Source organism: Sus scrofa, chromosome 16 (assembly GCF_054392235.1).
Source record: "Sus scrofa isolate SSC_HxYL_T2T_F1_AM1 chromosome 16, Sscrofa_HxYL_maternal_Yorkshire_Landrace_v2.0, whole genome shotgun sequence".
In the NCBI taxonomy this organism is placed as follows: domain Eukaryota; kingdom Metazoa; phylum Chordata; class Mammalia; order Artiodactyla; family Suidae; genus Sus; species Sus scrofa.
This window is the reverse complement of record NC_139398.1, coordinates 73564186-73791672: the sequence shown is the minus strand read 5'-3', so window position 1 is coordinate 73791672 and position 227487 is coordinate 73564186. Positions and strand designations below refer to the sequence as shown.

General features: G+C 36.0%; 1 protein-coding gene across 5 annotated transcripts; it reads left to right on the top strand.

Annotated features, from left to right (window-relative positions):
• The first annotated feature begins 110651 nt into the window (after nt 1-110651).
• On the top strand, nt 110652-212268 carry GABRG2 (gamma-aminobutyric acid type A receptor subunit gamma2). 5 transcript variants are annotated; one of them, XM_003134087.5, is made up of 10 exons: nt 110652-111014; nt 139930-140081; nt 141596-141663; nt 146591-146811; nt 149868-149950; nt 151885-152022; nt 198293-198445; nt 206160-206365; nt 208415-208438; nt 209828-212268. In XM_003134087.5, the coding sequence occupies exons 1-10, from the start codon at nt 110908-110910 to the stop codon at nt 210101-210103; spliced, it is 1428 nt and encodes a 475-aa protein (XP_003134135.1). In that variant the 5' UTR covers nt 110652-110907; the 3' UTR covers nt 210104-212268. The 5 variants fall into 5 exon arrangements, 4 of the variants coding, with proteins under 4 accessions (XP_003134135.1, XP_003359873.1, XP_020932372.1 ...); XM_021076713.2 differs by having other exon boundaries at nt 110946-111168; XM_003359825.5 differs by lacking the exon at nt 208415-208438.
• The last annotated feature ends 15219 nt before the right edge of the window (nt 212269-227487 follow it).

Genomic DNA, 227487 nt, shown 5'->3' with positions numbered 1-227487 from the left:
CTGTGGTATAGGCCTGCGGCTACAGCTCCGATTCAACCCCTAGCCTGGGAACCTCCATATGCCGTGGGAGTGGCCCTAGAAAAGGCAAAAAGACAAAACAAACAAACAAAAAGCTAGAGTTGATGGGGGTGGCCCCATACACTTTAGTTTCCACTGTAGCAGAAAGAGCATGGCCACTGGAGTTAGAGATCACACTTTACATACTGACTTGGCCCATTGTGCAATTTCTTCTGAGCCTTGTTTATGCAGAAAACAGGAATAATAGTAATTAATGTGGGCATTTCTAGAATGGCAGCGTAAGGACCTGAGCCATTCCACTTCCCCAAAGCAATAATAAACTTGATAGGTTTTCTAAATTAATACTTTTAAGATCCTAGAAATCAACACTAAAGTAAGGAATATATATTCAAAAAAAAAAAACCTCTAGTGAAACTTTTATAAGAATGCAAAACAAAACTATTATGAGGTGCCACCTTATCCAACCAGAATGCTCATCAACAAAAAGTCTACCAACAATAAATGCTGGAGAGGGTGTGGAGGAAGGGAGCCCTCTTACACTACTTGTGGGAATGTATATTGGTGCAACCATTATAGAAAACAGTATGGGGGGTCCTCAAAAACTAAAAATAGAACTACCATATGAGCCAGCAATCCCATTCCTGGGCATCTATCTAGAGAAAACCAAAATATGAAAAGATACAGGCACCACAATGTTGACTGCTGTACTATTTACAATAGCCAAGACAGAGAAGGAAACTAAGTGTCCATCAACAGAAGATTGAATAAAGAAGATGTGGTACATATATACAATGGAATATTACTCAGCCGTAAAAAAAGAATGAAAAAATGCCATTTGCAGCAACTTGGATGGATCTAGACATCATCATACAAAGTGATGTTAGACAGTGAAAGACAAATATAATTTACATATGGAATCTAAGTAAGGATACAAATGAACTATTTGCCGAATAGAAATAGACTCATAGACTTTGAAAAAATGTATGGTTACCAAAGAGGACAGGTGGTGGGTGGGGAGGGATGGACTAGGGGTTTGGGATTGGCATATGCATACTGAGGTATATGGAATGATTGGCCAACAAGAACTTGCTGTATAGTACAGAAAATTCTACCCAATATTTTGTGGGAAAAGAAACTGAAAGAGAGGTGTAGATGTATATACATGTATAACTCAATCACTTTGTTGCACAGCAGAAATTATCACAACATTGTAAATCTACTAAATTTCAAAAAAAAAAACTTTAAAAAATGAAAAGAAAAAGAATGATTATATGTTACATTTTAAACTTCAGGTGCATTCATGACTTCTTCAACTCCATTTTTGCAATAATGCTACCAGTGAAGGACGAGCTATATAAATAAGCATCTTCATAGCTGGGGGTTGGGGGTAAGGTGTGGCTCTTAGTTAAATTGAGCCAAAGCATGCAAACATTCTTTACCCATGGCTGTTATAGGAAAGAGTAGCAATCTTTTAGGCAAATGAACAGGAAGACCAATACTGAAGGTAACCAGAAGTTAACGATCCTTATTAGAGTAAACAAAAGACTGGCAGAAGAGCCAGAAATGGAAATTCAACAAGATGAAAAAAGTAAAGCATCTATAGTGGGCTGATTTCAAACTGGTATAGTGTGTTCAAAGGATGAAAAAAAAGCTATACTCAAAAAATAAAGTATCACAGCAATGATACATTAAACACAGATTCTCAATAAAGAGAAATTATTTAAAATATAAATCTAGACGTTCTCTTGTGGCACAGCAGGTTATGGATCCCATGTTGTAATTGCAGTGCTTGGCTAGCTGCTCTGGCCAGGGGTTTGGTCCCTGGCCCAGGAACTTCCAAATGTCAAGAGTAATTAAGTTACTAAAGAAGCTCTGAAGCAGATTTGAGATTTTATTATTTATGTGCATGTTGTATCAACATTAACCACAGTTAATGTTTATGGATTCATTAGTTTTATTTCATAAACTAAAGTAACAATACTTGGGTATGAGGAAAGAGAGCAGATGGGATTTAAACAATAAAGTATGGCATTATCAGGGAAACTATATACGTTTTACTGCCAATAACAAGGAATTCAAGGTTTTATTAAAATAAATCTTTGAGATTTTGTCTCATTGAGTATAAAACCAATAACTATAATGAATCTCCTCACCCACCCAATGGAAGAGTGAGTTCAAGTAAATCTCAATGAAGAAATAAAATTCAATGAAACTGCTGAAACACCAGTTTGCTTCCTTTCATAAAAAAAACTTAATTTTTTTGAAAATTTAATGCTTTGTCCTTGAGAGGAAACTTAACTTCAGACATCATACATGAGACCATCTTCTCCCCTAGAAACCATGGCACAGCTATTCGTAGGTCATGCAGAAATATCTGCTCTTGCTGCTTGTAGCTATCTACGTTTCTACTACCTCTAGCTTTCAACTGACATACGAACAGGGAAAAGTCTGTTGGTATTATACTTACTATAAATTTTTATAATCTTGAAAGATGAAGTAGAGTTTGTGCTCAGAATGATTAGTTTTAGAGCTTGGCATGTAATAATGAAACACTGCCTAGATGTTTATAACATTGAAGCTTACAATTACATTGTGGATTTGGATTTCTGGCATCATGATGATCTCAAGGTGAGAGGTACAATAAGGTCTTTTCAAAATACTGCTAAGCACTCTCTTTAACCAAAGTTCTTCAACTATTTAAAGGCTTTTTACATTTTCAATGGTTTATGTTAATATTAATTACTCCTTTTCTCAGCAGTTGCATTTCTGCAGATTACCACTGGGAGTTGGTGAATTCACATGTGGATACTGAATACAGGTATGTGGAGGTCAGCTGTCCACATAAATTCAACTTTTTTGCTTCATGGTCAGTGAAAAAAATAGAAGAAGAAAAAAAACAAACAAACAGAAATACCAAAACTGTTTTTAAATTCAAGCCTGAGGTACTATTAAAGAAGTATTATTAAGAATATATGTAATTCAAAAATGTTTTCTTATTCAAAGGTAAGAATAAAAGAGATACATGACCAAAAGAAAAGACACTGTTTCTCCCAAAAAAATTTTGGCCAGTGCCCCCCTGAAAAGTTAAATCTTGGTGTTTAATCCTATCTTGGTGTATCCCGTGGATCCTAAACAAAATTTTCCATAGGAAAATAAATGATTGTATGATATAACAGCGATAATGATCATTAATGAATAGCTCCCAATAATTATTATTTTCTAAGTGGCAGGGATCACATTATACCATTTTCATATATTATTTTATTTATCATATGCCTGCAATGTTGTGATGACAACCCCACTTTACAGATGAGAAAACTGAGGTTTAAAAAGATTAATGAATGAACCCACTGTTGGAGAGCTCTAAAATGCCAAACCAGGATTAGAAACAGGATTGGAACTAGATCAGTTTTTATGAGCTTAAGTGGGCTTAAAATATTATCTAAATGAATTCCGTTATTTTATAAAGAAAGAAAAATGAAAGCCATAATGGATAAATTCCCTGCTAACAGTAGATTCATATACTATATGTAAGTATATGAATGCCAACAAAAAATGAAAAAAAAAAACCCTATTATCCAAATAGGATAAAATAGTCAGAAAATCCAACAATGAGATTATTGGGTTTGGCAATGAAATCTCATTTTTCTGGAACAATAACTTAGTATGTCTTATGCTTGGATATGCTTTTAACATGTGAGTTTTATTCATATCCCATTGATTGTCTAATGCCAGGGTGTGGGTATAAGTGGTGGGGAGGGGAATGAAAATTTGGAAAACTGTCAGTACAGATGGGAACTTGTTATAAACTTAGATATGTAAGGGAAAACTGCCAACAGTATGTTAGGAAGGGCCAGTTGTGGCGGTGGGATCAAGATGTGGAGTAGAAAGACCCGGAGCTCACCTCTCCCCCTGAACGCATCACAAAACCACAACCACATATAGAGCCACTTTCTCTGAGAACTAGAATAGCTCTTCTACAACAAAGGTTATACAGAAAGAGTCACAGAGAGTCTTGTAGGAGGACAGGCAAAGTAATCTAGTTTAGACTCACACCCAGAAGAGGAGAGGAATATCACAGGCTAAGGATTCCTGCCTAAAAGACCAGGGGTTCAAGTCCCATCTTAGGTACCCTAACCCTAGGATCTGGCATGGGGAAGATGAGCTCCCTTGGTCACTTGGCTGGTTTGAAAACCAGTGGGGCTTACCAGAGGGTTATAAGAAATAGCGACTCCTCTTCACTCATTGATACTATCTTTCTCAACTCTGTAGGCATTTGGAAGCCCCTAGTCTATAACAGTGCATAGCACATCTCAGTGGAAACTAAGTTGTTGGACTTTTTTGATGCAATGCTTTCTTCATATATCTGGGTTTCGAACTTTCTCTTTCTTATATGTGGGGAAATAACAACTATCTGTGGGTATATGTAGGTGTGTCATGCAGTGTATACGTCTGTTGGTACCTCTCTCTCTCTCTTTCTCCCTTTCTTTCCATACTTGGATAATTACAGAAAAAGAGAGATACAAAACAGAGGCATATCCACAGGCACATCCATACTTACATACGTAGTTGTTGTCTCCCCGAATATTTCCTCCTATTTGCAGAATTTGGTGAAGGGAAGGTAAAAGCGTAACAAAGATGGTGACCATATGTTTTGGGGGTCTAGAATAACAACAAGCCCATAGGTAATCTAGATTCTAAATGAAGCTTCTGAAGAGCTAATGACTTCTTGTGGTGTCAATGACACCTGCATTTTTTAAAATAAAAAAGGGCTAATTCTCTATATTGGCATCTGTGGCTTTCAGGTACCTGTTTGCTTTAGTTGTTGCCAAAGGTTATTGGGACAAAGCAGAGATGACAGATTGTCTGGAGACAGAAAGCTGCTTGCAGCCCACGGCAGTCCAGGCAGCACCAGGTAGCAGCCTTCCACAGACTGCCAGGCCCTGTGCTCTTTAATCAGGACTGCTAAATGATGCAGGTGGCATGGAGATTAGGGCATCCTAGTATAACACAGGGGAATATTCCCTTCCCACCTGTTCCATTTGGCTTTTCTTCATTCAGTACAAATGTCCTTGGGAGGAAGGGGGACCTGATTTTAAGGAGAGGTCAAAGAATCTCTTTCTTATCCATAAGAATAAAAAATAAATACATTCCTAACAGTAAAAATTAAACAAAAACAAAACAACAAAAAGTGTCTGTTTTTCAGAGGTGGAAAAGAGCAGGAATATACATAAGGCCAAAGGTTTCTATAGATAATATATGGTTTTCACTTCTACCTGCCCTTGAGAAGATTGCCTCCCTGGTTTAGTCTCTGGACTAACCTTAACCTTCCTGTCAATATTTGCATTGTAGGTTATATCTCAACCACCCCAAATTCTTCTCCAACCTCTATGGAATAATGTGTTTTAGATAAATTTCTAATTCATTTCCTCCCATTTAACTGCAGGCTTGTCATTTTTTACGCTCTTGATTCTCTTCACCGAAATTTGCCTTGCCTGGCATCCACAGCCTCATTATCTGCTCACTCCTCCATTGGAATGCTGGGACTCACACTGGCCCAGTGACTCACCATGTGGGGATCCAACATGTAAAATCAACATTAACCTGAAGGCAAAGCTAGTCTGCTTTAAGTCACCTACTAACTTGGGTCTGATTGATTCCAAAGACTCTGCTCTTAACTTCCACAGCATTTCAGTAAGATCACAAGAAAGATTAAGTAGAGGAGATGAGATGCACTCTGAGTTCAGAGGTGAGTGTATCAGTTGGAGCTCAAGACATCCAGGAAAAATGCTACTTCATCTGAAGTGGATAGGTAAGGTGGGAATAGCAGATCTAAAGGAGTGAGCATCACAAGGACAAAGGTGCCAATTTAGAAACAAGTGAGGCCAACGGGGACCTTCTGCATGGCACAGAGAATTCCACCTAGTATTCTGTGGTAATCTATGTGCAAAAAGAATCTTAGAGAGAATGGATATGTGCATGTATATGACTGGGTCCCTTTGTTGTACAGCAGAAATTATCACGACCTTGTAAATTAACTATACTTCAATAAAATTAAAAAAAAAACTGGGGCATATTGTGAGAACAATTTTAAAAAATGGAAAGCAATACATTTTAAGACCATGTTCTAAAATCCTGTGTCTTGATGTTTGCATTATTTCCATTATGAAGGGATCTCATAAAGTGTGGTGCTTATGAGTATGGATTCTACTTGAGAGAAACCAAAATTCAGATTTCCTTTGGCACTAACTGTGTGAACAAGGATAAACCTCTCTAGGGCTCATTTTTCTGATTTAGGGTGGAAATATTATTCGGCTATAAGATTGACAAGAGAACTTGAACAAGTTAATACATGGAAAAAACTAAGTACACTGGCCAGCACATATAATTACTCAGGAATTTTATCATTATTATTCATTTTTCAACCATGCAATTTTTTTGGAGAACTTGGATACTAATTGCTATGCTGAGCACTAGAGACAGAAGCAGAAGTTGAATAAATTGAGCTCCTGTTCTTAATTTATTATCTATTGAAGGAAGTGAGAAGCCAACCAACAGATTTAACACCATGTGATTAGGGTCAGTACAAAGGCCCTGAATTTGTTGAGGTAGAGTAAGCAGCCCCTGGGCCTGAGGGATTGAAGAGCTTACCTGATGCTTGCCTGGAAGGTCAGGTAAGGTTTCCAAGATATAGAAGTAGTAAGCTGTCAGGATGGAGGAGAGATCTTCCCAGTGGAAGGAATAGCAGGTGCCAAAGCCATACACAGTTCAGAGCAGGCTAGCCAAATAATGCACCTGGAACATACCCAGCCAGAACAGGAGATGGGACTGTTTCCCAAGGATCTGCCTTTTGTTCCACCCTGATTACAGTGGGGATGGTGCAGGATCAGATGTTCCTTTCTGAGAGGAAATCACAAGGAGAAAGAAGAGGAAGGTAAGGGACTTCATCTAATCTGCTACAACAGTTCAAAGCCATGGACTTTGGGGACAGGGAGGTTCTATGTTTTTATACTTGGCTGTCACCTTTGTCACTCTGGGCAACTTACCTATTGCAAAACTCATTTTCCTCATCCATAAAATGGAGACAGTATTTCTCACAGAGTTACTATGATGATTAAATAATATAACATAAACAAGCAATTAGCTCAGCTCCTGACCTATAACCAGGGCTCTGTATTTGCTAGTTTTGCTTATCACTGACTATTTTATTAGTAATAATAACTTCGGCTTCAGAATGTTGGGCAGATTACCAAAGCCATGCTAGCTTCTGTCACCACCTCTGCTTGCACAAATAAAAATATAATACTCTATAAAATTTATATTGAGAGAAGGAAAACTTTATCTTGTGAATGCAACACTAGATTACAAAAGAGATGGGATTAGAGAAAACCTGGCTTAAAATATCATACACAACATTCTGATCTCTCTTCCATATTTCCTCTTTCTTCAGACCTTCTATCCTCCAGGTTTTGTTTCTACTTGCTTCTATTATCCAAGTCCTATCTATAATTTTCTAGACTGTCTTCACTGCTGTACTCTATGAAGTAAAGGAAAAGGTTCTTTAAAGAAGTCACAAAGGAATGGGTAGCCCTTTATAACATAGACCCCCACTTCCCTTAAACATAGCTTATTTTACCAACACTGACGTGAAGTTATTCTAATAGATTTGGGAGTTGAGTCGGTGAAATGTTATCTTGGAAATAAAATATCACAATGGAAATATTAGCTAGCACTTAATTTCCTATTCTGGGTCAAGTATGGGCTAATAACCATATATGATATAGTGTGATCCAACTGTTAAATACATTTTACTTATTTAAAAATGGAGGGGATAAATCAATGATGCAACTGGCAAGGGCTTAATCTCTAAAATATACAAACTTATACAACTCAACAGCAAAAAAACCCAACAAACCAATTGAAAAATGGGCAGAAGACTTAAATAGACATTTCTCCAAAGAAGATACGCAAATGGCCAACAAGCACATGAAAAAATGCTAAACATCACTGATTATTAGAGAAATTCAAATCAAAACTACAATGAGGTACCAACTCACACCAGTCAGAATGGCCATCATTAACAAGTCAGAATGGCCATCATTAATAAGTCAGCAAATAGCAAATGCTGGAGAGGGTACAGAGAAAAGGGAACCCTCCTTCATTGGTGGGAATTTAAATTGGTATAAGCATTATGGAAAACAGTACAGAGGTACCTCAGAAAACTATATATAGAACTACCATATAATCCAGCAATCCCACTCCTGGGCATATATCTGGACAAAACTTTCATTGAAAAAGATACATGCACTCCTATGTTCACTGAAGCACAATTCACAATAGCCAAGACATGGAAACAACCTAAATGTTCATTGACAGATAAATGGATTAAGAAGATGTAGTATACATGATGGAGTACTACTCAGCCATCAAAAAGAGAAAAATAATGCCATTTGCAACAACATGGATGGAACTATATACTCTCATGCTAAGTGAAGTAAGTCAGAAAGAGAAAGACAAATACCATATGATATCATTCATATATGGAATCTAACATATGGCACAAATGAACCTATCTATAGAGAAGAAACAAACTCATGAACATGGAGAATAGAATTATGTTTGCCAAGGAGGAGGGGAAGGGAGTGGGATGGACTGGGAGGTTGGGGTTAGTAGATGCAAACTATTGCATTTGGAGTGGACAAGCAATGAGATCTTGCTGTACAGAACTATATCTAGTCGTCTGTGATGGAACATGATGGAGGATAATGTGCAAAAAAGAATATGCATACATATATATGTGTGTATAACTTTGGTATACAGAAATTAACTGGACATTGTAAATCAGCTATAAAAAAACTTAATAAAATGAAATTGGGCAGGCCATCACAACTAATAACTTGTTAATTCAGATTCTTTTATTTTAAAATAAAACTTAAATTTGATTATGTAACTTAAAAACTCCCAAACAAGAAATAGAAAAAATAATTTTCTTATTGATCCATGGGTAGGTTTTCTTGGAAAATCCCTCTCATCCACTCCAAACCTTGACTTCCAAATCTGAAAGTTTAGAGATAGGTTCAAGACATCTTAAAATTTTTATGTTTCTATAATTGTATATGACCCCTCAAGACATTCCCCAGTCAAACTAACAATTTTGACATCTCATCATGAAATCTCTGGAAACTTTCAGTTGGATGATGATGGATTACACCGGCATATGCACGGAAAACACCTGTCACTCCCGTTCAGACTCCTTCATTCCTCTTCCAAGGCAGCTACTGCTATTCCATCAACATACACATTCATGCCAAGATTGGAGGAGGCCTCATTATCCCACTGAAGATCAGAACTGGCATGTGAGATAAAACTTATTTGCCAACACATCTACATAGTAGTGAAAGGCTACCCTGGAAAAGACTTGCAGATTTCGCAAGCACAATTTTAAAGTACCAAGTCTGCAATGCTCTCATTTTTTACAGCTCTTTAGATCCTATCTTTCTTGATGGACCAAAACAAGCTGCATGTCATTCTTGCATCCTTTCTTAGTAATCTGACCAGTATTTCTTTCTTTCTTCTTTTATTTCTCTCCCTCCCTTTCTTTTTTCTTCCCTCCTTTTCTTCTCCTCCCTCCTTCCCTTCCTTCCTCCTGCCCTTCCTCCTTCCCTCCTTCCTTACTTCCTTTATTTTCTCTCCAAAAGGCTCACTGCCTGGACTTTGATTAGAGTCAATTTAGAATATAATTATACCATGTCTTCTCTTATTATATATGTTTCTTATAGTCATTCATTCATTATTCAACAAATATTTACAAATTTGTTTTTACATATGGGCATTGAGCTAGATACTATGAATAAAATATGAATAAGATAGACATAGGTACTACACTTATAAAAGTTACTTCACAGCAGATAAGAAAAAACTGAAAAGCATGATGAGATATAGGAGTGCATATTAAGAGCATCTGGGACATGAAGGAAGTCTTTCTGCAGAAAAGTTGAGTTCTAGATAATATGTAGGCATTAGAGAAGTGTAGATAAGAGGAATGAGGCTTCTGTGGAAATGGGGAATGAGGAGAAAATATCTAAAGCCAGATGAGGAACAACCACGGCATCATATGAGAATAATAAAAAAAAAGCTGGTGAATTAATGAAGAACAGTGAATAGAGTAAATCTCAGATCCAAGTTAGAGGATTGTAAGAGATGAGGTTGAAGTTCTAGGAAGGGGTCTACTAATATACATTCTTGAAAGTAATAAACATCAATCATAGATAACTTTTTAGAAGGTAAAGGAGCTTATTGAACTGGTTATATCGCATAATTGATGGAAAAGTTATATAGCCTGATGATAAAAAATATAGGAACTAAGATAATCCCAGGGAACTCAGTAGCAGGAATTTATGCCATTTTCTTTAAGGCACAGTCATTGCATTGAATCAATTCCAACTACCGTAGGTCCATTTTGGCACTCTATTCTGGATTCAATTCTTAGAAGATTTTGATTGGTCTAGCTTGGGTCTTGCACTCACTCCTTGGAGAGACACAGTTATCTGTGGTTCTAACAGAGCACTATGAAGTGCAAAAAAAAAAAAAAGTATGCATGGTGGGGGTACTACCGTGTTGGCAAAGGTGCTGTCAGGAATAAACAATAAACTCAAGAGATGCCTACTATATCTTAATGAAAATTTTCAATGCTACACCGAGAGCAACAGATTAAGCATGAATGGAAGAATGCTCTGAGTAGGTCTTATTTAAGGAGAAGCACAAGGAAGAAAATCTTAGGAGTGGATGGTCCTAGAGGCTTGCAGAGACATAGGCGTGAGATGATGGATGGAGATTTGTACAAAGGAAGTCATAGGAGGGAACAGAGAAAATAAAAGTGGTTTAAGAGATATTAATCTTGTAGAATGAAAAGGGCAAGGGGATACTCCATATTTCATAGCAGCCAGCATGTTTCCAGGAACAAAGCAGGAGTATGTGATATTCAGCAAGTATCTATTGACATGACTTAAATGCATAACTCTGGCTTAGAAAGTGCTTAGCACATTTTTACGTTTGTAACTATCCTGTGCATCACAATATTTGAATTTTTTAACTTGTTTTTCCTTTTTCACATAATTTATTAAAATCACAATTTTTTAGTTCCATTGCCTAATTAACTAAGTAGTACATACTAGTTCACATAGGGAGAATGAAATCCTTTCACTTCAAGGAGAATATCCGGCTGAGAAGGAAAAGGAAGATGTGAGGGGAAAAATAGTGTTCCAAACAGGAAGGCATTGCTTAAAATTCAAGAAGGTATGAAACCTTGGTGAGTGGACATGGAAGAGTAATTTTAATACGTGTGCTAAAAATTTAGGTTTGGTAATGATGGCAGTTTTACAAAGATCAGATTTCAGCTTCTCCCTCTTCCACAACTATTACAAACACATCAGTATTCTTTATCCATTTCTGAGAAAATAGAAATAATTTCCTCTGCAGATGGAATTTGACAGCAATTAATTGGAAGACATGGATGTTAATAAATTTTTATATAATCTGATTTGAATTAATTAAATACTTTTACTTGTTAAGTAAGTATAATGGCAGTCCAAATTTCAGTTAATTTTATGCTTCTCAAAGAGGGATGAATAAGGTAGAAAGATCACCAAATTTCCAAAGCAAAAAAAAAAGAAGCATTCTAGAGAGAGGGTTGCTGTAGCAGACCGAAGAGAGTAGGGATTTGGAGCTACTGATGAAAATCTATAGTCATCACCCTATGCACCAGTCACAAAAAAAGGAAAATGAGAAAGCAGGGGCCAAGGCTCAAGAGACATAGAATTGAAATATAAATTAAATGTAATCATGTCATGTATTACCACCTCTGCTTCTGCACAGCTCAAAAACCCATTTCAGCATAAACATAGTGCTGTGATGTTCCATCTGTAACAAGACGACCTCGAAGGGGAAAAAATGATTTATTTCTACAACTGAAGCTTATACTTGATTAAGGAAATCTGATTGTGAGGGCAGTTTGGGCACACTGTTGCAATTCAAATGAACTCTTCAAATATGAAAAAATATCATCACTCAATCTTCTGGTAAACCTCTCCTTTTCTTCCTTTCTTCCTCTCTCCTCTCCTTTTTCATTACTGAGATGTAATTGGCATGTAACATTGTACAAATTTAATGTATATAGTGGGTGATTTGATACCTTTATATATATTATTACCACCATAGTGTTAATTAATAGCTCTGTATAGTCACTTATAATTTCTTGTGTGGTAAGAGTATTTAATATCTAGTCTCTTAGCAACTTTGAACAATATAAACCAATGTTGTTGACTATAATCTTTATGCTGTATACTAGATTGCCAGAATTTACTCATTTTCTAGTTGCAAGTTTGTACCATTTGCTTACCATCTCCCCAATTTCCTCACATTTTGGGCCCTGATAACCACCATTCTATTCTACTCTCTGTTCTCAGCCAGTTTACTGAATATTGAGGTTAATAAAATGATCTTAAAAACTAGGGGAAAAAAAAGACAGACAAGAAAATATCAGGAAAAAATATAAAAAGGCAGAGAACTATTATCTTCATAATGCAGGAAAAAATACTGATAAACTAAAATTTAATGTGCACCTAAATTATCATCTTAAAGTGAGAGGAAAATTAAAAACAGATTTACAAAGAATGTGAGAGTTTATCACCAAATAACTTTGTATTAGAGAAAGACAAATGTCGTTTGATAACTCTTACATGTGGAATCTAAAAAATAATAATAATACAAAAGAACTTATTTACAAAACAGAAACAGACTCAAAGATTTTGAAATGAAATTTAGAAATTCCAAAGGGAAAACATGGCAGGGGAAGGAAAGATGAGGAGTTTGGATTAATATATACACACTACTATATATAAAACAGGTAACTAATGAGGACCTACTGCATAACACAGGCAATCTACTCAATATTTTGTAATAACTTGTATGGGAAAAGAATCTGAAAAAGAATGGAGATATATATATATATATATATATATATAAAACTGATTCACTTTGCTGTAGACCCGAAGTTAATGCAACATTGTAAACCACTATATTCCAATACATTTATTTAGGTAACTGTTAAGGTAATTCATAATCCATAAGGAAAATATGCAACATAAGTAATGGAAAAAATGGAAAATCCTGAACTCTCTCTAATTCAATTAAATTAGCCATACTAAGTTCAGGTAACTACAAATTGTCTAAAGTAATATTTATTTAGGAGTTCCCGTCGTGGCTCAGTGGTTAACGAATCCGACTAGGAACCATGAGGTTGAGGGTTCATTCCCTGGCCTTGCTCAGTGGGTTAAGGATCCGGTGTTGCCATGAGCTGTGGTGTAGGTCACAGATGCAGCTCAGATCCCATGTTGGTGTGGCTCTGGCGTAGGCCAGCAGCTACAGCTCCAATTCGACCCCTAGCCTGGGAACCTCCCTATGCCGCAGGAGCGGCCCTAGAAATGGCAAAAAGACAAAAAAATAAAAAAAAATAATATTTATTTTAGAGTTCCCATCATGGCTCAGTGGCAACAAAACTGACTAGTATCCATGAGGATGTGGGTTCAATTCCTGGCCCCACTCGGTGGGTTAAGGATCCGGCGTTGCCATGAGCTGTGGTGTAGGTCACAGATGCGGCTCAGATCTGGTGTTACTGTGGCTGTGGTGTAGGCCAGAAGTTAAAGCTCTGATTTGATCCCTAGCCTGGGAACCTCCATATGCCACAGGTTCAGCCCTAAAAAGACAATAGTAATAATAATAATAATAATAATAATAATAGTTATTATTTTGAAAAATAATAAAGTTCTCAGCTTCTGGTCATAACCGAGTAACTGAGATCTAATTTACCTTCTCATTATAAACAAAGAGAAATCTGAAAAAGCAGAAAAGTCCATAGTATTTAGACATTGGAAGAAAGATAGCAAGGACTGTGATCACTGAGAAAAGGGAAACAAATGAGGTGAGCCCCATTATCTCCCCAGATTTCTGACTAGATGCAACTTCTTAACAGTCCAGAGAGGGTGACCCTACATGGAGCGTGGTGGACTCCTTGAGTTGAATCAATAATCAGGGAAATGTTTAGTAAAATGACAATGAATGGCTCAACACACCCACAAAAGCGGCAAAAATAAAAAATATTCAAGGATGTTGATACATAATGTGCTCTAGCAATTGCTTAGGTATTTGCCCAAGGGAAATGAAAACCTATGTCCACATGAAGACTTATACATGATGCTCATAGAAGCTTTATTCATAACAGAAAAAAATGAGAAGCAATCCAAATGTCTTTCAACAAGTGTAAGAATAGAGTTTATAATATATTTATTCAATAGAACTCTATTTACAAACAAATGGAAGTACTAAATCACATAACATCAAATGTGAAAGGCAAAGATATATTGAATGCAAGAAGCTAAGTAGGCTAAATTAGGTACAGAATGATTTTATTTACATGAAATTCCAGAAAAGAAAAATCTAACTGATAGTGACAGAAATCAAATCAGGGTTTGTCTGCATCCAATCATGTGAGATATTGATAGAAAATGAGCTTCAATGATGTTAAACAGATGAATGAAAACTTGCTATAATTTGTTGAATCTACAATTTTGTTTTTAAATTATACCTTCAGGTAACTAATTAAAATATAATAATGAAAAATCCAGAGAAACATTCTATGGCTAATAAGCACATGAAAAGATAATCAACTTTACTTAGATTCAGACAAGTGCAATATATACCATTATCAAATTTGCAAAACGTAAAATCTCTGAGAATATTTACAGTGGACAAAAATGTGGAGAATCATAAACTCTCAAATCTGACTCATGGGGGTGTTAACAAAATTATTGTTGGAGTTCCCTGCTGGCTCAGCAGGTTAAAGATCCAACTTTGTCTCTGCTGTGGCTCTGGTTATTGCTGTGGTGCAAGTTCAGTTCTTAGCCAGGAAATTGTGCATGCTGTAGGCATGGCCTAAAAAACCCCCACACACAATTGTGGACCATACCTGGGAAATTTTGAATATGCTTACTCCAGTGAGTTATGTGTACAATGTCATATGCGTTCAGATAGCCAGGGTTCAAATCCTTCACATCTGATTATCATAAACCTTTGATTTGATGTTCTTATTTGCAACATGAGGACAATGATTAAAGCTACTTCATAAAAATGTGATGAGCATTTGATCAGTTAATACATGTAAAAATTGAGAACAATGTCTGGTTTGATCTGAGGTGATTACCCAGGGAATTTGAATTTCAATTCTTTCAACATTTATTTTTGTTTTTTTCTTTGAAAAATATTTCAAACAAATTACAATGACATATTCTGCAAGCATGTGTTGAGCCATGGGTATTTAGTTGAATGGTTTAATACTTTTAAATATTATCTTCAAATAAAACTTTATAGTTTTTCTTACATTGCTGCTAATCCTCATTTGCTGGCAGTAGCAGTTATATTTACAGTCCTACCTCTAAAATAATGGGACTTATTTTCAGCATAGGTTTCAAACATATTTCACATTTACTCACTTCACATATATCTATAATATATCCTTGTAGTTTTATCAGATATGAATACTTAAACTGAATTTGTATTACTTAAATATTAATATAAAAATGTTTAGTTCTTTAACCATGTTTAACATGAATTCTTTTATTAAGATTTTTGCCTTTTTTTGGTAAACTTAACTTGTTTTGCTTAATTCCTCTATATTTTAGTCAGGCTTAAAAATGGAGCACCTACACTCAAGCAACTGAAGATTGGTTGCTTCTTTTGCGAGTTAAAATGTTGATTTTCACCAATTATTCACAGTATCATCAATTGACCATTTATTTTTCATTCCTATTCTAGTGCCCCAGCTTCTATAATTGGTTATAATGTTTTGAAAAAGCATTGCATCATTATCTCATAAATCATTTCTGAAGCATTTTCCAAAAATCAATGCACAAAATCATGTAATTTCAACATTTTCCTTAAAGGTAAATTGAATTGTCAGAGTGAATGATCTGGGAATTAATAGAACAAAATTGAAATTGTTGTTTGAGAAAGAGCAAGAGACAGAGAGATGGAAGAGGAGAGAAAAGGGGGCAGAAAGAAAATAGAATGAAACTAATAAAATATTAGTTTAAAAAAAGGTTTTTCTAATGCAGCCTCTTCTAGCACTGATTCTTTTTTAAAGCTGAGGTTTAGAGCATTTAAAGCCATCACTTTAAAATAGAGGTAGCAAAAAATTAAAACAAGTATTTGTGACAGATTTAAAATAAAAATGCTTGTTGATATTTGCTAAAATACAGACTCAGATTAAATGATTTTTAGCTGTTAAAAATTTATTTTCTTAAAGTAATATTTCATGCTCAATTACAAGAACTTTTTCTGGGTGGTGGCATTAGTGATACTTAGCTTTTTTTTTTTTTTTTTTTTTTTTTGTCTTTTGTCTTTTGTCTTGTTTTGTTGTTGTTATTGCTGTTGCTATTTCTTGGGCCGCTCCCACCGCATATGGAGGTTCCCAGGCTAGGGGTCGAATTGGAGCTGTAGCCACTGGCCTACGCCAGAGCCACAGCAACGCGGGATCTGAGCCGCGTCTGCAACCTACACCACAGCTCACGGCAACGCCGGATCGTTAACCCACTGAGCAAGGGCAGGGACCGAACCTGCAACCTCATGGTTTCTAGTCAGATTCGTTAACCACTGCGCCACGACGGGAACTCCAACATTTTTGAGCTTTATATTGTAATAGAAAATATATTACTTTGGAAATTTTTATTGCTGAAAATTTATCTGGACATTTCAGAAAAGCACAAAGATTAGAATCATAATTAGAATGTATTGTCTTGTCATATTCAACATCTATTATCATTTCAGTCCCTGAAACTAACTAATCATTAGGGTGAATAACACACTCTATTGGAAAAAAAACCCTAGAGAAAGATACAGATTTAACCTGTTTTCCTAGAAGCTATAATATATAATCCATCATAATTGCGCATCACAGTGGTTAAGGACCTGGGTTTTGTAATTTGCATTTCTGGTCCGTGCTTTTCTAGCTGTGTGCTCTGGAGTGAATTACCTTACATCTCTGTGTCTTAATTGCTTCATCTTCTAAAGGGAGATACTCAAAGTTCTTAGTCCTATAGTTTTGATATGAGAATTAATAAATTAATTCATGTACACAAATTATGTTATGGACCCAATGTTTGTGTCCTCCCATTTTTATGTTGACATTCTAACCTCCATCTGATGGTATTTGATGGGGCCCTTTTGGGTGGTAACTAGGTTTCAAGGATTTCATGAGGGTGAAGCCACCTGAATGAGTTTAGCGTTCTTGGAGAAGAGACTAGAGCTCTCTCTCCACCATATGAGGGCACAAGCAGAAGGCATCCACCTGCAAGCCAGGAAAAGGTCCATCCTCGGGAACCCTAGCATGTTGGCACCCTGACCTTGGATCGCTCAGACTCCAGAACTCTAATAAATTAATGCCTGCTGTTTAAACCATCTTATTTATGTTATTTTGTTATAGCAGTCCAAGCAGACTAAGATGCATAGAATATTAGTACAGAACCAGTAGGTGCTAAATGTTGCTGTGTATTATTTAGCCTTCTGTTTATTAATGAACATGCAATTTGCATTCAAACTTTTGATTTAGGCATGTTTAAAGGGGAAGGAAACAGAGATATTTAAAATTAAATGCCAACCCAGAGGCAGTATATTACAACCACCTCCCACCTTGATTTTATAATTTATAGCACAACTATGGTCCAATATTTCACAGTTGCACAAGTAGTCAGTGAATAGCACCAGAATGGAATCCAGGGCATTTTTCATTCCAAGATAGCACTCTTTCCACAAAATTACTTATTTATATATATATATATATATATATACCTTTTTTAACAGATCATAAATCTCAATGCTCTTTTCAGAACATCGTTTAGAGTGATAAGAAATAATTCATCTCACCACCATTTCTATGGATATAAAGTACTTCAAATGACTGCTAAGGTTTGTTATTAATTAATGATTATTTGGTAGAAGAATTTGTCACTTTAGTTCTGGCTAGCTAACCACTTGATGATGACACGTGAGGATACCCAGTAAAACATGGCCAACTTAGAGTCTCCATCATGGCTCAGTGGAAAAGAACCTGAATAGTATACAAGAGGATGCAAGTTCAATCCCTGGCCTTGCTTAGTGGGTTAAGGATACAGCATTGTTGTCAGCTGTGGTATAGTTCGCAGATCCGGCTCAGATCCTGTCTTGCTGTGGCTGTGGTGTAGGCAGGCAGCTTGCAGGTCCAATTCGACCCCTAGCCTGGGAACTTCCATATGCTGCACCTGTGGCCCTGAAAAAAAAAAAAAAAAAAAAAAAAAAAGACCATTTCAACGCTGGGCTATCTACACTGCTCCCTCTCTCCACCCCCATTAAAATGTTGGGAGGCCAATCTTACAGGCATTTATCTACAATGAGGGATGTATGGAGTTGTCAACAGAATATTAGGAGATAGAAAACAGATGGTCAAGTGGCAATTGACAGAAAATCAGAGAAAGTTGAATATGTATGCCCCTGACTTTTCTCAGCAAGAAGCAATGCTTGGCACACAAGGCCATATGTTTACTGGACAGCCACATGTAAAAGAGTGAAATTAGAATACTTCCTCTCACCATATACAAAAATAAAGTCAAAACTGGTTAAAGACTAAATTTAACATGCGAAAACATAAAACATAAGCAGAACAGCCTTTGAGAGAAACTGTAGCAATATTTGTTTAGATCTGTCTCCTAAGGCAAAAGAAATAAAAGCAAAAAATAGCAAATGGGACCTAGTTAAATTAAAAAACTTAGGTACTGCAATGGAAATCACTAACAAAAGGGAAAGACAACCTACTGAATAGAAGAAAGTTTTTGCAAATAATATAACCAATAAGGGGTTAATAGCCAAAGTATACAAAGTCAGACAACCCAGTATCAAAAAAAAAAAAATAGCAAACAACCTGATCAAAAAACAGGCAGAGGGTCTAAATAAGTATTTTCCAAAAAATATCTACAGATAACAAAATAGGTACAAGATTCTCAATATCACTATTCATCAGAGAAATGCAAATCAAAATCATGAGCTATCACCTCACACCTATCAATAAGTCTAGAAATAACGAATGTTGGCAACAGTGTGGAGAAAGTTGGTTGCATAACCCTAGGGGGCCCCGGGACTAGTGCTGGGTCACTGTTGGGCAGAGTCAGGGTCCCAAATACTCTGAAGCTATTGCCCACCCACTATCAGGTGAAGCCAGATCCTGAGTTTAGTGCAGAGCTGGGATCTCAGACCACGTTTCAGATTGTCGGGCTGAGGGGAGGAGGGCAGAGCTGGTTCCTGACACAGTTGGGTATAAGGGGTGGGGTGTCCTAAAGTTTGCATCGGCCTGCTAGTGGGTGGGGGCAAGGTCCAGAGCATCCCAGGTTAGGGTCTGACCTGTTATGTGGGATCTCAGTTTTCTTGCTTCTGGTGTCTGCTCCCTGGTGGATGAGGCTGGTCTAGATGTAGAGTCTGGCTTCCTAGTAGGAGGAGCCAGCACCTGCCCACGGTGGGTGAAGCTGGGTCTTGGTCCTCTGGTGGGTTGTGCCATGTCTACGGGCAGCTGCTGGCCCTTTGGCTCTTTAGTGTTTAGGCAGCTTGTGTGCTGAGAGTTGGGGATCTGTTTCCATCCACTTAGTTGCTTGGCTTGGGCATCCCAGCACTATTATCTGCAGGCTGTGTATGGGGCCAGGTGTCCCTCACTAAGGAGCCATTATGGCAGCTGATAAGTTCACAAGCTCTTGGAGTTGAGGTTCCCCAGAGTGAGCAGCAGCGGCCCTCACCACTTCAGGAGACTCTCCAACACCAGCGGGTAGGTCTGATTCAGGTTCCTATCAAATTACTGCTTTTGCTTTTGGTCATGGAGTGTCGGATTTTGTGTGTGCCTTTAAGAGTGAAGTTTCTGTTTCCCCCAGTCCTGTGGAGCTCCTGCAATTAAGCCTCGCCGGCCTTCAAAGCCAAATGCTCTGGGGGCTCATCTTCCTGATGTTGAAGACCCAGGCTGGAGAGCCTGACATAGGGCTCAAAACCCTCACCCCTGTGGGAGAAGCTCTGCAGTATAATTATTCTACAGCATGTGGTTGGCCCACCTGGGAGGTATGAGATTTGATTATTTCGTGAGTTCACTCCCCCTACCCATCTTGTTGTGGTTCCTTTATGTTGGAGAAGATCTTTTCTGGTAGTTTCCAGTCTTTTTTCTTTCTTTCTTTTTTTTTTTTTTTTTCAGTGATGGTTATTCTGCAGATAGTTGTGATTTTGGCATGCTTGTGAGAGGTTGTGATCTCAGGGTCTTTCTCTGCTATTTTGACCCCTCTCAAGGAAGTGGAGAAAGGGGAACTCTTTTACACTCTTGACAGGAAAGTAAATTGGTGCAGCCACTATGGAAAACAGAATGGAAGTTTTTCAAAAGACTAAAATAGAACTACCATATGATTCACTGCTGTATATATACCCAAAGGTACATGCACCCCAATGTTCATAGCAAAATGATTTACAATAGCCAAGATGTGGAAGCAACCCAAGTGCCCATCAATAGATGAATGAAGATGTGGTGTATGTATATAAACAATGGAATACTACTCAGCTAAAGAAAAGAATTAAAGTCTGCAATTTGCAACAATGTGGCTGGAGCTAGAGCATACAATTTAAGTTAAATATGTCAAAGAGGGAAAGACTATGTTATCATTTATAGGTGAAATTGAAAAAATAAATACATATAACAAAACAGAAACAGACTCAAGTGTAGAGAACAAATTAGAGGTAACTGGTTGGGAGGGGGAAAAGAGCGGGGAGAGATAGGTGTATAGGATTAAGAGATACAGACTACTGTGTATCAAGTAAATAAGCAACCAGGATATATCATCTAGCACAGGGAAATGTAGCCATTATCTTGTAATAACTTTAAATGAAGTATAATCTATATAAAAACAGGATCACTATATTGTACACCTGAAACAAATATACTATTCTTAGTCAACAATACTTCAATAAATAAAAGGTTCGTCGTTGGATACACTTATGGTTATAAGATTCAAGGAATGGACTTGTAAAGTTGAATGGCTTGAAAATCTATTTAAGAAGTTTAGAGCCCCCCATATCTAATTACCCACATCCTCTGCTCCCTTCCTCCCTCACATCTTCATGCAGCTAGAAGCTGCTTCTGTAACCCCACGGCAGATAGCAGATTCATTCTCTGGATGAATTGAATCTGGTAAGCTCCACTCTAGGGCATCAAGAAACAGGAGTGAGAACATAAATAAAAGTAATTTGAGGGATTGAGGAGTCCCAATAAATAACAACCTTCTTTCCTATCTGAGTTTAGAAACATCTGAGATATAGATCTATTCCTATGAGTAGAAATCAAAATGTAATCTTTATGATGGGCTGAGACTACTTGGTAGGATAAGACTTTATACCTGAAACAAAAGATTTGCTAATCTATCTCCAAAGAATTCCACTGACTTACCTACTGTATCAGAATCAGAGCTATGAAGCTCTAGTTTTTCCCTGTAGACTCCTCTGTTGGAAAATTTAGATCACAGAGAAGCTGAGGTTTCTTGTGGTCAGGCTGGATCCCAAAGAGACAGAGAAGGGATAGTGCTGAGCATAGCCAGAAACTTCTGATACGCTCCCTAATCAGATAATGGAATTAGCACTGGGGAGAGAAACCAGAAAATTCTTCCTCTCTCTAAGGAAAACTACCAAACAGTATTCAAGTTAAACAGAAGTAACAATACCCTACCTTGAGACATCCCTAGCCTCTCTCTTCTGCTCACTTTCCAAAAGGCTGACTTCCAGGCATGGAGCGGCAGCCTCCACCCCCACTTCCAGTCCACTCCAGGTGGTTGAACAGCTTTTCTCTAGAGAAATCCACCTGCTCAAGTGAAAATATCCAGGGACATTGATCATTTTTTTCTATAGCATTCTTAACACATAACCATTCATTTCTGCTCATTTTTGTTTGTTTGTTTCATTTCGGTAGGGTTTTTTTGTTTCCTCCTTGACTTTGAGAGCCAGTTGAGAGCCCCAGGCTGAGACCCACTCCATTTGGATGTTTCTTGTTTCTGCTGGGTTGTGTATTTCTTCTGCCATAGCTCCTTGTCTGCTAAATTTTTAGCATCCCCATGCCGTGTTCAGTTCAGTGAGTCATCATTCCTCACACGCAATGCCACGACAGCCTCCTTAACTGGGCTCCCAACCTCCAGAATGGTCCATTGATGGAGACTTTGCACACACTAGGTTCAGATTTTTTTCAAAACCTGAATCTGCCTCTGCAATTGTGATGTAATTACTGCCACTTACAAAACACCCAGAAGGCCTGAGTCCATAGATCATTTGTCTCTGCTTGTTTGCCTGCTTTATTGCTTCATTTCTTTTCCTTATTTCAAAAAGTAATACATGTTTATCACAGACAACATAGAAAGATGTATTATCAAAAGGAAGAAAATAAAATGACTCGTACTAGCACCACTCAGATCAAAGTGAATCACTTTGAATACTTCTTCATTCTCTTTTCTAGGAAAGTCAAATTTTGTCTTTGTTTCTCTGTCTGCATTAATTTGGTCATAAGAACATGTTTACTAAGAAGGCATTTTGATCTCATCGCTCATTTGCTTTTTGTTTTGAAAATAGCATGGCTATTTCAAGTACAGATTCAAAGTGCTCAGAAATGCATAGAAAAAGCTATCACAATGATAATATTTATCCACCTTGAATCATAGTTCAATATTGAAATACAGAGATAATTTGCTCAATTTTTATGAATTAGCTAAAGGATAAAATTAAATCATAAATCTTTTATTCAGTTCATAGGCCACATCACTACATAGCCTCATCAACCTAAAGTAAGAGAGTAGCTATCACTGCAGGCAGAATTTGACAGAAATTAGAAAAGCGATGTCAATACCATTTAAAAGTTAGGCTAATTGACACAGTAAAAACTGACTGTAGACACAAACAACAGGTACTAAAACTTAGTTTTTTTAAAAGTTCTTGGTAAAATTTTTATTGGCTAAAATTGCCACAAGAATCAATTCTTACTATAAAACTTATATCTGAAAAAATATTTTTCTGGGGTTTGCTTCCTTATGAGATAACTGTCTTACCAATTTCATTTTTGGAAAATATAATACAATGAACAGAAAAGAAACAAAACCATAGAAACTATAACCAGCAAGATTCAAAATAAAATTCAATAAATTAAGCAAATCTTCAATGTAAAATGCATCAGAAAATAACTCTTCTTTCTTACAGTCATGTTTAAACTGTCCCGTTCATAAGTTGATCAAATAATTATATTTACTTGAGATAATATCAGGAAATACCTTTTGACAAAAATCTACCCACAGACTTCTCTTCTGGCACAGCAGGTTAAGGATTACTGCAGAAGCTCAGCTCGTGGCTGTAGTGTGACCAGAACTTCCACATGCTGTGTGCTTGGTCAAAAACAAACTGAAACCAAAAACCAAAACCAAAAAACTGCATTCACAAATATCTAAATATTAAAAATACAAATAAATAAACAAACTATTTAAAGTAAAAAAACTCAGCAGCTACAGATCATCCAACCAACCCCTAGCTGGGGAATTTCAATATGCTACTGGTTCTGCTCTTTAAAAAAAAAGAGTTTCTGGCTCAAAAGATTAATAATAAACTGGTAGGTGCAAAATTTTATATACCACTTGTTTCTCACTCACACTGGATTAAAAACCTCATGCTATACATTCCATTTAGTTGCCAGTATTATGAAAAATTATAGTTAAAAATAAATTAAAATTATACTTATTTTTACTTCTAATTTGACTTATTCTAGACTGGGAGAGTTTTACTTAAAATATGTAAGAGATTTTCATCTTAAAAAAAAATAAGAGCCCATTATAGCTTAAAAAAGAAATTGTCATTGAACCTCTATGTGTCCTTCTCTGCACACAGTCTCATAACTTGTTACAAACAAAAGCTTGGTCATATTGCTGATAGATTTCTTCCATCTACAGCCATTAAAGTGTCCAGACACACCTTGAACTCAAGCCTGGATCTACCATTTATTAGTGGCAGGATCTTTTTTGACTTACTAAATCCTCATGATTCAAAATCTTCCTCAATTTAAGTTGGAGGAATAATCTTACCATTTTTTGTGTTGCTACATGAACCAAAGAGATTATTCACAAAAATTTTTAGCACTATACTTGGTATATGATCCATAATTGAATATACAGTCCATAATCTAAAAAACATAGTTACTATAAATGCCATTATCTGTAATAAAATTAATTACTAAATCCATGCATTGCCCTTCCTTTGAAGTGGCTTTCAACTAGAGACTTGAGAGTAAAGTAGGATTAATTTATATATGCTATTACATATAAAATAAATAACAAACAAGGACCTACTGTATAACACAGGGAAATCTACTAAATATTCCATAATAACCTGTGTGGGAAAAGAAGCACTAATAGATGTATATTCATTTCGCTGTATACCTCAAATGAATACATTATAAGCCAACTATACTCCAATAAAATTAAATTAAAAAAAGAATAAAACATCTAAGAGATTAGGATAAAGCATAAAACAAAGTCACATTTTATCCAACTTATATAAAATTGTCATGGAAATACCAAATTATTTGTCTAAAGGTACAATAATATATGTAATATATTTTGTAATTCTTTCAAAATATATTAATGACAAATCAACTCCATTTAAAACAGTGCAGAAAAATTTCTTCTAAAAGAAGATAGTGATAATGGAATAAAAGACAACCTCCAACATGCCGATATAGCATTCTTTATACCGCTGTTAAAACATTGATGGGAAAAGATGTATACATGTTAGTTCTATGCCCCATATACATGAAGAATAAATTATATACCATTCAGATGTGTGCTCAGGATTCCCATCCTATATTTGGAGTGCTAAATATATTCTTGTTTATTTATTTGTTGTTATACATTCTCCATGGTGACTAAATCTAATTAAACAATCATACTTATGATTATCCAGATTCACACTAAAGAATAGCCTCAGTCAAAAAAGAATGACAATTTTAAGAGTTCCCATCATGGCGCAATGGTTAATGAATCCGACTAGGAACCATGAGGTTGCGGGTTTGATCCCTGCCCTTGCTCAGTGGGTTAACGATCCGGCGTTGCCATGAGCTGTGGTGTAGGTTGCAGACGCGGCTCGGATCCCGCGTTGCTGTGGCTCTGGCGTAGGCCAGCAGCTGCAGCTCCAATTAGACCCCTAGCCTGGGAACCTCCATATGCCTCGGGAGAGGCCCAAGGCAAAAAGACAAAAAAAAAAATAAAAAAAAAATAAATAATGACAATTTTTAAGTTTAAACTAAGAATATTGAAAAATAGCATTTTGAAGATTTTCAAGTGCAAATTATGTAAATCATTCAGAAGTTATTATTACATAATCTAAAATAAATGACATTTAAAATCAAGTGGAAGAAATATGGCAGAATACAAAGTTTTAAAGCAATGTAGCAAGAAAAATCCCATTTTCTGCAGTAATATTTGGACTTCTTATGCAAAGACATAATGTTAAAATGTATTCTATTGTCAATTTATGTTAAATCATGGGGTTTTTTCCATGAAAATTTGATGAAGTAGAAATTGCTATTAACTTCCAATTGGTTTGTCTTTAGGATTATTCAAAGGAAAAAGTAGCAGAGTATCACCTAAAAAAAATGATGTCCAATATTCGAGTTTATCTACAACTGCAACATCTAAAATTGGGTAGCTATAAGTAATATCAATGATATGCACAGATCTAATCAAATATATCTTTAATATAAAAATAGATACAATCAGTGCTGCTTATCATTGTTTATCTCTTACTGGGTTCAAGATCAAAGAAGTGGAAAAATAAAAGTAACAGAAAGTAGAATATATTTCCAGCTGAAATCTTTTCAGGTAGCTAGTAGGCCTGGTACATTTAAGCCTAAGTATATTTACTATTGTAATAGTTTTAGCCTTAACTTGATTTTTATGGAAGGACAATGCATGTATTGGCTGACACATGTTTGAATAGCCGTCACAACCTCTTCATTTTGCATGTTTATTGATTTCAAAAGTCTCAATATAAAAATAATTTAATATTTCAAAATATTTAATACAGTTATAAAGGTAATACCTCTGCTTCAATATTTACAGTTGTAGCATAATTACAAAGAAGAGGTCAGCCTCTAAATTTTCTCCATCCCCCCAGACACATATCAAAGAATATTTCCTAATTATCTTTGGTGCCTGTACATATGCATTTGCCCAAGCGGGTCTCTCTCTATGTATAGTTATCACATGTGGCATAATATTTAATGACATAACCTGATTTCTTCAAGTCAGGATTATCATAACATAGTCCCTTTTGTAAAACCATATCAACTTCTGACTATATCAAAGGTCACACTGGTATCATACACCATTTGGACAATTTTTTTGTGTGTGTATTTTGAAGAAGTTTTGAGAAATTTATGTAAATCAAATAGTGTTTTCCAACCATCTGGTCAGGAAAAAAATAAGGTGATATGTGTTAGCCCTGTGGGGATTAAAATGTGTACAAGCCTATCCCCATACTGGTTGAATTTTTAATCAGGATGTACGTTTTATGTGTGTGTTATGTATGTGTATGTGTTATGTACGTGTATGTACATTTGTGCATGATGAGGAACATGAGGGTATTGGTAAGATACGGGTACAAACAAAAAATGAAGCTGTAGCAATCTAAGGCAGACTAGAAGAAAGTGCCAAAAATGTGTGTTACCTTGACCATACAGATAAGTTGGCTTTGTTCTCTGCCTTCTAGTGCAAGTGAGATAGTTGCCCATAGGACTGGCTGGATCTACACTCAGAGATTTAAAATTATAGGGAAAACATGTTTCTCTCTTGAAAAACCCTAGTACATATAGACAAGAATAGCTTTGATTGAGCCATTTGTCTACCTTGAGACTAATAAATGTGGACAGAGAATCTTACACTTTGATTTTCCTGGACTGCATTATATGGTACCCTGAAAATAAAGGTGGGTTCAGACCCACCTTAAGAACTCCTGCCAAAAGAAGGGAAAATGAATGCTCATGACAAAAGCAATAAATATCCAAAATACAAAGGCTCATATGTAATTGTCTACCTCTTATAATTGTTTTCAGGAACTTCCAGGATATATTTGTGTGATTAACTTGCCAGCTTTTTACAGATTGTATCACTGAGATTTTAATTATGTAGGTTTCTGCCTTTAGTGTTATAGCTAAGGTTAATGATCGCTATCACGTACTTGTTACTGAATGCAAATCCATGTGCCCAATGCAGAGTAAGACCAAACAATACTGAAGCATTGGAGTTTGTAGCACAGATAGTTTTATTGCGGGACCATGGAAGGACACAGGTAGATCATGCCACCAAAAGCCCCGGATTCTCTGAAGACTTTCAGCAAAGCCCTTTTAAAGGCAGGATGAAGGAGGGGTGTTGTTAATTGTTGAACATTTCTTGGTGCTGGATCCTTGTTCTTGTATCTCTCCACATAGGTCCACATGTTAAACCTCCAAAAATAGATGTTATTCTCTGTTCTGCAACTTTTTAATCTAAAGATGAAATACTCTTAAAGATCATAGCCTTAAGAATAGGCTATCTCATGTATTTCAGGCTATAGGCAGAGTCTTTTGCAAAAGGTTCAGAACCGGAATGACTAAGCACAAGTGACAGAGGACAAAGGTAAAAGTTAAATGAAAATGAACAGATAAAATATGGAGTCAGATTTGCTCTTCTCTATTAATATTACAGAGGGTCATTTCTCATTCATTGTGCTTAATGCCTTTTGTTGTGTCATCTACAATCTGTAGTAAACTCATGTGATTGAAAGCATTTTTTTTTATTCTGTCAAGCTTTGAAAATCAAAAGGACTTTTTTCTTCTTTTCATCCCACCCCAGCTTTATTGAGATATAATTGACCTACAACATTGTATAAGTTTAAGGTGTATGGTGTATTGATTTGATATCTTTATACACTGCAATATAATGACCACTGTAGTGTTACCTAGTACTTTCATAATGTCATATAGTTACCTTTTCTTTTTGGAGGAGAGAACATTTAAGATCTGCTCTTAGCAAATTGCAAGTGTATAGTATTGTTAATTATAGTCTGAGTGCTGTATACTTGATCCCCAGAATTTATTTGTCTTCTAACTGGAAGTTTGTATACATTATATTCTTTAACAATTTGTCCACTCCCCAAGCCACAGTAATCACCACTCTACTCTGTTTCTACAAATTTGGCTCTTTCAGAATGCACGTACAAGTAATATCATGTAGTATTGTGCATCACTGCCTTGCAACTAAATGCAACTCTAATTTTTAGGCTTCCTGTACGTTTCTAACATCAATCATATTATTCTATTTTCTTCTTTGGAAATTATCAAATTTTCTCTTTTACAATTTATTTACTTCAGTTAGGTTTTTTGTTTGTTTGTTTTTTGGGGTTTTTTTTGTTTTTTGTTTTTGTCTTTTTAGAGCCACAGCCACGGCATATGGAGGTTCCCAGGCTAGTGGTCTAATCGGAGCTACAGCTGCTGGCCTATGCCACAGTCAGAGCCATGCCAGATCCGAGCCACATCTTCGACCTACACCACAGCTCACGGCAACGCCAGACCCTTAACCCACTGCGCAAGGCCAGTGATTGAACCAGCAATGCGGTATCTGAGCCACGTCTATGATCTATAACACAGCTCACAGCAATGTTGGAGCAAGGCCAGGGATCAAACCTGCATCCTCATGGTTTCATTTCCACTGAGACATGATGAGAACTCCAAAATATTTACTATCTTAAAGAAAGATGGACAACATATAGATAGAAAAGCATTTCTATACTCTATATAAAGAAACCAGCTGTTGAGATGAAGTTAGGAAGTTAGCAAGATTACTTATAAAATAGTACAATATTGTTACTATCTTTTAATAACTTTGATTGCTCATATTGAAAAGCTACCATATGCAATACATTCATTAAATATGGGGCAAGCAAGGATGCAGCCAGAAGATCCAATATGCACACATGACCCATTTTACTCAATGTCACTCAACCAATCTGTGTTAAAAGCTCATCATGGAACTCTCGTTTCACTAGACTATTGTCTCATAGATTTGGGTGATATTCATCATGATGACACATTACCCATAGGGTGGACCAGTGAGGTGTGACATTCACAAAAAAATAAAAGCAGTTAAAAAAAGAGAGAAATAAAGCCCATTCATTCAAGTTAAAGAATATTCCTCTCCTAGAATAACTCCAAATTTAGCAGTATGTTTATTTCACCCAATAGGCCTATTACATTAAGTGGGAACAAGATGTAAGCATAGTATTTGGGGAAAGAAAGCAACTAGAGTGAAATAACAGACTCCATTTCTCCTTCTTCAGTACCCAGGCAGGATATTTGGTCAATATTAACCAAGAATTATTTATAAAGCCATTTCCTCAGCACTCTATTATTTCTTCTCTTCAGTAATCATGAATAAAATGTATCTTCAGAGGTAGAAATGCATAAAAAGTGTTCAAATCTGACTTATTGCCCTCTTAATAAGGTTTGCACCTTCACTTGTGCCATTACTTATCTGCAAAAATCAAATACAAGTTTATTACAATGGTTGTATATTTCAAAGCTCACAATATTTAAATAAGTTTGAACAGTAATTGCATTTCTCAACAGTCACTTGGAAGAAAGTATTTTTGACCTTTACCTATAGGAAAATGATTTCATTATTTGTTCCTCTGTTTGTAACAGACTATCTCTACAATAATTTATTTTGACATTGCATAATCTGAAATAGTTTTTAGAAATAAATGGAAAACATTTTTCTTAATGGATATCTTTCTATTATCTGTAAGTTTTGAAAACATAAACATTCACACATGCACGCAAACATGCACTCTTCACACATACTCCCCAAAATGAAAAAGTTAAATAAATATTCAAATGTATATGCAAAGTTTGTCTTCTTCTCTTTCAGTTTTATTTGTTCAGCATTTCATAGCTCATCAATAGATGCATTTCCTTTATCAAAACACCTTGCAATGTGATATCCATCCACTATTCAAAAGCAAAGAATTATTTTCTCCCTTGCGCTGATCCTATCCTTTAATTTATAATACAAAAGGAAATCACAACTATTGTTAGGTACTTTCTACTCTTAACTCCTATTGAATTAAAATTTCTACATGTTTTCTACCTTTATTTTAATGGGTAACATTATTCTTGGGAATTTCCTTTTAGCAAATAAGCATGTATTTGTATTATCATATTTTTATTCTTAAAATGGTCAATTATTTTAACTCTACAAAGACTTTTTATATCCAATTCTATACTCAGTTGCTTTTTCTTTACACTTGTCCCCTCAAAATTAAATAAGCAAGCTATCAATATCTTCATCTAGGTCAATAATAAAATTTTGAATGTAACTGAGGCAAAGAAATCCACCCCTCTCCATTATTAGCTATGAAATATTTCTATACCTAGTCCAAAAGTATTCCTTAGACTCTATCAAATGACTTCCCAAAATGCACAAGCTCTATGACTTCTAGTTTATGAGACTTGGGTACTGGTGAAGGTACAACAAATAGAATATTCACTTAGATTACAATAAATAGTTTGAAATTCATGACTGTCACAATAAGATTTTCACTAATTCTAAGCAACATTACGAAAAAAAAAAAAAAAGATACCCCATATTCTTTTCTCAGCCTCTTCACCATCATACTTTTCTATGTCACCCACCTATCTCCAAATTTCTATGCCTCATTTCCTTGACACCAGAATTTTGGATCTCATGGATTATATTTTAAAAAGTAGAGATTCCAAGAGTAATAAGTTGCCAGTTTTTCAATATTCTAGAAGAATTCAAATAAGCCAATTCATTTATTATTATTTTCATTTAATAAAGGATATTTTTATCAAAATAATGGGAATAGTCTAATCTCAGAATTTAAATTTACATTTATGAAAACTGATCACACATATACATTTTATTTATTTATTTTTGTTTTTTTTCCCCCTGGCTGAGAAAGTATTCCACATACCATCTTTTGGGAACCACTGATCTAGAGCTTATTGTCTGTCAATTGAAAAGAAAGATTGCATTTACTCAATACACAGAGAAAAAAATGCATTGTGTTAGGAACTTTGGTAGGTGCTAGAGGGATAGAGTATTTATAATGTATGCTCAGTTGAGGATAAAACAGCCGACAGGCAAATAGGAAATTAATTGTAAAACAGACCACTGGTGAGTGTTATGTCGAGGTCAGCATGGAAACACAGAGCAAGAGCTCCCATACTGATCTTGAAGAAGCCAAAGAAGACTTCCCAGAGAAACTCAAGCTAAGGTAAAAGCTATATAATGATGATATTGACTATGATTATGATGATAAAAGAGAGCAGTAAGGAACCAGAGAAAAGATAAGAGAGGAAAAAAGATTGTCTAGATGTTAGGAACAAGCAGTGAGGCCAGGCATTGAGAACAAACATTGAAATTTACAATAACTAAAATTAAACTAACTAGAATAAAATTAAATAAAATAACTAAAATTAAATAACTAGAATAAAGCACTGAATCCAAGGATAATATTGATGAGATATGAAAACAGAGAGACTCTCTATTGAATATTCTCTGTCATATTCTCTGTTGAAGACAACATTTAGTTTTCTGTTTGGTGCTTTACAGCCATTATTTATTCAAGTTAATTTCATCCTTCCATTTTTATTATATTTAACAAGCACTTGTAAAGTGCTTACATTTTCCAGACTCTCCTCTAAGTCAAACAGAAAGAGGGGAGAGAATTAATTTAATCCTCAAAATATCTATGTGGTATGCATATTATTATTCCTTAGTATGTGTGGGGACATCGAGGCACAAATATGCTACCTGACTTGCTTAAGTGATAGAACTGATAAATAGAAGACCGTGACTTCAAACCCAGTCTAGATCTGGAGTCTATGTTCTCAAATACTACATTGTGCCATAGGAAGTACAAAAAGATGGTACAAGACTGCAAAGACCACAAGGACCCTGTAGTGGACTACAAGGACCACTTTACCTTTCACATTCTCCATCTACAAGAGAGTAGCTCTGAATATTCTGAAACCAGACTGTCAGTGTTCACATCTCAAATCTGCTGCCTACTAACGACACTTTATTTATTAATTGTGACACTCATGAAACAGTTTCTTAGCCTTTCTATGCATCAATGTCTTCATCTATTAAAATTCCATGGTAAAATACTTGCTGTAGTGAGGTGTTGCTAAGAATAAAGAAGGAGTTACTCTAAAATACTTGAGAAGAGAGCATGCAATTGATAATGCTCAGTAAGAATCACATATTATTATGTTGTTTTACACTACTTCCTGATAACAACAGGCCCTGACATCATCCATCATGATCAAATAGAGTTTCACAGAAGTGCATTTAAAAAAAAGTCTTGGTATTTGTTTTATAAAACCACACCTGACCAGATTAAAAAGCAAATGGATCTTGCCGCTCTCTAGAGTCCAATTGGAGTATTAATCATTTTAATACTAGATTAATTCTTAGTTTAAAATATGTGTTATTGTTCTTGTTCTTAGAAGGTTAGATTTAAGAACACTCAGTAGTTTTAGCTAATGGGAAAAATTAAAGAGATCTCCTTTTCTCTGTTGCTGAGGCTTTTAGAAGCCAGTAGCCTCGATTAGAACAGTATAATCTGTCAGATGAGTGAACCATTTGTGGTTTCAGCAATAAGATGTCTACAACTGATTTTATTGTCAGTTTTTCCTTTTTCTGTAGGACTCCTTAAAGAATTAAATACAACAGAAAAACAGGCTGAAGTGTAATGGGAAAAAATAAGATGAATTACAGTGAGAATGAAATATTAAACTTGGCTAAATTTTGCACTGCTGTTATGGAAGGTGTAATTTATTCTCTAAACAAACCCATCACCTCATCAATTTGTCCTTTCACACATTTTGTAATTCACTCAAAAAAATGTTTTGAGTGTTTCCTGCATGTGAAGCATCTTTTAAAACGTCTACTGAATAGAGTATACTACATTGTTATTTAAATATTCAAAGATCTATTGACTCTGTGGGTTTCTTCTAAAGTTTTTTCAGAAAATAGGCAGAACCTAAGATTACTTTTTAATTGTGGGAGAAGCTAGAGAAAGTATTTAGCAAGGTCATTAGATGACACTACAAAGAGATATACTTTATTGTATTAAGTATCACTTAAAAACAAGCCAAGTGTATTTTAAACCCAATTAAATTTTATAAAATATCATCAATATTGACTCATCAAGTGCTGACAGTAGGTTTGAATGTCATGTAATGGACAAAAGATGTATTCTCAGTCTCTTTTATGAAGAAACAAGAAAAATAAATTAACACATAGAACAACAACAAATGGTGATAGCTTTTCTTAATAGTCTTCTCTCAAAATTTGAAAATATACAAATGGAGCCCAGTCTAACTTGAATCCATTCATCCATCTATCCACTCATTCAATAAATCTTTATAGAACCTATCCTATGTGTTAGGTACATTAGACATCAACAATACATAGACTAGTAAGAAATGATTGCTGCCCTGAAGGAACAGTTATATTTCTGTTACTTCATAATTCCAAAAGTCACATTTTCACTTAACCTCATATTTAGCATTGGTATTTATTCAATTAGTAATAGTCAAAATACTTACTACTTCCTGTCAGTTCATTTCTAATCCCCTAAAAAGAAAGAGGAGCACATTAAGATACATCCAATGATCCTGCTCCCTCACCATGGTATACAGTAGAAAATTGACAGAACACTGTAAACCAGCTATAATGAAAAAAAATTAAAAACCTTATATAAAAAAAGATATATCCATTGAGGAGTTCCCTGATGGCCTAGAGGTTAAGGATCTGGCATTGCCACTGCTGTGGCTTGGGTTACTGCTGTGGTGCATGTCTGATCTTTGGCCCAAGAACTCCTGAGTGCCATGGGCATGGCCAAAAAAAAAAAAAAAAAAATACAGCCATTGACATTTCACTGATGGAGATTATGTTGCAAGTGTTAACAGGTAGTATCAGTAGTTTGGCCTTTCTTGGATCCAGAATCAAGAATTATTATCCATCACTGGTATTTCTTGGTTAAAGGTAAAATGGATTGAGTGTCTCCACTTCTGTATGGGTAGGTTTGTTTATCCTTAAGAAGAAAACTTCGCCCTCATTTAGAACCAATCAGATAAGTCCTTTCCAAGGTGACATAGAGTGCAAAGCATGCATTAGCATTACACACCTCTTAATTGTTTCTCAGATAAAGTCCTTGCTCCTAAATTATATCCCTCTTTTATATTTCTGCAGTGAGAATAACATTTTTTTTCCTTGTAAAGAAAAAAGCAGTTAATATTTTGGATAAAATGCTAATCATCATTTATCATATAAATTATTGTCACTTTATATTTGCTGATGTCCTTTTGTACTCATCTGACAGGAATAGCCATTTCAAAATGTTTCACAAGATTGTAATAAACACTTATTTTTATTTTCTTAAAGCAATTTATTTCCTTAAAGCAATTTATTTAGAAAATAGTTTAAGATGTCTCCTTTTCCTTTTCAAAAGAAAAAAAAAACCACAAAACATCTGAATTATTTGGGGGATAAATAATATTTATTTGCAAAGATGGAAATTTAGGTAATTTCACTAATTGCAAATAATATCCCAGATATTTTTCTGCAAATGGGATAGTTTATCAACTTAAGACTGTGTCTACCTCTCTTAATAAGTCAACAAGTGGTGACATGCATTGACCCTGAAATAGGACAAGAAATCCTGGAATTTTGTTATAAGCCCAACACCAAATTTGATAGGAGAGTCTTTAATGGTTTAAATTGAATGTGTATGCTCTCTGAATATATGTACACACACACACACACACACACGTATATATACACACACACACATATATATATACATTTAACTTTGTAAGGGAAGATTTTTGTGCATGAATTGCTATGAGAAGACTTTGTCCCCTAAGAAAAATGCCCATGGTGATCTCAAGATCACCTTCAATCAGCTCTCTTTCAATTAAAAGAAATTGTGTTTCCATCAAATAACTGGACAGTTTTCCTCAGCATTGGAACTAGGACTGTTTTTTCGGTTTGTTTGTTTTTTGTTTTTCTCTAGTATTCCAAAAGAAATGATTGTCTTGCTCTGAACCATTCCACTAACTGCAAATGGGAAGAGTATTAGGTCTCCTCTTATAGGCATTAGGAGAATACACGAACGTTTCCCACCTTCAACAGTTACCTCCATTAGGAGGAGCTCTAGCAATATTTGGCCCAGCTGGTTTTAACTTAGCAAGTCTGAAAGCTAGTCATTTTCACAGTGCTACCTAGAAAACACATTGAACTTTGAAAACCAGAACCCATGCATTTTCTGTCCTTTTCTTCTCCATGTAACAGCAAAGTGTCTTTAAAAACGGCATCTCAGAATCTCCATGCTGCTTTAGTTCTGTTGATAGTTGCAAAGAGGGCCTCTTCAAACATTGGTTCAACAAAGAAATGAGTCTGTTTTTCTGCAGCACTTAGAGATGATGCTAGAGGAATCACAGTTAAGCAAAAGAAATGGTAGAAACTTGAGAAGGTAGTTAAGCAGAGAACAACTTTCAAATGTAATTTAGTAACTTATTTCTGATTATCTTTTATACAAGTATAACTACTATATTTTGAACTCTTACCTTGTACAAGGACTCTTCTAAGAACTTGCTATAACTTATCTAATTTTTTTCTAAACAATTGTGATATAACTAAAATGGAAAATTATGTATCCTGCTCAGGTTACATAGTAAGGGGACAAATCTGGCTTTCATCAAACAGCAATAATTATTATTCAGAAATGTTCACAAGGGTTTTTTTCCCCAGACCTTTCTTTACTCTGAGATCAAATGAGGAAACATAAAGAGAAATTGGAAAAAAAAAATAACATGCTACTATTGCTTTCATTTTTGATACTAAGAGTGTTCTGATTCTCTTTTTCTAGTAATTATTGTCTAATTCTTTGATATCTCAGGTTGGCCATGAGCAGATTTTTAAGCTTCAAAATTCCTAAAAGTGGGTTTTCAGATTCATAGGATAATGGCAGATAATTAAATTAAAAATCTCTTTTTGAATAACCATATAAGCAGATCCATAAGAAGAATTTCCAATTAAAAAAACTCATAAATTTAGGCATACATTATAACTAAAGCATACAGTGTATGATTACTCTTGATTTACACGTAAGTAGGAATATAAATGTCCAGGCTTGGCACATCTTGTTTGAGATCCCACAGTGAGTGGGGGGAGCCCAGTGATGGTGGGAACAGATGAAAGCACTCCCTAAAGGAGGATATCCTACTTGAGTGAGGAAATTATAACAGACCCAAGACCTTTGAAGATCAGAACACTGGCTATAGGGAAATCAATAGAAAGGCACTTGAAATTGGTCAGGACAGGAAATGACCATCTTGAAAGAGTACTGCTTCTGGTGGAGGACCAGGCATATCTTAGAAGCTTGGGGATAAAGAGTATGAACAAAACAAGTGCTGAGAATTAAAGTTTCTGCAGAACAAAAGTGAAGGGCCAGTCTCAGCAAACAGCTCAGCTCCTGTGAGTGTATGAAGTTAGGGTACTGGCAACTCACACACTTCTACTAATCCCATCATGGGCATACTTGCTATTATATATTTTTAAATGAAATGAGAAGCCAATGCCTTCTTTTAAAAAGTATAGATGTTTTTATATTTGCCTTTGGCCTGTGCCAGGCATTTGGCTCTAATTAAATACACATAACACCTTGCAATTAAATAGTCCCAGTGCCATCAAAGACGTTCAAAACTGATTTATTTTTCCACCAACTCTGTCCCTCATTCATTGAGGTTAACTCCTGGGACACTAACTTCCTAGTAATTCTAGCTTCCTCTGTGTCCAGACTCTGCACGTTCCTGTAGTCAGTGGACATTCTGAGACAAAAATCTCGGGCTTATTGAGGTGACAATCCATTTTGAAAGACTAAAACAGGAGTTCCCGTCGTGGCGCAGTGGTTAACGAATCCGACTAGGAACCATGAGGTTGCGGGTTCGGTCCCTGCCTTTGCTCAGTGGGTTAATGATCCGGCGTTGCCGTGAGCTGTGGTGTAGGTTGCAGACGCGGCTCGGATCCCGCGTTGCTGTGGCTCTGGCGTAGGCTGGTGGCTACAGCTCCGATTCGACCCCTAGCCTGGGAACCTCCATATGCCGCGGGAGCGGCCCAAGAAATAGCAACAACAACAACAACAAAAAGACAAAAAAGACAAAAAAAAAAAAAAAAAAGACTAAAACAGTAAAAACAAAGCTGTTTTCTTTTATAGACCTTTGCAAGGCTCTCATTTGCACCTCGTAATTTCCAACTATTTGGAATTAGGTTAATAACAAAATACTGTCTTTTTCTATATTTATTTTGCTTGTTCCTCATGTATATGTGTGTACAGATACACAATTGCTTGTTCATTTCCAAAAATGATTATTGTCACTGCTCCGTCCTCCATGAATAATCTTAGTTTGACCTGCAAACGAATCGGTATAGCAGATGCCATAACAAAAACCTGCACATCATCCTTGAAATTGTTTAAGTCTTCAATCATATCTAAACATCATAATATCCTGTGGATTCTTCCCTAACTATTTTCACAAAAGCATGCAATTCTTTCCATTCTCACTGCTATTATCCTTTCTATCTTGAATAACTAACACAGCCCTCTGGCTCTATTTCATAATGCTATCTTGTTTTCTCCAGGCAAAGCTCCTTAGATACTGCTCTTTCTAAACTTCAAACCAAGCAGATCATACCTTTTTCTTTAGAACATTCCAGTATGTTCCCATTGTTGATAAGGCTTTTGGCTCTGGAGGATCACACATGCTCTTCTCTCAGCCTGAAAAATGATTTCCAATTGTCTCCATATGGAAAAATTTATTGATATTTCAATATCAACCCAGTTGTCACTTCTTTTCATCTACTGCCAAACTTTGTCATGTGACTTTCCATGTCCTCCTGTGTTGCCCTGTGTTTCCCCATCATAGTCCTTAGCACATTACATTGCAATTGACTTTGTATCTCTCTCTCTTTCCCCAGTAGACTGTGAGCCCCTGGAGGGCAGGGACCAAATTTTTTGGTTTTTTTTATTTTTTACTTTTTTGGCTGCCCTGCAGCCTATGGAATTCCTGGGCCAAGGATCAAAGGTGAACCAGATCTGCAACCTATGCCACAGCTGCAGTAAGGCTGGGTCATTAATCCACTGCACCAGGTAGGAATCAAACCCACATCCCTGCCTCTGCAGAGACACTATTGATCTTGTTGCACCACAGCAGGAATTCCCAAAATCATTTTTTATTTACTACTTTTCTCTTAATACTCAGTAGAACCATTAAATTTTGTTTGAACTTCTGCATGGCTACAATGAATATAAGTTTAAAGATTGAATGATTATAGAATATCAAGCACTGAAAAACCCAAGCTTAAAGTATTCAGGGGATGTTTGTTCAAAAGGGTATAATAAATTTAAGTGTAGATGGAAGAGTTGCTGAATTAGAAAAATGGTGTAAAAAATTTACTCCATATCCTTGGTAATTTACTTAGAGCTAAAAAGCACAGTAGATAAGTTAGTATTAATTCAACTACTTTCTGGTACACTGAATTTTAATTAGTTTTTTTATTGTCTGATAATAACTTAATTTGTCCTTTTTATCATCATTTTTTTTCACCAAAATTTCATGCTGCCTAGTAACCATAACTCAGCCATCAGTAATTTAAAATATGCCCAGTGATGCGAACTTTCAATTTTACGAGGTTGTGTTACTGAACATCTTTAATTATGTGTTAGTCCCTTTAGAGGTTAAATGGACATGTATTAGAAAATCGAATCTCTCAGAGAAAAATGTAGGCCTTTTAAATGTATTAAAACAAATACATGTGAAAGGATAACTGTATCCACCCCTCAATACCTCTAATCCTATGTGCAAATATACCACCATGACCAGTTTTGGAAAAAACATTCCTTTGTTGCTCTTGCTAGGAAGTTTTTGCTAGAAAACATCATAGGACTTCTTAATTATAAGGATTACATGGGTCTTGGCATACCCTATACCCTGAGATGTTGTCAGTTTGCATTTTAAATGTTTCAGCATTTTCCCTCTACTACTTTTTTCAACTGTTTTTATTTTGAAATAACTGTAGAGTCACAGAAAGTTAAAAAATAGCACAGATGTACTTTGTACTTTTCACCCTTGTTTTCCCTAATGGACACATCACTGTACGGCGTTAAAATCAGAAATTTCACATTAGTACAATGTGTGTATACAGTTCTGTATCATTTTACCACATGTGTAATTTGTGTAACCACCACCAAAAGACAGAACTCTTTGAGCAGCACAGAGATCTCCCTGCTACACCATTTTGTGATCTCAGTTATTCCTCCATTCTACTATCCCTAAACTATAATAACCACTAATCTCTTTTCCTCTATATAATTTTGGAATATGGAGACCATTATATAAATGGAAACATAGAGTATTTGACTTTCGGGATTATATTTTCTTTTTTTCCACTCGGCATTTTGTACGTTTTCTAGCTGAATGGTGTTCCAAGTAATGGATATACCACCGTTTGGTTAAATAGTCGCCTACTGAAGACATTTTGGCCATTTCTATATTTTTTTCTATTCCATAAAGCCGTTATGACAGTCTTGTATGATTTTTGACTAGAGGTAAGTGTTCATTTTTTTTGGATCAATGCCCAGGGGTGATATTTTGTTGGAGGAAATCATGAAAACATTGTGACTTCCAGTTGAACCATGAGCTAGACTGGAGCAGTTGAAGGTGCCTCTTCCTCTTTATATGTTCTGTATACTATCCTCATACTAGGAGCTGTTTTAAAGACACAGCCTTGAAAGAGTAAGGTCTTGTTAAGACCATCTGAACTGTGTATGTGGCTGAACTCCATTAAGTCCTCTATATAAAATTGTACAATTTTGGCAGAAAGGTGTAAAGATTAATTCAACTTGTGGTCTCTTCATATATTTATTCAAATAGTCACCTTCCAATCTGGAGTTATTGTCCTCTTTCTTCAGTCTTTCTTTGCCCTCTGGGTACAAGGACTAGTTTTAGGTTACATCCAAAAATTTCCAAGGTTGCAAACCAACAAATGGTGAGCTAGCCAGAAGAATGGTGAAATGAATCTTGGGAAAGAGGCTTCCTTGTGAGAAATTTTGAGTTGACTACCCATACTTTGTGAGGAGGTGTGGCCCGTATAGTAGATGCTAGTGGATGCACCTTTTGGAAAATATCTACTGATTGAGAAACTGTGCATAGCACCATGATAGTGAAAAATGGCAAAGCCCTCTTTGAGGAGAGAGTATCTAAGTTTAGATCTGAAAGATGAAAAAGACATAGATATGGATTTTTATATGAATGTGATTTCAAGAAGTAAATTAGTTTGAACATTATGTTTCAGGCAGAAAGAATAGCAGTAAGTTGGAGGATTGGGGGTAGGCAGTCTTGGCATCTTTGAGGAAAAGAACAGTCAGTATTCTATGACAATATTGAGTGAGTGTTAATGTGGCATGGGATAGTATTGGAAAGGGAAATTGATTCAGATTTATACAAAGAACAGTGAAAAACCACTGAAAACTTTAAAATTGGGATGACATAATATAATTTACATTTTAAAAGACTCCCTTCTTTTTTATGAGTGGCTAATGAGAGCAAGATTGAAAGCAAAGATATTGGATGGATTTGGCAAGAGGTTCTCCAGGAGAGATATGATGGTGTTTTGGACATAAAGATTAGAGTTCGAGAGAAAGGAATATTATATATCTAGAAAATTTGGACACATTTTGAATGGGTATATGTGATTGGAAGAAAATACACATATTGACCATTGAATTTATCAAAGTAGCAGGATACAAGATTAACATTCAGAAATTACTTACATTTTGGAGTTCCCGTTGTAGCTCAGTGGTTAACAAATCCGACTAGGAACCATGAGGTTGTGGGTTTGATCCCTGGCCTCGCTCAGTGGGTTAAGGATCCAGTGTTGCCATGAGCTGCTGGTACACAGCAGACACGGCTTGGATCTGGTGTTGCTGTGGCTCTGGCAAAGGCCAGCAGCTACAGCTCTGATTAGACCCCTAGCCTGGGAACCTCTGTATGCTGCAGGTGTGGCCCTAAAAAGACAAAAAAAAAAGAGAAATTAGTTGCATTTCTGTATACTAACAATGAAATATTAGAAAAGGAATATAAAAATACAATACCTTTTAAAATCACACCCCCAAAAATTAAATACCTAGAAATAAACCTGACCAAGGAGGTGAAAAAGACATATGCTGATAACTGTGAAACATTAATCAAGGAAATTAAAGATGGGAACTATATCTAGTCACTTATGATGGAGCATGATAATGTAAGTAAAAAGAATGTATACATATATGTGTGACTGGATCACCTTGCTGTACAGTAGAAAATTGATAGAACACTGTAAACCAGCTGTAATGGAAAAAATAAAAATCATTATAAAATAAAAAAATAAAAACCAAAAAACCAAAAAAAAAAAAAAAAAAAAAAAAAAAACCAGGAGGTTAAAAAGGATTCAGAGAAATGAAAAGATATTCCATACTCCTGGATATGAAGAATTAATATTGTTAAAATGGACATAATCCCCAAAGCAATCTACAGATTCAATGTAATACTATCAAATTACCTATGACATTTTTCACAGAATAGAACAAACAATTCAAAAATGTATATGGAAGCATAAAATACCCAGGATCACCAAAGCAATCCTAAGGAACAATAACCAAGCAGGAGGTATATAACTCTTCCAGACTTCAGACAACATTACAAAGCTACAGTAATCAAGACAGTATGGTACTGGTACAAAAACAGACATAGAGACCAACAGAATAGAGGAACAGAATAGAGAATCCAGAAATTAACCCAGGCACAGCTGGTCAACTAATCTTCAACAAAGGAGATAAGAATATAAAATTGGGGAAAAAACAGTTTCTTCAGCAAGTGGTGCTGGTAAAACTGTATAGCTGCATGTAAATCAGTGAAACTGGAACACACTTTCACACCATATACAACAATAAACTCAAAATGGCTTAAAGACTTAAACATAAGACAACACACCATAAAACTCCTAGAAGAGAACATAGGCAAAACATTCTCTAAAATCAACTGCATGAATGTTTTCTTAGGTCAGTCTCCCAAGGCAACAGAAATAAAAACAAAAATAAAACCAAGAGGGCCTAATCAAACTGACAAGCTTTGGCACAGCAAAGGAAACCATAAAAATAAAAACAAAAGGACAAGCTATTGGATGGGAGGAAATAGTTTTTAAATGATGCAACTGACAAGGGCTTAATCACTAAAATATACAAACAATTTATACAACTCAACAGCAAAAAAAAACCTAACAAACCAATTGAAAAATGGGCAGAAGACCTGAATAGACATTTCTCCAAAGATATACAGGTGGCCAACAAGCACATGAAACAATTCTCAACATCAGTAATTATTTGAGAAATGCAAATCAAAACTACAATGAGGTACCACCTCGAACCAGTCAGAATGGCCTTTATTAACAAGCCAACAAATAACAAATGCTGGAGAGGGTGTGGCAAAATGGGTACCCTCCTTCACTGTTGGTGGGAATGTAAATTGGTACAACCACTGTAGAAAATAGTATGGAGGTACCTCAGAAAACTAAATGTAGAACTACCACATGATCCAGCAATCCCACTCCTGGGCATACATCCAGATAAAACTTTCATTGAAAAAGATACATACACCCCTACATTCATTGCAGCACTATTCACAATAGCTAATACGTGGAAACAACTTAAATATCCATTGACAGAGAAATGGATTAAGAAGATGTGGTACATATACACAATGGGATACTACTCAGCCATCAAAAAGAACAAAATAATGTCATTTGCAGCAACATGGATGAAAATAGAGTCTCCCATACTAAGTGAAGTAAATTAGACAAATACCACATGATTGCACTTATATTTGGAATCTGATATATGGCACAAATGAACCTATCTACAGAAAAGAAACCAACTCATGGACATGGAGAACAGACTTGTGGTTGCCAAGGGGGAGGGGGAGGGAGTAAGATGGACTGGAAGTTTGGGGTTAGTAAATGCAAACTATTGCATTTGGAGTGGGTAAGCAATGAGGTCCTGCTTTATAGCACAGGGAACTCTATCTAGTCACTTGTGATAGAACATGATAGAGGATAATGTGAGAAAAAGAATACACACACACACACACACACATACACATATAAATGAATGGGTTACTTTTCTGTACAGGGTAATTTGACAGAACATTGTAAATCAACTACAATAAAAATAAAATTTAAAAAGATAAATATATCACAATGTATGCTTTCATGTTTTGATTTATTTTCTATATTATAATTGTAAATGTGTAAATGTATATATTCTAACATACAGATGAATAGATGGTTCATGTAATGTGAACAAGAGTATCAATTCTGTACTCATTCCATTTGGTTTAAAATACTATCTATAATTCTTACGGCTCATTGGAAATTAAGAGATGGTTCATTTTCTCTTTGGGAATATTACAGTGCTAATACTGTAATAGTGTCTACCATGTGAGTTGTTTGGAGAATTAAATGAGAATAAAACTAAAGTGTCTGTAACAGAGCCTGGTATTTTGTATCTAGTGAAATGAAGAATAATAGTGTGGAAAGTAATTATCAGCCATAGGGGAAATAACCATTAATTCTACCTGTGAAAGTCAGAAAAGAATTTGTAAAAACGTGGTACTTTTACTACGCCCTGAATCAAAAAAAAAATTCTATCCAGATAAACAAAGCAGAAAAAGGAGAATTAAAATCTACTGATTTAATTGAAGAAGTAGGAAAAAAACGAACTACTAATACTGCAAATAAGTAAATATTAACCTTGGTGGGAAATGTCTTCAGCCTATTAGACACTGTTGTTATTTTCCAATAATATAAATTAAAATAAAAGTAAAAGATACCTTCCCAAAAACATTTTGAATGTACTTACTGGGTTTAATATTGATGCATTTTGCAAAGATGTTATTTTGATGGTGATGGTGTGCTTTTATTCTAGATCTCAATCTGAGGCCTCCTTTGTGTGTTGTGCATGTGTAAATACCCTGCATAGTATAGATCTAAACAGTGCAGTTGGAAGAGTTTCTATTGAAGATTACAGCAAAGATGCTTTGGCTTGTATTGAATAGTCATGACTCCTTTATGCCTGTACCTGTGTTAGTAAAAGAGCGCCTTTCTTCTTTCACATTGCTTTCTTGTTTGTAATATGCTGAGACCAGCTCAGCAGGTGAGGGCTGAAGAACAACGGGTGCTCGAAACTTAAGGGAAAATTTAACATAAAACAAGACACAGAAACATTTATCTTATTTAAATGTGGGAACCAGGGACCAAGAACACCCCCTCAAGAAACCACACTGCTTTTATTGTGCTCTTCAGGATTACATCGAGTGAGGAGGGGGTTGTAGGTGCAGGATATAGGTTTTTTTTTTTATTATTTTAAAAGTCACATAGCTGGTAGATGGTTAAGATTTTACTCTGAACTTTAGGCATTTAACAATCACTAGCATTTGAGGAAGCTTGGTGTTAACTATCTATGCATAGCATCTAGAGAATCATCATTGTGTTTCTCATAGCATGCCTATCTGCTATCTGCGGCAACCCTGAGTGCCTAGGTTTGCACCTCGGTTCTCCTTGCTGATGCATATTCTGCTAATGACCGCTCATATACCTCTTGGGGCCATGAGATTCCTCTTTCTCTTATTCTTAAGAGGACATATCATGCTGTGCAAATGGTGTGCCAATCTGCCCAGGTCCAGCATGCCTAGACCAATGCATTACGTCCTCATTCAGCTGATCACATGATTAACTCATTCCTTTAGGTCTTTGTTCTTAAGCTTAAACCATTTGTCAGCACTGCGACTGTTTTTTCAAGCAGGAATATGGAGTAAAGGTAAAGCAGGACAAGATGGAGTTTTCAGCATAGAAAATAAAAGCAAAGAGGCTAAGAAAAGAGTGTAGAAACATTTCTCCTGACATAATACTCATTAATCCCATTTCTTTCTCTATTTTTTTTTCATATTCCTAAAAAGGGGGGCTTACAGATAGTTTGTGAAATATACGATGGGCCTAAATCTCAAGAGAGGAATGAGGTAGAAATGTAATCAAGAACAGTTTTTCAATAGATGCTTCTTCGCAAATTTGCTTCTCAAACTATTAGTCTAAGTAAGAACTAACCTTCTAATTCCAGAGATGGATTATAGGTAAAAAAGCGGTAATTTTTTTTTCTGGATCAACTCTCTTTATTTCTTTGTTCTTTATTAAAGCATAGTTGATTTATAGTGTTGTGCCAATTTCTATTGTAATGCAAAATGACCTAGTCATACGTGTGTGTGTGTGGTGTGTGTGTGTGTGTGTGTGTGTGTATACACACACATTATCTCATACTGTCTTCCATCATGGTCTGTCCAAAGAGACTGGATATAGTTCCTTGTGCTGTATAGTAGGCCCTTATTGCTTGGTCCATTTCTAAATGTAATAGTTTTCATCTACCAACCACAAACTCTTCATCCATCCCACTCCTCCACCACCACCTTGGCAATGACACATCGGCTCTCTATGTATATGAGTCTGTTTCTGTTTTGTAGATAGGTTAATTTCTTCCATATTTTAGATTCCACATATAAGTAATATATATAAGTAATACATATTGTCTTTCTCTTTCTGACATAATTCAATTAGTATGAGACTCTCTAGTTGCATCACATTGCTGCAAATGGTATTATTTCACTCTTTTTTATTGCTAAGTAGTATTCATTGTATATAACTACCACATCTTCTTAATTCATTTATCTGTAGATGGACGTTTCGGTTACTTTCAGGTAAAAGAAATCAGAAACAAGGGAATCAGGCTCCCTGACTTCAGACTATACTCAAAGCTACAATCATCAAAAGAGTATGGTACTGGAACAGAAACAGAAATTTAGATCAGTGAAACAGGATAGAAAGCCCAGAAATAAACATAAGCACCTATGGTCAACTAATCTATGACAAAGGAGACAAGAACATACAGTGGAGGAAAGGTAACTCTTCAATAAGTGGTGCTGGTAAAACTGGACTACTACGCACAAAAGAATGAAATTAGAACATTTTCTAACACCACACACAAAAATAAACTCAAAATTGATTAAAGACCAAATGTAATGCCATATACTATAAAATGCCTAGAGGAAAACAAGCAGAATGATCTTTGACATATATTGAAGCAATATTTTGTTTGATCTACCTTGTAGAATAATGACAATAAAAACAAAAATAAGCCAATGGGACCTAAATAAACTCAAAAGCTTTTGTACAGCAAAGAAAACCATAAAAAAAAAAAAAAAAAGCAACCCACACAATGGGAGAAATTCTCTGCAAAAGATGCAGCCAACTAGGGCCTGGTATCCAAAATACACAAATAACTCATACAACTCAAAAACAAAAACAAACATCCTGGAGTTCCTGTTGTGGCTTAGTGGTTAATGAATCCAACAAGGAACCATGAGGTTGAGGGTTTGATCCCTGCCCTTGCTCAGTGGGTTAAGGATCCCGTGTTGCCCTGAGCTGTGGTGTAGGTTGCAGACACGGCTAGGATCCCGAGTTGCCATGGTTCTGGTGTAGGCCAGCGGTTACAGCTCCTATTCAACACCTAGCCTGGGAACTCCATATGCCGTGGGAACAGCCCAAGAAATGGCAAAAAGACAAGAAAGAAAGAAAGAAGGAAAGACGGAAAGAAAGAAAGAAAAAAACAAATATCCCACTCCTTTTTTTGTTTTTATTTTTTTAAATGAGTATCCAAGGAGGTTACTAGAGCTCCTTTTATAATGGAAGGCAAGAAAGGAACACATGTAGTTCCATACTGGCAGCAGTTCAATACTAGGGTTTTGGTAATATCAAGAGCATAAATAAATATCAATGCCCTTTGATATATCTTTACATAACCATGAATTATTGAGAGGTATATTGTTTAATTTCCAGATATATGGAAAAATTGAAAACGTCGTATTATTATTGATTTCTAACATCATTTTGGCAAGAGAATACACCCTGCTTTATCTTAACTCTTTGAAATGCCTTAGGACTCATTTTTATTGCCTGTGGTTTGGTCTATATAGGTATATATTACCCATGCATTTGAAAAGAATGCATACTTTTACGTGGTTCTGTATGGTGTTCTAAAATGTCACTTAGGATGAGTTAGTTGATGGTATTTCTCACATCTGTAGTGTTCTTTTGAATATTTATTGTATCTATATTCTACCATATACTAAGAAATTATATCCAAACCTCTAGCTATAACCATGTTTTTCTATTTTTCTCCTTCAGTTTTATCAATTTTTTACTATGTATTTTGAATCCTTTTAAGTGTATGAATATTCTACCTTATGTCTCCTGCATGACTTTTTATCCTTATGAAATGCTATTTTTATTTCCAGTCATATCTCTTATCACAAAAATCCATTATAACTTATCAGTATTATTATATAATCAAGACCACTCATGCTATACGATATATTTTATTTTATCCTTTTTATGGCCACAACTGATGTATATGAAAGTTCCTGGGTTAGGGGGCAAATCAGAGCTGCAGCTGCTAATCTACACCATAGCCACAAGAATGCCAGATCCGGATCTGAGCCACATCTTCAACCCATACCACAGTTTGAGGCAACTCCAGATCTTTATCCCACTGAGCAAGGACAGGGATCAAAATCCCCTCCTCATGGATACTGGTCAGGCTCTTAACCCGTTGAGCACAAATGGGAACTCCACAGTGTTTTTCTAAAGTTGCTCTTTCTATTAGTTAGATTAGTGGCTCCCAGAGGTTAACTTGTGAGATCTTACTCTATGAGAGAGTGGGAAAAAAAAATGAGTTGTTCATTTACCATCCACTTCCGTTCACGAATTCATTTATTCAATTCAAACAATAAAGAGGACATATTCTGTGTCAGGTACTCATCTGGGTGTTGTGAAAACAGGAGTGGAAAGAAAAACAAATAGCCTTGCCCTCTGCAGCTTACATTCACTCAGTCAGAGTAGCTTGTCTTTTGTCCATTTTATTCATTAGAATTATGTTCAATTCCAGTTAGAATTTAAGGAAAATATTTTGTTTTATTTTAAAATATAGTAAAATTATTGAAAATCTCCATATATTAATTCAGCATTTTCTCAGTAGCTATATCTTTAGTACTAATAGCATACAATTAAATATTTTTTGTACTTTCCATTTATGAAAATGAGAGGCTATATGAAGCCAAAACTGTTAACTATCTAAGTACATGTTTACTAAGAGTCAAAAGGAAAATCTAGAAAAAAGAATAATGAAATTAAAATATAATTAGTTATTGATAGCTATTTAGACATGTCAGGAAAATAATAAATTGCCTATAATTTAGGCCTGTAGAAAATGTCCAGACTGAAGACAAGAAAGAAATAAAAAGAATGAAAATATAGGAAAGAAAGTAAATATATTTTGGAATATGGAGAATATGTCTCATATGCTTTTAGATTCCAATTACTTTTAAATTGGAAACCCATAAAGTGAGATGAGAACAAGGTTTATATAGTCTTTGAAGAGCTACTATTTTCTAAAACTGGTGAAATACAACAATTCACATAGTCAAGAGTCTCTAGTTACCCTAAATAAAATAAACATAAAGAAAACAACACCAGGGTATATTATGTAAACTTCCCGACATCTAAAGATAAAGAGACAACTTTAAAACAGACAAAAATTTTCAAAAGACATAAAATTTTCAAAAGGCACAATCCACAGAAGCTTTCGAAAAGATAGAAGACTGAAGACTCTCAAAGGTCACCTTTAAAAGTACTGAAATCTGAAGAGTTTCTTAATATAATATCAGATAAGATAGAATTTAAGGCAAAAACTTAGTATAAAGATAGTGAATAAAAGGAATGAACTCAACAGGGAAATGTAACAAGGCTAGATTTACGTGCCTGTAATAATAGAATCTCAAAATATATGAAGTTGATTTGTGCAGCAATGAACACTGGAGTGATAATATCCCTCAAGGATTCTGATTTCAATTATTTTGGCTAAAAACCCAGAAGCGAGATTGCTGGATCATATGGTAGTTCTCTTTTTCACTTACTGAAGAAACGCCATACTGCTTTCCACAACGATTGCACCCTTTTATATTCCCACCAAGGGTACACAAATATTCCAATCTATCTACATCCTGGCCAATACCTGTGTTTTGATATTTGACAACAGCCATTCTAACAGGCATGAGGTAATAGTTCACTGTGGTTTTGATTTCCATTTCCCTGCTGAGTAGTGGCACTGATCACTGTCGGCCATTTGTATGTCTTGTTTGAAGAAATGTCTTTTTAAGTCTCTAGCTCATGTTTTTTGGGGAGTTACTAGGTTTTTCCTATTGCGTTATAGGTGCTCCTTATGTATTTTGGAAGTTCAGTTCTTATCTAATACATGGTTTGCAATGTTTTCTCTCATTCCATAGGTTGCATTTTCACACAATTGTTGATTGTTATCTTTGCTGTACAGAAGCTTTTGGTTGATATAAAGCTTTTTAATTCATTTTGAGCCAATTCTGATGTATGGTATAAGATAGGGATGCAATTTCTTTCTTTTGCAGGTGGGCATGCAGTTTTTTCAGTGCCATTTTTTGAAGATATTCTCCTTTCACCATTGTGTATCTTTGGCATCCTTTCTGAAGATCAGTTGACCATATTTGTGTTGATTTACTTCTGTGATCTTTGTTCCACTGGTCTATATGTTGCTCTTCATGCCAGTACAATATTGTAACTAGTATTGCTTTGTACAAAGGTGATGCCTCTAGTTTCGTCCTTTCTTAAAATTGTTTTGGCTTTTCAGGGTGAAATGAATTTAGATTTGTGTTTCCTATTTCTATTTTTAAAATGCCATTGAGATATTGACAGGGATTGCATTGATATTAGCCATTCTAATGTTCAATGCAGTACTATCCACAGTAGCCAGTGTGGGAAAAACCTAAATGTCTATCAAGAGATTGATAAGGAAAATGTGGTATATACATATGATGCAATATTATTCAGCCTTTAAAAAGAAGGAATTTTTGACATATGTGAAAACATGGTTGAACTTTAAGATATTATGCTAAGGGAAATGAGCCAGTCACAGAAGAACAGATACCGTGTAATTTTACTTATATTGAAAGTATCTAAAATAGTCAAAGTTATAGGAGCAGAGAGTAGAATGGTACTTGACGGGGGAGTGGGAAATGGGGAATTGCTAATCAACTGAATTAAAATTTTACTTATGCAAGATGAAAAGTTCTAGAGATCTGCTGTTGAACGATTTTCCCAATGCTAGAACATTTTGTCATAAACTTAAAATTTGTTAAGAGGGTACTCCTTACTTTGTGTTCTTATCATAATAAGTCATTATACCTAAAATGATAAATAGATCAATAGACAATTATAATTGAAAATAATTCATTTCTCTTCATAACTAGGAAAAAAGAGCAAACATAAAAAATGTCAGAAAGAATAGATGAAGGAATCTGATCAATCTGAGAAATACAGTGCTACACTAATTCAGTGCAGAATAAATACCACATCTTAGCACATCTAGTACATTTTACTAAAATAGAAATATACTGGGCAATGAAGAATTCTCAAAATAATTGAAGATTAGCAATTATACAGAATATATTCTCTACCCATGGAGAAATTTAGGTATAAATAACCATGAGAAAGTAACTTAAAAATTCCTCAGAGGAGTTCCTGTCGTGGCACAGTGGTTAACGAATCTGACTAGGAACCATGAGGTTGCGGGTTCAATCACTGGCCTTGCCCAGTGGGTTAAGGATCTGGCGTTGCCATGAGCTGTGGTATGGGTCACAGACGCAGCTCGGATCCCGCATTGCTGTGGCTCTGGTGTAGGCTGGTGGCTACAGCTCCAATTTGACCCCTAGCCTGGGAACCTCCATATGCCATGGGAGCAGTTCAAGAAATAGCAAATAGACCAAAAAAAAAAAAAAAAAAAAATCCTCCAAATGCTCAGGAGATAAGCCCAATACTATCCTGTGTACTCCAAATATTAATAAATTCACATGGGGATTAAAAAATATTCTGAACTAAATGATATTGTAAGTGTAACATAATTAAAATTCAAGGAATAGAATGCCATATTTAAAGGAAATTTAAAGGAAGTTCCAGTTGTGGCTCAGTGTGTTAAGAACCCAACATAGTATCTGTGAGGATGGGGGTTCAATCCCTGGCCTTGCTCAGTGGGTTAAGGATCCAGCGTTGCCATGAACTGCGGTGTAGGTCACAGACACAGTTCATATCTGGTTTTGCTGTGGCTGTTGTGTAGGCTGGCAAATGCAGCTCTAACTGGACCTTCCACATGCCACAAAAACATGCCACAGGTGCAGCCATAAAAATAAATGTGTATAAATAAATTAATTAAATAAAGGAAATGCGTAGCTTTATATCCATAAAGTATATAAGTACACAAATATAAATCCTCCTCTAATTCTGCTCTAATAGGTCCTTTAATGAAAGTATTTGAACATTTGGTTATCAATGGAATTATGGTTTCACCTATTGAAACTACCCACAATAATTCCCATTAAATTCATCATATTTTAAATGTAAATTTTTCTCACTTTTAAGATATATGATCGCAATCTCATTTTGTTTTTCTTTTCATTGCTAAAAATAACTCCTTACTGTCAAGTTTGACCTTTCAAGATTTAGGGCACTTTTATTCTTTAGGTTACCCAATTAGTACATATGAGCAGGAAGAAAACAAGAAAACAAAACTCAACCTATGTAAGAAAAATTTATACTTAAAATTTATTAAGTGGAAAGCTCATCTTATTAATAAAATGTCATTGAAATGCAGACATTCAATTGCACGTAAGAAAAAGCATTTAAAGTATTTAGCGGGCTCTGTCTTTGTTTAGCTAAAGACAATTGGTCCTTTTGTTTTCTTTACAAAGTTTTTTTTGTTTTTTTGTTTTTTTGTTTTTTTAGTATGGAAGTTCCCAGGCTAGGGTTCAAACTGGAGCTGTAGCTACCAGCCACAGCCACAGCAACTGGGTTCTGAGCTGTATCTGTGACCTACACCACAGCTCACGGCAACGCTGGCTCCTTTAACCCAATGAGCGAGGTCAGGATCGAAACCGCATAGTCGGTTTCATTACCGCTGAACTACAATGGGAGCCCCTCTTTGAAAAGTTTTAACAATATTTTCTTTTGTTTCAACTAAGTTAAATGTCCTTAGAAAATCATAAATTGTTCCTTGGAATAGGAATATGAAGATCTGTGTCCTATGTGTGCGCTATTAACATTAAAACCTTGCTCGGAAATTTTATATTTGTTCTTAAGAATCTCCATTTTGATAAATAAATATTTCATAAGCCTTGATAATACTACAGTGATGTCAAGGTCAACTGATGCAAACTGAGAAAATTTGCAGCCTTCAATTTAACTCACCTGGTTGGCAAAACAAGTGTGAAAACAGATTAGGGTTGAAAAGTTGCTCCAGAGCTTGTAGTAGTATCCAAAATTTCCTAGGAAAAGTATTCATTGAAAATATACTCTTTAAAAAAATAAGTAAACTGAAAAATCTCACATTTGTTAGTTTGTGAAGAAAGATTTGATAAACACCTTTAGCACTTAAAATATAGATCTTTATCCAAAATGTCCTTTTATTTTCTACATTTGTTAGAAGAAACCAGAAATTAAAATGGCAGAAAGTAGCTCTTTTGTGTTAGCTTGCAATATTCCTCTTGGATATACAGGGAAATCTTTGGTTTGATAATAAAAAAATAAAATTTATTCAGAAAGATAAAGATAGAAATAAAGTTATCTACCATTAGCAAGCTGAACTAAAAAGGCTGTAATTCATTTAACAAGAGATAAGGCAATAAAAATAGATTATTTTATCAAGAGCAAAAGAGAAATATTTATCTTCCTGTCCTCATTACTAAAATCAGAAAACTTTCTTTAGTTTAATCAGTATTGAAAATAAATGGCCAAAAGGAGGTGAAGTAATATAAATAAAATGGTGAAAGAATTTCCATTTTTATGTACTTAAAAATCACCAAATAAACAAGTTGGAAAACAAATGTTTTAAACTAATTTTTTTTTTTTTTTGGTCTTTTTAGGGCCACAACCGCAGCATATGGAAGTTCCTAGGCTAAGGGGTTGAGTTGGCTCTGTAGCTGCCAGCCTGCACCACAGCACAGCAATGTGGCATCTGAGCTGTGTCTGCAACTTACATCACAGCTCAGGGCAATGTTGGATCCTTAACTCACTGAGCAAGGCAAGGGATCGAACCTGCATCCTCATGGATACTAGTTGCGTTTGTTACTGCTGATCCACTACAGGAACTCCCATTAACCTAAATATTTAATCGAAATATTTACTATACCACCATAGATGTAGCCGCATGGCAAAAGTGACTATTTTTAATGAACACTGTACTTTGAATAGACATTAGATTTTAGAATCTGTGTATAATTCCAAAACTATTATTTGTCATCATTTATAAGATGAATATGATAGACTATTTCTGCAAATCCTATCTTGTTGAATGGAAAATACTGAGAAGTAGAAAGATAAATTGTATTACCTTCTGGCATTTTCTATACATATTCATGACTCTACCAAATATATAGCAATCATCTAAATAAGAATAGCTGTAATGACAGACTTCTAATACAATTTTAATGGAAAATATTTTCTGTGTATTGTACTATCTAAAATTTCAGAACTTTTCTTAAACATTAATTGAAATGTGTTACTATTAAATTAAAATATTGAGCTATCATTCCCAATTTTGTTTCTAAAATCTAGTTAATTCCCCAAATGAGATCATAGTTAAGCTGAAATATAGATTTTTTAAAAACAATTAACTTTATTGTAGTGAAATTTGTGTAAAATGAGGTTTGCCAGTGTAAGTGATGATTTCATTGAATGTATATGTATGCACATTTGTACATACATGTATATGCATAAAGAGAATGCGAGCCTGTCATGTAACCATTACCAACACTCCAACAGTTTTCTGCCTCCTCTTCTCCATTCAACTTTCTCCTCCTCAGGACCCTGTCAATCACTGATCTCATTTGTTACTGTGGTTTTGACTTTTCTGTACTTTTACAGAAATAGAGTCATATAATATGCAGTCTTATGTGTCTACATTCTTTCACTTAGTATCATGCTTTTGAAATTCATCCATATCATTACATATATGTGTATTTCATTTCTTTTTCTTTCTAACATTCTTTCTTTGGAAATACCACAAATTCTGCATTCATTCCTCCAGTTCATGCAAAAGTTTTCAAATAAAATTCTCAAAAGATGTTTTATTTCTAAATGCCAGAAGTAAGCAATATTTCTTAAAATTTTTCTCAAAACCTATCATCATCCCAAATCCCCATCATGTCCCCAAATCCGCATCACTGGTAAATACAATGGGGCGACGGTCACAGACATCCCACGATATGCCAGACTCTTCTCCAGGTCATTTACATCATTTTGTTTCTAAACGAAGTTTTGGTATGTATCTGCATCCTAACCTGGAATTTCTTACCTCAATTTTTGTTTTACTTGTTTTATTTTCAAAATTATTTTTGTCTTTTTTAGGGCTACACCCACAACATATGTAGGTTCCCAGGTTAGGGGTCCAATCGCAGCTGTAGTTGCCAGCCTATACAGAGCCACAGCAATGCAGGATCCAAGCCACAGTCTGCAACCTACATACACTACAGCTCATGGCAACGCTGGATACTTAACCCACTGAGCCAGGCCAGGGACTGAACCCACAGCCTCATGGATGCTGGTTGGGTTCTTTAACCACTGAGCCATGACAGGAACTCCTCAACTTTGGTTTTAGTAATGAATCTTTTAATGCCAGATACTTTCACAGTCATCTTGAAAAGATGCTCAATTTCTTTCTGTTCCACAAGAGTCACTCTGACATGTTAGCTAGGTAGAAGCAACTCTCCTAAATGTTAAAAATTAAGAATGTCTCCGCAGCTGTGAAAATCAGCTATACTTCAGTAAAAATTCTTTTAAAATCTCCCTTTGTGACAGAGGCAGTGCAGTGTCATTATTAAGGACATAGCCTCTTAAACAAGTCTCGGCAGTAGGCTCACTCCTGCCAATTACAAATTGAATATTTGAATGTTTCCTATTCTTGCTGTACCTACATCGATATGTCGGATTAAATAATAATATCCACTTCACAGGGTGATGATTATATAACTTGATGCATATTATGTGCTTCAAACAGAGCCTTTCGTAGATGCATTTCTCATCTATTAGCAGTTATTAATGAGATAATAGACTTGGTTCTGACAATCTGTGTATATTTTTAGTGTGCAAATTGAGCTTATAAGTCAATAGCATGATATTTAAAATTCAGCTATTCAAATAAATAACAATAAATCTCTGAAATAGTTATTTATTTATTTTTGTTTCAACTCTATTAGGTTTAATTTTAACTAAAAGAAATTATGCACCTAGAGAATGAAACAATTTAACCTTTTCAGGATTCAAATAAAGCCACTTTCTATTGACTAGACGCGTTAATTTGTCTGCTTTGCTTCTGGACAATTTACAGGCCTACTCTCTTATACATATTCTTAACATGGAACTCTGGCCCACACCCCTGCCCATTAGTCCTCCATAAATTAGGTTTTCTCATGTTCACAATGGAGATATTGAATCTGGAGCTTAATCATGTCATCAAGATATTCATAGGTTTTTTTTTTATTATTCTAAAGAAAATAGATCTACTTGTAATTCATATTCTTTACAAAGAAATAATGTTGTTCCTCTTATAACTACCTACCAAATCAGAAATATAGATGGCTCACAAGTCCTAATCCTTTTATCCAAGGCTTATGTTACAGGACTCATCTTCTTTTGGCATTTGTTTCATGCCCTCTAAAGTTGAAAAGTCAATGTTTTAAAAGTCTCCTTTAATCAGATTTTCTGTGGCCTTTATTCTTACTAAAATGTTGACAGTCTTATATTGCACCAGAGCCTAGTTTTGTCACTCAGTCCTTAGACTATGAAATAGGTTTAATTACATAGTTAAGGGATCCATAATCTATCTAAGCTTTGTGAAGAAATTCTTTGCTTTGGTATTATAACCAAAGGCAATTTATGATAACAAGCTAAACAGATTATAGATCATTTTCTCCAAATAGATTTCCTTTTTGACTCTTTTATTTGGGTTCTGCAAATTGTTTTCATTACGAATACTTGTTAGAGAAAACATATTACACTGTAATTAATAATAAAAATACAATGCAAGCCTTGGTCTTTGCTTTGAATGATAAAAGAGCAAAAGCATAAAATCTCTCTTCTTGATTGCTAAAGATAATAACAAAGCACAGCTAAAAATAACTCCGTACAATCAAGTTTGACCTTTTAAGATTCAAAAAATTTAGGCCACCTTTTTATTGTTCTGTTTCAAGAACCAACTGTTCTTTATAAAGAAGTTGAAGTAAATAAGATTTAACTCTTAAAATATCTCAAAGTAAACTTTCCTAGGTTTAGAACTTTATTTTCAGTTTTTATTTTTAAATATTTTTTATTTCTTTATAATCATTATGTCATATATTTATTCTTCACAGTAAAGTACTTGATACATGGTATGGTAGAAAAGTGAACCAAATTCCCCTAAAAGTGAGTGTTACCTAGAAGTAAAATGCTTTCTTATTTCTGAAAGCCTAGGTTTAATTGCAAAGCCTAAATTAAAGTTTATGTAAGAAATAGTACCCAATACATTTAGTGAATATAAACCTTCCATTAGCTGGATAAATATATCAGTGTTTCTGGAAATGTTGATATTTCTTTTTCCTTAATAAGATTTAGTAGTAATTTACTTTGTCCTTTCTAGATGAACAATCTATCAGACTCACAGATATTTCTAATTCATCAGAAAGCCAATGAATTTTCACTCTCTATAGGTTCATGCCCTATCAAGACATGAGGCCAATGTGGTGCTCTCCAGACAAAAAGAGCAGTTATTCTTTGGGTAATTTAACCAAGATACTGTTTTCTGAAAAGCAATGCCTTCCCAGTTTTTGCCAAATGAATACAGAGTTAGAAAGATCCTGTTTTATTTAGGATTTTTTTTTCCCCTGGAAAATCTATACAAATAAAAATTGTTTGTTTGTATTTTCCTATTATTAGACTATAAAAAAGTTCTGGGTAGATTTTTATCAAGTGTGAAAAAAAAACTGGAATGATTTAACTTAAAGGCATATCTTCTTTACCTGATAAAGTAGAAACCTTTGGTGATTGAGTCCCTGTTCGCTTACCAAAAATATTCATGGACTTACTTAAAAGCACAGACTTTGAGTCTCTGTTGGTTTGAGTCCTTGAATCACCACTATAAGACATTAGGAAAAACCTTTAATGATGATCAACCCCAAGATACTCTTCTATAAAATGAGAACAATAAGTTATATACCTCCTAAGGATGTTAAATGATGAAATTAGATGATGCAACTAAAGTAGCTAGCAGAATATCTGACACATAGAAAGTATTAAATTAACACTAGCTAGCTATTATCAATATCACCATTATTCTTAGGTAATTGGGACTGTTAGTGCTTCTTGACTATAAAAAAAAATATACTAAATAAGCCAAATCGGACTTATGAATAATACTGGTGAAGATAGAAAGTAATTAAAAATTTTCCCCCGAATGGGGATTTCCCATCATGGCGCAGCAGAAATGAATCCCACTAGGAACCATGAGGTTGCGGGTTCAATCCCTGGCCTCGCTCAGTGGGTTAAGGATCTGGCATTGCTGTGAGCTGTGGTGTAGGTCACAGATGCGGCTCAGATCCAGTGTTGCTTCGGCTGTGGCATAGGCTGGCAGCTATAGCTCTGATTCAACCCCTAGCCTGGGAACTTCCATATGCCATGGGTGTGGCCCTAAAAAGAAAAGAAAAAAAAAAAATTCCCGCAAATGGTAACTTTCTCTTTTGGCAACTAGTTCATGATCAAATGTACTTTAATAAAGAGCAACTGGGAGTTCCTGTTGTGGCACAGTGGTTAACAAATCCGACTAAAAACTATGAGGTTGAGGGTTCGATCCCTGGCCTTGCTCAGTGGGTTAAGGATCCAGCGTTGCCGTGAGCTGTGGTGTAGGTTGCAGATGCGGTTCGGATCCCACGTTGCTGTGGCTCTGGCGAAGGCTGGTGGCTGCAGCTCCGATTCGACCCCTAGCCTGGGAACCTCCATATGCTGCGGGAAGCGGCCCTAGAAAAGGCAAAGAAAAAAAAAAAAAAAAGAACAACCATCCTAATTATTCCTCATCAATTAACAAATATTTATTAGCAGCTATCAGGTATTTAGTGCCTACTATGTAACAATATATAAAGGTCTGGTGGGAAATATTTTAGGGTATAAGGCACGAATTGTCTATGCTGTTAAAAATGTGCATTTGGGGATGAATTAAAGAAGATTGAGATGTTTTGAATAATATATTGGACTATAGAACTAAAGGGTAAGCATCAAGGCATAAACTATTGATGTTGTAGTCTATTGGTAAGAAGTTCTCCAGCTATAAGTGACAAAATCCAACTCAAATTAGGTGAAATAAAAACATGAATTTATTGGCTTGTGTAAAAGAACCATCCAAGGCAGATATTGGTTATGGCTGGAACCAGGAATCAGATAATTTTATAAGCCATCAATTTCTATTTCTCCATATTTGTGTGTGTGTTGGCTTCGTTTTTGTGGAGGCCCTCACTATAAAATGGTGAAATTTTGTCGTTGGCATCTCTTGACTCATAGACTTAAAATGAGTAAGCCAGAGTCCTGAGAATGGGCCTCATTGATCTTGAGTGTCATGCCCATCCTGAATCCATCACTTGGACAAAGAGATAATGGTATAGAATCAGGCCTAAGTCCAGTGCTTCTAGAGCTGGAAAACTGAACGGAGAAATTGACCATGATGGAGAAGTAATTTCCCAAGAAAAAATATGCTGTTATTCATGCATACCTATATGCTTTAAATGCAGTGTATCCCGTTTTGTGTCCCTCTCCTGTATATTAACAAAGGTTTATCTTCTTTGGGGGTGTTTTCAAATGTTGTTCCCTTTAATGTAACATTTCATTAGTTTCAGAATCTAAGTTCATGAATGACATTGGTCATACCATTATTGCTATATATGGAATTTAAGAATACAGGGAGTTCCCGTTGTGGCACAGTGGTTAACAAATCCGACTGGGAACCATGAGGTTGCAGGTTCGGTCCCTGCCCTTGCTCAGTGGGTTAAAGATCCAGCGTTGCCGTGAGCTGTGGTGTAGGTTGCAGATGCGGCTCGGATCCCACGTTGCTGTGGCTCTGGCATAGGCTGGCAACTACAGTTCCAATTACACCCCTAGTCTGGGAACCTCCATATGTCGCGGGAGCGGCCCAAGAAACGGCAAAAAAAAAAAAAAAAAAAAAAAAAAGACAAAATAAAAGAATACAGGTTTTGCTCATAAAACAAAAAAGTAAAAATAGATAAAATTAAATATTTGCATACATCATGACAATCTCTGCTCCAACAGAATCAAGATCATTGTCTGTTTAATCAACATATTGTTACTATATCTAATAATATTAACAGTTTCATATCATCATATGTAGAGCTCCTTTTGAAATTTTCCCAGATGTTCAATAAATGAGCTGAATGGTAATGCAATTCACTGTTGCTTTGAGGTAGCGAAGACTGAGGTGTCCTCAAAGACTCTTGATTCTTGCTCTTTGAATCAAAGATATTAAAAGTTCCTAGAAGGCCCTTAGACTGCTTAATATCTACTACTTTCTCCTTCTCCTCAATATTTCAAATAAATAATAAAATTAAGTTGAATACTACAGTGAAAATTCCTATATCTTCACCTGAGAAAAAGGTGATACAAAACATACTGAAAAATAAATGAAATGTGGGTGGGTTCTTTCCAAATGAACTCATTTAATAAACAATGATATTGAAATGAATAATTCTTGAGGTGATAGGTAGAAAACTGATAGCTAAACAGATATCAATATAGATAAATATAAGAGCAATCTGTTATTTATGATTAGCAGAATCAAATTTCAAATATGTTCATCAATCCAAGCAGGCAGTGTGGGAGAAGGATTATACCAGAATGTGAGTGAAGGGCTGGCTTCAGAAACAGCTTAATCCATTTTCAAAATATGTCATAAGGTCTTCTCTCTCTTGTTTCTTCTATTTATACATTTTTCAGCCAGTTTTGCTTGACTCTTGTTTGATACACTTTCTTTCATGCTCTGTCCACTAGGTGGCTCCTGACAGTCCAAAGTTCCATTCTCACCACCTCAAGGACAAGGAGTGAGAAAATACTTCTTAAATCGTTTCAGTAAAAGCCTATGACTACATCATCTACATTGCTAGTTCTGGTTTGGCTGCCCATCCCTGAACTAATGACTCTCCATGTATGAAGGAGGGCAGAGGAGAGGGTTGCAAGGCTTTAAATTGGTCAAGTCTGAGTCACACAACTACTCCTGAAGTCAGAGGTGAATTCAGTACCATCTGAATAAAATCAAGTAGGTTGTTATTATGAAAGGGTTTGCTCTCCAACGGAAAAATATCAACATGCTATCAATTGAATTTTGTACAGATGCCTGGAACATCCCAAATAGATGTCCCTTCATTGCTCTTCTTGCACTAGCTCTTATATAGAAACCCCAACACTGCTCCAGCAACTCCTATTGAATCTTCATTAGCAGTAACTATTTAATGAGAAAGCTCTAAATTGCTTTTCACTGTGCTTCCAAGTACTTTGAAACACTTCGTTTGCATATCAGCCTTGTAAGGCAAGTCTTTTCATCTTCATAATGCAGATGAGGAAACTGAAGTGGATCTGGGATTTGTACATGGCCACAGGACAAGACCAAGTACACAGAGCCATGTCTGCCAGTCCAAGTACCTTGCTATTTCAGGAACATAAGCCTGTATCCTCTTGGCTCAAGTGATAAGACATAAAGTCCACTGCTTACAAGAGCAAGGCAGGCAATATCGATTCATGATGTGAGCAAAGTATAGATGGACAAAATTACAAGTTTCAGATCTTCTCTAAAGGGGACAGATTCTGCTCTGTCAGATAATTACTGTAGTGCAAAAATGTAGGCCACATATGCCAGTTCTTCCAAATTTCAAAGAGAAGCTATCTGAATATTGTGTGAAACTTCTTCTCATTTAAATTTTAACATCTAATCTATTTAAAAAAAATAGTGTGAGCCACATAAAATATTTCATATGCTATCCATGTTCAAACTGCTTTTTTAAATAGCTTAAAGCCCTGGCTCTTACTCAATGTCAACACTGCAGAATTAAGTGTGTTTACTCCACCTTTCTCAACCTGCTGTTCCTAGAATGAATAAATTCATAGGAGCTTTGCACTATTCATTAGTTAATGAGCTGAATACTTTAATCTTACTTTTCATCATTTCTCTTTGCACTCTTTGTTGCATGGTTATTCAACTTCTATAAATTTTCAAAGTGGAATAAGAGGCAAATAGGACAGAAAAAAAAATAGGAAGATCAGAAAGATTTGTCTAGTTAATGCGGAAATGAAGAAGAACAACAATTTAAGAAATACTTCAGAGATAGAAGTGAAAGGATTTAAGTTCTTTGGGAAGCTGAAAGGAAGAGTCAGGATTTTCCTGATTGTTACTAAATGAAGAAATTGAGATCAAGAGGGCTTATTCATATCCGCAATTGATGGCAAAGATAGACTGAAACAACCCAGTGTTGTGACTCTAGCTTGTCAGTTGCTTATCTTTTGAAAACTTCCAGTAGGTTCTATTGTCTCTTTCCCTCTGTCTCAGACTTTGTGTGTGTGTGTGTGTGTGTGTGTGTGTGTGTGTGTGTATGTTACACAGTGGGGTAACAAAATGTCACAGGCAGACTCCTTATTTTTGTTCAAAGGAAAATCTTAAAATGAGACTGGAGAGTGGGGGTTGGGCATGAAAACAATAAATAAAACAACAAAACCAAAATATCCATTTAAATCTTAGTAATCAAATTCTTTGTTCTGCTAAACTTTCAAGCTTCACTTTAAGATCTGAATATCTCCCTATGGTCACCTAAAAAATTTAGCATCACTGTGATACTTTATCAAAGAGTGTATCTTTCCTTACTTTCATTTGAATAGATAAGTTTTTACCTATCACTTTGTTCTAATTGGCCACAGTTTCCCCCATCTATCACTTTACCCAGTCGTAGTAGCATTTTTTTTTTTTTTCCTGTTCCTTGAGTATGCTGAGATCTTTCCACTTGCTCTTCCCACTGCCTGGTATATTCTGACCCCAAATTTTCACACACCTGCCTATTTCTCTCCACTGAGATCCAGTTCAAATATCTACTATGACTCAATTGACAAAACCCTTTTCAGATAATTACTTTGTCTCATCAGATTATCATAAAACAAGTATCTTTAGATTTGTTGATTACTTTTTATATTATGTTTCTTCCACTATAGTGCAGGCTCCATTTAAAGAAGTTTCTCTGTCAATGTAACATAGTAACCCAAGTCTAGAAGAGTAGTTGACACATTGAAGGTGTCCAGGTCTCTGAGAGGCCACATCTTTTCCGTATGTGTTCTAGAAATAAGAGAGAGAGGGGATGAACATGAGTGGCAAATAAAGGTGAAAGCATGATTTCCATTACTGACTATAAGCTGGTATGAGAAACCATTGGGTCAATCCATTCCAGAATTAGCTGACTCACCCTTGGCACCTCAGGCAATATAAGACTGGCCTTATGCCCCTACATGATTAGATTATATTCCAAGCTTGCAATGAAAATAAAAAGGAACTACACTGAGACTGGCCAAGGAGTTCCCACTGTGGATCAGCAGATTATGAACTCAGTATCCATGAGGATGCTGGTTCAATGCCTGGCCTCACTCAGTGGATTAAGGATCCGGCAATGCCGTGAGCTGTGGTGTGGGTATAAACATGGCTTGGACCCCATATTGCTGTGGCTGTGACATGGGCGTCAGCTGCAGGTCCAAATTTGATCCCTAGTCTGGGAAATTTCATAGGCCATGGGTGCAGCAATAAAAAGGAAAATAAATAAATAAATAAACTGAGCCTGGCCAGTATTTTTCTCAATTATTCTAGACAGATAAGGTCACCTTTGTCCCAGAGGATCAGTAAGTAGAGAGGCAGGGAGAAGCCAATAGGTAAATAAATTAACTGGTCTCCTTTCACCTGGAAGGAAATACCTAGAGTGAGAGATTCATTACTCCCTAAATATTAATCAATAAATACTCTGATGATGATTTCATTTTCTTTAGCTCTCATTACAGATGGCAAAAATGAGACACCATAAGGTTAAAAGGGATTTTCCTAAGTTTTTTTTTAGAGCAGGTGTCCTGTTTTCTAGTCCAACATTTTTATACATCATGAAAAAGGATCTCTAGGTTCAGAGCTACTTGGTGACTTGTAAAAGCTACGAGAACTCATGACATGTAAACAAAAGAAGACCAATATGCCCCCAAATTTCAGCAGAGAAAATGAGACCAGAGTTTATATTCTGGGCACCCATCAGCTTGGGCTCTAGGAACGGTTTCCTCTGCTCATCGGCTGCTCATTTTCAGCGAGTCTCCACTACTAAAAGGAGACAAACCATCGGCGGAAACTAATTTATCCTCATTCAATTAAACTGCAAAGCAATTACTTTTTTTTCCCTTAAGAGAGTGCAATTAGTCCTCTTTGAAAATTTATTCCAGCTCCAGGAGAAAAGCAGAACCTCTGAAAATGTATGTTGAAAGCAAAAAAAATGTTTTGAAGTTCTCCTCACACTTTTCTTATCCATCTGCAGCTTAAGTTTCTCTCTTTAGGCCCAACTGCCATTTGTTTGTTTGCCTCCTTAAGATGATTTTCGGAGTTCCCACCGTGGCTCAGCAGAAACAAATCTGACTAGCATCCATGAGGACGCAGGTTCAATCCCTAGCTTCACTCAGTGGGTTAAGGATTTGGCATTGCTGTGATGTAGGCCTGCGGCTACAGCTCCAATTCACCCTCTAGCTTGGGAACCTCCATGTGCCACAGGAGGGTCCCTAAAAAAAAAAGATGATTTTTCTGCATGTCACCTTTTCCAGGAGGAACTTCATCTCTTAATTCAGAGGCACCAGGTTAAGATCTGAGAATGCACAGAGCCAGTGTGGTGACCTAGAAGGCACTCCATTTATGGTCCTTTGCTTTGTAATTCTAGACAACCTAGTTTGCCTTTCTGGTTTTCACTTTCCTTATTTTTGATTTGACATAGTTGGATTCACCTGGGTATTTTCATAACACTTTAAAAAGTCCTTTCCATAGACCTCTTAAAACCAACAACGGGGTACAACTGTTCTAGTTAAAATAGAAAGGGATAGTTGTGGGGAAGAGCAGATGCCAAGGGTTGTGCCTCTCACCACCCTCATAGCCCCTCTCAGGCCCATACGTAAATATGGAACAAGTCATCCAGCTAGACAATCTCTGAGTTCTCTTCACATCTAGTGACTGTTTCTAGTCCAGGAGTATTGCATGATCAGGCCACCTAAGAGTACTGCTCTCTTGCTCTCTGTACATCCCCTGTTTGTACAGTGCCTGCTTCACCTACAGCCTACTCACAAGACTCACCTCCCTGAGTGCTTGCCCTCACACCAGCTGGTGATTATTCTAACTTTTAGGTCAGAACATCTCTATCACGATAACTCATTAGAGGGGCAGTAAGGGACCCGCCCCTCTGCTGGTTTCCCTGGTAACCAATGAACCCACCTGATGTCAATTCCCATTTAACTGGTAACCTCTTTTTGCCCCAAGAGCAAAGCCTGTGGCCATGTTCGGCCCGCAACTGCTGCGAATCGGGAGCTGTTGCTCTAGGACTTTGCTTCAGACAGGTAAGCTCCCTCAAGCATTAAACCATTGATGTTTCTGTCTCAGAATCCCAGCTCTTTCTTGGGTCTTGAAGCTGAGAAAGTACAGGCCTTTAGGCCTGTGGGGTACAGCCCAACAGCTAGGTGGAAGAGCAAGGAGACTAGAGGGCTCCTGTGAGCCTGAGATATCAGGAAGTAAGGATGGGAATGAAAAGAGTCACAGGGACTCCAGTAAAACATGGAACTTGAAAGTTGTGGGGGGAATCCTCCTGGTGGACCTCCACTAGGATGTAGGGCCATATAGTGGCTATTCTTGGTGGATGAAGACACCCCTAAGGCTGTTATGGCTGTTACAGCGATATTGGCTGCCTTTCTAGCTGGAAAAAGAAGTGGCTTCAGCTGTGGACTGGCTGTCTTAAAGGCCACAGAGACTGGGCTGACAGCTGAGGTGAAGGTTAACTTGAACTACTGATTGTTGTTCCTTTGAAAGTGAGGCATTTGAATGTGAGTGAATGATTTGTATTATTTTCTATTACTCTTATTTGTTCAAACTGAATTGGCTACGTAGAAACTGAAAAAAAAAAATTCACTAAAAATATCCAAGATTAACCCTTGACATTCTGAGACTGGTTTTGCATATGCCTTTAGAGAAATTTACCTTTCTAGAAGGAATTAGTATAACTCTTCTTGGACCTTTGAGATGTAAGTGATCCATCTGGGCTCTTTGTCCTAAATGAATTTCAGGTTCATGTGATCTGGGAAATGATGGTACTGAATCTATATCTGGTATTGAAGCTATTTAGGCTTGTTGGTTTGATTAATTTATATAGGTCTTTAGATTCATCAGTGTTAAGTGCAATACTTCTGTTGTACCTAGGTTTCCTAGAAATCAAATAAGATGTTATTGCATCAGCTGCAAATTTGTCATCAAGGAAAATAACTTGATATGATGAGATTTTAAGTAAATATAAATGGATGAGTTAAACTCTATAGGAATAATTGTTTTGGAAATGTCTACCTAAAACAGTCTCTCAATATTTTGGTAAACTGACACTAAGTTAAATGAAGATAATTCATTGACTATCTGGGTCATTGCAAATAAGATAAAATGTTGGAACCTTAATTGCTGGGTGGATCTAAGTTTTTTTATCTTTGCCCTCTTAGGAGAGGAAGACTAATGTTTTTCAGTCAGGAAATGCTGATATGACAAGCAGTTCATAGTTAACTTTCTTCTTGGTTTTAACCAGAGATTAAGCTGTTAAGGGTTAAGGTCATAATCAGTCATGGTTCTACTTATTGTAACCAAGTTTCTTTATTGATTAAATTCTAATCAGGTGTATAACCCTGGCTTTTTAAGTCTTCTGAAGTTAATAGACAGTTATTGTTATACTCCAATGCTTTTGCAGAAGTGGTTCATCTTCAGGAAGGTTCATAAGAAGGACCTTTTGATAAGTACAAGTCTCTGATAAATTTCAGATCATACCACTGAACTGGGTAAGAAATTAATCCTAAGGGAAAAGTTGATGGCTTCATAAAAAGTGAACAAAAGGATTGGTTACTGATTAATATGATTGTGATTTTCATGGCTTTTGTCTGGAATATTACAGGTTTTGATCTCTGTTTTCCAGATAAAGGGAAGCCTTTCCCCTCATATTAATTATGACTCAACAGCAATTTGGTAAACTACACCTCTGTGTAGAATTGCCAACTTTTCCTTTATGCCTGGTCCCTCCAGAAATCAGGGACTCGGGTTCCCAGCAGACTTATCAGGTGAAAGGGAAAGATTGTCTCCTGGTAAGAGTATGGTCTATAGGTATACTGATAGATAAAAGTTTATATTCAAGGATCTATGTGAGCCTTGGAAAGTTACTTAATCTCTTTATGCAGGTAGTTTCCTCTTTTTGCAAAATGGGTAAACTAAAAATAAATTTATTTTGAGTTATTGAACTATTAGCACACTTTTCCCAGATATTCCTCTCTATGTAATCTTTTAGCACTCTTCCTGAAAAGTAGATATACTTCTCCTTCATCTCTGTAACTACTTCATGCTATTCCAGAGCACAGAGTGTAATTACCATTAACTTTCTTATTTAACTTTAAAGAATTACCTTTTTTTCTGTTGCAAATAATCTTACAATAAATATCTTTCCATATGTCTCACTTGACACGTGCAAATGAATATCTGGGTTATGATCCTAAAGTAGAATGAAATATTCAATATTTTCCACCATAGTAGATAATGCCTAGTTACTGTCCATGGTTAATTTTCTAGTTTATAAACCCAGCCCTCCATTACATTTTTGCTATAACTCTACCAATATTTGAATTCATCCTGCTTTCTAATTTGGGGAAATTAAGGAAATTTTTAAATTCTGTCTTAATTTTCACTTCTTTTCTGAACTAGTACAGAACCTAACACATATTGGGTGCTTAATAAATACATATTAATTAACCTGTACAAATCTGTTGTTTTGCTTATAACAGACATGAAAATAACAAAGTATTATGTGAGTAGTATATTTTCTTGCCAAGTTAAGCAATTATGTAAAGTTTAGAATTTACAATTATAGCTAAATTAGGAGTTAATGCTAATAATAGTGAAGTTTAGAAGCAGGGTCTAATATGAGATGTAGTTTCATACTGAAATGAGAAATTAAAGTTGGACAGAACTGAGTTTGAATCTCAATTTTCCCCCTGCTAGCTATTTTGCCATGGGAATTTTACTTTACTGCATTATGCATTCATTTCAAGTTCAAAGAGCAGATTTTGCAAACCTTATTTTTTAAGACTTAGAAAAAAATGTGTGATTCATATGTAATAAGTGTAAGATGGCTAATTTGCCCCATAATAGCTACCAGGTATTACTGGTTGGGCATACACAACATGCCAGCCTGGTAATCTATGCCACAAACTTTATGTATGGTTTTAATTATTTTCTTCCCCAAACTCCATGAGACAGATATAAATAAGAGTTTTTTTACTTGGCAGAATTTGGACTCACACTCTGTTTGTTTTTTATTTCTAGAATATACAAATTAACAAGGAATACATTTCTAAAAGTGAAGTAATTCTATTTTCAATCAGTCATTTCTTTAGTCCTAGTGGAGAAGGCCAGATCTATGACAGCTGCTTAATAACTTTTGGTAAACTTAGCCTCAAATTCTGGCTGCAGAATGTATTGAGGTCTGGAATTTAAACAAGGACATCTAGAACTTTAACATTTGTTTACTCACTGTCTGGAAGAAAGACGTGGAAAGTTTTGCAGGTTGGAGATGGAGCAAAATAATTAGAGTAAGATTTGCTTAATTATTTTTAATTCCACAAATAAGGCTCCAGCCATCTGGCATTTGACAAGGGAGAATTTCACTCACTTAACTCTTGGGAAATGCTAAGGTCTGGAAGAACCTTTCAAAAGATGAAACTAATATTCCACATAAATAAAATAATATACCCCCTAATTCATACCAGCATCGAATACCAAGTGTCTCACCAGCCAAAATATTGCTGTCACTTTCCTAATGGCTTCATCAAACACTAGTTCTTTCCCAAATGGACTACTGAACCCAAACAAATCAAAAATAAAGTCTCCCAGGACAACCACAAATGGTTCTAGTGCCATGACTGACTTTCCTTAATCACCAGGATTCTGGACATTTCCCAGATCATTTACCTGCAGAGCATCTAAACCTTGGTCTGCTCTCTCTGGACACCAGGGTCTTCATGACCATGATGGCTGGTCACTGTCTATCCCTTACTGTGACTTTCTAAGTACCACCCATGTCTGATTATGTATTCCCTGGCTTCTAACGGTTATCTCTTTGACTTTTGCCCTTGGTAGATTCACCCTGAATGTGGATGCTGCTTCAGATTTTTGTAAAATTTAAGACCCCAAATCACTTTTAAGTATTGCTAATGGATTATATTTCTCCATCTCATAGTCCTGCTTTACTCTCATTATTTTATCACATCCATACTCTGAAATAAGGGAAAGAAAACTTACAGTCAACTACTCATCTAGCTTACATTGCATTGCATTGTTTTCTATGTTTGCAGGGTTACTTTGCCTCATCTTTTTCCTTCTGTTTGACTTTACGCACCATTCTTCATGATGTTGTGGGCTCAGGAATAGATTGTAACTATTAATTGCTCTTTGAACTTCTTGTTTCTAGTCTTTTCATTCCTTGGAAAATCCTAAACTTCTTGAAATTCCTAAAATATGTCTTCAGATGTGTGATGTGAAAAAATTCCTAAAGCATCTTGCTGAATATAGGAGGCAATCTTACTTTACAGGCCTTTTATTCTCAGACCTTATTAACAATAATTGTTCTCACATAAATCCTCAAAGCTATCCTCACTGTTCTTTCTCCACTCTCAAAGCATTCCTTTTATCCCTGCTTTTGCAAATCTTCATGCTCTTACATGAAATTATTTTAAAAAGAGGCAACCCACAAACTATATATTGAGGAAACCAAGGGAAAAAACAAGTGATGTAAAGAAGTGGTTATCTTGAGAAAATGGGCTTATGAGTGACATTTTATCCCTTCTTCCCCTACATTTTTCTACTATCCACACAGTCTTTAATGAGTAAGCATCACTTTTAAAATTCAGGGCAGCAAAGACAGTCATTTTCCTACCTGAGTATTTGCTCCCTTCTTCTTTTTTGGTATCATATTTTTTTAACTCTGAACATACTGCTATATAGAACAAATAAAGATATTTTCCAGTCTGCCTTATATCTCTATATGGTCATGTGACTTAGCTATTGCCAGGGAGGGTGAGGGGAAGCAGTGGATGACATTTCCAGAAAGCTCCTTAGGAACTAACGTCCGTTGAAGAAAAAAAAAAAAAAAAACTACCCCTTGCCCTTCCATCTCCCTTCTTCCTTTGTCATGCAATGAATTTCCAGGCTCCAGCAGCCAATTTGTAACATGAAGTGAGTTTACAAATGGAAGTCACGTACTAAGATGTTGGATCAGAATGAAAGGAGCCTGAGTTCCTGAATCATAGTAGAGAGGTTTCTTACCTGTCTGGCTTGTCTACCCAGACTTCTTTTACGGGAGAGAGAGAAAAAAAGAAGGTCCATCTCATGAACATGATTGCTGCTTTTGATTATTGTTTGTTGTTTATGCAGATAAAGGTAAACTTAACTAATGCAGGGAGACAGAAAGTATATCACAATGTTGTTAGTAATTTAAAGAAATGAAATGTATGACCTTACATATGCACTCAAATGACTTCAGTAAATTATTTTTAAAGAGAGAGGGCTAATGATACAGTTCTGGGAGACTTGGGTTCAACTATCAAATCCACCTTTCACAGGAATATGAACGCATGCATTGAACCTTACTGAAACCTCATTATCCTAATCAGTGCAATGGGGTGTGCGGTTTCCCCAATGATCTCTACCTCCTGGTCTTTTTCCCTTCAGTATTCCTCCCCTTGAGCATGAGCTAAAATTGTTGCTTCTCTTCTAATGAATAGCATAATACAGAAATGATGTAATGTCAATTCTGATATTAGGTTATAGAAGATTATAGTTTCTATCTTAGGTTCTCCGTCTCTCTCCCCCTTTCTTCCCTACTTCCTTCCATCTTTCCCTCCTTCCCTCTCTGTTCCTTGGCTCCCTTGTGCTGAGAAAGCCAACTGCCACATTGTGAGCAACAGTACAGAGAAACCTATTTTCTATGACTAGAAACGAAGGCTCTCAGTTCAACATCTAGTAAGAAATTAAAGCCTGAAAGTCATGTGACTGACCTTGGAAGTGGATCTTTAGTCCCAGTGAAGTTTACAGTCCTGTCTGACAGTTCGTTTGCAACCTCATGAGAGACGTTGAGTCAGAAGAACAGAGCTAAACTGCTCTCAGATTCCTGACTTGGGGAAACTAGAGGAAAATGAATTCTTACTGTTTGCAACTATTTTGGTATAACTTGTTATTCTATAAAAAATAATTTTTGTAATACGTAGGGGTACCTCCTCAGAGGTATTTTATATTTCAATAACAAAAATAGTATAATGGTTGTTTTTATTATTAAGAATTTAAAGAAAACATATTTGGAGTTTTTTTCTCCCACTTACAGACAATACTCTTCTCTTCCACTATCCTTAATTTCTAAACCAAGATAAATAAGATTTCCTAGGCAGGAGTTCCCGTCATGGCTCAGTGGTGAACAAATCCAACTAGGAACCATGAGGTTGAGGGTTCGATCACTGGCCTTGCTCAGCGGGTTAAGGATCTGGTGTTGCCGTGAGCTGTGGTATAGGTCACAGACGTGGCTTGGATCCTGCATTGCTGTGGCTGTGGCATAGGCCGGCGGCTACAGCTCAGATTAGACCCCTAGCCTGGGAATCTCCACATGCCATGAGAGCGGCCCTAGAAAAGGCAAAAAGACAAAAAAAAAAAAAAAGGAAAGAAAAAGAAAAAAAGTAATCCTAGGCATCCTCCAGTAGGTTACAGTCTAATACAGATTGAGCCTAACAAAAGTTTGTTTTACTATAGCTCATGCTCTAGGACATGGTCTTTCAACCTCAGCACTTGGGCCAGATAACTGAAGAATTTTTTCTTAAAGGAGGGCTGTTCTGTGCATTGTAGAATATTTAGCAGCATTGCTGGAATCTACCCACTAGATGCCAATAGCACATGCCTCTCACAAATGTGTGACAGCCAAAAATGTCTCCACACATGGTCAAACGTCTCTAGAAGGAAAGGACGATTATCCTGGTTGAAGACCACCAATAAGGAAGAGATTTCAGCCAGTCCCTTGAAGTCCCATGGATGTGTGTGGTCTGAACATTTTTACTCTCAAAATACCACCTGTCTTCTAGGTATCTACACTTCTACTCCCTGTTTTTGTAACTTTGGTTTCACCTGCTTCTTTGTTTACACTGATGTTTTTAGTGTTCCACACTGACAGTGAAAAAAGGAAGGACTTTGTTTGCAGAGAATAATTTGGACAAGGCTTCGCAGACTGCATGTCCTTTCTGCTGAACCTGTTCATGCCAATCAGCAGTTCTTAGATGGATGCTAAACTCCATGCACATGTTAGGTGGTGCCCAGTCATGTATCTATGGGTGTGTCAAAGATGCTCATTGGCCCCTGGGGCAATCAGTCATTACATGGCTCTGCATATTCTATTGCCTTTGTATAGGGTCCCACAAAAACCTAAACTTACTGACTGCCATTCCTAGGCTTTAGGGGTAATGGTAAATTTGACTGTCTGTTTTCTTTCATACACATTTTTATAGTATAAACATCTCCTTTCAAAGCTCTGCCTTTTGAAATCTAAATTAGCAAGCTCATAGAAACTATATCTTTCATTTTCAAGGTTAAAATCTCTCCAAAAATTTCAATAGGTTGTTTTTTGTTTGGGATTTTGGTTTTTTTGGCTTTTTCCTTTTTTCCCTGTGCCTTTGGTTCCTCACTCTGATCTATTTTAATATGACTAGTGATGTGAAAAGTGGGGCAAGCTGTATGGAGAGGATAGGTGATAAGGAAAGATATCTCTGCCAGTTATTATATCAAAATAGGTCTCCACTATAAATTTAAATAGATTATTTCAAAGTATTGTGAAAAGTAAAATTGTTGTGTTATATGTCCGTGAGTCCATGTCTGTGGTTATGGAGTCATAACCCACATGGTTTAGTCTTTAAGAACTGTGGCTATTTTGCAGCATGATTTACAACTGACGTGTTCTGGGGGTCGTTACAGACAGTCTGATTCATAAGTGCCTAGAAAATGTGTTAATATATCCCTTTAATCTCTAAGCATAGAGGTAAACATTCCCTCCTGAACTTGGTCCCAAGATTCCTTGTTCTTCTTCCATCGTCCTTTGTCCTAGATTCTTTAAAACCGGAACCACTTGCCCCTTAAAAGGGGCAACACTTTCCTACACATTGTAGAAGAGAAGCAAAACAAAACAGCTTTGGTAGCATTGGATTCTTCTGTATGTATAGGCTGTAGGAAAAAGCTCAAAACATGAAAGTTTTAGCAAGCTGTGCTAAGTGCTGTGAAAGCACAGAGAAGGATGATTTCCATCTGTCTATGGGTGTGAGGAGGGGCAGAGGGAGGGAAGAAAAATATATATGGATGAAGTGACAGTAAGTGGAATCTTGAAAAATGAATAGCTTCCAGAAGGAGAGAAGATGAGCTACAAAGGGCATAATTTTTCCTTTCTCCTGACTCTGAATCTGTGCTTTTCTCCCATGCATATATTACTTCATACAATTTGTGGTTGTGTGCGGTTGTCTGTACATTGTCTCTTCAATCATATGATACATGTCCTGAGGGTAAAAATATGTATTACACTTACTATTCCTAAGAGAGCTATTTAGTGAGTTGCAGATACTTAATAAAAGCTATTTTTTGACTATTGATGAAAAAGTGATAAAACTTCCATCATCCTTCTATCTCTCTTTCCTTCCATGAATCTAATCCTCTTATGCTAAATTCAGATCATGCTTGGCTCCACAGAGCCCTTCAAAATCTACATCCCCTAAAAGGAAAGTGTCACTGTAACTCACAAGATGCTGCTTTGCTTATGTGAAGCTTGGAATAGAAGTCTGGAGGAGGGAAATTCCACAAGTGATCACAGATGTATTATTTGCAGATTAGCTAACACATGGCATATTTAATTGCAGTTCTAAAACAACAGTGAGACCAAAATTGATGGTTCATGTTTCAAGTTATGGAGCCTTTTAAACATCGTTGGAAAATGTCAGTGTTTTGGTTGACTACTCAAATTACCTAAAGCATTTTTCATACTTTAAAGATTGAATTGGAATTCTAAAATGATTTAAAGTTTAAGGGAAAAAAAAAAAAGATAAAAAAAATGTGTTGACCTTTGATTTATGTGGTAAAGTTGCAATCTCCTTCCTGTCCTTCCCCCCATCACTTTGAGCAAAACCTCAAGATATGAAATAAAAGCACAGTACTACAGCATGAAATTTATAATCTCTCTTGCCATTCATCCTAAACAATGAAAAGAAGCCTGGGAATTGGAGGTGGGGGAGAAAGAAAGAAACAAAAAATTAACACTAAAATTCTAGAAAACTGGAGTTCTGTCATGGCTCATTGGTAATGAGCCCAACTAGTATCCATGAGGGTGCAGGTTCGAATCCTGGCCTTGCTTAGTGGGTTAAGGTTCCCACGTTGCCATCAACTGTGGTGTAGGTTGAAGATGTGGCTCGGATCCAACGTGGCTGTAGCTGTGATGTAGGCCGGCAGCTATAGCTCCGATTTGACCCCTAGCCTGGGAACCCCCATATGCTGTGGGTGTGCCCCTAAAAAGACTAAATTAAATCAATTAAATAAAATTCTAGAAAACTGTCATTGAGAATCTACCTTCATCTTGGGGTGTTTAGACAGTGAAGAGGCCTCCTTGCTCCAACTTAAACCATACTCTCATTCACTATGATGACAGTGAGGCAGAAATTTCATGACTCCACACTACAGAGCGGACAAAAATGTCACATGACCCCTATCCTTAGCACCTACAGTTGCCCACTTCATTGCCACATATGGCTCTTAACAGCTTTTAAATCCGTAGTTAGAGGTGGATACCTTCAATTTTCAAGGACCTCACAGCTGTCAATGCATTTGATTGTGAGAAGGAAGTAATGAGGGCAAAATCCTTGCATCCAAGACTCTGGCAGGCTCTACTACCCCACAATTCTGCTGTTCAAACTACAGGTCTATAATGATACCCAATTACAACTTCTTTTTTTCAAAGCGTTTTAAGTTCCTATGGACCAAATTTCTCCCTAGTATATTTATGGAGATAAAATATCAAAAAGCAAGAGAGGAATACTCCTAACAATAGTGAACTTTAACCAGAAGTGTGGATATCACCCATCTTCCCTCAGGACAGACAGGCAACTAATCATTCATAGAATGTAAACAGATCCTTTGACTTGAGGACTTTATTCTTATTTATGAGTGTATTCATTTTTTGTAAAAAGAAAAAAAAACATTTTGCTGTTATAGACTGAATGCTTATGTACCTTCCGAATTTATTTGTTGAAGGCCAGACCCATAGTGTGGCCATATTTAGAGATGGGATCTCTATGAAAGTCATTGAGGTTATTGTTCTTTATTCCAGAAAATATTGGGAAGAATATTAGGTACAAAATCAACAGACCAGTGAAATACACTATTCAAAATGTGAACTTTGGATTTTGTAGCCACTTTACTGCTCTCAAAAGGACATGATGAATTCTTATGCAGAGACATGTGTACAAACACCTACCAGATGGTACCTTGTTCTAAGCTTTTTCTCAAGAGGGAGCAAAATTCACTTAGGCTATCTTCATATCATCTTCAAAGAAAAGATTCTAATTTTCATAGTCATCTATCAGTTTGGGTCTAAATTAACTTAGCGTGACTACACCCTGACATTAATGCCTCAAGTTTCAATGGGTTTGAAACTCCTCAAGGGCTTAGAACTTGTGTAAAAATCCTTTGAGGTCTTTTATTTTGCCCAAAGCTAAATGGAATTGCAGATGCTAATTTGTAAATTTAATGCTCTCAATTTCTGATGTCATTTCTTATTTCCTGAAGTTTTTGAAACTGATTAAGTCAAAAATTTTCTAAAGAAAGCATCACCTTACAGGTTTTTGCCAATTTTTTAAAATTTTTAATTAATAAATTTAATTTTGTTTTTGTTTTTATCTTTCTTGGCTACAAGTAATTTGTAATTTGTAATTTGTAATTTGTTCTCTCAATTTTTTTTTAGTTCTCTATAGCTTTTTACCAGTGATTAGTACTTTTTTTTATGGATGCATCATAGTTTAACTTTTCACCTACAAAAAGACAACTTGTTTTCATCTCGTTTTTGAAAATTATGGATATGATAAATATTCACATGTATATTTTATGTGGACATATATTTTCAAATCAGTTGGGTGTTTATGTGTGTGATTGCTGGAACATATGGTAAGACTATGTTTAACATTCTAAGAAAGCAGCAAACTGCTATCCAGAGTTATTGTATCATCTTGTATTTGCATCGGCAATGAATTAAAGATCCTAGAACTCTGACTCTTCACCAACAATTCGTATTGTTAATCTTGGATTTCAGCTGTTCTAATATGCATTGTGGTAACTCCTTGTTTGAACTATTGTTACCCTAGTGATGAATGAAGTTGAACCTCTTTTCATATGTTTATTTACCATCTTTATAACCTCTTTGATGAGAGGTCAGATCTGATGTTTTTCTTATTTTTAATATCTGGATGTTTATGTTCTTATTTTTGAGTTTTAAGAATTCTCAGCCTATTTTTGTGTCCAAATTCTTTATTGAATATATTTTGCAAATATTTTGTCAAATTAAGTGACTACATTTTATTAACCATCTCTTCAATAGAGCAGAAAGTTGTAATTTTACAAGATCCAACTTAGGTTTTTTTCTTTCCTGCAATTCGCTTTTGGTTTTAAATCAAAAAAATTCATTTTGGAAGTTCCTGTTGTGGGTCAGTGGAAACAAACCCACTAGTATCCATGAGGATGCAGGTTCAATCCCTGGCCTTACTCGGTGGGTGAAGGATCTGGTGTTGTAGTGAGCTGTAGTGTAGGTTACAGACACAGTTTAGATCCTGCATTGCTGTGGCTGTGGTGTAGGCCAGGAGCTATAGCTTCATTTCAGCCCCTAACCTGGGAACTTCCATATGCCACAGCTACAGACCTAAAAAAAAAAAAAAAAAGATAAATCATCACACCCAAGTTCACGTAGATTTTAACCTGTTTTCTCTCAGAATTTTTATAGTGTTATATTTTATATTTAATTACATGATGCATTTTGAGTTAAATTTTATGAAAGGTATAAAGTTTGTGCTGTTCAGGTCCATTTTTTTCATTGGGATATATAATTTTCAGACTCTGTTGAAAAGATTGTCCTTGCTCCATTAAATGATCTTATGCCTTTATCAGAGACCAGTTGACCATATTTACATAGATTGTTGTATGTTAGGTTCTATTTTCTCTTGCAAAGATCTGTGTATTTATTGTTTTGTTAATATCACACTGTCTCAATTATAGTATCTTGTGGTAAATCTTGAAATAAATGTACTTTCTTGAATGTTCTTCTCATGATGTGGGTTCTTAAAATGATGTGGGTTATTCTAGTTCCTTTGTCTTTGCATATAAAGTACAGAATTAATATTCTAATTGCTAGAATTTTGATTGGGATTGTGTTTAATCTATAGATTATTCTGTGATAAATTGATATTTTAATAATACTGATTCCAATTTATGAACTAGAATAACTCCATTTATTTAGATCTTTAAGTGGTTTATAGTTTTCCATATGCAGACTACATATATTGTTTGATTTATACTTTAGTATCGCTTTTAGTTGTTACTATTATAAATGGCATTAACTTTTTAATTTTAAAATCCCATTGTTTTGGCGGTTTCTGTCATAGCTCAGTGGTTAACAAACCCGACTGGCATCCATGAGGATGCGGGTTTGATTCCTGGCCTTGCTCAGCGGGTTAAAGGAACCTGCATTGCCATGAGCTGTGGTGCAGGTCGCAGACATGGCTTGGATCCCGCATTGCTGTGGCTGTGGTGTAGGCAGGCAGCTACAGCTCCGATTGGACCACTAGCCTAGGAACCTCCATATGCTGCAGGTGCGGCCCTAAAAAGACAAAATAAATAAATAATAAAATTCCATTGTTGGAGTTCCTGCCGTGGCTCAGCAGAAAAGAATCTGACTAGTATCCATGAGGATGCAGGTTTGGATCTCTCGCCTTGCTCAGTCAGTTAAGGATCTGGCATTGCCATGATCTGTTGTGTATGCCACAGACGTGGCTCAGATCTGGCATTGCTGTGGCGCTGGTATAGGCCAGTGGCTACAGTTCCGATTTGACCCCTAGACTGGGACCTTCCATATGCTGCAGGTATAGCCCTAAAAAGACCAAAAAATATAAATTAAAAAAATTCCATTGTTCATTGCCCACTTATAGAAAAGCACTTGATTTTTGTATATTAGCCTTTTATCCCACAACCTTATTTAAGCTTATTACTTCCAGGAGGTTTGTTTTGAATTTTTTGTTTTGTTTTTGTAGATTCTTTGTAATTTTCCACCTCTATACACATCATCTCTGAATAAAGACCAGCTTTATTTCTTCCTTTCATATATATTATATACATTTTATGTTTTTGTTACTGTGTCCTATTAGATAGGATTTCTAGAACTATGTTGGATTTGAGTAATGAAAAGGACACTTTTGCATTGCTCCTGATTAAGGTAAAATCATCTAGTCCCTCACGACTGTTAGGCATAGCTTCCCTCTGCCTCTCTTTATCTGGAAGAGATTGCAGAAAATTAGTGTTATTTTTATTCCTTAAATTTTCAGTAAAATTCACCAGTGAAACCATTTGGGCCTGATACTTTACTGAAATGTTTTAATTGTTGATTTAATTTCTTTAGTAAATGTATGGCCATGGTGGTGTTGGTAGTATTCAGTTATTACCCTTTCATTGTTCATGGGATCAGAAACAACAATTCCTCTTTCATTGCTGATTTGGAGAATACTTTTAACTTCCTTTTGCCTTTGTTAGCCTGGCTAGAGATTTATGAATTTCATGGATTCTTTCAAAGTACCAGTCTTTGGTTTCATTTATTTTCTCTATTGTTTTCTTGTTTTTAATTTCATTGATAGCAGCATTAATTTTAAATATCCCTTTCTTCTACTTGCCTTAGGATTAAATTGCTCTTTTTTTCCTAGTTTTCTTAGGTAAAAATTTAAATTCATTTTAGATATTTCCTCTTTCCTAATATATGTATTTAAATCTGTAAATGTCCCTCTAAGAATTATTGTCACTGCATTCTACAGTTTCATTAGTTATATTTTCATTTAGTTGGTTGAAAACTTTTTTTATTTTTTGGTGAGTTCTTCTTTGACTTACGCGTTACCTAGTACTCCATTTAATCTCCATATGTTTGGTGATTTTTCCGGCTCTTTTTTTTAAATTAATTTTTTTAATTCAAATTTTGGTCTGGGAGCGTATTTTGTATGATAGGATTTCTCTCTCTCTCTCTCTTTTTCTTCCTTTCTTTCTTTCTTTTTTTTTTTTTTTTTTTTTTTTTTCAATTTTGGCCACCCCAGGGCATATGGAGTTGCTGGGCCGTGGGTCAGATCCAAGGAACATTTGCAACCTACCCCACAGCTGTGGCAACACCAGATCCTTTAACCCTCTGTGCTGGGATGGGGATGGAACCTGCATCTTGGTGCTTCAGAGACACAGCTGATCCCTGTTGCACCACAGCAAGAACTCCTCTACTTGTTTTATTTGCTAATGTGTGTGATGCTGCCATACCAGAGCATCTGATATCCTGGTGGATATTCCACATGAGCTGGAGAGGAATGTTTATCCTGTTGTCGTGACCTGGAATACTGGGAATATTCCCAGTTGTAAAATTATATCAGCTCCATTGGTAGTATAGTATTAGTATAGTATTCAGTTTATCTATATCCTTACTAATTTTCTGCCTGCTTGATCCATGAACTACTGACAGAGTAGAGGCTGAAGGTTCCAAATGCATGAGTGGATTTGTCTATTTCTTTTTTCAGTTTTTTCAGTTTTTGCCTCATGTACTTTGACATCTATTGCTAAGTGCCTGCACAGTTAGGACTGTTACATGTTTTTGAGAATTTACTTCTTTATTATATGCAATGTCCCTCTTGATGCCTGATAATTTTCCTTGTTCTAAAGTCTACATTGTCTAAAATTAACAGTGTTTCAGCTCTCTTTTGATGACAGTCAGCATAGCATATCTTCCTTTTCCCTTTTAACCTAATTAAATCTTTACATTAAAAATGGGGTTTTATTAGACCATATATAATTGGACCGTTTTTTTAAACTCATTCTAACAACTTTTGTTTCCAGATCATTTGCATTTAAAGAGGTATTGCTCCAGGGAGTTGCCTTCATAGCTCAGCAGTTAATGAACATGACTAGGATCTATGAGGATGCAGGTCCAATCCCAGGCCAGGCTCAGTGGGTTAAGGATCTGGCATTGCCGTGAGCTGTGGTGTAGTGTAGGTCACAGATGAGGCTGAGATCCTGAGTTGCTGTGGCTGTGGTATAGGCCAGCAGCTGTAGCTCTGATTCTATCCCTAGCTTGGGAACTTCCATATGCTGTGGGTGTGGCCCTAAAAAGCCAAAACAAAAAGAGAGAGATACTGCTCTAGTTAGATTAAGGCCTACCATGTTTGAAACTGTTCTCTATCTTCGTCACTTTCTTTTTCATTTTTTATGCCTTTTCTGTTTTTAATTGAAAATTTCATGTGGTTCCAGTTATCTCCTCTCTTGGCATATCAATTATACTTTAAAAATTAATAAGGTCATATGATTTACAGTTTTAATGGAAGTCCTCTGATACACATTTAAAATGATAACTGATATAATTGTATTTACATCTATTTTTTTCCATTTTTCCCATAATTGTATTTTCCTTCGTTTATATTTTGTCACATATCTGTGAATTAATTTAGTGTTTTAACTATTCCATTTTATGTCTTAGCTTTTACTAATGTTTTCTTCTGTTATTCATTTTATTCTTTTAGTGATTATAGATTAAAATATGTATCCTAGATTTATCGCATTATTTCTTGAAATAGAATGAGTTCATTACCGCTTCCTAAAGAATGAAGGAATCAGAGTTCGCTTCGTGGCTCAGCGGTTAACAAATCCAACTAGGAACCATGAGGTTTTGGGTTTGGTCCCTGGCCTTGCTCAGTGGGTTAAGGATCCAGCGTTGCCCTGAGCTGTGGTGTGGGTTGCAGACGCGGCTCAGATCCCTCATTGCTGTGGCTCTGGCATAGGCTGGCAGCTACAGTTCCAATTAGACCCCTAGCCTGGGAACCTCCATATGCCGCGGGAGCGGCCCTAGAAAAGGCAAAAAGACAAAAAAAAAAAAAAAAAAAAAGAATGAAAGAAGCATAACATTTTATCTTTTTTTACTCTCTCATTCTTTCTGTGAAATATGATTTTAAATATATTATAAATTTCACAAAATATTATTTTATTAAGTAACTAATATTAATTCATATGTACTGTCATGTTTAACTTTCTAGTCCTTTTTCTTTATTTCTTAAAATTCTATGAGAATGGAAATTTGGGATCATTTTCCTTTTACCCGAACACACCTTTTTGCTAATTTCTGTAGTTTAGCCCTGCTAGCAATAAATATGGCAAACATATCACAGTTTTTTATATTAAAAAAATTGTCCTTCACAATATTACTGGAGAATATTTTGTGTAGCAATTCTGAATTGGCAGTATTCGTCTTTGCTTTTTTACCCTGTAAAGTTTCTCTTTTGTTTTTATAGATTTTGTTAAAGTTTTGCCATCAGTCTCAGTTTTTTCTCCCTTTTGTACTATGTATTTTTCATCTGGCTATATTTATTTAAGATGTCTACTTTTTGGCTATCTCATGCTTAGGTTTGCTTCTTTGTAGCGATTATGTATAGGATTTGTTGAATTTCTTGAGAGTGTGGATTGATTTTTTTTTTTTTAATCCTACTAGGAAAATTATTGGACAGTATTTCTTTAAATATTATTTCTGTCCTGTTATTACTCTTCTATTTTCTAAGACACTCAAAGTGTAAGTATGTTACAAATTTGGACTGTGCCTTACATGTTTCTTAGAAATGATTTTTTTAAATCTTTTTCATTTTATATTCTACTTTGGATCTTTTCTGTTAATTCATCTTTTAATTCACAAATCTTGTTTTCTTCTGTCTCCAGTCTCCTCTTAAAAACCACAAAGAGTTCTTAAGTTCAAGTGCTATATTGTGTAGTCCTAGAATGCCCATTCAATGTTTTGAAATAATTTCTGTGTCCATTGAAATTATACATTTTTCCTTATTTTTCCATGTTTTTCTCAGTAGCCTTTAACATATAGTTATGCTGATGACTTTTTCTCCAATCGGTAACTTTTTTTTTTTTTTTTTTTTTTTTTTTTTTGTCATTTTAGGGCTGCACCTGCAGCATATGGAAATTCCCAGGCTAGGGGTCAAACTGGAGCTAGAGCTGACAGCCTACATACACCACAGCCACAGCAACGTCAGATCTGAGCCAAATCTGTGACCTACACCAGAGCTCATGGCAACACTGGATCCTTAACCCACTGAGCAAGGCCGGGGATCGAAGCCACGTCCTCATGTATAGTAGTTGAGTTCATTACCACTAACCTACAATGGGAACTCCTCCAGTCAGGATCTTGATCACCTCAGATTATGCTATGACAGAATCTTTTTCCCTCTTAATTACCCGTTACTTCTTTCTCTCCCACATTCTTTGATTTAACTTGCATTGGGCCTCCTGAAAAATATGTGGTGGTTTACACAAACTTTTGAAGCTCCTCTCTGCTACCCTCTTTTGGGGGGGCTAGTTTTCCAAATCCCAGCTGTCTGGGCAGTCCTTAGTTCCAACTCTGTGTTCTCTGCTGGATGAAACCGCTACCCTCTGCTTAAAACCTTTTTCCCGGCACCACATTTTAGAATAAGGGTTGACAAAAATTTTAATGAGGGTGGTGGCTGTAGTTTATTGATCCATGTTTACAATATCTTCTCAAGCAAAAGCCAAAGTAAAAGTGGAGTCTAACTTGTATGCATCCCTTCTCTGAATAACTTTCCCTTCTCTGAATAACTTTCCCTGCCATCAAGAATACACAAAGCAGGGCATTCCCGTCATGGGTCAGTGGTTAACGAATCCGACTAGTAACCATGAGGTTGTGGGTTCAATCCCTGGCCTTGCTCAGTGGGTTAAGGATCTGGCATTGCCATGAGCTGTGGTGTAGGTTGCAGACGTAGCTCAAACCCTGCATTGCCGTGGCTGTGGCAGAGGCCAGCTACTACAGCTCCAATTAGACCCCTAGCCTGGGAACCTCCATATGCCGTGGGTGCAGCCCTAGAAAAGACAAAAAAAAAAAAAAAAAGAATACATAAAGCAGTAAACAACTTATTTTTTAAAAAAATACCCTTTGCAGCTTTTATAGTCTATTCCTTATTTTTCTTTTTTTTTTTTTTTTTTTTTTTTTTTGTCTTTTGTCTTTTTGTTGTTGTTGTTGTTGTTGCTATTTCTTGGGCCGCTCCCGCGGCATATGGAGGTTCCCAGGCTAGGGGTCGAATCGGAGCTGTAGCCACCGGCCTACGCCAGAGCCACAGCAACTCGGGATCCGAGCCGCGTCTGCAACCTACACCACAGCTCACGGCAACGCCGGATCGTTAACCCACTGAGCAAGGGCAGGGACCGAACCCGCAACCTCATGGTTCCTAGTCGGATTCGTTAACCACTGCGCCACGACGGGAACTCCCTATTCCTTATTTTTCAACAGTGAGATGGTCCAATGAGAGCTACACGACTTTGTCAGGATCAGTCTTCTCTTATTCTTACTTCCATTTGAAGTTTATAGTTCAAGTATAAAAAAGTAATTATCATTTATATTGTAATAGTAAGTTCTTTGTTGACCCCGTAGGCAAATTTGAGGCACCCTGTTGAGAGAGTAGGGGGTTGGGTCTAAATGAAAGCAAATTTTATAAGCAGTGGGGGTATCAGGCCCTGCCCAGGAATTTCCACATGCTGTGAGTGGAGCCCAAAAAAAAAAGAAGAGGCAGCCTTCCCAGAGTGTAGTGCTTCAGGGCTTAAATAATAATGTTACTGGATAAGAAAAGTTCCTTAAAGCTTCTATCTTAAGATAGAAATCATTTTCCTTCCAGATGTTGTTTTCCAAACCTAACAAAAAGAAATTAAGTGATATTTGTCCTAAGCAGCAAGAAAGAAAGAAAGAAAAAAAAAAAACCTTAATTAGAGGCAGTACTTATGTCTCAAGGTCATGTCCAACTGTAATTCAATTCACATCCTTCTCTCCACTCTGGTGATGTTTGTGGATGTTAAAAATAAAGCCAAGTTACTTGTATTTACCAGAATTGCATTTGTACAATCACAAACTTATTGCAAGTAAATGTCCTTGATTTATCATTTACCTCCAGTGAGCTCAATCCAATATTAAATAAAGAATGCTAAATTGACACAAAGAGACATTCCTTTCTGTAACTGCCTGAGGTATTTTCATGCTTTGAAATATTTCCAAAATAGAGGTGGTTATATTGCCTCTAAGAAGAAAGTATTTAAAATCTCTCTAAGTATAGTGTCAACTCCTTACTTGTCATATAACTGATGTTCCCATTCTAAATACAAATTCTGACATGTAGAATTTAAAGGACATTGAGAAAAATTCTAGTTGACATTTGTTGCAATTGACGACCTCTGAACAAATGAACTTGCTTAGTACAGGAAGGAGCCCCACATAATCCTAATAGAAATCCTAAGAGCTAATACTTATCAGATACCTAATATAATATCAAATGCTTTTTATAGGTTATCTGTTTTAACTCCCTCAATATTTTATAAAGTATTATCCCTGTTATGTAGTGAATGAAACTGTGACCCCAAATATTTAGGTGATCCATCACAATTCTGAGAGATAGTCAGTGTCAAAGCAGTGTTCACCCCGTCTTCTTTTGGACCCGGAACTTAGGATCTCAGTGTCTTTGCCATTTTGCCTTCCAGCTAATATGATAGTAATGCAAATTTAATTCAAGAAGTTTGTGACTAGGAAACAAAATTATAAGTTCAGAGAGAGTGAAACCACTCTAATCTACTTCCACCTCTTGTGTATTTTTTTTTTGGTTGGTTGGTTGGTCGGTTGGTTTTTTGCTTTTTAGGGCCACAGCTGCAACAGCATATAGAAGTTTCCAGGCTAGGGGTCGAATTGGAGCTGCAGCCACCAGCCACAGCCACAGCCACAACTACATAGGATCCAAGCCACCTCTGCAACCCACACCACAGATCAAGGCAATGCCAGATCCTCAACCCACTGAGTGGGGCCAGGGATCGAACCTACATCCTAATGGATACTAGTTAGGTTCATTACCATTGAGCCACAACAGAAACTTCTTGCAGTTCATTTTCATTACTCACTCATTCATTAACTCATTTAACAAATTTCTATTGAATGCAGTCCCCCTGAGCAGAAGAAATTTAAAACAAGTCAGACAACATTTCAGCATAGGCAATCACATTCTAGCAAGAAAGAGTGACAGTGAGCCTAATAAGAAAAAATGAACAAGTAATAATTTCTAATGGTGATAAGTTCTATAGAAATTATGAAAGATAGTAGTTAGAAATGGAATGAAACTGAGCTAGCACTGTCAGGGGAGAGCTTTTCTGTGGAAGTAACATTGAATTTAATGACATGCACAACTCAGCTTCACCATTTTGAAGCCTGAATTTCATATCTGTAAAGCCTTGAGTTTGGTTAATTCAAATTCAGATTTGCTCTCCATTTCTTTAATATTGCTTTGGAAGAAGAGTCATTGAGCTTCTCAGATGGAGATGTGTCCTATTGCTAATATTCTTTTTAATCATGGATATGGCTTTATAGTAAGGGCATTTTCTTAAAAGGATAATTGGCTCCTGTGGTAGTATAACTTCAAAGAAAAAAGTGATTATTTTTTTTTCTATGTCTTGTTCCTTACTATTTCAAAGAGCCTCTTTTGCCATTGTGAGTTTTGTGGAACATGGTTCTAACAGTAAGTGGAGAGCGATCTGCTCTAGTGGGAGGGGCGTGTCAATCTGTGAGTTGGCTGTAACTTTCTTTCTTCCCTAATATGTTAGGAATAGCAATAATCAACCAGGAGAATAGGGGAAATATAGTCAGAACACCATCAGTCATCTGGACACTGCCATTTAGTTGATTTTCCTGAGTTGAATTACTGTTGACAGTGTGTATGAACCAAACACTTCCTTGATGTTTACTTTATAATGTGGTTGTCAAGGGGGCGGGAGGAGTGGGATGGACTGGGAATTTGGGGTTAATAGATGTAAACCATTGCCTTTGGAATGTATAAGCAATGGGATCCTGCTGTATAGCACTGAGAACTATGTCTGGTCACTTGTGATGGAGCATTATAATGTGAGAAAAAAGAATGTATACATGTATGTGTGACTAGGTCACCTTGCTGTGCAGTAGAAAATTGACAGAACACTGTAAATCAGCTGTAATGGAAAAAATAAAAATGATTACAAAATTATAAAAAAATAAATTGGAGAAATATTTACAGGGAAAAAGAAAAAAATAATAATGTAATGAAAAACAATTCAGGCTAATTTTTTTAAAAAACAAGTCAATAGCCACAATATTCTCATCACCATGATTATAGCCTGTTATATTTATTGTTCGCTAACTTTACTAGGGTAACCTCTGGGTTAAATTTTCATTTGTAATGTTTCCTGAGAGCATCAAAAAATACTGTTATGTAGATACCATTAGAAACTTGTCATACATTGGGGGGAAATAGAACAGTGCCTTCAAGAATATTCTTTGGAGGGCGAATGAAGGCTTAATGTACCTATTAAACTCTGAAATAGCACTGTAACTTCTAATTACATATTGTTTTACTATGATTCAAGGAATATTTATACTCATATTACCAAAAGGGTACAGCACATTTTTTTCTTTTGCCTTCTATTAATTGAAGTGATATAATATCTGAAGGCAAGAGTAGAACCATCTGTTCTCTTTGCTTCCTTTAATTATTTTGTGTTAGCTTTGACAAGGTGTTATTGAAGATTTATTGCAAAGAATTTCATTTCACTGGAGCCTTATTGTGTAAGCATGGGCAAACCTGAGTTCTCTGTGGCCGGTGTACATAGTTTTGAAATAACTGTATTTCCAAAACAACGCTTAAAATGTGTAAAAGACCCGAGATGTGACAGGTTCCATATGCAATGAGCCTTTGCTGAAGGCAAGATTGAGTAACCAAAATTCTTTTTTTTTTTTTTAAGTCCTTAACATCCTGTTTGAACAAGCATTATGTCTTTGTGAATTTTTATCCCACAGATGTTTAGTCCTCTATTTCTCTAGCATCTTCTTTATAAAGTCCATCAGGGATGGTTATTTGAAGAACGTTTCCTGTTTTCCCCCACTTGCTTTCTCTTTGTAATGTTGTTAAATAGTAATGCTTTCTTGGCCAAGAACCTTCTCAGGATTAAGTGTGATTTTATTTGCCTACCAAGTAATTTGTGCTAATTTATTCAATTACCTGAGATCCCAAGACTTATTCAATATTCCAACATAATTTACAGGAAAACTCACCTCCTTGTATCCTAACTCTCTCCTTCCAAAACACATGTAAGCACTGGAATTTTGCAGTGGAGTATAGGCAAACCAGATAGCTTGATGCATGTGTAGTCTAACGTCTTATTCAGAATTGTCTCTCTACATTCCTGACCTCGTACCTCCCCACCTCCCCTAAAAAGAGAAACAAAATTGTGCACACACTCAAAAATGGTATTGAAGCAAAACCACTGTGAATCTCAACCTTGTAGATACAGTGAGAAAATGAGGTATTTGTTTACATATTATTTAAATGCTTTATTTTCATTGGGGGAAAAAAACCTTTATTTTCCTGTGGTTTCCAGATATGAGAAGTTACGAATTTTCTTATATTTAAATAAAATGATGTTGACACTGTTAGCTTGCTGCCCCAAATAACCTTATCCTATATCTCAAATGCCATCAGTGGTAATGAAAATTACTGCAACATTTTCTGGGTAATTGTAAGCAAGTCATTTTAAATACTTTAAAAGTACACTTCCTTTGACCTAACTAATAACACTAAGGGTCTATTTTATGGAAATAAAGTATAATATATATATATAATTATAATTTACAAGTTAAATTTACAATAAATGCTAAATTGGCACAAAGAGACATTTCTTGCTGAAATTGCCAGAGTTATATTCATGAAGAAGAAAGCTCTGAAATATTTTTAAAATATAGGTGGACTATATATTGTTTATATATATGTTCTTATATATATGTATATATATTCATTATAATTTAACTTTTAAATTGCAGGGGTTTGGGGGGCTTGAGTTTTTGTTGTTGTTATGTCTTTTTGCTTTATGTTTGCTTTTTAGTAAATGAATCACATGGGTGGTTATATAAATATTTACTTGCCCAGCTCCCATCAGTCAAATCTTCCAGCTGTCATTAGGTAGAAGGCATTACATTTCCTTGGTCTGAATTACATGTAGGTTGAAAGTTGTACACTCAAAATTAAATATTCTTAATGTACATTTTATGTTTTATAATAACAAGATGGATCTTTCCTTCAACAAGGAAAGATTATGTTATTTTTTTCCCATATGTTAGGTATACACGCTAGTTAAACTTGCATTTTCCTTTGTCATTTTGCCTTTTAATTTTGGCATAGTTAGGGATACATAATTGACTACATATCATCATTATACATAATAATCAAAAGTTAAACCATATCATAGACATTGGCTCACTTGTTCTCTTGACAATTTATATAGGAGTCTTCTGTGAGGAATGAGTATTGATGAATGTAAATGTTTCCTAAATGATAGGATAAGGATTATGTATTTAATCAAGGTTTAGAAATGATAAAGGTTATGTACTTAGTCACTGATTAAAGCCTGTAAAATAACTGTAATACATCTTTACAAAATCATAAATAGATGATATCAAATGCTTGTGACAGGGTTGAGATGCTGGGTTATATTGCTGATTGGAGGAAAAGTTGATATTATGACTTTGAAAAATAATCTAGCATTAACTGAAAAAAAAATTGCACATACCTGAGGCCCACCAATTCCATTCCTAAGAAAATGTTTCATATGTTCTCAATTCTTATATATGTGCACCAGGAGAAATAGTTGAGAATGTTTATAAATGAATTGTTTGTAACTGAAAAAGCAATAGAAAATCCAAATAACACCATCAGAAGAGGTAAATGAGTTGTTATATATTAATTCAACAGACTATTCCATGGCAGAAACAAAATTATTGTAACTACATAAAACAACATGAATGAATCACAAGATGTGAATTGAGTAAAAAAATAAAGTTGAAGAATAAACAATATTGTTTCAGTAAGATACATTCCAAACAAAACAGGGCGTTTATAAGTATATACACATAAACAGCTAAAGAAAAGCAAAGGAACAGTAAAGAAATTCAATATAGTAGCTACTCTCAGGGTGGAGATGGGAAAGGGATTGATTACATGGAGAACCTCAGGCTAAGAATTAATTAAACTGAGTGTTGTGCCCTTAGGGGGTCACCCTGTCTTTATCCTTTATGCTTTCCATGTATTTTATAAATAATCTTTTTAATCTACTGAATACTTAATTTAAAAATCATTTAATGAAGAATGAGACAAAATTTTGGGATATTTGTGTTTAAAAATAGGTATTTATTTTGATTAACTAAAAATTCAAACCCCAAACAAAACTAAAAAAGAGATGGAACAAAACAAACCGTATATGCTTGAGCTTCTTGACATCAGGCACTGTTTATCTATGTGTCACTGATGCTGTAATGAAGGTGAGGACTCAGGCTTTGGGTCTTATTTCTGGCAAATACTACATTTTAAAAAAAACCTAATAACCAGAATTGCTGTAATTTTTACTATGACAGAGGCCAGGTTCTTAGCCGAGTTCTTAGTCTGCATTTTCTTGGAGGTATATATTTACATTTTGGATGTGTGTTTGTATGTGTGCGCATGTGCACAAGCTCTGAATCCAGATCATCCTTGCATATGCCCACTTCTTTAACAACTTCATCTGTTTGAGACGCCCTCTCCTTGGCAGGAACTATGAAGTATGTCTGAGTAATTGAATGGAATCTGATTGATGATGTTATCTTTGTTATTACTTTGTGAATTGTCCATCACAAGGGAAGTTGAGCTTTCAGGCCTCAAAAAAAAAAAAAGTTGTAGTAATTAGAAAGTATTACAATGAACTCACACAGGTTTCAGCCTCCTGTGTTTCATATCAAATGCCCACAGTTCACTTCAATCCTTCATTGCCCTTTTTCTAGCCAAGGCTGAAGGTTTCACACAGGCCCACTTCTTTTTTTCTTATTTTTATTAGAGTTGATTTACATTGTTCTGCGGTAGAGCAAAATGACCCAGTTATACATGCATTTACATACTCTCTTTTTCTCATGTTATCTTTCGTCATGTTCTATCACAAGTGATGGGATATAGTTTCCTGTGCTATATAGCTGGATCTCATTGCTTATCCATCCTAAGTGAATAACATGGCATGGTTCATGAATGTGTGTGTCATCTCTGCATGTGCCCACTTCTTCAACCACCAAAACATTGATTCCACCACACCAGTTCTGCCAATTATGTTTTCACCAGCAAATACATTTGGGAAATACATGGACAAAGGTAATGCCTTCCTTTACTCAAGAACATTTTAGAGGATGTAAAGTCCTGAACTGCATTTTGATTTTCCTCTAAATGGAAGACATCACACACACTGTTCCTCAAATTCGTTTGACTTTGATATTTTTTCCCCCTTGGAGGATCATCTCATGGGATTAGTGATTCGTGTAATAGACTTTGAGACCCAGTCTATTGTTCATGAAATTTATTCTATTTTATGCTCTATCCTTGCCTAAAAAGGTACAGTAATTCAAAAACTTAGGCTATTATCAGTGACTATTAGTATTATGGGGTGCCAGAATTAGAAAGAAGTAAACCAAAGTTAAATTGATATATACTTACAAATTTATATGTAATTTTTATATTCTTGATAGATATACTCCAAAAGTTAGAAAGCATTTTTATAAGTGTAGTTTTTATCTTTTGATCTCTCACGTTGTTATTAAATGCTCCCTTTGCCTTTAATATTTTTTCCTTTTCCTGTTGTACCTTTCTTTCTCTGTGATCTAGACCGTAAAATATTAATCTGGCCCTCTACAGTTTTTTTTTAATTTTTTTAAGGAATCTTTGGATAGATTTGCCTTCTCTTTAATCAGGCCAAAGAATTTTCACTTTAAATATAGAAGTATGTCTCACTCAGGTTTCTCTACAAATACCATGCGACCCACATCCTACTTGGTTGTTTTTAGATTCTTAGTCCTCATAAAAATATAAGACCAAGAGGTGAGAAAAGTCAGGTGAGTGTTCTGAATGAAAAGAAGTCAAAAAAATTTTCAACACTCCATACGGAGCCATATTTTAAGTGTGAAATCGGGAGAAAAATAACCTATCATGTTGTTATAAACGCCTTACGGGCTTTCAGAATTTTCCAAGTAACTTTGCACATAGCATTTTCCTTTTATAAGTTTTTCAAAGTTGTGTGTTTATGGGATTACTGTTTTTGTGTTTGTATGATGTCTAGAAAGGTGCAAGACACAGCAAATTTAGGTAACCTATGTAGTCACAGTAACATTCATAAAATGAGAGGGTTGGATTAAATGGACATTAGGGGTTGATTCCAAATTTAATTCTGTTGGATCCTGTACTGTGATAATGTACTTTCTAGTCACAGCTTTCTTCCAGTAACATCAAAGAAATAAGGCAACAGGGAATATAACCAAGGTTCTATCTCAGGAATAGTCTTGATACTTGATATAAACTACATTTATCACTTTGATCAGTTTCTATTTTACCTGTTCATCTTTTTATTTATTTTTTCCAGGCTGAACCTGTGTCATACAGAATTTCCCATGCTAGGGGACCAATTGGAGCTGCTACAGCTGCCGGCCTATATCACAGCCACAGCAACGCAGGATCCGAGCTGCATCTGCAACCTAGACCACAGCTCCTGGCAACCCCAGATCCTCAACCTCTGAGTAAGGCCAGGCATCAAACCTGCATCCTCATGGATGCAAGTGGGGTTCATTGCCACTAAGCAACGATGGGAACTCCTGGCCATTCATCTTTGGGTCAGCTAGGGTAGCACATGCTGACTGACCGGGAGTTCACTGCTTGTTCCCCACTTGCCTTGGCATGGGAAGAAGGGTATTATAGCCCCTTTATCTATAACAGAAGATAGTGGAATCCGGCCTGCTAGTACATTAAAAAAAAAAAATTAAAATGGCATTCAAAAGCTAGATAGATTAAATAAATTAAATATATGAACTAAGGCAGATAATGGAATACTTGAGTCCATAATTCCTGGTCTATTGGTTGGATGAGTTTTATAGTTTGGTCAAATTAGGAAACTCTCTCTCAAAATGGTCCCTCTGTATTTTATCCAGCTTCAGTCCAAGCTTGTGCTGTGAAGTCTGCAGAAAATGAAGGTTAGTGATAATTTCAGCTTTGGCTAATCTTCAATTGGCAAGTATATTTCACAGTGACTCTTAGCAACTTCCACGGGAATTGTTTGCACACATGAGCACAGGACAATCAGGTTTTGGTCAAAGTATCAGCCAATGTGTAGAAATCTCTAGGGATGATACCCTTCCATTCCTTATCTTGTTCTGAAAATGCTCTGCAGACTGAGAACTGGAAGCGAATCTTTTGTATAAATGGTATGTCTCAAAAAGTTTAGGTGAACTTTGACACTACAAAACTATAGGATAGTAAATTCTAGTATTTTTATTTTGAGTCTTTGCAATATTTCTTACAGGCTACTCTGATGAATATTTCCATTATATAAAACAAGAAGCCATATCTCAGATTCAGTAAATGAACCAAGATTAAAAAACTGGAAATGACAAATTCAGAATTCCAATTTAAATGTTTCTGACTCCAGCACTCCATGTCTTAAGCACAAAGGCATGCCGTCCCTAAAGAAATTAGTAGCATCATAAATGATGTAGAAGAGGACTTTCCTGAAGTTTTCAAATAATATTACTGTGATCCCCCCTCTATGCAAGGCTGTTTGGGCATTAATTTTGCATTAATCTCATCAGGAACAAATTCATCCGTATAAAGATGTAAAACTCAGGATGCTGGGATTCTTTTCTATCTGTAATATCTTTTTAGGGCTGTACCCATGGCATATGGAAGTTCCAGGCTAAGGGTCAAATCAGAGCCACAGCCACAGCCACAGCCACACCAAATCCAAGCTGAGTCTGTGACCTACACCACAGCTCACAGCAACACCAGATCCTTAACCCACTGAGTGAGGCCAGGGATTGAACCTGTGTGCTCATGGATCCTAGTCATATTTATTTCCACTGAGCCATGGCAGGAACTCCTCTATCTGTAAGATCTGAGAAAAGTCAAGTCCCCTTTCAGAACTCAGTTTCCCTTTTTATATAATGGAAATGTTGGAGTAGATGAGCTTTAAGATGATTGAATGCTGCTAAAAATTCCATCACAATTTTTCCTTTCTGCTAAGAATATGATTCAAAAATATGGTTAATAACACAATTATTTTGTAAAATAGGGTCATACAATAAATACATGAATAGATACAGATTGATTTAAATAGGTGGTTTGATAAACTTGTGTTGACATTAAGACTTTCCAACCTAAACATTACCAATTTACAGTTTAAAGTTGTGTAATGTTCCATAGAACTCCATAGTATTCTGTCATGAAATTCATTTTGTCACACATCTATGAAAAGGCCTTTCTATTATTTCCAGGGGTTTTATTTTTTGTTTAGTTTTTATTATTTTGTTTTTAGAAGTAAAGTTGTAAAATATATACTATATTTCAATTTGATGTATTACTAAGATTTCTAGTATTGCCAACTAGGACAATCAGAGGTAAACATTTAATTTGTTTAGTTATTTTCTTTTTTAGTCTTTTTGCCTTTTGTAGGGCCACACCTGTGGCAGCATATGGAGGTTCCCAGGCTAGGAGTCTAACTGGATCTGTAGATGCCAGCCAGAGCCAGAGCCACAGCAACACGGGATCCCAGCCACGTCTGCAAACTACACCATAGCTCACACCAATGCCGGATCCTTAACCCACAGAGCAAGGCCAGGGACCAAACCCGAAACCTCATGGTTCCTAGTTGCATTCGTTAGCCACTGAGCCATGACGGGAACTCCTGTTTACAGTTATTTTCTGATGATTATCCAAATCTATTGCAAAGATTTATGTTACCATTGATAGTGTTTGACATATTATCAGGCTACTTTGGGTTGCAACAAATGGAAAGTATCTTTAATAAAGACTTGTGTTGTCTTGTATAACTGTAATTCTGAGGATGAAGGGGGGCATAGTCAGATAGCTTTTTTCTCCTCCTTTTCTGATCCCTGTCTAGCTCTCCAAGATGATTATAAAAGGCTGTGGCTCTTCCAGGTGTCTGTTCTAGACCCGACACTAGTCAGAGGCAGAAAAGGATTGCTTGATCTATTTTTTTAAATAGGGGGCAAATTTTCTGCAGAATTTTATCAGCAGATTTCTCTTCTTATTAGCCTGAGTTGCGTCAGAAATCCATGGTTAAACCAATCCACTAGAAACCAAATGATTCATCAGGATTGATCCCAGTAATTTGAAGGAGTGTCAGCATATGGTACAGAGTGTGGGTGTGCTGAGAAAGACAGAGAGCTGAACAAAAGTAGTTGCTTTTAGAAATAAAGTGGGGATTGGTTGTGGTTAAGCAATCAACAATGTCTGTCACTGATACTTTCCATGTTAGGGGTAGAGGCTGCACAAATCAGATGGGTATAATAGTGTCACATGGTTATTTTAATCTAATTATCCTTGGTGACTAGTGTGGTTAATTCTTTTTTCTTGTATTTATTGGCCTTTTGCTGTTCTTCTTTCGCTGTTATATCCATCTCTCATTCTTTTGGAATGAAATTATCAATTTCTCTTTTAAGAATAATATATTAACATTTTTGAATCAAATATTTTTGAAAAAATTCATAGCCTATAGTTTGGCTTTGATTGCTTTTATAGTTCACTTCTGTCATGAAGATTTCTATTGCCTTCATCCTCCTTTATAGTCCTGAATTTTCATCTTAAACCATAAGATATAAAAAATATCTGCTTATGACTATGGAAGTTAACTCTAATGCATTTAATTTGATATTTTTTGATGTAAAGTGCTATGAGAAAGTGGGGGGGGTGTGGGAAGTTGTCATTAGGCACTTTTATATTAGAATAATTGATGCATTAGAAAGCAGAATTCAGATTTCCCTTTGTGGCGTAGTGGAAATGAATCCGACTAAAAACCATGAGGTTGTGGATTAGATCCCTGGCCTCACTCAGTGGGTTAAGGATCCTGCATTGTCCTGAGCTGAGGTTGTGGTCGCAGATGCTGCTCTGACCTGGTGTGGCTGTGGCGTAGGCTGGCAGCTGTAGCACCGAGTAGACCCCTAGCCTGGGAACCTCCATCTGCCTGCCATGGATGAGGCCCTAAAAAGACAAAGGGAAAGAAAAAAAAAAGAAAGAAAGAAAGAAAAATTCATTAAGAACTAAATAAGGCCTTCCTTGAGCTCCATCTCAATAGAAACACATTCCCCATCCTGTTACTATTTCTCATTGCAACTTAGTTTCTGAATGATACTTAACTTCAACTTATTAGTTTATATTCATTAGTGTGTGTGTGTTTTTTTTTAGTATCTATCTCCCCAACCAGAAAATGAGCTCAAAGAAGGACAGGACCCTTCCTGATTTATGCACTGGGGTGTCTTAAGGACATCTAGAGCACATTGCTTGCACAGGATAGGTTTTCTATAGTGTATATTAAATTAACTGAGTAAAACAAGGTCAGGTAGGGAATTATCTCATGAAGAAAGAGGTCATGGGAACACTGAGGCTTCAGTTGTGGGGCAAGTGGAAGGAAGGAACTATTACACTGTACAGATGATTTCTAATGTTTGGTTGCTACTGCATTCCAACGGTTTGGCAATATTGATCAAAAAGCCAAGAATTATAAAAGTACCCATATCCTTGGACTCAACAATTCACTATTTAGAAATGATCCTAAGGAACTAAGTAGAGAGGCAATTAAGGATGTACGTACAAGAATATTCTAACTATTTGTAATGGTGGATATTTGAAAACAGTGTAGATGCCCATTGAGACTTGTTTTTTTTTTTTTTTAAATGGAATATAAACATAGGATGAAATATTTTTTATCTATTACAATTAAGATTTCAAAGACTATGTCATGATGAAGGAAACAGCCAGCATTAAAAGGGGAAGTTCAAGTATTTTTTTTTCATATTTTTTATTTTTTCCAGACATTTCACCTATGCTTTGGAATCCTTCCCTAATCAGCAAAAAGTGAATATTATAAAAATATAAAGGCAACAGTTCTCAGAAATAACATTGGCAGTTTCTTCTAAGGCACAAAGGATTCATTAACTCCTTATGCATTTATTAATTAAGTATGCTTTAAAAGAAGTAGTCCCTTTAAGTAACTACAGAGCATATTGGAGTTTGAATTTTCCAAGAATTTTTCATTTCTTTAAAGACTGAATCCCAAACTCTGAAATAAAATGATAAATGACTAAATGATTTCTCCCCAGGCAGCTGGAGATGACAAGGTTAATTTGGTCTAAAGGTAAATGAGAAATGTTTGAAAGCCTGAGTTTTTATGTCAGAAAAGAACTTTTTTTTTCCATTTTCTTTGCTTATACTAAAAGCTTTATGCTAGCCTAGTTGAACACAGTTTCCTCAAATAGAAATAAAACTTACAGTGCCATTGCTGTAGATTTAAGCAATACAAAATAATTTTTTTCTTTTTTTTTTGTCATTTTTCCATTTCTTGGGCCGCTCCCGCGACATATGGAGGTTCCCAGGCTAGGGGTCGAATCGGAGCTGTAGCCACTGGCCTACGCCAGAGCCACAGCAACACAGGATGCGAGCCGTGTCTGCAACCTACACCACAGCTGACAGCAACGCCGGATCCTTAACCCACTGAGCAAGGGCAGAGATCGAACCCGCAACCTCATGGTTCCTAGTCGTATTTGTTAACCACTGCGCCACGACAGGAACTCCCAAAATAATTTTTAAAAAGTAACCAAAACAAAATAGTTGGTTGTCAGTGGGTAATTACCTGACTAGAATGGAGATTGCAAGAAAGAAATAAAGGGAGACTATCTGAAACGCGGAGTGGGAGGTTGAGACTGTTCCAGACTCTGATTCAAATCAAGGTCTGTCTTGAAACTAAACTCTTAGCCAACCAAAACTACCTAAATGCTCCCAACCCCCATCTAACAATAATAAAGATTCTTTTCTTCTGTATCCCCAATATCAAAAATGATAACTGCTATTCAGCTATACTGAAGAGTTAAGTGTCAGGACTAAAGAAGTAAACCCCTCTTTTAAGATAGGATTAAAGAATATAATATCCAGCACAAATGAACATCTCCTCAGAAAAGAAAATCATGGACTTGGAGAAGAGACTTGTGGCTGCCTGATGGGAGGGGGAGGGAGTGGGAGGGATCGGGAGCTTGGGCTTATCAGACACAACTTAGAATAGATGTACAAGGAGATCCTGCTGAATAGCATTGAGAACTATGTCTAGATACTCATGTTGCAACAGACCAAAGGGTGGGGGAAAAAAATGTAATTGTAATGTATACACGTAAGGATAACTTGATCCCCTTGCTGTACAGTGGGAAAAAAAAAAAAATATATATATATATAAATTAAAAAAAATAAAGAAACAAGGAACTTCACCCTTTTAAGACAGGATTAAAGAAATGAACAATCTCATATGTTGCAGAGTATTCAATAAGAACAACTGAAACAAAAGTATAGTGATTATCATCACCTTTGCCTTAGTCTACGAACTGAAATTGTTATCTTGAGGGAGGGGGTCACAGGTGCAGATGAGGCCTAATAGGCCTGTCCTGGCTCTATTACTAATTACCTGGGTAACTTTCGGTCAGGCATGAAACCTCTCTGGGCCTAATTTGTATTTCTTGCACAAAGAGAAGCTTTGGTTGGATATATTTTTATAAGACTTTTTATTTATTTATATTTATTTATTTATTTTTGCTTTTTAGGGCTGCACCCGGGGCATATGGAGATTCCCAGGCTAGGGTTCGACTCGGAGCTACAGCTGCCAGCCTATGCCACAGCCACAGCAAAGCTAGATCTGAGCCACGTCTGCGACCTACACTGTAGCTCATGGCAACACAGTATACTTGACCCACTGTTGGAGGCCAGGGATCGAAGCTGCAACGTCATAGTTACTAGTCAGATTCATTTCTGCTGCACCATGACAGGAACTCCTGTTAGATATTATCTAAAGTCAGTTTCAGGTCCGACATTACATTCCATAATTTTCGCTGGGTAATTAACTTGATACTGATTAATGAGATTGTCTGAAGTAATAAAATTTTAAACTAATTTCACAAATAGAACATCAATGAACTACAGTAATTTCACAAAATTCTAGTTGAAATTCTACTCTCAAGTTCCCACAAGCAGCTCTGTGTAAATTCCCAGAAGGCCAACAATTTCACCATTAAATGATTTCACCATTAAATGATTTTTCCAAAATTTACATATGGTGCCTTCCTCATGAATTTGCTTGGGGCTTGAGGACACAACTCATAGCTTATTCATCACTATAGCCTGGGCACCTGGTACAGTGTCTGACACTTTAGTTGACAGTTAACAGTATTTATTAAATGAATGAATGAATGAATTGATACACTGACTTGAAAGCATACTGGTTTGCCTAACTTTATGAAGAATTATGCTCAACTTTTTTTTTAGTTAAAATAGGATTAAAACAAGTGGGGAATAAATTTTATAAATAAGCAGCTGCTTTACTAATGTGAATTGAAGAGATGACATCAGAGGAATTCTCTCTCCTAGTTATTATCATAATATTGTATAACCACCCTGACCAACCATCTCTAGAACTCATTTCATCTTGTAAAACTGAGACTTTATACCCATTGTACAGTAACTCCCATTCCCCTCTCCTTGCTTACTCTGGCCGTTATATTTCCTTGTCTTTCAGATTTCAAATATTCCTATAAGTGGAGTCATGCAATGTTTGTGTTTTTGTGACTGGCTGATTTCATTTAATAATGTCCCCAAGACCCGTCTATTTTGTTGCATATGTGAGAACGTATTTCTTTTTAAGGCTGAAAAATACTGTATTGTACCTATGTATGTACCACATTTTGCTTATTTATTTATCTGTTGGATGCACAATGGGATTGCTTCTATTTTTTACCTATTATGAATCCACCCCTCATTTTAAGCCACAGATTTGGAGTTCATGAGCGCTGCTCACAGCCAATGGAATGAGTTTCATGAGGAATTTGGAGGATGTAGGAATCTGTAATGATTCAGAGTTGTAACAGTCTAAAGGAAAGAGGCTGTGACTCCTGCTTTCTGGTAATAGGGGAAGAGATTGGCTACACTGGAAACAGTCTGCACTTTCAGAGCTTGGCAACAAAACTGTGTGATTTACATGAATCAGATGTGGCTCCTAGAAAAATGGCTCTGTGCCTATGTGCCATTTTGAAAGATCTCAGATGGAGGACTTTTGTTCAGTACAAAAAGACTGGGATCTACCCAGGGAGTCAGCAACAGAGGGAGATCATCACCAACACTCAAAGGCATTTTCTACACTAAGAGTCTTCTTGGTGGCTCTTAATGAGTATCTCTTAGGAACTCTCAAAAATGCCTCATGGAAAGGAGAGAGTAATTGTGTAGCTAAGGTTCTGACACCAGATTTCAACACATCAATCAAGTGGAATCTCCTCTTTACCTCCCACCTCTTGTTGAAAAGCAACTACAGGCTTGTTTCTATGTTTGCATATGTACTTGTGGCTGTGTGGGCATGTCTCTGTGTTAGGGAAAAAGTGAGGGAAAAAGAGTATACCGATAAAAATCAGAAATACCAATTAATCTTCTACTTCTCTTCTCAGATTGCTTTCTTTCTTCCTTTCTTTCTTTCTTTCTTTTCACTGCCACAGTTCAGCAAAGTTCCAGGGCTAGGGGTTGGATTGGAGCTGCAGCTGCTGGCCTACATCACAGCATGGCACCAGATCTAAGCCACACCTACATCCTATGCCACAGCTTGCAGCAACACTGGATCATCCTTAACCCACTGAATGAGGACAGGGATAGAACCCACATCCTCACAAAGAGCAGGTTCTTAACCAACCAAGCCACAGTGGGAACTCTGTTTTTCAGATTTCTTATCCTGAAGTGAATCTTTGCAATGCAGCAGCAGTGTTTTCAATTACAAAATGTTTAGAATTTTAAGTTGAGTTGTACATGTTAATACCTGGTTAATACCTCTTCATTTATTAGCTACAGTGCGAGGGGAAGCTTGTGCTCGGTGCTTGGAATTTCACATAGAAGAAAGCAGGAGTTCACAGAGAGCCTGAAATAAGTTTTTGTGAGAAAGCCCTTATAAGAACATTTTTCTTAAGATACACAGAGTTTGTTGTTCTGGAGACTCTGAAGTGAATGGGTTGGATATTAATTTATGAAACATAGACTTGCATTGGTAAAGGGCTTACTTTGTGTTCCAGTGAGGGTGAGAATGGCATAAAAGGAAGTCACTGAATTGTAATCTCCTCAAGGGCAAGAAATGTGTATAATGCAACTCTATTTAATGTATAGATTGAGACCCATGACTATCAGGAACTAATACATTTTGATGAATGTTGTTGAATAACAGAAAACACATCACTGCCATCATCATCATCATTATCCAAGATGAAATTATTGAATATTTAATATGGACCAGAACTTATATAAATTGTTTCCATATATTAATTCATTTAGTCTACATAACTCTATGAGCTTAGCATTATTATTTAACCATATGCAGATGAGACAAATGTAAAAAAAATATTTATTAGTTGTAACACAGGCATGATAGTAACATTTCTGGTAAGACTTAAAACATAGATAATTTTTTCTTGCCGAAATCTCCCACTTTTTGATAAAGGTGTTAGAAATGTTTACATGTTTTCTCTAAGTTTAAAGAAGTCATGTTTTCTTTTAAGTACATATTTGAGATGCTGACATTAGTTTCCTCAATAAAATAGTCTGACAATTTTAAGTGGAAAGTCTCCCTACAGTTTGACACACCCGTATTGTATTTTTAAAATTTTTACATCTCTTTTTCTTCTGATGTAAGCTGTGTCAAATAAATTGTGACAATTACAAAAATGATTTTATTTATATTATTGAATGAAATTTTTTAAGAAAAGACATCAGGTATTTAGATCTGATACACCTTTTAACTGGACCAAATATTTTAAAAAGGAAGTTAGTTAAGTAGGATTCCAAGAATGCCATATGTTTTGACTATAATCACTTGCTGTCATTTTCATTTGTCCTTTGTTTTTTCCCTTAAGTTTAACTTTTTTTTTTTAATGAGATACTGTAAGGGATTCTGAAGCAAGTAGGGGAAAATTTCATACTGTACTTCCAGGCCTATTTTTCCCACCAGTCTCATCCACTAATAGACACACTAAATGAGACCTTTGTGACCTAAAAATTCAAAAGTAAATCCCTGGGAAGCGTATCATTAGAAATGAGAGACATTAGCCTGAGAAAAGTCTTTTACTGTGTCATCATTGCCTAGAACATCTGAAAAGCATTACAAGATAATTCTCAGCATCATTCAAGTTCTTATAGCCTTACTGCATCAAAGCTGAGAATGCCTAAGTTTTTTCAGACCTTGGTTTTGCTATAAAAAGATAATACATCCAATGACTTCAAAAGAATAGCCAAATATGCTTTCATACATTGTTACTGCAAACATAAACTGACACAGTGTTTCAGAGAATTCTTTGAAACACTCAACTTTTAGATTTCAACCAGTATTCAATGAGCCCATACCATGTGCCAAGCCCTCTTCTAGATGCTGGGGAAAGAACATTGGATCAGGCAAGTAAATGTTCTGTTGTTATGAAGAACTGAAGTACTTACATGATAGCAGGAGCGTTATAAAATGATGAAGATAGAAGTGAAGAGGCTCTTTGAGGCCCTGATTCAGAACTGACACGTGTATACATTCCACTGGAGGAAGCATATCCTAAGGTCTGCTCAAATTCAAAGCAAGAGAAATAGACTAAGATTGATTCATTAATATCCTGAGCAATGAGTACTTTGACTCTTCCATGAGATATGAGAAGACTTAAGATTGAGATGACAGGGTCTTATTTTTTTTCGGTTTATTTTAATGCGCAATAACATGGACATGGACCCGATTAACGTCATGCTGGAATTAAAGGAGTTAACTTATTTGAAAGATCTCTAAATATTTCCTCCTACCTCACTCCCAAGGAAATGCTATTCAAATTATAGGTCACTACATACTAGAACTGACAAGACCCTATGTATTACCTGTATAATTTATCATTTTATTGATGAGAAAATAAGACCTAGAGAAATGAAGTATTTTCCCTGAAGTCACAGAGGTAAGGACAGAATGAAGATTTCTGACTCTAGACTGTATGATCTTGTGTTACATCATGTTGCCTCTAAAGTTTTATTATAGCTCATGATTAAGGAAGTGAATTTTTTATTATCATAGTCAAGTTGTTGAAATACTGTATACAACCATGCTTAAGAATTTCAGTTTCCTAGATCACACTCTCTGGGTTTAAAATCAGCTCTGCCATAGACTATAAATACACCACAGGTTATCTTGGACAAGTAATTTAGCCTCTCTAAATGTTAACCTTCCTGTGTATAAGAACTTAATATTATCTGCCTTCTTTTTTTTTTTAATGAGGATCAAATAAGTCCTGTCACACAGCGCTGTGCCTATCACAGTTTATGCTTATTGATAAGGATGATATTTATTTTATCAATAGAAATTTTATTAAGGTGAAATTATTATACTGTGAAATGATCAGATCTTAAGTGTGTAATTTTATGAGTTTTATCAGTGTATAAGCTTGTGTAATAACTTTCCTGATCAAGAATATTTCTCTTATTGGAGTTCCAATCATGGCTCAGTAGTTAATGAACCCAACTAGTATCCATGAAGATGCAAATTTGATCCCTGGTCTCACTCAGCAAATAAGGACCTGGCATTGCCATGAGCTGTGGTGTAGGTCACAGATGTGGCTCGGATCCCATTGCTCTAGTTGTGATGTAGGCCGGCAGCTACAGATCCAATTCAGCCCCTACCCTGGGAAGCTCCTTATGTCACAGGAACGGCCCACAAAAGACAAAAAAAAAAGAAAAAAAACAAAAGAATATTTCTCGGAGTTCCTGTCATGGCACGGCAGAAACTTACCCAACTAGGAACCATGAGGTTGCAAGTTGATCCCTAGCCTCGATCAAGGTTAGGATTTACCTACTCAGTGGGTTAAGGATCTGGCGTTGCCGTGAGCTGTGGTGTAGGTTGCAGACACGGCCCAGATCTGGTGTTTCTGTGTCTCTGACATAGGCCAGCAGCTACAGCTCCAATTTGACCCCTTGACTGGGAATCTCCATATGCCATGGGTGCAGCCCTAAAAAGACAAAAAAAAAAAAAATTCTCTTGTGCTTCAACCATTATAAGCCACATCTATGCTGATTTTAATCACATACATTTCTTTTGGTGCCATTGAAGGTCATATGCATGGCATCATATAATACATACTTGTGGTTGTCTGGTTTCTTTTAACATAATACTTTTACAATTCAACCATGTAGTTGAATATATGTAAGTATCTATGTATATTGTATATTTACATGTGTATATATGTATTTATGGGAATAAATGAGATTATTTCTAAATAATATGGTTTTCCATTTTTGAAATATATATAGAATATGATTATCAATTTTTCTGTTGATGACATTTTGATTTCATCAATATTACACATTTGAATGAACCTACTTAATTCTTATACAGGGCTTTTGTGAGGTACTCATACTTTTATTTTTCTTTGATAAATATCTTGAAGTAGAATAACTTGGTCAGATGATAAGTGAATCTTTTTTTTTTTTTTTTTTTTTTTTGTCTTTTTTAGGGCCGCTCCCACGGCATATGGAGATTCCCAGGCTAGGGGTCTAATCAGAGCTGTAGATGTCGTCCTACGCCACAGCCACAGCAATGCTGGATCCTAGCTATGTCTGCAACCTACACCACAGCTCATGGCAATGCCAGATCCTTAACCCACTGAGCAAGGCCAGGGATCGAACCTGCAACCTCATGGTTCCTAGTCAGATTCGTTAACCACTGCGCCACGACGGGAACTCCAAGTGAATCTTTAATGTTGAAAGAAAATAATATCTTTTGCAACCAGATGTACTATTTACATACTTACCATGAGAAAACGTATGAGTTTTCATTGTTTTATACTCTCAAAAAATTTGATGTGCCAGTTTTGCCAATTGTACCCATTATGATGCATGTGAAAAGATACAGTGATTTCAATTTGAATTTTCTTAATTAATGCTGATGATGAGAATCTCTTTATGTGTTTATTAGATGCACATAACTTTTTTCATAGAGTCTATTCAAACACTTCGACCATTTTTATTTGGTTGTTTACATTTTCATTATCAAGATATGGGATTTCTTTATGTATTCTGGATACATGTCTTTTGCTAGATAATTATATTTTGATATTTTCCACCTGTATGTGATTTGCCTTTCATTTTTTAGTAGTCTTTTGATGAACAGATTTTATTTTTAGGAAGACTGATTTATCAAGTATATTATATATTTTATAACTTATTCCTTCTCTAAGAAATTTTTACTTGCCCTAAAATCATAAAGATAGTTTTTTTTTTCTTAAAATTAATAGTATTAGCTTCGGCATATGAGATGAAATAAAGGGCAAATGTCATTTTTTTAAATATAATTTAGTCATTTATTCCAATGTCATTATTTTTGTTTTTTTTTTTTTTTTCTTTTTTTTTTTTAGCTTTTTAGGGCTGCTCCCATGGCATATGGAGGTTCCCAGGCAAGGGGACTAATCGGAGCTACATCTTCTGGCCTACACCACAGTCACAGCAATGCCAGATCCCAGCCACCTCTGCAACCTACACCACAGCTCACATATATGTGTGTGTGTTTGTGTGTGTGTGTGTGTTTAACTCCAAAATACAGTTATAGTTTTTACATTAAGAGGTCAGATGTTTTTTGGGAGTTCCGTCGTGACTCAATGGTTAACGAATCCGTCTAGGAACCATGAGGTTGTGAGTTTCATCCCTGGCCTTGCTCATTGGGTTAAAGATCCAGCATTGCCGTGAGCTGTGGTGTAGGTCGCATCCGACTAGAAGACATCTGACTTCTTTTTTTTTTTTTTTTTTGTCTTTTTGCCTTTTCTAGGGTTGCTCCTGTGGCATATGGAGGTTCCCAGGCTAGAGGTCGAATCGGAGCTGTAGCCACCAGCCTACGCCAGAGCCACAGCAATGCAGGATCTGAGCCACGTCTGTGACCTACACCACAGCTCACGGCAACAACGGATCTTTAACCCACTGAGCAAGGCCAGGGGTCAAACCCAAAACCTCATGGTTCCTAGCCAGATTCGTTAACCACTGCGCCATGATGGGAACTTCCAGATATCTTTTAGCAGAAACAATATATATATATAAATTATATCATTTCTTCACATGTTAATCATTTCAAGATTTCAGGGCTCTTCATCTGTTGCAGATCTGGGTTCCCATCTGGCGTCAATTTTGTCAGACTGAAGAATTTACCTTAGCATTATCTATATCTCATCTTTGCTGGTGACAAATTCTCTCAACCTTCATTTATGTGAAAATGTATTTTTTTCCCTTTTCACTTCTGACAGATCTATGTACTAGATATATAACTCTACGTATAATTTATTTTCAGTACTTTTAAATAGTCATCCACTATTTCCTGAACCTCACTTTTAATCAGTCAGCCATCATTATGGTATTAACCTCTAGTGATTGTAATATTTCATTTTTCTTTTTAAACTTTCAAAATTCTCATTTAATCTTTATTTATTAATTAATTAATTTATTTATTTATTTTTGTCTTTTTGCTATTTCTTGGGCCGCTCCCATGGCATATGGAGATTCCCAGGCTAGGGGTCTAATCCAAGCCATAGCCTCCAGCCCATGCCAGAGCCACAACAATGAGGGATCCGAGCCGCGTCTGCAACCTACACCACAGCTCACGGCTATGCGGGATCATTAACCCACTGAGCAAGGGCAGGGACTGAACCCGCAACCTCGTGGTTCCTAGTTGGATTCGTTAACCACTGTGCCACAACGGGAACTCCTATTTATTTATTTATTTATTTTTGTCTTTTTAAGGCCACACCATGGCACATGGAGATTTACAGGCTAGGGTTTGAATAGGAGCTGTAGCCGCTGGCCAATGCCACAGCCACGACAATGTAACAGAATCGAGACATGTCTCCAACCTACTCCACAGCTAACAGCAGCACTGGCTCCTTAACCCATGAGAGAGGCCAGGGTTCGAACCTGAATCTTCATGGATGCTAGTTAGATTTGTTTCCACTGAGCCGCAAGAGGAACTCCGTCAAAGTTCTCATTTCATCTTCAATTTTTAGGTGTGTGATTCTGAAGTTCCCAGGTTTTCATTGTGTTTACCCCACTTGTTGTCTACTAAGTTTCTTGGATCTGTATGTAATATTTTCACCAGTTTTGGAAAAATCTTTGACTAGTATTACTTTAAATATGATTCTGTCCATTCTTTCTGTCTTCTCTTTCTGCATTACTTTATCAGGAGGCTTTATACTGTCTTGGAATTTCCAGGAGCTCCATTTTTTTTCCTTCAATATGTTTCTCTGTGGTTTTTATATCGGATAATTTTTATTGACATGTTTTCAGTTTACCAATCATTACTTCTGCTGTTATTATTCAATTGCCAATCTTATTTAAAACCCACATATGAATTTTTCTTTATAAAATTCAGCTCCAGAATCTTCTATTTTGTTTTTTAAAACAATAATTTCCATTTCTCTTTTGCGAGTCCCTGCTATGTACATATTGACCACGTAAGCATTATGTCCATGTTCAAGTTCTTGAAAAAAATTGATTTAATTCCTTATTTGCTAATTGCATCTCAGATTTGGTTGGTTTACATTAAATATTATTTTTAGATGTGTTTTATTACCCTATATTTTGTATATCTTTTGATTTTTTACTATGTATCAGCCATTTTATACATTTTTTATGTATTATCAGCATTCTGATTTTTAACACTCCTTTGAAGAATGTTTATTTTTGTTCTATTAGGAGTTAAATTATTAACAAATTACCTGAATCTTGTGCAGGATTAGTTTTTTACTCTTTTCAGGTTAGTTTCAGTTTTGTCCTTAGGCTTAGAGCAAATTCTTAGTTCTAGAACAGAAGTGTTATGGTCCTTCTAGGGTTTTCAAGGAAAGTCTGAAGTACTTCCTATGACTCTCACTTGATAGAGTTGGATTCCAACTCCAAACTCAGTATCCCCTTCAGGGAATGACATTTGAAATATTGGCTCAACTTTTTTCAGTCTTACATCTTTTGTTTTCTTCTAGGCTTTTCTGCATCTCTTAGCCCGTTCCATTCAAAAACAAATCTCTAAACAAATTTGCATATGGATCTGGAGTCCTATCTTTCTGTTGTTATTTTCTTTCTGATATTTCTCCCTTAATTTGAGATACTGTGGCAGCTACAAGTCTCCCCTTAAATCTCAAACCAGTAAGATTATTGCCTCCTGTGATTCTGACTGTTCTGTACCCTTGCAATTGAGGGTTTTCCTGGGATACAAGACTTTCCAACCTAAAACCAGGGAAGTTCCAGGCAAGTAAGGAGAAATTTTAAGTGTCGTCAGGGAAAACCACAAAATCCTAGATCTCATCCAGTTCAGTTTCTTCCTTTTATGGTCAGATTTTCAGCATTTTCTGCTTTTGGTAATCTTTAGTACCTTACATAGTTGTTTATTTAGTGTCTTAACCACCACTATAAATGGCTATAAATGTTATCTGCAGGTTAGTTAGTCTACTGTATCATTACCAGAACTAGAACCTAAGTAATTTATTTTAATTCTGCCAGTGATAGGAATTTTGGTACCAACAACCAAACTGATGTATCTTGTGAGCTTATAATATACTTCTGGGTATAGTAATTATAATAGTAGTGGTATTAGTAATAATAAAAATACAATATCAAAAGTAAAAGTGAAACTTCATTGAGGGAAAATTAATCCACCAAAAAATTCACCAATATATTGACAATGCCTTGTTTGAATAAAAGGATGCAGATGGTAGTTTTTTTCTTTCTACTTTTTAATAATTTTAAAATTTTAGTGTAAATATATAGGTGTATATATACAGACATTGCAATAAAAATCTGAACGTATTTGTCAAATAATAGTTATTTTAATATGAATCAAAACATATCTTCTTAAACAAGATTAAATATAGCTGAAAAGTGATTACAAAGGAAATTACTAGTTGAAATCTCTTAAAATACTAGTGAATACATGTGTGGCAAAATCTTAGAAAATATATTAAAACGCTCTTTTTTTTTTTTTTTTTTTAAGAGAACAGCCACCAGATAGGAAAGATGCAAGAAGCAAATTGAAACTTACTAGCCAGGAATAGCACGGTTTAAAATTGCACCCAGATACTATAAATAGTAAAAATTTCCTCTATTTCTTTTACTAAGCTAGGAGGTGTTCCATTATTGAAAGAGTTTAACTTACAAGGATCATTACAGATAGGAATTAGAATTTGAATTACTGGTTTATGAATATGATAGCATGGGGGGGAGAAGCTTACATTGGAAAATAGGAAATGTGTTTGTAGAAGACAAAATTGTCACATCAGTTTATATTTGCGACTTAATGGCCTGCATATTTGTTTGGTTTGGCCTCTTTTGTATTTTAAAAATTAGGACATTGCTCATAATTCATATTCCCATTTCCTCTGTCAACTCTGACTGGGACAGAGCAGTGTCGACTGCATTCAAATGGAATATAGTCACCCTACTGTGTGTGGTTTCCACCACTTTACACACTCACAACTAGCCCTTTTCTCTCATGTATCTCACTTGCTTAGTTTTTGTAGGCATGTCAACATGTAAGCCTTGGCCTCCAAAAATATGATAAAGTGTCTTTACTAAAAACCAATATACCATTGTTAACAACCTATGCTCTTTTTGGCATAAATAGAAGGGCTCAAATTCCTCACAATACAACAAAGAATAAAAAAATTATAGGGGCTCCCTGGTGGCTCGGAAGGTTAAGGATCCAGCATTGTCACTGCTGTGTTATATGTTCAATCCCTCTCCTAGGAACTTTGGTGAGCCAAAGGTGCAGCCAAAAAAAAAAAAAAATACCAAAACAGGGATTGGCTTTTGTTCTGCCTCTAATTTAATCACCAATGAAAGAAGCCAGCTGATGTAGCACATGAATTTTGTTTTAATTGGATTTTGTTCAAATGCCATAAAATAACTGCCCAAGTTCTGAAGGCATGCAGGTTTTCAGATGTGTCTGTTAGGCTGTTTTTGCTTCAATGTCAGAATATGTCTCTTCACCCTGAAGGAAACCACCAATATTTCTGTGTTCCTAAAGTGTATTTATGGTTGCAAATGAAGTGTGGACCTACTCATTCCATGCACTATTTCTATGCCTCCTGGACTCCTTACTCAAGTCCCTACCTGAAAGACTTTGTTCTTGTAGAAAAGACACTGATTCTGAAATGGCACCATTATATTCCAGGAGGGGGTCCAATTGGTCCTTTTCACCTGTACTTCTACGTGAGCATCTTTGCTGTGGTCCCAGTTCTGCAGGAACCTTGAAACACTCCTCCATTCTCATCTTCATGATGAGGAAATGAGGTTTCTGCCACGGTGGATGAACTAGGTTGGCATAAAGGGATATCTCCCATGTGTCAGTATCCATGGTAACATTCTAGGCAAGAAAGCAGTATGCTAACACCACTCATCCACCCCAGAAACAACAGTCAGTAACAAGAGTCAAATCCTATAGAGGAAATAGAAATCTCTTTATATGGATAAATGTCCTCTTTACCCTACCTTTTGCCCAACCTCCCTTCAAAAAGCAGCCCCCTATCTTGTGGTCTGTAGCCTTTATTCATGCTGCTATTTCCATGTAGTTGTATTTTTCAACCTTCAGATACTTTGTATCTTTATATTTTCACTGGCAGTGGAGAGCAGAAAAGGGAAGAGTGAATTCTGGGGAGAATAGATTCTTCTTGTCTTTTAATTCTGTCAATGTTTTCTCCTTTCATTCAAAGTGAAAATTCATCAAAGCTGTTTTCTTACAAGATGGTTTACAGAGAAACAGCCACTCCTCCCCCACCAACTGCTCCCCCTCCCCCTGGGATGTAACCATGATTTCTGAGACTGCATGATTTTAAATAAGGGTTCTTGGACGACCTAAAGAGACAAACCTTCTGTCAATGGTGATATAGTAGATGAGCTTGCTAAAGCATCTCTTATCCCCGTGAAATGCAGCCCTAGCATTCTCTTGTGTGCAGTAAAGGGTTAAAAGGCTCTGGAAAGACACCACGCATGTGTTAATTCATGCTGCAGCAGCGGGCATCGTTTCCACTTTGACCTCAGAGTTAATCTGCATGATAGTTAATCACGCAAAGACTCTAGTATTTCTTTCAAATACACACACACAAGCATATACGCACAAAACCCTCCGCTTTCTGAAAGAAAAATCAAAACAAGGCAAACAAATAAACCTAAAATGATGGACCTGGGGGAGTGTGTGTGAGTGTGAGGGGCATGAGTATGTGTATGAGTCTGCGGGAGGTTCCCTTTCCTTATTTGTCTCCCGCGCGCCTCTCTCAGTACCCTCCCTGCCTCAATTATATTATTCCCCCAGACTTAGAAGCTGCTCCCTGAGCTGACGCTTTGATGGTATCTGCAAGCGTTTGTGCTGATCTTATTTCTGCCCCCTGAATATTAATTCTCCCGAAGCTGGTAGCAGTACAGCTCCCCAGTGACGAGACCTACTAGAGACTGGAGGGGGGAGCCACCATCAGATCGTAAGCATAATAATAATACAAAGGGGAAGGATTCTTCAGCAACCTAGAGGCTAGAGGCGAGGGGAGAAAAAAAAATGAGTTCGACAAATATATGGAGCACAGGAAGCTCAGTCTACTCGACTCCTGTATTTTCACAGAAAATGACGGTGTGGATTCTGCTCCTGCTATCGTTCTACCCAGGGTAAGAGATGCCCTTTTTGGTGTCGTTTTGTTCCAGAGATGTGGGGGGAGGGGTGGGGACAGAGGAACTAGGGAGACCACCCAGATTTAACATCCTCTTCTAGGATTTGGGGCTTTATAATTTAGAGGAATGTGAATATATGGAGCGGGAAAAGGTAAGAGGAAAGAGGAAGGTCACTTTCATTTATGTGTTTATTTATTGGGTTTTATTTACTTGTTTTAGAATGGTAAAGCCAACGTCGTAAAGATTTTGTGTTTGAGAAGTAGCGTTTTGATATTACTGCAACCTGATGTCTAGGTGGGCTGTGCTGATACATGCCGGCATTTGAGGCCATGTTGGAGGCGTTTTGGGTGGGGGTCTGGAGGAGAAAACTGCAAATGGGGTCCTGGCGCACAAGAGAGAGAGGTGTGTGGGGCGGAAGGGGGGAATCTGTTCCTGTAACCAAAGTATTGCTTGCTTCTGCATCTGGGCATTATTAAAATCAGTCAGCCAGGTTTTCTATTCAGCTCCACTGACCTGGCAGCAGACTCCCTGGTGGGCTAACATGGTTCAGCACCAGGGACAGCAGTCCTGTCAGGGCCAAATGGAAAGAGGTTTGTCTAACCCTATTGGGCAAATGTACATCTATACAGGACATCCATATAGTGCAGAGAGAAGGCCAGCGGAGCCAAGGAACATGAATGACGTCTGGGGACCCTGCTCTGAATATCCCTACCCCACCCCCCATGAGATAAGAGGGTAACCACTGGGCATGTGGTAGAGAATGTAGTTAATGCATGGAGGAATATATGTCTGGAAAAGATTGATTTTGTTGCACTGTTGAAAAATATGCTGAGCCAGGTGAATGTGATGCCAAAACTGTGAAGTTATACATTAATGTCTTAGAGCCTTGTTGCACTGAGTAGAAAAGATGGAAGGAGGAGTGATGGATTCCCCAAAACCCTGAGCAGGTGTGTGTTCTGAAGTGTTTTACACCCAAATATTTTGAACTTCATTGCACCAGAAGTAGTAGGGAAATATCCCTTCACATGTAATTCATCATTTATCTACCCACCAAAACAATCCCCTCCCACAGTGCATGTCATCAGGAATTCCATCCAAAACCAAAGAGAAGTTAGAGGGCCATTTTACTTATACTACTTGTACTCTTCTGTAATGTCACTCTGAAATAAGTATCTAAAAATATTACCCCAAACCCCCTCCTCCAAAAAGAAGAAAGAAAAAGAAAAAGAAAGAAAAGAAAGTAAAAAGAGTAAGAAGGGAAGGAAAAAATCTAGCTAGAAAAGAAATCAAGCCATTGCCCTAAGGTTTTCCTGTGAGTAGGCACTCTTATGGAGTAGTTGTAACAAAGGGAGATAAAAGTAATAGGGGTTAAACTATTATTTCATTTTATTAAAAAAATTACTGTTAACTTCTCTGGTCCTCCTTTTCTAGGGTAGGTAATGGGAGGTAGAGATTTCTGATTTAAAAAAAGAAAAAAAAAAAAGGGGGGAGAGAGAGAGAGAGACCCAAGCAAGAGGAGTAGAAGCTTCTCTTTGTGTTTTCTAACTAGAGAGAAGGGCCAGCCTAATTATTCCATCACTTTTCATACCTTCTTCCTTTACCATAAAAATAGAATATAGTTTCTTTAAGAGTGTAAGATTAAGTAGGTTTCTCAGAAGAGAGCCTTTTATTGGAAATGATTGTGTACAATACATGTTAGTGGAATACTGCAAAAACAGTGCTTTAATTAAAATTAATAAACATTATTTCCTTATTTAATGCTGTATACAACTCTTGATTTGTTTCAGAAATTAGAGAGTTTACAACTGGTTATTGATAGAAAATATTTTCATGTTCCTAACATTTATGAAACCTGTGGATTAAAATTTACTCAATACATGGGGAAATACATCTTTCCCTCCTATTTATACTCATCTTAGTAAACAACATTATAACTGAATAGATGAGGACATTATTATATATTTTTATCCCTAGTGGTTTTATTTTAACCCAAAATATGCAATTCATTATTATTTATAATAGTATCATGTTTAAGATGTCTTCTTGTTGCAAGTCTCACCTTTTCTTTCCCAGTATCACATAAAAAGTAAAATTATTGATACATTTTAATTTTCAATTTCTAACATAGTAGCATAATGAGCTTTTTAAATAGCTCTAAATAATGGGTGTTAAAGGTCATATAAACTCTCCAATAGGAAGATTTTTCCCAGTAATGACAGAGAATGGAGTCATTGCCGTTTGGTGCAGAGAATGTGATCTGAGTTTCTGTTTGCTGCACTCAAAAAAAAAAAAAAAATTTGAATGGCTGAATAGAGCTGGATGGAAATATGAGCTTTCATCTCTGAAGCTGATCCTGAAGAAGGACAAGTGACTAGAAAAACGTGGAATCCTAGGAGATATTTGAAAAAAGCTTATTGGATAAATAGTGGTAGTAGAACTACCTAGACAGTTGAAGGGAAATTAAACAAAAATAAAGAATATTAAAATTACTTTTCATTTACATAATTCCAAAGAATAATTTCCCCCCTCACTAAAATGACTAAATTCAGTAGAGTGTGTCTCTACAAAAGTAAAACAAAGAGTAATATGAAGCATTGAAATGAGAATATTAATAGTTTAACTATTCCACACATTAGAAGAGATATAATTTCTGAAATTCAAAATTATTCAAATTGCCACATGTCTTATATGTAATGCTGTCATATGAATCATTCGGGAAACTTGCTAAACTTGTATGATTATTAAATCGTGCAACCTTGTTACCTCCTGTCTTTCTAAATGGTGCACTTAGTTTTATTAGAAAAAGTAAACTCAGCATATTTGATTGCTAAGTGATGGACATATTATTTCAGATAGCCTACCCTAAGGCAAATACCTATCTGGAAAAAAAAAGAAAAAGAAAAGAAAAATACTGTTTACCCATTGTTTTCCAGAATCCAGCTGGCTACCACCCCCTAGACAAAACATCTGGATTTTAGGCAGGAATTTGAAAAGCAGCTTTTAATTTAAATTAGTTACATAACTTACACACTCAATTTAGAATAGAAAATCTCAAAATAATTTAATTATAGAATATTTCATGGTAGAGATCTGTTCTACACAATTTAAAACTTCATGTCAAGGATTTCTGCTAAAATTGGAAGAATGTTAAAACTGACTTTAGAGACTTGATCTTTGTTGTAAATACTCTGTTACTAGGGCTGTGGTTACTTCTCACCATCACAACTTCCTAGTCATTCTAAGACATATTTTCTACAGTTTAAATACGAGTAGGCTTTACTGGAATGACACATACTTGTTGAAGAGGAACAGAATTTGCCATCCCAAAATATGCTTTTCTGGCATACAGATTATTTTAGACTGATTATTTTTAAAAAACAGCAGACACACAAGAAGCTTGAAAACAGAGTGGAAGTTATCTTTTGTAAGAGATATTCATGTTTATGACGGAAATCTCCATTTTTAAGGTTAACTTTCTCCCTGTCCCAGAAAGAAGTGTTTGGCTAAATCTCTAGAAACTCAGTGATGAAGGCAGGGACTTAAATCTTTGTAACAACCACCCCCTCATTTATTATGCTTTACTTGATAACTCTCTGTACCTGGCTCCCCTGACTCCCCACATCTTTTGTTGTTTTTAGCTTGAGATAATACTTAAGGTAATGACTTGGGCAATTCGAAGGACTTTAGCTTTCCTGGGTATCTCCCATGTATACAGGAAATACACATGTGATTACATTTCTGCTTTTTTTCTCTTGTGAATCTGTCTTTTTATTACTAGAATGTCTAAACCAAGAACCTAGAAGAGTGAAAAGAAAATTATTTTTCCTCCCAAACACTGTGCTCCAAAGTACCTCTGCTAAATTCACTGATCACAGAAGACTGGTAAAAAGTTACAATTAGTGATGTTAAGGAATTGTTTGACTACCACAGGTGTCAGCATAGTTTAAATGCTTCAAGAGTCAGGATTTCCGTTGGGATGATCATATTACCTATTCAGGTAAATGTGAAAGAAAGAATTAATCCTTCTGCTACTGGGTTGTAAGAGATCCATGTGACATCCTCAAAGTCGCAATATAATAATACCAATTTCAGGCTTTCCTGAAATTCCTTGCACATATCATGGAACCAAGTTTTTAATATGTAAATAATATATAGTACAGATTTTAACTGAAGTATACAAAATTATATAATGTATGTAAAACCGTAACATATATTTATTATATATGATATGTATACATATATGTGTGTGTGTGTATATACACACTTAATATTTACTAAAATTTCTGATGTAATTGTCATTTGCCAGACTTGGAAACCAAGATTGTAGAGAGATTAAATAACTTGCTTAAAAGAAACTGATGTTTAACAAAATGACAAATATATGTTTATGTATAGATATATAATTAGCACTACACATATTTATAAACACCCCTTACCATCCTGGGGTTCCTGTCCTATGTCCATTGGAGGGGTGCCCCAAAGGAACAAAGGCATGGCTCTAACTCCAGTTTGCAGCACTAGCTGGTAATAGTTAGCAGGGAGTCACTGTAAATGTACCCATGACCTGCCAACAATGTTGATGCAGAAGGAGATTTCTCCTCTTTGTGGACGCAATTGTGAAGAACTTACCCACTACTTCACTTTGTCCCAGACCCCTCTCCGCCAGCAGGATCTCAAGAAAGATTTTCATCTCCTTGCCTTGTTTCCTGGGCTATAGCTTCTTTGATCTTAGTGTGTCTTTTGCTTACCATACTCTTTCTTTACAAATAAAAGATAATTTGGAGTTCTCTCAAAATAACTTTTAAAGTGTGTGTATATATATATGATAATGGTAACTGGTTATATTTTAGATCTGTCACTAATTATCTTCTGAATTATATTTTGTTGTTTTCTGCTGAATTTTTTGATCAGTTTCATTTTGTCAACACTGTTTTCTGATAAGGGGAGTAACTAGTCTAGATTATTAAGATACTGATCTATTTTAATTTGTGTAATAATCTGATTCTAGTTGCCGACAATAGAAGCTAGAACCTTACATGTACTCAGCCCACTGAATAACTGAAAATAGTGAATCTTCATAGTAGTGTGATTTGAGTTCTTCAATCTAAATCAAAAACTCCATATTTAAATTTATTTTGATTGAAAGTTCTAAAGATATGCTTAGAAACAATCCACTATTAAGTTGTTTTGAGTTTAAGAACATATTAAATGACATTATTTAGACTTTAGAAAAAAATATGCTTAGAATATTTTCTTAATAATTATGAGTAAATAAGGCATAGTTTCATCTGCAATTCAGTCATTACCCAGAAACTTAACTGTTACTTGGGATCTCATTTTCAAAGAAGAGACCTTGTCCTCCATTGAGAAAATTTATAGGATAACTTGCTCAATATTGTCTCACAGTTTTCCTACAAAAATTCTTAGAAAAGGGAAAGATAATATTGAAACAGCTATAATAAGTATTAAAGTAGAAATAATGTATGTGGATATCTCTGTCTTCAAAATGTAAACATTTAAAGTTGACATTTTTTATCAGCTCAACCATAGAAGCAACAACTTCTATTAACTTTGGTATGTGGAAACAATAGCAAAGTGCTTACATTTTAATTTCTAGAGGAGTAAGAAGTAACCATTTCTAGAAACTGGCACTTTTTTTTCTGAGAATATTTGCATGCACACTTTTGTTCTCTCTATAGCCTTTAAGTTAGATGAGGAAGATTCTATTTGATCTTTCTAATAGCTGTTAAAGATGAAATATGGAGCAGTTAGGGGACTTGTCCAAGTCTTTTTGAAAGCAGGATTAAGACTTCTCTAGTTATATTCTTAGCGCAATACACCACACCACTCAAATGCAGTCACCCTTTTTCTTTGTAAAAATAAGAACATACTTGAATTGTTTTGAGATATAAAAGGCTTCACCAGTTTGCTTTTCTGGGAGGACTGTTTGCTATTTATTTCTTCCATATTCTAGAAAATATGTTTCTTTCAAAATGAAATAAAAACCTCCTTTTAAGTTTCATATTAGTGGCTTAGGGTAAAAATAAAACTTAACTCCAAATCGCATTAATATGTATAGTATTATATAATAAGAGGGCAAAATATGGTAATAATTCTATATCATTATAAAATCATTATGTAACTCTATAGATAAAGTACCATGTAAATGCTAAATAAATAGCACTGATATTACACTCTCCACCCATTCATAAAGAATACCATGTGAATGCCAAATAACATAATAGTGGGGAAAACAAAGAATGCTTTTTAAGTAAAGGTCCTTTGTGAAATTGAAACCCTGCCATGAACTCAAGTTTAGTAGTAGAATCAAAGGCTATGTAGTGAGACAGATATATGCTGATATCTAGAATGTATATAGGCATATTTAAATAAAATGGCCAAAAAAACCTGAATATAATTTGTCAATATAATTTTGGTAGGAAGAAATAAATGATTCTTACTTATGTTCTTTTTTGCAGGTTAACAATCCCTTTTTATAAATTGCTTCTGAAAACACATTTAAAGTACAAAAAGGGAAACAACTCCAGATATAAACTGTACCAATGAATTTTTAATTATTCATTAAATGAATCCATGCTAGAAACTGGGTATATAATTACATGAAAGCAGAAGCCATGATGTCTGCCATCATGGAGTTTGCAGTCTCACAGGGTGCCAGGCAATGAGCAGACAAGTGTGTACGTAATTATTAAATTTTAACTCAGATAAAGGCTACACAGGAAAGTCATGGTGCTATGACAGAATATTTCAGCTTTCTAACTTGGTAAAAGTATAGGGTGGAAAAAATGAGATCCACAAACTAGCTGAAACTGATCTCCAATCATCTAATTGGCTGGTTTTAATACTTCCAAATTCTTTTCTTGGTTATAATAGCCTTCACTATTTTTGCCTTTAGTTGGAGAGGTTTTCACTTGAAAATGAGTGGTATTTTTTGGAAGAAGAAAAGTGGTGAACATTTTTTTAATGTCACAAAAAACTATTTTTCTCTACTATTAAAAAATTGGATAATAGACAAGAACTATATTAAGAACAATAAAATACATTATTTTAACACAAACTATATTTACTGATCAATGGCCAGTTAATGTGTTTTTGCTACACTCCCGCCGCACAGTAGTTCAAGTTACATGTACATAAAATTATACATATTTTCCTACCATCACCTCCAACTGAGGTATCTTTTTTGATTCTTTGTCCATCCAACTATAGTCAAACAGGGAAAAATAAAATACATGACCATCTTAAATATACATACTAATTGTGAGCTTCAATTAATCTCAGACTTGGGTACAATACAATAAAAAAATACGTATATAGTATTTAGGGGATTTTTAGAATTTAATGAAAAATACATTGTATATGGCCTATAAAAAATGTGCACAAAAGATTTTAGAGCCTCAGTAAATTTTCATTTTTTATAAATTATTTTTTGGTAAGGGAATAGATGCTTACAATTTTATGTTAATAAATTATCAATTTTTTAAGTCTTATTTACCTATTTTCTTCTAGTATCCCTCTCATCTTGTTATTAAAATAAACAAGTGTGTGTTTAGTTCATTCTAATAGCAAGATGTCCCATTCTTATGCACATACAAATCTGTGGCCTTGGATAATTCCCTTATAATATCATAGAAGAATAATTTTTCCATCTTAGAAATTAAGTGAATATATATTCTTGTTAAATTATTCCAAATGAAAGAACAAATAAGGCCACTTTATTTTTTTTAATTTTTTATTTATTTTTTGTCTTTTTAGGGTTATACCTGTGACATATGGAAGTTCCCAGGCTGGGGGTTGAATTGGAGCTGCATCTGCTGGCCTAAGCCATAGCCACAGCAATTCGTGATCTCAGCTATGTCTGCACCCTACCATAGCTCAAGGCAATGCCAAATCCTTAACCCACTGAGCAAGGCCAAGGATCGAACCTGAATCCTCATGGATGCTAGTCAGGTTCATTAATGCAGAGCCGCAATGGGAACTCCAAATGTCACTTTAAGTGTGAGCTAGCATTGAGATATTTCCTGTTTTTAATAGAAAATTAACTTCCCCTAGTATTTTTTAGTAGGGAAAGTTTAAAGTGATAATTTTTAAAGCCTCTGACAACATCTTGATGATACAGGTAAAAATTATCATTAATCAAATCATTTCCTTTTTACAGATGTGATAAATTGAGTAATAAAAAAATCATCTCCTTTTAACTTAACATTTTAAATTAAATCTCCATTCTTTTTTTAAAATTAGTTCTTAATAATTTTCCAAAAAAACTCTTGAATTTAAAACGTGTACATTTGAAATTGATTATTACTCATTCACTTCCACAACAAATTAACTACTTAAATTATTTCAATAATTACCTCATAAACTTCATAAACCCCTACTTTATCAAGTTATTAGAAAGTATAAAAATTTAGACATTTTCAGTTTATTCTACACTCAGGTAATTTTTATAAACTAAACTATCTTAGGGAAGTCCCTTAAAACTATAACCACTCTTTGCTTTGTATCTAAAGACATTTCATTGATATTGGTATATTGTAACCTGTAATATTCACCCCTAAAAATGTGGAGAGTGAATGATAACAGAAATATACCTGCGTTCAGATGCAATTAGTAATTTAGCTATCTTTGTAGTTCCTGACTGTGGCACAACCGGAGAGGCAACATCTCGCGAGTTCTGGGATGCAGGCTCCATTCTCACCCAGCACAGTGGTTAAGGATCTGGGCATTGCCACAGCTGTGGCTTAGGTCACTACTGCGGCTCAGATCTGGATCTGATTCCTGACCCAGGATCTCCATATGCTGTGGGGCGGCCAAAAAGGAAAAAAAAATTTTACTCTTTAATTTTAATTGTATGCTTTCCATTGTGAAATGATACTTAAAATATGCTAGAATTTCACCCGATTTATTGAACATGCTTATTCTGGACTTAGATAGATATGGCCTAGAAATTATGTTTCTCTTTAAACCTCACCTGTTGAATCTCTCTTCCCCACACCTGGACAGTATACAAGGTAAATCCCATATATTTTCCCTTCACCAGAGTTTATAATGATCTCATTTTCAGGTTGTAGGACTCATCAAAATTGATTCCCCTACCTCTGATTCACTTGAAATTTTTTTCTGTTCTCTGATCAGGCCTGCCTAAGATTTCTACAGCCTACTTGACACTGTTTCTTCATTTTTTTGGTTTGTTTATTATTATGCTGCTTTTGGTTTTTTCAAGACTGGGGTGAAAGGAGAGAGGACAGAAAAATTTGCAAAAACATAGTACGTATCATACTTTCTGGATGACAAATGTCTAAATGCTGAGTCATTCTTTCATGGGGGGATTGGTTGGGTTCTACGAAGACAAGCAGCTTCTTTTCTCTTCCTGGGGATCTTGAGAACTGCACAGTTCTCTAACAAATGTCCTGCTCTGTGGGGGCTGCTCCACTTCCCAAAGGTACATCCACCCTTTTTGCTCACATTGTCTTGCCAGGTAGTTTTTTCGAGATGATTTCAGCATGATTATATTTCTGACATCCATTTAGCTCAGGAGGAATGCATGAATAAAAGAATGAATGAATAAATAAAATTTATTTTATTTTCAGCGAAATTGCTTTTCAGGTTCAGAAAACGAAGGACTTTCTCTCACATTCACTCTTGGTTTGAACAATTGTTCAAACCAGCCTGTCACCTTTAGACTTTTTCTGGGAAAGAATCAGGCTACAGTCATCATTTGAACTGCTTAAATTGTGGAGAATACAGGTCAAATTAGGCTAAGAATTCTCTATCTACTCTGTTCAGACAGCAATAAGAAGCAGATGTGTAAGCGTTCTGCTTTGGGGCGAGATAGGCATTAAACACAATAGTCTCCCCTAGATAGTAGACATCTGTGAGGGGGTTTCTCGACTTCATTTTTCACTTGCCTTGAGGTAGAGTTGGAGCAAGTATCACTGTGAGGAGGGGATGTGAAACTGCACAGCTCTTTCTATGCTTCAGCCAGTAACCTTCTTCCACAAGAACGTCTCTCATTGAACCCTTAAACTTCTGTTCTATGGCCCCGAAGTGGGAAGGAAAAAGAACCCAGGACTGGCTTTTCGCTTTCTCTATCAAGTTCTGCCTCTTCTTGGCAGTCTACTGCATTTCTGTTACATGAGAATGTAACACTTCTCACCTTTTATTCTCTCCTATCTGGGACATCAGTTATGATAGCAACAAGGAAAGTGTATTTAATATTAGCTTCCCTATGCAGTGTGTTTCTTCAAAATATCCACAGCTTAATCCACTTCCCTCAAGTCTTTGATCAAATGTCGCCTTCTCAATACCTCACTGGCATTTAATGTAATACTGTAATATATTGTAATATTGCAAATGTCCCTCAACCTGGCCTCACAATTCCTCTTATTCTCTCTATGTTTTACTTTTCCTTAGAATTTACAACCTCAGTAATTAAGTAGAAAAAAATTTGATGTAGCTCGCTGATGTATTACTTTCAATTTTTATTTTTCATCTTCCTCAGCTAGAATCCAGGATTGATGAGAGCAGAGATGCTGTTTTGTCCACTGCTACACCCCACGCTTTAGGGAAGTGCATTACCCCTAATAGATATTCAGTAATTACTGTTTAAATAAATACAAACCATATGTCCTTTTCCCTGAAATTTATCTTGTCTTAAAACAGGAAGAAGAACCATTGTATCTTTTCCATAGTATCTCACTCTAAGTCTAGCATATATGGCTGCTGACCAAACCAGAAAAGCAAACAAGTCCTATAGTGTAGCTTAGTCCTAAGAGCATAAGCTATGGAGCCACATTTGACCAGAATTCATATTTCTGCCCCTGACCTTTTCTACTTGAAGGCCCTCAGTTAAATTTACTTAACTTCATCCATCCTCGGTCTCATCATATAAAAAAGCAAGGTTATTTTTCATTACTTCCTGGGATAGTCCTAGAGACACAAATAGCCTCTTCACCCATATTAAACTTGAAATTTGGGTAAAGTACGGGAGAGGGTTTTCTTACTAAAAATTCTGTAACCCTTCAGTCCCCTGCCTTAATTTGTATAAGATGAGAAAATTGAGTAGAGGTTCCTATGATTCTGGAATGTCTGTATTGTTCATTCTTTTTGGAATAATATTATAAACTTGATAATATTTCTAACACATGTGGATTATGTCCCAGTAACAATGAAATATAAGCTGACACATGGGGCTCTTTTCTGAAGACAACTTCTTTAACCATATGCAAAGAAAAGAGAACTGATATTTTTCTATTCAAGCTCATGACTTCATTTTGTGTGTGTGCTTTATGGATCTGATAATGGAGTAAAATTCAACATCATCTGTCACCTAGGTTACTGCATCAGCCACCTAAAGTTCCTTTCTGACGCCAGTTTTGCTGCCTTCTGATTCATACTCCACACAGTAGAGAGACTTTTTTCTAATAAATACTCTGTTAAATAAGGACATAATTGAGATTCAATAAACTGTTCAGAATTTAAGTGTACAGTTAGATTTTTTTCAAATGTATGCATTAGTATAACTACCACCCATATGTGCATATACATATATACATTAATTTCTGTCAACCTTGTAGGTTTTCCTGTCACTTTGAATTAATTACCCTGCTACTCCCCCTCCTTCCTTTCTCCTTGAATTCAGATTATAAATAATCTCCCAAGCAAATTCTTAATAGATGTTTAAGTATCAGTGAAATATTTCAGAGGAGTGCTGATGCACATAAAGGGGAAATTTGAAGATAGGGGCTTACACATTCTGATTTAGATGATCTGAATAGTGTCCTCAATTCCTAATTACTTGTGAATCACATTTTAATTCCCACCCATTGAGTTCCTGGCACTAGGTCACATGCAGAAGTTAGAGCATTAAACAATGCAAACAGTCCTTGATTTTGTGGAATGTATATTCTAAAATAAAGGCATGCTTTTAAAAACACTGTATTATACATACTATCATATATTGCAACCATACTTTTAAACATACTCTTGTAGGTAATGTTCTACCTTTATTTTATTTCACTTACTGCCTCTAATCTAAGGAAATTTGTATAACCAGATGCATATTTTACACTCAACCATTTTTTAAATCCACAATCCATTTGATTCTGTCCATTTTCCCTCTGAAACCAGCTAACATGGATTCTTGTTGAGCTCTAGTACACTATGTTACATGTGGAATGAGAAAAAAGGCAAAGTAGACAAACCTCCCCCTTCTTGCCTCCTACCTTCCTGCCATAAATAAATATGTATTGTGTTCTTATTGTGTACTTGTTTTGCACTGTACTAGGAAGTGGAGATAAAACAGTGAGAAAAACAGACATCCTCTTAGATGTTGCAGTCCAGGGACAGGCAGACAGTAAACAAATAAACAAATTTCAAATTGTTGTAAATAATGAAATTTCTAAGTGTGGTATGATGGAATTAAAAAAAAAAAAAGAAAAATCAGGAAAGGTCATTTCTGAGTAATGGATAAGAAGTTGAGCTTATAAGATATTTTAAAAATTTAGCCATGGGCTTTCTCATCATAGGTAACAGAAGGCACAATGGTCCTAAACTGAGAATAAACTAGATGTGGTTGAGGTTCTTAGAAAAAAGTCCAAATGGCTGTAGGACAGTGACAAAGAATGAAAAGTCAGGATATAGGATTTGAAAGACAGAAAGCTGCTTCCTGTTGGATAGCCTCACAGCCATAGTGAATATTTTGGATTAGGGGGAGTACTTCATATAATAGTACCTTTAGTTTTACTCTTATGGAAGAACTGTGCCTCTGTGATTTGGATAATGGTAGCGGTTGCAATTTACCTATCAATTTTAAATTGCTTAGCAATTAACTAACCTGTTGACTTTGAACTTCTTCAGAGTTAAATATAGTGTTGTTCTACATCTTACTACAATTATTAGGATCAAGAATTATTAATTATGCTATTATGTCAAATTAATTGAAACAGTTATTTTTTGTAGTTTATTATGGATACCATAAAATTATGTCATTTCGAAATCATTGCACTATATTTACCTAATATATTTAAACATTTATTTTTATAGAGATAGATACCTTGCATCTAAAAATTGGTGAAGGTAATTTCTTAATTCCAAATTAACACATTTGGAAGCAGTTATTTCCCTGAGTGATTTTTAAATTTTAAGAGATTCTCTTAGAGAACATTAACAAATGTACACATATTCCCTGCCCATAAAATAGGGAAGGTAATATTCCTTTTAAGAGTCTGAAAGAGTTATAAAAATCTATGTATTAAAAAAAGTACCATTTTATTAATAAAATTTTCTTTCTTCTCAGAAAATTTTTAATTTTTAGGTTCAGTTACCCTCATACTTTAGCATCAGGAAATTTCACAAAATTTTCATGTCAAAGAATATTTTGAAAAATTTCATTGATTTAGTTTACAGCATAAGAGTTTGTTTTTGTTATTAAGTTAACATCAAGCAAAACTGACCTTTATTGGTATACAGTTGTATGGATCATAGCATGCATGTAAATTCTTGTAATACAGTATCCCAAATCAGGATACTGAACAGTTCTATCAGCCCCACCCCCAAATCCCAAAGGCGCCCTCCCACTACTCGTTTGTACCCACACACTTTCCTCCACTTAACTCCTGGAACACCTGCTCTCTTATTCATCACTATACTTTTTCTTTTCAAGAACATTGTATTTGTAGAATCTTACCTCTCACTTAGCATAGTGCCTTTGAGCTTCATCTGTTAGGGAGATGTCAATAAGCACATGAAAAGAAGTTCCGTCATTATCAGCCTTCAGGTAAATGCAAATTAAAACCACAAAATGATCCTACCGCCCACTGATCAGAATAAGTAAAATAAAAACAATGCTGAAAGACCAAGTATTGATGAGGATGTAGAGCAACCAAAACTCTCATACATTGCCAGTGGAAATAAAAAAGGAGAAACAATTTGGCAACTTTGTGTAAGATTAAACATATCTCTAACATGTTACTGAACAATCTCACTCCTGTTTGCATGGGAGAATTGAAAACTTATATTCTGGAATAATAGCTTTTATACGTATCTGAGTTATTTTTCAGAAATGCTTACAAAATATGATCACATCAAATTTTCTGATAAAATGGTTTTATTTTGACTTGAGAGTGCACTCTTGATTGGATTAATCAGAAGTTTCTCATTGGTGGTGTGATCTGCTTTGATACCATTGCTGGTCATGTACCTGAGGATATTGGAAAGACTGGGAAGAATAATGATAGGGAAGTTGCGTGGAAAAGCATGGATTCTGTCTTAAGCTCATTTTTCCATTTGTGCAATAGGTTTGCCGTCTCTTCAAAAAAAAGAAAATTTGTGAAAATATAAATGATGCAAACTGGCTTTTTTTCTATTATATAAACTTTCAATTTTTCTATGACAGCAGCACGCTGCTTTATTTTTTTTATTTAAAAAATTATTTTGGAGTAAAGTTCATTTACAATGTTATATTAGTTTCAGATATTCAACAAAGTGAATCAGTTTTATGTATATATATATATATATACACACACACATACTGTATGTATATACGATACATAAACACACACATCCATTCATACATTCTTTTTTCCCATTTAAGTTATTGCAGAATATTGAGTAGATTTCCCTGTACCATACAGTAAGTCCTTATTATCTATTTTATATATGGTTGTGTGTATATGCTAATCCCATCCTCCTAATCTATCTCCTCCACACTGCCCCACACACAGGTTTCCTCCCTTTTAGTAATCATAAATTTGATTTTGAAATCTGTGAGTTCCTATTTTATAAATGTTATTTTATATCATTTTATTAGATTCCACATATAAGTGATATTGTGATATTTGTCTCTCTATCAGACTTCACTTAGTATGATAATGTCTTGGTCCATCCATGTTGTTGGAATGGCATTAGTTCATTCTTTTTTGTGACTGAGTAATATTCCATTGTATGTATGTACCACATCTTCTTTATCTATTCCTCTGTTGATGAATATTTAGGTTGCTTCCATGTCTTGGCTATTGTAAATAATGCTGTAGTGAACATAGCAGTGTGTGTATTTTTTCAAATTGTATTCTTTTCCAGGTAGATGCCCAGGAGTGAAATTGTTGGATCATATGATAGTTCTATTTTTAGTTTTTTAAGGAGTCTCCACACTGTCCTCCATAGTGGTTGAACCAATTTACATCCTTTTTCTCCACACCCTCTCCAGCATTTATTTGCAGACTTGTTAATAATGGCCATTTTGACTGGTGTGAGGTGATAACTCATTATAGTTTTGATTTGCATTTCTCTAATAATTAGTGATGTTGAGCATATTTTCATGTGTTTTTTGGCCAACTGTATGTCTTCTTTGGAGAAATGTCTATTTAGATCTTCAAACCAATTTTTAATTGTATTTTTTGTTTTTTTGATATAAAGTTGTATGAGATGTTTATGTATTTTGGAGATTAATCTCTTACTGGTCATTTCATTTGCAAATACTTTATCCCATTCTATGAGGTGTCTTTTGGGTTTTGTTTATGGTTTCCTTTGTTGTGCAAAAGCTTTTAAGTTTAATTAGGTCCCATTTGCTTATTTTTCTTTTTCTTTTCAATGCTCTAGGAAGAGGAGCAAAAAAGATATTGCGTGGTTTATGCCAGAGTGTTTCGAGTACAATTTTCTCTAGGAGTTTTATAGTATCTATCCGGTCTTACATTTGGGTCTTTTATCCATTTTGTGGATGGTATTAGAGAGTGTTCTAATTTCATTCTTTTAAACATACCTGTCCATTTTTCCCAACACCACTCTTTGAAGAAACTATTTTCTCCATTGTGTGTTCTTGCTTCCTTTGTCCTAGATTAGCAGCATGTTGATTTAAAATACCCTTAATATTAGGAGTTCCAATTTTGGCCCAACAGAAACAAACCCAACTAGTGTCCATGAGGATGCAGGTTTGATCCCTGGCTTCCCTCAGTGGGTCAAGGATGTGGCATTTCTGTGAGCTGTGGTGTAGTTTGCAGATGTGGCTCAGATCCTGCATTGCTGTGGCACAGGCTGGCAGCTACAGCTCCTATTTGACCCCTAGCTGGGGAACTTCCATATTCCAGGGCTGTGACCCTCACAGGCAAAATAAATAAATAAATAAATAAATAAACAAACACCCTTAATCTTTGAGTGAATTTAGAATGATTTCAAATTCCATTGGGAATTTCTTTAACATTGTTTCATAATTCTACAAAAAAAAAGTAAATTTGGATTTTCTAAAATACATCTATAGAACAATTACACTCACTGCTTGTATAAAACTTCAAAAAAAATTTACCACATTTTCATAAGCCAAAATGTAATAATCCCAAATTCTAAGAAAAGCATTTAGCTCATAGATATCTGTGAATAATCACATGTGAGTGGATAAATATTCAAATTCTATGATCTGAAGTATTCATAAATCCTAGTAATGTATATTTACATTACGTGGAGATAAAGATAGATTATTCATGACATGAAGGTAGGGGGCATGAGGAGGAAGGAAAATTCCAACAACAAAACTGAGTTGAAACATAAGACTCGATTTACTTTTTAAGGTGATTGGTAAGACGTTGATTTTGAGAAAATATTTTTCCGGGAAGAGTCAAATAATGAAAATTTAAGAATAGCTTTCTAGAAATGTCCAGAATCACAGGGACAGATTTCAAATTTTTATGACTTGAAGCTAAAGACAATAGCTTAATTATTTTAATTTTTATTTCCCCAATATGATTTTTTTCTACTGTGTGGCATAGTGACCCAGTTACACATACATGTATATATTCTATTTTATTACATTATCATGTTCCATCATAAGTGACTAGACAGAGTTCCCAGTGCTACATAGCAGGATCTCATTGCTTATCCATTCCATAGGCATAGTTTGCATCTACTAACCCCAAGTTCCCAATCTATCCCACTCCCTCCCCTTCCGCTTTGACAACCACAAGTCTATTCTCCAAGTCCGTGATTTCCTTTTCTGTGGAAGGGTTCATTTGTGCCATATATTAGATTCCATATATAAATGATATCATATGGTATTTGTTTCTCTTTCTGACTTACTTCACTCAGTATGAGAGTCTCTAGTTCCATCCATGAGGCTACAAATGGCATTATTTTGTTCTTTTTTTATGGCAGAGTAGTATTGCATTGTGTATGTATACCACATCTTCCTAATCCAATCATCTGTTAATGGACATTTGGGTTGTTTCCATGTCTTGTCTATTGTAAATAGAGCTGCAATGAACATGCGGGAACATGTGTCTTTTTTAAGGAAAGTTTTGTCCAGATATAAATGCCCAAGAGTGGGATTGCTGGGTCATATGGTAGTTCTATGTATAGATTTCTAAAGTATCTCCATACTGATCTCCATGGTGGTTGTACCAGCTTACATTCCCACCAAGAGTTCAGGAGGGTTCCCTTTTCTCCACACCCCCTCCAGCATTTGTTGTTTGTGGCCATTCTGACTGGTGTGAGGTGGTATCTCATGGCAGTTTTGATTTGCATTTCTCTAATAATCAGGGATGTTGAGCATTTTTTCATGTGCTTGCTGGCCATCTGTACATCTTCCTTGGAAAAATGTCTATTCAGGTCTTTTGCCCATTTTTCAGTTGGGTTGTTGCCTTTTTTGCTGTTGAGTTGTATAAGTTGCTTGCATATTTTAGAGATTAAGCCCTTGTCAGTTGCATCATTTCAAAGTACTTTCTGGAGTTCCTGTCGTGGCGCAGTGGTTAACGAATCCGACTAGGAACCATGAGGTTGCAGGTTCGGTCCCTGCCCTTGCTCAGTGGGTTAATGATCCGGCGTTGCCGTGAGCTGTGGTGTAGGTTGCAGACGCAGCTCAGATCCCGCGTTGCTGTGGCTCTGGTGTAGGCCGGTGGCTACAGCTCCGATTCGACCCCTGGCCTGGGAACCTCCATATGCCTCAGGAGAGGCCCGAAGAAATAGCAAAAAGACAAAAAAAAAAAAAGAAAGAAAGTATTTTCTCCCATTCCATAAGTTGTCTTTTTGGTGTCTTTTTGGTTTCCTTTGCTGTGCAAAAGCTTGTTAGCTTGATTAGGTCCCATTGGTTTATTTTTGCTTTTTTTTTCTGTTGCTCTGGGAGACTGACCTGAGAAAACATTTGTAAGGTTGATGTCAGAGGATGTTTAGCCTCTTTTCTCTTCCAGGAGTTTGATGGTGTCTTGTCTTATGTTTAAGTCTTTAAGCCATTTTGAGTTTATTTTCATGTATGGTGTTGAGGGTGTGTTCTGGTTTCATTGCTTTTCATGCTGCTGTCCAGGTTGCCCAGCAATACTTGCTGAAAAGACTGTCTTTTCCCCATTTTATGTTCTTGCCTCCTTTATCAAAAATTAATTGACCATAGTTTTCTGGGTTTATTTCTGGGTTCTCTATTCTGTTCCATTGGTCTATTTTTGTACCAGTGCCACATTGTCTTGATCACTGTGGCTTTGTGATACTGCCTGAAGTCTGGGAGAGTTATGCCTCCTGCTTGGTTTTTGTTCCTCAGAATTTCTTTGGCAATTCTGGGTCTCCTGTGGTTCCATATACATTTTTGAATTGTTTGTTCTAGTTCTGTGAAAAATGTCATGGGTAATTTGACAGGGATGGCATTGAATCTGTAGATTGCTTTGGGTAGTATGGCCATTTTTACAATATTAATTTTTCAAACCCAGGAGCATGGACTAGCTTTCCATTTCTTTACGTCTTCTTTAATTTCCTTGATTAATGTTTTATAGTTCTCAGCATATACATCCTTTACCTCCTTGGTCAGGTGTATTCCCAGGCATTTGATTTTTGGGGGTGCAATTTTAAAAGGTATTGTATTTTGTATTCCTTTTCTAATATTTCATTGTTAGTATATAGAAATGCGACTGATTTCTGAATGTTAATCTTATATCCTGCTACTTTGCTGAATTTGTTGATCAGTTCAAGTAGTTTTGGGGTTGAGTCCTTAGGGTTTTCTATATATAGTATCATGTCATTTGCATACAGTGGCTGTTTTACCTCTTCTCTTCCTATTTGAAAGCCTTTTCTTTCTTTTGTTTGTGTGATTGCAGTGGCTAGGACTTCCAGTACTATGTTTCAAAACAGTGGTGAGAGTGGACATCCTTGTCTTGTTCCAGAATTAGTGGGAAGGCTTTCAGCTTTTCTCCATTGAGTATTATATTTGCTGTGGGTTTATCATAAATGGCTTTGATTATGTTAAGGTATGTTCCCTCTATAACCACTTTGGTAAGAGTTTTTATCATGAATGCATATTGGACTTTGTCAAATGCTTTCTCTGCCTCTATTGAGATGATCAGTGGTTTTTGACTTTTCTTTTGTTAATGTGTTGTATGACGTTGATTGATTTGCATATGTTGAACCATCCTTGTGAACCTGGGATGAATCCCACCTGGTCATGTTGTATGATCTTTTTTATATGTTGTTGGATTTAGTTGCCTAAATTTTGTTGAGAATTTTTGTGTCTATATTCATCAAAGATATTGGCCTACAGTTTTCTTTTTTGGGGGTATCTTTGTCTGATATCTTTGTCTGGTATTGGAATTAGCATGATGATGGCATCATAGAATGTCTTTGGGAGTGTTCCTTCTTCTTCAACCTTTTGAAAATTTTAAGGAGGTTGGGTATAAGTTCCTCTTTGTATGTTTGGTAAAATTCGCCTGTGAAGCCATCTGGTCCTGGACTTTTATTTGTATGGAGTGTTTTTATGACATATTCAATTTCATTCCTAGTGATCAGTCTGTTTAGTTTATCTATTTCTTCTTGATTCAGTTTTGGCAGACTAGAAGTCTCTAGAAAGTTTTCCATTTCTTCTAGGTTGTCAAATTTGTTAATATACAATTGTTCAAAGTATTCTCTCATGCTTTTTTGTGTTTATGTAGTATCCATTGTGAATTCTCCCTTTTCATTTCATATTTTGTATAAAAAAAAAGAATCAAGGAAAAAGAAAAGAAAAAAGTAGAGAAAAATTCCCAGAATCATGGTCTCTCAGATATACACACACTGGTATAATTACTACATGAAAATGACAATGTAGTTAAATTTGAACAAATTTATTCCTTAGTTTCAAACATCTGAATATTTAAAAATTAGAATATTTCATTTCTTGCTATGATAGAGTAGAACCGACTATAGTGATAGGAATTTTCAATATATCTAAAGGACATTTGAATGTGATACTCTTGAATGTACTTCTGAATATATGTTCCTATGACATGCATAGAATCAGCCTTCCTTTTCATACTCTGATTCTCAATCACATTTATCCTAAATCTAGGACAGTTTCACCTTTCTTGTGGACCATGAGAAAGTATAGAGAAGTACTCCTAGGTTTATATGTATTACCTTCTATTTTGCCTAGAAGAGGAACCAAGAGTTTTATTAGTTCCCCTAAAATATTTTATGCTCTAGATGAAAATATTCCTCTTATCCCAGAAACTGAGATTTGGAGCTAATTACAGAGGCACACTGATAGAAATAACCTTCATATTAAGTTGGAGGTACTGGCAGACAGAGCTAAGTCACATTCTATCAAGTGAAATTGTTTTTCTTCTTCCCTCAAACTGTTATTTAAGTGTTGTATTTTTTCTTGCTATTCAGGTACTTGTTTGTCTCCTCAAATAGATGGAAGGTGTTTTGATATCAGCATTGACTTTGTACTTCTTTCCATCTGCCCCTGTGCCTTGCACAGGAGTCTCAATCACAGGCTGATAACTGAAATCTGAATTCCCAAGGCATCATTTCCCAAATTCAACCACCTTCATTGTTTTTGCCACATTTTAGTGACACTTGGTTATTTTTTTTTTACTTAATATTTTTTCTAAAGCCAATGTCTTTTATGTGGAATTTTTAAATAAACCTTTAAAAAGTAATTAAATCTGGAAAATCAGTTTCACTTTTCATAACAGAAGAAAACTGCAAAGTAAATACAATGAAGCCAGAACGATGATACATTTTAATTATATATTATTGTGTATCAGAGGTGCTAAGCTTATCGTTGCTCTTCTTAGAAAATAGGTTAGCATTGGAAAGCGTGGTTAAAGACAAATTACAAATAAACTGAGATTTTGTCTTTCATATTGACTGGATGAGGTGAAATAAAATTAAAAAGGAAAAACTTTCTAATTATGTATTTCAGTGTCTTATAATGCTATGTTTATGTGACACTTAAAATTGTCTTGGGTACTAGGGGCAGGTGTCCCAGACTTTGGGATATACTGATATAAAATGATCTTAACAGGACGAAGGATCACAATTGTGGATGATGCTAATTTGACTTTCCAGTATACTTTGAAACATTTGAGTAAGGCATGTATTTGACTTGGCTTGAGAGCAGTTACCAAAGTGCTCTTTCCTGAAATAGAAAGTCCAGGTAGCTCTCTCACGATCTCTTGCAGTAACTCTTTGGCTGGCTGCACCTTGGAATTAGCTGAATACCATGTCTTGGTCTCATCCTAGACCAATTAAATGAGTGCCCTTTTTTCTTTTCTCTCATTTTTTTTTCTTTTTGGGTTGCACCCACAGCATATGGGAGTTCCCAGGCTAGGGGTCAAATCAGAGCTGCAACTGCCAGCCTACACCACAGCTCACAGCAACGCCAGATCCTTAACCCACTGAGCGAGGCCAGGGATCAAACCCTCATCCTCATGGATACTACTCAAGATTCATTACTGCTGAGCCACACCAGGAACTCCTAAGTTAGTGTCTTAAGAGGTAAGAGTTTAGCACTGGTATTTTTTTAAAGTCCTCTAGATAATTTTAACATGCAGTCAGGGTTAGAACAACTGGTTTGTATCCAGTATCACACATTCAGCGTGTGCTGGACATTTTCCTCCTTAATGAATCACAGTCATCAAATAAATGAAGAAATTCAAAGTATTTCCTTCTTGGAATATTTCTTGACCATAAATTATATTCTTCTCTGACATCAGGTTTATGGTTTGCATATCTTCGGTCGCTAAAATTGGTCTTAGATGTCAGTAGTCAGAAAATAGGAAGAAATGCAAACTTCAGGTGTGTGTCTAGAGTGAAGGAGAGTGGCCTCCAAAGTTGCGTTGATCTAGTTTGTCACCATGTTTGTCATAGTCCAATAACAACACAAGCATAATGCCAAAGTTCTGCCGCCTTACAGAAAAAAAAAAAAAAAAAATACTGCATGACCCCAACAATCCTTAAGGCCCCACTTGAGGTTACTGCTTTTTAAAAATTCTGCATTGGTGTATATTGTGCAAGATGAGTTGCCTCGGTTTCCCCAAGAAAAGATGAGTTTTGAAGCCATGGCTTCCTATCTTTGGCTAAATGTAAACAAGGAGAAATTGAGTGTTTATTTTCCTCCTTGAGTATTTTTCATTTCAGTAATTGTATTCTTCATCTGTCTGGTTGTTCTTTATACGTTCTCTTTGTTAAAAACTTCTAATTTCTCTGACTTTTTATTTTCCTCCTGAATTCTTTCATCATCTTTATAATCTTTACTCTGAACTCTTTCTCAGGTAGATTGCCCATCTCCAACTCACTTAGTTGTTCTGTGGTTTTATCTTGTTCCTTTGTCTGGAGTATGTTACTCTGCAGCTTCATTTTGTCTAAGCTGCTGTTTGTATTTTCAAGTACATAGTAGGTTAGTTACATTTCCTGACCTTGGAGGAGTGGACCCCTGTAGGAGGCATCCCCTGTGTCCCAGTAACACACTCCCCTCAAATCACCCAAGCCATATGCTCTGGGGAACCACCCTAAGAGGGCTGCTTGCATCCTTCTGCTGTGGCGGTGGACTAAGTGGGTGGTCTAGTGGACTTGGTTGGTTCCTAGTCTGGTTGGTTGCCAAGCCCTGTCTTGTGTGGATGCTGCTGGCTGATGTTTAGTGGGGTCTGATCATCAGGCAGTGGGTTGCAGAACCGTAGTGGGCTTCAAGGCTAGTGCCGGTTCACAGTTGTGCAGACTCAGGGTCCAAAAGACTCTGGGGCTGTTGTCCCTTCCCCCTCTTCCCCCACTGGTGGATGAAGCCAGATCCTTAGATTAATGCCAGACTCATGGCAGGCATAGCCAGGTTCTGGAATCCTTCTGGGACCTTTTAGAAAAGTAAACATCTAGAAGAGTTGATCTCTGTTTACATAGATGTAAATAAAGAAGCAAAGAGGGAAGGAGTTGTTAGTATCTTGTGACCAGTTAAACTATATCTGGGTTGAAGCAATTCCACAGAGGATATAAGGACAAACAGAAAGAATTTGAGTTTTTAAATACAGAGTTGAGAAGATGAATCAAAACACCATGAAGTTTATTCTACATTAGGCTTTAAAATTATTTATGCCAGTCCCTCCCACTTTACTTTGAACGTTCTGATACTTGCAATATACTTCATCTTAGCTAATAAAACCCCAAAGACACCTATTTGATATGAGTCAGTGGTGACCAATAATAAACAGTTTGCATTTTATACATTAGAATATATACATCTGATAATTGACTCGGTCAACAGCTGTTAACGGAATTATCAAAACATTGGAGGAAGTATGAGCTAAGGTAGTTATTTTATGTGGTACGATTCATACAGAGTCAATACTTAAGAATACTTACCTCCCCACTCTCTTCTACACATATATACACACCTGTACATAGAGCACCCTTCCCAGCAGGCTCTTCATAGCTCTCTTATATATTCTTACTGGAGGTATAGAATCCCACAGGCCCCTGAAGACCCTATATGAAAGAGCAACGTGTACCCCAGTGCTCCCATTCACTCAACCACTATGTTTCTCAACAATTCCTGATCCTCCTGGACAGTACAGAGTGAAGTCTCCACCTCTAATCATCAGATTGTTTTTTTCCCCCTAGGCCTTTATTTTCTTTTTATTCTGATTCTATTCCGATATGGATGGATTCTAATTCCCCTGTGTCCTCTGAGGATATATATTCACCTCCTATACCTGCTCTTAGCAAAGTCCTCCTTTTGCAGTGGCTGGAAGACATCCTTTGAAATGAGCTAGCTTATGCCTTACCCTTGCAGTGAGCATTGCTTTCCAAGCCTTGAGAGAGTTTAAGTGAGGTGGCTGATCACATCCATTAAGTTAAATTACGAGCTCTGCTTTCATTCCTCAGTGTGGGGAGATCAGATCATTGGTATCTATGGTGGCAAGCTTATGAAATTTGAACATTATTAACTTTGTGCTGAGGGTGCCATACTTTTATTGAACTCAGACATAAACTAATTTATCATCCTAAGGGAAAATGAACTTGAGCAACCATTTGTTTTGGATAATATTATTTTTTTGGTGAATGGACAGTAGCATATTCTTTGGCCCCAATTCCTTTTTCAAATCCTTGCTGTGTAATGGCTAAGCATTTTGGTTTTGGCAAACTAAAATGACTCTTAATAAATGTCATTGTTTTTCTGCATTTATAAAAATGGAGATTATTACAGGAATATCAGTGCTTTAAAGATTACCTGGGAGAATGTGTGTGAAGTCCTTAAAGTTATTCTTAGAGCACAGTGAATATTTAAGAGTAGCCATTGTTGGTATTTTTTTTTTTTATCTTAGGAAAACTAGTTAATAAAAAAGGATTCTTTCTATACATTTTAATTATAAATTCCATGTCCTCATGGAATTTATAGTATACTAATGGAAACAGACAATAAGCAAATCTAGTAAACAGGCATTGTGACAAATGCTATAAAACAGTCAAGGAACTGGCTACACACAAAGTGTGTGGTGGGTGACAAAGTTGGATAAGACAGTAAGAGATGACCTTTATGAGAAGGTGGTTTTTGTCTTAAAAATGGAAAGGGAATAAGGAATAAGTCATATAAGTTTGGGTAATGGAGAGAAGCAAAGATTGAAGGCAGAGAAGGAAAAATATATATTCTGTGCTTATGATGCCAAGCACAAATGAAAAGAAAAATGTTTATTATTTCTCACCCATATGTTTGCTGCTATATCACCCTAGGAGCATATAAAGGCTAGATTTTTCTTCCCATAGAACTTAGCACTTTATTGAATCTGTGGAAATCTGAAATATTTGAATTAAAATTTTAAATTGCATAAACTGCATGATTAATCTTCACACTGGCAAATATCCAAAATTTGTACCAGAATTCAAATATGTAAACTCTTCTATCTCATGAAGAATAAATTCTCAATGAACATCTATTCAGTATTTCTTTTTAAAAGCAATTTTTTTCCCAAGTGACATTGATTTTTGTTCTGATTATAAACTCACTCCATGATTGTAATCACGCATAAATTCAAATCATGCACAAAACCATAAAGATGAAAATAAATAATTTCATAAAAATTATTTTTAAAATTTCATAAAAATTAATAATCTAATTTACAACATAGAGATTGAGAGTCAGAAGAGATAAGTAAGAACCTGGGAATCTGGTTTTTTGTTTATTTGTTTTTTAAAGAGTCCACACCAACACATGCAAGCAAGCAAGAAAGCACCCCTGATTTAAATACTCTGTGACTGAGATTCTCATATTTTAATATGCATATGAATCACCTGATGATCTTGTTAAAAATTCTGATTCAAGAGTGCAGGTGGGGTCCAGGGGTCTATATTTCTATAAATTTTCTAGGAGATTCTCATGCTGCTGGTCCAAGGCTCTTGGTCAAATGGCTTTTTAACAATTTTTCAAAAGTTTTCAAAGATGAAAACTTTGCAATATTTTTTAGCACTGTCTTTCTGAAATTATCACTCAGACTACAGAATTAGCATTTCCCATTACGTGAATTAATTTAAAAGAGTAATATTAACTTTAGTCCTTTACCTTTATAAGATTATGTTTAGTCTGTAAAGGGCTCATGAAGGAGTAACTATTTCTAAAGACCATTATATTTAGATAGGTGCCTTTAGCTAGAAGTTGAAGTTTATGTTGGCTCTCAGCCCACTCAACTGTTAAGTCATTTTCTTGGATCATTATCAATCTGTTTCTGCCCTGACTTTCTTATGGAGTTCACATTTCTATGAAATGCCTTATCTAATGGTCAGACTTCATTCCCTAGATCCTACACCTATAAGTGAGGAGGTCTTGGTGTAAAGAAACTTAGAGAAACACCCAATTTTGAATGAGAGAAGTTTTTTATTCTTAAAAAAAAAATCTGGAAACAATCCCAGATTATTCCTCAACCCCATTAATTTAGACCTCAGCTGAGAACACTCTAGAGAATAGAAACTTCATTTATTTATAATGTAGGGGTTCATTATTTTTCTTCTTGGATAACATCTGTTTTTAGTTCATCTCAGCACTATTAGATCAAAGCCTGGAAGCACTTATCTGTAGACTGAGGTGGTAGTTATGAGGTTGGAGCTATTGTTAGCAATCTACCTTCAGGACTATGTGTCAATCACTGTGCTAAGTACCTAATAAGTATTATATTAATCTTGCATACAAGTGTGCTGTGAATACTAGTATTAACTCTATTTTAAAGATGCAAACTTTGTGAAACTTAGCAAGGTTAAATAACTCGCCCAAGGTCATAAAATAGTAAGTGAAACGGAAGATATCCAGAAGGCAAACCTGGTACTTTCTAACTCCCACGTGTATGCTTTTAATTTCTCTACTCTGTTTCCCCTCTTTGTGGCTAAGTAATCATTCTAAGTGTGTGACTAGGTGTGTCACAGACTTTTATGGGAAACAATCTATTTGATTATTGTTTTGGCATCCAGTAGATGATGACTCTAAGAGAATTACTGGTGCAATTCTGGAAAGTAATATTCCTTCGAAGACGTATCCCTTATCTTTTCACTTGATGTATTTTTCATCCTAGTCTGTCAAAAAACAGTAATAATGGTAATATGGAACCATCATCCTTGGATTATTTGTTAGTATGAGGACATCTATGAACAAGCATGCCAAATGATTTAATTTCTGTTTACTTTCTTTGAAGAAGTTTTAATAGGCTGCATTTGTTAGAGAGGAAGGGAAGTGGGGGCAGAGAGAGAGAAGAGAAAAAGAGGAGAAAAGGGGAGAAAGAAAGAAAGTGGGAGAGAAGAAAGAGGAAGGAAGAGCTTGAGGTGTTTTTGAAAAGGCATTTTTGCATAAACAAGTTAAACAGTGATGAAATTTCATTATGTGATATGCGGTGGGTCAAATACATTCTTTCCCCAATGAGTATTGGAGGAATTTGAAAATTTCTTTGTCAGAGAATTTAACTGTTTTTTTCTTTTTTTTTTTTTTTTAATTCTTAAACTAGTAAGATTTAGGTCATAGGATTAGAACTCTATAATGCAGAGTTCATCAGTGCTCTAGATAAATGATGAATTGAGGCTTAAGAGGAATTTTCCTAGCAGAGAACTAGTCTCTGCCTGCACTGAAGTATTTCTCACTGAGAGATAGTTGAAGTTTTGTCCAGACCATCATACATACCCTCCATAGATACTTTATGAAATGCCTTTTTTTTAAGTTCTTATGCTATCTGAAGTGCAAGATGTAAGACTGGCTATGTTAGATTTTATGCCAGTATGGACTGAAATTTCATGTCTCCTATTCATAAAGATTTAAAGGAATAAAAAGATTACTTACTTATGAAGTCCATCTGTGCCAGAGATTGCTTTTAAAACTTCATCTATCATCCTCATTCTCAAACCAGATAAATCACATAATCAGCTTTCTTCTACAATATTTGGTCATCTATCTATTTATCTACATCTGTATATATATATGTAACTTTCTTGATGAATGAGTGTAATTGAAGAAAGGTGATAAATATGGTTTGAGAACATGATATATATTCAGAGAATCTGGCAATGATTTGATTACTGAAAAGATTCATTCTTACTGTACCTTTAAGAAAATAAACTGGAGATGAGAATGAGAAACTTTATATGTGAAGTTTGTACTTTTTATTTCACTGCATACTGCAAAAGTAACCGGTATTTACTGAGTAATGATAAAAATGAAAATGGCAGCTTTTGTAAGACTTAGCATTGCCGCTAGATCTGGAAAATATATCATTTTCATGTGTATAAGAAGGGGGAGGGGTTGGAATTTGGGGCAAGGGAGAGGCAAACTAGGAATTTCAATATCCTTCCAGGATCAGCCTTAGCTTCTGGTCCAGTTGTGGGGTTTTCTGACAGGTTTTGGACTAGAAAACTGAATAACAGAATATTTTATGTTGCTTTCTGATCACTGAGAATAGATAATTTCACTTTCTTTGATTGTAGTATATTTACTATTAGGATGAATTTCTAGTTTAGGAACTTTTTGCTATGATAAACAGTGGTATAACATCTACAACTACATCTTTCTTCATAGTACCAGCTTCTTAACAATCAAAGATAAATGAACCGCCCTGGCTTTCAGTGCATGTGAGGGGAAAAATACAATACACATACACACACCCTGGAGGAAGAAAAGGAAGTGAGACTGAGCTCTCCTTACTAGTTCAACTGAGGGGGGGAGAGGCTTGCCTGGCGGTTTGTGGGAGTGAATCTAATTATCAGTCTCTTGCTTTCATTAATAGGTTGGAGCAAGTTAACTTCTCAAAGGAGGAGGAGGTAGACATTATGTCTGAACTCCTATACTAGATTATGATCATTTAAGCATGCTTTCACAAAAAAAAAATTTTTTTTTAAAGTCCTTTAGAAAGATAGGCAGGTGGATAGGAAGAGTGTCAGTACAGAAAGGCAAAAATAACTGGTAAAACATGGTATACTTATAGACGGGGAGACAGAGCATTCTGGAAAACTGAAGAGTATGGTTTAATAGATTTTACTCTACATCTGTGAAGTTTGATTACCTTACTAATCCTCAGCTGAGAATCTTCACTGCAATCCATTGTACAGCATTCTTGCAATCTTATTTCATTTTTCCTTTTCCACTAGGTCTGTGAGTGAAAGTGAACTTGGAAGGCATCTATATGTTTCTTGACCAATATTTTTATTTTCTTAGCCTCACTAGCCAAAAATCTGATGATGACTATGAAGATTATGCTTCTAACAAAACATGGGTCTTGACTCCAAAAGTTCCGGAGGGTGATGTCACTGTTATCTTAAACAACCTTCTGGAAGGTTATGACAATAAACTTCGACCTGATATAGGAGGTATGTTAAAACCTTTTGTAATGTGACCTAGATAGAAACAAACATGCTCAGAACATTAGAAGAAAACATCGCATTTCAATAACCAGAAGGATGTAAGTGAGACTTATATTGTATGTTGTAAAAATAAAGAATGTAAAAAATAGCATTCAGGTCTGAGGGTTGATGGAATATGGGTAAGTCCAAAATGAAAAAAGATGATGTTCAAGTCAGCTTGAGAGATAGAAATTTAAATTTTCATAGATATCTCTGACAAAGACTATAGGGAGAAAGTGACAGCTTCTGTATGAAATAACCAAGAACAAATACTTAAATCATGGTTTTTGGTACATAAAGAAAGGACATACTGATACCTATAGCTGTGTAACAGCAACCACAAAATCTGAGTCATATATAGTAATAAGCATTTATTTGGCATTTTGCTGGAGGTGGTATAATCTAAGTTCAACCTGGGTTAGGGCCGCTCTTTTAGGAAAGCTCTACTCTCATTGCACTCCTGGGACCAGCTGACTAGCTAGGAATATCCTTCTCCTAATTCACATGATGATAGCAAACAGCAAGAGAGAAAATAGAGGCTCATAAGGCTTAATGTTGGAATTAGAACTAGCACATTCACTTGCATCCATATATTATTAGCCAAGTCAAGTCAAATGGCTAAGCACAAAGTTCCAAGGCAGAGAAGTAGCCTAACTGATATGAAGGCAAGGGTATGGATGCAAGGAGTGGTGAAGTAGCCAGTCCACAGAGGATTAGAGCATGACACCTGATGGAAGATGGATAAAGATGAGAGAAATGTACTTGTTGAATTGAAGCCCAGAATCATGAATCCTTGTTCATTAAATGTTAAATGAAAATGGAGCACATTCATTAGGTCATGGATGTTGTACTACATGATTTTTAATATCCGTCCTTTTTGACAAATAGGTGTGTATTGGGTTTCCATATGGTTTCCTCATATTATTTGATGACTCACAGAATTCATTAAATCATTGAGGAAGATTGATTTTGTGTTGGCCAGTGATGGATAAAGTCATAAAAGGAACCAACAGGGAGAAATGTTTCAAACACAACTCATAATACTTGTTGCTTTTTATGTCTACTTCAGGTTTCTAATGCATTTTCTAGGTCACTAAATAGTTATTTTTTTCTATATAGGCCAAGTCAGATTACAATTCCCACATAGATTCTAGAGCTTGAAGGAAAAATAATAAAATTCAGGATATCTGAGAGAGGATGTAGAAAATCTGAGCAGTTTTTTCATATTTATTCATTTTTATATAGCCTTAAAATATAATCATTTTCAAAATTCTGCTATGCTTGGTTATTGCATCTAAGTGCTTAAAAGGAGAAGTACTTTGAAAACAAATAGTGATTTAAATGTAGCAAATTAGTCACTAGCATCAAATTAGTTGTGAATAAATCACTTCTAATGTAGTAAAATCTCTTTAGAATAAGGACTAAAACATTAAAATATTGTGCTTCTTCATATGCATATGTTTATATGTTTTTCTTCACAGTGAAACCAACATTAATTCACACAGACATGTATGTGAATAGCATTGGTCCTGTGAACGCTATCAATATGGTAAGTTTCTAATTTTTTGTCTATTTTATTAACAGAGAAGAAATGTGGTAATGTGAAACTAGCAAGAATATCCCATAAAAAAATGAAAGAGGGTATCTTTTAGATCCTTTTTTCTCTGTTATAATTATTTTTTATGATTTATCATAATAATTAAATAGGATCCTTTGTATAAAATATTGTTCTATACATATGTATTTTTAAATGTAATCTTAAAATTCAGCAGTCATTGCTTATTTAGTAGGTACTGCTTACTGCAAAATAAAAAGTAGGGCTTGATTACTTTTTAGAATATTGATGGTATGGAGAGGTCATAGTTTGCTTCAAATCAGAATTGCTACTCAGAGCAAATGGTGTTATTAGATGTAACAATAAATGTAACTTTGTTCTTTTATAAAGCTTTCTATCCAAATTTGAAATAATAAATTAGATTGGAGGGAGTTCTCTGATGGCCTAGCGGGTTGAGGCTCCTGCGTTCTCACCGCTGTGGCTCTGGTTGCTGCTGTGCGGCGTAGGTTCAATCCCTGGCCCAGGAATTCCCACATACTGCCTGTGTGGCAAAAAAGAAAAAAAAAATACAAAAAAAACCAAGAGATAACCTGAAATAAACGTTGCAACTCTCATTTAAAAAAAAAAAAAAAAAGAAATTAGATTGGAGCTTAAATAGAGTAGAATGGAACATACTATGGTGTAGCATAGCATAGCGTAACGTAACGACACTAAAACTTTAAAATAGTGTTTACCAAGCAAGCAGTCAGGACACTCTGCTGAATCAGAAAGAGAGAGATTAAGAACTTACATTGCTTTCAACTGAAATGATTAAAAAAAAAAAAAAAAAAAACACAGCACCTGCATATTCCATGCAAGCAAGTTTGCCTGCGTAACCATTAAACAAATGCCAACATGTTTCTTCTTTGCTGTTAAAATTCTCAGAATATTGTAATGAAAATGGAGCACATTCATTAGGTCATGGATGTGATATTACATGATTTTTAATATCTGTCCTTTTTGACAAATAGGTGTGTATTGGGTTTGTACTTATGTGTATTTGTACTGATACAAATTGTAAATATCTAAGAAGAATCAGCCACATATGCAGTTTATTTAGACGTAGAATTTTTAATTTCAGGAGTTCTAGTGCCCAGAACTTCTCTCTCAGGATAATAGTTTATGAAATGCTGGTTAAAAGAATTCTAAAACTGTGTGTGTGTGTGTTTGCCAAGATGTAGATCAGAAATGATTGAGTTAATCTATTGGCACATCATTGCTTAGTTGACAAAGAATTTCACAGAATGGGTTCCTCTCTTGTTACTTATGGACTGCAAATATGGAATTAAATAGTAAACAAAGTGGTATGACTTATGTCAGTGGAATTGGAGCCAATTCCACTGAGATATACAGGCAGGAGGTACAAGGACTTAATCCAGAACAATGCACATGAGGCAAAAGAAGATTCTTGTCTGATCCTGACAGACTGCATTTCTTGGGCAAAATCATAAGTGGGTGTAGATTGTAGGAAATTGACTAAGCTATGCGGATGCCTCCCATCCCCCAATTGTCCTACTTTCAGAACACTGGGGATCATGTTTTAAGAACACTGAGGGTTGTTTTCCTTTATTTTCTCATCCATAATCATGATTAAATTTGAGTTATAAAGTAATGTTAAATAGTATTTAAATATGATAACCAAATTAGATCTTGGGTGATACGACTCAAGGTCTAATTCATATCACACTATCTTTTCTTTGACTAAAGTCAATCATTTGCCACTTTAGTGATATATACATATGAGAGTAATCATTACAGCCATTTGTTATCCTAGAACTATGTGAATATCTTTGTGATAAAGACTAGCACTGTAGTAAAGATTATCTTTTATTTTGGTTTTTTGTCTTTTGTATTTTTAGGACTTCACCCACGGTATATGGAGGGTCCCAGGCTAGGGGTCCAATCCGAGTTGTAGCTGCCAGCCTACACCACAACCACAGCAATGCAGGATCTGAGCCATGTCTGTGACCTACACTGCAACTCACGGCAATGCTGGATCCTTAACCCACTAAGCGAGGCCAGGGATCGAACCCACAACCTCATGGTTCCTAGTCGGATTCATTAACCACTGAGCCATGATGGGAACTCCCTGAATATCTTTTAACTGGTTCATTTCTTCTTCTTTAGAAAAAAAAAAGAACAGCAACTGCAATAGTAAAAATATAAAAATAGTTACCTGAGTTTTTGCTATCTGCCACACAGGGCACAATGTTCTTTCCTATCTTTACACTGCCTAACAGGATGGATTCCTTAGGATCCTCAATTTATTATGAGGCAACTGAGCCTCCAGCACATGCCAGTCTAGGACTATAATTTAGAGTATTCTGGTCATTTATAGCAGTGGTTCTGACCTGGGTGTTTAATTTCCTCAGGAGACAACTGGCAATGTCTGGAGATATTTTTAGTTGTCACAACTTGGAGGTGAGGTTTGTTGTTGATGCTACTGGGACCTAGTAGGTAGAGGCTAGGAATGTGAGTAAACATCCTATATATACAAGTCAGCCCCCACAACAGAGAATTATCTGGCATAAAATAACGTCAGAAACTCTGCACTACGAAAACTGTTAGAGCTCATCCATGAATTTGGCAAAGTCGCAGAATACAAAATTAATACACAGAAATTAACGGCATTTCTAATTTCTATACACTAACAATGAAAAAGCAGAAAGAGAAATTAGGAAAGCAATCCCATTTACCATCGCATCCAAAAGAATAAAATACCTAGGAGTAAACCTACCTAAAGAGACAAGAGACCTGTACTCTGAAAACTATAAGACACTGATGAAAGAAATCAAAGATGACACAAATAGATGGAAAGACATACCATGCCCTTGGATTGGAAGAGTCAATGTTATCAAAATGACTATGCTACCCAAGGTAATCTACAGATTCAATGCAATCTCTATCAAATGACCAAGGTCATTTTTTGCAGAACTCGATCAAAATATTTTCATGTTTGTTTGGAAGCACAAAAGACCCAGAATAGCCAAAGACATCCTGAAAAAGAAAAATGGAGCTGGAAGAATCAGGCGCCTGGACTTCAGACTATACTACAAAGCAACAATTATCAAAACTGCATGGTACTGGCACAAAGACAGAAATATAGATCAGTGGAACAGGATAGAAAGCCCAGAATTAAACCCATGCACCTACAGCCAACTTATCTATGACAAAGGAGGCAAGACAATGGAGAAAGGACAGCTTGTTCAATAAGTGGTGCTGGGAAAACAGGACAGTCACATGGAAAAGAATGATGTTAGAACACTTCCTAACACCATACACAAAAATAAACTCCAAATCGATTAAAGACCTAGATAGAAGACCAGACACTATGAAACTCTTAGAGGAAAACAAAGGCCAAACACTCTCTGACATAAACGACAGCAACATCTTCTCAGATCCACCTCTTAGAATATTGACAATAAAAACAAAAATAAACAAATGTGACCTAATCAAACTTCAAAGTTTCTGCACAGCAAAGGAAACCCTAAACAAAACAAAAAGACAACCCACAGAATGGGACAAAATCTTTGCAAGTGAATCTACTGACAAGGGATTAATCTCTCCAAAATTTATAAACACCTTCTGCAGCTCCATATCAAAAAAACAAACTCCATAAAAAATATGGGCAGAAGATCTAAACAGACAGTTCTCCAAAGAAGACATACAGATGGCCAAAAACACATGGAAAGATGTTCAGCATCACTCATTATTAGAGAAATGCAAATCAAAACCACTCTGAGGTGCCACCTTACACCAGCCAGAATGGCCATCATCAAAAAGCCTACAAACAATAAGTGCTAGAGATGGTGTGGAGAAAAAGGAACCCTAGTACACTGTTGGTGGGATTGTAAATTGGTACAACCACTGTGGAAAACAGTGTAGAGATTCCTCAGAAAACTATAAATAGAACTACCATTTGATCCAGCAGTCCCACTCCTGGGCATCCATCCAGAGAAAACCACGACTTGCAAAGACACATGTATTCCAATGTTCATTGCAGCACTATTTGCAATAGCCAAGACATGGAAACAATCTAAATGTCCCTCGACAGAGGAGTGGATCAAGAAGAGTTGGTACATATACACAATGGAATATTACTCAGCCATTGAAAGGAACAAAATACCAGCATTTTTAGCAACATGGATGGACCTAGAAATTATCATGCTAAATGAAGTCAGCCATACAATGAGACACCAACATCCAATGCTTTCACTGACATGTGGAATCTGAAAAAAGGACAGACTGAACTTCTTTGCAGAACAGATGCTGACTCACGGACATTGAAAAGCTTATGGTCTACAGAGGAGACAGTTTGGGGGATGGGAGGATGTGCTTGGGTTATGGGATGGAAATCCTGTGAAATTGGATTGTGATGATCATTATACAACTACAGATGTGATAAATTCATTTGAGTAATAAAAAAAACCACCATAATATTTTTTAAAAAATGGCTTAAAGACTTAATGTAAGACACCATCAAACTCCTAGAAGAGAACATAGGCAAAACCTTCTCTGACATCAACCTTACAAATGTTTTCTCAGGTCTGTCTCCCAAGGCAACAGAAATAAAAGCAAAACTACGTGTTAAAAAAAAAAAGAAAGAAATTCTTCACTATGAATACCAAATGCAAACGACTGTGTCAGGGCTATAATCTTTTGCCAGAATTTGTTAGACGGGCCCATTTCTTCATAATATATTGACTTGTCTACAAAAGATGACTGAATCTCCCTAGCAAAGCTTTTGCTTTCTTTTGGACTATTCAAAGCCAAAGTACCTTGGCTTTGCATTGTCAATGAGGATAATAAATATAAACAAATGCTGTGTAGTATAATCCTGCTATATTAAAGATGCTCTGTTTCATTGTTTCCTTTAAAACAGGAATATACAATTGATATATTTTTTGCCCAAACGTGGTATGACAGACGTCTGAAATTTAACAGCACCATTAAAGTCCTTCGATTGAATAGCAACATGGTGGGGAAAATCTGGATTCCAGACACTTTCTTCAGAAATTCAAAAAAGGCTGATGCACACTGGATCACCACTCCCAATAGGATGCTGAGGATTTGGAATGATGGCCGAGTGCTCTACACCTTAAGGTATTCTTTTGGAGATGTAAAGGAGTCATTGCTGGGATAAAACAAAGACCAACCATATTCTCTTAAAACAAAAAGAATGAAAGGTGTGAAGCCTATGTCAGGATTGGCATGTTTGATCAAAGTGGTTTGTGACACTACGAAATTAGTTTTTCTTCCTGTTATCACTGAGCCTTTTCAAAGGACGTACACATAGGTAAAACATCTCCTATGACTGATATGAGAACTCTGTGTTCTCACAGGGACATGAAATTTCCCTTGTCTTTGTAATACCTTCTGTTCTTGGCTTTTGTGTGTGTGTCCTGCTACTTTAAAATGTGGACACTAAAACACAGTCATTCATCCTTAGGAGTTGTGAGGCTTGGAAGTATTTCCATTTCCAAGGATAGAATTTTTGATGATGAAATGTCTTGTATATCCTTCTCTTTGAGCTACACAATGTTCCATCTCCCATCCCCCACTCACCACTTCAAGGGTAGCCTGTGTGACTAAAATTTTTTACTATTTGGAGAATAGATATTTGGGGGGAGGGATTTGAAGGAGGTATCATTTATTTTCTGAACAAATATAAGTAACATTTTAAAGATTTTCTACTTAATTTTTGCTATTATCTTAGCACTTCATAATTACATGCATTTGCAATATTTTTACATTGAAGTTTCTCATGGTGAGAGTTCGTTATTAAATCAGCGTAATAGATAAGTACATAGATTTAAGAATCAGACAGGTCTGGCTTTGATTATTCACTCTATATTATATTATCTCTATGTATTATGGTATTTTCTCCAGGATTTCTACAGGGAGGAAACTCCAGAAAACATATTGAATACAAGACTTAGGGGCAGCTATTTGGTAGCAGGGGTCTGGGTGCTACACATATCTCCAAGTTTAATTTTTATAGTAAGAGATTGTTTGTTTTTACTCGTTTACATTTTGATTTAGAGGAATTAGGTGAGAATTGATGGAGATTATTGGCAAAGAAGGCATTACCACCCCGATATGTGCCCCTGCCCAAGAACTCCATGGTACTACACCTGAGCACTTACCCATCATTTTCTAAATTTCTACAAAATAGAATTAATGATTCTTACCTTACAGAGTTGTTATAATGCCTAAATGGGGTGATAAGTAAAGTTCTTAACATAAAGCCTAATTAAAAAGTAAGCACAATGGATATTTAAATTATGTATTTTCAGTAATAGACATGAATAATATGATTCTTCTATACCATAATACCCAGGAACTTGTAGCTTCAAAATAGTTCATGTTAGATGCACTTAGACATGTATTTTATGCCATATGTAATAATCAAGATATAAAACATACTACTTTAAATTGGATTGAAACTCTTTGTCATCAGTTGTATCAGTTACTAGGAAAAATAGCCACAGTTACAGAAGAAATTCATTGTATGTATTATATATTTTGATTTCATCATGTTTTTTTATTAAATTAGAGGTAAGGTAATAATTGGATTTAGAATCTAGTGGAAATCAAATTTGTCTAAGTAAGAGCTTATTCTAACTTTTGAAGTGTTAAGTAAAATCACACTATTTCAAGTACCTTTATTGTCCTCATAACAGCATAGTCATTTTTCCACTTCTGTTAGCTTGCAGAATCACTATACAATATTTAATTATGGAAGCCGCCTCAAAAATGTCACTCATGAGATTCATTCAACATGCGAATGAATTGCCAATCTAAATAGAGAGATGATTTTATTCTTGTTGCTTATCTATAATGAGTTATGAATGTGTATATGTGTCTAGATAGATATCTATGTGCCTATCTACAGTCGATATTATTTTCAATTTTGACAATTCCAGCTTAATTTGGAGAAATAATTCTGATAAAGCAGCAAATTCAATTATAATTTCACTTCTGAATAAAATGAATCTTTTCTTTGAAAGATCATATCATTATTGAGTGACAATAATTAAAACTTCCAGCTGTGGAGATACAATCTTAGGTTCAAATCTTAACTGTACCACTATCTTTGGGACTTTGGACAAATTCAAGTACAATAAAGTCATCATAACACTTATTTAAATGGGAGAAAAATTCACCTCACCCAGTGCTGTGTAGATAATCAAGGGTTCAATGAGTGCTATATCTTAAGATCAGTAATTCCCTCTCACAGCATAGAAAAATAAAATATCCCCAGTTAAAAATTACTCAAAAATGTAAAATCTTTCAATATAAAAATTTTTATAAAATAACGCCTTTATTACTTTAAGATATCTGTACATTGTGAAATACAGCTAAGGAATATGAAATTTTCAAAAGCGTCAATCCATCACCATTACAATTCTTCCCCAAACGTGGTCAAAACATTAGGACGCCTTTGCATTTTCTCCCTCCTAGAGTCTCAGCCTGTATCTGTAATGAGTTATGAATGTGTATAAGCACCCCAGATGCAAACTAATTGAGACTCATTGGCAAACATTTTTCTAATATGTCTGCATATGTATATTTAGCATTTTTTGATTGCCATTAGATACTCTTCTGCTCCGTAACATCCTATTTAACGGCTTCATAGGGTTGCTTCATAAAATGCATAATGCTCCGTTGTGAAACACAGGTGTTTTTAAACTCACATATAGTAATTTAAAGCTAACAGCTAACAAGTACTTACAAACAGAGGGTTCTGCTTTAATTAGCAGATAAGATCTGAGAATTATCTGCATTCATTTACATGCAAACAGTAAATGAGCTTAAGTTCTCACAATGGTTTGTTCTACTAAATTAAGTACATTCACTGAGCAATCTCATGTGTGCAATTAATTTGCTAAAAAAATCATGGGATTGTAAGTATTGAATATATAGAGTTGAGGTCAATGAGATCGTCTTGTTTGGTCTGTGAAAATAAATGGACTACATTCAGTCTTAAATAATTTTCTCCTGGACTTGGTGGATTTCTTTAGTGAGGGTCACCTTGTGTTATCAATAAGGATAGGTGACATAATCTCCAGGAATAAAGCAAATGCTCATTAGAAATTGTGCTAATGTACATTTTTTTAATTGTCTAAAATATTTGTGTTTTATGTCTTTCTATTTAGGTTGACAATTGATGCTGAGTGCCAATTACAGTTGCACAATTTTCCAATGGATGAACACTCCTGCCCCTTGGAATTCTCCAGTTGTAAGTAATACTCATTCTGTATCCTGTGTTCCCTCTAACCAGTATTCTTTCTGATTTCAGCATCAATTAATTGGGAGACTTTAGGGAATGCAAAATTGCATTAAACAATGTTGGTGATGTTGAATATTTTGACAATTTTTTTCATCATAAAAAAGGACCTATTTTATCAGGAATTACAAATACATTTCATTGGCACATAAACTTTTAATAAATTGGCAGTGGTTGCCTTGAGCCCTTGGTTGAGAAGGATTGGAAAGCCAGGCCTGGTCTCAAGAGAAGGTCGTAATTGTGGGTGATCCATCTCCACTCCCCCCATAAGCCCAGGAAGAGAGAGTAGCAGGACATTTGCTTGCTGTTTGCCTTTACATATCAGGACATACAGAGATCCAACAATGTCGTTGGCTCATTCCAGTTTTGATATACCTGCTAAAGATAATAAAATCAAAAACTACTACATCCACTTGGAATTCTAGTAATATCTAGAACTCGCTATCCACCCGTGAACAAAAGACTGATTTTTGGTGTCTTGTGGATCCAATTCAAATTATAACTCTATTACTATAGACTTGAGCAAATCCCTGAATATCTTGGTGAGTCCATAACACAGGTGCCCAATAGAGATAATAAGACTCTCCTCATCTAAACATTGTTTTGTTGATATAATATATGTAAAAGACTTGGTATGCTACCTGACACATAATAAGATTCAATCAAAAGCCCTCTTATTTTATTAATTATTATTATTGTTGGATAATAGACTATAGCAAGAAGATCCATAATGATTTTTTTTTTGTCTTTTTGTCCCTTTTTTTTTCTTTTAAGGCCACACCCGCGGCATAGGAGGTTCCCAGGCTAGAGGTCTAATCAGAGCTGTAGCTGCCAGCCTACCCCAGAGCCACAGCAACACCAGATCTGAGCCTCGCCTGCAACCTACACCACAGCTTATGGCAACGCCAGATCCTTAACCCACTGAGCAGGCCAGGAATCAAACCTGCAACCTCATGGTTCCTAGTCGGATTTGTTTCAGCTGCGCCATGAGGGGAGCTATTCATAATGATTCTAATATGAATTAAGCATTAATAACCTTCACAGATATTTCCTGCCTGAATCAAAAACAAGCCTCAGTTTCCCCCACATGTTTGCCTCACTGTTGGTTGTGAATTTGTGTTAGAGTGCTCACTTCCTTCTTATTTTTGGTCTGTCAATTGTGCTGACTTCCTTTTACCATGAAACAATATCTTGCATATGTACTATTTACTATATATAGGCCACTTTTTATATCTTACCCCATAAAACAGAAAGTATATATATAGGAGTTCCTGTCATGGCACAGTGGTTAACGAATCTGACTAGGAACCATGAGGTTGCGGGTTCGATCCCTGGCCTTGCTCAGCGGGTTAAGGATCCGGCGTTGCTGTGAGCTGTGGTGGCAGGTTTGATCCCTGGCCTTGCTCAGTGGGTTAAGGATCCGGTGTTGCTGTGAGCTGTAGCGTAGGTCACAGACGTGGCTCAGATCCTGCATTCCTGTGGCTCTGGCATAGGCCGGCAGCTACAGCTCCAGTTAGACCCGTAGCCTGGGAACCTCCATATGCCATGGGAAGTGGCCCTAGAAAAGGCAAAAAGACAAAAAAAAAAAAAAAAAAAGAAAGAAAATATACATATAATATATACAAAACCTTATATAGTATACCATCTATGCAAATGAAGTACTTTTATATTAATTTGGATGTCATGACTTTTTAATGTACCTTCCTGTTAGGATGTGATGTAATTATAGTTATTTCCTCTGCTGTAATGCTCTTTAATCCAGGATCCTCATCTAAGTCATCACTTGATCTCTCTTGGTAGTTACCTCAGTGTCTTGTTTGTAGAAAGTGGTTGCTACATATGCTAATTTTTAATCATTTTCCATGTACTTTCCCATCTCATGGCAGATGGCTATCCACGTGAAGAAATTGTCTATCAGTGGAAGCGTAGTTCTGTTGAAGTGGGTGACACACGGTCTTGGAGGCTTTACCAATTTTCATTTGTTGGACTGAGAAATACCACTGAAGTAGTGAAGACAACTTCTGGTAAGATGCACTTAAAAAGAATATTGAGTGACCCTTCTAGAGTTTAAATTCTGGCATATATTATTCGGAAGGTTGCAATAGTTGTCTACCAGTGATACTCAGAATATTAAATGAAGTGTTTTAATTTACTAGAGAAAATTATAATGGTTTTCTAATATAATACATAAATACAAATGGATTCTATCCACTTAAAGCAAATTATTTCCTTAATTCTCTTAAGTAAAAATGAGTAACAGTTATTAAAAAAAAGAAAATATCTGTTAGGCATAGGTATAATATTTCTTTTAAGAAAAATGTTTCATAACATATTGAAACAGCAGCATTTAAAGTATCACATGGGAAAGCTTGACGTTCCAAAAATTCAGAAAAGTAACCATAATGGCTATGGACTAATTCTATGTTCAGTAATTAGATATTTTGAACTGGCTTCATCAGTCAACAAGGGACTGGATTTTGGTGTTAGACAGGCCTGAGTTCAAATCCCAAATCCATGAGTTACCAGCTACATATTTTAAGAAATTTCTGAATTTCTCAGGGAATCAGTTCTCCCAGATAACCATTTTGGACAAAAAGATCTGCATGACAGACATACTGTATTTATGAAAAAAAATAAGGTAAAATGCTTAGAATACCTGGCACTTAGCATTTAGTAAGTAGTAGTGCTTAATAATATTAAAATCTATATTTTTATATCAAATATAATAATGTTTGATAGTATTATTTGAACTGATTTAAAAAACAATGTTGGACAAGAGAAACATATTTCCAGACTAGTTCTGTCTCTGGAGTTGCTGTAGGTTTATCCAAATCCTCCGCCATGCTGAGTACATGCTCCATATAGGTTTTTTTTTGTTGTTGTTGTTGTTTTTTTTGTCTTTTTGCCATTTCCTGGGCCGTTCCCACGGCATATGGAGGTTCCCAGGCTAGGGGTCTAATCAGAGCGGTAACTGCCAGCCTACGCCAGAGCCACAGCAATGCGCATATAGGTTTTTTAAGCTACTCTTTATTAAAGTTATGTGCATTTAAACACATCCTAATTTCATATATAAACATTGTGTTCACAGCTTACCACTATTAAGATGTATCTTTTTGTATTTATTTCCATGAGTTAATATGCTTTCTGTTGATTGATTTACATATAATTTCCCCCCTGACATTCATAAGACATATGTTTGAGTTGACTAATTTAGAAAAAGGGCTTGGTCTGTTGCACAAAGAGAAACAAATTAAGGACCTACACAAATATGGAAATTTAAGATTCTTCCTTCAAAAACACCATCCTCTAAATCAAAGAGCTATCTGGCCCTAGTATTTTTAGCATTTGCAGATTTCTTAAAAGAAAATAAAAAGAATGTTGCAAAAAGAATCTGAAAGAAAATCAAAGAAATGCTCTAGTCTATTTTTAAAATGTGGCCTTATGTTCTCTTATGCACTAGAAATACTGACCATCGAGTATTAGAGCAATCTTTCTTTGGGTCCTCCAAAAAGACTCAAGACTGCCTTAGAACTGGTCTTCCATCTGTGAAAGAACATATGTAAAAATAATCTCTAAGTCTCTCTGCTTCCAGAATGAGAAATCGGGCATTAAGTTCTGTTGTACATTCATATTTCTGCAATGATTCCAGCACCCTAAAACAGAACTCACAAAGTCATGACTAGCAGAGCTTTTATTTTAGTCATTGGAGCCTAGAGTAGCATTAAAACCAGATGGTGGTGAGGGAAGGGTTGGCTTTATAGCATAGGGTCTAACATCTTCCTCATCCCAAGGTTTCATGTTGAGAACAGTCTAGAGTATTTACTAATCGTTTCAAAAGAAAATGATCTACTTGCTTAAAGCATGTCAAGAAAATTTATCAAGGTGTCACAAGACTATTTATCTTCCTGGAGAAATCAAAGCAAAAGTGTATTGATAACACATTTGATATTGAGTAGCACCCTATAATTGATTATATCAACTCCTCGTGACTTTTAATATGAGAATTGCCTCCACCTTTGTCTTCTAGTCCACTCTCTGCTCTCCCTGGTTTGTTTTGTGGTACTGTTTCAGTTGCCTCTGTGACGAGAAAGGGCTGACTTGAAACTTAACACCAATGCTGAGAGGCAACTATTCTTGGGATAGTTGATATTGGATTCATTGGTAGCTTCTGTATGAACTTGCCATTCTTATTGTCTTCAAACATAGCTCCATAACTAGTTATTTTTACAGGGAAGTTATATTAAAATTCTTGGGAAATTATCAGTAGGTGAAAACCACATCCTTTCTTGAATCTTGGCCATTATAACAATGTGATTTTCTCCTAAACTTAGAGTAAATATATCTCCCTTTGAGAAGTGTCTGTCAAAACTAGGCAAGAGTATTGCCTAAAATTTGGCCTAGCTTACTTCAGGGATTTCTAACCTTCATTCACTGAATTCTACCTTTTGTGACTTTCTTATATCCCAGTGTTGACTGTTGTGGGTTCCTTAGTACTTTTTTTCTTTAAATTGATTCATTGTTATTAGTAAAATTAATTTTTTTTGTCTTTTTGCTATTTCTTGGGCCGCTCCCGTGGCATATGGAGGTTCCCAGGCTAGGGGTCCAATCGGAGCTGTGGCCACCGGCCTACACCAGAGCCACAGCAACGCAGGAACCGAGCCGCATCTGCAACCTACACCGCATGCAGCTCACGGCAACGCCAGATTGTTAACCCACTGAGCAAGGGCAGGGACCGAACCCACAACCTCACGGTTTCTAGTCGGATTCGTTAACCACTGCGCCACGCCAGGAACTCCAGTAAAATTAATTTTTAAAGGAAAGTTCATATTAAGACCATGATTAGAAAACCAGAAGTATTTGACATAAATAGAAATTGGTATAAAAATATAATAAGAAATAAACTGTTCTTAAAGTTTAAGTGCATATATTTGTGTTCTCCAGACTCTGAGTGTGTTGAAAAAGAAAAAAAGAGATATTAGAGAAAAGGGAGAGGACAACTAACACCAAATAAAACCCTGATTTAAACAGAAAGGGTATGCCACAGAAAGGAATTCTCGTACCATGTAATCAGTGCTATGTGATAATCCTGCATATACCACCTGAATCTCTTTGTCACCATTAGTATCTGTGTCATTCTTGAGAAAAATATTGTCTTGGTGATAGATTGGTAAGACCTGAAGGATATCTTTAATCCATGGTCAATACGTCAAAACAGATTCTGGGTCCACGATTTTTCCTTCAAACCACCGTCTTTTCCTGATTGCTCTGTATCTGGTAATAGCATCGTCATTGTCCCAGTGAGCCAGGCATGAACACTCAGAGGGTCACATGTCTGCCTCCCACATCTAATGAATCATGAAGGCACTTATGCCTCTGAAATATCTTGTGTAACTGTCCTCTTTTCAGGTGCCACTGCCACTGTCCTAGTTCATGGTTTTTTCTTCTCATCTGGACGGTGTTGGTAGCCTATTAAGCTCCATCCTGCTGTCAGTCTCTTTCTACAGTCTGTCCTTTATACATTAATCATAAAAGCTAGCACTTACGGAACACTAACTACATGTACCATGCAAACATTTTATATAAATGACCTACTTTAATTCTCCTGGCTACAGTCATATTTAGCATCATTAACACTGAGGGCATCACCGAATATGAGGAAACAGACTTCTTGGGGTTCATTTGTTTACAGGGATTAGATATGGAAGCTGGGACATGAATGTCAGTGGTTTGCTTTCAGACTCATGTGCTTAATCACTGCACTATTTTTATTCCCACTGTTGCCCCATGAGTCTTCCTGAACCACAACTTTGCTCACGTCCCAAGAATTAAAGAGATTCAATTAAGCACAAGCTATTGTTCCTGTTATATAAACCCCTGATGTCAGGAACTTTCCAGCTCAGTTTTCTGTAATTTCCCAGCTTATAACAAAACCACTCTGTTAATATTTTCCTGAAAATATAAATAGCCAATCCTTTTGCACTCCTTGAATTTCAGTCTTCTTTCTCTTTTGAATGGATTGTCAACTCCTACTACCTTGTCTTTAAAACATAAACAAACAGTTTCTCTTCAATGAGATCTTTACAAACGTTAATGCCAAAACAACTTGGAACAATTTTTAAGAATGTGCATTCTGGGACCCAGGCAACTCTGGTCTGAATACTGGTTTGTACACCTTGTTAATCTATCTGTACTCAATATCACCAGTGTAACAAATGTTACAGGGTTACTCTAGGATTAAGTAAGAAATTCCATTAAAAATGCTTAAAACTGTGTCTGACATAGAGTAAGGATTCAGTAAACAGAAGACACCGTGATTGTCATCATCAGACTCCCCTCATGGCATTTCCTTTCACCTTATGAAAACATAATTTCTTCCTTATATTGTTTGGGCACTTATTTCCTCTCTTCTGCCTTCTCACTCCAGTAAGTCATAAACTTCCCAGTGGAAGACTTCTTTTAATCATCTTTGTATCCCCAATGCTGGTAGCCTGTCAGCTTGCTTATAGTTTTTGATTAGTGGATAATTATAATGGATTGCTTGTGGAGTTTCTTGTGGTCCAGTGGGTTAAGGATCCATCATTGTCACTGCATTGGCTTGAGTTGCTGCTGTGGTGCAGTTTCAATCCCTGGTTTGGGATCTGGTGTGGCCAAAAAAAAAAAAAAAAAAAAAAAAAAAGTCTTATAAAAGTAAATAAAATGGATTGCTTGTAACAATTACATTGATAAAACCATAATTTCTTCCTCAAATAAGCAATGTGGAATTCTATTATATATTTTTCCATTACTTATGTTTGCTTTGAGGTAGAAGATTTTGTTCTTTCTAATCATGTTCATGCTGCCATAGCCAGTTTACCATATTATCTATGTTATTTTTGGCATCAAGCAGAGCTTTGTTCCCTCATGTTCTCATCCTGAAATGTGGCTAGAGAAAAAATAGGCAAATGAGCTTTTTAGGGAAACCTACATTCTTGGGGTTCTATTGCCATCATTATAAATCCAAAAGAAAGATGTTTTTCCAAATTAGAAAAATGTTAAATATTTTTTCTTCCAGTTTTATTGAGTACGATACATACAACAGTATATGAATTTAAGGAATACAGCATGATTTGATGTAAATATATCATGAAATGATTACCACAATAAGTTCAGTGGACATCAGTCTTCTCATGCAGATACTAAATTAAAGAAATATACAATTTTTTCTCCTTGTGATAAGAACTCAGGGATTTACTCTCAACTTTTATATAAAACGTATTGCAGTGTTAATTATATTTGACATGTCATACTTTACATGCCTAGTACTTCTTTACCTTATAGCCAGAAGTTTGTACCTTTTGGCTACATTCATCCAATTCTCCCTTCCTCTAGTAACCACAAATCAGACCTCTTTTTCTATGAGTTAGTTTGTTTTTGAACTACAGTTAATCTAAAACACTATCTTGCTTCCTCATACACAACATAGTGATTTGATATTTCTATACATTTCTTTTTTTTCTTTTTTTTTTTTATTTTCCCACTGTACAGCAAGGGGGTCAGGTTATCCTTACATGTATACATTACAATTACATTTTTTCCCCCACCCTTTGTTCTGTTGCAACATGAGTATTTAGACATAGTTCTCAATGCTATTCAGCAGGATCTCCTTGTAAATCTATTCTAGGTTGTGTCTGATAAGCCCAAGCTCCCAATCCCTCCCATTCCCTCCCCCTCCCATCAGGCAACCACAAGTCTCTTCTCCAAGTCCATGATTTTCTTTTCTGAGATGTTCATTTGTGCTGGATATTAGATTCCAGTTATAAGTGATATCATATGGTATTTGTCTTTGTCTTTCTGGCTCATTTCACTCAGGATGAGATTCTCTAGTTCCATCCATGTTGCTGCAAATGGCATTATGTCATTCTTTTTTATGGCTGAGTAGTATTCCATTGTGTATATAGACCACCTCTTCCGAATCCAATCATCTGTCGATGGACATTTGGGTTGTTTCCATGTCCTGGCTATTGTGAATAGTGCTGCAATGAACATGCGGGTGCATGTGTCTCTTTTAAGTAGAGTTTTGTCCGGATAGATGCCCAAGAGTGGGATTGCGGGGTCTTATGGAAGTTCTATGTATAGATTTCTAAGGTATCTCCAAACTGTTCTCCATAGTGGCTGCACCAGTTGACATTCCCACCAACAGTGCAGGAGGGTTCCCTTTTCTCCACAGCCCCTCCAGCACTTGTTATTTGTCGATTTATTAATGATGGCCATTCTGACTGGTGTGAGGTGGTATCTCATGGTGGTTTTGATTTGCATTTCTCTTATAATCAGCGATGTTGAGCATTTTTTCATGTGTTTGTTGGCAATCTGTATATCTTCTTTGGAGAAATGTCTATTCAGGTCTTTTGCCCATTTTTCCATTGATTGATTGGTTTTTTTGCTGTTGTCTATACATTTCAAAATCATCACCATGGTAAGTCCAGAAAACCACTAAGTCATATATATTGTGTTTAGCAATGTATACATCAGGGTTTCATAATTTTTTGGCATTCTTATGTATATTGACTATTATTTACTTTCTTTCTATCTTGAACCTACCTTTTTGGTTTAGATCCCATGTGCAAATTACACTTTCCTGATTTCTATTACAAGGAATTCATAAACACTAAAATAAAAAATTTATGTACTGCTTAACTCATCTTACTTCTCAACAGTGGTGTGCACACTGCAGTTTTAGAAACACCTGCTCCATGTTCATTGCTTGATTTCTAAAATATAGAGCATTTACCTTAGATCTTCAAACATTGCTCATTATTCTCCCAGCATGCTCTTTATTTTCCCTAAGATTTTTTTTTTTGGATAGTTTGCACCTATTTCGGATTTTTGTGCTCTGTTTTTCTTAAGACTAAGCTCAAGTTCAACCTTTTTTTGTCTCTGTTAGTATATGTGTACTGTCAAATACTTCTTCAAATAAAAAAAGGAAAAAAAAAAGAAAGTAAAAGCTCCCACTGTCTAGGCTGTGTTCTAATTTATATGTCAAATATGTGTAAGTTAATGGTAATTTTTTCATTGAAGAGGTTGGAATGAAAATCACTGATAAACCTAAATGATAGAAGATAAATAAACAAGGGTAGCCCCAGGACTACAGTTTCTGGTTACTTGTGAGTCACAGTAAGTTGTGAGCTTATTTTAGTCCATAATCAACTTTTCAAATCACTTGAAGCAAAGTAATATCTTAAATTAAATCAGTGTGAAAGACTGTACAGTAATAGATTTTTTATTTTATTTTTTAAGATTCAATTTAGAAAAATTAACTTTGTTTTCTGGAGTGGAAAATGTATGAATTATGTAAAGAGCAGGGCCAGGAACAGCTATGGGAAAGTCTTTTGCCCTTTCTGGAATGAAAGTTCCTTATTTATAAAGTGAATGCATTTGACTTCATGCTTCTTTAAAGTCCTTGTCCTTAGACTTATTTATAATCTCTGATGTAACCAAAGCTACAGTAAAAATGTCTCAAAATGTAGGAGCAAGTTTCTTTACAAATTAATGTTTTTCTGGAATGTTTTTCTTCGAAGATTTCCAACATTTTCAAAGCAAGTCAAATGCAAAAGTTAATTCCTTTAGGCTTTTAACTTAAAAAGAAGGGCAGTCACACTCTGTTTTTTACATCTTTTTATTATTAGCGTTATGACATTATATATATCTTAGAATATTCATATACTAAACTTAAAAATCCCACACTGAAATTTTAAATTCCAAGATTACTCTGACATTAGCTAGTGGGGAGATAGGGCTTTAGAAGTAGAGAGGGGTTGCATAGAGAATTCATAGGAATTCTAAGGAAAACTGTTTGGTTTCAAGGTAACACACTGAAATTCTGCTTTCATTCCATTGGTAAGAATTAGCTGCATGTTCCTGGGGAGAGAAAAATGGGGCTAGGAAGTGTAGCTCTGTATAATTGGAAGGAACAATGGATTGTATGACTTTCTAGTGTCTATGCAACATATTTCTCACAAGCTTTTGAGAGAGGTATTATTTTTCCATTTGACAGATGAACCAACTTAAGTTTAGAGATGCTAAGTAATTTGTTCAAGGCTATTCCATTGGCTTATTTACCCGTATCTCACATTTTTACCTCACTGCCTCTCAAAAACACATTAGGTAAAGAGATGATTTCACTAAAATTAAAAATATGTATATTCTTAAGGTTGATACTAGCTAATTTTACAGGGGCAAAAATGATGTGATAGCACTTAATATGTTAACTGTATACATGTATCAACAAAATGTTAACCTGTAGGAATAGCAATTATATTTACAGAGGGCAATAACATCAAGTGAGAAACAATTTAGCCATAGTATCTTTTCTTTTTTCAGATACACATTTATTGCTCATAATATATTGCTATTCATTTGCTAAGTGAGTAAATGTACTACCATGCAAACTAGCCTTAACTGAGAAACTCTTGGATCCAATATTTCTATAAATGTATTACTTGCAGAAAAAACTCATTAGAAAGAAAGTATAATAAAATGATTGCTTGCCTACTATTTACAGTAATTTTGAGGACTCATATCTTATCTTGACCCTCTATCAAAACCAACCAGGTCAAAACAACAGTCATTTTTATCCAGTTATATAGTAGTTCATTAGTGAGACTGGTATAATAATAGAGCGCTCTTATCTAGCTGCTGTACCCAAATAAATGTAAAACATCAAATAATTTTTAAAAATACAAAAGTCTGAGGTGATGGAGAGTGAATGTACAGACATTGTGCTCTATACACAGGCTCACCGAGGGTTCCTTTCACGCTCTTTGATGCAATCCATAACTTCTTCCTCTGATTTTTGCATTTTTAGAAAACAGTGCTATCCAGGATTGCACATATGCAAATTTAAGCATGTCAGAGACTGAAAAGGGCATCAAATAGCAATGGAGAAAATAATGCGCGATTTTTTTGTATTTTTTTTTAACATTTAACTTTCTTTTCTTCAAAAGGAGGTTACTATGAGAGCCAAAGTGTATTGCAGCACGTAATAGCCCAAAAAAGAATTTTTGGGTATACAAGCTGGGGCTGACCAGAATTTGTTGACTATTCTCACCTACCACTCCTGTAATCTATCTTGATTAGAGAATCAAGAAGAGTTCATTTTATTTATTCCAGAAGAGCAGAAAGAGATCAGAAAAGCCTAAGGACTAGAGATGTTAAGCATATTAAACATGACTCAGTATATTATTTTCAGTTTACTCTTATAGATGTGTGTCTGCTATTCAATGAACTGACAATGCTTCATATTTAACATATAAACCACATCATAACTGTTTAATTTTTCACAATTGTCTCCCAGTTTATCGACTCCTAAATTAACTACTCCTTGTTATACATCATCTATCAGAATAATGACAAGAAGAAATACTAAAAAATAACATTTTCTCTATTTCTTCCCCCATACCCACCACAAACCTAATTATTTTGCCCAATAAGCATTTCTCTATCAGCCCTGTAAGATATCTTTATTTATGAATTCTGAAGTACAATAAATGACATTATCGATAAGATGAAAGCATCAATTAGATAACTGAGTTTACTGGAATAGTTTCCAAATGTGATTTCTAATATGCCTATACTCATAGGATTTACAGCACCACACCTTGGTTTTCATCATTACATGTATTGTTCACTGCTAAATGGTGAAGAGCTTTGTAATATAAAAGACAATATGTAATTCATGAGCTGTGTAATGACTCCTTGCTAAAGAGATAATACAATCACGAACTATAATTGTAACCGCCTACTGGTTATACTTTCTTAGTTGGTGATTTCTTGTTACCAATATACTGAGAGTAAAATTACAGTGATAGAAAATTAAAATTTTAGAGCTAAGTATCAAAGATTAAGGCCAATTGTGATTTTACTTACGGTTAATTGCTCTGAAGAGGTAAAAGCACTGTTTGCAAATTGGTAGCCAGTTATGTGACTCCAGCCTAGAGCAGAGATCATTAGACATGAGAGGTAAACTTTTATTTCAGTTGATGTGGAACAATAGAGAAATGTCATATGAAAATCTTAAATGTCTTAACATCTTAAATATCTGGGTTGTCATTTGCATTTGAAAATGATTGGGGGAGGAGGAAAGGAATCTGACTAGCATCCATAAGGATACAGGTTCTATCCCTGGCCTCATTCAGTGGGTTAGGGATCAACTATTGCGGTGAGCTGTGGTGAAGTTTGCAGATGTGGCTCGGATCTGGCATTGCAGTGACTGTGGTGTAGACAAGCGGCTACAGCTCTGATTTGACCCCTAGCCTGGGAACCTCCATATGCTGCATGTGCAGTCCTAAAAAAAAAAAAAAAAAAAAAAAAAAAAAAGAAGAAAGAAAGAAAGAAAGAAAATGATTGGGTAGAGTCAAATTCTCACCTGTCCCAATGGGAGAGGCACAAAATCACATTTACCAAAATTCCTAACACCTCCTGTTGTGTTTTCAACACTATATGATTTTCTTCTTGAATCACTGTTTATTTATTCTAGAAAACTATATGCATGTATATCTCAGTCAAAATCAGAGAAAATGAAGGATTAACGATTCTCAAATGAGAAGCACATATATATCTGCGGAAATGAGGTATATTCATTTACTTTTAATAGGTAGAGAGAATTTCTGTCATGAAACAACACTCTAAGAAATGAGAGTGAAAATTATTTCTTAATCAAGGTTTTCCTGAGAATAGATTGAGAGTTGCAGAGAAGTGCCAGAACCTAGTCAAGCTAGTTCTACCTTCCTTTTTTACATTTTAGAATTGTGTTTATCACAAATATCTAAAATATTCAATGCGTATCAACTTTAAGTTCATTCAGTTTAGCTCTATGACCTGCTTTCATGGAAGATGGATTTTAATTAAAGAGGGTTGTGAAGTTCTTTGTATGGATGTCTGTGCATCTAGTCTTCTCTGTGTTATTTCTCCCTTCCTTCCTTCCTCCTTTTCTCCTTCCTTCTTACCTTTTCTTTTTTCTTTCTTTCTTTCTTTCTCTCTCTCCCTTTCTTTCTTTTCTTTCTTTCTTTCTTTTTTCTTTCTTTCTTTCTTTCTTTCTTTCTTTCTTTCTTTTTCTTTCTTTCCTTTCTTTCTCTCTCACATCTAAGCAGCTGAAAGCTGTGTCACAATTTTCCTCCACATTACTGATTAGCAGTCTTGCAGAGCCAATTAATACCTTTCCCTTCATCTTCTTTGATAAAGTGTATACTTGGATATAGCACAAAAAAACCAGTGATTGCCTTTGAGAGTTGCCTTTGTGTTTGTGCTGCCATATAGTTGAATGACATTGAACAAGTCATTTTCTCTTTTGACCCTAAATTTCTTCATCTCAAAATAAAAAATCAGATTAGATTTACCATGAAGGTCCTTTTCACCCATAAAATGCTGTTCTTTAATGCTGATATTTAGCAGCTCTGTCATAAAGCAAACTTCTGATGGGTATTTAGGTTTTCTACATTCCTATGAGTTCCTAACAGAAATTTCTTCATGTTTTCTTATTCAGTAAAGTTCAGAAATTAATAGATCTATTTTATCTGTCACATACAGAGAATTCTGGTAGTAACTATGGAGCAAATGGCTCAGGGTGTTGTCATAGGGATAGCTGGTAAATTAAGTTCTGAAAAAATGTATTTGGCCTGGGAAAAACAAGCTCACTGTGGGTGTGAAGAGCAAGGGTGGAATTTAATTGAATCCCCTGTGAATGATAAACTGGGAGCAGGCAAAGCTAGACAATGGCTGTGACATAGCTTTCAGAGAGGAGAGAGAATATATTGCTTGGTATCTGCAAACAGAAAGAATACTTGCAATTAAGAGTGCACAATATGACATTAATTTGTTATTTTATTTTTAATAATATAGGTTGGGCTGCTGCAAAATGGCAGTCAATTAAAACAGTACTGATACTACTGACTATAATAATAATTACACTCTATAATAATGATAAGAAGAATATAATGTGCTAACATTTCTAAGCCCTTTATATATACATTATCTCATTCACTTTTCACAGTAATTCTATAATGTGATGCTCATTTTCCAGGTGAGATTGTGATGTACAAACAATCTTGTAGAAAAGTATCCAGAAAAGGTAAATACCTTTTCCAGGACCCTAGCGTAAGATACTAAACAGACACCCATGTTCCCTGACCGAGAGGCTGATTTTCCAAGTGTTGACTAAAGCTGTTTTTGAATTTGTATTTGCAGAAAGATTTGTATATATGTGTGTGTGTGTGTGTATGTGTGTGTGTGTGTGTGTATGTATGTATGTATTTGTCTAACATGTAATTTTTTTCTCTTTATTGTTATGGCTTCTATCTATATCTATCTATCTACTATCTGTCTATCTAAAATTGCATACACGTAAGGCAGAATCAGACCACCTGTACTGGTCTGGTTAAGCTAGACTAGGTTATGGTAGAATATAGCCCTCAAATCTCAGTGGTTTAAAACTAATACATATAAAATTATATATGTACACACACACACATATACACTGCATGTATTGCTTTTCCCTGTGCTTTTTCATTCTGTGGCATGCCATTCTCAAGAGCTAAAGGGTGAAAAAATAAAAGAATAAAATGATTCTTCAAGTTTCTGCTTTGATAGGAATAAGTCATTGGGTCTACTTGCCAAAACAAGTCACATGAGCAAGCCTGATGTTTATAGGGTGGGATGTATGCTTCTCTTACACAAAGGGCCACCACTGAAGGCCTCTATAGGGCTGGACTTGGTAGAAAATGATAGCAGATATTTAGAACTACAAAACTGTAATGAAAACTTACTATTAGTATAATCCTTCCATTACACATGGCCTACCTACCTGGTCATGTCAGCACCTATAGCTGGAGATGACCTGTCAGGATAAGCCCCCCACTAAGGGAAAGAAATTACTTACTCTTGAGGGAAACAGAGCCCAGGCATAAAACTGTCTCTTACTCTGAAAATTCTCCTCTTGGAAAGAAACTATTCTTCATCAAGCCTACTTCACTCTGTCAGTGACTTAGAGCTATGATTTCCTGTTGAGGTAAAATTGCTTCAGAGGGAGCTAGTAAGAAGACACAATATTAACATGAAAATTATTGCAAGGTGATGGGAACCGTCATGTTGTATAAACCTGGGCAAGATTTCTCCTGCTGCTTCTGGGATAGCATTATTAATTATAATAGAAAACAAGCCTATAAATATTGGTCCCATACTAAATTCAATTTTACAAATATTAGGCAGTGGTAACTTCTAAAAAACAATAAAACCAGAATCATCCTCTTGTCAGAAGGAGGAAGTAATTGAACATGGTTTAATAATGAATGACCACAAAATAATGAAAAGGTCAAGCTTTCTTGATTACCATTCCCTTTTTTCATGACAAAAAGGATCCACAATATCTCTAATAAGTCTTGTGTAAGAAAAGTTCAGAGTAGTTTCAAGTAAAACTTGGCCACTACTTAAGACTAAACTGACATAAAAAGAAATTTTCATTTCACTGGCTGATACTGAATTAGTAGGAGATATTCTCTTCCTAAAAATGTACTACTATTAATTGACATAGAAATAGTGTGTTGATGATGATATGAGAAGGAGGAGGAAGCATACGTTAAAGCCAGCTTCTATTGGGCATTTTGTATACACCAGGCACCATGCTAAGCACTTTACAAGATCTGTGTAAATTTGTAGCAACTTTAGAAGGTAGCTCTTATTGATATTTCCATGATAACATAGGTGGTAAGTGACAGTGCTAGAATTTGAACCTGTGCTCTGATGTAGGGCCATGGTGCTTTTGTTGGGTCTCATTTGTAGGAAGTAGTGATTTCCTTTCCATTAGGGAATAGGTGGTGGTGGGGTGTGTGTGTGTGTGTGTGTGTGTGTGTGTGTGTGTGTGTGTGTGTGTGTGTGTGTTATACATAAAAAACACGTGTTTTCAAGGAAGCTTAAGAGATTTGCATATTGTAACATGATACATTCTGTTATTCAAGGTGATGGCAGTATTCAGATTTTTGAATAACTGTTTCTAATCTGATATGTCCAGTTTTCTTTTTACAAAGATAAGAATGAGGAAGTGATACGAGTGTCTTGAACAAGGCTAGTTAAAATGTTTCCTATTACTAGAAGCATTATCTATGACTCAAAGGGAAACCCTGGATAAAATTACACAGACACAATATTAGTAAAATATCACTTTCAGTAAAATTTGAAGGGAAAAAATCTTCGGGTAGGGGTGAGAGGATATGGTCTTAAGTCCTTGCAGATGCTTATTTGCTAACAGGTGCATACATCTGGGCAAGTCATTTAACATTTGGACCTCACTTTGCTTACCTGTAAAATCAAAGAATTATAATTGCCCTACCTCAGTTCCTATGAGACTTAACTGAGGTAAGTATATGAAATGCTTAGGAAATTGTGCAGAGCCTTAGATAGATGACAATGTTATCATAATATAATTGTGTGTTCTCCTCTTTCTTACTCCTTTCTCTAACTCTTAAAATTAAAAAAAAAATTCTGCATGAAAAATCCAGGCATATTTAATGACTCTGAGAAAAGTGATTTATAATTTCTTGAAAGTTTGTCGAAGGTAGAGATTGGTGTGATGATCCACTCCTGCTTGATTCATGACCTTCCATTTGAACCAAAGAAAAGGAAGAAAGCTGAATTATGTCCAAAAGGGCAGAAGTGTGAGTGTGAGTGCCCTTTTAATAGCTAGACTATAAAGTGGATTTTGAAAGGAACGATCCTGAGGATTTGGGAAATTGATAATATGCCTGACCTTGACTAGCTTGAAGTGTCCAACACATGCACGTGCATGTGCACACGCACGCATGAACACACAAACACTTTGCTAGATGCATCAGAAGAGTTCATTATTTTTCACTCCACGTTACTAACAATACTCTGTGCTATAGTTATGCACTAAAGACAAAAACACACCTGTCAAAGAAACCCCAGACTTGGCCAGTCAAGTTGTTTTATTTCTTAGATTAAAAAAAATGACGTTCAGAGAAGTGAAACAGCTTGCCTAAGGTCTCTCAGCTCATCTGACAGGAAATGAAGCATCTAATAATTGGTTTTCAGAACTCATTCAAGCCTCTCTAAGTTCTCTATCTCGAAAGTTTACTTCGGCACCTCCTCTCTTGCATCAGATACTGAAATAAAATAGAAGAAAAATACAAATCAAAGAGAAAAAATGACTGAGTTAACAAGGTGACCTATTTCTACTTTCTCTGCTGGAAGATATTGGCAATCATTGCTTTCTGAGGAGCAAGTTCCATGCAGCTTAGCTTTTTGATGCTGTTTGTAATTCTGTATAGTATTTGTTGAAATACCACAGAGTGGTGAAAGGGAAGCTAGAGTGGAGATTCTTAAAACCCAGGTTTTCTTCCAGGACTGCTTCTAACATGCTAATTAATCCTTGATCAAATCCCTCTGTGAATCAGTTTCTCATCAGTAAGATGTATATGACATGAGCTGGAGTCCTTTCTCAGAAAAGTACAGACAGAATCAAGTGATAGAGTCCTGTCATGGCTCAGCAGTTAACAAACCTGACTAGCATCCTTGAGGACACAGGTTCTATCCCTGGCCTCGCTCAGTGGGTTGAGGATCTGGCATTGCCGTGAGCTATGGTGTAGGTCGTAGACTCGGCTCAGATCCCGTATTGCTGTGGCTCTGGTGTAGGCCAGCGGCTACAGCTCCAATTGGACCCTTAGCCTGGGAACCTCCATATGCCCCAGATGCAGCCCTAAAAAAAAGAATCAAATGAAACAATGGATATGAAAATGCTTTATAACATGTTGGAATTACAGCACTAGCAAAGCATCATCATCATTGCTTTAATAATTATCCCCCTCAGATCTGAAGTTCTAAAGTCATGCCTTGGATTTGAGATCTATATTTATCTATATGTCAGTAAGGAAAATGAGACATGAAAAAAAAAAAAAAAAAAAAAAAAAAAAAACAATCATTTATCCCAGCTCCAGAAGGAGCCAGTCTAGAAGTGTGACTCATTTTCCTGCTTCTCACTCCTGGGTTCCTGTGATCAGATTTTGTCAGCAGGGCTTAATAAGGATGACAAGCTGACAACAATCAAGCATATTGTTAAAGCAACACAAAAGGCAAAAATCTGGCTTTTTTTTTTTTTTTGGTATACTTTTGGTGGAGAAATTGTTATTAAAAGATCAAGGCTAAATGTGGAAATAAAAGGATGAAGAGTTAGACTCAGAGGAAGACAGAGAAAGATGGAATTTGATAGCCTCAGGCTGAATGCATTTTCTCCTAAAGCCAATAAAGGATCTGTAGCATTTGACAGTTTTGAACCCCTATGGGGGTTTGAGGACCAGCAGAGAAGGGTAAACTCAGTCCTTTAGCTTTCCTGAGAATTGAAAGTTAAAAAATACTTTTTTGCTATTGGAATTATTGATTCCTCATAGCAATGGTATTTATTCTCTCAACTAGTCCATGCACAGAATATTCATACAGCCATTTTGCAAATAAAATGAAAACGCAGGATAAATAACTTGCCTGAGGTCACATGGCTAATAGGTGGAAGAGCCAGGATCCAGGCCTAGTCCAGACCACAAAGCCTGCCTGTGTACACGTGTGCAACACTGCCTAACTCTCCTAGCAGTGACTCAAAGCTCTGGTTTAGCTCCTTTTTTGATGTCGCCTAAATTCAGTTCCTTGGTTATTTATTCAGGACCTCCTGTGTTCCAAGCATCATTAATAGGGTTCAAGACTGTCAATTAGACACAGTTCTCGGCCTCAAGCAGCTCACAGTTCGGTGGAATGACAATGAGCCAGATCTAACCGAATTTTCGATAATTTTTACTTGAGCCTCTATGTGACAAGCCTGATGAAGCATCTCACAGAAAAATCCATACTTTTTACTATACCAGAGCACATTAATATACATATGCTTCAAAAGCACGTCTTTTTTTTTTTTTTTTTTTGGTCTTTTGTCTTTTTAGAGCTGCACCCGCAGCATATGGAGATTCCCAGGCTCGGGGGCTAGGGGTCTAATGGGAGCTACGCCAGAGCCACAGCAATGCTGGATCCGAGCTGCATCTACGACCTACACCACAGCTCACAGCAATGCCAGATCCTTTACCCACTGGGTGAGGCCAGGGATCCAACCTTCAATCTCTTGGTTCCTAGTTGGATTCACTTCCACTGCACCACAATGGGAACTCCAAGCATGTCATCTTTACTTATTTTTTTGAATAGGAAGCCATTATCCCCAAAATATCTCAAATTCTTAAAATACCTTAGTATGTGTTTGGAGTATAATTTGAAAGTATTGGTACAGTCATTACCCAGTTTAAGTGCTATTGTAGTTCTTAATTATGACTGCGCCAGGGCTTATTTTAGTGAGTTGCCTACCTCCACCCACCCTTCTTTCTGGAAGTCAGGATGCTCGCCCCCATGCCTACAATGCTTGGTGCCTCCCAGAGAGAGGTGGTGGGAGAGAGGTGTCTGTAGAGACCAACAGGCAGCCCAGCCCTCTGAAAACTGAAGTTTGCTTGGGAAGCTTTTGCTAAAACAGCAGCCAGTGTGGCATTTCTACAGCTGTGTCAGCTTAATCTTGAATGAGATGCTACATGGTTTTTGCCTTCCCCTAGCTTTTGAATTCTATTTTTTGGCCCATGGAAGTATCAGCATGAGCTCTGTATCCAGACAAACCTCATCTGTCTGTCACTCTAGATACAATAGTCATTTGATATTGTATCCAAACTTTAAATCTTTCCTCTGTCCCTCAGGAGTCTTTTCCATGACTGAGGAGAATATTATAGATCACAGTCAAGAACAGTATTGAGATCTGTTTGTGATCCATGGCTCGAGTGCTGCAGTTTCATGTCTAAACCTGAAATTATACTGACTAGAGTTTTCTTTAGAATGGAGATATTAGGAAATTAACAGTTAGCATTCCAGCTCTGTAGCTTTTACTTGAATAATGCATCTTTTTGGCCTAAGAGGTAGACTTGGGAGAATTTTAGATGAGGAGTCAGATAAATGGAGCTCTGGTTCCATCTCTGCAAGCAGCATTGACTTGAGCAGGTTTCTAGCCCTTCTGAGCTACTGGGAGTTGCCTGTCTGAGTCATGGTTTCCATGCATTGCGAGATTATCATGGGATGCCCAGGGACTCACTGTACGACCCGTTGTAGGACACACTGCAGGCAATGGGCCCTGCCCTGAAGGTGACAGCTGACGTGATGGAGTGGTATCCACTTCTCCTCTACTGTCCCACAACTAGTCTATCTCCTCTCCTTGAGACACTCGATTTTTGTCTCTGTGGCTAAATCACACACAGCTGTCAAACCCAAGATCTAGTGACACTGTGGGTATGTGATCTTTTCCCTATCTTCACATGTATTGCTTCATTCAACAGTTCTATTGTACTGACAATTCACCACCATACAGCTAGCACTAGTGTTTCTTTAATTATTGTGCATATGTTTCTTGCTTCTCCAAATAGATTTTAAATACACTGAAAACACAAAGGCATTAAAGCACCCCTCTTGTGGCATGATTTTGAGTGGATACTTGGCAGAAGCTCAGGGCACTGGGGGGAAAGGTTTAAAAGCCTAGTTGGTTACTGGGCCTCTTTTTTTTTTGTTTTTTGTTTTTGTCTTTTTGCTATTTCTTTGGGCCTCTCCCGTGACATATGGAGATTCCCAGGCTAGGGGCTGAATCGGAGCTGTAGCCGCCGGCCTACGCCAGAGCCACAGCAATGTGGGATCCGAGCCGCGTCTGCAACCTACATCACAGCTCATGGCAACGCCGGATCGTTAACCCACTGAGCAAGGGCAGGGACCGAACCTGCAACCTCATGGTTCCTCGTTGGATTCATTAACCACTGCGCCATGACGGGAACTCCTGGGCCTCTTCTTGATAAAACACAGTTAACATTTTTCAAGTTATATAAAGATACTTATATTCCTTTTGTCTTAAAAGTAGTTCAAGTAAAATTTACTTTTAGAAGCAAAATGTGTCAGACAGGATTATTTAAGTCACGGATATCAGATTTGGTAACTGATATTCAAAGATCTGGCTTCGCTCCATGTATTTCATCTTTTATCAGTGGTATTGGCTTTCTCCTAACACTCTGTACAGGACCACCATGGAGAACTAACTTCTCCTTTCCAATTGCTGAGAAAGGAGAAGAGTAAGTTTCCCAAAGGAAATTTAGGGTACTTGGGTCAAAGAAGGATGGGAGGAGCTCGTGCGTAAATGACCTGTTAATATCCATTACATTAGTGTTCTTTCTCTTAAGCCTAGAGAATATGAGAATGAAATCTCAGTTATAAGAAGAAAATAAACAAGAAGAAACATCCATTTAAACATATGTTAACCTCAAATTTACCATTTCTCATTTAATATTAAGCCTAGAGCCTAAGAGCAGTCTTCAGTGTCAAACTTAAGCAGAATAATTTACCATTTCTCATTTAATATTAAGCCTAGAGCCTAAGAGCAGTCTTCAGTGTCAAACTTAAGCAGAATATATTTTCTTTTATTCCTTTAACAATGTTGTGTGGGTAGAAATGGCCCAGGGTAGGAAACACTGGTATTGTCAATAGCAAAATTATTACACGATGTTATTAACTGATGTTTACTTTGGTCACTTTATAGATCAGGAACAGAAACTGAAGCCAATAATTTAAACACAAAGCAAGAGAGCTGGGCAACAGCAGATTGTGAGCGCTACATCAGCCTGTGAGATGATGTTACAGTAGCAATAACATGACCACATCTAACTTCCTAGGGGATGAATGAGTGGTTTCCTACCATGCTCCAAACAGAAAGGAGAATGGAAATATTTGTGAACTGTATGAAGAACTACACAAAAGCATAACACACACTTAGTAAAATATTTTAGTAATTAATGTAAAAAGATTTTCAGGTTGTATTTATATTACCTCTGAAGCACATTTTTATGTCTTATTTCAGTTGTGAAGAGAGGACTTTTGAGCCAGGCAGTATAGCATGATATAAAGAATATTATTAAAGTCAGATCTGCCATGTTCTCTTCCTGGCTCTGCCACTCACCAGCCTGTCCTTGAGCAAATCGCTTTAACCTTCTGGGCCTCAGTTTTTCCTCGTCTTTACAATAAGACCAATAAGATATTTTTCATGTGAATACTGTGAAAAATAACAGTAACAAAAAAATCATGTTATGGACAATGCCAGGCAAATATTAAATAACCAATAAACTATACCTTTTAAGATCCATAGTATCTCATCCATAGTGTTTGATCTCAAGTTACAGTATTAATTTGAAAATTAGAATTTTTTTCATTATCATAAAATATGACTTGTTCTCAAAATTCATTTGGCAGGAAGAGCTGACTAAAAAGACAGAAAGCTTGCCGTAGATTTCATCTCATTTAAAGTACGAGAACCCATACATTCTCTTGCGGAGACATAAACAAGCAGATTATGGCTACTGCTCCAGACCCTTCTGAATTGTCCCATAACCTTGCCATATGAATAGAGTTACTTTTGTACTGTATTTTTAGAAAATTGCTTCAAAAACACGTCTATCCCCAAGGAGCTGTGGGATAAGGAGTTAAATCTCCACTTAAATCTCTGCAATTGATTCAAATGATTGCGTTACCACTCAAGTCAGTCATTAAAATGACTTATAGAGACAATTGATTCTTTTCCCCTTTATAGCAGTAAAAGGGCTTTGAAATAAAAAGAGGTAGGATTGGAATCATTCAGCTGTTGCTTTATTCCAGACCTTTGTTAATTAGTCCTTTACCCCTGTGATTTTTTTTTTTGGGGGGTATGAATTCTCAGTGTTTTATGGGTACTCCAGCACCACCTCCGCTACTTTGTCAAAATAAAGATTTCCAGACTGCTCCCCCCTCCACCCCATATCTGCAGAATTAGAATCTCCAGAGGTGTGGTCTTAGAAACAGCATTTTAAACAGGGTCCCAAGGTGATTCTTAGGCATAATAAAGTTTGAGAAGTGCTGCCTCAGATCCTCAGCATAAGCTGGCCTTCTTTTTTCCTCTTGCATAAGTGATTCAGTCTTCCCTCAACAAACTTCTTCCTACATTTCCCTGTGTAATGCTGTCTTCATTCCTACTTTCAGGAATATCATTGAAGTCCTTTCTATTGTATTTGATATGTTTTTTAGTCCCCTGGTATATTTAGCTACACCTTTCTTATTGCCAGTCATTGCCACCTGGGCTTTCTACGTGGAGGTCTTGGAACAGCTCCTGGAAAAAGAGTACATTAACCTTCTTCAGAAAATTAATCCAGAGAAAGCAGGGCATGCTAAGGTAACTTCCGTTCTCCTTTTAGAAATGGCCAGAGTGTAACAAAAGGAATGCTTTCTTTGTTACTACAGCATCTGACCAAAGATATTAAGAACTATTTGATAATATAGGGGTCTCTATAGTCAGACAGCACCACGTAGCTTCAAATAGTTCAAAGGAAGCACTTAAGTAAACATTACTCTGTACCATAGAATCATAAACTTCCAGCTGGCCACAGCTCTTTAAACAAGCATGGGAAAAACATCGGCTCAGTAATTGGAAAAATGGAGTTTTAAACCACAAACCCACCATTGACCAGTTTAGTGCATCACTTATGCTATTTATCTTACATGGATATTTCTTCATCTATAAAATGAAGAAAATAATATGCACCTTAAAGTTTACTTGGAATAAATGAATAATATAGAGGGCAAAATACACTTCATGGCATTTAGTGTTTTGTGTGACAGAGTATATTCATCTCTTTCTAGAATTAAATTATTTTCTTAAGAATATGGCTGCAGAGAGACAGGAAAATCAAGACGTGCTTGGGAGCACCCTCATACACAGCACAAGTGGAAATTACTAGACCCAAGAAAATGAGACTGTTTGCTGAACAATTTTTGAGTAACCTCTGTGGGTGTCAGTGACAGCATGAATGGCAAAGTGAAGATAAATATAGCCTAAGAGTTATAAAACTGTTCACCCAGCTGGCTATTTGTAAACGCCACTGAGATCAACAACACATATAGCAAAATATAGATGAGCATGAGCTAAGAAGTATAAAATAAGGATCCTTCAAAAGAAATTCCAAAAATAATTCTAAATGTTGCTCATGTGTGTCTTCTTGTGAGCATGTTATGGTATATATTTTGAATTCTTAGACTGAAAGCCCCAGCTGTTCAGTAGAGATGGGGAAGTTGAGGCCCAATGAACCAGACAGCACTTCTAAAACACCAGGTTTCATAATGGCAGAGCTAGGGTTAAAAATAATATGCCTTGGAGTTCCTGCTGTGGCTCAGCAGATTAAGGACCCGATAGTATGCATGAAGTTGTGGGTTTGATCCCTGGCTTCTCTCAGTGAGTTAAGGATCCGGAATGGCAGCAAGCTACGGCATTGGTCACAGATGCAGCTTGGATCCTGCGTTGCTGTGGCTGTGGTGCAGGCCTGCAGTTGCAGATTTGATTCAACCCCTAACACAGGAACTACCATATGCTACTACAAGTACAGCCATAAACAGAAAAGGAAAAACAAAACAAAACATGCCCTGACTGCCATGAAATCCAGTGTTTGGCTCACTATAGGGATCATAGTATGGATGAACCTTTCATCATACATATAATATTTCAAAATATTTTATGGGTCTATTCTTTGCTTCCCCATCCACAATTCATCATATACTTTGTCTCATTTTCATTAGTGGCATTACAGACCTCAGCAATAAAGCTGAGAAAAAATACTGACAATTTATTGTAAGAACTATGAAATTCCATGGTATGAAAATGACCTCAGTGAATGGCATTTTATAACCTCTTGGAATATGAATCAGAGAAGCCAAGTAGCAATTAAACAGATCTTTCTAGATACTGTTTACAGACTAAAATTGTGCTTAATATGACTTTTCCCAATGTAGCAGTATTTTACTTCGTTTAATGAACATTTTTAGTGTAGCATAACATAGAGAAAAGTACAAAAAAACATATTTTCAGCTCAGTGAATTTTTAACAAAGTGAACACACCCATGTTGTCATTAGTCAGATAAAAATATAGACTATTATTAATAGCACCACAGAGGGCTCCCTAACAAACCTTCTTAGTCAATACCCACTTAACCACTACCCCCATCATTATTCTGTTTTTAATTTTCTTAGATAATTTTATTAGCTTTAAAATTTACATGAATGGGGATATATGGTGTGTATAACTTTTCAACTGATAGCTTAGATTTGGTGAATTTATCCATGTTGTTTTCAGCAGCAAGTTTATTTTCACTGATGTATAATATGCAATTTCCTGAATATGTCACAAGTATTTATTCTATTCCTGATGAACATTGTGGTTGTTTTAGTTTTGACAACGTAAATAATGTCGCTATAAACATTCACAATCATGTCTTATGGTGTATTTACATTTTTTTTGCAGGGGGGGCGGCACACACCCGCAGCATATGGAAATTCCCAGGCTAGGGGTCAAATTGGAGCTGCAGCTGCTAGCCCACATTACAGCAACACCAGTTTCGAGCCACGTCTGCAATCTACACCACAGCTCACAGGAACGCTGTATTCTTAACTCACTGAGTGGGGCCAGGGATGGAACCCATATCCTCATGGATACCAGTCAAATTCATTACTGCTTGAGCCATAACAGGAACTCTGATGCATTTCTTGTAGTTATATACCCATTAGTGAAATTTCTGGATCATGAAGTATGCAGATATGCAGGTTTTGTAGAAACTACTAGTTTCTCAAGGTGACTCTATCAATTTACACTCCCACTACAAGCTTCTGATATTCTACAATTTAGTCAACAGAGGAAGTTCCGGTGTCTTTTTTAGAATTTAATTAACATTTCTTTTGCCATCTGATAGATGAATGGTTGTATTTCATTAACGAACAGAAGCTCTTAAATTTAAAGCAATAGAGTTTTGTTTTGTTTTTTAATTTTAGCGGTAGGTTTTTTGTATCTTGCTCAAGAAATGTGTGTCTACCCCAGTGTCTTGAAGAAATTTTCCTGTGCTATATTCTAGAAGTCACAGTTTATTGTTAGACCTCTCATATCCATGTTCCATCTGGAAATGTTTTTGTGTAGGAATAATACAGCAATCGCAAAACAAGTTTTACCAGATGTATATTCAATGATGTATCAGTATTTTTTGAAGACTATCCTTTCACAATGCATTTCAGTGGCAACCTTGTAATAAGTTGAGTGACTATATGTATGTTTCTAAGACTAAATCTAGTCTGATTTTCCATCTTTGTGCCAGGGTCATATTTTCTCAGTTACTCCGAGTTCATAAATATTTTGCTATTTAGTCATATAATTCCTCAGCTTTATTCTTTCTCTGGGCTATCACTGGTTCTTTGTGTTTTTATATTAATTTAAAAACAGTCTTATCAAGTTTAAAAGCATCTGAAGTTATGATTGACACTGCATTGAATCTGTAAATTAGATTATGGAGAATGATATTTTTACAATATTGAGCCTTCCATGAACAGGGTCTATACCTCCATTTATTTAGAGTTTCTTTAATTTTTTTCTCAATCATACTTTCTAGTTTGTGTGTGTACCCACATGTGCATTTATACATGCATGAATTTGTCCTGCACATTTTTCATTAGACGTCATAATAGACAAAGGCATTATAAGGCAAGAGGAAGGACAAGAAGGAGGTGAAGGAGAAAGAGGAGGAAAGGAAGAAGGGAAGAAAGAGGAGAAAGAGGAGGAGGGAAGGGGGGAGGAGAAAAGACAAGAAGAATAGGAGCAAGCAAAACAAAAGCAAGAGCAGCAACAACAAAGAAGGAGAAAAGTGAGAAAAAGAACAAGAAAAAAGAAAAGGCCAGTCTTACTCATGAACTTGGAGGTAAAATTATAAAAGTGTTAGAAATCTACTCCAATGTTATATTAAAAGGTTGGTGGTTCTTGACCAAGTAGTTTTATTGCAGGGATGTCCTAATACACAAATCAACAATATATGTCAAATTCATCATAGTCAGATAATAAAAAGGGAAAGGCATTCAATAATCTTTCCAGATGCAGAAAATTCATTTGGAATACTTACATCCCATTAATGATAAAAACTACTAGTAAAATGGGAGTAAAAAGAAAATTTCCTAATATGATAATTAGTATCTAAAGTAAAAACCTACTGCAAACATTATACATTGTGGTAAAATATTGGAAGATTTCCCACTAGAATAAAAATTTAACAAGTCTGCTAAATCAAGTGTCAATAGAAAAATCATTTCTATTTCTCTATACTGGAAACAATAATTATAAAATCAAATGAAAGCATAGTTTTTTTTTCCCAGAACCCCCTTTCTCTGTCTATCTTGGAACTCTATTTTTTAATTATCAGAGCACCACAAAAACTGCTGAATCAAAAATTACCTCGAGTGACCACAGTTTTCTTCTTTCTCGCATTTTGAGAAAGGGTCTAGATGTCTCTTTTGTTCCCCGATGTCTTAAAGCAGTATGCTTTCATGTCCTTTTTTGAAAAGAATTTTCCAGCTTTTATAGTGTTATCTCATCAGGAGGTTTGGTGAAATATAAGCTTCTCCTTTATAGTCTGAAGTGGAAGTCAGACTCTTTCTTTTTTTTTTACTCTGATCATTATTAGAATCCATTAAATTTTTATTTTTGATTTTTTCTTTAATTGCAGTTAAGTCAAAATTAGCTATGAATAAAAATTTTGATAAAGATCTTTGATGCTTTTAAGTCCTGACTTTATTTTTCACACATAAAATCAATGTTATCTTGAACTGCCTATCAAGCAGATAGATTCTGGCACAATAAAGACAGTGCCGATATTAAAACACCTTAGAACACATTGGACATGATAATCATTATATATTTGAAAACAAAATTAGTCAAGGATAACTAATTAAATGTTTGGATATTCTACGAAGACATAATTGTCTTTGAGAAAAGATGCGCATAGATACAAAGTCTGAAAATCATCTTTCTGATATATCCTTTCTAAATTCTGTTCCTTCTTGCTTTAAACCTGAATTGAAAGTAAAGGGTGTGTTTATTTGAAATTATTAATTGATTGGATATAGTCATCTTTATTGAACTCTTTGAAGATTTTCTATATGAAACTCCTCTTTATCCATTGTTTAACTATTTTGTATAATTATGAGATTTTCATAGAGTACTTGTCTATATTTAAAATTTTCCTATAGAACTTTATGGGCCTTAAGCAATAAATTAAATTACGTATTTTCAAAACAGATACAAAATATCCAGATTAATTCAGTCTGTCTTGGGAGTTACATCAAAAATGAAAAGGAACATATACATGCATGTGTGTGTCTGTGCACACAGATATATTTAAAAAGAGTAATTGTAACAATCATTTATTGGGTATTGACTAGGTTAGAGGTAAGCTGTATTTTTATGGTATTGCTCATTTTATTGTTACAGTAACTATGAAGGGTTAAATTAGTATTATTCTACAGATGAGAAACAGATCTAGAGTGGTTAAGAGCCAAGCTAAGACTTGAAAATGGACCTCACTGCAAAGAATATACTCACAATCATTGTTAATCTTTCGTTTGTGCACGATACATTTGAAATAACTCCCACTGTACAAGCAATGTCTTCAGACAACAGTCATCACAAAGTCTAGGAGAAAAGTAGATTTCTTATGGCCACATGAGCAAAACAGAGCAGGAAGTGGCAAGTCCAAGATTAGAACTAACTAGAGTTAAAGCAATGTCCAGTATAGGCACAGAGATGTTTAATAAACCAAAGCAGCCCCCCCCCCCAGGAAATAGAGTGCTTGAGTTCATTTTGAAGTGAAATTTTGATGGGCCGAAGAAGGAAGAGAAGGATTTAGGGAAGGATAATAGCACAAATAAAGGCTGAGAAATAGGGAACACCAATTTATTCAAGCAATGGCGAATGCTGAGTGTTTAAGGGAGACCAATTAGTAACACCTCATTTTTGTCTCTTGTGTTCAAAAACAACTGGAAAATTAAACGAGTCAGTGGGAAGAGAACAAGCTATCCTCTTTATTATTGGAAAAGCTGATATTGAAAAATCTCATATATACTTGTGAGAGAGTGAACTTTATAATATTAAACCCCAGAACTAGAATTATCTACTCAGAGGAATTAAGATTGCCCATGCCTAGAAAATTAGAGTAGGACAGCTATGCCCTGTAAGGCTCTCACTTTGAAGATGGAGGAGGAACAAGAAGGAATTTGGCAATGAATGTCCAGTTTATCCTTCTAAAGCTCATTACTCATCCCAGTAACTTAGTTTTCCCTGGGGTGGACTAAACGGATGCAGAGAGGCTAACAGTATTACTCTAGTAGAGCTCTTTGATAGGACAGGAAACATCCGGAGTGAATAGGAAAGCATCCCTCCACTGTGACTAATTTGAAAATCTATACCTAAAATCACGCCCAATTGGTTATTTTTCTTAATTTCCTACCTGGCACACAATAGTAGAGAGCTACTCCTTCATTCTTAGCGCCTCTTGAATATTCCCAGTAGCAATTAAATAAAACTGAAACACTCCTCTGCAGAAAGGCACAAGGAACTGAAAAGGCGCATTTCCTGAACATAAGCAGTCTTGAAATAAATAAGATACACTGTCCTCTGTTCCTTTTGGAATGGAGGGACACCTTTGCATATTTTCACACCAGGCTGCGAAAAAACTGCATGGAAGGCAAGGTTTTCCACTTTTGGGTCATGCTATCTTTTCAGCCATACCTCCTCTGTGTTCAATAGTTCAAATAATTAAATCTGAAAAGATGAGACTTGGGGATAAATATTCTTTATCCTGAGATGACAAAGACATTCACTTTCTGGTAAAGAAACAACTAAATTAGGAATCTATTGTCTGTATTTTTTTAAACTTTCTTAATTCCAAGGATTTATATTTTCTTGCTAAAATTTGAACCTTTTGGCTAACTATATTTGATATTGGAATCCTTCTTAATCCTCTGGATATTCACTGTTACCTTGCTATCTCCTTGTGTACCCTTTCTGTTGTTAGTGTCTTTTAAAATTTTTTTTAAATGTTATTGAAATAGAGTTGGTTTACAATGTGATGTTAGTTTCAGGTATACAGCAAAGTGACACAGTTATACATATTTATTTATTCTTTTTTAGATTCTTTTCCATTACAGGTTATTAGAAGATACCGAGTATAGTTACCTGCACTATTGTAATAAACCATTTTAAACTTTGTCATGAAGTTATAAGAAAATCAATGATGTCAAATTTTAGTGACATGGACACTGACAAGACCTCAGTGCAAATGTATGCAGCAGCTGTACTTTAAAGCCTGACATTGTAAGATTTGTTAGAGTCCTGTAACATTTTTGGAGAGTTAAGATTCCCAGATTTCTAGACACTATCTGGAAAGTACTGTAAAATTACTGGGGCAAAAGGATACCTGCATTGTCTAAGTAATAGCAAGAAGGTCATTTGGGTTTGAAGTAGGCATCAAGCACAAGGAAACGTGGGTTTAACCAAGGTGATGGTTCTGTCAGATGAATCTGATGAATGGCAATAGCATTGAGAGAGTGTAAAATAGTGGCTGGAATGATCAAGGAATTTACACACCATAAGGAGAGAGCGACAACATTGATGGGGTGAGGGAGAGTAAGAAATTATAGAAACATTGGATTAAAAGTCCCTGCTAGGTCAAAAATTTTGGAGACCAGAGTACATGAGGGCGTTAACTAGAAACAAAGAGATGTTAGTCACCGAGCAAGATTCATAAAATAGATATTATGGAAAAGTTGCAGTTATTACTTTTTTAAAGTGGTGGAAACTTATAGGACAGGGTTTGGTAGTGATCATACAGCAGAGATTAAAATCTAGAATTTATGTCAGACATGTCAGAGAGTGTGACACTGAGCCAGGAGTTAAAAATCTTCAAGTAACTGGGAGTAAAGATCTGGGAATATTATGAGTAGACATGGTAGATTCAAGGTAGCTAAGTTTTTTGGGTTTTTTTGTTTTTTGGTTTTTTTTGGTTTTTTTTTTTTTTTTTTTGGCTTATTAGGGCCACACCTGTTGGGCATATGGAGTTTCCCAGGCTAGGGGTTGAATTGGAGCCACAGCCACAGTGCCAGATCGGAGCTGCATCTGCAACCTACACCACAGCTCACAGCAACACCATATCCTTAATCCACTGAGCAAGGCCAGGGATTGAACCTGCATCGTCATGGATATTCGTCGGGTTCATTACCACTGAGCCATGACAGGAATGCCTCAAGGTAGCTAATGTTGATGTGGTGGTTGAGGATATGGCTGGGGAGGAGTTATCTGCAACTCAGTCTTCCCCTACAAATGAGGAAAGGCATTCTGGAGAAACAGATGTTTTTCCCAGAGTGTGATCCAGCCCCCTATCTGAGTTGATCCCTGATGACTGGAAAAGCCTAGAGAGTCACTGTGCATTGACTCACCCTTGATCTCTGTTGGGGAGGATGGGATTATACTAAATGGGAGACTCCATGTGACACCTTTCAATAAAGATGAAGCCTCAGGAAAGCTTTACATTGCTCTCAGGACTAATTCCAACTTTCTGAGCATGACATACATGAAACACAGTACATAATTCTTCAAGCTTTCCTTCTCCACCTTCCTGTTCACTTAATCCTAACACTCTACATCACAGTGACAGTAACTGTCTGTAATACTGAATGTGTCAGTCTTTCACAGGCCTTAGGGAATTTGCACTTGCTGCTTGCTCTGCATAGAATGTTCTTTTTGTGTTCTTCACTTGACAACTGCTTTCGCCTTCATCATGCAGTTAAGATGATGCCTCCTCTGAGAATGTTTGCAGCCCTCTTCCCTTTTTATCTTCTTTCATGATACCTGCTACGAATTGCCTTTCCCTGAAGTATCCAAGTGGCACTTTTTTTGCTGGGGTATTCTTGTTTACCCTTGTAGCTTCACTTTGAACCACTGGGAATGGCTTACAGTAGGTCATCCATAAACACTGGTTTAATACTACAAGTGTGTTTAATTCACAGTAGTAGCTGATCTTCCTGAATATTTTTATCTTCATAATTTCAAAATTCCATAGGTGATTCCCGGACATCATTACCCATGAAAATATACCTCATAGAATTCAACAGTCGCACTCTTAACAGGTAACAGGAAAAAAATCTTAAATTAGACACATAAGTGATGGAGACTAAGATACCAGGACTGCCTGAATCTCTTGGACTCTTGTTAAGAGTTGTTTTTAGCAAAGTCATTCAATCACACACTGACAAACCAATGTAGTTTGAATATAAATGTAATTTTTAGCATGAAAATCATCTTTTCACTATTGTCTATACTTTGGATATTTGAAATATATAGATTTTCCCCCAAATTAAAATGATGCTAAAAACAAGAGTTCCCATTGTGGCTCAGTGGTTAACGAATCTGACTAGGAACCATGAGGTTGAGGGTTCGATCCCTGGCCTTGCTCAGTGGGTTAAGGATCCAGAGTTACTGTGAGCTGTGGTGTAGGTCGCAGATGCGGCTCGGATCCCGCGTTGCTATGGCCCTGGTGTAGGCCGACGGCTACAGCTCCGATTAGACCCCTAGCCTGAGAACCGCCACATGCCATGGGAGCAGCCCAAGAAATGGCAAAAAGAGCAAAAAAAAAAAAAAAAATGCTAAAAACATTCAGATTATTCTAAGTTTTTATTAGATTTTTATTAGAATGTTTTTAGTCTATTGTCTCTATCTAATCACCTGTATGATTTGCTTTAGAGTTTATGACTAAACCTAAGCATTTTGTAAGGCTACAGAATTGGAAATCTCCTTATTTATCATGTAGCCCAACCAGTGGAAGCTTGCATCTCAGAGACGAAGAATATTGAGGTTTGGCCTTAATGGTGGATTAGACAGTCTTTTCATTGTGTGGTTTTGGTGGCTCTGTGGCTCTGGATATAATTCTAGACTCACAGGTGTCGTGACACCAGAGATCCCAATATTGAATTTTGTCCACTGAGCTAAAGCATTGTGTCTACAGGTGTTCCTCTAAAAATGCAATGTTGCTAGGAAAGACAGTCATTAGATATTAGACATATAGTCTATCATGTCTCCTTTCTACCAGATCAGCCAGAAGGAGGGGAATGTAACACAGAAGAGAGTTAAGTGTAGATATGAAGAAACAGGTTTCAGAGAGCTAAGTAGTTATCTCACGTTTTTACCTAGTAAGAACTATATTCAGGGGACAGATTAAGATTTGGACTCAGCCATAAAAAAGAACGACATAATGCCATTTGCAGAAACATGGATGGAACTAGAGAATCTCATACTGAGTGAAATGAGCCAGAAAGACAAAGACAAATATCGTATGATATCACTTATAACTGGAATCTAATAACCAGCACAAATGAACATCTCCTCAGAAAAGAAAATCATGGACTTGGAGAAGAGACTTGTGGCTGCCTGATGGGAGGGGGAGGGAGTGGGAGGGATCGGGAGCTTGGGCTTATCAGACACAACTTAATAGATTTACAAGGAGATCCTGCTGAGTAGCATTGAGAACTATGTCTAGATACTCATGTTGCAACAGACCAAAGGGTGGGGAAAAAAATGTAATTGTAATGTACACATGTAAGGATAACTTGATCCCCTTGCTGTACATTGGAAAAAAAAAAAAAAAGATTTGGACTCAGACCGTTTTCATGGCATAAATATGAGAGAACAGTGTTGTTCAGAGGAAGCAGATCAGAAAGCCATTGCGTGAAATTAGGCAGTGGTTGGAAAGAAGATCCTCAGTCACATAGGATAGAGCATCAAAAGGAAAGGACCAGAAAAACAGAAAAACATGAGACATGATTCCAGCCTTTATCATGCTTCTGTTTAGATCCTTGGAATTAAGCAGAAAAACAGAAGACAGCTTTGTCCTAACTGCTGGTCCAACATCCCGAATGCCCTTCCTTTCCTGGGGATTAGTGAACAGGGTTACATGGCAAGCCAAGTATCTCTTCTGCTTAGCTATCCCAAATATTCTTCCCTGGCTGAGATACAGCGAAGAGGTATATTGATTACAGCTCAGATTTTTATCTGGGTCACTCAATCTGCATTCCGCTGGTGGCATTCTTTTATTCCTGGAGGTAGAGAGACACTGTCAGTCCCTCCCTGGAGGACAGTTGACTAAGTATAGTGAGACTGTTTGTTGGCATCCCTTCCCTTGTCTGGATTTATTTTACATAACAGCATGCCACAGTTCTTCAAGGAACAATACTAGAAACGGTCCTGGCTTCCCTTCTCATGACATATAGGAAAGGAAACATCAGCACTTGCAAAGTACTCCTGCTCCCAGGCCAGCTCTCAGCAGGCAGAAAATCAATTTTTCCCTAAGCCAAACTCTTCTCTCTACTCTCCCCACCCTCTTCTGCCATATTACATGAGGTAACCTAAGACAGAGCAGGAACAGAGAGCTTCAGTCCTCTAGGAGGAAGGTTGGGGAGTGTGGGTCCTCTCTTCCTTACCTTATTTCTGAGATGACGGAATTGAACATGTTGGTGTCTAAAATGGTCTGTTTCTATGGTTTTTGTTATTGTGTTATTATTTCAGTGTCGTGAACTCCAAAATCAGTGCAATGCTCTTAATGGAAAGTTGCCATGAAAAAATTTCAGAATTGAGAATCAAGCTACTGAAATTTTATATCTTAGATCTGATAATATGTGTCCCTAGATGTATAACTCTAAGTCTCTGAGCTTCAGTTACAGGTGGACTAGATGATGCTTGAGATTCCTTCTAATTCTTAATACTCTAAGCTATATGCTAGCTCTTGTCCTATTAATATATTTTTAACTTACTCTGAAGTGATAGTGATTTAAAGGAATGATTTTAGAACTAGGAACAAAGGGGGGGTCTTTTATATTCTATTCTTTATTTATCAATTTCTTTTCTTATTATTAAGAACAATGGCCTGACTATATAGGAGAACTATGAGGGAATACAGGGAATGTTTACATTAGCACAGATTTTTTTTAGTCTCACTACAAAATATGAACAACACATAAGCTTGGTGAACCTGATATTGGAGTAAATTACAAGCTGTCCACTAAGGCTGACACACAGCAAGGAAGAAAAGGGAGGAAACTTCTCTTTACAGAACACTGGTCTTAAAACATCACCAAGGGTATCTTGCCTACCTTTGAAGAAGTTAAAATACTAATTTTCATTTGTTTTGTTTTGTTTTTTATTTGAATTTAGTTAATGTACAGTGTATCAATTTCTGCTGTACAGCATAGTGATCCAGCCATACATATATGTATATACATTCTTTTTTTCATACTATCTTCCATCATGTTTTATCCCATGAGAGCACAGGGAACTATATCCAATCTCTTGGGAAGATACTACTTGGGGAAGATGTTTAACTCAAGGCAGCTACTTTCAATTCTGTAATGTCGTATACTTACAAACCACTTTCTACAAATGAGTCTCACTGCTACTTTCATGCCACAAAAATCAGTAGGTTTTTACAGAATTTACCACATATTAATATTAATCAGTTTTATGAACTGCACGTCCTATAGAAACTGCTAGAATAGAAAGAATGAGATTTTCCCTTCCAGCAGGGAAGTCTCCAGAGGAGAAGAAAGGGACTTCCATTTGCTACTTAAACACCATATTCCAGGTGGGCTATGATTTCATTAATGACAAAACCAAATCCCCCTGGGGAAATGTCTCCTGATCAACTACCTGAGAAGTTGCTGCCTCTCTCCAGGACAACAATAGGGCTCAGCAAATAATGTAGCTCTCTAAAATTAAGGATTATTATTTTTTACTTCTTATTCTTTGCAAATCATAAAAACAGTTACTCCATAGTGAGAATTGGTTGACTCTGAAATTTATTTAAGAGCTCAAGCCTGGGAAAAGAGAGGGGAAATTTAATTAAATTTTGCATGCATAAAACTATAGTTCAATTTTACAACTTATAGTTGAGTTACTTAAATGACAGTATTAATGAAATTGAAAAATGCTTGGGGTAAGTAGAGAGACTTGGCTTGTGGTGCAGGTTCCACGGTGTGAACCCTGACCTCTAGCAAAGCCCCTGAACTCCTCAAAGCCCTACTTTCTCTTGTGTAACATGAAGAAACTGGCCTGAACTCTAAACAGTCCTTTATCTCTGACACTGTAGGATCACATCCAAGTTCTAATTCAGCAATGAAAGCACTGAAAACTCCCTATGTAATGAGGCCAAAGCAGTTTTGGTTTTGGTGAACAGAGCATTATACCATTGTTCTTGATGCTGATTAGACACAGAATACCATCTGTGAAAATAAAGCAAGTGCCAACTCAGAAAAAAAAAAAAAAGAAAAGAAAACATGGATTTGGAGGGCTTCTGACAATCTCTTACATCACTCCTGCCATAGCAGAAGTCAGACAGAAAGCAAATACCATGTACCATAATTCACACAGTCCTTCCTTCCGAGCAGTTGTCCCCAGATATAATTTGAAAATGGATGTGGTTGCCTGCTTTTCTCAAGTTTTCATATTATTTTCTTTTATCACACTATCATGTCCACATCAAGGGTGTTCTGATGAATAGAAGGAGGTGATTCTGCTACCCTACCCATGGAGTAGAGGCAGGACAGATGTCATTTCTTCAGCTCTGAAATGGATTCTTCTGGTCCACAAAGACTCACATGTAGAGCATGAGGCCTGCTGCCCTCCAGCAGGGAGTCTTCTTAAATCATGGCTTTCTCCTGTTTTCATCTGTAAAGGAGTCTTGTCAGGGGGAGGAAGAGAATGAATTATTCTGCTCTCTTGTCTTTTACCCCAGTGCAAAAGAAGAGGCCCTGGCAAGTGTAGAACTATAGTATCTTTAGGTTTAAAGCCAGAGGAGGAAGGAATGAGAATAACCTCTTGACTTTCTGACAGAAAAATAGAAATATATGTATTGTAAATATAAATCAAAACAACAGCTTTGAGGAGTTCTCTTGTGATGCAGCTGGTTAAGGAGCCAGCACTGTCACTTCAGTGGCTCAGGTTGCTGCTGTGGTGCAGGTTTGATCCTTGGCCCAGGAACTTCTGCATGCTGAAGGCAGGTCCAAAAAGAAAAAAAGAAAAAAAAAAAAAAAAAAAACCCAAATCAAACAAAATGAACAGCTCCAATTTACAACTAAATTGTCAAGGTCATAAGATCCTCTGAATTATGTAAAAACTTTTCAATAAGGAAAACAAATGGTAATAACATTCAGGAACACTTATTAAACACATACTTTATCTCAGTCTCCGTTATAAATACTACATGAATCATTCTACTTAATTCTCATCACAACTATGTGATTTAAAGATGTCTGTCATCTCTGTTTTTCCATGTGTGCAAACTGAGACCAGAGAGGTTAAATAAACTGCTCAAGGTTATGGAGCAAATGAATGTCCAAAGAAAGCTAGGTTTCTGTTTTTGTTTTTGTTTTTTAGGGTCAGGGGGAGAGAGAGGAGATGTCTCATTCCTTCGCTTTTGAATAAATTTTAAAACTCCCATTAGTGAAATCTGGAGATATATATATATATAGATAGATAGATAGATTTAAAATATGCAGATTGAAATAACATCACTAATACTGATTTTTAAATATTAAAGTAATACTTAACATTTGGCATAGGATTTCCACCTGATCCATTGTCTAACTGAATTAGTTATATTTTGTAAAGAAGACAGAACCAGAAAAGAGAAGAGATTTAGCTAAGATCATACAACAAGGTCATGACCGCACAGGAATTAGAAAACGGGTCTGCTTACTGAATCCAGTGCTTTTCCCAAAAGATAAATTTTCAGGTTTCAGATATGTTGAGCTCTTTTAGAACAAACTCTGTGTAGTAGATATAATTTACATGTATTTTTTATATTCACAATTATCTTTGACAGACATCTTAAAAATTACTTGAATATCACAAAATGCAAAACCTCCTGGGTAAGAAAATTCTAGCAGGAAGGGAAAAAAAAAGAAAAAATAAGACTTTAAAATGAAGTGCTTAGACACAGAGCAAAGAATACGTGAGGTCAAGTTTTCAAGCCTACAATTTTGCAGAGTATCCCCAGGAGTGATTTGACATCTTGGGGAACATTTTGTGATTTGACCTTTTGCAACCATTGCTTGCAATTGCCTGAATTTGGATGTTCTTTCACCAGCTGCTTTCAAAGCCATTTTAGAAAGCTTGGTATTCTGGTAACATTAGGTTTCTCAACCTCTGTGGAGTCTTTTCTTTAAGAAAATGTCAGTGCTTGGGTTAGACTAATCAGGTCTGGTTTCAAAGGCGAAGTTATGCCAGACGCATTGAAAGAGTAAAAAGAAAAAAGGAGAAAATAAAGTGGTTTTGCCAACATGCTTGCTTCTCCAGAAGAATATTCTGGATTTTGAGTTATTAACATTTCTCTCTCTGCCTCCTGACTGTGGAACCATTTGTGAGATGTATTCATAAATTCAGCAGAGTTCAAATACCATCTTCATTGCTGGTAGCATTGGTTTAGAAGATGAACTTGTAGTAACAGTTGGAATTCTTACTATATCTCATTCAAATGATCCAAAAACCTAATCTTTGGTTTTAACCAACTCACAGCAGAGTTGGGTATGCCAGACCAACGTTCTTGTTTAGCAGGTTAGCTCCGAGCCCTTATAGTGGGGACTAAGTAAGGCCGAGCTCTAGATTATTAAAAATTAGTCCATGGCTTGACTCAGGAGAGCCAACCAAATGGAGAACAGTCACAAGAGATTATTAGATCCATCCAGTAGGGAAATTGGCCAAGTGTCCCAATTTCATTGTTCAGATAACACAGAATGAATACACTGGAGAGAAGTCAGAGGGAATCTTTTCTTTCCAGCTCTGAAACAGTGCAAGTTCCTATTTAATAGGTCAGCAGAGAGTGAGAGAAGATGGAGGGAAATGTGGCTGCTCATGGCTAAAGGCTTCATTTTCCAGAGACTGAATTGTGAACCAGGCCTTTTCTGACTGGGAAGTCTTGCTTCTTTCCAAAGATCACAAACAGGATTTCTGCTCCTTTTCTGAGAAATACAGTCTCATCATTCCTAGGCCAAAATTACACAATATAACATATTGGCCCTTTTTCTATGGTCCTGGGATTATAGCTGTGACAAATCAATTATCATTTCTAATTACAAGGAACATAAAGTGCTTCCTCAACTAGCAAACACCTATGGTGGACTGAAAGTAAATGATGGCTATCTTTCTCAGGGTTTCTCAGATTTCCACTGAAACCTCCACTGAGCCAGTCTAATTTTATTTTCAAAGTTAACAGACAGATATAACTGTAGAATGGTGCGTGTTCCTTATTGGTATCTCTCATTGAGCTCTTGAAAATATTCCAAGTTGGTAACTTAAAGCCAGAAGAACTGAATGTGAATATCAATTCACATTTTAACATTTCCCTTGAATATGGGACTTCTCAGAGAGATAAATAATGGGGTCTGGTGTCACCACAGTAATACTCTACAATACATACAAGGAGTAACCACACATAAAAGGACATTTTGTTACCTTCACTACCAAGCTATGTTGATAAGGAATTAGTCTGTATTTCAGAGTCCAAGCTGAATAGAAAAGAATGTGTAATTTTTGTGACATGAATCTGTGAACTATATTAAAATTATGGCATTAATAATTTTCATGGATACATTGATGGTCATATAAACAAGAACAAGGCTGACTACTTTACTATTATTCTAGACAGTCAAAGGTAGCCTTTTCACATAGTCTAAACAAAACAAAACAACACAAAAAACATTGGACAGGAAGCTTATCCTACCAAAGTCATAGAAGCTATTTTGCAAAACAACTGTTCTTAGGAAGCCATGTGTACCAACTCATCTGTACATTGTCTCTGAAAGGTTACAAAATGTTTTCCTTGCCATCAGAAAATATGGTTTTCACCACAGCCTTAGGTGTGCTTATCCCTATCTTCCTAGGAGAATTTGAACAACTTATCCAAATCCCTGCACCTTCTTAATAACATCATGGGATTAGATCCTGTATATCTTCTGCTATGGTAAACTACTCTGCCCCTATATAAAACATATTTGAGTATCTGATCAGTTGCTTGTAGGAGTGAGATTTAATTATACTGGGAAACTACATTTCCTTTGGATGGATAAAAATAGCAAATGCATTCTTTTGTACCTTCAGCTTTAGGTCTCTGAGCCAGAGTTGTTTTATTTATCTAAATGAAATTTATTTTATGAATTCATTTGCTACATTGTTGGAATTTGATAATGGGCTCAAAATTACAAAAACCACTTTGAGCTAAGAATTAGTGGTGGTTTTTCAGAGGGTGAGGAAGAGAAGCTATTACACTAATAAATATTGAGCTAGAAATAAAAAAGTTTTCTCTGTGTTTGGGTTCCCAGTCATTCAAACCAGATGGCTGTATTAACCTTCTTCTGAATGTTCGGTAGCATTTCTTCTATGCTTGTATGTGCCAGAATGGTTTTGATTATATTACATGGATTATACTACTTTGTAATAATAGCTGGCATTAATGGGCCTTTTACTGTGTGCCATGAACTGATCAAGCACATTACATGTAGTTATTCTTTGTATGTTCATTATAACCCTATGAGATATGGTCTCTTATCATCCTTGCTTTACAGATAAGATGACTCAGAGCTTTAAGACACTTCTCCCAAATCATATAACCAATGGGTGACAGGACTAGAACTTTTGAACACAGCCTGATACCACAGTCCTTTCATTGGACACTTTTGATGTCCCCTCCTTTCCCATCACCATTTTTATCTGGTGCACCCATCCCCCAGGTGCTGCTGACGGTACATCAGTGGTCCCTTCTCTAGAGAACTGCCTTTGACCAAAATAGAACCATCTGAACTAAGAGGTCAGGAAAACCCCACACAGCCTCCAGAACACAAGTGAATGCTACTCTTGCCTCAAGGTGGGACTAACTCTGTGGTGCAGTTTGTTCCAGAACCTCCTGGAAGCTCTCCTCCTTAGGCTGAAGGAAATCCATGCTTAGCTTTTTTTTTTCTATTGCTCTTGCCTTCTTCCCTCATTCCTCATTGTCTCCCATCCAAGTACTAACCAGGCCGGACTCGGCTTAGCTTCGGAGATCAGATGATTGGGCACCTTCAGGGTGGCATGGCTGTAGACTCAGTCCCCATTTTCTAATGGCTAAACCCCCACAAGTCACCCTTGCAGGAATTCTGGATTATTCCACCTTGCCTCTTGGAACTCCAACTTGAAGCAGCCCCTGTTCTTCACGGCTACTCTGTGCTCCCTTTCCTCAGTGGAGAAGACAGAGGGAATCTTGAAAAGATGGATTTAGCCTGGAAAAAAATTATAAATTACACTTAATATTTTTCATTGTATTTTTCCCAATTGCTAGTTTGTTCTTTTTTCATCACCAAATGATCTTTAACAAACAGCAGATGAAATAATAATGGTGAAGTTTTGAAATGAAAACACACACATTAACCTTAACCTGGAAGACTGTCATGGCTGATTCAGCAGCCACGCCCTTTTGTCCTCTTCCCTCCCTAATTGCATCTAGTTGAGAAGCTCAAATCACCAATCGATTCTTTAATAAGCATCGTGCAGCCATTCTGATGCAGCTGATTTTCCTTTTTCATTTTTCTTGGCAAGCAGCTAAGACTGCTAATAGCTCACTGTGACCTTATATCTACACTTTGGGGATTAAGTTCAGCAAGGTATCCAGTAAAAAATATTTCCAGAGGCAAATTTCTAAAGTAAAGTTTAATATTTTAAAAGCCCATGTATTGGTCTAAAATGCTTTGGGTGTATAGTTCACCCAGGATTTTATTCATGGCCATTGGAGCTAAAGCATTTATTCATTTAACAAATAATTGTTGTATTCCTTCTGTGTACCAGGCAATGTACTAGATGCTGAGAATAAAATACCTAAATAGGTGTAGCTGCTTCCATCATGGAGCTTATGGTAAGGAACTGCAAGAACACTAGCTGGAGTGTAAAGAAATACTATTTATGATGAAGCTAAAGAGTAGTGAAGGAAAAGACCAACTGAGCTTTACATAATGAGGAAACTTTTATAATCTATGCTATTACAGTACCATACTCACTGGCTGTAAATAGCTTTGAACACTTGAAATGAGGCTCGATCAACTGAAGAAATAAATTTTTAAATTTTGCTTAAAATGGCTACCACTAGTCACAGTACAGGGTATGCATATGTGGAGGTGGTGTTGGAAAGTTGAAAAGGATTGAGAGATAAGCTGGGCATCTGGGAGAGAAATGTTGGCAGGAAAAATAAGGATAAAAAATCAAGGAAGCGTGAAATGAAAATATTTAACTTACTTTGTCTAGGGCTTAGAGAACATGAGAGGAATAATGAGAGGGAGAGTGACCTAGATCAAATTCAAATTATAGGCAGCCTTGCACATCACATTAAGGCGTTTGGACTTTCTGTGAAGAGGAGCATAGATCTCTTCAGGGTTTGCAAAGATTGACGTCTAAGCAGAACTTTCAGATATGTGCTTGCTTCATCTACTCAGGGTGTGTAAGGTAAATTAGCATCTATATGTTTTATTAGAGTCCTTGTCCCATTGAATAGTGACACAACATTCATGTCTTTCTTAGCCTAAGGACTCCTTGATAGCAAGGACTACAGTTTAGCTGTTTTACCTTCTCTTGACCTCTGAGGACCTAATTGTTGGAAAAATGTTGAACGTAATTCCAAACTGGGTTGAGAGCCTAAGCCATCGCTGGGAATGGTGGGCAGGTGATGAATACAGAAACTCTTGAGGGCGGCATGCAAAGAAGCTAGCAGCTGATTCCATTTGAATGTCTTTTCTCCACCCCAGTGCTCTAGGCATGTAAGCTCAAGAGACTGGGATTCTGTCCAAGGACTGGGTATTATACACATATTTTTGGACACACAGCAAACCTTGAGAAAAGCTTTGGTGCCAACTGAAAGGCAATATTTAAAAGGCATTTTTTTTTTCCTTCAGTGCTTATTCCAAATAATCTAGAAGTAAAATAGATTTTTATATGCTTCCAGATTAACTTCTAGTTTGTCAGTGTACACCCCTACCAAAAGTGTGTACACTCTATTCTTTGTCCATATTTTGTTAGAATTGGAAATTACCAGTTTATTTTTTTCCAAATATGATGGCTAAAAATGAAAGCCTCTTATTTTACTTTGCATTTCCCTGATCACTCCTGAAGTTGAGACTCTTTTCTTACATTTAGTATCTATGATTTGTCCATTCATTTATTTTCAGCCTAATTAAAAATATAGGTCTTTTTTCTCAATAATTAATGGGAATTATTTATGTATTTTGTGATCTTAGCCATTAATTTCTTATTTATTTTGGAAATATTTTCTTCAAATGTGGTATTTTGCCTTCTAAATTTATTTAAAGGAAAATTATCTCTAATACAGAAGTTCTAAGTTTTACATGGTAAACCTGTGATTTTTTTTTCTTTTATGCTATTTATTCTATTTTTTCCTTCATGTTGTACTTGACAAAGCCTTTTCCACACTGAGATTATGAAGACATCCTAATGTATAGTATTTATATCCATGCTTAATTTGTACCTTTGATACATCTTAAATTTATTGTTTGTTAGGGTAGATATAGATCTAATTTCAGAAAACCGTTTTTCCAAATGAAGTTGCAGCCAATACACTCTGCTACCTGTGTGTGGTCAAAACCAACCTTGTGGAATTATACCTCAGATTTAAATAGAGTAATAAAGGTAGATCTGCTGCATTGTTTCAGTGTCTCCCTGAGCTGTAGGAAGAGACAAAATAACCTTGTTCTCATTTAATCCGTCCAATTAAGTTTTCAAAATTTAGTTTCAGAGTAGTTTTTGTTTTTATCCATTTAATTTAGAATCAGTTGTGAATCCAGAAATCTTAATCTCCATAGTACTTAATATAGTGCTCTGTTAACAGTGATGAAAAATATTTGTTGACAGGAGGTTCCTTGTGGCACAGCAGGTTAAGTATCCAGCATTTTCACTGTAGCAGCTCTGGTCACTGCTGTGGCATAGGTTCGATCCCTGGACAGGGACCTTCCACATGCTGTGGGTACCATCAAAAAAAATTTTTTTTTAATATTTATTGAGGAGTTTCCGTCATGGCTCAGTGGTAATGAACCTGACTAGCATCCATGAGGATGCAGGTTTGATCCCTGGCCTCGCTCAGTGAGTTAAGGATCTGGTGTTGCTGTGAGCTGTGGTGTAGGTCAGAGGCATGGCCTAGATCCCACGTTGCTGTGGTTGTGGTGTAGGCCAGCAGCTTTTGCTCTGATTAGACCCTTAACCTGGGAATTTCCACGTGCTGCAGGTGTGGCCCTAAAAACAAAACAAAACAAAACAAATTTGTTGACCAATAAAAAAGAGACCAGAGAGAGGAATGTAAAGAAGAGTATATTAATGTTAATTTTGCCTTCAAAGTTAACCTAGCAGAGTAATATACTCTGCTATATTTAAGTGGATTAAGAATTTGGGAAGAGGAATAAGGTGAAGTCTTAGTTTTTTACCATCCTGACAAAATGTTTTGGAGATTTAAAGATAATATATGTAATCCATTCAGCCCAGTGTATGTACATAGCAGGTGCTCATTACTGATAACTAGAAAATAATTATTTTGATTATTTCAGGCATTCTATTGAAGGGAAGATGTCTTTATCATGGAATCTTTGAGTTTTTAAGAGGAGATACATTCATGTATGAAATAGGAGCTTAAAAACTCCAAACATGTGAATGTTAAAGCTTTCAAATGGTTAACATCACAACTAAAAATATAACAATTGAAGTTCATTTTTCACTGATGTTGATGGTCTCTTCCTAAAACTAGACAGAAGACTCTTAATGAAAAATAAAGGATGGATATTAATAGGTGTTATTCAAATTGCATGTCTTCCCTGTTCAATCACAGCTTGTATATATTCTAAATTAGGACAAAAAACAGGGAGCCAAACTAATTTATAAAATGCTATGACTTTAAATAGCATATGTTAGGATAAATCAATAGAATAAATTTGAAGCAGCTGAGATAACCACCTTTGACTTAGTTGGCATTTAAACCTTTTGGGCTTGGGGAAATCACTGATGCGGCACTTTCAGGAGATTTGGTTTTATAGGCTCCTCAGCCCAAGAGTTTTAAAAAATACAAAAAGTGATGTGGCCTTGGAGATAAGACAGGCATCAGGCTGCCACTGTGAAGCTGCTTTGCTTTTAAATGGCCTGTTCCCAAGTTTGAATTCATAATCTGGTGATAGAAAAGCTTTGGACTTGCTGGCAAAGATGAAAGATCCTCAGAAGCTATTACCTTAAAATAGAAATTGATAGATAAATAGGCTGTGGAAGTTTAGATTCTGACCTAAAGGGAAGTAGAGAATTGAATTGAGATAATTATCTGTTAACTTGAGGCAAAATTAAAGTTCACCTTTAAAAGAGATCATTAACGCCAAAGTATAGATTTTCATTCACTTACAGGAAAGAAGTTACTAAAATTGTCTAGATTTATTTAAAACATTATAATTCATAAAGTTTCACTTAAGCACATGTTTAAAATATGCAGACAGTTCTCAAGGACTTAGAAAATGAGGGGAAAAGGTGCTCCTGAATATCATTATTTAAAAAGAAAACTTCTCTTTCTTTGTGTTTCCTAAATCATATAAGAAACTTACATTTGCCTCTGGTATTACAATCAAAGAAAGAGGAAAGAAAAAGATGGATATTAATAGGGATCATCTCAATTAAATGTCTTTATTCCTCAATCACAGCCTGTGTCTATTATATTCTAAATTAGAACAAAAGCAGAGACCAAACTAATTTATGAAATGCTGTGACTCTTAAATAGCTTAAGTCAGGATAAATCAACACAGAGAAGAATTATCTCAGGGAACTAATCAAAATCTACTTATCATCAATAAGAAAACTCCTACCTTTAACTTTTCAGGGCGAATTGCTAAATAATTGCTAATTACTGTTCTCCTAGAGGAAAGTGATGTTCTAGCAGGAGCTTAATTCCCTAATTAGTGTCTAGGTCACTATTGCTGCCTTAACCAGGCCTGACTCAGAGAAGTAATGGTATAGCAATCCACCAAAGGCAAAGTTAGGACTAGTCATTCCTAAGTACACTTAGGGAACACTGTCGGATTAGGGGAAAGCCTTTACTCCCTCAAAGAGTGAGTACAAATGGCATTATTTTGTTCTTTTTTATGGCTGAGTAGTATTCCATTGTGTATATATACCACATCTTCTTAATCAAATCATCTGTTGATGGACATTTAGGTTGTTTCCATGTCTTGGCTATTGTGACTATTGCTGCAATTTGCAGCAACATGGATGGAATTAAAGAGTCTTATACAAGTGAAGTCAGAAAGAGAAAGACAAATACAATATGCTATCACTTATACCTGGAATCTAATATACATCACAGATGAACCTTTCCACAGAAAAGAAAATCATGGACATGGAGAACAGACTTGTAGTTGCCAATGAGGAGGAGGAGGGAGTAGGATGGGTTGGAAATTTGGGGTTAATATATGCAAACTATTGCCTTTGAAATGGATAAGCAATGAGTGTAGCACTGGGAATTATGGTCACTTATAATGGAGCATGATAATGTGAGAAAAAAAGCATGTAAACGCGTATATGTAACTGGGTCACCATGCTGTACAGTAGAAAATTGACAGAACACTGTAAACCAGCTATAATGGAAAAAATAAAAATCATTATAAATGAAAAAAAAAAAAGAGTACTCAGTGACAGGTTTTCTGTCTCAGCAGCTTAGAAGGGTGTGGAATAAAGCTTGAGAGAGGGAAGGAAGAAGTGCACTGAGTAATAATAACTCACTATACTTAGTCAATCTTCTCCACATGAGGCTTCTAAAGAACCTTATTTTCAAATCCCATCAAAGTCATGTAAGGAAGGAAAGAAACACAGATGCAAAGCCAAGTAATTCAACTAAAACACATGATTTGGATTTCATTGTCCATGCACTTTAGGATAAATCATAATTTGGTAGAAAAAGAGAAGCAGCATTTGAAAAGTGGTATCATGTTCATCTCATATTAATGAGACCAGATAATGGTCTTTGAAAGTGATGCTAACAGTAGTACAAAGAAACATCTAGCAACTTGGATAATTACCGAGAGTATATTTTCTAACTTCAAAAAATAAAATTTCATAAAATTTCACATGGGGTCATATAAAATGAATGACATGGAATTTTAAAAATAACACATGCATCATGATTTTAAGAAATCAGAGACTTGGGATTGTGTCACATTAAATAGTTCTCAAGCATAGCTATCCGGTTATTCTTGAATTCCTTGATTATGCTACGTTCTGGTTTATTTACATAAACTCCCTTTTAACTCAAATGTTTCAGAATACAACTTCTTGGTTTTGTTTTTTCCTCTATATTTAAATACATAAATATATTCATATAATTATTTCCTCAACAAATGTTACCGAATGCCCACTTGGGATGAAACAGGATCCTATCTATGTACTGGTAAATGCAATACTGGGCTAAAGTAGGCACAGTCCATGAACTCATGCAGATAAAGTCTGAGAGGTGAGAAAGATATAAAAATAAACACACAAATGAATGAGAAATTATGAACTGAAGTAAATGCTATAAATGAAAATCACATAATTCAATGAAAGCATGAGAAAATGTCTCAGCATAGGAATTTGGTTATACACTGAGTAAAATAGTAATTTATTAGTAAAGCGGTCATTTATTAGATTTATTATTTATCAGGACATGACTCTTGTTTTTATGAAGAAAAGTCCCAGGAACTAGAGGAAATTCTTACAGACTTTAGGATTCATTACAGGCAAGAGAGGAACAGTGTAAAAATACTGCTCCCTTCTCTGTCAACCAAATAAAAATGTTTACTCTGTATGTTTTAAGTAGGCAGAGAAGGCACTGTCAAAATCACCTGAAAGAAGAAAATAAAAGCAATATGCTGGGAGTTCCCTTTGTGGCTCACCGGTAACATACCCAAATAGTATCCATGAGGATAAGAGTTTGATCCCTGGCCTCACTCAGTGGGTTAAAGATCCCGTGTGGCTTAGGCCAGCAGCTGCAGCCTTGATTCCACCCCTAACCTGTGAACTTCCATGTGCCAAGTGTGCAGCCCTTAAAAAAAAGAGCAATTGCTCAGAAATGTTTCCTAGCATCTAGTAGTCACATTGCTTCTAGAAAGATAAGAACTCAGTATAGGTTGAATTTTGCTTTTCACGCTAGTGGGTTCAAACTTTCAAGTGCATATGAGGGTTAAATACATGCTTATTTTCAAATGCTTTCCCATTTTGCTAAGGATTTTCATGGTCTATCTTGGTTCTATTCTAGGAGATTATGTGGTTATGACTGTCTATTTTGACCTGAGCAGAAGAATGGGATACTTCACCATCCAGACCTATATCCCCTGCACACTCATCGTTGTCTTATCCTGGGTGTCTTTCTGGATCAATAAGGATGCTGTTCCAGCCAGAACTTCCTTAGGTGAGACACAGTTCTTTGTGTTGTAGTATCATAGGTAAGTACTCAATATCACTAATCTTTATTCTCCTTCCTATACTGATTTGCTTTTGATTCAGTCAGCAGTTACACAGAAATGTCCTTTGTTTCATTTTAAACTAGCGTATTAGAAAAAAAGTGTTTAAAGTTTCCTAGTTCTGCTTTGCTAAATTACCACCACAGGCTGTCTTTAGTAAATTGTTAAATAATCTTAAATTAACTGAGGGAAATAAAACTTCTCTTTGTCGTAGAATTTTTGTTGTGGTCTCTGGACAGGTAGATATATGAGAGCTGATCATATTTATCTTTTCCCAGCATATGTTTATGGATGTTACTTTGATGGCTTGAACCCAAGGGAAAACTATTTAACACCATGAAAACAGGCAAACACTAAACATCAAGGGTACCTTTTTTTAGAGAAAGAAATTGTTATACATTTACTAGCACACCACTGGCTATTGATTGATTCCATTGTGAATAATTATGTGATGACATTTGAAAACATACATACACAATAATTAGCTCTTTATAGAAGAACCATTGAAAAGTTGAAAGGATTATTTGGGGAAAACACAATTACCTGTGAAATGTTGGGAACTCCTCCGCCACGTTTAAGATTATCTGCAGCAGTTTTCTTGCTCTATTGTATTGATAATTACTTTGGAATTTCACATCTTTTTACTCACATGAGGAAAAGGACTCACATAAATCATGACAAAGCCACAGACTGACAGAGATATTGGAGGCTAGGTCCATGACCAGCCTAGGCTAGATCTAAGACTACATAAAATTTCCTAAAGACTTAAATGAAAGTAAAACTATTGCAAAATGAATTATAAACCACTGTTCTCTTTCATCATCTATGTAAAACAGAGAACCACATCTCCTGCTCACTTTTTTTGCTAGAGAGGCAATTTCATGCAATAGCAAAGAGCTTGGATTTTGAAGTCCAACATACGTGGATTTCAACTTAACACATATGTTAAGGCCTTGGAAATGCCCTTTAGTTTCTACAAATCATATTTCATTCACATGTAAAACATATATGATTTTCTGTACCTATCTGTGGAGTTTCATTAGGTTAAATAAGGAAGTCCATGAAAAGTGCACAAAACATATTAGGGCTTCAAAATGTTGGCAGTTACAGTCATTTCCTGATAAAATGATCTGTAGGGGTTATTCAAACTGAGGGCAAAAATGATTACTAGAAAAAGAGATTCCATTTGCATATTTGTCTTCCTCCAAACCTAATTTAGTCTCCCATCTGTTTCAAAATAAAGTTATTTTGATTTCTGTTATATGCAGTACTTTATGTTACAGCTCCTATTTAACAATTATATCTTGACTAATGCTAAATGTATTAAAACATAACCAAAATGTGTTGAGTTTATTACTTCAGGACTATTGCTTAACATGGTGAATAGAATGTATTGTATTACATGTCTGTATGTCTGTTCCTTATATCGACACCACATAAATGTCTTTTTCATAATAGTGCCTGGCACATAGCTGGTACATCAGTGATTATTCAAGTATTGTATACACTTATGAATGGATGGAGCAAATGCATTAATGCATCCCAAAAATGTTTTCGGGAAAAGATTTCAAATCAGTCTCCTTTCTTGAAGTCTAGCTTCCTGCTGGTCAAAATTTCTCTTAAAGACACTCTAGTAGTTCATTTCCACTACTCATTCAATGACTACTCATTGGCCAAAGACCATGGTGGGAGAAGGGATCAGGTGAGTGGCTGAGGAATGAGGAGTGAGGGATGGAACCGAGCAAATAGCAGGTAGGTGCTCCTCCTATATGCTGATCATTTACTATAACTCAGCCATTGTCTCTATGGTCCCTATACTGTTTCTACTCTTCACAACAACTGCATGTAACATTTTTAATGATACTAAAAATTAGTTATCACATTTTTCAGAGCTAAGGAAGCAGAGGTGGTGCAAGGTTCAGTGACATCCACAAGGTTACACAGCCAGCAGGTAGTAGATCTGCACCTTGGCTGATGAGATTTGCTCTGGGTGGGAGGCCTTGCAGAAGGCCACTTGTGGGAAAGGCAGGGTGCTGAGCTGAGCCATTTTTCTATCTTAGCTTTGCTGTCTCACTTCTTTAGATCAGTGCTTCTTAAATTTAACTGCATATTTAACTTACTAGGAGGCTTTTAAAAGTATAGCTACTTTAATCCAACCCCATGAGATGCTTATTTAATTTGTTGAGAGCATGGACTGGGTGTCTGGATTAAAAAAAAAAAAATTCCCTAGGAGATTCTAATGTGTGAGCAGGTTTAAGAACACAGACATAGATTTCATTGTGTCCAATTACCTTTTCTAATGTTGACAATAAAGAGTTAAACCAGATGGCATTAAACACCTGTGGACTTAAAGTTTATCAGCACAGAACAGTTAGAGAGCCACACTGTTTGATGAGTGAAATAAATAAACCTACATGACTCAGAGATTGTTTTCTAAGCTCAGATCACCACAGCCCAGGGAATGGTTATTTTGGAGCTTGTAACACTTGAATCTAGTCTGGTACACAGGTGGTAGCTGGTGAGGTTTAATCCTGGTGTAAGGATGATGGATGAAACAAGGAAAATACCAACTGGTATTTTTCATCCAAGTAATGGGAGGTAAGGAAACGTTGTCTGTAGTGCTTACGTCATGCCCAGACTGGAAGAGTTGAAAAAAAGCTATGGATGTTTTTCATCTGTTCCAGGTAAGAGAAGTAAGTAAGCTCAGTAAAAAAATGGACCTAAAAACCACATCACGGTAACTTGCTGTTAGTTGGTAAATTAGTAAATGCTTCCAACTGTCTATTCCTCATTATTCTCTTCTCTTTGGCTGCAGGCAGACCTGAAAATATCATGAAGCAATTATTCAAGGTTTTTCTTTGACATGGCTGTGATGAACTTCCATGCAGCCCAGTAATATCTTCCCACTTTGCTAGATATGTATTTAACTCACATGTTGGACATGCCAAATTTTCTTAAGCGAGTTTATTTATGGCATCTACTATGAATACTGACATTTTCACTTCTCATAGGTCAAGTGTGGTTTGAGGCCTAAATATGAAGACCAAGATGTCAATTTAGTTTTGAAATTTCCCCACAAAAATATCATCTGTGTTTAGGTATAATCAAGAACTTCTACAGGAATTAATGCATAGATAACATAAATGAAGATTTTTAAGTTTGAAAAGCCCATCTTTCTTCTCTAAAATAAATGATAGTAGTATCTTATATTTATTGAGACTTTACTAGAAATTTTCACTGTATGTGCATTTTTAATTTAATATTCACAAGAGCCCTATGTGAAGTTCCACCAGTCACTACCATCCCCAGTTTGTAACTGGGTAACTTGACCATTCTTATGTTTCTGTCACGACATGGAAGACCCACAGATCAAAATCATATACCAAAAATTAGGAATTTACAATAGCACCCAAGCATGTGGTGCTTTATCCAGTATATTATGGACCTATTCTTGGAAAGGAAGTATAACAGTATGGTTCAGAGCATTGCATTGAAATCAGACTTGTTAGGCTTATATTTAAGCTATATTGTTTACTAGTTTATCTTTCTGTGTTTTTTTTTTTTTTTTTTTTTTTTTTTTTTAATACCTGCAAAGAAAGGTAACAGTGCCTACCTCATTATTTTGGGATTTTGTGGGGTAATTTTAGAAGTACTTGGATAGTACTCACCCAAAGGAAAAGCTTTTTTTGACTATAATTTCTTTTTTTTTAAAACTTCTATTAAAATACAGTTGATTAACAATGTTGCATTGGTTTCAGGTATATAGCAAAGTGGCTCAGTTTGTGTGTGTGTGTGTATAATTGTTTAGATTCTATTCCATTATAGGTTATTACAAGATACTGAATATAGTTCCGAATACTGTAGAGTAGATCCTTATTGGTAACCTCTTTTATAAATAGGATGATGTGTATTATAATCCCAGACTCCTAATTTATCTCTCCCCCACCCTGCCACCTTTCCCCTTTGGTAACCATAGGTTTGTTTTCTATGTCTGTGAATCTGTTTCTAAGTTCATTTGTATCACTTTTTTTTAGATTCCGCATATAAGCAATACCGTATAATAATTGTATTTGGCTTACTTCATATGATAATCTGTAGGTCCACCCATATTTCTGCAAATAGCATTATTTCATTCTTTTATATTACTAAATATTCTATTGTATATATGTACACATCTCCTTTATCCATTCATATGTCAATGGACATTTAGATTGCTTTTATGTCTTGGCTATTGTGAATAGTGGAATAGTGCTGCAAAGAACACTTCTGTGCATGTATCATTTTGAATTACGTGTTTTTTTTTTTTTTTTTTTTTTTTTGCTGTATAAATACCCAGGAGTCAGATTGCTGGATTATTTGTTAGTTTTATTTAAGTTTTTGTTTGTTTGTTTGTTTGTCTTTTTGCCTTTTCTAGGGTCGCAGCCGTGGCGGCCTATGGAGATTTACAAGCTAGGGGTCTAATTGGAGCCATAGCCACCAGCCTACGCCAGAGCCATAGCAACATGGGATCCTCGACCCACTGAGAAAAGCCAGTGATGGAACCTGCAACCTCATGGTTCCTAGTCGGATTCATTAACCACTGTGCCAAGACGGGAACTCCTATTTTAAGTTTTTTAAGGGATCTCCATACTGTTCTCCATAGTGGTTGCACCTATTTACATTCCCACCAACAATGTAGGAAGGTTCCTTTTTTCCCTGCACCCTCTCCAGCATTTATTTGTAGACTTTTGATGATGGTTAGTCTGACTGGTGTGAGGGGATACCTCACTGTAGTTTTGATGTGTTTCTCTAATAATTAGTGATGTTGAACATCTTTTCATGGTTCCTAGTCGGGTTTGTTAACCACTGCACCACGATGGGAATTCCTCTAGTAGTATCTTTAGGATTTTCTATGTATAATATGTCATCTGCAAAAAATGAAAGTTTTCCTTCTTCTTTTCCAATCTATAGTCCTTTTATTTCTTTTTCTTCTCTGACTGCCATGGGTAGGACTTCCAAAACTATGTTGAATAAAAATGATGACAGTGGACAACCTTTTCTTGATCCTGATCTTAGTGTAAATGTTTTCAACTTTTCACTATAGAATATAATGGTAGCTGTGGGTTTGTCACCTATGGCCTTTATTATATTGAGGTAGGTTCCCTCTATGCCCTTCAAAAGAAGAGATTCTTAAATGTTACTGTTATGCACATTTAAAACTATCTTCCTCAAGTCATCAATATTGATTCCTCTTTTCAAATGTAGGTTAAGTCTCTTTGATCTCTTATATATACACTATTCTTTGTTTTATTTATTCTTTAACCAGCTATTCATTGAGTTCTAGCACTATATTCAAAAGTATAAAGGACATAAAGGTAGATGTCTCATTTGTTGTCACAAAGTATATACACTAAACAGGGAGAGGGATTACTCCATAATCACTAACAATGGAATTGGAAAGGGGCTTTGACTTTCATAACTAGAATTCCCTTGAGGAGGGCCTCGATTGAAGGCAACTTATTTTCTTTGAAGTTCTTTGACCAAGACTAAACTTTCCCTTCTGTAGAATTTCATAATACAAAATATGCTGAATAACCTTGATATTAAGCTAAGATTTAATGACCCCAGCAAGCCACATTGTTCTTAGAAACCAAACTAAACCCTTTAAAAATGGCTCTGACAAAAACCTGAGTGATAAGGAAGAAATAAGTCAATGTTAATCATTGGTTAACTCTTCTTCAAGAATGTTTGGCTCCACTTGGCCATTTTTTCTACATTCTATGCCAGCAACCCACATCTTAGAGATTGAAAAAAATCTTATTTCTCTCTTTCTGTGTGATAATACTGCCCCTCTACTCTGTAGCTTCCTTGTCTCGCTCATCAGTACTCCTAGGTATGATTCCTTCTAAGTTTCCAAGCACTGCCATTTGAGGCAGGGGTGATGATTATCTTTTGGAAGTCTCTTAGTCCCAGTAAGTCAGAATTTATATACAACATTAGAGGATGGAAACCTCCCCTCTCTCCTGCCTCCATCAGAAATGTGAGTCACAAAGCTATAGATACTTAAGTCTTAGGGAGACCACTTTTGGCATAGAGAAAGTTACATCCGTTCATGATAAGAAATGCTAAATTAAAAGTATAGCATAGGAAGAAATAGTGATAGTCCAATAGTTGCAGAAAGTGAAACTAGACTGTTGAAGTGACTTAAGTTCCTATAGCTAGAACATTTTCAAATACTAAGTCCATGTTGCTTTTGTTATAAATAACACAGCTGTTACTGAAAGAAAGCCCCTGATCATTCCCTGGCTGATACTTTTGGTTGTCTTAACTTTGTTCCTGTTATTAAACAGTTATTGGGGAGAACTATTTTGCTGAGGCACTGTTGTACAATGGGTAAAAAGAAGTGTTTTAAAATGTCTGCTTTTTTTAGTTTTCAAAGTTTCACTGAAGTATGGTTGATTTACAATGGTGTGATAATTTCTGCTGTGTAACAAAGTGACATGTATACATATCCATTCTCTTTCAGATTCTTTTCCCATACAGATTATCACAGAACACTGGGTAGAGGTCTCTCTGCAATACATCATGTCCCCCCATTGGCCAGTCATTCCATATACATAGTGTACATATGCCAATCCCAAACCCTCAGTCCATTCCCACCTCCTACTTGTCTCCTTTGGTAACCATACATTTTTTGAAGTCTGTGAGTCTTTCTGTTCTGTAAATAAGTTTATTTCTATCCTTTTCTTAAGATTCCACATATAAATGGTATCATATGAGTTTTGTCTTTCACCATCTGACCAACTTCACTTAGTATGATAATCTTTAGATCCATCTGTGTTGCTGCAAATGGCATTATTTTGATGGAATATTACTCAGCCATAAAAAATAATGCAATACAATGTTTTTAAGTCAGACATATAATTTTTGTGTTAAAATCCTTCTGCTACTTTAAGAGCTATCTGACATAGAGCTGGTCATTTAGCCTCCTTTACTTTAACTACAAAATCAAAATGAAAGAATCTTCTGTAAAGATTCAAAGAGAGAATACATACCAAATGCTTTTTAGAGTGCCTGGCATGAGGATGTTTTCAGTAAATATTACTTATTATTTCTGAGATATTTTTTCTTTGTTTAAGTCTTTAAAGAATTTGTCCATCAGAACATACCACTCACACACAACCCACCTCCTCTATTTAACATATTTAAATGATTTCTCCTTGCACTTTGAATAAAATGCAAACTCCTGTGCATGTTCTGCATGATCTAACGTCTATTTATTTCCCTAGCATCACCTTGATTCCCCCACCCATCCCAAGATGCCAGGTATTCTAAAAATTCAAAAACAAGTAGGTTTCCCTTTGTCAGAATTTCCCTTTAATTTATTTAGTGCTAATTGTCCAAAGATTGGTTTCTTCTAATTTCATAGCTTTGCCTCTCACTAAAATATAAGAGACATATGGACAGGGACCATGTCTATTTTATTTCTCAGCACATATTCAGCACATTTCCCAGCATACACAGTAAATGATACATGGTAGGCAGACAATATGTATTTGTGGACAAAGTGAAAGGAGTTATGCCTCCTTTCCTGACACCGAGGTTGCCTCTTAGATGTTGCAAAACACATCATCTGATTTGCTGATGTGGTCACATGATCTGTTTTATTGTACCTTCCTCCAGGGATAACCACTGTCCTGACAATGACCACCCTCAGCACCATTGCCCGGAAGTCGCTCCCCAAGGTCTCCTATGTCACAGCGATGGATCTCTTTGTATCTGTTTGCTTCATCTTTGTCTTCTCCGCTTTGGTGGAGTATGGCACCCTGCATTATTTTGTCAGCAACCGGAAACCAAGCAAGGACAAAGACAAAAAGAAGAAAAACCCTGTATGTATCACTTCTCACTGGGACCTTTGAAATTTTTATGCAGAAAGATCACCTGATTTTGTTTTGTTTTGGTCTTGCTTAGCCAGTCTACAGGCTGAGCTTTAAAACCTGGGGCCCCATGATGAAATTGGAATGTGTGAGTTTGGCCAGGCCATTATGGATTCAATATAGCCATCAGTTACTTGGAAATTACTTGTTATTCATTAAGGCAGACTCTTTCCCTTTGTATTTCATTGGGAATAGAAAAATGGCTGAAAAATGCATTCATATTCTGATCAATATTATTTTAGGTTTCATTGATTTTCATCTTTCTGCATCTTTACTAAAATATTTTTAAATTATTGATGATTCAAATTATGTTTTTCCAAGGCTTTCCATTAGGAAGCCACAGGTTCTTAAAGTTTCAGAGATCACAATTTGCAAATAACTTAATGTGTGGGTGTGTGGCTACCATAGGACTTCTACTGGTTTTATACTCAAAATGCATTTTTTAAATAATGGTTTACATACTGTTTGGGCAAGTTACTTAGTCTCCCTGTGTTTTCATTTTCACATATATAAAATGAGTATTATAAAAATATGTTCTTTTACGAGGTTGCTGTGAGAAATAAATGTAGCAATGTATGTAAAAAGCATTATACACTACCTTTCATTTATAGTTGATAATGACTGTTGATGATTTATACAGTTACCAACCTGGATTGATTTCAGTGATTTGGAGACAGGTAGGATGACTTCACCTTGCCACAGCACTTTTCATAGTGATGACGAAGCACAAATATAAATGCCTAAAGTAATGGTCTTTTATTACGCATATTGAAAAGAGCATGTAGCTATCCATTGAATAGTGTTTGGTTCATAGGAGGACTTGTGAAAGTTTAGGTCCATTTCTTTCTAAGCGAAAAGGAATTCACCCCACCCCTCTGAATGTAGAGTCTTTGCTGGTCTTCTGCTCTAAAGGCTGTGAGGACCATGATAGGGGCTGGCTATCTGACCCACAGACTTTGAGAGGCTGAACTAAATACCAGAGAATCCAGCTAATTCTAGCTTGCATCCTGATGCATCTTCAGAAACCCAGGTAAAATCCTACAAATTGCACATGTTTGCTTGAGCATAAGACATTATAAAAGGTAAAGCAAAAAGCATTACTGTTCTTGATGATTAATAAAGAAATGCTTAATTTCCCAAATATTCACTATACTTTATGCAGCCCTTTCTTTCTCTGTATTGCCTCTCTCTGCCTTTGCATTTTCTCTATCCTTAGTTTATTTTCCTTGTTGTGTTGTTTTTTGTTTTCTCCCCCTCCTTCACTTGCCATTTCATTTTTCTCCCAAAAGATGGTTCTATTGACACTCAGCATTACTTGCCAGTAGTAACAAGGCAGTGAGGACTGACTTTCTAACAAGTCTGAAGAGTCCGCTAGACAGAGTCCCCTGGCCCTCTCTAACATCAATGCCATTACAGAGTGGATTTTGTTGCAGAGATAGAAAAACTGGAATTCTTTAAGCCAGGATCATGAAGAAGGCAGAAGAGAAATGGGATTAAATAAGGAATTACCTGAAAACATCATGCATTTTCCTGTTTTAAGCCAATTAGATGACTTTTCAGAACTAGCAGGGGCCTAACCTGTGAATGAGAAGTGAAATTTCATTTTCCTGTGTAAGAGACCCTTGGGTTCATTATGTCAAGACTCTGCTGCTAACCACCTTGATGATAATTAGAATATAACATCAGTATTTCTGTATAGGGAAAATGGCAATAGAAAGCTTCCTCAAAAGTGAACAATACTGGCTTTTGCAGTTAGATAATTGAGGATTAATTTATTGAAGATTTCACTAACAATCACCAAATTTCATTTTCCAACTTTAGGCACAAACTTTATTCCAAGCTCAGAACTGTCCCTCCGTGTTTATAATTTCAGTTCATTTCACTTGCTATGTTTTCAAAATGTATTTTTAATTTATCTTATTTTGTCTCTCTTTTTTTTCTTTTTTCTTCTTTTAATTAAAAAAAAAAATGCTATTCTGTTTTCTGTCTACAAACCCAAAGCTTCTTCGGATGTTTTCCTTCAAGGTATAATGTTTTTGGAATGGAAATTCACTGCATGCAACTGCTGAATTTAACTATTAATGCTTACATGGTGTTTCATTTATTTTTTTAAGAATAGACATTTAAGAATTCTATTAGAGATAACACATTTAAGATGGAGAAATTTCTGTAGATTTTTAGAGTTGATTCAGCAGGTTTTGACCTGACATGGTAAAAAGCTGTAAGCTCTGAGATGTCAGTAAAGAGGGCCTCGTTAAACATCAGAGCCAAAACTTACCCTCTTTTCTCAGATAGAAATGGAATCCATTTTCACTGGTAGTACCTACCACATACTATATAGATCGTATGTGCCCTAAAATTTACCTCTGTAAATCTTAATTCAAAACCGGATTGTTTTTTGATAAGCAAATGTAATAACCTCCACTGGCCTGAACTCTACTTGTCAGTTCTATGAAAATAATACTGTCATTGAAATACTTTAAGTTAAAACACCCATCCCTTCCTTCCAGGGTGAGTCAGAGGCCTTTTGGCTCTCTATCATGCAATATTCAATGAGATTTCTATTCCCAGCTGAATTCTGACAGCTGATTCAGAGACCCTAGGATCTGTATTTATGTTGTCCTAAAAATAAATCATCCAAATTAACATTAAATTTTTGAGTTTTTAAGCTATTTTATAATTGGCCCAGAAGGAAAGATGATTAATATTTAGTTAACCAGTAGTAGTTTCTTCTCAAATTCTAAAAAAAATGTTTGATAGGTAGTAACAGTTTTTAAAAAATTCGCTGACATATAGGTAAATACTGCTGATGTTCTGATGCTTCTAGATGGTGAATATAATATAAAGCATTATAGTCCTTTAAAACATAAGTCATCCCATGTAGTATAAACTCAGGGAATCTCTCTATATATATCTTAACATTTTCTATTAAAAGCATTGAATATAACTGCTCAGTATAATGAGGTTTACTGTTTGCCTATATAGATAAGCATGACACAAAATGTGATTTCACAATTGATGCCTTTTTATTTCTCTGTCCTACTCACATGCAACACCATTAAATGCCTTCATGTAACCAACCTCACATCTAATACTTACTAGAATAAGATTCCATGTAGTTGTTTGATTTAAATCTTCAAACTTTGAGTTCTTTTGGTGTTCAATCTTCTTGCTATAGCACTTAGCTTGGTGGTATTATTTTCAGCTGCACTGCTTAAGCTCAAAATTTGAAATCTGCAAATGTGCTATTCTTCTAAGTTCAATTTTCCCATTGTAGATCATGATATCACAGCAATTCCCAGAGTACTCATTTTCAGATTCATCATTCCCATTGGTGACATTGTGGAGAAATCACACTAGGATTTATCATGTGTGACTAACTTCCACCCCTCTCCTTGCCCACCCTTATCTCAGGCCCCGACCATTGACATCCGCCCACGGTCAGCAACCATTCAAATGAACAATGCCACACACCTTCAAGAGAGAGATGAAGAATACGGGTATGAGTGTCTGGATGGCAAGGACTGTGCCAGCTTTTTCTGCTGTTTTGAAGACTGCCGAACAGGGGCCTGGAGACACGGGAGGATACATATTCGCATCGCCAAGATGGACTCCTACGCGCGGATCTTCTTCCCCACTGCCTTCTGCTTGTTCAATCTGGTTTACTGGGTCTCCTACCTTTACCTGTAAAGAGGTATGAGTGTTACTGATATGGGTCGTACTCACCAAATCTCATGGAAAGAAGACGTCCTAAATCCACTTACATAATCCCCTGTGTGGCTTCTAATGATCTTAATTTGTTTCTATGTTCTAACCTGGTAAATTGTACTCATGTCATATTGTTTGCGCCCAACTCTCCTCTGGTAAGTGTAATTTGAATTATAATGTTGGTTGCATCTCAGACCTACAAGGCAAAGTGAAATCACAGCAAGAACACTGAAACCAAACAGGACTTTTTTTTCCAGCTATAGTAACTGAAGTAGTGAAAGCCATGACTTGTTATTTATGGTGGTGGTATCCTTACTCAATTCAAAATATATTTAGAAACAAAAAGTCCAAAACTGCACCGTATGTTCTTTTGGGGTAAAGTGGTGATCAATTTGATCCCAATCAGTTACCTCCCTTATTTGAGAAAAATCATATCCCGATTCAAATATAAGCCTAGAATAGAAATTTATCACATCTATATCCCAAGATAGGAAGAAAATTTCCTCCACATCACATGTACAATGATGTAAATATTTCAGTAATGTAGAATGCTTCAAGTTTAATGCATGCATCTCTTTAGAGCCAAAACAAATGAATTGAAGTTAACATCATAAAGTATTGTCTTTTATTCTGTGTCTTTGGGCTATAAAAGAATCATGAATGTAATTATAAGGGTCTGGGTTTGGAACTGGAGGGAGGAATTTTCTTGACTTTCTCCGTCATGCATGAAGACTCAAACATCTTATTTTTGTTTCTTGTATGACATATTAAAACACTTTAAGTAAAACAGAGATTGAATAATTGACATTTGCCACCTCAAAATATGCCCAATTTCATAGAGTATAAAGTAATTGTATGTGCTTGCTGCTATTTTTTCTTCCTTTTAGGATGATAAGTCATAAAGAACTTACTCTCCATCTCAAGATCTGCTTCTAGTGATTGTGAGTGCCTTGTGGGCAGAATCTTTGTCATTTCCTCTTTGGGTCCTTAGAACATCATACAGTGCTTGGCACACAGTTGGTGCTTCGTTGGTTTGAAGTGAAGTAGCTTCCTATGCTCCTGGTGAATATCTCTGAGCTGGCCTGGAACGAGTGATTCATTTTTCCACATAGGCATTATCTAGTGGTATTGGATCTGGTAGAAATAAACAGAACGCTCCAAAGAATTTTGGCTTTTTTGTTCATTATCAAACATTTACTTTAGGCAAGGTCCATACTCCTTTTAAAACAACATTTAAGTCCTCTGTTTATGTACAAAAATGAGTCTACTAGGGCATAATTAGAATTTGGGTATTACTGTTCCAGGTTTGGAGATGAGTCAGCTCTGACCCACCCACCATTTCACTCGAGGACATATGACAGGCCTAAGTAGGATTCATACATGACTGGTGTTCAGGATGTAGGATACTATGCTCTGTGAAAGACACAAAAATGGACTAAAATTTATATTTAAAATAAATGAAAGAACAAATGAAAGACTTACATGGAGGCTGAGCCTATGACTGTGTCCTCATTCAACAATATTGTAATCCCATGAAGTGGCTGTTCCAGACTTCAGACATGATGAGTTGAACTCCATTTTCATGAACTCAATCCTGAATCCTTATTTTTCTAAAATAGCACGCTTTGTCAGTTCTTCCTTTTGGCAATCATTACTCTAAGTCAGAATTCAGTCATAGCTATAGATAATCTAGAAAGAGTAGAAAAGAAGAGAAAGTGGCATTGTTCATAGAAAACCATGTAAGGTTATCATCAAGTCATCTGGATGAATCTTGAAACACATTTAGCTGCCAATTTTACAAGCCTTTACTGTATCAGTGCTCTAGTATATAACCTCAAACACGTGTAAATAGAATTATTTTCTCGTTTTGAATTGCTGACATATCAAATGTTGACTATTTGGGAGAGTTGTTGGCACCATTTCAATGACAAGAAACATGTTAGTATTGTCCACTTGAAATGTATTCCGTAATGGGGTCATTCAAAAAAGCTAGCTTTCTAATGTGTGCATAGTATTGGCAATATGAATATATATTATATATACTTCTTAATTATCAGCTGCTCTTTGTCTATGTATTTGAAAACCTTTTCACAAAGGGAACTGCCTATTCAAATGTGGACTTTTACAATAAAAATGCTGCATTCTAATCCATGGTTTCATGTCAGTGGTCTGGTTAGACTTGTCTTAAAGATTGTGACACCCCCTTCCCCTGTCTCATTCCCCCAATACTGCCTTCCCTTTATATGAACTTTATTTGTGAGCAATGTGTCCTGTTTTGCATAATAGTGTTCCTCACTTCAAAGAAAATAAGAGATGTATTTGGGGTGTGGAGTAGAGAGCGAAGATAGAAATGGCATGAAGTGGGTGAAATTCAAGACTTCTATACCTGAAACTTGGGTGTGGTTAAAAAAAAGGACACTGGTATCAGACATCATTGAGATCCCAACTCCACTGTCAACCAGTTGTTTGACAACTGTCATTTCAGCCTTTATAAGCCTCCATTTTACCAGCTATTAGGTATAATAAAGCTACCCCATGTGGTGACAACCGACAAATGGTCAGAAGTCCCCTCCCTCACTGCCAATGCCTCCAGTGTTGTGCTGCCGTGCTCCTCCCACTACCACTGAATCAGCTCTCTGAAAGAATTCAGCACTATGCATATGTCTGTTAACCATGGCTCTGTAGCATGGTGTTTTAAAGAGTACTCGAATTGCAAACCTTCCTTTAAACTATAGGCTGTAAATCCAAGTCTCTTGTTGAAAAAAATCGCATATATTAGATTATTTTCAAGGCCAAAGAACCTTTCTCTATACCCCTCAAAATTAAAAATATAGGGATCCAAGCTCCAGAGACAGTACCGTATTTTTTTTTCCAGTCCTTTGAAGATCTCAAAACAACAGAGTTAGCATAATCCTTTACAAACAGCTTTGCCCTAACCTCCCTTTAGCTGGCATTCTTTTGGTGCCATGTGGCTTCCTGTATCCAGTTTAAACATCTATTTCTCACCTTCCAGATGTAAAAAATTGAGTTTTTACTTAGGTCTTATCTTCTAACACAATGCCTTATGTTTAGCTAAATACATATATATTGGTTCCCTTCATTCCCTTTTTAAAGTCTCAGTATTATTCTGACTAGTAGCAACAATTTTTGTCTGTGATGAAGGTCAAATTAAATTTAACCAAATGATGCGGTCATTGGGGATTATGTCAAAAATTGCTGTCTTTATGCCTTGTCACTTTGGATTTTTGTTAAACATGTGGGAGAAAGGGAGAGTGACCTAGACCAAGAGCTCCACTATATATTTTTAATGCTCGTTGAACTGCCAAAGGTCACACAGCAAGTTAATGACAAGCCCAGAAAGATCCACCCAAGCATGGCTTTTCTACTGCCCGTCATAGTAGTGCTTCAGGATTTGGAAGTAAAATCCCTGAATACATTATCTTCCTGTTAATGCTTTAGGATCTGCCAAACTTACAGATGACTTCTCTCTTTGATCTTGACCTTACTTTGATTATTTGCATTACAATGAGATTGAAGATTTAAAATATGTAGCAATAGAGATGTTAATGGATTTTGCATTTATTTTATTCTCTAATATAATTAATGATCAATATTCAGTGTTAACCATGGCTTTTAGAAATCTGTTTAAAAGAAGGCATCTCTACTCATCTGAAAGATTCTAGACCCAGAGTTGACCTTTGTCCCTCAGGGCTTGAAACAACAGAAAGCTTGATTTTCCTACAGCTGATCCCTACAGGCTCATTCTTTTGACTATCAGAAAAGTGGTAGGAATGCTCTATTATAACTCTGTCTGAGGTTAGAAATCATAGATCAATTATAACATGCAACTGTGACTTTCTTTTTTGTATTTGCATTAATAAAGGCTTTCTTTTATTAGTATTTATATAACAAAATGGAAAAGCAGAGGCTCTTCAGATTATACAGGTTCAATATTGGCCCAGTTAAGACTTATTATCCAACTTTTCTCTCAAAAATTTCTTCACCTCAAAAATAGAGATAATAAAGGCTCATATTCATAATTTTGTTCTAAAGATTAACCAAGTTAACACCAATGAATGACTGGATTGTTAGTAATTTTCTTCAGCACAGAAATGAAGCGTCAGCAAAGAAAGGACACAAGGATTGTAGTCTGCTTAATAATGACTATCACTTATGAAATTAATCACTACATATTTCCACCTTGTGGATACAATAAACATATTTACTGGCATCATGCCATACTGAAGAAATTCATGTACAAAAACAAAATTATAGGGAATTACCATTGTGGCTCAACAGGTTACAAACCCAGCTAGTATCTATGAGGATGTGGATTTGGTCCCTGGTCTTGTTTAGAGGGTTAAGTTTCTGGTGTTACCATGAGCTGTGGTATAGATTGCAGATATGGTTTGGATCCCATGTTGCTGTGGCTGTGGTGTGGGCCAGTGACTGCAGCTCCGATTTGACCCCTAGCTTGGGAACTTCCATATGCTGCAGGTGTGGCCCTAAAAAAGCAAAAAAGGAAGGAAGGAAGGACGGAAAGAGAAAGAAAGTAAGGAAGGAAGGAAGGAAAGAAAGAGAGAGAGAGAGAGAGAGAGAGAGAGAGAGAAAGAAAGAAAGAAAGAAAGAAAGAAAGAAAGAGAGAAAAGAAAAGAAAAAGGAAAGAAGGAAAGAAAATTATAGAGCTAAATATTGGTAAGTAACCATTCCCAAGTGGAACAGTGTATGATTTAAAACACACAATATGATATACATTAAGATGCAAATGTAGATATCTTTGAAAAGTAAATATGACAATTTCTCTCAAAAATTATAGAAATACCTAGTAGGATTGCTACATAAACATGAGTAACATTATCAATAAATATGGAGTTCTGTCTTTTTCTTTCCTTTTTCAGTTGCACCCTCAGCATATGGAAGTTCCCATGCCAGGAATGGAACTTGAGCTACAGCTGTGACCTATGTTATAGCCACAGTAATGTCCGTTAATCCTAACCCTAACCCTAACCCACTATTAAGCAGACTACAATCCTTGTGTCCTTTCTTTGCTGACACTTCATTTCTGTGCTGAAGAAAATTACTAACAATCCAGTCATTCATTGGTGTTAACTCAGTTAACCCTAACCCACTGCGCAGACTGGGGATCAAACCACACCACCACAGAGACAACTGCCGGATCCTTAGCCTGCTGTGCCACAGTGGGATCTCCCTGTGGTTCTACCTTAATATACATCTTCATATATAGGTTTTTGTTTTTTGTTTTGCAATATAACTAAGTCAAGTACATTATCTTGTAGCTAAGTTTTAAAAATCCTAAATGAAATGAATATGAAGACTCTTATTAATCATTACTGAGGACTCTTCCCATAAAAAAAGGAAAAAAAATGTCACTGGACCAGAGGTAGAGACTTTAGTCTGAAGGTTTTCCATATATTCCTATCTTGGGAGACTCAGTCTCTCATATGCAGATGAAAAGGTTCAGTCCCTTCTCCTGCCAACAGTCCTCTGCTATTTATTATGGTATTATATTAATACCATCTGACACCCAGACTCCTTGCAACTCTGTCACATCTCCACATAGCAGTCTTGACTCATGTTCCCTATTTCCTCCTTGAGTCTTCTCCAAATAGTGCCATATTCCTAGACTACCTTTTTCTGCTCAACACACTGAATAGTCACTAATTAAATATTCTGTCTGGTCCGTGAAATCTTTCTAGTATGACTGAAGTATAATAGGCTATTTCCTTTCATCTCCCCAGTACTTGATATGATTTTTGAATAGTTTAATCCTAAAGTTTATCTTAGTTAAGTACTTACATTCATCTAATCCTCTTAGTAAACACATTTTAAATGAACAATTCTGTGACAAGAATATGATATAAATAATTCACTATCCATTTGCATCTTAAATCAGGTTGTTTATCTTCTATCTCCCTGTTACATAAATTTGCCTCACAGGTTTTTTTTTTTTCCTATTGCTTTTATTTTTGTGGGTCTGCAAATAAGTCCCTCATCAGGAAGTTTTGATTAAGCATCTATAAATTCAATTTAATATAAAGCTTTCAGTAAACACATATTGCAAGCCTTGTGAGTGCAGGAAGAAATTAATTTTGGAATATTCTCTCCTTCAGAAAGCCCACAATCAGACAGAACACAAGTAATTGTAATGAAGTGGTACAAAATAGTTGTAGGGAGAAGACATTGTTCTAACTGTGAGTGAAACCAGAAAAGACTTCCTCTGCATTACAAAGTGTCCACCACATTTGCGGATGACTCACTACTGCTTTAAAACTTTCTTTCTGACTACTAATCAAAGCCTTGTAGAAAATTTGAAAAATATGAAAATGACAAAGAAAAAATATTATCTTTTATCTACCAGCAAGAGTTAAGTACTAAAAGCATCATTTACTTTCCCCTTTTCAGTTTTCTTTCTATATTTAAACAGATAAATGACAGACAGATACAAGTATAGATACAGATATAGTTATAGGTAAAAATATATATAGATATAGATATGTTTTGTAGCCTTATATTTTTGTAGAATTTTGTGTGTGTGTGTGTGTGCATATGTAACAAACAAAACTTTCTGGCATTCTATTATTATATCATGTAGCTAAACTATATTTAGCCAGTCCCTATTGCTTATTTTAGTTGTTATAAATCATACTACAATCATTATCTGCATATATTTCAGGTAATGTATATGTCCATAGAACAAATACCTAAAAGTGGCTTTACTGGATAAAAAGGTCTAAGCATTTAACAGAGCCCTGACAGAAATCAGATGGTACACTCGGGGAGATAAATGAAGAAAAATTAATGAACAGGTTATTTGCAAAGATGTGGGGAAGGCTAAGAGCCACCAATAAAAGGATGGTGTAGTAGTAACATGGGTCTAACAACAGTGGAAAACTATTATATTAATTAGTTTCCTATTGCCTGTATCAAATTACTACAAACTTGGTGACTCAGAACAGCACAAATTCATCCCGTCTGAAAGTTGGAAGTCTCACTGGCTAAAATAAACATGTCTGCTGAGTTGAGTTCCTTCTGGATGCACTAAGGGAGAATCTGCTCTCTGCTTTTTCAAATTTTGAGAGGCTTCCTGCATTCCTTGCCTAGTGGCCCTCTTCCATCTTCAAAGCCAGCAATCACATCAGTCCAACCTCTTTTTTCTTCATCATATCTCCAATTCTAGCTCTGACCTCTCATAGGAACCATTATAATTACACTGGGCACGCCCACATAATCTGGGTAATCTGTTCATCTGCAGACCCTTAATCACATCTGCAAAATTCCTTTTACTGAGTAAGGTATAGTCACAGGTTCTGAGGATTAGACCACGGGCATTTTTCGGGGACCAACATTCTGCCTGTCACACCACTCTAGTCCTGAAAGTGCAAGAGGAAGGACCTAGGGAATGGCACCTAGAAAATGCAGTAGAACAGAAGCCTCCTAACAGGAGCTGTGGCTTTAGAAAGATGATACAGGCACTGCCAAACAGTGGTCAGGTAGGGAGGGAGGGGGTAGGTAATTATCCAGGATTCTCTCTTCCCCTTCATAAAGCTCCCCATTGGTCAAACCAAATAGAAACTAGAAGGCAAGGCAACCCACCCACATAGCATGGGTGGCAGAGGTCAGCCTCATGGAGCATACTGCATAGTGAGGAAGGTAGAGGACGAATCTAGAGAAATGAAGGGAAATAATCGAGCACACCTCCCCCCAAATCAGCACATGTCATTCATGATAGCCTCTTTATTTGCCCTCTAGTAAAGAAAACTCTAATGAGAAAGGTGAAATTTAGATCATTTCAATGGATTCCTATTCCATGAAAAAAAAAGTAATCTTTAAAAGGAATTACGCTGGAATACCTGAGACTCATATTTTATACCAAGTATTCTATTCAGCAAAATAACTTTCCAATCTTCTTTACAACAGTCAAGCAAACACCTTCAGAAAACTGCTTCCTGGAGCTAATGAGGGTTAATAGCCATGGCCCTCTGGTCAGCCCCATGGAACAGATGCCGAGTCCGGCAGTGATTTGCAGTCCAAAGCAGCCTGGAGCTGTTTTAACAAAGGGAGGACCTTCTGATCCAGTATTTCTCACCTACTATTGCTCAGTTTAAAAAAAGACAAGGCTTCTGATTCAGTGAGAACCCAAGGGTACAATTCTAGACTGGGTTCAAGACTAAAAATGTTGATGCCAGAGTCCTATTTCTATAAACAAAATGACTATAGGAAAATTAAAACTTAGTTGGCACAACTTAACTGAAAGTGACGACAGCCAAACCATTTGGATACCAGGTAAATTCAGCAGACACTCTGAACATGGCATCCACCCCAGTATAAGACTATGATCTTCTCACTGAGAAGCAGCCCCCACACCCCTGAGAGTCACATGAGGAGGTAAGTCCTCATTAGAACCAGATTTGAACCCTGAAAAACAGAAAAATAGGGCAAATTTACTTGGTACTTAAATTTAGTTCCTCTCCTCCTCTAAGCCTCTGCTGACTGTCTCTCTTCTTTCACTCTTTCACTTCACTTTTTCCCCCATAAAGACTTGATGCTGTTGTAAGGCAATGAAACTATGATTCAGTTCATTAAGTATGTTGAGCATCTACCATTTGCCAAACACTCCTCTATACTTTGGAGCTATCTTGATAAAAACTATCGGCACAGGCCTTGAACTTCATAGAGCTTACAGTATAATGCCAAAAAAGTATTACATTAGAAATTCGGTGGGTGGTGACAATTATTCATGCATAAGTAACAATCTGATTACAAAATGCCTACCCCTTCCCAATCCTATATTTATATGGGATTTATATATTTATACATAGGATTGGGGAAGGGGTAAAAAAAAAAATACACATATGTATGGGAGGTTGCCATGGGGAACAATATAAAGGATTTTGATAGAAAATCAAATAAATTTTATCCTAGCTCTGTTTTCACAACTAACAAGCATTGTGACCTCACAGGGGAAACAAAAGCAGGCTTATTGTTTTCTAAAACAATCTTCATTGTTCACATGAATTAATCTTACAACCAGAAAATGGATATGTTTTTAAATTTAAAAATTGCTATGATAAAAATCTGGATCAGTTTAGAAAATAACTTTCTAAAAGAACGGGAAATCCTAGCAAAGCAGAGCACAGTGCAACATACACTATACATAGACACATAGACACACACACACATTCACACAAGACAAAAAGATTTTTTGAAATGTTAAGTGTTCTAAAAACCAGAAGTTGAGTGCATTCACTTTCTGTTTTTGCTTAAACACATTCCCTTTGTCCTTTCCTCTAAGCCCTCCTGTCTCAGGTGGCCTTTTAGGAACCTATTTGGAGACAGCCCCTCCCACACCCAAACCTCCACTCATATTCTTTTCTTTTTGAAAAATACAAAAAGTGAAGCACCAGGGTAACAGCTCAGGATATTGTAGTTCTCTTTAACTTCCATTATTCAGGGAGCTCATGCGGCAATAGTCAATCTATGTTCTACCATCCCAGTGTGTGGTTTTAAATGTTTCTAAAGTGATAGGGCCCCAAAACTGGGCCATGGTGGCCCTCCTCCAATTAGTCATAGCCACTCTGCTGTGAGGCTGATGAAAGAGTGTTGCAACATTCCTCTCCCCTAATGTGGACTAGTTAGGAATGATTAAATCCTGATTTTGCTCTCCACGGTAGCCACACAGAGATAGTTAAGTGATGTGTTTAAAGGACACTGTGGAAGGTCCATATCGATTTCTATTTAATATTATGGGATCTCACAGCTTACAAGGACCTTGAAGATCATCCTTCATACAGTGAGACCTTTATCAATTATTCATTCATCCAAAATATTTACTAAGCATTTACTAAGTGGTAGAAATGGTGTTCCATGCTGACAATAAAGTCACAGATAACTCACTTCTTCTTTTTTAGAAAAACATTATTACCTTATTTAATAAATATTTTTGAGTAGCTACTGTATATGAGACACTGTGAGGCATTAAGTCTAGAACAGTAAACAAACCCATAGCAAATGTAGAAACCCATACCCAATGTGTACTTACACACCTTCAATGGCCAGCTCCTAAATTTCTTTGCCTGGGGGCTTTTGGATTTCCAGAGTTAATTTTGCTTTCTACAAGCACATTACAAGTGTCAGAAAATTAATATGTCTTCCAGCCACCTGTTATCCCCTTAGTTGTCTTCAACTACTTACTGATGGGAGCTGTCAATAGAGTGATTAACAATTTAGTCTGCTTCCCCTGGGATGAAGGGGCTATGCAGTGCTAAAAGTGAAAGTTTCAGCCCAATCAGGATAGCCATGTGAACGAACGTGCCCACCCTGTCCTAGCATGGGCTAAGGCTGAGGAACAGATTTTACACTGGCTCACAGAATCCTTCAGCGTAGTAAACTCCACTTACCCAGAGCGGTAATGCACTCAAGCTCTTCACTGATTATTTCCCTTCCCTGTCTCACTTCCTTAAATATGCCTCCAGTTTCCAGAGATCGCCTCCAAAATTATCTGCATTTGAATATTGAGTAATCCTCCTCTCTGGCTCTTCTTATGGGGAAAACAAAGCTAAAATAGAGATGCCTACTCTTAGATATAAAGTCTACAAAGTCTGGCAAGAAAATGCGTAATGATGATGCCAGGTAATGAATTCTATGATCAGGAAAATGATTGCACTCTTGGAGAACATAGGCAGATCCTGGTGGAAAAGAGAAGGTTTACAAGAGAATGTTCCATCTAGGCTGAATAATGGAAATATGGAAATATGGAAAATGAATAATGAAAGATGGATTACAGTTAACACACTGAGTGCAGCAAGAAGGATACAATTTTTTGGCAGGAGAAAGAAAATCTTTTAAAAATCTTAGAAATGAAAGAGGGCATAACATGCTTAGGGATCTACAATTAGTGTCCAATGGTTGTAGCTTGGAATCAAGTGAGGAGTTTGCATAGAGAAGAAGCTATAGATTTAAAGAGATGCTAGGTCATGAATGACCTTTCATGCCCTGGTAAGGAGACTGGACTTTATCCTGAGGGCAATGGAATGGCATTGACAGGCTTTAAGTAAGCAAGGAAGTGACATGATTGGATTTGACTTCAGAAAATCTTAGACTACATTGTGAAAAATGGATTGGAGGGGTCATGACCTGAATCAAGGACACCAGCTAGGAAGCTGCTATACTGATTCAGGGTAGGGTTAATGGTGTTTTGGAGTATGGGGATAAGTAGAATGTGCTGTATTTTTAAGGTATTAAGGAAGCAAAAGTTAGATAATTTGTGACTTGTTAGATACGGGCTATAAGACAAAAAGTCCTGTTTCATGCTTGTGTAAATTGCTGGAGATTGCAAAATCATTGTGATAGAAAGCTTAAAGGAAAGATTTCGGTTTAAACCTGTTGGATTTGAATGCTTGCATATTTGTCATTAGAATCAGTATTAACAATATCTAACAGTGAGAGATTAGGCATCAAACAAATCTGGATCTAGTTGTATCCATTGAGTAATTTATTAAATGTCCTCAAGCCTCAGTTTATTCATCTTAAAACAGGAATATTTTATAAAATTGAGATAATGCATGAAGTGGATTTAGCAGAGGGTCTGGCCATAGTTATTTTTCGACTATTATGATCTTTACATTTAACAGTGGTATTACCATCCAAGTGGCCATAAAGTAGTAGGTACTTGAATTTGGGATACCTAGACTGGAGCTAAGAACAGAAAAATGAGACAATACATTATTAGAATATAAAACAGTGCATGAGGATTAGGGAATGGATATAGTTATTGAGGGAAAGTGTTTAGAATGAAAAACAAAAAAGATGTAACCATGAAAAAAATAAAAGGAAATTCAAATAGGGAGGCGCAGAAGGATATAAAGCAAGAAAGGTGTTCATGAACAGGTCAAATTCTGCACAAAGGCTAACTAAAACTAGGACTGAGAGGTTTCCAATGAATTTAGTAGCAAAAAAGTCAACATCGATTTAATCTACAACAATTTCAACTATGTAGAGGTGGAAGAAGTCAGACTGTCGTTGTCTGAAGCACAAATGGAAGGTGAAAAACATAGAGACAGAAATTGTAGAGAACTCCTTTAAGATACCTGGTGGTAGAGGGAGGGAGATAAGAAAATAGTTCTGAGAGATCTAGAGGAGGTGAAGGGAAAGTTTTATCTTTTAAATATCTGAGAGAATTTCAGAGGTTTTCGTACTGTTAGGAAGGAGTCAGAAAAGAAAATAGTGAAAAGAAAAGAAATTGTAAAGATTAAGAAAAGAAATTGTATCACTAATGACCCAGACAGTCAAGGAGACTGAATGCAATGGGATCTGGTGCATGGGTGAGAGAAAACACCTGTAATTTCATGACTAAAGAAAGAGCAACCACAACAAAAATTGGTGCAGGAGTGCTGAGGTGTGTACATGTTTTGTCAAAAAGATATAATTCAACTGATTTATCATAACATCTAAGAAGGAGGATGAATCACTAAATATTGATAGAGATGGTGAAAAGTCACAGAATAAACCTGAGTTAAACAGATTCAGACACCAACCCAAATCTATAGAATCAAAATCTCTGAATAGTTGACTCGACTGTACTTATAACACCATCCCAAGTAATTTTTATGAATTAGAAGTAGATTCAATTTATGAAGAAGCATTTGGGAAGCAATAATCTAGTTTGTTTGAAAGAATAGGTTAAGGAACCCTCACACTATACACAAAAATAAACTCAAAGTGGTTTAAGGTCTTAAATATATGACAAGACACCATAACTCCTAGGACAGATTATAAGCAAAATGTTCTCTGACATAAATCATACCAATGTTTTCTTAGGTCAGTCTCCCAAGGCAATAGAAATAAAAGGGAAAAGAAACAAATAGGACCTCATCAAACTTATAAGCTTTTTCACAGCAAAGTAAAGCCTGAACAAAATGAAAAGACAACCTACAAACTGGGAGAAAATATTTGCAAATGATGTGACCAACAGGGGACTGATTTCCAAAATATACAAACAGCTCATAGAACTCAGTAACAACACAACAACAACAAAAACGGGCAGAGGACTTTCCTCCAGAAAAGAAATACGGATGGCCAATAGGCCCACGAAAAGATGCTTATCATTGCTAAGTACTAGAGAAATGTAAATCAAATGAGTCTCACACCAGTCAGAATGGCCATCACTAAAAAAATCTACGAATAATAAATGCTAAGAGGGTGTGGGAAAAGGGAACCTTCCTACACTGTTGGTGGGTATGTAAATTGGTGCAGCCAGTATGGAAAACAGTATGGAGGTTCCTCAAAAAACTGAAAATAGAGTTGCCATATGATCCAGAAATCCCATTCCTGGGCATGTACCCAGATAAAACCATAATTTGAAAATATGCGTGCACCCCTATGTTCATAGCAGCACTATTTACAATAGTCAAGACATCAAAACAACCTAAGTGCCCACTCACAGATGACTGGATAAAGATGTGATCCATACATAAAAAGGAATATTACTCAGCCATTAAAAATAGTGAAATAATGCCATCTGCAGCAACATGGATGGACCTAGAGATTTTCATACTGAACGAGGTAAATCAGAAAAAGAAAGACATATACCATATGATATCACTTACATTCAGAATCTAAAATATGACATGAATAAACATATCTACGAAATAAAAATAGACACAAATATAGAGAACAAAGTTGTGGTTGCCAAGGGGGAGGAAAGAATGAAGGAGGGAAAGATTGAGAGTTTGGGATTAGTAGAGGCAAGCTATTATATATAGGATGGATAAGCCAACAAGGTCCTACTGTACAGCACAGGGAACTATATTCAATAGCTTGTGATGAACCATAATGGAAAAGAATATACATGTATAACTGAGTCACTCTGCTATACAACAGAAATTAACACAACTTTGAAAGTCAATTATACTTCAATAATTTTAAAAAAGGTGAATAGATTAAAGAAAGAGATGAAATAACAGACCAGGAAGATTAGAGGAAAGAGATGCAGATAACAGCAAAGTCTAGGTTATTGGCACTGAGTGAATGTCAAAGGTCTTGAGAATTGATAGGTTTGAAGGCCTCAGCCTATATTGTTAGATGATTGAGCCATAGAGATGCTGAACAAACAGCATTTTTTTTTAAAAAGGACTTAAGGTAAGGAGCTAGGCTATAAGTCAGATGCTCAATTCTGCAATAAATGATAGGGAGCAACAGAAGGGTCTGCAAATGTCACCAGTGAGGTAAACAGTGACATAACTGAAAGTCATGCTTCTCAAATGTTTTTTTAATTTTTATTTTATTTTATTATTTTATTTTAATAGAGTTTAGCAAGGTGTCATTACTCAGAATGTTTTTTTAGAATTAAGGGTAATTCCGCCCTCGATAAGCAAATTTGTTGGTACAGAGGAATAAACCAAACCAGAGAAACAAAGTGAATCTTTCTACATAAAAGTTGTAATTCCCTTGAATTTTGCTAAAATTTTTTCTTCCTTATACCACCTTTATATATAACAGATGAAGAAATGAAGACCTACAGATTTAAGTAACTTGACAACAGTTACAAAGTTAGCCATTGTTAAATTATGGTCTAAAACACAATTACCAAATGTGCTTGCCAAAATACCTCACGGATTTATATGGACATTCTAGAATCTTCTCTAGTTGTAAATGATAGCTTGCATTGTAGTCAAATTTGTCAGGGCTAGTTGACTGGATGAGGTTAGTTACTATGGCAAGAAGCAAAGTTAACTGGCATCTCAGGGACAGATTTCCTGTCCAGTCACTTAACCTAAGCACCTCAGGGCACAGAACCCTAAGAGTTTAGATTATTTTCATTTTGCATTAGTTTCCTAGAGCTCCTGCAACAATTAGTACAAACTTGATGGCTTAAAATGACAGAAATTCTTCATTCTTCACAGTTCAGGAGGCCAGAAGCCCAAAATCAAGGTGTTGGTAAGTCCAAGCTCTCTCCAAAGGCCCTAGGGTAGAATCCTTCCTTGTCTCTTCCAGCTTTTGATGATTTCAGGAATTTCTTGATTTTTGTGGCTGCATGATTCTGTCTTCACATGGCTTTCTCTTCTCTAGGTGTCTCTTATAAGAACGATCTAACACTGGATTTTGGTCCCTCCTGGATAACCCAAAGTAATCTCTTCTTGATATCCTTAATTTATTTACAAGGTTTCTAAAACCATTTTCCCAAAAATGTTCATTTTCAAAGGTTCCAGAATATGGACATATATTGGAGGTTGAATGAACAAGGGTCCATTCAAACTACTACATATCTCATGTACTAATTTTAGCAGGTTAAAGACGAGACCTTGAAATGTCATTAGACAAGGATTCATGTCCATGAAAGAGTCACCTAAGAGACTGGCTCTATATGCTCTAAGGAGGGAAAAGGTGACTGGAGGTGGGAAATTGATATCACAAACGCTTTGTATTGCATATGCCATTCCTGTGCCATCCTGGTTAGCTTAACATATATCTTCCTTATATAGCCTGGAATAATTTTTTTTCAATCAAAACTTCAGACATCCTTTAAGCAACATGTGATATTCAAATCAATATCAAGATTGTTAATATTATTGTCAGTGTCTTAGTCCATTTAGGATGCTATAACAAATTGCTATAGACTAAGTTGGTTTATAAACAACAAAAAAAGTATTTCTGGAGTTCCCGTCATGGTGAAGCAGAAATGAATTCATTTCTGTTCCCAACCTCACTAGGAACCATGAGGTTGCAGGTTTGATCCCTGGCTTTGCTCAGTGGTTTAAGGATCCAGAGTTGCCATGAGCTGTGGTGTAGGTTGCAGATGTGGTTTAGATCTGATGTTGCTGTGACTGTGGTGTAGGCACAGCTGTAGCTCTGATTGGACCCCTAGCCTGGGAACCTCCATATGGCGTGGGTATGGCCCTAAAAGAGAGAAAAATAAAATAAAATTTCTCACAGTGTTGGAGGTTGTGAAATCCAAGATCCAGGGGCTGGCAGATTTGGTGTCTGGTGAGAACTCACATCCTCATTCATAGCTGGCCACCTTTTCACTTATTCTTCACATGGCAGTAGATGCAAGGGAACTCTCTGAAGCTCCCTTTATAAGGACACACCACCACTCAGGAAGCCCCCATTCTTATGACCTAGTCACCTCCCAAATGTCCCACCTCCAAATACTATTCACTGGAGATAACAGTTTTCAACCTAAGGATTTTGGAGAAACACAAACATCAGTCTGTAGCCGTCAGTCATCTGCCTTTTAGCTGGAAATCCACCATGAATGAGTTTCTAACAGAGACAGCTCCATTCCTTGCTCTACACTCAACTTTGAGATGTCTAGATCGTCCTCAGTCTCCTATAAGGGCTTTGCTAGTCACTGGATAATTATTATATGATACTGTTAGTTTGCAAACAAGGAAATTATACACAAGTGGTCACTGGCACAGAGGTTAATGAATGCCTTGAAATTTTAATGGATAGACTTCAGGGATTTTGTAAATCCTCCTAAACTTACATGCATTTTTTTTTCACCTTAAACAAATCAAAGGAGACCATTCAATGTATATAGTTTGAAAGAAAGGCCGGGTGGTCCTATTCATGCTATTTCTAGGTGTCCTATCTGCTGACATCTCTCTCCAAAGTGGCTGCTTCAATTTAAACTCTCACCAGAAAGAATGTGAGAGACTAACATTTTTCATACTCCTGCTGATACTTATTACTTTAAAACATTTAGTATTATTTCTAATCTACTGGGTATGAAATTGTGCTGCTTTGTTTTCAGTTGCATTTCCCTTATATTCATGAGGTTCAACCCTTTCCTTAGTTTGTGATCATCAGATTTGTTTTACATATCACCTATTCACATCTTCCATACATTTTTCTTCCTACCTCTCCTTTCTTTCGTCTTCTTTTTTTCTTTTTTGATTTTACTCATTTATAGGCTTTTTTTTTTTTTTTGTGGTCTGCATGTTGTAGTCTTTGTTGTAGACATGTAGATATTTTAAGTATTTTCTCTCAGTCTGTCCACTGTTTCATAAACTTTCTGATGTCTATGGCATACAGAAGCATATAATTCAATGCAATTAGCTTTGTGTATTTTCTCTTTAGAAAGTCTTCCTTAAACAGTGGGTAAAAACTATATATATTCCAATGTAATAGTTCTGTAGTTTTATTTTTACATTATTTATTTCTATTGGAATTTATTTTTATATTGCTTAAAATAGGATTTAATTCATATTCTTAACTATATAATCAAATAAAAATTATTCACTAACCAATTACTTCCTACATTATAGTACATGCTACTTCTGTCACACAATCCATGTATATTCTCAGAATCTCTATTCTGATCCATTTATGTATTGATCTACCAC

What these genes read in the sequence shown, in the direction of transcription:
- GABRG2 (XM_003134087.5), top strand. Translation starts at nt 110,908, where the DNA reads ATGAGTTCGACAAATATATGGAGCACAGGAAGCTCAGTCTACTCGACT. An exon ending in CTGCTATCGTTCTACCCAGG is followed by an intron (nt 111,015 to 139,929) that starts GTAAGAGATGCC and finishes TTATTTTCTTAG; the next exon opens with CCTCACTAGCCAAAAATCTG. An exon ending in TCCAGCCAGAACTTCCTTAG is followed by an intron (nt 198,446 to 206,159) that starts GTGAGACACAGT and finishes ACCTTCCTCCAG; the next exon opens with GGATAACCACTGTCCTGACA.